Source organism: Trachurus trachurus (genome assembly GCF_905171665.1).
Source record: "Trachurus trachurus genome assembly, chromosome: 22".
Lineage (NCBI taxonomy): Eukaryota > Metazoa > Chordata > Actinopteri > Carangiformes > Carangidae > Trachurus > Trachurus trachurus.
The window spans coordinates 11,167,319-11,455,676 of record NC_139907.1 but is presented as its reverse complement, the minus strand read 5'-3'; the positions used below and the strand labels follow the sequence as shown (position 1 = coordinate 11,455,676).

General features: G+C 41.9%; 9 protein-coding genes across 16 annotated transcripts; 3 read left to right on the top strand and 6 right to left on the bottom strand.

The window, feature by feature from the left end:
• Nucleotides 1-87,020: 87,020 nt before the first annotated feature.
• Nucleotides 87,021-146,157, top strand: hs6st1a (heparan sulfate 6-O-sulfotransferase 1a). The gene is made up of 4 exons (XM_083998321.1): nt 87,021-88,028; nt 138,145-138,367; nt 139,968-140,216; nt 142,233-146,157. Exons 1-4 carry the CDS (start codon nt 87,529-87,531, stop codon nt 142,557-142,559), a joined length of 1,299 nt encoding a protein of 432 aa, XP_083854447.1. The 5' UTR covers nt 87,021-87,528; the 3' UTR covers nt 142,560-146,157.
• Nucleotides 146,158-155,219: 9,062 nt separating this feature from the next.
• On the top strand, nt 155,220-185,625 carry uggt1 (UDP-glucose glycoprotein glucosyltransferase 1). Of its 2 annotated transcripts, XM_083997802.1 has the most exons (41): nt 155,220-155,268; nt 157,383-157,521; nt 157,921-158,000; nt 158,352-158,482; nt 158,577-158,689; nt 158,776-158,953; nt 160,305-160,401; nt 160,519-160,597; nt 161,919-162,019; nt 165,438-165,537; nt 165,652-165,712; nt 167,835-167,926; nt 168,199-168,349; nt 168,883-169,002; nt 169,107-169,192; nt 169,542-169,677; nt 169,786-169,917; nt 170,525-170,689; nt 171,732-171,852; nt 172,426-172,524; nt 172,709-172,732; nt 173,337-173,431; nt 173,994-174,200; nt 174,377-174,508; nt 174,672-174,802; nt 174,925-175,020; nt 175,317-175,419; nt 175,509-175,588; nt 176,460-176,649; nt 176,814-176,972; nt 177,126-177,211; nt 177,359-177,443; nt 178,403-178,491; nt 179,048-179,152; nt 179,310-179,394; nt 181,355-181,537; nt 182,013-182,173; nt 182,322-182,436; nt 183,681-183,797; nt 184,071-184,215; nt 184,348-185,625. In XM_083997802.1, exons 1-41 carry the CDS (start codon nt 155,238-155,240, stop codon nt 184,365-184,367), a joined length of 4,620 nt encoding a protein of 1,539 aa, XP_083853928.1. In that variant the 5' UTR covers nt 155,220-155,237; the 3' UTR covers nt 184,368-185,625. The 2 variants fall into 2 exon arrangements, with proteins under 2 accessions (XP_083853928.1, XP_083853929.1); XM_083997803.1 differs by lacking the exon at nt 172,709-172,732.
• A 989-nt stretch (nt 185,626-186,614) lies between these two features.
• LOC311005699 (transcription factor Sp3-like) lies at nt 186,615-198,045 on the bottom strand. Of its 4 annotated transcripts, XM_083998222.1 has the most exons (10): nt 197,702-198,045; nt 197,314-197,411; nt 196,386-196,616; nt 195,696-196,280; nt 193,985-194,185; nt 192,394-192,598; nt 192,106-192,310; nt 191,544-191,740; nt 188,854-189,090; nt 186,615-187,672 (listed from the first exon to the last, which is right to left on the bottom strand). In XM_083998222.1, exons 2-10 carry the CDS (start codon nt 197,380-197,382, stop codon nt 187,542-187,544), a joined length of 2,061 nt encoding a protein of 686 aa, XP_083854348.1. In that variant the 5' UTR covers nt 197,383-197,411; nt 197,702-198,045; the 3' UTR covers nt 186,615-187,541. The 4 variants fall into 4 exon arrangements, with proteins under 4 accessions (XP_083854348.1, XP_083854349.1, XP_083854350.1 ...); XM_083998223.1 differs by having other exon boundaries at nt 192,106-192,295; nt 197,314-198,045; XM_083998224.1 differs by lacking the exon at nt 197,314-197,411 and having other exon boundaries at nt 197,702-198,044.
• Nucleotides 198,046-199,181: 1,136 nt separating this feature from the next.
• Nucleotides 199,182-204,632, bottom strand: LOC311005425 (obg-like ATPase 1). The gene is made up of 11 exons (XM_083997833.1): nt 204,536-204,632; nt 204,138-204,235; nt 203,856-203,999; nt 203,297-203,424; nt 202,921-203,096; nt 202,741-202,821; nt 202,419-202,516; nt 202,146-202,289; nt 201,513-201,609; nt 200,878-201,000; nt 199,182-200,763 (listed from the first exon to the last, which is right to left on the bottom strand). Exons 2-11 carry the CDS (start codon nt 204,233-204,235, stop codon nt 200,662-200,664), a joined length of 1,191 nt encoding a protein of 396 aa, XP_083853959.1. The 5' UTR covers nt 204,536-204,632; the 3' UTR covers nt 199,182-200,661.
• Nucleotides 204,633-205,288: 656 nt separating this feature from the next.
• On the bottom strand, nt 205,289-209,728 carry LOC311006192 (transformer-2 protein homolog beta-like). 2 transcript variants are annotated; one of them, XM_083998923.1, is made up of 9 exons: nt 209,584-209,728; nt 208,468-208,744; nt 207,936-208,069; nt 207,655-207,814; nt 207,336-207,524; nt 206,944-207,059; nt 206,677-206,832; nt 206,334-206,404; nt 205,289-206,156 (listed from the first exon to the last, which is right to left on the bottom strand). In XM_083998923.1, exons 4-9 carry the CDS (start codon nt 207,685-207,687, stop codon nt 206,146-206,148), a joined length of 576 nt encoding a protein of 191 aa, XP_083855049.1. In that variant the 5' UTR covers nt 207,688-207,814; nt 207,936-208,069; nt 208,468-208,744; nt 209,584-209,728; the 3' UTR covers nt 205,289-206,145. The 2 variants fall into 2 exon arrangements, with proteins under 2 accessions (XP_083855049.1, XP_083855048.1); XM_083998922.1 differs by lacking the exon at nt 208,468-208,744 and having other exon boundaries at nt 209,584-209,668.
• A 567-nt stretch (nt 209,729-210,295) lies between these two features.
• On the bottom strand, nt 210,296-216,076 carry senp2 (SUMO specific peptidase 2). Of its 2 annotated transcripts, none has more exons than XM_083998009.1 (17): nt 215,755-216,076; nt 215,031-215,092; nt 214,828-214,940; nt 214,298-214,364; nt 214,097-214,181; nt 213,811-213,976; nt 213,599-213,705; nt 213,390-213,472; nt 213,028-213,076; nt 212,864-212,936; nt 212,619-212,774; nt 212,383-212,514; nt 212,046-212,270; nt 211,766-211,845; nt 211,579-211,663; nt 211,394-211,489; nt 210,296-211,310 (listed from the first exon to the last, which is right to left on the bottom strand). In XM_083998009.1, exons 1-17 carry the CDS (start codon nt 215,931-215,933, stop codon nt 211,248-211,250), a joined length of 1,821 nt encoding a protein of 606 aa, XP_083854135.1. In that variant the 5' UTR covers nt 215,934-216,076; the 3' UTR covers nt 210,296-211,247. The 2 variants fall into 2 exon arrangements, with proteins under 2 accessions (XP_083854135.1, XP_083854136.1); XM_083998010.1 differs by having other exon boundaries at nt 212,619-212,771.
• Nucleotides 216,077-216,885: 809 nt separating this feature from the next.
• pcnt (pericentrin) lies at nt 216,886-250,087 on the bottom strand. Of its 2 annotated transcripts, XM_083997831.1 has the most exons (60): nt 249,941-250,087; nt 246,205-246,381; nt 245,550-245,693; nt 244,607-244,756; nt 243,601-244,478; nt 243,128-243,445; nt 242,439-242,847; nt 241,869-242,258; nt 241,542-241,760; nt 241,206-241,301; nt 240,899-241,042; nt 240,502-240,631; nt 240,243-240,313; nt 239,770-240,067; nt 239,422-239,522; nt 239,055-239,166; nt 238,707-238,833; nt 238,367-238,486; nt 238,220-238,274; nt 237,824-237,928; nt 237,599-237,710; nt 237,459-237,499; nt 237,242-237,376; nt 237,030-237,076; nt 236,199-236,652; nt 235,483-235,680; nt 235,310-235,381; nt 235,112-235,216; nt 234,633-234,785; nt 233,817-233,963; nt 231,956-232,116; nt 231,567-231,739; nt 231,256-231,437; nt 230,949-231,111; nt 230,489-230,731; nt 230,332-230,361; nt 229,772-230,004; nt 229,530-229,637; nt 228,970-228,990; nt 228,346-228,582; nt 228,070-228,243; nt 227,689-227,841; nt 227,185-227,364; nt 226,066-227,073; nt 224,971-225,141; nt 224,644-224,833; nt 224,177-224,532; nt 223,962-224,064; nt 223,345-223,517; nt 222,980-223,255; nt 222,671-222,828; nt 222,147-222,276; nt 221,226-222,017; nt 220,912-221,127; nt 220,235-220,462; nt 219,903-220,129; nt 219,737-219,816; nt 219,540-219,660; nt 219,295-219,422; nt 216,886-217,325 (listed from the first exon to the last, which is right to left on the bottom strand). In XM_083997831.1, the coding sequence occupies exons 1-60, from the start codon at nt 249,986-249,988 to the stop codon at nt 217,294-217,296; spliced, it is 12,003 nt and encodes a 4,000-aa protein (XP_083853957.1). In that variant the 5' UTR covers nt 249,989-250,087; the 3' UTR covers nt 216,886-217,293. The 2 variants fall into 2 exon arrangements, with proteins under 2 accessions (XP_083853957.1, XP_083853958.1); XM_083997832.1 differs by lacking the exon at nt 230,332-230,361.
• A 1,269-nt stretch (nt 250,088-251,356) lies between these two features.
• On the top strand, nt 251,357-255,022 carry cUnh21orf58 (chromosome Un C21orf58 homolog; the record flags this gene model as incomplete). Its single annotated transcript, XM_083998560.1, has 8 exons — nt 251,357-251,371; nt 252,522-252,578; nt 252,741-252,798; nt 253,104-253,177; nt 253,344-253,547; nt 254,449-254,566; nt 254,651-254,739; nt 254,822-255,022. 8 exons carry the CDS (start codon nt 251,357-251,359, stop codon nt 255,020-255,022), a joined length of 816 nt encoding a protein of 271 aa, XP_083854686.1.
• Nucleotides 255,023-258,758: 3,736 nt separating this feature from the next.
• LOC311005958 (T-cell receptor beta-1 chain C region) lies at nt 258,759-270,290 on the bottom strand (the record flags this gene model as incomplete). The annotated part of the gene is made up of 6 exons (XM_083998559.1): nt 258,759-259,046; nt 259,165-259,271; nt 259,445-259,468; nt 259,572-259,925; nt 260,805-260,848; nt 269,998-270,290. The coding sequence occupies 6 exons, from the start codon at nt 270,288-270,290 to the stop codon at nt 259,020-259,022; spliced, it is 849 nt and encodes a 282-aa protein (XP_083854685.1). The 3' UTR covers nt 258,759-259,019.
• Between the last annotated feature and the right edge of the window lie 18,068 nt (nt 270,291-288,358).

The window sequence follows — 288,358 nt, the reverse complement described above, 5'->3', positions numbered from 1 at the left end:
CAAGTCATTTTGGCATTAAAAATGAAGTTGTAGTAGTTGTAGTTTTTTATATCAAGGCTGGTGATCAAACATTGTCATGTGCTAAATTATTGTCTTTGGTTGGACATGCTTATTCTTTGGAGAGAAAACTGTACGTAACATATTTGCAACTAATGAACACCAGAAGGTGGCAGTAGTGACCCAAAAAGCTGTTTGATCATAGTAAAAAAAAACACCTGAAGAAGAAGAAAAACTCACCATCTAACATTTCTGTTACCTTAATTCAACCACGCTGGTTAGATTTCACCACTTTCTATTCTAGAGCCTCTGGTATTTGTTTCAACTACTGTTCACTTACATCTAAAGGTGACTGCCTTTTTTGCAAAGCTGTCAATAATAAAGTAGTTTTTTGGTGGAAAACGGCATCACTGTATCTGCTGTGGACCCACCGATGCCTTTTCCTGCCTCGTAAACAACTTGGAAGGATGAACAAGGCTGCGTTTCAAGAAGCCGACTTTGTAAACTTTTGCATCTCCTGTGTCTCTTCGACTCCTCGCGCCTACTGGAGGCTGCAAACAAAACTGACAGGGTCAGTAAAGCCTGTCTCACAAAAGAAACAGCATCATTTTCTCAGGGCACCTGTGATTGATATTTTATTAATCCTGCACTTTCCTCCTCTTCTTTTACTACCCAACACCACACAGCCCAAAGATTATTTTGCATCTCTGTTTTGGTTGTTTCCTGTTTGTGATGTGTATACGGTACAGTTGTGTGTTGCTGTCGGAGGCGTATCAGTCTTAAACTTTCCCATCTTTGTGTGTATCCCATTGTTAATTGATCTGAGATGAAACGGATACTCCCGTCAGCCAAAGCAGCCGCTCTGCTGTGTCAAATTCATGATTAAATACACTCCCCGCCTAAAAAGGCATCAGCCAGCGCCGGATAAAATGGAATACTGAAGCAACGACACTGTCACACGATGCAGACGGCCCCCGATGGAAAAAAAACAGCAATTACAGATGGCAACAAACACAGACTTCAACCCAGGGAGGGAAAGTCTTCTACACTTTGAGAGATGGCACAGAATTCAGCGCAGGACCTGAGAATGGTCCTTATTAAAATGCTCAAGACAGATTAGAACGAATAGAGAATGCTGGCCCTTTGAATGCTGATTAAAATGAATATGGAATCGCTCCTCGGAAACGGGGAGCGCTGCGCGGCGTACAGTGAAACTCCTCAGACTGTAGCTGTTAATATTTAAAGGCTGCCATGTGAAATTCAGAGGCGAGGGTGGCTGAGTAAAAAAAAAAAAAAGGGCGAGGGTGAGACAAAGGGGTGGAGGAGCAGAAGGAGGAGGAGGAGGGGAAGTGGAGGGGTTGAGAGGGAGAGACGGAAGCAAATGGTAGAAAATGCTTGATCATGACTGAAACAATAAAAGAACAAGAGGAAGAGCCAGAGAGAAGAGGAGCAATACGTCCAGCCTCTGTTATTCGTTTTCATTTGAACCCCTGAACCCTAAATGACTTCCCGTGGGTAGAAACAGCTTGTCAGCGCTGTGTGTGCGTTAGTGTGTGTGTGTGTGTGTGTGTGAGTGTGTGCATGTGTGAGTGTGAGAGAGAAAGAAAAAGAGAGTGTGTCCACGCTTACATCAGCAGTTCAAACACCTCATTTCACCGCCTCAGCACCCCTCAGTATTGCACCCTGTTCTCTTTACGCCCCATCTCTTTTCCCTCTATTTCGCCTCCACCCGGCCACCGCCCCAGTGTGTCACCGGGACAGCTATTTACTCTTCCCGGGTGATGCTCACAACACTCATTTCTCTCTGTCTGCCTGCAGCTCTTTCACTGGCCTTTAGTCAGTCAGTCAGCGAGTCAGTCAGTCAGCTTTGACTTATCTGACTGGTTTCTTGACTGGCTGTCAGTCAGTATGCTGGTCAGTCAGTCACTGGCCCTCCTGTCAGCCCCTTTTTTCATTAGTCTCCTCTCATCCTGCAAGTTTCTCTGCAGGTTTTCCAAATTATTATTTCCAATTCCCTAGGTTTTTTTTTATGAAACTGCAGATCATTATGAAACCATAAAAACATGCTCATTCAGACCTTTTGATCTTATTCTTTCATCTGCTTACTGTGATATGGATTAGTTCAGCAATTAAGTGCAGCTATAGCTTCATGTACCATTGTCTTCACCTCCATCACCCACATATTTATAATAGTTGTATCTCAGTTCATTAGATTCTGTGGTAATAGTCAATTCAAATTTAGAAAATTAAAATACAGTCATTTTAATCTAAGTGACGGTTACTGTTTTTGTGAAAGTCTGAGAGATTCATTTGATCTATTTTTTAGTGTCTCCTATGCCTTTTTTATGTGTCTGAATGGTGATAAATGAGCAAATAAATGTCTTTAAAGTGCATTTTTGTTTCACTGGTTTGCTCAGGGGTGTTTAGTCAAAACATTAGTCATTGCTCTACATGCTGAGTGCTGCTCTGTGCACTAAGACCTGGCCAAAGGTCCTGAAACCAACAATCCAACCATCCCTTAAGACAAATTGTCCAGATGTAATTTTTCCCTTTTTTTGACATTCTGATAAAATCGAGTTTGCTGCAAATCAAATTGCCCTTCAAGAGACATTCAATAAAGATGATGATGATGATAATGATGAGTTAAATTTTATCTTAAGTCTTTCACATGCAGATACCGTGACGTTCAATGACGCTTTCACTTGCACCAAACAGGACTATTTGCAGCATGGGCAGGTACATGAGGTGAGTCATTTGGTTCAAGGCCAATATTAAATACAAAAGGGAGGCAAGGGCAGCTGGACACAAGAGAATACTTTCAAAACATAACAGGAAATAATAAAGTCCACAGGCAGTCATTTTAGGAGCAAACCATGACAATTATAGGGTTGAATTATTAACTTCATACAATGATGATAAAAAAAAAGCAGCAAGATGGGAAATACCAGTAATGTAAAAAAAAAAAGATGGAATAGAAAAGTGGTTTTGAAAATAATGACCCTGCAAAATCCTGTCTACCTGCGAACATGGCGCAAACAAAGAGAGAGAGAGAGAGAGAGAGAGAGAAAGAAACTTTTCTGAGGCAAAGATCAAGCTTATTTTCTTTATAATACTTTTCTTTATGTGACAGGTAAGTCGAAAGACTGGAAGTAGGCAACAGTTGTCGTGGTGTGAATTTGTCCCCTGTCGAAAGAACCATTCAATAAGTAAAATGGAAATGGTTTTGACATGAAAGTATGATTTTTTTTGCTTTGTTGGTGGCTAAAAAAAAAGCTTGGAGCAACTAAAATATCATTGAATGCCAAAATCCACGTAACTTTCCTTCTATGCAAACAGTTTACACTAGGACTGCCAATCGATTAAAATAATTAACTATTAATCACAATTTTCTGGGGGCGGTGTTTAGCTCAGTTGGTAGGGCACCCGCCCCATGTGTTGAGGATATAGTCTTCACTGCAGGCGACCCCGGTTCTAATCCCGCGCGGAGCGGTCCTATCCTGCATGTCACCCCCCCCCCCCCCCCCTCTCTGTCTCCCTTCCTGTCTCTCTCTCGACTCTCGACTTACAGTTTTTCTTGATTGTTTACACACAATTTCTGGTTCTTGAGGCACAATGGCCTCAACATCTAACTCATGCACCAACCCCCTGAACCAAGTCTGCTAAACTACAAGCACAATTCCTGCTTTACACTCAATTTGCAGTTCTATAACACACTTTTTTCAAAACACTACACACAATTCTCTGCATTTGGCATCTTGTTTTCACGAGTACACACTGTTATTCAAAATTCTAAAGTTAGTTTCCCTACTATTCAGACTGACTCATCACATGGGTAAACACCTGTCACACAGTTTCACAATTAGCAATCAGAGCTTTAGCAAAAAAGGGCAACAGGCAGTGATGGACTGACACCAAAAAGAGAGAAACCAAACAGAGAGAGAGGCCACACAACACAAACACACACTGTATATAGCAGTGATCATAATGATGATGAGAAAAGAAAATGCATTGATCACCAAAATTGCATGTTGATGGAAGGATTCGAACCTAGACTAGAACAAAGTCTTTGACTACAAAGAGTGCTGCTCTACTAGGTGAGCCACATATTACATTAGTCTCATCTTGTCAAAATTATGTTCAATCTTTCAAAATTGTTCGGCCGTAAACCAGCTGACCCCGACCGACTCTCTTTTTTTTTCTTTTGTGGTCAGATCAGCACGGCTGCATCGCCACACGACCACTTCGGTCGTGTCTTCACGCATTTCATTTGTTACCGTGTATTTGAGTGTTCTGACTATCAAAATAATATTCTAAAATTTTACAACACATTTATACATGTACTGTCTGTAGTTACAGTAAAAAAAAAAAAAGCCTAAGTCATTATGATGAATGGAGTAGAAGTGTTTTCCATTCATAGTGTTTTACACTGAGCACATCAGTGTTCAACTGGTTCTTATAAATGTCTAGTCATATGATGGTTTGTGTGTGTCATTTGAGACTAAAATAGCATTTTGAGAATAAATAACATTGTTTTGAATGTAAAGTTTCATTTTGCAGGAGAAGTTAGGGGTTTTGCCCATTGTGTGTGTGTTTTTGGATTTGTGTGTAGAGTTCTGAGAGTATGAGGCATGCTTTCAGAAAGTACAATCGAGAAAAACTGTAATTAACTGACAAATAACAGCGCTACAGCTGGTACATCGGTTTGCCTGGTTTGCCTGCACACATCAAAGGTTATGGGTCAACCGCCACCGGAAGAAAACAAAATGACGTTAATTGCATTAATTTTTTTTACGCATTAAATGTTTAAAATGAATCGCCAAAATTAACACGTTAACTTTGACAGCACTAGTTTACACACGTTTGTTCAGCTCTCATTTGATGAATGAGACCCAGAGTCTTTAGAAGTAAGAGGGTATCAGACCTTTTAGTCTTTAAAGTAAAAGTTTTCTAGTGCATGATGGAGATTTCTTTCACACACCTCGGCTCTGACATGCCTCCATTTTCATTTACACGTTTTTTTGTCACTACTTATGCTCCGTACTGCTCCATATGATTGTAGGCTGCAGCTGAAGAGCTGCTCCATTTACATTACAGTAATAAAAGCATTTAGCATTCATGCGCAACAACACAAGAGACCACACAAGACTAATAGACAGAGATGCTAAACATCCAGCAATTCTTCCCACGAAAAAAGGGAGCTCATTTCGATGAGAATGTCGAGTATTCAACCCCAGACTGAACCACCGACCCCCTCCTCCAACCGCATAAAGTGCCCTTTGTGTTAATCAGTTAACTAATCCCACTTAAACTGCATAGTTCGAGTCCCATTAATTACGCAATAAGCATGAGTCATGGAACACACAGCTCCAATACATCTTTATCCAGCTCCTTAGTGGCACGCGGTGTGTTTGTGTGCGTCGGCAGCTGCTCAGTGATGTGCAACGAAGAGTGTGCGTGTTTGCATGCTTGCATAATTGAATTCAAGGTGTGAGTTTGTGCTCAAGATGTGTATGTGTGAGTTTGTGTGTGTGTGTGTGTGTGTGTGTGGGTCAGCCTACGTACCTCATATGTCTTTATTTTATTCTCATAATTAACAATCCAGCTTCATAGATGCTCATCCTCTGTGACAAATGAGGTCTGTGTTGGCCATGACCTAACCAAGGTCCGTTGTCTGTTTTAATGCTCCGGGGAGAGAGGCTGAGAAATGGGTCGGCAGTGAGAGAGCGCGAGAGAGAGGGATAGAGGAGTCTGTGCACTTGTGCTGACCTGTGCGGGTTATTAAGGCCAGGATTCATGTTATTGTAAACCCCACAGAGGAAAGACTTGGCTTTGATTCAGGGGACACTCAGTAGAAATAAGGAGGCTCAGATGTTGGTAGCGACACCGCCTCCATGTTTAATCTTTTCCCTGTGCACGCCATACAACACTCGAAACCCAGCTTTCTAAACAGGTGCTTTCAGCTGATGTAAGATTTCATTTAATCATGTTTTTCCTTGTCTCATCTTTCTAAAGTAAACATCAATTTAAACCAACTTTGTTTTTCCTTTCCTTTAGTTCTCCTTACAGCCTTTCACTAACTCCCACTCTTACCTAGTGATGTCAAATTCGGCTGCTTTTTCCTCCTTTAGATTGCTTCTTAATGCATCGCGGCGATAGCAAATAGATGAGTTTGCCTGTGTTTGAAGCCGCACTGCACCACCACCTCGCAACTCCAGACAGGTTTCAGCAGTTACACTTAGCGATGCTTGACTGAGCCCTGTGAGCCGCTGCCCTGGCACTAATGAAAATCAGAAGATGGAACTGATGATGAAAAGGAAATATAAGATTGACAACTGTTGAGACAAGGCGATGTGGAGATAGCAGGAAGCATTTCTCTCCCCTGTTGAGAAACATGTCGGGGCCTGTAATGAGTCTTCCTGTCTCATATGAAATGAAAGCATGCCATTATCACGACTCCATCATTCTCACATTACAAGGGAAATTACAGGGTGCACCAAAGGAGAGGGGGAGAGAGAGGTGCTAAGCGGAGGACATGAAATCATCATAAGAATACCTTGCAATTTCAGGAAATATTGTCTCCCTTTTTTCTACGTATATTCCATAGGATCTTCGAGCGGGAAAGGGATGTGATGAATTATATTTCCATTCATATTAAGCCAGAATCATTTTGAGACGAGGGTGTTCTGGTGTGCCAATGAAAAAATCCATTATTAGCAGCAAAACTTTTGTATTGGCTCCCGCGAGAAAGATCAAGAAAGAAGATGAAACACTGCCACAGGTAATTACCAGAAAATTCTAGCTTCACTAAAAATAGACGTGATAAAAGTAATGGATATGGATAATTGTTTTGACAGGACGAGCTATAAGTGGAGGAAATATGGAGAGCCATTTGTTGGGTTGGACATTGTTTAGCTCGTACCCCTTGCTCACTCTCCACGGTCCCTACATCACGGACGTCAGCATGAATTATATTAAAGTCGCGTCAGGCTTGCAGGCTTTGATCTCAACCCGCCTTTATTTAGCTTATGATGATGAACCTACAAGAAACTCATCAGCTCGACCAGAATGAGAAGCTATAATTGTCTTTACAAGGTCACAGAGTGATCCTTTTTTTTTATTTTTTTTTATTTGACGGCATTGTTCATTTCTTTCAGCTAATATCATTGGACAAACTAAAATCATTGGACAAAGGCAGATGATGGGTTTGCCCTCAGGGGGGCTCTGTTCCTTTCATGGTCTTAAGTCCAAAAAAAAAAAAAGAGAGAGAGACAAAAGGACAGTTTTTGGAAGAGTGAGGCTGGTGGCACATTCAATAAAAAAAAAAAACTTGTGAGAAGTGCACCATACATGTAAATGTTTTGCAAGAATAGAGACCTTAGAAAAATAGAAATGTGCGATTGTGCCTGGTCAGACAGCAAAGGTCAAGACCTCTTGCTTTCAGAAACCTGCTGACCTGAGGTGACATTCAACCCCGTGCCTTCCTCTCTTGTCTCCCTCTATGTATTTCTGCTGCCTCAGTGAAAACAACAAGAGATGTGGACCTCCCGGCTGACCCTAAAAAAAAATAGGAATAGGAAACGGATTAGCCCAGTGTGTTTTGGGACTTTGGGGACGGAGCCAGAAACCAGCTACTGAGTTCACACTCAAGCAATTAGCCCAACTACTGTGCAGCACATGGGAAGCTATCAATCACCGCACTTAGTCAAGAGTTCCTGTCTGTGTGTGTTGATGTGTGTGTGCGTAGGTCGACACTCCGCTGTATCGACCGGTTATGAATCAATCAAAGATTTCTGTGATGCAACCAGGAGACAAGTTTAAACTGTGAATCACTTATCAAGTTGACATGTACCTTGATACGCAGCAGCGCTCAGGGGTGGTGATGCATCACTTGTTTCAGGGCTTCAGCTGCTCCGTGTATACATAACTGTATTTTTGGCTCGCTGTTGCGTCTGTGTCTGTCTCGCTGAGCTCACAGGACTTCGCCGCATGAGCGTGCGAAAAATAAAAAATAAATCTGCATAAAGCGCATTCTCGCTCGTAAAGGGGGGTTTGTGCCAACATGAATCTGCAGGCGTCTGAGCTGGTTCCACTTTGTAGCATCTCACAGCAGACTGAAATGGAAGATGAAAAGAGGCCGGGGCTGAGGGCTCCAGGAGAAGAGATGGTAGTGTTTAATCAGGTCCTTCGTTCCTCTCCCCCTGCTGTGATGAGCGCCGGGCTTTAATTCTGCTGCTCCCGTCTGTTCTGGCATTTCTCTGTTGCCATGGCAAAGCCGCACTTATTCTCATTCCAGAGGCATTCTGCTGAGTCTGTGCCCGACTAACACCCAAAGACGTCCACACATGCAAAGGCCAAGGCACACAGATTTCATTAATGCATACGTATCAGGCCGCCGAGTTACTCATATTCGACACAACACACAGGTATGTACGTGATGCACATTACCACACACTGCCAGGACCTACACACAAATCTACTGTTTGTCATGTGCAAGCATGAGGAGGCTTAAGCTTCGAGCTTCCGCAGACTTGAATGCAGATTCATGCTTCAACCATCTGTCAGCTAACAGCCCTCCATGTTGGCTGCATGTGTAATTTGGATCCTCCCGGGCCAATATGGCATGACGTTGAATCATATATCTAACACTGAGGGTGCCAAACTGTATATCTCAGAGTAAGTAGTCCCATCCAGGGAGAGAGCCCCGGGCATCTGTCTTTGGCTCCTGGAGCCCTGTCTGACAACAGCAAGGATGGGAAGAGGTTAAGGAGGGATGGAAGGAGGGCAGGTCTGGCAGAAAAAGAGATAAAAAGGGTCGGGCGGAGGAATTGGGACTTCAGATGAAACAAGAAAAGAGGCAATGAGGGCATCTGTGTCAAATGTACGGCTTTGTGCTGTACTAACACCTGTATCAGATGAAGGGAAAGGTGAATAAGACGCAAAAAGGGTCACTTCTGTGGTATATTTCGATGTTGATGCTGATGAAATGATGACCACTCTGACACGTCTTCTTTGTAGATGGTAAAAATGGTTTATTACAAAAAAGATACAGTGTCAAAAAGCCAAATCTTCGAGAAGCCTCTATAGCCAATTACGAGACCTCTGGGTCTTGGCCAAAAGTCCAGACCTTATATACTCTAAAACTCCACCTTCTCTAAACAGAAGAATGTAGGTGACCAGGATGGTCATAGACTAAAACAATAACTAACCTGTCCAAATTACCCTCTGGTATTTGACATCCTTACCAAACAGTTAACCTTTAGGCTAACTTAAACATGGGCGAAGCAAACCAAATACCAATGTCCAGCAAAAGTGACCTAACGTAAACATCAGTGTTTAGTCTAAACAAAGCCTTGTTTCATATTATACCAGTCATTTACCTTCAGGCAGGTAAAGGACACACCTGGAGATGAAATACAATTCTAAAGATAAAAGTAAAGAATTTAAAGTGGATTATATACTAAACACAAAAGTAACTCTCAGGGTAAATTACTTACAAATTAGGAGGTAGAAAATACACTACACTTCACAACAGCAGCTTGAGACCAAGGAGAAGACGAAAGATGCTGACAACTGGATTGGAAAAAGAGTAATCAGATCTGCACACAAAACTTTAAAGGGATACTTCACCCAATATTGATAATTCACCAATGTTCTACTCACCATCATGCCAAGGAAGGGTTTGGAGAACTTTTGGAGTCATCAAAACGCTTTTGGAGTTCCAGGGGGGGTCCGGCTGGCAACAGATTTTCAAATAATGGCGGCGGATTGTGTTCACTTTTGATTCGTCCAAAACATACACTATAAAACATCCAAATACCTCAATACTGCTCGTCCGTACCGACCCAAATGTCCTGAAGCCGCAACATGAAAAAGTTGTTCGGAAAAAAATAATTTGATCTCTGTTTTTAGCCTTGTTGTAGTAGAAGCTCCCAGTGGCTCTGTTGAAGTTTGTGTGTATGCGATTTGCTGTGAGATTTTCATTCAACCATTGGATGTATGATGTAAACATGGAAAAAAAACTCTAGAAGTGTTTTAATAACTCCAAAAGTTCTCCAAACCCTTCCTTGGCATGACGATGAGTAGAAAATTGGTGAATTATTGATTTTGGGTGAAGTATCCCTTTAACAAAGCAACTCAGATGTACAACAGGTTACGCACATACAGTATAGCTGAAAGGTATCAACACCAATATGCTTGTTGGTAACTTGAACTTGAACTTAAAAACATAAGTTTGGGTGTCCTCAAAAGTGTTGTTTTTGGATGGGAGCAGGTGGTTGTGTGATTGTCACTTAAAGGGAGATGGTTGGGGTTGTCCTTGTCCTCCACCCTCTAAAGAGCGCTACCTATACAACACATGCAGGGGCTAGTAGGCGCTAACTTCAGTAGAAGAAAAGATAATAGTTAAACGTTGGTGTTGCTTTCCACCTCTGCAGACAACTCTTCAGTGAGTGAAGAATCAAAGTTTTATGCTGCACTTACAACGTTTCTTCTAGACTGGTAAGTAAAATGTTGTCAATGACAGCGCTCGCTATTTAGCAAAGGCTCTTTTAAATCACTCAACTTTTGAATCCCTCTGTAATTCATGAATTAACTAATTAAAAATTGAGTCTGTCTTAATACAATACCTGTATTCATTGCACTGTACTAGCCTTGAAGCGATGCTTTCACAGAAGACTATAAATTAGAGATGAAAAGTTTCAATTCGCAAGTGGGTAAAAACAATTCCTTTTAGTGGGACTTTTATATTCCCGTCTGTTTTGTTTTTTTCTTCTTCACAGACTGTGACTCTGACTGTGCTGGGCTTCCTTTCCTTCTCTGGCTGTCACATTTAGGATTGTTTGTCTGCATCTCCATAGAAAAAAGATTGTGTGTTTTGACAAGTAGTAATGTGAGTACTGTCACAGATTAATTTAAGTGTGTTGGCAATTTACGGAAATCATTGGGCATTTATTGTCCTAATCTAATCTCAGGAAAACACTTATCTTATCGATGCAGAAAAAAGACCTGTGAATTAGATAGATAGATAGATAGATAGATAGATAGATAGATAGATAGATAGATAGATAGATAGATAGATAGATAGATAGATAGATAGATAGATAGATAACCTTACCTTTATTGTTTACAGCGTAGTCATTCTATAAAGCGACTTAATAGCCCGATGGGGAGAAATGATTACAGCGGCTCTTACAGTGTACATGCAGTATGTCATGTCGTTTTAAGACAAATTTGAAAAAATACTAACTCATCCTTTAACTTTAAAATGATGGTTACAAACTCTGACTGTTTGTCAGGTCAACACAGCGACAAAAATGTGAGCACAACAAAGCATTTAAACTGAAAGATTCTTGCTTGTGTAGATATTTTTGCTGTCCTGATCATCCTGATGAGCAGACTGGAAAACCAACTGCCAGTGTTTGCATTGAAATCGTTTACCAGCCAGCCTTTAAAGCTAAAGCTTCTGTGGGTGGTATCCCAGTATGATGTTGTTTTTGGCCACTTCATTTTTATCCAAAATATTCTGTCAACAAACATGCACAGTTGGTCTTCAGAAATAAACAGTGATGTGTGATGTCCTGCTGCCTGAATGAACATAAAGAAAAAAAAATTCTGTGTTTACTGTGCATTGTATTTGAATTCTGATTTATTCTGCTGTATATGCTTTATGATTTTAGATTTATTTAAATAACTCTGATTCATATTCGCAAATATTAAATCAATCAAATGCAGTATACTTACTAGTATTTAAAACATATTGTGCTCAGTGACTGGAAAACTAATAACTTAATTAGTTTTTTTTATCTGCTGAGTTCACAGAGAAAAGTGGCCTGGCAAATCTGCACTGATAGATGACTTTCTATTGTTGACGAGCACTACAGTTGCAATCAAGTGATAATCATTTAGCTATTCTTTTAAAAACCTGGTAGACAATAGGAAAAAGAAAAAACAGAATGACACAGAAGCTCAAAATACACTCTCTGTACCTCTGAATGTGTAAGTGGGTGAGTGCGAAACAGAACAGAGGTGAAAGATGGAGTTGTTGAAACGATAAAGGAAACAAAAGGGAGAAGGCAAGATGATACAAGGCCACAGGAAGATGTACGAAGATGACTCACAGACATTTGATCAGAGACACAGGATGAGGAATGAAGATGAAGGTTAAGACAGAGAATAGAAGAGATAAAGAGGTGAAAAGGTCAAAGGTAACTGAGAACGGGCTTTGAAAACTTCAGATTAGAAAAAATCATCACCAGTTCTGCTCAGCTCAAGCATAACCACAAGTGTTTACGTTACGGTTGTTCTTTATTAGAGACTTAACCGAAAAATAACTCGGGGCAATAAGAAAAATACTCAGTGAAAACATGATGAACGTCTCCTGCAGCACTTACTAACACACACTCAATAGAAGCATATGTTTTGATTCTGTGTCTAATATAAATCCATAGCGTGATGTACAGCTTTCCATAAGCACGGGCCGTTTGTGACCAGCGGGCAGAGCCACGCTATGCTCATTGGGGTTATAAATAGCTAATGTACACACGCTCTGTTTGCCTGCTGAAATGGATATTCTTTAAACAAACAAATAGGCCTGACCCGCTCCGTTGATGGATAGATGTGAGCCAGCAGTGTAGGAATGGGGGGAATAGGCTGCTGGCCTGTAAATGACAGCTTCCACAGCGGCTTAACAAATATAATCTTACACAACAGCTACATTATAGAAATTATTCCCGTTGACCTCCGGACACTGACAGTTCCTGTGTGAATGAGTGCGTTTGAAGCAGATGCACGCATGCTTTCTCATTATAGAATGGTCAATACATTGATTAGCTGAGGAGAAAAAAAAAATGCACACACACAATTTGTACTTGTAACTGCCAGCAACACACCCGGTGAGCCGATATTTGGCTGTAACAGGTTCGCCAGCTCATGACTACAATGATAATTTTGTACCACAAGAGGCCGAGACTATTGAGCGGAGACTCATTTACTTCGCTGCGTTGACAGGGAGGGCGCTCGATGTGCTTATGCAGATGGTTGTGTGAGTTTGTGTGTGTGTGTGCGCTGCCGTGTTTGTGTGCGCGTGTGCAATCATGCATGTGTGGGCAATAGGGACTCACTCATCTCTGCCAAGGTCAGAGAAGGCAGCTGTATTCATTAGCCGGAGCCACTGATTGTGCATTCAGAGGGAATTTAGATTGTGTGACTACAATGAAGACATTACAATGGACAAAATGATGCAGATGTAACAATATTTCCCAAGCTCATCAGTGAAGACGCTGGAGGAAACCCAAAGGTGTGTTTTTATCGGATGGCATAATTGTCCGTGCTTTGGAGTGAGGCACAAAAGAAACCATGCGCTGATTGTCGAAGTTTTTTCTTTTTTCTCCCCTTCACATTTTCACAGGAAACCATGCCAAAGCTGCGACCTGGTATGGCATTTAGAGGCTCCGCAGGGCACATGTTCAGCTCACTCGTCACAGAGAAAATTGGGCAATCTAGAAAATAGTGATGTGAAAACTACTTTTGTAGAACAGACTGTGCCACATCGCCACAGAGAGCGATGGAAAAGAGAAAGAAAGCATTATTACAGTCTATGAGGCCCATTGTGGGCAGAAGAAGAGGATGAGGGAGAGATGCTATCGGTTTATCAAGCCGAAGCTTGGCACGCACACACACACACAGGGCATGCACACTTAGGGCAATGACACACACACGCACAGAAATACCACAAAGTTCAACTGCGCTGAATGGAGGGATTGCTGGGTCCAGTAGATTAGAGATGAGATGAGAATCAGGGCAAGGCGATAAAGAATGGGTTGTTCTTTTCATCAGTCTTGTTCGGCGCTGAGCGGGACAAGGATGGAGAGATGCAATGGAAGGGGAGAACGGTCGACAGAAAGGAGCTGGGGAGGTAACAAGAGACGTAGAGGAAGGGAGGTGGAGGTGGAGGGGAGGAGGAGGAGAGCAGAAGTAGACAGATGGAGAGGTGGACGGAAGGAGGGAGGTAGAGGAAAATGGATAGATGGAGAGAGGCAGAGGGATGGTGCTGACTGCTTGATCTCTACTATCAGATGAGGATGCAGTGAAGGCAACTCAAGGTCAGACCAAGAAAAGAAAAAAAAAAAACAGCCAGTGAATGAAACAAAAATCTTCAATTCAAAAATAATCCCATCAAGAGCGAGTTTTTAATTAAATCTCTTTTCATGCGCACCCTTCTTTCTTAGCACCGTAGACGGTTTTTCCCATCACATATCTTTTTCCCATGGCATAACTCTTTCCCACACTTATAGAGGAATGAAAAACTTCTCTTTTAACCAGACTCAATGGCTTGTTTCAGTCTTATCAGCCTCCTGCGTCTCTGTGGTTTCTCTGCTGTGAAATCTCGCCGCTGTCCTGCTCCGGCGAGAGTGCAGCAAGGAGCACGGGAGGGGCTGAGGGACGTGGTTCCCAAGTCCTGTGTGCCTGCTTCCCTCCACTGCCCTGGGGGTAAACACCAGCCACTCAAACAGCAGTGGACCTCTGAGCTTTTTACCACCCAGGCCTCCAAACAACACCCGCAAGCGTCTTAGCTGAGAACGAAGCCTTTCTCTTTTCTTTTCTTTTTTTTCTCCTTTCAAAGCTGCTTTGGCTTCCCATCAAACAAAAGCTGTATCAATAAATCTATTTTCGAGTGGAAGAATGAACAGTGTTTTTGTGTTTTTAATCTGTGTGATGGACTGATCTTGAGAGCTGAAATGAGCGTAGAATGCCCTCTAATGATAAGGGTGGGAGGAGTGTAAGTGTGTGTGTGTGTGTGTGTGTGTGTGTGTGTGTGTGTGTGTGTGTGTATGTGTGTGTGTGTGTGTGTGTGTGTGTGTGTGTGTGTGTGTGTGTGGTGGTGGGGATGTTGAAGCTGATTAGCTGATTACGTGATGAGGGCTTCTTCTGAGCTGTCTTTAATTTGCTCGACCGGAAAAGAAAAGTAATTAATCTCCAACTTCCAAGACCTCTTGGGGCCTTCAAAAGCACATCAAGAGTGGGGAACAACAAAAACGGCAAGCCACATTGTGAAATTCGTTTATTAGCTAAATTGGTTAATTGTCTGAGAGGCTTAAATCTGGGATTTTCTCGAGCAAAATAATCTTGAGGGTTTTTTTTTTGTGTGTGTCTGTGTGTGTGTTTTTGTGTCGTCTTCGTAAGCACATCTTCACTTTGGCTGCACAACAAAAGACAGAGCTGTGTAGTAATTTTACCAAAAAAAAATGTGTCTGACATTTCCACAAAAGTTGATAACGAAAATATGTCTTTTGAGTCGCTGAAAGGAGGAAAAAAGGCAGACGACAAATTGCACAAGATGAAGTCAAAGCGATACAAAAAAAAGTGGGGAAAAAAAAACATCTGCCTTTCACCCTGCGTGTCTCCCTGCTGCTACAAGACTATGTCCCTAACGAAAAAACCATGAAGGTTAAAGAGAAAAAAAGATGAAGAGAGAGGGACAGACAAGATGATGAAGGGTAAAACGCTGTGATGAATAGAAGGATAAGATGAAGAAAGAGGAAATGAAAAGACAGGAAGATGATGATGGGAGAAGGTTAGGACACCGAGGATGAGAGAGTCGGGATGCATGAGAGAGAGACAAAAAAAAAGGAGAGCAGGATCAAGAAAGGTTACAAGAGGAGAGGGATGCAGGGAGAGAACAAGATGAGGACGAAAAGGAGGAGAGGAAGGATGTCCCCCCGCTGTTTCTGACCACTAAAGGTTTCATTACACTCGCTGCGATAACAGCAGCTGGAGATCGTCTGTGAAATCTAGACCACTCCGTTATCCCTCCGCTTCCCGTATAACAATGCTGTTTACCGCTGTATCGCTTTACCCTAACAGTAACCCACCTCTTCAAATTACACCCAGAGTGCACAAGCACAACAGCAGAACAGCAGACACACAATGGAAATTACAACTGATAAGAGAACAGTACACACACCGGACACCCCCCTGAAACAGGCAAATGTAGAGTAACCGGTGTGTGGAGTGAAGCCAAGAAGACCTCTGGTCTACAGAGCAGCTCAAGTGAGACCAGACATGGTGCACTCCATTAAAACTCGGAAGTTGGATTCTCCGAGTTCCCAGTCACCTAGCCTATGTCATCAGAAATACCCTCTGAGGTCAGAAATCCCAAATTAGAATTATAGCTGCTGCGCAGCGATGGGTCGGGTCCGGGCTACTTTTGGGCAAATTTAGGCAATTCTGAGCAACAAACAGGAGAATAGGAAGACAAGACAGTTGTCCTTATAATGTCCAATTTGGACCAGTTGAGGATTGAACCCACAACCTCGGGAACCAAAGACCATTGTCTATCGCACTGAGCTAATTGACAAGTGGCAGTGCAACAGTGGCTTCACAAATTGAGTAAGCCATTCACTGTCGTGTAGGCAGATTTGAAACCACAGTAAAAAGAAAAATCAGTTTTTGAGGTAATGATATGTATTTGTCAAACATCTACTGTGACTCTGAGGCCTAGTCCACACGAGCCCGGGTATTTTTGAAACCGGAGTTTTGCTCCGCGTCCATACGAGTGGTGTAATAAAAACACTGCGTACACACGCAACCGTGGAATCCGCTACCAAGTGACGCAATGCACGTGTGGAAGGCTGTTTTAACCAATCAAAATACAGTGGAAACCGCTTATGGATCAAAAGGCTTGGGACGGAATCATTTCTATACAAATGCTGTTTAAATAATTCGTTATCAAGAAATCCGCTTATAGTGTTCATTTTTGGTCATTTTATGGATGAAAACATGCGCAAAAACAATTTAAAAACTACGTGTAGCCTATTTATTTTAATTTCGGCGGTGTCCCTTTGACGTGCACTGCTGCAGCAGCCTGCACATGTTGCTGCGCTGTGTCTTGACTCTTGTGCTGTGTGTTGTTGTGTGCTGTGTTGTTGTGCTGTGTGCATCACCTGGCTGCTGAACCACATGACTGTCGGTGCGGCTCAACTCATTATCACTGGCTGTTGTGTGTCAAAACATGGATGAATGAAACATATCCACTTTATATCGACCGCGGACGTCACGTATACATTTTCGGCTTTTGGCTCGTTCCGTTCATCTCCGCATGGCCCCCCCCCGCCGTCGTACCCGGTCTGACAGTGACATAGGCTATTGCCTGTTCATTCATGAAAATCATCCCGAAAAACTCTCAATCAAACAAGGTGGGGAATAAGAAACTGCGGCGCTACTGTAGTAGTTCTGTCATTTTTAAAACACACCGGCAGCGCCCCAGCTGATCTGTAGCGCCACTTGTTACTGTAAATGATGCTGTGTGGAAAACCAGCTGTGGTCTGTGATTGAGGGTGAGTTTGGAGCTGACAAGAGGATCGCCCTGACAACCGTTTCGTTATATTTTTCACATCGAAAAACTATACAAATAGCATTTAGATGATGAAAAAAAAAGAAAAAAAAGAAAAGTGAAATAATAAAAATCCACTTTGTCACCTCCATTTTTGCGAGCTCACGTCAACTTCTGCAAACCACCTCTGCAGCTGGCAGTGTTTACATCAGCACGTGTGCAGCTATGACGTAAACGAGAAAAACAATCACGGTTGCAGTGTCCACACGCACCCGGTGAAACCAACCCCGGCCGAAAACCCCACCCTGGACTCCGGTTTCAAAAAACCACGGTTTCAGGTTTCCAAAAGCACGGTTGCGTGTGGACAGGACATACAACCGGGAACATATGTTCACGGTTTCAAAAAACCCGGGCTCGTGTGGATAAGGCCTAAGATGTTAGGAGCCTTCGCACATGGTCCAGTCCAAGCTATTTGGATTTTTAAATTTAGAGGCTTGCTGTGATGCCACCATTAGGACAATTGTCTTGTGTTTCGTGTTGAGGACAACTGACATTTTGATCTGTCATCATCATCATCATCACCCTTGCTGGGACTCGAACCCACAACCTCTGACACCAAGAACCAGCTCCTAACTCGCTGAGCTAATTGGCTGGTAGTGAGACCTGCTGTGTAGCTTCATTTATCCACTCAGGTGAGCCAGTGCCCGGGCAGCTTTTGTGATGAAATGGTCAAAATTTCAGAAATTCAGTCATCTGAACAAAAATCTGATAATACATAAATTGCATCTTGACAGCATGGAAATGTTGGTGATTTGTTTTTAATGATAAGTGATTTGCTTCATATGAGAAAATATGATGTTTATAAATTCCACACTCACATTGACTGCAGTTGTTCCCATGAGAGCAGAATTCAAAATGTTCTCAAAAATTCAGTTTTTGAGATAAAATTCTGATATTTGCTAAACTTCATCAACCATGACTCCAGAATATTGTCATTTTTTTTCAGGAAGATTGAAAATGTATTTATCAAGAATTTGATGGTATATGTTTACAGTAGTGTTTACAGTCAAACGTTTTCATGCACTGTAGGCTCAATTTTTGCTTAATCAAAAATCCGAGAAACAAGTTTTGTGGAGGACGGTCTGGAGATGCTCTGTAGCAAGTTTGGTGTCAATTGAGCAAAAATTGTGGGAGGAGATACATTTTAAAAGTTTTACAGTTATTGAAAAAAACAGAGTGATGGACTTCATAATTTGTAATAAGTTTAAGTGGACAAAAGTTTCAGCAGTATTGAGGCTACATTGTGGTGAAGTTTCAACACTGTAGCATCTACCGTTGGTTTGGTAGGAATTTTTAAAGTTTTTAAATTTAAACGCTTATTGTGCCCCCCCCTAGGAGGGGGGGGCACAATAAAGTTTGGTGAAAGTTTGGTGAGTTTTCGCCCATGGGAAGTATGACTTCCTTGGAAGAAGAAGAAAGAAAGAAAGAAGAAGAAGAAGAAGAAGAATTCCTAGGAATACAATAGTGTCCCGGCAGCTTAGCTGCCCGGACCCTAATTAGAAACTCAGAGGAACTCCACTCCCCCAAATCCAAGATGGCTGCTCAACCAACAGTGAATAAGCCACTTGGTCTTGTTTTTTTAGTCATCAATATTGTTATGTTACATGCTGTCATCTTGCTTTCATGCACAAACTATCACTGCGTTGATATTGGCCGGTATTAGCAAGCAATTCCACCAACAACAAAGGGGTTGCTTTTCAACTTGAAACAGGAACATGGTGACTCAGCTATGAATAAAAACTGCCATTATTTCAGGCACACAGACTCTAGAAATTAAGTTTCTGCATGGTCATTAGCTGTGTTCACTCATTTCCCAATATTTAGTTGTGGCTTCACAGTCTGACAAAAGATAAGGAAAAATAGCAAAAGCCAACAGCAACTGATACGATGCCCTGCACCAACCCTCACTGCCTGTAAACACAGGCCAAACACAATGAATAATCAGCAAGCACAACTCAAGTCAAATCAAATCAACTCAGAGCCTAATCATACAGTGTGTTGAACAACAGCAGTATGTGAAATGCAAAAGTTCTCAAAGCCACCAACAGCAACAATAAACTTTTGAATAAAACTCTGTGTGTGTGAGATAGTCCAAGTTTGAGTCAGAGTGATACCTCTTGTGTGGAGAAACAGCTGTGTACGTCCTCTGCTCGGTGTAGCGAGGCTGCTAGCTCCCACCTGGCTCCCGCAAGCGACGGGCTGGGACGATGTCAGTGGCGATGAAAAGGTGAAGACTTGAAGGCTGGAAAAAAAAGACTTGAAGGCTGAGAAGACGAGTGGGACCCGAGTTGTGAGGATGGAGCGGCCTCGCAAAACAACGGAGCGCGCTGCCAGGTAAACTGCAGACTAGACGTCAATGCGTGCAGCGGACGGAGCTACTTCCGGAATAGCCTACGTCATGACCTTTTGAACTCTCCTCCATTTATTTATTTAATTTAAATTTAGATTATATTTATACTATTGCCATTTTCAAATAAAAAAATACATAAAAAAAAAAACTTTGATCCAACCAGGGAGTCCCACCCACTCATCAAAATGTGATATCAAGCACTTTTTTCTTTTTCTTTTTTGATAAATATAGGCTACAAAGATTTGGTTTTATGGTGAGATTTTATACAATATAGGAAGTTTTTTAATCTTATTTTTAGTTAGTTAGTTATTTTAACTATTAATGATTCAAAATCGCCCCGTTCATCCATGAAAAATTATCTTTGTCACAGCAGACATTGTGACATATATCAGCAATAAAATAAATAATAGCAGGAAAGGGGCACCTGTATTTTTCCTGCTATGTCAAATGACCTAAAGTTCCCTCATAGGTTACATTGGATTTTTTTCAGTGTCTGCTGTGGAAAAGGTCTGTTTATTTCAGTGGCTGAGGAGGGAAAAATCAGCTTAGGTGGTGTCACTGCTGGATGTGGGCTCCTTTGGCTTCTTATTCGTTTTCTCGACCCCAGACGGTGGCAAGTTGTCTTCCATGTTGATGTCCTGGGTGTGTTCACATGGAGGATCTCCTCAGGTACATCAACCTCCACTGGTGCAGGATTGGGGAGGGATGTATTAGTTGTTACAGTCTCATCTTCATCTGCAGGCTCCACCACAGGGTTCTCCTTGCCCTGTTGGTTCGGTGATAATTGCTTGGGGAGCCTGGTTGAGTTTCATGAAGAACTCTTGGTTGATTGCAAGCTGAGTGTGATACTGAGATCTCTCAGCTCCTCCACTTCTCTCTGCAGGAACATTTCCTTTTCAGTGGTGTTTTGTTGCAGAAGTCTGAACTCCTCTGCCATCTTTTGTCTTCAGCTTCATGCTTAGTCCTCATATTTTGCTCCAGAAGCACGTCTTTTGATGCACTATGATCTTTGATTTCCTTTTGTAGCTCATGCTCCAGGTTCTCAGTCTGCTGTCTGGCAGTGAGGGTTTCTGCATACCTTTTTGTGACTTCATGGTATGAATTCCTCAGTTGCTTCACTTCTTCTAGGACAGCCTTGTTTTTTTCTTTCTCCACCTGGAGCTCCACTGGGAACTTCTCTTGGCTGATTAAATGTGTCACTTGAAACTCCTTATAGTCTTCTTGGAGTAGCTTCTTCTTCTTCCTATTGATGGTGTTTCGCACCTGAGAAGCCATCTTTGTGGCCATCTTGTGTCTTTCTGACAGTTGATATACATCTCTTTCAGTCCTTTCTGCCTGGTCAACTGCTGTTTGGTGTTTTCCAACTCTTGGCAAAGTTGAATCCTCCAGGTTTGTTCTCGAAAGAAGTCTATGATCTAACTCTATTGAACAGATGCTATTACATTGACATTTTATTTTCTGTATGGGTCATTCAGTGTGTAGGGTGAACATTTTAGGCGTAGTAAGCCCACAAGGAGATGGCTCCATGTAATTTATTTGTGGTTGTTTCTTGACTGGGTCCCATTGGCCAGGGCCCGATCACCAGATTCCCATCAGCAGGCTCCAGGTCGGGCTCCTGGAGGATGCACCAGTAGTACTTCACCCTAATCCAGGCGAGTTGACACAGACTTGTAGATTTTCTTTCATTTTGTGGTGATTGAATGGCTCTAAGTCTGGCCTCTCTCCCCTCCCCTAACCCTAACCAATTTACCTTGGTAGACCACAGGGAGTGATACCTCAGATAACACATCTCTGTGGACCAGTGAGAAACACAAACTCCTCCAGCATGTTAAAGTGGCCATTCATGGAGCATCAGATCTTTATCATACTCATCAAACAATTCAGTGACTCTTGCTCTGTGGATGGGGGCATTATCATAGTGCTCTCTTTGACTTGACTCATCTTTTTGGGGGGAAGTATTATAATAAGTTGGACTTTTGTGATCCTTAAATAAAACTGAAGACATAATCAAAATAATTATTTTGAAATGGGAACATGCAGTTGTGTAAAAACACATTGAGACCCAGTAGCTTCCCCCACATTGCAGCTGTATTACTGCATGTTGGCTGTTCTTTTTCCAGTTGTGGTTGTGAGCTACAGATCCTCAGCTCAGGAGCTTTGGCTTTCACGCTCTAACCACCATCACCTCAGGGCCCATTCACAGCAATGATCATCTCTGCTTAAGACTTCAATAGACATTCATCTCCTCATTCACCACACACACTCACATATGCACACACACACACATGCGCACACCTGACGCCTGGAAGATTTGTTTTGTGTGGGTGAGAATATCTTCACGTACACCAGCTGAGAAGCATGTCTGTGAGTTCATACATACTCTATGTATTGTCTATGTGTGTTTGTATGTGTATGTGTGTGTGTGTTTGTATGTGTGTGCCAGGATGAAATGGCTTTGACTGCATTTTCCACACAGCAGATAAGGATCAGAGGCGCCCTGATAGTAGGAATTAGGAGCAGGGAACCCATTGATCTCTAATGGACCGCTACAAGCAGTCTGAGAGCCCATCAGTGTATCCAAGGAAACACGACCCCATGCACACATACACAGGCACGCACATATACACACACACTTGCACAAAGCAAATAAGACAGACACACTCACTTGTGTTATAAATGCAAGAAAAGCTACTGCTGGTGTTAGGTTACATGGCCAAAACGCCCCCAGAATCAATGATGAAGGCTTAATTACGGAGGGTGAGAGAGGAGACTATTTGTGTGTGTGTATGTGTGTGTGTTTGTGCGTGAGTGTGTAGATATGTGTTTTAGTGTATGTACTCATGCACCAATATTTTTTTGCAGCAGAAAAGAGACAGACAGAGAGAGCTAGTGTTTCAAGGCTGAAAGTTTAAGTGAAACTGGAAGGTCAGTGGACTAGATTGCCTGGTCGTCCCCATCCTTTGCTATAAGACCGGGTACAGAAAATCAAATTACCCTTTTCTCTCTCTCTCTCACACACACACACACACACACACACACACACACACACACATACACACAGTCATGCCCAAGCCCACAGTAAAGAGACGGTGAAAGATGGCCTCCCAAACGTCTTGATATTGTGTCTCTTGTCTTTCATTGCAGATGAAATGAATGTATCCCTCCTGCCTTTCTGCTCCTCGCCGCTCCTCGCTTCCTCTTGTTTTCTGGCCTACTGGGCACATCTATTACCTTCTGATGAATGACACTGAGAATCGTATCTGTGCTTACTACTCTCACTGTACATTGTCAGCAATTCATCCTGCATCTGAAGCCTCAGGGTCGTATGATCCGCTTCAATAGGACTCTGTTAATCTCTGCAGGACCAATTAAAAAAGCTTTATTGGCGAGTCTTTTCATGGGAACATTGCATTCAGTGTCGATGGGTTCTGGTTAGTCTAAATGGTCGGAGAAGAAACAAACTCAGACGGTCTTCGATTTTCCGTGAAGTTAATGTTATGAAATGTCTGGGAAGAGAACAGCTTTTTTTTAAGTGGACCTTCAGTTTTACATTTAATTTGATTTTCTGTTTTATCTCATTATCTATTAGAGATGGTTTTTATCTGTGAACAGAAACACTATTTAATTTGAAGGAATAATGTATTTTTGGGAAATAACCTTATTCTCTTTCTTGTCAAAAGCTGGATAAAAAGCTTGATACCACTCCAAAGTCTGTCTGGAGTATGTCGCCTCTGCCAGCAGGTGGTTAGCATAGCTTAGCATGAACACTGGAAATAGAGCACATCATGGAATAATTGTGATTTTTATGCTTTTCTACACCATTCAAACCAACAAACAAGTCATTATTACTATAATTAGTGAGCTTGAGGGATGCTGGCGGGTGGATTTTAGGCAGGATACTAGATATTAAAACAGCAGCAACCAACCATCAGACTGAACAATTAATCAACACCAAATCATTGCTATAATTAAATTAATGTAAAGTTGAAAATTCAACGCTTCTCATATATAACAATCTGATGCTTTTCTTAAATACAATATCACATTACAGAAGATCAGATCATGATTTTTACTTTCTTATATGATTTTACACCCGCTTTTGTCTCATTTTACCTAAGGGAACTGGCTGCTTTCTCTTTTGAAATGTTAACATCCATGTGTATTACGTCAGCGTGTTATAATAGCTGTTGAAACCCCTGGTAGGGGACTAAATGCTTGGATTCCCAGCTGAACCTCTAAGTGCTACTTTTTCAATTCGAACTCCACTTTCCACTTCTTCTTCACTTCTTTCTAAAATTACATTGACATGACATTGTGATAACCCAATACTACAAAAGAAAAGGCTAATTATGAGTGTTTAAGCTCCTTTTGTAATTAGCTAAGTTGGAGTTTCTTACATTTCATCCTCAGAAGTTTCTTTCTTACTCCCCTGACACAAGTGGAAGCAGCTGAACCAAGATGAACCCAAGATGATCTTCACAGGCTACTTTCAGCCTTGGATCTCACAGTCTCTCTTTTGCACCGAGGCTGAATTAACTGCAGAAATGAGTGTAGAAAATGGCTCTGATTCTGGAGGATAATTAAAGGATAATTACATTTTATTATAACCTGGATCGTATTTGTGCGGTAGTAAGACATCTGTACTCAACAACGCAGCAGCAATGTAAAAGGTTTCTCTACCGCTTGAATAATTTCTATTAATGCTGGACAATTTCACCACTGATTATTTTAGAAATGCAAACAAAATATTTCATTAAGTGTTGTAGACATCTCAGCCACAGATTGTTTTCCACTTCTCACAGCTACTATAATCAATACTTTTACATTAACAGTGGGTTGAAGGACTCCGAATAGTCCCTCTTAGTGTTGAATTGAAGACCTTGTTTTTTCCCTTTAACTCTGCAGAACATTTTTCATCTCATTGTTTGACTTTTCTCGCCCACATACTGTTTTTTTTTGTTTGTTTGTTTGTTTTTACTCTAACTGCACGTTGCCAAAGTTAACAACTATCTTGTGTGAGCATTTAGCAGCTACTGTATAGTGCCGGACACTTCCCTCAGGAGACGGTGGAGACCAAAAACAGAGTTAAAAAAAAAAAAAAGAGTGTTGGATTTGCATCCTTAAGTTGTTTAGGGGCATGGCTATAACTCAATGTCTTCTGGAAGTGTGATATAAGCAACTATTTAACGAAACCTCACAGTTTACTGTCACACAAACACAGCCTTTCCCTACCTAATCATTGCATTATTGTTAAGGTGAGATAATGAGGGAAGGACATTTTCAGAAGCGTTGATTGAACATAGGTCTGAGAGGTTACTTGTAATATAGTTTGTTGGATAATGTTGCAGGAGGTTTTGTATGCTTGCGCAACATAGGATTATTACTGATATCTCAGGTGCTTACTGGAAGTGGCTTAAATAATGTGGCACAACATTTGCTCTGCTTCTTGTCTGAGCTCATGACCTTTCGTGTTTTCTCTCCCCATCTATTTTCTCATCTCAGCAGTGACATAACTTTCAGAACGGCAGGCCAAAGGTAAGAAAATAATGGCACAAATTGCTGTAAATCATAATAATTCTTGTGGGTTTGCTTCTGGTGGCATGTTGTTGTTGTTATTATTATCATTATTATTATCATTATCATCAAAACACTCTGGGTAAGTCTTTAATGTTGAGGTATTTAGATGAATATTTTTAACTTCAGTAACCGTGTGCTCATATATATTCTCTCTCCACAAGCTTCATAGGTAACTCGGGTCATTGTCTGTACTTCTCTGTTCTTTATTACACTGGGATTCATGTAGCGAAGATATCCTAATTAATCTCAGTCATATCCTTAAGTTATTACATGTCACTCAACCTCAGGATGACTTACAGCCACCCTGAGCAACTCTCTTTGACTCTGCTGGGCTTTGATCATCATCACTTCCCATCCATCTGCTCCTTGATCTACACCTCTCTCACTCACCCACTCTCTTTCTTTCATTTTTCAGTCTTTTGCCACCACTTTTTTTTTTCCTCTGCGAGTGCCGGCTTAATTGAACGCGGCAGTTGTCTCCTTTTAATTTCAGAGCTTGCTAATGTCATTAATAATGTATGGATATTCTAATTAGAATCTGCCCCAGTCGCTTTACAGTGTAAACACTATTGATCATCTGTTAATTAAGTTTTAAATATAATTGACGGGACGTGGAATCTGAGGCAAATGTGAACATTCTCATCAAGCTTTTCCCATGCAAGCGTTCAATGCTCAAAATTTTACACTAATTTAAAACACTGCTGATCCATTCTTGTCGGTCCAAGCGCACACAACACCCTGCATTAATACAGAGAGCATGACAAAATAGTCCTGACCGTTTAATCAGCTGTACATGCATGCCACCATACATATAATTTCCTCAATAATGTAGATGCAGGCAAATTTACACGTTTATTCATGAGAGCTACGAAGCTTTTAAAACAAGCTCGCTGTCGTCCATAACAGCTGGTCTCCAAACACTGAAGGATTAGTCCCTGATGCTACAAGAAAATCAGATCCATCTTACAACACACATATACAGGGACACAAAATGCTGCAAAATGCACTCCCACACACAGATGCAAACATCAACAAACATGCAAACAAGTGAAAATGCATGGAATATGTAAAAATGTTCACACATGCAGTATGTGCAAAATGTACATTGATGCAAATGTGTCACATGCTAGAAGCTGAGGCAGTTAGAGGCACAAACAGCTGAGAGGGAATAGGCGTTGCCGGGATTTGGGGGCAGAGCCCGCTGCATACCAAACAGGCAGGTACAGATGGCAACCTCAGGGCTAAACACACCCCAAGGGCCTGTCTGTATGTGTGTGTATCTGTGTGTGTGTGTGCTGTAGGAGCAGCATGTGGTGGGAAAAAGAGGAAAAGGTCAAGGTCTTTTTTCAGCCGCTAACAGCCACTCCCTCTACCTTGTATCCCCCTCTGTCTTTATCTTCATTCTTGCTCGCAAACAAGTCACTTTCTCTCTCTTTGAAAGGAGTGCATGTGGAATTTCTGTTCTCAAGCAGACATAAATAGAGCCCTAATGTGGCTTTGCATCAGACTAACATATACAGTAGTGAACACACACCATCTCTGAGTGGATTTCTTTTTTGTTTTTTTGTTAGGATCCAACAATAAGCCGTTGATTTTTGCTCTGATGCTGTCTATCCAAAATAATCTATACAAACCAGCGGAAATTCTCATATTGCAGAAATACTGTAACTCTAAAAATGTTTACTTTTTTTTCATGGAAAACTGAGTTAAAACAGAATCAATTATCCAGATTTGCTCATTTATTGTCATGTAATCTGCTAATTCTATAAACACATGCTAATTACAGAGCTGTTAATAAGTACAACAAAAACCCAAATAGACCAGTGTTAGTGCTGAATTTTCTGAGAATCCACCTCGTGTCTCGGCTCAGGACTGGGGAGACTCAAATGTACGACTGAGAAATTCTTTCCAATGTTCAGAAGAGATCACCTTTATTCAGACTCAGCAGACAAAAGCAGGCAAGCACAAACAGGAGGTGAAGTCAGGGCGTGAGACACCGGTTCAGCAACAGGCCAACAAAAAAACAGGCCATCAAGGCTGGGGAGACACAGCAGGGAAAGCACAACAGACAGTCTGACAGAGAATAGGTGCAAATGGAAATATATAAACAGTACGTATATGCTGGGAAGTGATTGGGAGATGAGGAGCAGTGACTGGGGGTTTCTGCAGTGCAGCAGGAAGGGACAAACTAGTTTGAAAACAAAGGTTGACACAGTATGCCTTATTAACATCAATACAACAATTAATATTCAACCTGTATTTACCACATTAATTGAAGTTTTCTATCTGCTTAATACAACTCCCTTGGAAATGATTTGTCATGAGAAGTAGACTATAAGTGACAGTTTTGTTGTTGGGTTTTTATTGCATTGCAAGAGCAGAACTAAAGACAATGAGATTTAGCCTTGAGTGAAGTGCTTAAATGAAAAGATTAAAATCCCAGCACAGACAGAAAGGTGTTTTTTTTTTTAGTTGTAGCTGACTCCAATACCCCACTCCACACTAATGAGAATGATAAAAGCCAAGCTCATGCCATCCGAACAGGTGCAACAAGGCTAACAGGAGAGTCTAGGAGGTGTCAATTAAGTACAGTCTGAATACAAAGAATACTGAGAACTTTTATAATTAGCTAAACATAACTAAAGTTGCCTGTCTGGGTTTACTGATGTGAAAGACCTTTTAGCTACAGCAGAACACAGTAAGAATTGCAGTTTCAGCAAACCTCAAAACTCCAAGGTGTCACCAAGGTAAGAAAAAAAACATATTTTACTGTGGAACACACCGTGTGGAATTTAGTAACGTATTCAGGTCACACTTTCATCACAGGCTCTTGTCACAGTATTTTGTGCACATAAAAAACAGTTGCATTTTGGGAAACACACTGTCACTTTGTTGCTGCCAGTTAGCATCGCATGGAGACAGGCAACAACCAGCATGCCTCTCTCCAGCAGTAGGCCTACTGACTTTCTGGTCACCAGTCCAAATAACCATGTCTATTTGGACATTGTTTTTTTGTATGGCTTCCTTTGTTATTATTATTCCTCCTTCCTTTGGATGGAGTTGGGTTAGCTAGATTTACTTTTGTTTCCAATTTTTATAAGCTAAGCTCACCGGGCCCAGTTACGTAGCCTATTATAGTAGGAGACAGTTGCATCAGTTAGGTGTGGACAGAGAAGCCAATATCTTTGTGCTTTCCTTTTTTTAGGAAAGCACAAAGAGTAATTGTGAAAATACTCTGATATAGGATTTTTTTTTTATCTGTTTCATTATCTGTGCCTTATACATATTCAAATCCCCGTTATCAATCTTCTACCATAATAAAGTAAGTAAGTAAGTGAATATCCCAGCTGCTGTTTTGCTTATAGACTGCTGGATATGCAAATTCAGTCTGACTCTGGTCCCCATTGAAACACCTGCCCGGTATCTGTTGTTACAATGACCTTGCAGATGTGAAGCACGTCTCTAATGACCTGTTTCTGTGTTGCTCTGGAATCCATCACTTCCTGATACGTGCCACTTGTCTCTGTCTACACTCTCTCTTAACCTGAGATTCACTGCAGACATCCATAAATATAAGTCTAAACTATCCACGAGAGGCCATTTCCACAAAGCCATTCCCTAATATGTGTTTAATGAATGTATGTCTCCTCTAAAGGTTGAATCTGAGAGTTGTTGAGTTCAGAACCTGTTGTTAGTTGCACAAAGAGAGCGCACTGTACTGTATTACTGTCTGACGGTGAGTTCCTGCACTCACTGTGTTCTTCATGAGACCTGACTTCTTAAATCTTGTACTGTACCTCTCAAATTATCCCCTTCTTTTCTGCAGATGAGTTAAGACCACTGCAAGAGGACAAGGAGAACAGTTCTGATATGTCTCTTTCTTGAAAGATGTTGCAGCTACAGTGCAGTCTTCCTTTTTATTCTGAGGTTATAGGGTTCAAGTACTAAATAAGTGAACGGACCAGATGGTTTGTTTTGAAAGTAGGCTACTGATGCCACAGTTCAACAACAGGCATTGTTCGGCACTTGCGAACGCCCACTGATGTATTATGTTCATTTTGTACAACAAGGCAGTTAAATGTCACTGATTATTCCTTTAAGAGAGCTGCAGCCTTGGGCACTGGAGACATCAAAGCGCTCAGAACAAGCTAGTGATCTGTTGCATGCTTATTTGAGGACCACACAGACACTTCTGTCGTCTAGTTTGAATCTTTTCTTACCACAAAATTCTGCCAAAGGATGAAGTGAAAGTTGGCCTTGGTTGAATTAGTGACTTTACCAGTGCCTCTACTCTTATTTTATGTATGTAGCCATGTTATACAGTATATAGGTTTCAATGTTGCAAAGCTTTTAAATTGGTAATGGATCGCTCATCAATGGCTTATAGGGTAGCAACAGACCATTCTTAATTACAGGTGTTGAGTTGCCATTTTCCCCTGCTTAATGTATCAAATGTATCTATATGACGCTAGGGTGGCACATGATATTGATCTTCAGCTCCCCTGCTTACCTGCTTGGATGAAAAACAGCCAAGGGACACAGTTAGAAACTAGCTTAAGTACAAAATACAGAACAGAACTAGGTGGAGACCAAAAGCTGAGCTGCAAGAGAGTAGATTTTGATTTTAGACACGAGATGAGATGTGCTCTGATGTTGCTCTGTAACTACTAAATATAGGATAATAATATATGGGTTGCTAAGCAATAATACTAATCAAGGACTGCATCTCTCCAGGCACTGACTACAAACAAATGAAACTGCAGACTTGATAACATTTTCTTTATTTATTCATTTATCTTTCTGAGGAAAAACAGAGAAATACTGTGTTATTTATAAAAGGTTTGCTCACTTTCTAAGAAGCCACCAAGTTAGCATTCATAATAATCCATTGATTAAATATTGTTGAGGTTTCTCACATTGTAAGAAATAATTAAAGCAAATTAAAGTGTTTGAAAAAAGAGTTACATGAAGATTTATTTCACAACATGGCAAAATGAATATAATTTTAATGAATGGTTTTATCACCTTTTGACAAATGAATAAACAATCAGGATTAGTTTTCTCATAGAAGAGACTTTACACATGACAGTGAGAGAAGTACAGGTGAGAGACAATGACGTTAACAGACTGAATTGCTGATGTTGTTGTTCACGCTGACTCACTGTCTCGACTCAGAGCCATGGTTCATGTTATTGCAACACCTGTGCTTTTCCTACCATGGTAAAAATGTCTGCTATGAAAAACGTCATTTAGTTACAACTTACGAAGCCTTTACAGAGTATCATTAGTGCTTCTACATAGACATGTGACAATTAAAGCAAATTCCACTCTTGTATTTATGCTCAACAAGAAGATCAGAGGCATCATTCAACCTGTTGTTGTGTTTATTCTTCCTGTCCTTCTTGTTTTACCTCTGAAGGGCTTATTTAGTATAAACTGCAGAATGTGCAGACACAGACACTGTGCTCATTCATAAGTCTGGCTCGTTGGGTGACCAACTCATCATTGGTAAAGGCAGCTAAAAAAACCATTGTGATGCCAGTTGTGGTGCACAGATAACAACTTTCCACTTCTCACAGTTTTACATGATGGCTTGTTAGGCAAGGCAAGGCAATTTTATTTGTATAGCCCATTTTTGCAAACAGTTTGTCTCAATGGGCTTTACATGGCATCATAACAACATCCTCTGCCCTTAGACCCTCACATCGACTGAGGAAAAACTACCGGAAACCCTTTTAACAGTAGTTAGTTAGTAGTATGCAGTTTAACCGATGAGCATGTTTTATATGCTGAGCAGCATTCTAGTGTGTGTGTGTGTGTGTGTGTGTGTGTGTGTGTGTGTGTGTGTGTGATTTTAATTAGTGCAGTCATTTCAGCACTTCAGTTTTATTCAATGGATGTTTGTTTTTTGTTTTTTTCCGATTTTTCTTATTCAACCTTAAAGTGAACTCAGATGATGTTCGCTCAGATTTTGAATGTGTGTTTTTCATTTTGGATTTTGTTTTGATAAGTGAAGTGAAGATGTTGCTTATGTGTCTTTAAATGTGCATTGGAGGCACCTTTGGATTTAATGCATTGTAACTCAAGCTGCTTTTTGAGACGTGACTCACTCTAACATTGCCTCATTTATCTTCTTTATCATTATCATTGTTATTAATTATCATTACAATGTTTGTTTTATTCCCAATAAATAATCATATAAGGTAATGATGAAGTCTTTTCAAGTGGAGATTAGTATTTAAAGGGATATGTACACCTAACAGTTTGGTTGTTGGGCAATTAATTAATTTGTTAAATTCGCAGTTTATTAGGATCTTGGAGGTGAAAACCCATCAAAAAACACCACATAACCAATAATCCTTAATTAGAACCATTTGTACCATTAATTATTCAATTCATGTGCCAGTCATGAGATGATCTTCAAACGTTGCCATAACAAATAATTTTTTATTTTGATTTTAATGTTTAGTTGTTACTGTTTTCAATGGTAATGTATTTTGGTTTTTGTTTTATTAAAAATAAATCTTGCATATAATCAATTAGTGTAATAGTAATTACAGTCCATTTCTTTACAGTGTTAATTTATCGTCCCTTAAAATGTAATTAGACCATCTTAATTACACCATTATTGAAGGTTATTCAGTGATAAACAAGGAGAGTATTAAATCCAAATGAAAAACAGGATTTACTAGAACATGTTTCACTCAATCCATAAACACTCCTGTCTTTTTATAACCAGTTAGAAAGAGCTGGAGCTCACCTGCTGTTTTGTTGCCCACCAGTAGGAGGTGCTGGTGTTGTGGTAATAATAAAGTGCACCTGAGCTATTCCACTGCCCTCTCCCCTGACACATGTAATAGAGGGTAATGAATGCTGATAAGGCCTTTCTCAGAAATCCATAGACTCAAATTCGCCCACGTTATCTGGCCAGTAAATCTTAATTTCTTAGCTCTTCTCCCTCATTACTCCCACATCACAGACACCAGTAAGTCATCACAACGTCTGGGTCTGTCAGTTTGTGTTGATTCGGAAAAGTTGCTGGTGTTGCATGTGTGTCTTTTCAGCATGCATGTGTGTGTATGTGTATGTGTGTGTGTGTGTGTGTGTGTGTGTGTGTGTAGCCGCTCAGTGAGTGTTATCCTTTGTGCGAGGAGCAGGGCCGTTGGAGGGGCTGGGACCGTGCAAGTTGCTGAGTTGCATGGGAAAAAAGAGGGTGGCGTGCTGTGTTTGTGGACTCAGACAAGCGTGGGGCAAAGCAGGTTCGACAGGAGACATCATAGACAGAAAAACAACAAGATTAGGAATCGCCCCTCCTATTCTGTACCCGCTCCCCCTTTACCCTCCAGCAGCCAGCTGTCCATGAACCCATGTCTTTCCTTCACCCCGCTCTTTCTCTCCACCTCTATTCCCCTCTTTTTTCCCCCACTGCTCACTCTGTTTCTCTCTACCCCTCCACTTTTGTTCTCTTCCCTCCATTTCTATCTCACAGACCAATTACCCAGCAAATTCACTATCTACTCTGCTTTCACAGACCTTTCTTAATTCATTTTACGTCATCACAGCCCCACTTTACCTCGTATTTATTTGGCGTTTTCTCAAACAGATGGTTTACTGGTTATGCAACACATTTATCCATGTAAGCGTGAATATGTCAGAAGTGCTCTGCACATGTTGGGGCTGAATTCAACATTCTCCCTCTCAAAGGAATCACACTGATCCTCTTTGTAGAGAAGGCAATGTAAAATTTTTATCAGGTGCAAGCAGAATCTGCTGCTGTTGTCAGTCCAGCGAGCCATAGGCATTTCATTTCTTTTTGATGAGGATTTTTTTTATTTGAAGGATAATACAAAACAAATATGTGATATCACCCACACCAAACCTTCCATGAATACTGAGAAGAGGTCACAGGGTGAATACAAATTACCAAAAGAGTCGCTTGTAAGCTAATATTTTTCCCATTATATTTGGATTGAGACTGAGAGCATCCTAGGTTTCAGAGAAAGTGCTGGTGTGGAGAGAGTTCATTTAAAAAAAGCTCCTTCACCCTTTTATTAGTCTCCATTATGAGCTTGGTTTACAGGTTCCCCGGTAACCTCTGGTGACCTGTGAATATCTCAGAGTTTGTTTGTTGCAATATCCACAAGATTGTGAAGTGCAAAGAGCCAACTGTTCTGGGGCTTTCAATCACATCACGTGATCCGCAACAGCAGATGGAGTTTGTCCAGTTCTCAGTATTGATGTTCAAATTTCTTTTTGTTCTTTCCTGATCTCTTTGAAGACTTCCCGTCCATTTTGCTGTCCATAGTTTATACCTGAAACAGCAGCTGAAGGAGAAAATCTATACTTCCACGACAACTTGCCATAATGAAGTTAAATGATTTTCTCATCAGCAAAAAGTCAACACAAAAGTTTTTCATATTTGTCTGCAAGATAATAAGTTAGAGCCAGGAATGCATCAGAATCACATCAGTCTTTTTTCTTTTAGCAAAGAAAATATAGAGACAACAAATTGTGTGGAGATTGTCTCAGATCCCAGGAAGTAGAACCACTTAATTTAAAATCTGATAACTTTAATTAATTTGGTTCTCAGCCATAATTTAAAACTGTTTGTTTTGTTTTTTGTTTTTCCAGCCGAAATCCTCTGTGATGCCAAATAAATTAAACAATAATGAAATTATTCATGGGGGTTGTATTATGCTAATCAAGGAAATCTTTCTCTTTAAAGGATTTTTTTTTTTTTAAATGCTAAAATGTGTGGCCGTGTGTCACGTCTTAATTACCTTGAGGTGTCCTTCCTACATCCTGCCCTCTCCCCCTCACTGGCTAATGACCTTTCATTCTGACAGACAGACAGATGACTCCATTTTACCCCCTCCGTGCAGGTGTCAAAAGGATGATAAAAGAGACGAAAGAAAGATGCAATGAAGAGATGTGGAGCTTCGCAGGATTTGACAGAACACTGTTGGAGAAGAGCGGAGCCAAGAGGATGGATGGATAAGCGAAAAAGTAGACAGGAAGCATAGCAGTGTTTGTTTGTCAGCCTGGACTGGCCTCAATAGCCTCTTTCACACACAAGAAAAACAACCTATGCCAGATTAACTTGTCTCCTCTCACCACTGGGAGATGAGAGCAGACAACTGGACAGGTGTAACTGAAAATATCTCAAACTGTCATATAGACATGGGCTTTATTGTGAGAAATCAGTTTAATTCAAGGTTTGGTAATTAACTTGAAGCCTATTTCCTATTGATCACAACCTTTGCTATAAGTCTATGCAGTGTTTTTTTTTCCTTCTTAAATATGTCTTCACTTCCTCTGCATCAATTGCATACTATCTCTGCTTTTAAAAGAAGCGGCACCAGTCAATATGTTTATATCAACAATGTGTCATGTTAAGTTCCCACATAAATGTATCATCCAATTTGCAAATCCCCTCAGCATCACAGAGTATTGTAGCATCAATCAATTCATTGCCGTTGGTTTTATTACCCGCAAGCTTTAATGTTTTGATTTGTAGCAGTCTCATTATTCTCATCATCCTCAAATAAAAAATGAAACAAATAAACTCACTGTTTTTATGCATTTAGCTGCTAAAGAGCTATAGATATTTCCCTCGGGAATTGGTGGGGACCAAAACATAGCAAAAAGGAGACTAAAAATTGGACTTACATCCAAATGGCTGACAGGTAGCTGTTAATATATTCTATATTGAACTGTATAAGGGGATTATATGTCAGTATTTTGTTTTTAGCTTGTTCAACACTTTCCAAGCAGCCAAATTTAAATTAATTCTGTTTCAAGAACTGGTTCTCTTTGAATATCTCTGTGACAGGTAATAAGTTTTCCTAAAAACTCTTCAAAAGCAAAAAAAAAAAACCTGTTATATTCTTTTTTTTTCTCCCCAACATCAATAAAGGCAAACTCTCCCTGGGACCCATTTCAAACATTTCCACTGTTTCAGCTGTTTCAAATTCAGATGTGATACTTCTGTGGAATTTCCATATTAACAACAAAGGCTGCAGGTGTAAAAAGGGTTATTGTATGTCTGTCAGTTCATTTAATATAAACTGAAAGGTGCCCGCTGTTTTAGATTGTAGAATCAATATCAACCGCTCATTTTCTGTTTTTTCATTTCCCAAGATCCCCAGACCCTGATGGAGGTTGGAGCAACTTAATCAGCAGTTTAAGGAAAACACCTTTTTCTTCGTGGCTCCTCTGGCTGACAATGAAGGACAATGAAGACAGTGGCTGCACCTCGAGCTGTGTGACTAGAGCCCAGCGTGAGCCCGTATTTACATTTCAGTCAATAGAGTATTCACTCATCTGTTTGAATGACCTTGTAAAGTCAGTAATCCCTGCTTCACAATGAATAAATACATAAACAATGAAATTTCATCTGCTTGCAGTTGCTCATTTTGCGGGAAAGTGAGACAAGAAAGACGAGAAGGAAAAAGAGAGAGGGGTGTGCGACTCGGATTTCACAGTAATTCACTGACTGATAAGTAATTGCGCTCTCATATAGAGTGCAAAGACTGCTGTTTGTTACGACAGGCTAGTGACTGTGGTAATGGCCCAATCCATATTGTACTTGTGCAGCAAACAGCAAGGCAATCAATGTGTCTGACCAATTACTGTGTGGTCCCTTATTGCATGTAGTATACTGTATGTTACATGTTGTTGACATGGAGTTCACTGACAAGCTCGAGAGCGCAAGCTGTGAACGCAATCACCGCTTGTGTGTGTGTGTGTATTTTATTTCAGAGGCAAAGGGTGCAGCAAATTTTAAAGAGAGAGAAAAAAAATACACGAGATAAAACTGCTTCCAGTGTGCTCTGTCTGCCACCTGATGTTTTATTCAAAGATGAGTTCACTCCACTTCACTCTGCTATAGTGATTTATATAGGGACTGCTTGAACAAATGAGGGTTTTTTCTCCTCAACGCAAAGACAAAGACAGAAGGAGGAGAAAGCTATTTGCAATTTGGAGCATCAATAAAAATGCAAATAGTGGGAAACCATTTCTCAGCTGTGACAATGGAGGCGTTGTCATTGCAGAGCCCCAAAGACAGACGGATGGACCCACCCGAATCCTCAACCCCGAATTCTTTATCTTTGAAAGGAATTTAGGAGCTTGAGAGCGATTTTCTTTTTTTTCTTTCCCTGAAAATGTTTTTTTTTTTTCTGAAGATGATATTTCAGCACAGAAGCAGATGCTGAACTGACCTCATGGTGCAGATGTTGGTATCGCGGAGCAGGCCAAGGTTCGTCAATCACTCAGTATGTACAACATGTTCTCTTTGAAGAAAAAAATCATTAGGGACTGTGGGCCCTATTTTGCTGGCGCAACTCACGGGGGCGCAGCGAAGCGAGCCCTGACGCAGCTGGCGCAGTGGCATTTTCGTCCAGTGCAACAAGGTGCGCAGCGGATTCGGTAAATTGGCAGACTGCTGTGCGCTGAGATGGGAGTGGTCGCGCAGCAGGGGGAGGTGTCGACAGATTCACAGTGGCGCAGTGACAATTTGTTGCCGATAGACCGCGCGGAGAGTGCGCCGAAAGCTCGCCAGCTCCAACCTGGTCTAATGTCAGCGCAAGGCGAAGCGCAGCCAGCGCAGTGGCAATTTGACTGCCCAGCACGCAGTGCAGACACGTCACCAAGACCCCACAGGCAGATTTCCACACTTCCAGGCACATTTAAATGCAATTAATAATAATAATAATAATAATAATCATCACAATAACCCCTATTTATTGTATCTGAATCAGCACATACACCTATATCTATAGATTGTCCCGTCACACTGATGGCAGACCAAAGGCATGCGTAATGGAAACTCAGCCTGACTGAATTAACACAGATGAAACCAGGGAGGGACTGAGACAGCCGTGGATGTCCCAAGAGCAGGTGTTGACACTACACACTGTGCCGTTGCAGATTATCAGCTATTTATTTATTTACTTATTGATTTATTAGGGGCCAGCGCCGCATCGTCACGCGACCATAACAAATAAAACTGAAATGCCTCAGTTACGCACAGTTTGTTTATGCTGTGATCTGTGCACACGTGTTTAAATATAGGTTAGATAGATAGATAGACCTGCTCCCTCCTCCTCCCTCCTCCCTCCCAGACTACTTTTGCATCATCAGCCCGTGAGGTCTGTTCGCGCGACCGGACACTGCCAGCTTGGACCGGACCAGAACATCAGTTTCCTCCCGTCTCACTTGCTCTGACAGATTGAGAGCTGTTGCCCAGTAAAAACAAAACAAAAAACAAAACACACACACCCCTTTTCCATTAATAAAGACACTCATATTTAGTAACCTATATTTAAACACGTGTGCACAGATCACAATATAAACAAACAGCTGTGCGTAAAGGAGGCATCGCGGAGCATCTCTCTTTTTCTTTTTTCTTTAGAATTTACCTGAGAGGGGAGATGTTAATATCTGCTCACTATGATGCCAGGCTGATTGTGGTTTGCTGTGAGATATGATAGTTTATTTGTTTTCAGTTTTATTTGTTATGGTCGCGTGACGATGCGGCTCAATAAATCAATAAGTAAATACATAAATATAGCAGATAATCGTGTAGTGTCAACACAGCAGTAATCCATCCTCATCTTTCATCTGTGCAGCCTTTGATCTGTCATCAGTGTGACGGGACAATCGATATAGATGTGCTGAATGTCTATGCTGTAATCTGTAGGTGCTGATTCAAATCTTCTCTTCCACGGTGAAATCAAACGTCAGCCTTGCGCGCGCGGCGGATTTAAAGGCGAGGAGAGGAGCTCATTTGATTGGTGAAGATCTGACTCGGCTGTGTCAAACCCACTCCACGCCTTCTCTCCTCCCTCTATGCCATTTGCGCCGGTGGGAGGGAAGTAGGCGGGATGCGCCCCGCTGCGTCTCGAAGCAAAATTGCAAACTGCTCCTGGCCACTCCCCGTTGGCGAAGCGAACGCGGAGCGCAGGCCTGATCCACTGCACCTGCGCCAGTCTACCAAAGTAGAGCCCAGTGGCCCTGAGAGCTCAGCACACTGCAGCTTGAGAAAACACATGCAAATGCAGAAGCATGTGTCACGCGGACACACCAAAGACTGATGAACCTGGAGGTCAAAAGCATTAACCAGTTAACGCACGCCGTACCGCCCACGGTACGGCTCCAGAAGGTGGCGCTAGCATCAATTACTCCCGAACATTTTTAACAGCAGCCCTTAAGCATATATATTCATGTTATACATTGTTAGAAAGCTTAGATCGCCCCGATCAATTCAAGACCACCCATGATTTTTTTGGTTGCTCACAGCCCTAACAGGATTAGCAGTTAGGTCGGCTAGCCGCTAAGCTAACGTATGATGCGTACATACCTTTCAAGTCTTCCCTTTATCCACAGCTGATCTACAGCGACCATCTTATGACACAAGACCGTTTGTACAGCTTGCCAAGTACCCATGCTTGTGAAATATGAAATCCGTTTCCTTCTAACCGAAGTATTTTCCTCAATATGTCCATGTGTTTAGTCCAATGCGTAACGTAATACACGCGGATCAAAACAAAAACCGGCCCCGTTACCGCATTTTACGAGTTGCAAGGCGATCTGTGACTACATGTGACTGAATGTTTACATCTGTGAGGTCTTCCTGCTTCAAACGACACCACTCAGTAGCCAATCGGTGGCGAGGATGAGCCGGGACATGTCTCGAAAGCCAATGAGGACACGTGACGATGAGACTGACAACGTGACTTTGATTGACAGCTGCTTGAGCCAATAGAAATTGTCCGTGAAATGAAGCCGTTAACCTTTTAGCCAATAGTCTGAGGTTTTCAACAGTGTATGACACTACGCCATCACGTTTGGTTGCTGATAAACAAACCCCCGTGTATCCGACGTGCGCGCCACCCGCTCCGCCGCATAGAAATACACAATGCAGATAGGCGTATAGTTCTATAATCCACTGCTTTTAGGGGTGCGCCCTCTACTGCGCGCCAGGAGTTTAGCGGTTGTATTTTTTTTGTTTCTTTTGGTCTTTTGATTTGAAATTTGGACTGCAGGAAGCCAAGACCTGTGGCTGTGGCCTAATTGTGTCTATAGCCTGCTGAGAGGTCCCTGAATGTCTGTACCCATGTCATTCTATAGGCAAACCTATGGGCGGGGAAACAATTTAATCATTCTAACCTTTGCCATTTTTGTCAGTAAAGTCACAGAATCAAAAAAACACCTTAACAGTAATCCTGAGAGTGTTACCTTTACAATGATACCAGGCACATCTCTGAATCTTAATCTATGTGGGATCTGTGCTGCTCACAACTTGGGCATGGCGTTATGGCAAAAAACATGAAAAATAGGGGCGTGCATTAAGAGGTTAAATAACAACTGCGCCCTGACAGGTTCATCACTTTTTTCTTTTCATGTTTTTTTTTTTTTTAGCTTGAATTTCAACAGTGAGTCTAAAGTGAGAAAGACCGTGAGATGGAGTGCATACTGGGAAATAAACCAATAAACCAATGGATAAAAATTACTTTGTAATATGAAGTGGTTTGTTTGAGGAATTTTGTATTTTGCCAACAGCTTGGCAAACATCTTTCTCCAATTATTTGTTGCAATACGACTGAAAGTAGTATGCAGAGAGTTTGGGTAATGTCTTTTATCAAAGTAAAACACAACAACAGAAGTGTTAGGAATGTAACAGTGTGTTTTTCCACTCTATCATAAGTATGTAGGTCTACAGTTAAATAGCTACAGTACTTAATCCAGTGTATCTAAGTGAACATTATTTTTGATAGCCATTTGTGGGGTTACAGGTTGCATAACAAAACCCCATTCATACAATAAATACACTCACAATGTAGTAGTTCCCCACTGTGTTGAAGCCAGTCAGCAGAGTTTAGGCTAAAGATAGCAGCTGCTGCTCTTCGCTGGATTTGGGGGAATTTCCACTCCAGCAACCCCAGTCATACTAACTGAACCAACCTCTGTTGCTTGTATTATAAAGTTAGGTATATATTGTACTGGACTAGATATGCATTAACAAGGACAGATGGTGTTTCTTTATCTCTCCACGTCTGCTAGCTACATCACCTGGTGTGGATGCTCACTTCCTGTTTTTGACATGCAGCTTTGGTCGTCAATCTGCCACCTTCATCACTGCAAACTACACGTCCTCTGCCACAGTCCTTGAAACTGCGACTGGTCAGAGGAAAACAACCCATTCGTCAGTCTGTCAGCGAAGTCTTACAGGCGTCTCACTCGCTCCTTTCATGCCATTTTCCTGCAAGAACACAAGTCCAGAAACAAGCATTCACCTGAGCAGGTATACCTGTGGCACATGTGGAAAAAATAAACCCATTACTTCGCAATACAGTCGCTGTATCAGCTTCTGACAGTGGCCGGAGAAAGCGAGCAGCTGGTTGAGAACAGCAGGACCTTGAGGCAGACACATTACGAAGCACGTGAAGTCAATGAGAGTTTTTCTTTTCCCTGACTTGGTGTTTCCATGCTGGCTGATTCTCTCTCTGAGTGGAGTAAGTGCACAGGTAAGCTTCCAGTTTATTGGTCCAGACTAAGATGGAAGAAATTCTTGATCAGCTCTGACGTGCTGGCCAATGATTTTTTTTTTTGTGCAAACAGAGAAGTAAACATGATTGTTTCTGAGCGTGCACGCAGACACACGCTCAGGTGTTTGTCACCTCTTACTGAGATTAAAAGGTAAATAATGCCATCTTTGGGGTGCAAAAGTTCTCCACTTATCCGGTTACTCTAAAAACCACCTGCCTGAAAAGTTTTGGAATATTTCACTGAGTATCATATAGCACTAAGCAGCTTATCAGACATTAACAACAACTAAGTCACGACTGCTACATCATCTCTGAAATATCACGCTGTTCAATACAGTGAAACCATTGCAAAAGACAGACACACTTGACCCCCAAGGGAGTTCAGGGATTATAAATAATCTCTTTCATTTCCAACATCTTCCTGCCTTTTTCTTATATTTCTTGTAATCTCCTCCCTCCACTTGTCACTTTTCTACTCTCCCTGTGAGTGTGTTTGTTTATTTATGCATATACAGTGTGCGTGCAAAGATTTCTTATGCCCACAGACTGACCTTAAACTCTACCTCTCTGTTGTCACAACTGCATGCATCTGTGTGTGTGTGTGTGTGTGTGTGAGAAAGTCCCAGGGTGTGTCGTCACTGGTTGGCAGTAATGCAGTAGAGTTTAGGCAGAGTGAATGATCACTCTGTTTATATGGATGTGATTGCAACCCAGAAATCAGGCCACATTCTCCGTCTGTCAGCTGCCAGCGAACAGCCTGGCGTCGACTCCCTGAAACTCTGCCTCTCGCTCCTCTTTCCTAATTCTTTTTCCTGCTCCCCACCCTTTTTCTCAACAAATTTATTTATTTGTACCCCCCCCCCCACACACACACACACACACACACACACACACTCCCCCCTTCCCCACTCACACACACACCCTGCTTCTCCTCCCACCCCTACCCTCCATCTTTCTGAATGTGCTCTGATTTCCCTGGGAACTCGGCAGCAGTAGAAGCAGCAGCAGCAGCAGACGTCTTCCACCCCCCTTTGAAAAAACACAGACACACACAGTCACACTCACTTGAATACACATGAACACACACAGGTATATACACACACACACATACAGCCTCATGCAGTCATGTGCACATGATTATTCCATGAGGATTATCCGGGAATGACGACGCCTGGATGTAATAATCTAAATATTTGTTTACTCTGAGCTCCCAGTTCCCCCACTATGTGCTAACAGAAGTTTATGAAACCAAATTAATTATGTGTGCCAGTTCCCACAGGACCCACAAAACACACTGCTCATCACAAATTTGTACAGAAGATTGGAGTGTTTGTCCCCTCTGACCTGAAGCCGTGTTTTTCAGCATATGCCGGCAACTGTGTAAGTGTGTATGTGTTATTTCATGTGTCTGTGAGTGTGTCCTTTATTGACAGAAATGTATATTGCACGGAAGCATTTCTGGTGTGTGTGTGTGCGTGCGCGGGAGTATCTGCTTTTTAGTTTCCTCACATACATATTCACAAAGGGTTTTACCCAGCAGGCTTTGCGACTGTGTAACCTGACTGGCACCTGCGACCTATCAAATCTGGTCTATTTCCACTTCAGACATATTTTTTAAAGTGTGAAATACTCTGTTATTATTCATATTTTTTGCTTTAAGTGGTTTCACCCCAAAAAAGTAAAAGCATAAACTACTCACTTCCTCATTGAGAACTTCTTCCTGCCCTACCCACCACCACTGCTTGTGCTAGTTTGACGAGTGACGAGTCACAAGGGTTAGTGTTAGCAGGCTTATAACAGTTATAGTATATCTATATTAGTTTATATATCAATATTGGTTTAGTATAACGTTTATTAGGTCATCCTGCTCATTAGCCTTTAACTGGCAGTGGCTGACACAGTGTTAATGGGGATGCTGATGCAACATTTTCCTCTCTATAATGACAAGGTTTCAGGTTTCATTTGCTTTAACATACAGTATGAAGTCTACCAACATGTGCAAATCATCCTCACAGAAACGCAGTTAGTTTGTTAATGCTGTGATGCAATAGTATTTTACTTAGAGATATATAAGTTCCATACCCAGTCTCTGTCTCTCTCTCATCTCACCTCCTGTCATATCACTGCAGCTGACTCTCTAGGAAAACACAAAGTCCCCAGTGAAATACTCTCCTCGGTGTTGTGGAAAAGCTTCCGTCATGCACAGGGACCAGACAGCGAATTGTATGAATGGGGATGATGGCGCACACTTTTTTCCTCATACACTGTCTCTCCACGTAGGCGCTCATGGTGTTACGCTTGGCTCCTCTCACAGAAAGTGACAGAATATTTTGTGTGAAGAATAATAATAAAAATAAAAGAAAGATTCCTGTTTTCGTTCTCACTTTTTGCACATCTGGCTGATCACTGCGTAACGTGGGTGTTCTTGTTGTATTTTGGGGGGTTTAGAAAGAGACAAGAACTGTCACGCACACAACCGTCCCCTATATGGATACTGGAGAGTAGCAAGGAGGGAGTTTGAGATGCTGTTTTTATGATCTGACAAGCACTTTCACAGAGGCATACTGACAGGATCCTTTCTGTCCTCATTTCATACTCTAAAAGCAGATGTTAACATGTGCATGAGCAGACTCTCACCTCTCTTGGGGATAAAATGTGTACTCTAGAAAGGTCCAAACATGAAGCCAGAATCATAGGGAGACAGCTGCAGTCCAGCTGAGAATTCTTAGCTTTCATAATTGACCATTCAAAGACAAATCCCCCCCCAAAAAAACATTGTAAAAAGGCCAAGCTACACAGGAAGAAGTCTAGGAGATAGAATTGAAAAAGAACTGTTGTTGTTGTTGTTGTTGTTGTGTGTGATTTTTATGTGTTTGTCTGTGTCACGTGATTTTGTGTCAAGAGATTTGATACAGCACTCCATGATGCACAGACCACCATCACGTTGCAACACGCAAAAACACACACAAAAAAACAGCCATCATCCACTCCTACTGCGCCAGAAATAGGCATGCATCCCTTCCTCGCTGTCTCAACACAACATTGATATACGAGTTAGCTGTGATGTGTAAGGTTAAGTACAAAGACAGTTGATGCTGACGGCGGCTCATGGTGGGCGGAGGGAATGGAGGGGGGGGGTTGGGGGTGTTGCCAGGTGGGCAGGTAGGTAGAGAGGGAGAGGTTAGGAGAGTGGGTGTCCTGAATGATTCATACAAGCTACTCCCAGAACGGCTGCGGCTCCACTCAGCACCAGCAGTGGGATATGATAGCGCACGTCTATTGATTTAAAGAGTTTCTTTCTGTTCCCATGTTGCAAAGTTCAAAGTTATCGATTTGGCCAGAAAGCTCACTCAGAGTAGGTGTTCCAGATACCTGGCCCACCGGCCAATTTTTATTTTTACGCAGCAGAGCAGGACCATCAGTCTGCCCGCGCAGTGGGATATCACAAAAGAAAAGCCCAACTCTTCTCCCTTGGATCTCCTTCTGCATTTTTATTCATCTACATTGTTTCCCACCTCTGCTGGCCTTTCTTGCTCTTGCTCTCGCTCTCGCTCTCGCTTCGTTCTCTCCTTCCAAGGCCGCGTATAGAGTGGGATAAAGAATGGCAGAGTCGGGTACAGAGGGTTGGCTGGCAGGATCACTGTTTATGGACGTTTGAGCCTGGTCTGTGAGAAAGGTAATTTCACGCTTGGCGGAGCTGACTCCAGCCCCAACGTTGTTCCTGTGATTAATTAGGCTTTTTAAAACGAACAAACCGGGAGCCAGGTGAAGATGTTAATTATCCCACCGTTATGCAGATAGGATATAGTCACAGCTCTGCAGCACTGGTTAGCGCGTATATGTGCATGCAGATGCCACAAAGGTTGACATATCCCCATTTGCACATGAACAATCTCTCATATACAAATTTTTAAGTAGGACGTTGAGCTGAATACAGAGAAAATATCTGTAGCTTATTTTAGAACGGCTGTCTCATAAGAACTGGCTTCACCTTTCTGCTTAACACAAACAAGTCTCATGTCATTAGGCAAGAGAGGTAATGCTGCTCTGACTTAGCACATACACACACACACACACATAAAAGTGTAGTCATCCAAAAGAAAAAAAAAAATCAAAACACAAATACGCATCCTTTTAAACAGACTGGAGACTTGAATCATCCACTCACCATCCTCACCATTATATAACAACCACACCACTCTTTTGGGCTCTGTATAATATATGGATCCTGTAGGTTGCGTGGTAATCCACTCCAGGATAAATGGAACATCCGTTTTATTGTTTGAGTGTGTCATGTTCGGCTTTTTTTTCTTTCTTTTTTTTTGCTTGTACTTGATTTGTTTCTGTGGCTGTGCAGCTTGTTCCTGGCATCTTCTCAGCAGGTCTGAAATGATCAAGGTAATGACTATTCCCATTGTTAATTCATCTACCAATTATTCCCTCACTTAGTCAACTGCTTGACTACACAGATGTAAAAATTTGCATTGTGTGGGGTTCATTATGCTTTTCACTTTAGATGAAACTGCACCTATTGCTATAGCTCTTCATGGGGAGTTCTGTTCATTATCCCAGTCTTAATTTACTGTCCTCTATAGAGCCATTGAATACATAACAGGAATTACAGGAAGTAGTGAGTGGCTTAAGGAGTGAGTGGTTTCTAATTAGACAAAATTTCATCAACCCATAAACTCATAACTTGGAATAACTTTGAATAACTTTAAATATGGTGTCCCTTAAAAAAGAAAAGACTAAAGTCTCATTTTGAGATTATGCTGCTATAATGAAAGTACAATGTTTATAACTTTGTTTTCTAACTTTGTATTTCTACCTCATGGGCGCAAATGGGGGTAACATTGAAATCAATACAGCAATACTTATAAGTTGAACACAGCTCTAATGAGCAGCTCCTCTGATGTGCTCTCCATCAGTCCACTGTGCATCTGTAAGAAAAAAAGAATCTGCAAAGCAAAAAGTTTTCTACATCATTTTCTCCGCATGATTAAAGAAACAGAAACCTCTTTAGTGTGTATAATTAACAAACAACATGTAAATGCTGTTGATCCACCCATGTGGAGTGACCTTTGCAGACAAGTCCAGCTGGCGGTGGCGTGTCGTTTGAAGTGTGACTCTGTCTCTCTCAGTGTGAACCAGCAGCAAGCAGACATCAGACAACCTATTAAAGACTCAATTAGACGGTCTGCGGATTGGATTCCTGTGGCTATCTGTCCTATTGAAATACCATTACAGAGAGACGGAGAGAAGGAAAACGAGAGATAAAGAGCAGAAGATAGAGACAAACAGAGGGAGAGAGAGAGAGAGAGCGAGACAGATAGGGACACAGAGGGGAGGCTGAATGAAGGCCTCTGGCATCAAAGAATGATTAGAGCTCAGCCAACATAATGTGATCTCACACACATAAGTTATGGCCTTGGTTTTTTTTTTTCATGTTGCCATACAAATGCTGACATTACAGATAGCCAGCTGGTAATCCAATAATGCACCATAAGAATGATACATACTTTCAACTCAATAAAAGCCTCACTGATCTATTTTGTTGCCTTGTAACAAATGAGAATTATAAGGAAAAGTTTGTGCATGTGCAGCACGCCCTGTGGAAATGGAGAAAAAAGTGGATTTAAAATGAATAATAATAGAAAGATTTTTTTTTACAAAGCTGAGGTGTCTGACTAAGTCACTCTTTCTCGCTGCTTTTCTCCCACTCACATTGTTTCTATTTCTGCCCTCTAATTACCAGCTGCCTATCACTCTTTCCAAGCTCTCTTGTGGAACTGCAACTCATACCCCCCATGGACTTTTTCTGCCTTTACTGTTTTACATTGCGGTATGTAGATGCCAATCACCTTCATTTGAATGAAGTACAAACTCAAACAACAACCACAAAATCATACTGTAGTAGTTGCACGAGTCATCATATGAAGTGAGGAGAAACCTGACATTCTTGTTTACATATCATCTAATTGTGAAGCCTTCTCCTTGATGCACTAGGGCATGTTCCTCAGTTGAAAGTGTCCTTCAAAGTAAATAAATGTTTATGTTTGCAGTTATTATCTTGCTGGAAACCTTCTCCCTGGCTCACAGCAGGAGGTTTCCTACCAGGATTTCCCTTTATTTGCAGCTTCCTCTCTGTTTGCAGAGAAACATCCCCTCAGCAGGATGCTGCTGCTGCTGCCTCCACCAGGACGTCAGGATGGGTTCTTCAAATTAAACAACGTATTACATTGTTTGCCCATGTCCTCCAGAACAATGCTGTAGAAGTGTTTTCAGTTTGACATCCTTGTTGGCAGGACAGTATTGTTAGTCTGTTGTTTTTGAACCTGCTCCAAATCACAGCTGAAAAATACATCAGTTTTACGATGACGATGGTGTGGTTTAAGTTTGATTCCAGACATGGTTCAAACTCTATATAGAAATGCTCTGCTATGATATATATATATATTTTTAATATGGTTTTCCCTCAAGCTTACTCTCCTCCTCACTGAGAAACCTGTAGCAAGCCCACCACCACTGCTTGCACTGTACTGAAGGTTGACAGGTGAAAGAGCAGTGATCAATGAAGATGGCTAGCATTAGAGGAAACATAGTCAAACACAGACTCGGGAGTTTGTTGAGGAATGATGAGGCTTCGGATACGCCTGCAAACTCTTGTTCTCTGTGCTGACAAGGTTTCGGTTACTGAGAGAGTAGAGCAGCAGGGGCAGTTTCATGAGACTGTCATGAGTTCACTGTGGTTCAAGGTGGAACTACACAGTAATGGCTTATTTCACTTGTCTTATAAAACCCTTTCACCATCAGCTTGTATAACAAAAGAAAAAAATCCTTTCATGCTGTACTAGATAAAGCATAAACTTTTTTTTTTACTTTAATGAGAGACATTTCAGTGTAGCCTACTTGAATAACCATTGTGAGACTAACAGTATAATACACTTGGTTTTGCAAACCTTAATATAATGCTAAATTAAATAACTTATTGAAAGAAACACAATTCAATAACCAGATGCCTGCATTACCACAATAAATCAATTAGGACATGTGTATTAGGACATGTGTACCTCCGTGTGGGCAATGGAGACAGCTCTCACCCAGTAAAACATCCCTCCTATGTTTCTCTGTCGGATGCAGCACAGTAGCAATGAGCAGCAGTGAGCAGTATGTACAGCATGTATTTCTTCCTTCAGTAGATTTTATCATGTTGCGCCCTGAAACCATTTCTTTTCTGATGGAAATTCTTCTTCTGTATCTCTGTTTACAGTATCTCCCACCAAAAATGCACATGGCATCAGTCTAGCCAGAGCACTAAAGCCGTGTTTGCAATAACTTGTTGGCATCATGTGATCTTCATGCGCAGTCACTGAGCAGTATAGTGTTCAATCATATTCCTCAGGTGTTTAGAGTTTCAGTCTGCCTGGGGTGTAATACTATTACTATGTTGTCACAAGATAGCCACTGGGGAGGAAGAGGCATTGTTACATTTGATTTGGGAAAACATAAATACATTGCACAGGGCTGGTTAAACATAAAAAAAAAAACAATAGCAGCCCTTTCTGCCTGCAAGACAATTATACAATACCTGTCAGAGATTGAGTTACTTTTGGATGTGTTGGCCAGTCCTCCAGCTGACTGGGTGGGTGGGATGTTGGAACTTTAACTATATTATAATTTAAATTATATGTAAATTATTGAAAACCCACTAAGCATTTGAATATAATCATATTCATGCAGGTGTACAGCGTGGCCGTTACAAGCTGACACTTCTGACTAGTACCCTGCTGACACACTCAGCACAGTTCACTGAAATTATTTGTATTTCATGTTTATGTATGTGTTTTTAGGGAGGATTAGTGTTCACAGCAGAATCCTCATTGCTACTTCAGTTTTTTTTTTAAACACTCCTTCAAAGAGTAAAACCTTTTACACCAAATCTACCTCTAGACAATTTCGTATAAATGGTCAATTCTTTTACGTAAGTGTCTCTGACTGTAGTATCCCTCAGAGGGATGGCAGAGGCTCCGTTTTGTTCTGCGTGTCCGTTTCTGAGTCTGGCAGGATTTTCTGGCAAACACATAGGCCAAATTTCTACAGTTGACCATACAGCTCAGCACAGTCAAAGGCAGATTCACTGCCTTTGGGATCTCCCTCTTTTCCTCCCTCCTAAGGGTTCTTTTCACTTTGTGCTCAATCTTTCTGGGACGATTCCTTTGTCCCTGTGATCCTGTTTTTGGCAGGACATATATTTATCACCTGTTGGATCTTCTTCCTGGCACAAGTCTTCTTATAGCTTGTTAGATTGTTACGTAGGCCTATACGTTTTATTTCCATTTAGCTTATAATGCAGCCTCTGAAAACAACTGGCTGCTGCACTGGTAATGATTAAAGTTTGTCGCAGTGAATCCTTGTTCAGTCATTTATATCCCGTTGTTTGTTTGCTGCTTTGACATTAAATTATATCCTCTGCTCATCAGATACCAAAGAAGCCTAATTGCATCCGCAGTGACTCACTGAATAATAAAACTTTTAATAAAAGCAAGTTAAGGGGTTACACACATACAAGTGGTCAAGTTTCTACTTTTTCAGGTCTTTGAACCCTTTCACTCTCTCTCTCTCTCTCTCTCTCTCTCTCTCTCTTGTACCGGTCTCCTCTCCTCATGCCCCCTGCATTTCCACATTAAGGCTTTCTTGTTCCTATAGCAACCTGTCCTCGTCTCTCTATCAGGGTGTATATACATAGCCAGTCTCCAGGGTATTCGTTCTCCAGCTCAGCAAAGATATTAGCAATTATGTGCTTGTTAGGAGTCGGCCGGAGATAAGAAAGATGTGTCTTGCGTCTGATTACTTTTGCTCTGTGTTCCTGGGAGAAGCCGGGGAGTCCTCAGGGGGACAGTGCCAAACCCCCTCTGCTAATCTAGCAGGGGCCCTTGTGGAAATATTGCACTTTTGCTTGTATTGGATTATTCATGCATGAAAAATTGAGTAAATGGGAATGTGGGAGAGCTCTTATGTGAGGTAATAGTTGCGAACATTATGCACCCCAACTCCTCTTAATGTCTCTTTGGACTGTTTGAACAGGCATTCACAGGCACAGATACCACACACGCTCCATTGTGCGGTAAAAGCTTGACCAGATGTAGTTTTTGTGCAAATCAACGCCCAATATGGGGATCTGGTTTGGGTAAAAATTACAAGGGCAAAACCTCCTTTTGAGTGCTGCTCACACGCACACACACTCATGCAGACACTTTCACACACATGCACATAAACCATCTCAGCCTTGTGCTATGTGTTGATGAGACAGGAGCATGAGGGCTGTATGTGCATTGCTAATGTAATTCCATCTCACCAGATGGCCTGGGTTTTTCTTTTTTTTTTTTTTTGCAAAAACACTTTTTTAAACTCTTCCCCCATCTCCTCTCATCATCTCCCTCATCCCTCCTCCTCCTACTCTTTCCCTCTTGTTCTCTTTCTGTCTTCCACTCCATCCACTTTTCCTTTTTTTGCTCTGTTCAACCTCCGACTTGATTTTCCTCATTTATTACATCTGCGGCTTCACCTCTCCTTTTCATTCCTCTATGTCATTCTTCTTCTGTACCTATCCTCCAGCCCCTCCTCCTCCTACCCTCTTTAACTTCCCGTCTCTTTCCTCATCATGTGATCTTATGCAAGACTCATTATCATCAATCAATGGCTGAAGTTTTTACACAGCAACTCTTGATCCAGTCAAGTGCTCTGCAATGCTGATCTGTTCACTCACACACACACACACACACACACACACACACACACACACACACACACACACACACACACACACACACACACACACACACACACACACACACACAGAAACACATGCTGATGCCCCTCCACTCAGTCGTTATCTCTGTGGCTGTGTGATCAGTCAGATAGAGGGAGAGAGAAAGACACTGTGTGTGTGTATATTGCTCGTGTGTATGCGTATGTGTGTCAGATATTAGACTGACATGTTTCCTATGCTCAGGGCTTTCCTCTAGAGGCATGGCGATCAGAAAAGCTCGTTTGATTGAATTGATGCTGCGGGCTCAGAGCGCAGGGCCCGGCTGAGTGATGGCTGGGCTGATTATAATGCACTGCAGCATGTGTCAAACATGCCAGCGACACAGTGGGCTGCATTCCAAAACCAAGGATGCTGTGGGCACCCTTCGCGTGCACACACACACACACACACACACACAAACTATTACCCAACCTCATTCTTTTTACGTGCTGGCTCAAGCATCACCCACGTCAGAAGTCATCATCAGAGAGCCAGTCAGGAAAATTGACTGTTAAGGTGTTTTCTGCTCCTCGCCTCGTCATCGAAAAGGACCATTAAGGTTGTAGCGTCAAGGGTACAGTGAAGGAGGTTTTTGTTTTGGATCGCGGCCATGCAGCAGAGGGTTCGGGGGAGCTGGGGATTTGAATAGCATTCCATTACAGAGCACAGCAAGGCTGGTGATAAACCCAGGTCTGCCTCTGTCGTTGTTTCTCATTTTCTGTGCCAGAGCGTTATGACTTCAAAATGTGTTCTATTGGTGTTGTAAACTGTAAAAAGAAAAAAAAAGAAGAAAAAAAAGTCAGAAAAGGAGACTCGTGTGAGTTTTTCTTCTTTTGTTTCATATAGCTCAGGAGGTTTCCAAAATAAATGTGGTGCTGCCATGTTAAGTTTTGAATGTGAACTCCTTTCCTCCATAGCTGCATTACGTAAATGTATTCCTCCTGAGCCACCACCAAATGCAATGATTCATATGTGTTGATTTATTCTAATGTTTTTGGTTTCCATCTGCAATATATATATATAAAATATAAATATATATATTTATATATATAAAATATATATATGTGTATAAGCAAGAAATTAGTCGGCATATTTCACAAAATTTCACATTTCTAAAAGGCTTTCATCTTCAGACTGTCACTCAAAGCTAAATGTGTTTCCCCTGAACAACTAAATGTCATCCCTGGCTCCTGACTCACATTTCTTTTATTTTGTCATTTCCCCTCACTCTCCACTTTCATTAAAAACCCACAAACGCTCAACAAACAGGAGCAGCGGGGAAAATTTCAAAATATTTTAAGGTCAGCTGTCAAAGCTTGGCACGATACTCCCCCCATAAATCTGATTTATTGTCCAAAATGTAAAAACCTGCTTATCTGGACCTTCATCAGACCTCCCTCTCACCTCTTCTTGTTCTATTTTGTTGGCTTTATCCGCTGCCAATTGCTTCCTTGGAGGTTTGAACTCATTTCATACAACTGTGCACAACTGTTAGACACTTCTTACACATTATAGCTGGATTTTACACTCTGTGGAGCAAGCCAGTCTACTACAAAATATATTTATGTACAACTCATTTGCTCTGCCAAATACAACTGGGGGAGAACAGAAGTCCAGCATGGATTACAATCTGTAGTTTGACCTTCTAATACTTCACAGAAGTCACAGGATGGAGACTGGGGTGGATGGTTGGTTAAATGAGATTTTATTTCTTTCAACTAACCCATTTCCCCTTCAACTCTTAGGGAAAAAATCGTGCTTTGGTTAAATATGGAAAAGGCTGAAGCTGCACTAATAATTTTTTATATATATCATAGGAATAGTTGAACATTTGGAGTGAAAATAGATGAGAGGTTAATACCACACAGATGACCAGACGTTGAGGTTAAATATAAAGCTGGTTTAAGGTTGATACAATGAATAGACTCCTGGGGCCAGTTGCACAAAACAGTTTCTACTGTTTTCTCCTTAGTTGACGGTGTTGGAGAGAATCTCTTAAAAGGTTCATTTTCTCCAATTTATTTACCTTTAATTCACTTTTTCATTTAGGGTTTGGAAATGTCCCAGGATTTCAAAATAAAGTGCCAGTGGAAATGCACATGATTATAATTGCAGACAAGACTGAGATACATTGACCAATAATGTGCGATACGTCAACAGGACGATTAGACGTTACCCTCACCACGTCAAGTCGCTCATTGGTTAAACTAATAATAACTAATGTTTGATCACATTAGTCTCTTCAAAAAAAGCTAAATGGAAAATTGTTTCATGGATCTGTTTGGCTGTACTTTGGTTTGGCTGTATTTTGTTGTAGTTGATGAAAGTAAGGTTATATACATACATATATTGGCTCAGCGTACAAGGGTTCTGTATGTCCATCTGTCTGCAGCAGTGTGAAACCGGGACACGGATGTTAAACTTCTAATAGTGCTGCTGTTCGCCACAGTCATCCAACAAATAAGACTTTATTTCCTGCTTAATTCCTTAATTTCTTTAATCAGATTTTGCCCAATTTTCTCTGAGTGTTTTCTTATTATTAGATTAGTCAACTGGTCTGAATCTTATAATGATGACATAGTTTTCATTCAGCAGAAATATTCATCTCAACAGTCGACATTACAGAAACACATACAGATTTTTCCAGCATGAACATTTTTGCACTGTTAGTGAAATTATGTCAGATACAATTACCAAGAATGGTTCCTCATAATAAAAATAATCTGAGCAGGAATTCGATCCCACAGAGCGATGTTTGTTTATGCAAGTTATCTGCATGAACACACACAAGGGGCGCAGTCCCACAACAACAACAAGAGACAAAGATATACACCAACCAATGCCAGATTTTTACACACAAACATCAGCCTATACATCACATGTGCCAGTTTGTGCATGCAGACACACACAAACACACACGCTCCCTCTCAGACACACACACAGAACAGCGAATAAAGCCAATCAGTGGAGTCTGTCATGGCTGACAGTGAAGTAGAGAGCCAGTCACGGCTTTCCCTGAGGCCAGATGAAAATATATGAGATGTACACTCAAAGTTCACCCTGAAATCCCTCTCTCTCTCGCTGTCACTCCATATGACTCATCCCCCTCCCTCACCCTTTCTACCTTAGTTTCCCAGACACACCTTGATAATCAAAACACATGCACACACACATCCACACACACAGAGAGACACACGCACACACCTGTTCCTGAGGTGGAATCTCTGAGTAGCCACAGAGGAATCTATTGTATTTCCGGCACATCTTTCTTAGCATACCTGGAGACACTCCTGCATGCCTGAGCCCTTTTTAATATTCTCTTTCTCTTTCCCGCCTGTCTCTCCTCTCTCCATCTCCTTTATTTTATCTAATATAATAGGATAATCGTGTCAGTGACCCTGACTCTGTAAAGCCCTCTGGCGATTAGGAAGATGAAACGAAGTGGTTTACATAATTCTGTTGACCTGTCAACTTGTGTATGTGTGTGAACGTGCATGTTTGTGCATGCACTGCATATACCTGTATTTGCTTTTTAATGGTATATAATGTGTGACCTTGTGTCAAGGAGTTATCAGCGTTTTCCTGGTTAAGCCAACTTACCTGAATACAAAAGAGGTATTGGAACTGGGAATACAGGCACATGGATTCCTCCCCCCACCTCTTTCTCTCACTCTCTTTTTCTACCCTTGTCTCTCTCCATGGGTCTCTCCCTCATGGTGTGTGTGAGAATTAGCAAGGTTGTTTTTCAGTGCTGCATAGTTTCAGGCTATTATAGAAGCAATACCACCCAGGGGACGGAGGCATTATGAGTGTTGGAACAGCTAAGAGCCAAGAAACAGATGAGTTCTCCCCTGGCTGTGTCTCTATCCATGCCTCACGCTGGTCCTGGGGGCATTCAGCCTCCACAAACACACATACTGTAGAAGGCTATTCTAAGATTTGCCCTATTCCCCCACCCGGCACCTTCAAGACTAATGCTGTTTAAAAATTCCCTGGCTTGGTTCATACATGTGTGTTTTTATTTTTTTAAAACTAGAGAGTGGCCATTTGCCTGTTTCAGTGGAATTAATTGTCTAGTGGGCTCTCTGTGGGACTTCCAATAGTCCCATACAGGTTTGCTCATATGGTAGCCATGCACATACTTTTATATTTATTACCTCTGTCGAGGGGGTTGTGTTTTTACCAGCGTCTGCTTATTTGTGAGCAGGATTAAACAAAAAATACTCAGCTGAACATGAGCCACAGTGGAAACTCTTCCGTTTTGATCTTCTGGTTTGTTTATTGAGATTTCTGCCCTCACCCCTATATTACAGCAGCTGAGGGAGGTGAAATAAAACCAAAAACTGAGCTTTCAGTGGAGCCAGCAAAAACTAGTAAATAAATACAGGTATGTAGCCATCATTCTTGGCATTAATGGGTCATCTACCTGTCAATGTGATTGAATAAAGCACAAATCATGATGATAGTTGAAAATGTTGGAATTACTCCAACATTAGTATTGAATTTGATACATTAGGCTACATCAAGAGTTGGCTTTTAGTTACTAGCCTTCTATTTGAAATAAAATGACATAAAACAAAAACTGTAAAAATGACCGACTGTGAGACACTGGATAGAGCTATCCATCCAGACTCCGAGGCTGCCTTATCTGTTTCTGGAAGCATTTAAAGGATTGAAGCATTATGTCTATTCAAGAGTTGTTATTTTATAAAAACTCAGCCAAAAGAAACCAGTTTAGTTATGTGCAATTTTTTGTCTGTCGCCATTTTTCTGGCTCAGGCACAGGCCCAAAGACTTCTCCATTTTTGATCTCACCAACAAAACTGTCATTGGTGTCAAATGTGTCATTAGCTCAGTTGTTTTTCAAACTAATTCCACATTTGTGTCAAAGCAGATTTACTATTATTGCCAGTTTCCAATTAACCTTGCATCACGCAGACATTCAAATCTAAGTGTGTTTTTGCTACCACTTTGATGCAGGCTGAAATCAGTAACTAATTTCAGTAACTATATAAACTACAATGTAATATTGTGCAGAAAGTCATGGTGTCAACAGGATGAATGTCTTTGACTTAAATTGATATCACCTTAATTTTTCTCTAGTGCCACCGTCGGCTCAGAATTATTATCATTCAATAACTAGCAGATGTAATCACAAGTCTTTTGTCCTCAGCTGTGCTGTCCATTTAATACACAATAAATCTGTATTCAGTCCAGTCGGATGTAATAATGACTGAAAAACTCATATTTATCTAAAGGATCTGAGACAGTGAATAATGTCTAAAAATCAAAAAAGATATGTTATAATCTGAATTTCTAACCTCTATCATCCATCAGGAAACAGCCGTCGGTGAGCACAACACCAGGCTTCAAGACGTGGGCGGTGGTTTAAAGGTCAGGGCGCAGGGCAAGATTTTACTATTGTGTTTTTGAAAAATAAGCAAATAAAACTCTCAATATCTCAATACCACTGTAGCTAGGTAGGAGAGACGATGCATGTGTTATAATTCAGGTGAGCTGACCCTTCTAACTGGGCTGTGACTCTTTGCAATTTTTTATTCAAGGTTTGATTCACTTGAAAACCTGCAAGGAGAAATTCGATTGTCAAGTCTGCCCACCCCGCAAATGACCCACGGTTTACCTACCGCATGCAGCTTCAAATAACGGAGAAGTACCCACACGACGCACAAACGCCTCCTCATCTTACCATATTTTGTCATGTTTCATTTGTTTGCTCTCAGCACCAAGTACAAATGACAGCTGTGAACAACTGGCTCTCTCTCGCTCTCCCTCTCTCTCCCTCTCTCTCAAACTCTGTAGGCTATGAACTGGAGAGGGTATAATTTATCATGAACATGACAAATTACTTTTGGTGGTGTTGAGGACTGGATTGGTCGTGTGTGTGGTGTCTGTGTGTGTGTGTGTGTGCGTGAGAGAGAGACAGAGAGAGAGAGGGGGAGTGTGTGTGTGCGTGCGTGTGGTGGCACAGGTCCTATAAAATGATATGCAGCATCTTGGCTCTGCAAGGTGGGAAGGTGGGAGCAGATTTGAATTACTGTTTGTTCTTGATGTGCTGGTGTGTTAAGAACCACGTGCTGCAGCCACAGATCACAATCAGGCCTTATAGTTTGTACAAAAGTGTGTGTGTGTGTGTGTGTGTGTGTGTGTGTGTGTGTGTGTGTGTGTGTGTGTGTGTGTGTGTGTGTGTGTGTGTGTGTGTGTGTGTGTGTGTGTGTGTGTGTGTGTGTGTGTGTGTGTGTGTGTGTGTGTGTGTGAGCGCAGCTGTGCCTGTTTGTTTTGGATTTCACACAGATGCTTATCACCTCTCCTCACCTATCGTACATTGATCTTTTCCAAAACAGCCAAGTGTGGGTGTGTGCATGTGTGTGTGTTTTATTTTGCTGATGTCTCTTTCAATGCGGGTTGTGTTGAGCTACACAACAATCAGAAGTCACTTAGCACAAACTGGTTCTCTTCAGTGCCAACGTGAGCAGTGCTGACCAGACAGGACGACGGTGACAGAGGCCAGGCCAAAGACAGTAATAAGGGCTCTGAGACGATACGGATCTCAGCTGGCTAGTTTCACTTAGTCACTCCAGATCGTTTGTTACGGGAAGTCGGACAAGAAATTTTCCATTTAAGCCAATTTTCAAAAAATGATCTCATCATACAAAGAGGGACAATTCTTTATAGCAAAGGAACATATCTCTTGCAGTAATACTGACATTGACATAGAACAGTACAGTATAGCAAACAGTCAATTCACATTATTCATTGCTCTCGTAATATGACTTGAGCTGAAGGGCGTGTTTATTCTGCAAAGGCGAGTTTTAAACTTTTAAACTTATTCAGAGGCTGACAGCTCATGCTGGTTGTTCACTGGGTAATTTGTTTGTCCTTGATTTCGAGGATACATAAAGCCATACCGACCGACAAAAAACAAGGTTAACGTGATTTCAGTGAAGGTCATATCAAACTACTGCTGTATTCAGTGGTTTAAACCTTATTTACACAGTTTTTCTGGAGAAAGTCCTTTTTTGGTTCATTGCTTTAAATCTTGACTTAGTGCAATAATAATAATAATCTTTATTATGGTCCACTCTCATACACATAAACACTTAACATACAAGACAAAACAAGTCTTCCATCTCCAATTAGTGTTGGTGTTTTACCCCCTTACATTTCTACAATGCTTTAAGACTCTTTAAATATTTGATAATATCACACTTTCCTTCCAGGTGCTGATCTGTAAACTCTTCTTTGAATATTTAAATGATTGTTAAAGTTTTTATTTTTCTAAATGTTTTGCGGCTTTTATTGCTGTTCTGTTTTTATGTTAATGTGTTTTTGTTTACTGCCACTTTTATGTAAGCTCGACATTGCAGTTTCTTTTGTCTAGAAACTTTTTCATTTATCTTTTCTCTTGCCTACAATATAAATTAGGTCTCTACCCCAATATTTCCCAATTTAAAACAACGATTGAATTAATGAATTCCTATTCAAAATGGGCTGTTGCTGACAGGTGTTAGTTTTCTGCCCTGGCGGCTTGTTTAATATCATTAATATTTCATTGTGTGGTGTCTATTTATGTTATATTATCACAAATGAAGCCATGAAAACAACAAGAAGAAAGTCCACAGGCTCTGCCAAAGGATTCATAGGCACTGATACAATGTCAAAGATGTTTTTGTCTTTCAACTGCAGGTGTCACCACAGTAGATCATCAACTATATAAAGATATTTTAACCACCTTTTTTTTCTTTCTTTTTTTTTTTTTTTTTACATCAGATTCCTGTCCTGATGCAACATGAGTTCAGCGGAGCTACAGTATGGTTCGAACGCCAAATAAATCCACGGTTATGCAGAGAAATCCAGTAAACTGCAACTTCTGTCTTGTTTTTATAGTGTTGTTGTCTTATCAGTAATGATAGCACTGTAATCACCAAAGTAATTGCTGAGATGTGGCAACACAGTGACAAGTCCGACAGGGCAAAAAAACAAAAACATGAGTAGTCAATCAGACAGGTTGTAACAAGCAAACAGGAGGCTGAATATCTGTATTTACTGATGAAGTACAAAAGTTCAGGCTTCCTGAAACTATGATAATAATCCCTCATTAAAGTGAGCGCAAGCTAGACAAACTTTAACAACAAAGTCAGTCAGTAATGATTATACCATTATCCCTCTTCTCCTCTAAATATGTTTGGGTTATCTGAAGGTTTGTTTAAAACATGTGATTATTCAGCCACTTCACCAAGAGCTGTTATAAAATGGAACGATTTTTAGTGAGTCCTCTTCACTTGATTTTGTAGATGTGCAGATGTTCTACTGTTACAGGCATCTGAGTCTTTGTGCAGTGTAAACCGACACTGCAGAGAGGGACCTGGGTATGAATGGAGAGAGAGAGACGACATAACTGGAACATGAGCAGTCTTATACATCCACAAGCAAGTCCCACCACCAACAAATAAATTCTCTCTCTCACTCAAACACATTACGTGCACAAAAGGTATAAGAAACAATGTATGGAGCCAAACTCCATCAGCACCAGTCGCTTTATCACACAGGCAGGAAAAAAACCTCCAGCAGGAGGACAGGGAGAGCGGAGGAGGATCGATATTCCAATACTCCCTTGTCTGCTCCACTGGCCCCTGACGTTATCCCACATCATCGCAGCGGACACAGAGAAGACAAATGACTCCCATGTCGAGAACATGGGACTGGTGGAGGGGAGGGGGAGGGGGGGTGATGAAGGGTAGCTGTGGGCTGATGGGACACAAGATGTACAGTACGTCCCTAGCATCAGCACTGTCAGTAACAATGTCTTTCCAGACTTGACGACGCGAGTGTGCTGCAAAAATCAAAGTGACAGGAAAGAAACTGGGTGTGCTAAAATAATAGGCGAGAAGATTGGCTGCAAGACGCAGCTAAAAGCATACGACCCAGAAATGAGAAGGAAAAATAGACAAACAGAACACACTGCATGTCTTTATCAGCTGTGTACCAACGGAGACACTGCGCAAATTGCACACAAACCCTCGAGGGGGATGCACACGCGCACACATGCATCCACACACACACGGAGCGAGTCAGATCTCTTCCCTGCGGTAGGTAGATAGGTAGAAACTGCAGGTAGGTAAGTGAGGGAGGTTGGGGGCCTGCGTGTGATATGTGACAGTTCACAGAGTGACAGACTGGTTGCGAAGAAAAGGTGCAGGAAGGAGGGAAGATGGATGATGGAAAGAAACGCTCCCTTTGTACCACAAAGAGCCCTCTGTTGTTTTTGATCTGCTTTGACTTCAAAGTGCAAAAGTCTGTTTTTATTCCCGGCAGAACTCCCTCTGTTGCCTTATCACACATCTCATTTGTGGGGCTCCAGACAAACAGACAGCAGAGCGGGGTTGAGGGCCCTGCTAGATTGAGGTTTGACAAATTAGATTTTGCAATGATTGATGCTGAATCAACAGCTGAAACAAAGTCGAAACAGTGGGGGGGTGGGCTGGGAGAGAGGACGATGGGAGGATGTGGAGAAGCAGTAGGAAAAAGAGGGAAAGACAGAACTCAGACGTAACAGAAAGAAAACAGAAAAAAATGGGATCAAAGAAAAATGTCTCATGATATTTATTTGCATCTTTCATTTCACAAGAATTCAGGCAGGCAGAATGGCACCCATATTTATTAACAATGTCAGATTGCTGTTGTAATTTGTGGGCCGGGACTCAGGGGCGTTATGAGTAGAACTTGCAATTAGATTTATCGAAGCTTGTGTGCTTGTGTGAGTGTGTGTGCGTGTAATTAGAAGTTATTGAAATGTGGGGTCCCTGTAGCCCAACTATTACAGCTAAATCAATATTAATCAAAAACACAAGTGAAGGAGCGGCGCATAAAAAATGCAAAGAAATAGGCAGACAGAGAAAGAAAGACAAAGTTTGGAATGAAAGGGACACACAGAGAGAGAGAGATGTGAGACGGACAGATGAAAAAAGATGACAGAAGCAAAACAGTGACGAAAAATAGAAGAGAATCCAAAATGTCTGGATGCTCCCGAGATTTGTTTTGTCTCGTCACACCAGAGATAAAAAATGGTGAAATGTGTGGTTCATTCCAGTTAATTCACCATGATCAGCCGGGGCGAACACTGCTGTTGACCAGTGGGATGGAGACAGCTGACGTAGCCTATTAGCAGTGTTGCGCCATCCAGTTTTATCTAATCTGCTCTGAGAAATGGTTTGCAGACAACCATGGGATGAGACTTAATGTGTTTGTGTGTGTGTGTGTCTGTGTGTGTTTTAACAAACCCTTTTCAAAGTTGTCTTCCCATTAACTTGCTAATTGACAGTCAGTGATATTAATCAATAACTGAGTTCTTGCCAGCAGGTATGAGATCTTTTATCCAGTAACTCCTCTTTGAAATAATGCACAACAGATTTGTACTTCTGCTGCTGCAGTTGCTTTAGGCTACAAGCAGAAACTATATGCGTACATTGGCAGATATATCAAAAAATTATGATAATGAAGTGATTTAGACAAAAAAAGATGATTGATTGTTTTACAATGTGTTTTTTCTTGGTCCAATTTACCAATGGTGGTACACTAAACCTCAAACTTCTGTTCATGCACAATTTTTTTTAGGTTTTATAGCCTAGTAAGCCTAGAACTATTAGAACTATTATAAATTAAGGATTAGGATTAGGTGTAAGAGTTAGGGTTAGGGTTAAACCTTAAGGAATGGTCATTGTGATCCAAGTACTGTCAAGGTCCATTTAGCATGTTAGCCATCTTCACCTAGTACAGTGCTATTCATTCAAGTTTAACCATTAGGGTTAGGGTTACAGTAAAAGTTCAAGTTAGCTGCAACAATAAAGAAGTCATCTATGAACATATCAAATATTCATTGATAAATGTTGAATTTCTTGGGTAGGGTTAGGGTTAGATTGGAGTAAGCATTCGGGTTAACACTAGGAGTAATTCTATGTATATACTGTATGAACAGTATAGCCTTAGTGGCCCATAATGATGTCTTTTTTTTCTTTTACATAATAAGAATATGTATAATAAAATATTTTTAAAAAGCATGACAATTTGTGTCTCTCTATTTTGTTTTTGTCTGTGTTTACTGATACAGACAACTGGAATCCCCTGTGATGAGTGAGAAGCAGAATGGGACTCGAGGACTGACAGCTGCCATGTTAAGTTGTCCAATGATGTGCAGCACTCACCAGTCGTAAACACAGGAATCTCTCCCAACATTATTCCAACTCCCACACGTCAGCTTGTCCTACGTGTGGTCTCTACATCAGAGAACCTGCGCTACTTTGTGGCTTTTAGTTTTCAGACTCCTTCCTCCTACTTTACCTGCTCCTTGTTCATATTGTACTCCTATATCTTGTTTGTGTGTGTTGTGTTGTGTTGCTCTGCGTTGTGTTGTGTTGCATTTGTGACAGGGCCAGCATTACTGCCTGCTTTATAGGGCGGCGGACAGAGTCTCTTTGCCAAGGTCAGGCTGACAGAGTGCATTATGGGAAAGTAATTCACGAGTTTACAATAGAGTGCATTTACACACTCAGTGCGGTCTACAGGCTGAGAATGACTCATATTCAAAGGATGGTTTTCACATCAGAGCTATTGAGTTATTTCCACGAAGCACGAGAACACCTGCTCGATGGAAGTGCGTACGTGTGTACGAGTGTGCGCGCACATATGTAGATGACATTTGCTGCAACGTCTGATTAATTTTCTTATACAGCTTGGATGGGTTGTTAAAGGTGTTAGTCATTTCCTTGGGATTAAGAAGGTGGGAGTAAAACAGGAAGGGGGAGACAAGGGGAGGGCTGCAGAGGAGACAGGGATGCAGATGATCCTGACTGAGTCTCAATAGTATCATACGACACAAAGAGAGGGGGAAATGTGTGTGTGTTTGTGTGTGTGTGTGTGAACGACAGAGAGTGAGGGAGAGAGAAAGAGACTTCCCCCATCTTGTTTGGAGCAATTATCTCTCTATTCCAATCAGTGTTGATGTCTGAGTATAATCGTCTGTAAACACTAAGTGCGCCTAGACCTTGTTTAATGAGACTGCCACACACACACACACACACACACACACACATACACACACTCACGCACGCACATAAATACTCACACAAGCCATTCATATTGTCTGATGGCAGTTAACAATAACACCAGCCTCTCTTCCCCTCTGCCTCGCCACCTCACTGCAGAGGGAGGAGAGCTAAGGGGAAGTGAATGCAGCACAGAGTAGCTCTAATAAGCCCCGAAAGTGTGAGAGGTGTGATGTAAACACACCTGAGGCTTTGTTCAAATTAACCAGTTTTGTTTTTTTTTGCCAACAGGAAGTTTTGCATGATTCAAACGTTTCATATGTGCAGAGTTATAATGACATAAGTAAAGCGTTTGCTGCAGCTGTAGCTCAGTTGTGTGGATAAACAACACTGTTAATCTTTTGGTATAAGGAAAGGATTGTTTTTCATTATAAATTAATTATCCAAGTTTGAGCATATTTTTATGACACTTTTAACCACATTTCACAGCCTTCATCAGCAGATTGATTTTCCTCAGTGGTCATGACGAATATTTAGCTGTCATGTGACCTATATGTAATATTTTATATATTTTAATTTTGGTAATGTAGTTATTTCTGTTTTTGTAACCCATATGTTGTAAATTAAGTTTATAGGACCATGCAGGATGACAAATTCCTGTTGCTTGTTTTGATTGACCTCATCCTAAAAGATATTAAATCTTTACTATTTTTATTTTTGCCTAATAAATGAATACTCCATTCCTCCTTTCCCATATTGTAAATGGCACATGGTGTTTAAAGCTACACTGTGACGTTTTTGAACACAGGCCAAGTTAAATGAACAGGTTCCTGCGTTGTTTGTCTCTCATGTTCCACCCACACATGCCTGAAGATGCCCATGAATACCACAGACACACATCTGTGTCATTTCTGCGAAGCATTATCATCACTGGCGGTGGTAATATACCATAAAAGGCAGTAATGTGTCAGTAATAGAGGTGAAGAAGAAGGATGGTGTAAACAATGCAGGATCTGAAGAGAGGCTTTGGAAAGCGTTGTCATTTGCTACAGAATTAAGCCCGCTGCGTTCTGGTGAGAGATGTTATATGTAAACAAAGCCATGATTGTTTGCAACAAAGACTCCACAGGTACCTCAAAAAAAGACGTAATTTACCCTCGGTTCCTTCAGGGGAAGAAGATGCTCAGAAACACCGGCTCATCTGTGCAGCAATTGAAAAAGAAATGTTTTCTCCATCTGCATCAGTCGCCACAGTTTCCATTAAATGACAGGTCACTTGCCCTGCTGGAAACCTAAACACAGGCTTTACATTTTTGCAATGATAACATGGGCTGTAAAGGTCCAGCTGTGTTTGTGTTTTACAGTCAGTCAAGGCCCAACAACCCGATCCACTTGCCATGGTCTCAGTCTTCTCGGCTCATGAGCGAACCATGCATCCTTGTGACAGCCAAACCCATGGGCATACTGCCTCTGAGTAGGTAGGCTCAGAGACATGGAGAGCAGTCATGTGTTCATCCCCAACATATGGCAGCGGAGCGGAGCGGAGCGCCCAAGTGTTCCTCCCTTGTGTCTCTCAAACCCTCTCATCTGCTGTTCTAAAAACTCTGCAGCAGAACAATATATTTTGTATAAAACAGATGTCTTTCGTAAGATGATTACCTTAGTGCAGATCTGGGTTACTGATCCTGTGCTCCACACACGTACGTAGCCTATACTACAGTACCTCTGTGCTGGCAGTGCGTCACCAGTCAGTGACAGGTGAACAAGGTGTACAAAAGAGCTGTTATATGTGATGGTGTGGGCAGGTAAAACATGAGGGCAACCCCCCACCACACACACACACACACACACACAGACACATGCTTTCTTACACTCTCAAGTAGCATATGTAACACTGTGTCCCAGTTCAGCGGCTGCATCCTTCTGAGGCGGCATTTGAAGGCCGATTTCATCACAGCGTTGCAACAAAGCCTGTCCCAATTCGAAGGCTTCGACAAATGCAGCCGACAAATCCGACTTTCTTGTGCCTGTTCTGGGAGGACGCACCGCAGCTATCCTTCATGATCTCCTGTATCCCAATATTCTTTGTGCACCGTTATTATTAGCCACCTACCATGCTAGCTATCAGCACATTGAGGTAAAGTAGCCACGCCCTGCTCTGCCGCCGGCTTCGAGGTGTGGTCGACCGCTAGGTGGTCAAAGTGAGGAACTGAGTAGCCAGAAGTGTAAAAAAGACGCCACTTTCAAATATTTGATGTTTGGACGTTGATTGCATCCCGATGCCATCTGGAAATGTCCTGAAGAACGGACCGCCCCATTTACCTACGGTTGACGCGGCCGTCGGAGGGGCCTCTGAAGCTGGGATACAGCTACTGTCTGTACACCATCAAACTCTTGAATGGTTCCTCTTTGGTGCAAGAAAAGAAAACACATAATTTAGAAACCTTTTAACACTGTTGTCGGTTTGAACGGTGACACTTTCCTTCTTGCATTACCTCTATAATTAAGCACATTAACTCTGATGTGAAATGATATCTGTGGTGTTTAAGCACTGTCTTTCATCCTGATTTGAGTGTTTGCACATGAACACAACATTATATAGGCTACATATCACATACCGACTTTGCCAACTTTCAAGGACGGTCCACTGCTGCACCCCGTTGTCATAATCAAAGTCCCACAAAGTTCAAAGTCAGCACTTTCATCTCAGGCATTGTTTCATGTCGAATGTGCTGCGATAGTTACAGTATACTGTATGAGGCCTCTCCAACAGGCTGCTGCCAACTTATCCAGGTACAGCAACAGGCCGACAGTAGTCATCACCACATCACCACACACCTGAAACACAGCAGTAAAGGACATTTGTCACATGCTACTCTCCATTTACATAGACTGCTATAATGACACCTGGGATGATAGTTATGTCAATTTGTTCCTGCCTCTTATTCCCACACTGATCTCCCACAGACATAACATGTTACCACCACCACCTACTGCACACTGAGTGTAAGCTGCTCCCATCTGGTCGTAGATGCATTAGATACATCATGTCAAGATGTATGACTGTCTGATTCTTGGGTCAATAGTTGAGTGTGTGATTATAGTAGTATTAGATGCTTGCAGCAAAGTGCCCATCAGGGATAACAATGATTACTTTGACCTGAACGCTGACCATTTAATGTGCTTTTTCTTTTTTAGCATTAACTTGAAAAGAACTCTGTTGATGTTGTATCAATTATGGTAGTTGTAGAAGTAAATAAACAGAGGAAGGTGATAACAATTCTAGGGGCCCACAGCCCAATAGAGCCCTCAAAAAAACACACACAAACTCTATTAGCTAATGTAGCACAGACAGGTTACTAATGCTTGCTGAAAGAACAGACATAAATCTGGTTACCAGGAACAAGTGGAGAGAGAGGCTGGGAGCACAGCCAGCAGGCAAGGAGCGCAGAGTATAAGAGCTGAGAGCAACATTAAAGGAGAATTCCAGTCATTTTTGACCCCTAAATCGTTGTCCTGATGGTCACCCAGTGTTGGGGGGAGCAAAGAACGCAACTAAAATTGATGCAGGCAAACCGGAGTTACACCATGGCTAAACGGCACTAGGGATAGCGACATCGCTAACCTATGGGGGCAATTCTTTCAACCACAACAAACACTCAAAAAACAATCAAATATCTATGGTAGCTACATGACTCGAATCCTTACGACACTGAACTCATATAATGTACAGTATAAACAGTATAAACTTTGTGTTTTTGCATGTAATCACTCACCTCAGATAGCCGAACTCTGAAACATCCTGGAAAGACATTACTATCCGATCGCACTCGCAGAGCGTCTGCTCTCCCTGCCACAGAAACAAACACTTTTTCCTTGTTGTGATGATTTCTTTACAAAAAAAAAACGGTCCAGCAGTGCAGTGGTAATGTCCAAAATATCTCAGACCGTTTATTTAAGATAGCTAACTAGCTGTAAAGGCTGGGCTAGGCAGCTACTAACTTACATTAGCGTTGCCAGAAAAATAAAATGCACTGTACCTTACCCATTCAATACAGGATGCTCACCCTACTCTAATGCTACACTACATTTTCTGTGCCTGAAATGGCAGTAGAAACAAGAAAACCAAAACTTTCATGAGACATAGTTTAGATGTATTAAATCAAAATGACAGGTGAGGTGCTGTTACTGTCACTCACTGTCATCTTTGCCCTGGTTGAAATGAAGAAAAAATGATATATGTATTTATTAGGGTGCCCAGAATTATTAGAGATGGCCCTGCAGACTGGTAGCGAACAATTGTTGTATGTTTTACTGTGAAAGTTCTGGCAGTGCTTCCTTCCCCCGCCCTAGGTGTTTATAGAGTACATAATATAGTACTGTGCAAAGATCAAGTCGTGATTACATTTACTTTAAATGTCAATTTCAATTTGATGTCTGTACCAAACAATCTGTTTGTTAAATGCCCTATTTCAAAAGTTTATACAAGAACAAGATAAACTATTTGATTTGTGCACTATGTATACCATTCAATAAGTGTTTGATTTCTCTCTTATGTTTTCATTACATGTGTTTTTCTTGGATTATTGCTGCATTCTGACTCTGGTTTATACCAATTTGTGCATAGGCTGCGTGACACAAGAATAAAAATAACTTCAGCCCCACAGACATAACACCACAGTATTAAGTCATCATTATATCATTATGTATGATAGAAGAAGCCACCAGGTGAGGTATTGTGCCTTACAATGAATCTACATCAGCGAATGATGATGAGAAGTCATTATCAGCTTGGACATGGATCTGCTCCGTGACGCATTTTTCACCTGTTTAGAATTCAGTGTTATCGGCTGGTTAACCACCCACCACCAACCTTCTCCTCCCGTCCCTCTCAGCTCTTCTCTCTATCTTTAGACATGCCTAGCTGTTTCACGCTCTGTCTCTTCAACGACGCCTGAGAAACCCTCTCTCTCTCCGTCTCCTGTAGACAGATATGCCTGACTCTACCCATTACCTTTCCCTAATAGAAACCTGTTTTTCTACCGAACACAATCTCCAAAAATCTCCATTTCAGCAAATCTGTGTCTTCCTAACCATCATCTCTCGGCATCCGACACCTCTAAAAGCCTAACCACTTTATCTTTGTGTGTTCAGCACATTTGCAGGTCGAATTCAGGTGGAATTGTGTTTTGATGAAAACTAATTTAGTGCTGTTTGTGGCACCGCCGGCATGCATTTGGACCAATTAGATGGGAACGAAGGAGACGGATAGAGAGAGGGAAGTGATGTGAGGGGAGGCAAAAAGAAAAGGATAAGAATATTTTAAAGTCCAATGGAAGTCATTTCCTCATTTTGGAGTCATTGAAGCTGTGAGTGCGTGTGTGTGTGTCTGCGCGTGTGTGATTGGCTTTGCATTATGATGAGTGTACGGGGGTGGCGGAGTGTTGACATGCAGAGCACAATGCCTCCATAAGCAACAGGATAATGAATGCATTTGGGCTCCCACGTTCAAACACAACTAGCCGAGGCTGTTTACTCTTTTAACAGACAGCGTTCCTCTCTGATTTTCTAATTTCCCCGTGTAAGTGGCCGACCAGGTGAACACACTGGTAAAAACAAGTGCAGAGTGTGTGTTTGTTTGCGTGTCTGTTCATGCACAAGCGCATTTCTGTGTGTGTGTGTGTGTGTGCAGACCAACAGCGTGTAACAGTGTTGAGTTCTACTGAGCTGCCAGGCACAGAAACTCATTTAGGCTGCAGCTTCAGTTCAGAAGAGGCCCGAGGCAGCGGTTCCTCCAGGCTGACGCTGAAGATGGCTCACATTTTTACCCCGTTATCAGAGCTCCTCTTTGGGCTGAGCCTGGCGGGAGGCCTGGCTGCCTCGTTGTTCCTCCAGGCAAGACAGATAGCAACCAATCACTGGCACCAAAGAGACTACCCCATGGCTCTCACTGCAGACTCACATTAGCATATCCAGGTGTTTGCATGAAGTGTGTGTCTGTGTATTTGTGTTTGTGTGTGCCAATCAAAATGCAGTAGGGATGCTTAGTGTGCAATGTGTGTGGCCTTAGCCTGAGCTTAATTCCTGGTCAAACTGTTGTGTTTGATCATATTTTGTTTACTTTAGGCGGCCTTATCATCTGAAAGCTACACACACACACACACACATACACATACACATTCAAATAGACAAAGCTTAATCACAGCAGCCCATGTGTGCAGTGCATTCACTGGTCTTTCTCATCTATCTCATAGTACATGATTTATGTGAAAATTATTTGCCACTACAAACACACACACACACACATACCAGGATGCACACGTACTAACACATGCAGTTTGTCATCGTATTTATGACAGCAGGAGCGCTGTGCCAAGGGGATATTGGACTTTCTCTTCAGTTATCAATGTTTCGGTTTTGATTGATGGCCTTTATTGTAATTATTTATTGAAAGGCAGGAACAGGATAATTAGAAAAGGTCTGGAGGGGAGGAAAGTGCTGATCCAGTGGGAATTCTGAGGAGGAAACCGGAACGCTGAAGGTGATAAAGTTCACGGATCTCCTCAGAATTCCGTGTCAGCGAACGGGGGGGAGGAGGGGGGACGAGGAGGAGGGGTATCTGCAGGAGGAATCAATGATCACAGCTAATGGCATACTAATGCTGTACGCACTCATCCATACAGCTCAGACATGTGGAGGGAGAAAGAAAGAAAGAAAGAAAGAAAGAAAGAAAGAAAGAAAGAAAGAAAGAAAGAAAGAAAGAAAGAAAGAAAGAAAGAAAGAAAGAAAGAAAGAAAGAAAGAAAGAAAGAAAGAAAGAAAGAAAGAAAGACAGAAAGAAAGAAGATCAGGGGTCATAAATTGATCCCTAATCAAAACAAGTCACAGACACTGTTAACACTGGGAGAAAAGAAAAACACTTAGCAATTTAGGAATTTGCTTTTTCCACTTTGCCTCCACTTTTCAGGAGAAAACAGAGTCATCACCAAATAAACACGGTTATCAAAGTCAAATGTGAGTTATTTAGCTGCAGCTCTGATATTGAATCCCCCAGAGTTAAACAGTATTTTATCTTTCATGTTGCACATTCAGATGCTGTCATCATCCCACTGTAATCACAGGCCTGATGTATACATCACATTCAAGGGCAATGAAACCACAGCAAATAACGCACCATTACTGATTCATGATTATTAATAGTGGAAACATAAAAAATCCAAGTAATGCTGTTGTCACGGCCGCTCACTGAGCAATCGTTGATCGGGGTCATGACTCTCGTGCTTGTCATTTTTTCTCCATTCGCCATGCAACAGAGTGGCTGCACAGGAGACTTCAGCTCTGCCCCCAAAAAACTGGTGACTTCGTAACACTTTGTTAAACCGTCTTGTGGTGCATTGACCCCCTAAATACAGTAGCTAATAGGAAATAAGACAAAGAGTCTGAAGCCATGCTCGTGGCTCTGTGAAGCTTTACTATTGGCTCAGTGCTGTCACATTCAATTCAGAAACATCACAGTTAATGGCTACAATACTAGAGTTTAATGGAAGTGTGTGTATTACAGCGTGGAGTGACAGTTGTCTGATGCATCTGAATACTAATTTGCTGATACTGACTGTGTTTAGCAGATGTAAATATGCACACATGCTGTTGTACATGCATGTATACTAAAAAAGCTCTGAAGACAATGAGGCCACTGGGAATGTTTGCTATAGTGTTGCAGGTATTTGATCATAAACCACAGAACTGGATTTGTTTCAGTTGTTGAGATATTTCAGTCTGGACCCAAAGTGCCGGACTGCCATCCCCAGAGCTTTGCTGTTAGTGTGGCTAAAAAATAAACAAAAAAGACTTTTAACTCACTGTGAAAATCTGTTCATTATTTAGGCTACTGGCAAACATGTTACAGCTGTTGTCCCAGCAACACTCTGTATCATCATTACCTCAACATGGACCAACTGGCAATTAAGAAGCAATCATAATTCAACCTCATTAGATTGAAACCAAATTACATAGGTGACCTCCCAAAACTTATAAATCATTTTATATCCATTTCATTTTTTTAATTCATATTTATTCAGACAAAACCTATTAATTAGTGTCTGTGTAAAACCAGTTTTACTACAACACTGTAAATCGCTGAAAATAACAAAAACAACAAAATTTGTATCCACAAGATACAGTAGTGCACAACGGGGGGCCAGAAAAACACTGTAGCAATAACATAACGTAATAATCCACTATTCAGTCAGGGCAGGTGTATTCCAACAATTATCTTGTGGATCGTACAGTATATTGGATATAAAATATTAGGGGGTAAAACAAAAATGAGCTGCAGTGTAAGACCCGTGTTTACATGCAGCTGACCAGTAATCAGATTAGCCCTCTACTTCCTCACATGATCTAAGCATTTGCAGCATTTAGACTAAAGGCACAGTGAAAGGATATGTTTTATTTTTACTTATTCTGTCTCTCTTTTTGCAAGACTCTGGACTGTTTGACAAGTAATGATCCCCCTCATTCTTCTGCACCGCTGCCATAGTGGTATTTAATACTGTATGAAGTCTTTTTTTTCTCCACATGTGCACATGTGAAAAGCCTGTTAGAAACCTGGTCAAGAGTAAATATATAACCTATAAAAGAGCTGCTGAAACGTGGCTGTGACTCAGCCCATTAAAGAAACCAGATTACTCATTTTCTTGACGTTTAAAAAAGATCTGCTAATTACAGACCACTCACAATAGCCCACTTACATACTTAGTTTATTGACCTTTGATGTCCTAATGTTTTAGATGAAACATGGTTAAATTTCTCCAAGAAAAGCCTGATACTTCAATGCATGCATGCACTTGAATGCATCATTTTTAGAGGGTTTTTGAAGTGTGTGCCAGAGAAGCAACTTAGCGGGATGAAAGAGGAAATGCGTGCTTGTAGCTGTGCACTGTTGCATCCAAAGTAATTCAATCTAAATGCCAGCTGAGACCGAACAAAGCAGTGTTGAATTCACTGTACAGTTGAACCTCTAAATGAGTCAAATTCCACAGCTGAATAGTAGGCTTTATAAAACTCAAACACATGTGCACAGTAATGAAAAAGTCTCCCACTGCAGAGCCTGTCTTCTCATCCTCTCACTGCACCATCAGGTCGAATGCTCAGACAAAAAAAAAAAATCTCTTAAAGCAGCAGCCTCATAACACAGAGTAGAAATCCTTTAAAGACCTCAAATCTGCCAATACTGGTACAGAATAAAGAGTGTAATTTACATGTGGCTCAGTGACTGACCAGACCTGCTGCTTGTTGTCTGTCTGGTTAGTCGGTGTTTAAATGTCGTTTGATTGTTACCATGCTTCGTATTGACAAAGGAGCATCCATCAATGCTAATTAACTGGCTGACTGAACTTAATGGGTGGATGAACCTCAACATGAGAAAGGAAGAAGCGCCCCTTTGAAACACCGTAATGCTAAATGTCTCCCTGATTCCTTTCTTTAACAAAGAACTTCCTACCAGATTTATGAAATGTGAGGAGGATACTGTAATGTGTTTTTGTTTTTTGTGCAAGCAGCAGATCCACGGACGCCAGGATGGAACTGGTGCAGTTATTGCAACTGAAACTACACATGTGTGAAGAAGATAAAGGATGAGGCTTGATTTAAAACCAGCAACCAAAACACATCTGTCGGCTGCCAGGTGTAGCATTCTGTCCACGGTCAGGGGGACAGGCGGTTCCCAAACAACTGAAATGGATGAGTGGATCCGGTCTGGTGTGTTGCAGTGGTTTTAAAATCCTTTCTGTGGGTTTTGCTGTGGAGTATATAGTGTCAGAAAAGGGTGACTTGATTTACATTATGCGCCTTCAGATTACGAAGAGACCTACAGCACAGGCACAATTTGAACCATGGAAACATGAGCAAAAATTTTGAGATTAGCTACAGTAAAACATAAAGCAATGAATTTAGGAGAGGTGCCAAATACACAACGCTTTTGCTGTTACCAGTGAACATCTTAAATTTGAAAGAGAAAAAAAGAATGAATCCCACAAAAATATGTGAAAATCAAATGCTTATTACTTTAAAGAAGCCCCTGGACTTTGACCAAATCATGTATTCCGTCCTATACCAGAATAAACACGAGCCCAGTCTAGTCTAGATGAAGTTTACCCCATGGCAAAAAGAGGTTCATTTATTTTATCTACAGGGGAACAACAGTTCTGATGATTTCCTTATTGGTTTCATAATGGAAGAAGTGCAGCTACCTGCTGTTTTATGCACTAGAACACGTTTTTTAACAATATGATGACTGCATAGAGTTCAGGCACAAAACAGGTACAAAAATACTGAATTAAGTCACATTTCTGGCACCTTCCCTTGGTAAGAGATTCTAAATAGACTGGGCTGGCCACAGTAAAATCATGATTTTCTTCAGACACACACTTATCTCCTGTTGAGCTGGGAAGGAGATCAGGTGAAGGCTGCAGCAGAGGACGAGCACCGGTGACAGATACTGCAGAGACACAGACGCGTAAAACAATACGCCATAATTTCCTAAGATTTCTGAATACTTACCTCCTGAATCTACCCTCGCTCTCTCCAAAACTTTTTCCTCTTTTTTTTCCAGCTTTTATCTGACTGGGTGTTGAGGAAAGGCGCATGTGGCTGCCTCAGTCGTGTGACATTTAGACAAATTCACTAGGCATACCAGCAGGATGCTGTCTCCACTGTGCACGAGCGTATGTAAATGTCTCCAAATACGTCTTTTTTTCTCTCACATGCATATGTGTGTGCTTAAAGCTGGGTTGACGATCTGCATACAGTAACTGTGCATCTCACAGAGGTTCAGCCTCTGCTTTAGGTGCACACACAGATGCCGCATGGCGTTTGGCAGACGAGCTGCAGCCCTTTTGATGTTTGTGTTAGTGGTGATCTTCCATAGTCATAAGGCAGCACAGGAGGCCTCAGATGTTGTTGAAACAGAACATTTCTCTTTGAAAACCTTCAGGACCCAACTGTGTTACTGTACCAGCAGCCATTATCTCTTTGCAATAATATTGCTACTTTTTTTTTCAATGCATTTCCATTTCTCCTCCATCTTACTTCGACTTCCATGTGTCTGTCCCTCCATGTCTTTCCTATCACTTCTCTCTGTCACCACAAAACTCCATCATCAGATCTGTCTGGCTGTGAACATTGAGCAGCCAGAGACAGACGGTCATGGTGAATTGGTAATATGAGTCACAGCTGAGGACTGGAAACATGACAGTCTTCCGATTTTTTTTTCTCCTCTGAGACCTTTTCAAGAACTCCTGCACAGAGCTTCTTTATGGAAAATGTGCAAATTCACACGGCGACGTAGAGAAGAGACAAAGAAACCCACACGTAGATACACATGATAGGAATGCAACCACAATGCAGTTCAAGGCTGCAAGGATGTGAAGTGTGTGTAGACGCTGAGCAGATGGAAATGAATTCTAATAGAAGAAAGAAACGATGCAATGAAATTAGGATTGAGAGACAAACTAAAGAGGGCACCTTAACCCCAGCGAGGAGAGGGGGAGACTCAACATGGGAAAATTGAGAGGAAATGAGCACATGTGTGTGTATGTGTGTATGCCTGTGTGTGAGGGGCAAACAAGTGTGCAAAATCAAAGTGCTTGCACCTCCATCAGTGTGAGTTCAGATGAGGGGTGACAGAGAGTGCAGCAAAGGGAATGATGAAGAGAGCGGTTTTAGAAAGAGGAAGGAAATTAGACGAATTACTGGAGGCGGCTCTCAGGTTATTTTTCATTTCTTGGGGTCAATTCTATTTCATTACTGTTTGTCCTCAATTGCACACTTTTTACATCTCACCACAGCTGCGAAAAAGGAGGAAAAAAATGGGGGTGAATTAAATTTCTCAATCTCCCAAATTGATTTAGTGCAACCTACTGCAGGCTACAAGCCGACCTCTGAATTTAGCTTATTGTGCCTCTGCTGTGCGCTGTCAAACAGACGGGATTTCAGATCAGCACAGAGTTATGACCTGACTAGGCTAAGATGATAAGATGATTAAATATCTAATTCACTTTAGATCATTAACTTTAATCTGCTTATACTTAGGAGGCAGAAGAGGCGGCGGTGGAGGAGAGGGAGGAGGGAGCTCAGCGCTCTGGCTTCCATCTTTCAATATCCATCACGGGATCAGTTTTGTCTTCACTGTCCATCTGAAAAAAAAAGTCAGAAAAAGAAATAGAGGAAAAAACGGTCGTGAAGGATGTAGAGGAAACATAATGTACAGTATGTGCTCTAGTTTTTACCCCAAGATCCATCTGCTGCTGTATTTCCTGTGACTGAGGTGACGTCAGCCCACATCGTTTAGGCTGACTACAGCCTCCGTCATCGTGTTTGAGTCCATCATGTGCACTTTACACAACCACAAACCATGGGCTCAAGTATATCAAAGCTTTTTGCATTGATGGGGATGTGTGTGTGTCCTACTTCCTGAACTACATTTGTTTTCCTTAATTACATAAATCAACACACAGACAGACTTGAAACCCGTTCATAGGTGAAACGCTGCAGAGAGTGTTTAATTAGTACATTTACTAGGATAAAAATGACCTTGTGGTTGTGAAATAATTCAGTGAAAAAAGAAAAGCAGCTGTTGAAAAATCCTGCGGGACCTTAAAGTCAACTGCCGAACACCATGTGAGTGTGTATGCGTGTATGTGTGTGTGTTTTATTCCCCATCAAAGTAGCTCAAGAATCAAAAGTGGCTCTGAAGCCAGCTGTCTTCTGTCAGATGTCAGAGCTTCACTGCAGCCTCGGAAAACATCCTCAAAAGACTTAATAGAAAAAAAACAATCCATTTTCTCAACTGAACTGCAGGCAACAATAATGTAATAGTGAGGAAAGCTTAAAAAAAAAAAAAAAAAAAAAAAGTTCACTGCTATAAGTCAATCCTATGCAAGTTTCAAGGCTGTTGATCATATGTCTTTGCTGTCAGGGACTAAAAGGAAGTGGGTCCCTGTGGCAAAACAAATTCTTTAATCTAAAATTCTGTGTCATGTTCTGGGAAATGTTGTAAAAATGGGCTAAAACACTGACATAGTTGTTCAGTCTCTGTAGAGTTAAGTATAATTACTTTATATTTTATTCCTGTTTTTTTTTACATGTGGCATGTTCTGAGTTTGATATGTGCTTCAATCTGGTCTCTAATTAGAGATGGCTGGTGTTTTAACATCCACACTACGACATAAAATACAATGTTAAAGGGATATTTCAACAGTTTGACAAATTTGCCATAATCGCTATACTCTTATAGGGTAGGTTGAAGGTTCGTTACCTTTAATTGTCCGTGCAAGTTGTTTTGAGACCGGCCGGGCAGAGATGCAAGCTGCTCAGCTAACGCCACAGAGGCTAATGGTATTCCCAGGCTTTCCCTCAAAACTCATCAAATACACAATCCAACAACTCCAAAACGCTCTTGTGGACAAGTTGAGACCTGAACATTCACCACGCTATAAAATAATAATGGAAAGTTACGAGACGTAGTTGTTTTGGAGGTAAATGCAAAGCCAATGTTGTGCTAAAAAGAGACTCCTTGCCGAAAAACAACACGCATTTATCCATGCATTTGCCTCGAAAACAACTTTTATTTGCTAACCATGTCGTCACAACTAACAGCACGTGGATACTGAATTACAAGCATTTCTGAATTCCATAATATGCATTGAAATGTCTGGCTTTTTTTTTTTTTCTTATTGCTGTTTGCTACCAATGCAGAGTAGACAGCCAGCCTCCTCTTTACACCAGCACAGTGTATGTGACTGGTCATATGATGATATGCATTTCCCAGATGTTTGCTCTGAATATGTATATGTATTAGTGTATATGTAGCCAGTTTAGCTGTCAACCCTGAAGAGGTTGAATGTTCCTTAGCATACGGAAGCAGCTATAACTCGGCTACCATTTAAGTTTGGACATTTAAAGTGTGAAAATGGCCATATAAACATCTCTGAAGCTCATTATGTAGTAGCATATATCTCATTTGTTTCATTTGTACACAAACAGAAATCTGTGCCTCCATGCTCTGCTAAGCTAATCACCTCCCAGTTCCAGGCTCCATACTTAATGCACAGGCATGTGAGTGGTATTAGCAAGAAAGTGAATCATGATATTTCCCAAAACATTAGGCAGTTTTAATAAGTTCTGCATGCATGAACTAGGGAAATCTAGGGATGTTTCTCTACTTCCTCTGGATTTAACGTGATTTGGACACAAAACCCCAAATTAAGATTCAGCATCTTGGCAATTATCACAACCTAATCAGCTGTGTAAACCACACTGATATGGCAGAGAGGCAGACATTTGTTCTCCTGTCCTGAGAAGACACCTTGGCAGGTCCATTGTGCGACAGAAACAGAGCTTTGGTTACAATCTGTAATCTGCTCATGTCGCAGAGACAACACTGCAGCCAGACTCCGCTCCTGCTGCTGGTGCTGCTGCTGCTATTTTTGGAAAAAATATTGTATTTGCCAATGAGTCAGGCCAATAATGTGCAATTGACATGTGGCAGAAGTTAAGAGAGCGGGCAGAGGGGGTGACGGGTGTCAGATGAAACAGTGAAAACAGACGAGAGGAGGAGATGTGAGACTCTGAGGTGAAAACCACCAACAGCCTGGTAATTACTGTCCATTTATTTCAAAGGAGATAAGTGAGGATCGTGTGGATTTCTCTGCGTGAGAACCCGATGCCATGTGGCTTACAATGAAAGAAAGGAATGACACGGCACAGAGAGAGAGAGAAAGAGGGAGAAAGAGGGCAGAAAAGAAAGTGTTGGATGAGCGAAAAGAGAGGAATAAAGGGGTGAATAAGGAGGAAAGAGGGTGAGACAGTGTGAGGTTACGCAGCCTCCATTAGCTGTTCGTTGTGTTCCAAGAAGTAGAGCAGTGGCTAGATCAGATTGCACCCCACTCAAACAAAAAGCTTTGGTTATTTGAGTCCTCGGCCATTGTACCAGCTAAATTTCCCAAGGCAAATGTTGACAAAGAAAATTGATATTGAGTGCAATATTATTCTCCACCGATCACAAGGTATTTCCTTCACTAAAGCATCAACTCTATGATCTCTGTGCAGCCTTCATCGAAATTCACATGAGACCAAGTCTGGTGAAAAACACTATTAAAATGGACTTTATTTGAAAGATTTTGATGCTAATGTTTGACCTGATACTTTTTTTTTTTTTTTTTCGAACAGAAAATGTAAATTCACTCTTGCATCAGTTATTGAGCTGAAGTAATCTCCACAAATCAATGCATGCTCACTTACCAGTAAACAGCAGACAGTGGTTATGCACAGCATTTTAAATAAACCCATAATCATTAACAGCTGCCTTGAAACTTGAGATAATCCAATACTCTATAGCCGCATGCCTATGGACTTTAATCCCTCATGTCTGCTAGAGAGAATTAAGTGTTAAAGTCAACACATGCATAGAAAACACATGACCTCTGGTGAAAAGGGTCAGCTTGTCACAAGAAATTAACCCTGCTGGGAAAAGTACAGTACGGTACACATGGTACGGTACGCTGAAAAATGTAGACACTCAGGACAGCACAGAGGAATGTGTGTGTGCAGTGTTAGATGGGCGGCATGTGGAAGGTTACAGCTCGAGGACGCCTGTAGGGAACTAAAACGTCTTTCAACCACTTCTACAGTCAGACACAATGCGCTACTTTCTCTCCTCTGAGGCATTCACGGTGTGGCACTTGTTTGCAGCTACAAGTTGAAAAGTGGCTGATGAAGAGAGGAGTTTGAACTCTGCTACCTTTCTCAGCTCTGCACACCTGAGAAATTGTTGCAGGAGTTGGGCGGGGTCTGTCAGTTTTGACAAATCCGACGTCAGGAAGGTGTCGGCGGGGATGTGGCTTCAGATGCTGTTTGGCAACCTGACAAAAAATGTGTCTGAAGTGCTCTGACAACTTTAGTGAGGTGGGAGATGTCTCTGTCTGTAATAACCTTGTGAGCACTTGAAAGCATAACACTGCAACCAACAGCTCCTATAACTTTCAGTTAAATAGGACCAATATTCAACAGCAAATGCACTGTGAGGGAAATGCATTTCTGCCTGTTTTTTTGTTGTTGTTTTTAATCAATATAAGCACCAAACACACAGCAGTGTGGCTACATGAACGGCTATGTCAGTTTGCCAGTAGGCATGTGAACTTTGGTTGCACTGACAGATCTAACAGCTATTATGGACTTTGCACTTATTCATGGTTCCCAGAGGATGAATCCCTTAACTGTGGCACCCACAGCAGGACATTTTTATTTATCAATTTTAATTTATTCAAAATCGAGACGGAGTTGGGGATGGAGTTAGAACAGTAACAATCATTGTTCCCGGATGGATCCTGATGATTATAATTTGATCATCCCTTGACTCTTATTGTAGTGATGTCATGAGGTTGACATTCACATCAGTCTGTCCTGTTCATTGTTGAATGCTAGCTAGCGAATGTTAGCCCGCTGACATGCTAATATATAATAAGAATATAGTAGTAATAATATAATATACTAATAGAGAGCATTGCACTTGTTAAACATCAGCATGTTAGTATTGTTATTGTAAAGAAGCGACCAGTTTGCAACATCTGTTAAGAAGTGCATTCACAAAGCTGCAAAAAAGTTGACAAAGCACAGAAATGAACAATATCTGATACATTCTTTCAGGGCAAAATCCCCTCGTAGCAGCTGAAACATAATTTAATTTTCATTTCAATTCAATTTTATTTATACAGACTTTCGATAATAGCAGAAGTTATCTCAGGACACTTTTCAGAGAGAAGGGCAGACCTTCATTTATATTATTAACACAGAGACCCAACATCTCCCCATGACCAAGCACTTGGCAGCAGCCGCAAAGGAAAAACTCCCTTTCAACAGGTAGAGACCTTGAACAGAACCATAGCAGCTGTCAAAACGAGGGCAAGTTATAGCACCAAAGATAATATTAACCAGACTAAAAGTATGAATAAAGACACTTATAATGAGATGAACAATATAGTATATAATGGCAATAATGTCTCATATTCATGATTTATTTCATGTGCTGGGTTTAATAGTGAGAAAAGTCCAAAGTGACTTGAAACAAGAGAAATGACGTGTTTATTTTATAAGCACATAAAACAAAACCACAATGTTTTTCTAACTTTAACCAGAATCAGTTTGTTGCCTAAACCTACATGTAGGATTCTGGATGTGGAGCCTGGTCTCCAGTGTCAGTCTTACAATAACGTAGCGCTGCCTGTGTTGTGGAAACGTTGGCTGTGAATCTAATCCAGGCAGCAATTATGTTTCCATATGAACATAATAAACACAACGACTGTGTAATATGTGAACATAACTTCTAGCAGACGGGTGGAGCAGTAGAGTATGTTAACATCTCAACTGTACACATTTCATTTTCAATCTGACAAACACAAACTCGGCTTACACACAGACAACACGCGTGAACATCAATTTAAAGCTCACACACATGCAGATTTACACAAACTCAAACTCCAACCTAACATCGTATTTAGACCCACACACACATACTCAAGCCTTTTGCGACGCACTCGCTCTCTCAAACACACACACACACACACACACACACACACACACACACACACACACACACACACACACACACACACATTCATACAGACTCTGGAATGTAGAAAATACATGGCGCCCAGTTTTGTTTTCTTTCTACAGTGTGCACTTCCCCCGTAGGCACATCCAAAGAAAATATTTGTGTCTGAAACACTCTGAAGGTTCAGAGAATAATTCATTTCAGGGGCCCGTGATGAAAACAGATTGCTAATTCTTTTGACTCTTAATTTTTTGCCTGTTTATTTTTAAAGAGCAAACAAACGCGCTGCAGCATTCATAAAATATCTAAGTTGAGAGAAATTGGTTTTGTGTAGTGTGTGTGCATATACATGTGTGTGTGTGTGTGTGTGTGTGTGTGTGCGTTTGTGTGTGTGTGTGCATAAGTGTGTGTGCATGTGTTTTAATACCCTATTGCCTTTGTTTTGTGTTTTTCCCTCAGTGGTATTCAGTCCTGGCCGCTGGCTGAATGAAAAACAAAGCACAAACAGATAGAGCATGTCTGAGCATGATATGTGTGCAAGTGTGTGCGTGTGTGGGTGTGTTTATGTGTGTGTGTATGCAAGGCGGACATTAGGGACTGAGAGATTGCTTTAAAAAAATTAAGACAAAGATGTAAACATTGTGAAAGAACCCTGCTGAGTTTGTATCAACATGACCTCTAATCCATGAACCACCTGTTTATTTATTAATACACTGGATCATTTTTAATTGGGGGCATTTCGTGGGTCTTATACATTTGTAAATATTTGTACTTGATGTACTGTATGTGTCCATGGACTCCTTGCTCCTTGTAAACATATGTGCCTGCCAATTCTTTATCACAAGACAAACCTCATTAACAAAATGGCCCTGAAACACATTAAGGAAACAGAGAGACACAACATGTGGATGCGATACTGAGGCATGGGAGACAATACGCAGCTCAGAGCTTCTGGAAACAGTTTGAAAATATCCATCTAAATAGGATCATTATGCAAAGGCAACGATAAACTGGTTCTGATGATAAACAGACTGTCATATCTCTATACCCGAGCCAGAGGGCAACACACTCTGTGACATCCATCTTCTTTAAGTAACGCTGCTCATAATGACACTGCACATGGTGGGAGCAAAACACACACGCCAACGTACCGCCATAAACATATACGAGTGAACACTCACAAATACACAGTATTAATATTCTCAGTTTTCCTCTGTCTTGCAAACACAGCAAGACACACGCACACACGCACGCACACGCACACAGACACACACACATATGCATTCTCACAAAAATCTCCCAGTATTTAATACAACTGGGTGATGCCAGGGGCAAGGCAGAAGTCATAATCATGAGTGTGTTTAACAGCAGTGTGACAGGCGGATGCTGCTTCAGTGTAAGTAAAGAACATGTAAATAAGCAGGCTGAATTATTCAAGACTGAGACCGGCTCACAGATGCTTACCCTCACCAGCTCAGCTCCAGCCATGCTGGGATAATCTCAGGAAGGGAAGGAGCAGGAGGAGGAAAAAATGTTTTTTCCATCAAGGTGCAAACAGTCCACACCCAGACTGAGCCAAGCTGGAGTTTTGTTATTCGACCAATGTGGTTATTTCACGTGACGTGATTGTAAATTGGGGATTTGGTGATGTCCCGGAGATGCACATGTGGTGTCCATCAGGCTGTGGCAAGCTCAGTTTGTATTTTATATTGTCTTATTTTCTGCTTTATGTTGTATAAGCATCTGTCCTGTCGTTCTCAGCGTGTCTCCTCGACCTTTGACCCTCCACACCTGATTCTGATACACTTACCTGGCGGCTGGTGTTTCCTGTCAGTGAGCCTTCACCTTTAAGAAGCTGGGACGGACGGAGCACAAGAAGCGTGTACACATCACAAGTAGGTGAAAGGCTAGTGGAAAACACCATCAGTGAAAAGAGGAATGCCGACATACACCGACTGCAAACAACACATTTATTAAAACAGACAACTTCCCCCGTCTGATCTTCTTTCGAGCAGGACACAAAGAGGATCTGACTGAGACTGAAACAAGAAGTGAGTTGTCTGGAGTCGATGTGCAGTAAAGTGGCACCAGCAAATGTTGGCTGTTGTACAACTTCCTTAAATTACTTCCAGGGTTGTAACTACATACTTTAAGTTGTAACAAATAGCTTTAATAGTCATTAATAATTAACTTTCTAATGATTTCGTTTCACTGTATGACATTAATGGGAGCAATTTGGTTGCCAGGTTAAGAAAATATCCTTTTAGAGTCTTCTGGACAATGATAATCTAATAACAATAAAAGTTTAATAATAAACTATTACCATGTATAACTACAGATGTGATGTTTTATTAGAAAGTGTAAAACCCATAAGCATCAGCTTCACTGATTTTGATAATTACTGCACTACACTTAATACAAGATATAGATGGAATAAATTCCAGTAAATTATTTTTCTGCAAATCACAATTAAACAACGTTTAGTTTTACAGCAGGAAAGTTGAGCAGTTTGCACCCTCACGTTATTATAGAAAGCTGAACACCTGGACCAACTGATGTCTGTCTGACATAAATTATAAGTTATGGCTGCTTTCAGGAAGAGGATGAGCACAGGGGTCTTCAGAGAGCCACATCCATCTGGGAAATCACACACAGGCTGAAAAGTGTGGACATGCACACAGGCAATTCCAGCCTGACTAAACAAACATCACATCATCAACCCCAAACCACTCAAAGTGAAAATACACCCTCATCCCTTAGCACCCTCATTTGCCATCAGCCGCAACTGACTGCTGTTTTCACACCCCCTCGGTCCCGCTGATTGGGCTGATCTTACTGATTGGGCTTCATTTTAGAAACATGTGGGAATCAAGCCTGGATGCTCAAAGATTACACGGCAGCCAGTCACTTGGCTTTTCCCTATTACCACCACAATAAACATCTGCAATAAGAAATGTCTAAGAAATTGCAGTAGGATTGGAAGAAGAAGGAGGGGGGGAAAGCAGACTGTCAGGTGGAGACTTATCAGAACAACATCCAGTTTTTGAAACATGACTTTCTTCCACTCTTGGCTGTGATTACTTCAAACATGTTGTACAGTAATCGCCCCTGGGAATCACATAAATATGCCTGACAAGTTGTTTGGGCTGCATTAAGAGAAGAAGAGGAGCAGGGCTCAGTGCTGACCACCAGCGGTAGTAACGCGAGAAGCAGCGTGAACCACCAGCACACACTGGTTGATCTCATGGTTGTCGGGCATTTGGGTGGGCCTGTGCACACGGCTCAGTTTGGCGCTTTTCACATTTGAAACAGCGATAGGAGCAATTAAATTGTGCTCATAACATAAACAAAAGTGTGGGAATAGTTCGTGTCGAGCAACATTGTTCATCATTAACTAATTAAACATTTCTGCATGCATCCTTTATCTCTGTTTCTGAACTATGAGCAGTTTCTGAACTTGTTCTTTGTTGATTCATCTTTTTTTTTTAATATAAATAAAAGTTCAGTAGGCTTTTTGTATGGAGAGGAATTAGTAGTTCAGAATATACACAGATAAATCTGCAGAAAAAATGTATATAAAGCTTGCACTTACAGTATACTCCCATTCATCCAAAAGTCAATATTTTGCCTTTAAAGATGAGCTTTTAAATGGTAATGATCCACTTAGGTTGCATGTTTTGAGGGTGACACATTGAATAATAAGGAGCCAGTACTTTTGACCTGAACATTATTTAAAAGATGTAAGGGGCTGTTTGAGTTAACCCAAAATCGTTGGATTTGATTAAAGTAAGCCCCCATGGGAATCAGCCAATGAATTTTAAAATTTTAAACAGGAAGATAAAAGCATGTGATCTGACGATGGTGATGCGTTTTTATAGCCCAAATATGAACTTTAAATTGATTTTTCATTTCCTGTGACTTAGGAGCGGTCGTGCAGAGGCACGCTCAGAAAGAGAAACGGCGGGCCAAAAACTGTCCTGCAGTTCGTCATTAATACCACAAACCGAAACAAAGCCAGATCTCTTCTGACACATGGTCCTTCTGCAATATAAGGCTTAGATATGGGTATAAAAAGAATGCAGAAGCCACTTTAAAGCCCACCTCAGTTTTTTGTTGTGCTTTAGTGGTGGATATGAGCAAACACATTCATAAATAATCAAATTACCACAAAGTAAATGCCACACAGACAACCTGGAGCCTTCTGGGCCACAGATGGTCTGGGACCGGGCCGTTGCTACTGTAGTAATTCTGGGGCCCCTGAAAAAAAAACTGTGAGTGACAGTAACAGATAACTTGCATGTTATTCTGATTTAATACTTCTCCACTATGAAACTTTTGTTGCGGTGTAGCTTTAGAGTTGGGTGAACATCCGGCCTCTCTCTTCACTTGTTCCTGGTAAACAGATTTATGTCTGTTCTGCAGGCACTGGAAACCAATCTGTGCTACATTAGCTAATATGAGTGGGCGTTACTGTTGCTCCAGCATGGACAAAAACATTTTTTCAAGAGAAGGCAGGGGGTTCTTGCTTGGAAAATAAAACATATTTCATAAATATTGCATGTTTTGTGGCTTTGTTTTGATTCTGATGCAGCATTAGGATGAGTATTAGTCATGGATATATGGAGAATAATTTAGTCATATCAAGGCAGTTGAATCAGGTCAATTTAGTCATAAAAAGATTAGGCTATACTGGGGTTTTGGGCTATGGGCCCCTAGAGTTGTCATCACCTTTCTCCCCGACTCTATGCAACGAACCTGTCTGGGACCACAGGGTAATCCAGCAATGCATTGTATTTTAGAAGCTTTTCAATAGTTTTGTCTTAAACTTCATCTGCAAGTTAAATTAATGTTGTGCAGTTAAAAAACACCATTTCTACCTGAGATACAGTGGAATTTAAATATAAATGCACCTCAACACTGCACCTAAACACCAAGTTGAAAAACTGTGGCTACAAATTGAAATAGCAGAATAGCTTCAACTGTTTCATGAAAGTAATTTGCGACATTTGTGACAAACTTTGACTCTTAATTAATAAGCAAGCAGGAGCGCAGACAAGGACAAATTGGACTCTTTCAAAAACCCAAACTAAATGTTGGACAGCTCCTGAAATTCAAAGACAAACTAATGGGGATCCAAACAAATAAACAAAGATTAGTCACCACAAACTGCCCGTCACACACCAAGGCTCTGAGGATAATGAACTTTGCGAGAGAGTGTTCATCTCAGGAATTGATCGGTTAATTTGTAAAAGAAAAAACATGTAATTTCTCCTTTCTAATAGTTACTTCAGTTTTGTTTATTAGCCTACATTTATCTGCACAAACAAGTTCAAACACCATAAATATTTGAATCAGGTAGCCTAAATATGACCAACCCTACTCGTAAAAACAAACAGCACTGAAAGTTTTGTGAGACTTGTTTGTTTAAATGTGTCTATATATCTATATGTGATTTGTTTACACAGGAAAAACACCTCAGGATGATTTACACTACAGGACGACTGCTGTGAGGCTGCAACCAACAATTATCTATATGGGTCTCTGTTGGTCTGACTCATTGCTTGGCAGGGGCGCTGCGATACATTGGTGTTAATGACATTTTTAAAATGATATCGATATTGTCTTCAAACATAATCATAATGTGATTGTCAAAAGGACAAAAACTTGTAAAAACACACAAAACTCACAACACTTGCAAATACACTAACGTGCTTCACAAACTCAACACAACTGAAGTGTTTCCAGTGGATAGGCCTACAAAAAAAGTGACACACCCCGCTAAAGCCTAAGGCTAGGCTACATACAATCTGAATAATATCTGAATCATTGTAATTAATTAATACACCAAATAAACTCAGTCTATTTTGAAACAGCACCAGCAGGTAGGCTTTTAGTGGTTTTTATAATAGGCTACTGTATGTTACAAAGGTGCTGTTAGCTTAGCCTTAGCATTTAGCTGGGTGCATCACTTTTTTTGTGTTCCCACTTTTTTGTGTGTTGTGTGTCTCCTGATATCCTATCCCTGGGATTATTTTTCGATATTGAAAAATAATAATTATGAAAAAGTTGCACACCTGCACTTTGTAGGCTACATTAGGCTATATTGCACAACTGTCCATCCTGCAATGTCTCCTTATAACTTTATAGCCTAGAATTTTTTTCCCCCTAGATATTATTGCTAGCATACCGGTAAGTTATTTTATTCTTCTAAGTTATCTTATCTTTATTTTCTTTCTTATCTTTATTCTATTCAATTGGAGCTGCTGTTACACAATAATTTCCTCCAAAGGATTAATGAATTTCTGTCTTCTATTACTTTCGTGTGTTTTTATATATGGACCCGGAGTCTGGAATAAAGTCTATCTATCTATCTATCTATCTATCTATCTATCTATCTATCTATCTATCTATCTATCTATCTATCTATCTATCTATCTATCTATCTATCTATCTATCTATCTATCTATCTATCTATTCTATAGGCTACTTGCTATTGGCTGCTGGCGGATGACGCGGTCGTTACGTGTGAACCAATAAATTAAACGCGACTCTCCCTTTCACCGTGTTTTTAAGAGAGAGAGAGGGAGAGAGAGAGAGGTTGAAAAGGTATAGTAGTCCTCGTCGGGCTGCATCCGGGGAACACAGCTCCATGGAGATGCAGCAGTGAGTCCGTGCGGCGGTGGTAGTGGTGAAGCCCAGAAACCAAAGTAAAGTAAACGGGGGAGGGTCGACGACGACGACGACAGCGGGAGGGGGGGTCTACTCTGCTTCTTCGTCTTCAACAACCGAGTTTACAATGCGTCTTTCACGCCGCTGAACGGGGGTCTTGCGTGAAACGATGAGCCAACTTCGCCGGTCGTCTCGTATAAGCGGAATGAGCCACTACTACTCTTCTTGAATTGAATTGAATTGAATTGAAGCCCCCCGAAAACGAAGAAGTGTGTTGTGTCTGTGTGCGTTGTGTTGCGTTGTGTTGTGTTGTGAGCGTGTGTTTCTTTTGCTTTGCTTTTGGCTGGCAGAAGGAAAGAGAGAGAGCAAGCAACAGAGAGAGAGAGAGGGAGAAATAGAGGAGAAGGAGGAGGAAGGAAGGAGCGAGCATGAAGAAGCCGAGCGCCCTGCTGCAGCTCCCTGTTGTCGGCTTGACTGGGAAATGGTAGCGTGCTGCAGGAACCGCACTGGGAAGAGGGAACATGGTCGAGAGGAGCAGCAAATTCTTGTTGATCGTCGTCGGATCCGTGTGTTTCATGCTGATTCTCTATCAGTACGTGGCCCCCGGGGTGATCAATTTCGGCTCCCCGCACGGTTATTTCACGGAGGAGGACGAGGGGGACATCTTCCCGACTCCGGACCCCCACTACGTTAAGAAATACTACTTCCCCGTCAGGGACCTGGAGCGGACGATTGATTTCCAAATCAAGGGGGAGGACGTGATTGTGTTTTTGCACATCCAGAAGACCGGCGGGACTACCTTCGGCAGACACCTGGTGCAAAATGTGCGCCTGGAGGTCCCGTGCGACTGCAGACCGGGCCAGAAGAAGTGTACCTGCTACCGGCCGAACCGCAAGGAGACCTGGCTCTTCTCCCGGTTCTCCACGGGCTGGAGCTGCGGCTTGCACGCCGACTGGACCGAGCTCACCAACTGCGTGCCGGGGGTCCTCAACAAGAAGGAGAACAAGCAGAAAAATCAAAGGTAAGTTAAGAGGTTAACTTTACAACTGGGGGGAAATGTAAATTGCATTATTATTGACTATAGATTATGAGCGAGGCGAGCACATGCAGAGGAGAGGAGAGGAGAGGAGGGGAGTTGGGGTTGTAAACCTGTAGTGCAGAGCCTGGAAAACCTTCAGCAACTCTTTTTGATTTAATTTTTGATTATTAGCCTAGATCATTGCAACTTTTAAACTTAATTATTGTTATAATATCTAACCTTTAGAAGAGTATTGCAGTGATGTCAAAGTGAGCTTTACATAAGGTCACTGTGAACTCACATAAGATTTAAACTTAATCCAATCACTCTAAATCAAAACTTAAAATTCAAACTAATTTAAAAAAATGACTTAATTACCCACGCTCCCATATCTACTTTGATAATCCTGCTCGGTACATATCTGTGGCTGGTCTACAAAACAGCCTTTTAATGCGGTCTTATTCCTCTGGAGGGGCAATTATAATAGGCCTAATCTGATGGTAAATTTTTAAAAGCATTTCTTCACACAAAATATCAAAAGTTTTACAAGAGTATGCAGCTATTTTTAGTCCCAATTTATGACACCAGAGACAACACAGTACAACATAACAGAAGGTAATACAATTTTTGCTGTAATCCCCATAACTGAATTACAAACACACAACACAAGTCCCTCCAGTCTTTATAATGAGTAATGCCACATTGGTCGCTTTGTTATCCTTAATCAAAAGGGGGTTTTCTTTCTCTCCTCGCTGGGTGGGACGTTGTTGTTAATGTTGTGGCGTGGAATCGGAAAGGAGAGCATCCTCCTGAAATAGTGGCTTGATAATAGGCTGCACATTGAAAAGACAAAAAACAAAACGTTGATTGACATTTCAACACCGCCCTGTCACAAATGCACACGAGGAAAGCTCAACAGTGCCTCTTGACAATTGTTGATAGGTGCCACCACAGTATCAGGATGGGTGTCCTCCTCCCACTGAATCCTCTCTGTGTCTGCGTGCATGTGTGTGTGTGTAACACATCCAGGCAACATTTCTATTCAGTAATAATCCCTCACATTGACTGCAAGGTATCCAGACACGACGCGCATTCTTATTAAGTTATAACCCATTTCTCCTCCTCGCCTAGCCCATTGTTGTTGCCAGCCAGCGTATTGCATCCCTCATCCCAGACATATTGACGGCTGTATCAACTTCCATTTCACTGCACCCTTGTGGTTAAAGGGGAATGCTTGTTGAATGGGTTATGTGTCTTTGTATTGTCTAAGCTTGTGCAGGATTTTTTTTCCTTCCTTCTTTTTTTTGGAATGATCAATAGGACAAAGGGGCCGTTAGAGAGATGTGGGAATTTTAAAGAAGAGACAGGAGTGACTATCTATGTATCTATCTACTATCTATCTATCTATCTGACTGTCTGGCAGCCAGACGCGGAGCTGGAGATGTCACAGGCCGGCTGCTCTGCTTCCCACCGGGGGCTGCTGCTCCAACTGGGGGGGGCTCAGCGCTGCAAGGCAGGGCAGGGCAGGGATGGGCTGGGTCGGTAAGGGGGAGGTAGAGACCGGGGGAGGAGGAGGAGGAGGAGGAGGAAGAGGGGAGGGGGTGCCCTGCGGGGGTTTGGCTCCACTCTAATCCGGGTGATTATTACCGCTGGGACACACACACATACACACACACTAGCAGTGGTATTTGCTGTTGGCGTCGGTCCTGACTCCCGTGGTTTTCCCCGGTCAGAGGTGATAACGCGTCCGGCCATTCTGCATGGCGCGCTGAGATATCACAGTGGATGCAGGATAAACGGCCTTTCATCACTTTGTGAGCACTTTTTCAAAGCCAGAATGTGTGTGTGTGTGTGTGTGTGTAACTGTGTATATACATATCTGTGTGTGTGCACCTGCAGAAGCCACGGGAACAGAAAGCGACAGGGAGACGGAGTAGATGGGGAAAGGTCTACTGTAGCAGAGAGAGAGAGAGAGAGAGAGCATCTTGCCTCTGGTATAATAGACTATCCTATCACTGCTGACAGAAGAAACAAGGGACTATAGGCTTAATGGCACCCTGAAGAAAGTCAGCACTGCTCCATATTACACGCTACTTCTACTTTCCTCCGAAGAGAAACTGAAAACACTCTCTTTGTTTTCTCTTCCTATTCTTGCGTCTTGTTCCGTCTCATTGCCCCCTCCTCCTCCTCCTCCTCCTTCTTCTTCTTCGTCTCTACACGACCTTCTCCCCGAGTTTGCTCAAGTCCTCGCGTTCCCTGGTATCAATGTGGCAGTGCTTGTTCAGGGACATTTGTCTTGGGGCGGGGGGGGGCAGTAGCAGTGTGGCGAGGAGGAGGCCGGAGGAAGTGTGAAAAAGATCATCTGTGTTTACAGAGCGGCGGCGAGGGGGATTTTCTTGGCGCAGTGTTGTACGCATAGCTTTCAAGTCTGTGCTGTGCTGTGCTGTATTGTCAGTGTGGCGGAGAGATAAACAGTCTTGTCACCCCCAGTCAGCGTTTAGCGGCTGACACTCCACATACCTGCCCGCGTGGTGGATGGAGATAGAAGGGGCTGTGTCTTTTTTAACTTTCACGAAAAGAGAGAGAGAGAGGAAACGGCCTATCTAGACATCTCTGACCACGCAGCAGCTGCAGCAGCAGTTTTACTGTCGAGCTCCAGCTCTCTTTCTGTCTCTCTCCTTCTCTGCAGCTGTGTTCTCTTCCAGCTGTCAAGTGCATTTTACACAAACGTCTCAGACGCTGCAAAAAATATAAACTTGAATTAGGACCATTTCTATCAGCTGCATTCAAGTGCATAATCTCCTGAATGACAGAAAAAATCACACAATGGACAAGTTGTAGTCGACATTGACTGTATTTGTTGGAAAGAAGGACATGTGCTTTTGTTTTAACTGTTGCAGGATGTAAAAGTCACGAGAGGAAGCAGGAGGATCAAAACTCAGGCTTATTCAGTTTACTAACACGTAACATCAAGGAATCAGCACATGTAGCTATACACGCGTGAGAACCTAAAACTTATAAAACACAATATATATCAACAGTTGCCCCTTTAGAAACAGTTGTTCAGATATCTCTGAATGCCTCAAGCTGGTGTGTAACATTACTGGGCCTCTTGCCATGGCTGTATGGGTCTGTGGAGACATTGAGGAAATTGGATCGAATATGGTGATTTTTTTTTCATATACTCTGTATCATAAACTGTGGGGGAGAGGGAGGGAGGGAAAAAAACGTTATGATGGATTAAGCTCAGTTTTGGTCCAGTGACAAATGTGTCAGCTTTAGTGGAAGGCGCGTTGAGCAGGAGCGAGCGTCTGCGAGGTGAACGGTTGGTAATAGGAGAGACAGGTCTGTCTTTGATCGGTGATGAGATGAGATCGAGACGAACAGTGGCATTGTGGGAGAAAAAGAGCTCGCATATAGCTACTCAGCAGAGCGCCACTCAGAGTGGATTTGTCATTTCCCACCTCTCGTATCAGTTTTGATGTCCTTCACTGATCCCATGGGAAATACTAATACACACACACACACACACACACACACACACACACACACACACACACACACACACACACACACACACACACACACACATACAAGCACATGCGCGTACACACACTAATGAGCGAGTAAGACAAACACACAGACTTTAATGCACGGCCTTAGAAATGGGGTTCCTAATTGGTTAAGGAGGTTCCTATTACTTTACTAAATTAGAGCTACATTTTCACATGGGGGATACCATCTGTCCTGTGTGTGAGTGTGTGTGTGTGTGCATCTCAAGTGTTTGTGTGTCTGTTTTTAATCCTAGTGTGTCATCGAGCGTCTTGGTAAGCAAAGTGATGGGGCTAATTTTACTGCCTCCATCTCGGTCCTCTCTCAAATCACTGCCTGTTTCTCTCTCTCTCTCTCTTTTTCTCTCCTCTGCCTCCTCTTCATCCTCTCTAAAACACCCCCCCCCTCCCTCCCTCTCCTCCCGTCCTTTCCTCCCTCTCCTCTCCTCCCTCCTTCCTTCCTTCCCTCCGTGATGGTGTCACTCTCTAATCAAACAGCAGGCTTGCTTTCCGCTTGGTGGCTTTATGGCCGGGGGGCTTTCTCTCTATCTCACTCCTTCACTTTCCCCACTCTCTCACCCCTTTTCTCCCTCCCCCCTCCTCTTCCTCCATCCATCTCGGCCCCCTCGTCTTTCTCTCTCTCTCCTTTGCCATCTCTCTCTCTCTCCCTTTCTCCCTCTCTCCCTCTGAGCGTGACTACTGCATTAGAGGAAATGTCTTTTCATGGAAGATTTGCTGCAATTTCCAAAATGGCCGCTTTGCCTAATGGACAACTGCCTTGGTTCTAATGAATGATTACATGTATGAGTATGAGGGAGAGGGAGAAGGGGGGGGCGTGAGGAGGGGCTGCAGGGGCCGAGGCGTATAGAGGGAGGCGATGATGAAGAGCAATATGAGGAAGATGATGCGGGACGGGGATGAGTGTGGGACAAGAGGCGAGAGCTGTCAGGGAATGATTGAAAAGATAAAAGATGGAGGGGTGAAAACGTTTAGTTTCATTGCTGGGGAGGGGGCTAGTCAATTAGCACGGTTGTCAGGCACTGGGCATTACTCTTCTTTCAATAGGTCTGTTTCAGATTCACAGCACAAATCACTGCACTCTAAGATGGCTCTGTGTGTGTGTGTGTGTGTGTGTCGTGAGAGCGGATGCGTGTGCATGTGGCGGCCCCAGCATGGTGCCATCAGCCAGCCAGCCAGCCGGCACAACCCAGAATCCAGATGAACTCCAGGAAGCTGCAGAGGCGGGCGGCCCTGGCTGATTGGCATATAGTTGTACAAATGTGTGTGTGTGCGTGCGTGTGTTTGAATGTGTGTATGTGTGTGTGTGTGTGTGTGCGTGCATGCGCTCATGTGTAGCCAGGCAGGTCGGTGTTAATCCAATCAGATTAGCCGGGTTTAAGCGCTGGCGGCCGGGCGCTCCAAAGCTGGTTACGTCCACTCATCCTCCAATGCGGCCGCAGCATTCCCAACAAACATTCCCATATCCCTCCAGCCAGTTATTCCCCGCCTGTTTTACCAGGCTTAGATGGATTTTACTTATGGGATGAGCCCATTTCTCTTATACTAGAAACCAGCTGGTGATTTAACACCTGGACCGGCCCGACGTCCACACACAGAGAGGAATAAAAGTACATTTAGTGAAACACTTTTCTTCTTTTGATACTGGAGCCATGAAAAGATTAAGGAGTCGTCCGCACAAATACAGGTTTAGGAGTATCCACAAAAGTTTTTTTTTATTGTTTTGGTCACTTGGAAACGGATACCAAAACAGATCTTTTGTTAAACGATGATGTCATAGCCCACCTCTGTCACCAGTAACCTGATCCACACTGTTGGACGTCGCATAACAACAACAACAATGGCGGACTACTGCCGGGCCCCTCTGTCAACTTGTAACCTTTGGAGTTTGTATACAGCGTGGAAGTGTTAGAGCGCCACATACAGGCCTGGCATATGCATGCACTACCAGCGTTTTGGGTCATGTGTACGCAGATATTTCTTGAAACAAAGTTATGTTAACGGAAAACTTTTTGAGAACGAAGAAAGTAAAGGTAGTTTTTTGGAAAGCTCTGTTTCCATGTGGACGAGGCCTAATGAACTTATCGTGGTAAATGTCTGAAATGACAAACAAAATGCTGCTTACAGACTCTTAGCCATCATTAGAACTTGAATTATTTTTGTCATAGTGAGTCATTTAAAGACAGCATTTGGTTTTTAGTAGCTCTTTATTTGGCATTTAAACCACTAAACCACTTATTTTCCAATCTCTTTTGACCTCTCACTTCCTCAAAACAGAGCTTCATTTACCTACATTCAACCTGGGACATGAAGTCATGAAGAGTTTCAGTTCTTCCGTCTCGTGCTGTTTTATTTGCATTGGCTAGAATTGTTAAAAAATCATGCTGCAGGTCTTCCACACTTGTTAATCAACCTGCAATCCTTTTTTAAATTTAACCCACAGGTTAGAAACCAGAGCACTGAACCATCAAGTCATTCACAAGAAGAATAACAAAAGCTGATTATCATGACGCTCACCTCGTCTGCAACACCAGTAATTTGATCCTCCGTTGCACTTGATCACTTGCTCGTTGTACATTTAGATGTTTTTACTTCTGTTTTCAAAAGCAGCTCTGAATAAAATGATTAGATTACTCACTCAAATGATATCCTACCTTTTTAATTACAGGCTTAATTCAGCACCAGATCAGCCCATGCACCAAGAAGAGCACATAAAGCCGCTGCGTGAGTGGCTCTCTGTGTTTTTAATGCACCGCTTCTCGCAACATACTAGTGAAAGGGCGGTCGACTCATGCAATCACGCTCACAATAGGTTGAGATACAGCCCCTATGTGTGTTTTTTTTCTCTTCTTCAGTGGCTTTAGGCGAGTGTTGACAGGCCTCCCAGCTACACGGCTGCTTCCTCTCCACTACAGGAGTTCAGCTCAGGTTCAGCCTCGGGTCAGCGTCACGTATAAACTCGACCTCGCCTTGCAATTCAAAGTTGGAGAGATAGTTTAGCTCTGGAGGTGCTGGAGGTGGATGTGGATACCTTTACCCGGGCCCCTTGTGTTACACAAACAGTGGAGGTTTTTTTAGTTTGATGCCCTGTTGTTCAGCCATTTTTTTTTTTTGCTACAGTAGGCCAGGGGTGCAAATGGCCTCATTAAAAACCAAACTGTTGAAAAATGTGAAGGTAAAAAAAAAAGAAAAAGTGTGGTCATGTATCTACTTTAACTGAAGCTGTCCAGAATACAAAACCAGTACGGTCAAGTTGAGTTAAGACTGATGTGGCCATTGATTCTGTTTCACCTCGGTGCTTCTTAAAGACAGAACACGCAGAGGGATCCGCTTGACCGCCGACAATGCGACGACGACGGTCTCTATTGGTGGTCTACGAGGGGGTTATCATCATTGCTCTGCCTGCTGCGAGCCTACATCATTGATTAGCTGTTATGGATCTGTGAGGGTTTTTTTTTTTTTTTTTTCCTTCATTGATTGATCCAAAGTGAATGATGCTGACACAGAGCAGAGCCTTTCCAGACCCATCCGGCCTGTACCCGCGACAAAGACGGCAGAGAGGGAGAGAGAGTAGTAAAGAAAAGCTAGAGTGATGTGTTTCTTAATCATTACACAGCCTCTGTGGCTCTGTGTGTCACTCTGTCTCTTCCACCCTCTGCCGCTGACTGTCAAATGTCACCCCCCCCCTCCACCACCACAACCACCACCACTGCTGCTCCCCCCACCGCCACCACCACCAAAGTGATTCCTCGGCCCTGTGGACAAATAACCGTGCGGTGAATGATTAGCAGACATTTCCATGGGTCTGGTAATGAGGGGCGCTACGCTGCTGCAGCTCCGCCAACAGGATTACTGCCTATTGATTAGCCTAGCCTAGCATTAGCCGTGCTATAGCAAAGCTACGAGCGGGGTTGAGTGATTAGTGGGCATTTCTATAGTGGTTAATGAGTTGGTGCTGCCGCAGAATGCTATGGTATGCTCTCTCCATGAGAATGGGATTACAGGCTATTAATCAGACAAGAGGCGAGCTGAAGTCATTAGCCGCTCTCCCACGGCAATGTCAGCGCGTCTGTGGCTGATCCTAGATCCTGGTTTCTAAATCGGGTTTGGCCTTGTCTCCGACGTCTGGTCTCCTGCCACATATCGACCCCCCCCCCCCCCACCCCCACCATCCCAGAGTGTCTCTCTGTCTCTCTTTTTAACACCCACAGTCGCCTATTCTTTGATGACACTTCTCATCTTTTTCCCCCTCTCCTCCTTCACTTCTCCTGGAGATGGAGAGAGGCCGAAGAGAGAGAGAGAGAGAGGCATGCCCAGGCACTGCTCTCTCTGCATCCTCTCACAGCGCTGTCTTTTTCATGTGACAAGTCCAGACAGGATGTGACCCGGGAGCTTCTCCTCATCCATCACCCCCCCCCAGCGCCTCCTCATTTATTTGTAAACAAACAAATAAATGCATCCATTTTGCTGCATGTGTGCGTTTATGAATAAATGCATCTATTCATGATGCTAATGTGTGTTTGTGTGTGTGCGTGTCTGTGGGAGAGTGTTTGTATGTGTGTGCGAGCGGGAGATGGCCAAAGGACGGAACGAAGAACGAGTAGAGGAGAGGCTGACAAGCGTGTTAATTGAATTGTGGGAAAAATGCAAATCCCATACTGCCTCTTTGAATTAGGGGGAGGAGTTTTAACTGATTGGGACTGTCTCCTCTTTAGACGCACATACACACACACACACAGTGAGCTAACTTTTACCAAATCCCCAAAAGAAGAGAATGAATGATAGCGTTTGTGTGTCTGCATCCTTCCCTTCACCTCACCCTGTCTCTTTCCCATCAGGCCCCTCTCCATTTTTCTGACCATCATGGCATCCCAGGATGCCAGCGGCTTTTGTCTGTGTGCATGCGTGTGTGTGTGTGTGTTTGTGTGTGCATGTTAGAGCCCCACCAGAACAGCTAAAGTGCTGATGCCATTCATGGAAAGACAGAAGCGAAAAAAAACACAGAGATTCCTCGTTCTGCTACACTTGGTTTGTCTGCTTCACTCCAGGGCAGAGCCGTACATCTCCACAGTTGCTCCTTTTTGAAGCTGTACATGTTTTTTTTTCTGTGTGTGTGTGTGTGTGTCTGTGTGTGCGTGTCTGTGACTGTGTGTATGTGCCTTCATTTGTGCATTCAAGCTGCGGTTGCATGTCTGTGGGTCCATGCTGTGTGAATGTGCAGCCCGTGCAATCTGTGTTCTCAAGTGTGTACGGTGATTTGATGTGTGTGACTGTGCGCAAACTAAAAGTCTCTGTTGCTGGCATGAGCTGTCTTTTTCATACTTAAAGCTAAATTATTAAAAAAAAGCTCTGAATTAACCAATACCCTCCTTTTTATATTTTTCTAATAAATGCCCAGGCCTTGTATGGTAATCTATGACAGTGGTTTTCATTGTTGGGGTGGGGGGCCCAACATTGCTAGGGAGTCCTCAGCAAATGAGAGGGAAGATAAGAAAAAATGTGAATAACAAAATAAAATCGAATTATTATATTCTGAGAATTATTAAGAAATACAATTCATAATAATATAACATATTAAAAACCTTATTTTGCTTGACAGTCAAAATATAATTCATGATGTCATAAACCTTTAGTGTTGACCTGGCGGTTTGCGCCTGACATCACGCCTCAAACTCGGTAATGCCGTTTGGGGGCCTTTGCATGGAAAAGGAGAGTTTGTACCAAGCATAAAAAACAGAGGGATGAGGTCAACTAAAAGCAGTGTCTTGATCACTTTAGTTGATTTTTTGACTTTTTCTTTGACAAAAAAATATTTTTACTCGAGGTCCGTTTATCAGCTTGAAGCTACGTGTAACTGACTTCTGAAGCCCGTCAGCTTTAATTGAGGTTGAAAGTTGCAGAAAATGTCAGTAACCGCACCTTCAGTTAATTATTATAGGTCAAATGCAGTTGCTTGTTTTTTGAGGTCTCTTTATTATAAAAAAACGGTCAGTTGGAGAAAGAGTCAACTTACAAGTGAAGCTTGGTGAGATTTATAAGTTTGATAATAAATAATATGTGAAAGGTGTCTGAACTAGTGTTTCTGTTCTCGTTTGTGGAAAAAGAAGCACGTTCCTGAGGTTTACCTTCTAAGTTTCATGTGAATTATCACGGCCATTATGAGTTATTTATTTACTTATTTTAGGAAGTTGAATGTTTATACCTTCGCTATTATTATAACTTGAGTTCTAGAGTTGGTTTTGTTTACCAGCGCACTCTTCCTCCTATCGTTTTCTGATCCTGTTATATTACAGAAGTGAACTACAAAAAACTGAAACACTATAGTGAAACTAACACACAAACCAAGTCACATGATTGTTGAGAAAGACGCCAATGGTAGCATGAAATGAGGTTTTTGTGTTTTGTTCTGGGGAATTGTACTCACTCACTTTTTCCTACTTTCAGTTTGCTGTGTCAGGTTTTTTTTTGTTGTTGTTGAGTGGGGCATCTCTTTATCAGAGCACATACACCACAGACACTCGAGTTGTCGAGACGCTGTCAGTAACGTAATCAAAATGCCAGCTGCCGTCCTGTGAAAATTACATTTACAAAAAGTGATTTTGATGAGAACAGTAAATTATATTGTAGCCGCTCTCATGACACAAACACCCACACACCACCACCACCACCACCACCACCACCACCCCCCTTCCACATATTAAACACAGGCAGGCTCTTTCATAAAACTGACACCATCTGGTCTAACAAGGGTTAAATAAATAAGTCGCCTCATCTGGAAATCTCAGCGCGGCCCGTTGTGGAGCTAAACAGTGCAAAAGTAGGACAAGCCTCTTCTGTAACTGCTGTAAAGAGCAATTGAGAGAGCGGGAGAGTGTCACCCTGCTGAATAAAGGTCAGTGTTAAAGCTAATCCAGTTATACTATTCTTAGTGTCTCTTCACCTCTTTGTCTCTCACTGCTCTGCCTCCTCCTCCTCCTCCTCCTCCGTCTTCCTCTTCACCCTACACGGCACCGTGGATCTGGGCCACGAGTATGTAGGTTTCACCTTTTTTCTCTCTCGCTATGCACTTTCATCCCCCGACACCCCCCTAACCCTCCCTTCTGCTGTTCTCTCCCCCCCTTTTCTCCCCTCCCCTGGTTTCTCTCTCTCACTCTCTCTCGCTATCTGTCAGAAAAACTTTCACTTCTTCATCCTCCGCCACCACCACACTGTCGTTTTGGGTTCCCAGCACGTGTCGGCTTCCTCCAGAGAGAGGAAGTGATGTGTCAGGAAGGGCTTTTATCCGCCAGTGATCTGATCTGATGTGAGATTGAGATAAACACGGGAGGGGTGTAGTGTTCTCTCTCACTCACCCTGGGGAGCTGCACTTTCTTTTTTCATTTCTATTTCCTTTGCGTGCACAGATATAATTTTTTTTTTTTTTAAATAGAAAAATGCATTGGTCTTGAGGGTGATTGCCAAAATTATGAAGGTAATATTAGATCTCAACTCAACTCATTTTTTAAAAATCTGCTGTGAAACTTAACAAGATAAGTTTGGGAAGTCGTCTTGTAAAAGTGAAATCTCCGGTTTGATCCCTTACGGCATGTAATAAACCTGCTGACAGCCTTGAGTTGTCTGTCAAAGTGTCTTTTGAGAAGGAGACTAAACCTCCACCTGCTCCCATTTCTTATTACTTTATATTAGACTCCACTCACTTAAAACCCTATTGAATCTCTCTCGCTAGCTGCCACGCATGCAATGTATACTGCTGTGGCATTTAGAAGATTAGTACAGGAGGAAAAAAAAACACAAAATGTATCAATATTTCAGATCTTGCCTTGGGTTGTCCTAACAAGCACATAGACGAGCTGTTAAGAGTTTAATAGGAAGGGAAAACCCGGTCCCGCTGAGGGGAAGACTATTTTCAGGAGTCAGTGTGCGGGTGTCTTACATTTAAAAGGCTCATGTGTGCGTTTTATAGTCGATACCGGACGAGACTAATAGATTCATCAGCTGCTCATAAAGATTCCGATCAAGGCAAATACTTTTAGATAATCTGCGAACGAGCTTCCTCTTCCTCGCTCAGGCTTCAGCGTTGGCCGCCGCCTTCACTCTGGACTCTGTCTGCGGCTGGAGACTCGGTTTAATACAAATGATGTGATGCTGCAATGAAAACCAAGCTGAAGCTGCACAGTAACTCACTGGCAGCCTTGATCACTTTCTTACCCGCGCATTTCTCACGTTGTTGTTTTTCATACCGTACAGAATGCAGCTATTGCACATTCCCTCGTCGTTATTGCACATTGCACATATTTGTGTATTTTTAATGATTTTCTTTTCTTTTTTTTGACTATGCTGTAGATCATTTATTGTATTTCAGCACAGTTGTGCAGTGGTCAGTGCTGTTGCCTCACAACAACAGGCCTGGAGCCTCTGTACCTGTGTGGGTTGTCTGGCTTTTCTCTGGCTTTCACAGTACAAAGACCTACACATGAGGTTTATATGTAACTCTAAATTGGCACAAGTGCGCGTTATTTGTCTCGATATGGTGTATCATATCCTTGCCCTCTGTTAACTGGGATTGGCCCCCTGTGACGCTGCACAGATCAGCAGTATAGCCGGTGGATGGATGTTTATTTTATTGAGAAAAAAATTCTGTTTAGGGCTCGTACTGTGTTTATTTTTCTGTGGCCAAACCATAGCAAGTTGCTCGTATGTGAAAACCTACTCTGCAATAAACCTAATTCTGATTCAGATCACAAGTGTTCATGAGGGAAAAAAGCATTGTATTCCACCCAACAGTCCTAAAGGCATATCTCTCTGAATCACAAATATGAACCTGCTCGTGCTGCCGGAGGATCATAATGAGTCAGTAGGATTCATCCTCTGGGGACCGTAAATGTCTGTGCAAAATTTCACAGCAATCTGTTCCACAGTTGTTAAGATATTGGAGTCCGGACCAAAAGTGGTGCAAAATTGCTCCCAAGTGCTGATATAAATTATCTTTGGAGGATAAATCAGTCGACTGCGACTCCCACCGGCTACCAGTCTGAGGCGTATGAATCATTTACTATTTGGTTCTTGCGTGTTGTTAAAATTTGACCTCTTGACCTCAAGCGCTGGGCAAATCAAACCGAAAGAATGACTGTGAGACAGTCTTCCCATCGACCACCTGTCACATCGCTGCCATTGACACAACAGCAAACAGTCGTAGACACTGGCGTCATTCATAATAGGCCAACAAACTGTTGGTGGCAGCTCAGACATTTCCTACAAATGTTGCCCCCACTGTCAAGGAGCTTTCAGAAATGAATGTATCATTGTGCCCCGGGTAAATTAAAAGATCTCTCTGTTTAATTTAAGCTTTCTTTAATCAAGGAACTGGGTTCAAAACAAATCCCTGTGTACACTGACGTCCTATTGAAGGCAAAATCCTTTTTCCTCACTAAAGGGCAGCAGGGGGAGTGGGATCGAACGGAAGAAATAAGTAGTTAACACGACTAAACAAAAGAAAAATGCCAAGAACATAAGACAAAAGAGGCTTAATCATTTGCAGAAGGCAATAGTAAAACCAAAACAATGACTGCAATGCTCGAAGAACAAGAGGAAAACCACTGAAAGTAATTAAAGTGAAGTAGCACAGTTAGCGCGCCGTTTAAGAAAATCTACGTCTTGTTTTTTGCTTCCGAGCGTTCGCAGCAAATAAAAGACGAAGGCAGCGCTGAGGCGTTCGAGGACCGTGAGAAAACCAAAGACCCCCAGGTGGGCCAGTGTACTGCTGCAGAGAAGATGACTCCTCATCAGGTCTTGGGTTGCGTGAGGCCGGTCCTTTTTGCATGTCGGGCGCCACAATGCAAATACTTGGAGGCACTCATGCAAAAATGCAGACCACGCTCTCTCTCTCTCTCTCTCTTTTCCCCGCTGCCACACACATTCTGCCCCCGTCCCTCAACTGACTTTATGGATGTTCACTGTTTGACGTTTTCCCTTGTTGAATATACCCTCCCCCCTCCCCTTCCTCCTACACAGCCTTTTCTTTTCCACCTCTTCCTCCCTTCCTTCCTTTCTCCCTTCTCCCTCCGCCGGTTTTTGTCCAGCATCTCTTCACGCTTGACCAGCCTTGCTGTGACTCTTGACTTCAAAGAGCTACTTCATTCATCAGTCACTCATCAAGAGAGAGAGGGCCATTCAGCGCCGCGCTAAAAGAGAGGGAGGGAACGAGGAGTGAGTGTATAAAAAAAAAAAAAAAAGAGAGAGAGAGGGGGGAAAAAGAGGGGGAATGAGTGCATGAAAGGAGGGCACGAGAGAGAAAGAGGATCCGCTCTTGACCGCGGGGAACCTCGGGAGTCACAAAAGCAAAAAAGGGACACACTCCCACACATCTACACACACCCATACAGAGTCACTCTCAACACTTACACACACTCACACTTTTTGTTTTCCTCGCTGGGTGTGTACAGATGCAGCACACATGATCCCTTCGTCCTTTTTCTGTCCGCCCGTCTTCTTTCTTTCTTTCTTTCTTTCTGTCTATCTCGTCTTTCTCCCCCTCTCATTCTTTTCCCATGAGCCGGCAGTACAAAGGGGTGTCGGGGCCTGTTCCTTCCCGTAATCCCTCGCTGCACCTGGGCGTGTGTTTTCCTTGAAATCTTCTCTTCGCGGCCGCGGCCACTCTCTCTCTCTGTGTTTCTAAATCTCGCCTTCTGTATTTTCATCGCCTTTCGTGCTCACTGACATTCTCCTTCTTTTTTTCTCCCCCCCATTCCTCTATATTTTGAGGTGGCTGGCAAGCTAGTTTTCAGGTCAGTGGGAATTGCTATTGCTTCCCCTCTCAGCTGGAGTCTGGCTCACACTCAACTGCACACACAAACGCACTCTCTCTCTCACACACACACAGACACACACACACACACACAGATATGCATGCTTTTCTTTTTGTTGATTGCTCCGTCTTTGTCTACACAGGCATGTGGCTGTGTGGTCTTGTATGCACGGTTGCCCGACTTGTAAAGATGCGTTTGCTCGTAGGTGTGCCAGGTTTCTTTTCATCCGTCTTTTTGTCTCTTCATTATTCCATCGCTTATTTGTTTTTCTCCCCCAAGTAATAAGTCATAACTGAAAGTCTGTCACGCTCTGTGTGCCGCTCGCCTCAGTCTGTTTTTTTTTTTGTGTATGTGTGTTGTTGTTCACTTTTCTGTGTGAAGGAGGATTCTTTTGTGATTCGCCTCGTCTGTGTGCGTGTGTGAGCTTTTACCCAGATTAGACTTTCCTAATCAACAAGCAGGGGTTTGTTTATGTTCGACTGCTCGTCTGCAGCTCGATGTCAGATTTATCAGATCATTTTTGCTCCTACGAAGCTTTCACATGGACCCAAAGACATTAAGGAGTTTGAAAATGTCCTTTAATCTCAGCAACTAAGGTCTTCACTCAACCTTTTCTTTATGTTTTAGAAAACAAACATTCTCCCTTATGGTTTTCCTTTATGAAATATCAGTTGGTGATAAGTTTATAATCAAATCGTCACAGCTGAAAGGCTGTAAATGGATAATAATGTTGGTTGTGTAATGCTTTTGATGGAAAAGATGATTTATGGATGATCAAAATAGCTGTCGATAAATATCCAGCTGATGTGTTAGAGGCGCTGGTGGAGTTTCTTGTAAATGAAGTTTCTGTTTACATTCGCCTCGTCTCACCAAATGTGTTTCCTGTAGATCAGTTCAATGATGTGAAACCATTGACACGAAGGAACAAACATAAAAGGACTCACATCGCCTCATATTGCTGCCAGTGGTGGTTGGTGGGGAAAAAAACCCACTCCACCGGGTACCTTTAATCAGCTTCGCTGTTTGAGCTCAACTCTCAATCAGCTTGTAATAGGACGAGTAGATATAATTTAAGGTGAAATGGCAGATAATATAGTTGGGAATGGATTTGACCTGAAAGTTACCTTTCTATACGGCTGGAGGGACGACATGGAGTCAGGAGCTAACAGCGATGCTGCGTTACAGTTAGAAGTTCATTATGGAGACGATGAAATCCATTACAGACGCTGTTTGATAACTTTTACCTTTGTTGAGCTTATGATGTTCACTTTGTCCCGTCACCGTGGCTGACAAGTGTTAATTAAGCTCTGGTTTACGTGGGAGCTGTATTTAATCGTGGTGTTGCATAAAGCTGTTTCCTATGATTGTCTCACCTGTCTGTATGTACGTGGCAAAGCAAAGGAAACGCACATGTGTAGCATTAACAGAATCTCACTCAGCTAATTAAACACCTGAGCTCTTCTCTTGTCATCGGTGTGTTTTTATAAAAGAGCAGAGGAATCAAAGTGAAGAAGAGAAATTGCACCAACAGGGAATCCATCAAGGATCTGGCACGAGCTCTGGCGTGTCGGCAAACCGCAGTGTTTGGATTTCAAGAGTCAAATACCATGTCCACACTCTCACACAGTCTTTATTGGGCAAAGCTTCACCATAGCAGACACACACACACACACACACACACACACACAAGCTGCCACGTGCCAGCGCACACCAACGGACACCGAAAGCTCTAAGAGCAGGTGTGCCGTCGTACATGAGTAATAAACTTAATAAAGCAGGGGAAGTGTGGAATAGTTAATGAAACAGCTATTGCTTTGTTTTTTTGTTATTCCTATATGCCAGAATGAAAATGATAGATAGATAGATAGATAGATAGATAGATAGTGATTCTGTGTATGCAGCTTCTTACACACATACACACGTGTATAAGAAACTGCATACACAGAAATTTGTCAAGTCAACTGGCTCACTTGAATCTATCTATCTATCTATCTATCTATCTATCTATCTATCTATCTATCTATCTATCTATCTATCTATCTATCTATCTATCTATCTATCTATCTATCTATCTATCTATCTATCTATCTATCTATCTATCTATCTATCTATCTATCTATCTATCTATCTATCTATCTATCTATCTATCTATCTATCTGTCCAATGTGGTGAGTCATTCAAGTTCTTGTAGGCTTAGTAACATGCCTGCCCTGACATGCCTGCACAACACACACTCATACACACACGTACATGTACAGACACATTAACCTTAAAAATGGAGAAAGTGGAGATGGCGGTAGAAAGACGTACAAAGAGCTTAATAAAAGCGCCACCACCGAGGAGGAGGAGGAGGAGGAGGAAGAGGACACTGGAATGGAGGGATAATTGCGTTCAAGTAGGCAAACAGAAAGAAAGACGGCATTGAAAGGGGAGATGGAGCGAGCAGTTGGAGGTAGAGAGAGCAAAAAGAAAGCAGGGATGGAGTTTTTTAAAAGGGGGGGTTGGGGGGGAGGAGGGCAAGAAGGTGAGGAAAAGTATCTCTTCGTCTCCCCCTCCTCCCCCTATGGAATGTTAATCAGCGTAAAGAGGTCAGCCCTTTTGGCGTTTCAGAGAGTGTGTATTGTGTGTGTGACTGTGTGTGTGTGTGTGTGTGTGTGTGTGTGTGTGTGTGTGTGTGTGTGTGTGTGTGTGTGTGTGAGGAGGGGTGAAAAGGTCGGACATGGTGTTCTGGCCTTTTGGAGCCTTGTCTGAAGTGGTTGAGATGAACAACTGCACACAGGGGTCCATTACAATGCCCTTTACAACTTTCTTTACAACACACTCACTCACACACACACACACACACTCACTCACACACACACACACCCTAGCCGCAAAACTCAGATAAACAGTTCTTTGATAAATCAGTTCTGACAACATTGTCATGATAATGAAGCACAATATCCAGTTTGAAGAGGAAGAATTACGCGTCTGTTCATGTATAAAATACCGATAAAGTTAGAGCATTTTGTTTCCGAGGTGTCTCCTCTGTCTGTCAGGGTTGTTGTTTTGTTTTTTTTGTGTGTTTTTTTTTTTTATAAGAGCAGCTGTCACCTGTTTCAAAGCACAGATTTCTAATGTTTAACATAAACTCCCAGCATCCATACCTGTCGTCTCCTTCACACGGCTCAGAGAGGGGAACTCTGTTACCGGCAGGGTTAGAGCTGACACACAAACTCACACACAGAGTTGTCGGTCACAAAACAGCCTAAAGGATCAAAATGTTTCATGTGTGGCAGCGATTTTTTAAAATGTGTTGTGCGTTTTTTTTTTTTACAAATATTTTTATTAGAGGTCTGTGAGGTTATTTCAAGACGGCATTAGCTGGAGGGTGAGAGAAAGGCTTGTGCAGTATTGACAAAAACATGAGAGCCTTTTTTTTCTTTTGTGAATTGTGCACTTTGGCATGAGTTGCACTGCATTTCGACTCTGTTATTTATTTATTTTCTCTCTCCCCATATCTGAATTCAAATTTGGCTGCTTAAGAATAATACATAATGCATAAATGAAAGTGCAGGTGCTTCAGGATTGAACTTTTTTAAAGGGTTTTATTCACTTTGTATCTTTGTTTACTGGCTATAATATCCTTCACAGCACCAAAATAAGTTTCCTAGGAAGCTGTGAAGCTCTCTCTTTTTTTTTTTTGCATTCAATAATAATAATAATACTAATAAAAAAGAAAAAGACAGCCTCTGGCGATTTGGAAAAAGCAGCAGTCAGTATTGAGTTGCCCTTTCTTTATATGAATCATCCTGCAGTCCCAATACAGAGGCAGGTAATACAGAGGCCCAATACAGAGACGTGAAGGTTGCAGTTATAAGAAATCATCAAATAAAGCTGTCTATCTATAGGTCTGTATTAAACACGGAGGTGACCTGCTGCAGGAAGGCGTCCACACTCAAAAAAACCCTCACACAAATCATTTATAAAAGCTGCAGTGATCAGTATTTTTAGGGTAACTGTGTAATTGTGTGTGGAAGAGGTTCCCTTTTTTTAGTAGAAGAGCCACAGATATCGACAGTTCCTTAGTGAGAATTTAAGCACTTTGCAGCTCATTGTTTTGGTTCATCCTCACGGCTCTTGACAGTGTTTTTTTTTTTTTTTTTTCCCCACTGCTTTTCAGCAGAAAACCTCTTCGAAACCCACACTTCACTTCCTGCTCAGCATCAAACACCAGGCCGACAGAGTTAGCGATGAGCTAGTGAGACATTTAGCAGCTAAAGAGCCTGACATTTTCCATAGGAACTGCCGGGTCCAAAGGTAAAACTGGCAAGAGTCAATGTTGGACTTTGATTTGCTCTGCGGTCAGAGACGTAACTCTAGATAAACAGCAATGATATGTTAGTTTTCAGACTGAACAGCCTGTTTCCAGCTTGTTACATAAAGTTATTTGAGGTTTGAAAGGATTGTTAACATCTTCACATTTTCTTTAACACGTTTTTTTTCTGCTCGTGTCATTGAAAGCACCGATCGGTATGACTGCTATGACATGAAGCAGCACTGAGCTGTAATTGTGCCATGTAGTCTAAGTGTTAGTCCCAACGCTACACTACAGGTGTCTCCAAGAGAATATAGCCTGCTCTGTGAATGCACTGCCTGCCAATGCTTAAAAATGTGGTCTTTGCTTTGTTTACCTACACAAAGCAATTGCATTTAACACTGACATTCCTACTGTGATGAAAAGCAGGCATCAGCAGGGGCAAAGTGAAGCGTTGGGAAATTGTTTTACCATGTGAAAAAGGAGCTACTTTGTCCTGCATTTTATTTTGAAGGCCTGGATTTCCTTTGTCAGCCCTCTCTCTCTCTCTCTCATCAACTGATTTATACACATTTCACACCCATTGCTGCATTTCTTTGGGTCACTAGTCCAACGTGAAGAGTGCCGCTCGGTGTCTGTGTCTCCTTAGCCGGGGTCGTTTCTACAGCTAAATCAGTTGGGAGCAGCTTTTTTCAAACTAGAAGTGCTTTCTCCTTATTTCAGTTTATTGGGCCGTATAAGAAACTGGGCCGTGTAATTTCACTTGGGACCAAAAGCAATCGGACCGGGGGACCTTGTTGAGAGGGGGGCTGTGTGTGCTCAGTACAATCTCGTTGCACCTCTGGAGCGAAAACTGTTTTGGGAGCGAGGATGAGATCTGACCACCATCCATCTCCACCGCGCTGAACAGGGGCGGACGATGCAGAACAGTCCCAGCGGTTTAATTTCCGTTTCAATTAAATCGTATTGCAAAACCGAGAAATTGACTTAAAAAAAAAAAAAAAAGGGCTGAGTTAATTATTCAGAATCTCATTTTATAAATAGTGGGATAATCCTTTGTTGTACATTAGGATGACAACAGGCACAATTTCTAAGGGGAGAGCGGTAATCAGTGCAATGATCCACATCCGCAGCAGATGCTGATGCGTCATGTTTGTTTAGCTGTTAAGGAAGCGCTCCCTCCAGATACAAACATCTGACTAATAAAGCAACAAGGATCACAGGGTCAGATCTGTTCCTTTTAGTCTTCAAAGAAAGTAAAGAATCAGACAACAAGTATCCTCATCTATTTATAATTCAACTAAATAAATAAGACAGAAAAAGCCTGTTTTGATCTGACTGGTGCATTGTGCGCTTTCTATGCCTGTGTTTTGTCACCGCACTTTAGCTTTTATTGACATTCATGCACACAGTGCAAAAAAAATAAAAATACCAACACTATATTAAGTGGCACAGTGGTGAAAAATGACAGGAGGCTATAAAACATCACTTCAGTACAGAGAGTGTAGGATTTACAGGTCAGGATGTATTCAAGATCACATTTTCAAAGTGTTGGCCATTATATCTAAAGTAAAAAAAAAAGGTCATGTTCTTTTAAAGGGGTAAAAGTCACTTGATCTTCAGGTTTTAAACATACAGTTAGACGACTAGATCCCTCATAGTGGTGTTTTCACAGAAGTCTCAACCACTTTGTAAAAATAATCCAAATTTTCCGATGTTTCAGAAGCAGAATTTATTGAGAAAACGAGTCTTGTAACTTCATTCTTCTCCATCGCTGATGCCCAAACCATTCATCACCGTTTTTTATAGACCGGCCTCCAAAATTATGATCAAAGCATCAAAAAACGAGACAAATGTTGTAATAAAGCAGAATCAGTGTGAAGGAGGAAGCAGCTTCAGACTCTGACTGTTTTCTCTCACTGTCACTGAATCGAGGTTAGAACATGTTGTCCATTCACCACTCTTTTATCTCTGTGGTTGAGATTGTGTGTGTGTGTGTTGGGTTGATGGTAACGTTGCATTTTAATGCGTTAATACATATGTATGACCATACACACGTTAGCTGTCATCTCTACCACATCTCCTTCTGATTAATTTAACTTTGAGGTGAAAGTGAAGTGACTTCGATGCATGATCACCTACCACACACACACACAGACACACACACACACACACACACACGGATCCTCTCTTTCTGGCATATGGTTTCTGACAGTGTTGTTGACTGCTGTGGATATCTGGAATGGGATGTTGGTCCCTGTGGAATAAGAGATGCTATCTCTGCCTCCTCCTCTCCTATCTTCCAGTCCGTCCCTCCCTCAGTGTTTCCTTGTGTCTCTCTCCCTTCGTCTCTCATTTCTTACCTGTGCTCTCACTCTGTCATCTCTTCATCTCTCTCTCCGTCCCTCTCCCTCTCTCTCTCTCTCTCTCCCTCCGACTCTTCTTCTCCCCTCCATCAGATAGAAGCCGACAGCTGCCATCAGGCTTATTTCAGGCACTGACACGCACCCGCTCTCCCTCCCTTCTTCGCTTTTCACACTTTTTTTTTGCAGTGTTTGTCACTTCGTCTTATAATTTCTCCATCTTTCTATCTACCTGCTTGCGAGAGAGCAAGTGTGTGTGTGTGTGTGTATCTTTCTGTGTGTATGTGCAACTTGAGTGGCTTCTGATGCTTTTTGGCCCCGACGATCTGGAGGAAGACAAAAGCAAAAAAAAAAAAATCTGGGATTCACTCCTCGGCACGGCGACTTCTTCCTTCTCCACCTGTCCATCTGGTTGCTTATGCTCCAGGGACGGCATCTCTCCGCGAGGGGTTTGTGTCTGCTTGTCCCCTGAGTGTCAGCCTCTTTTAGCACACATCCCTCATTCATTTATAATCAGGTGTCAAGCCTCGCCGTCCCCCCGGCTGCACGGATTCCCAGCATCTCTGTCAGTACCAACATGTCCATATGTCTACCGGTCCATCTCTCTCTCTCTGTCTCTCTCTTCCTCAGGTTTATACATCTGTCCACCTGTCTGTTTTCCGGCCTCCCTGTCGTCCTTTTTTATCCGATAAATAGGTCGTCCACCTCTCAGTTTGTCCTCCTGACTGGCCGTCCTTCCCGTCCCCGCTTTGTTTGTGCCACTCGGCTCCTTTTCTTTCTCTTCATTTTTTCCCCACTCGTCATCTGTCAAATTAATTCTTCTGCATCCCCGTAAATGAGCCAAGGAGTTGGCATTTTGAGCTATTGATCCCGGGCGCGGTGATTGTTTTGGGATTTTATGTGGTCGTCCGATGTTTACACAGTGTCACTCAGTTGTTAGGACACGCCGCTGTAACCCCCGTGTCACCGCGACTCATTATTTACCTTCGCTGTCTTCATCCCATCATCCTCCTCCTCCTCCCCTGCCCGGCCTGCCTGGCCTCTTCACACAAGCCGGATCGAGAGAGTTACACACACACACACACACACACACACACAAACACGCACACACACAATTACAATGTCAGGTCACACACACAAACTCCATGTGCTGATTTACTAAACTAGTTAATTGTTAACTTGACTTTGAAGGTCTGAAGGTCTTTTTGTCTGTGTTTGTTCTTTTTCACTGCGTGTGTGTGTGTGTGTGTGTGTGTCTACGTGTGTGTGACATCCCTCTGCTGGGACATTTCGGCTCTCCCAGAAGGGATTGGCCTCTTCCTTCTATTCAGGCGGCCGGTGGGACTAGTTTGTGTTCGTGTGATTTCTTTATAAGTGTGAAAAGTGAATCTGTGTGTGTACATGTGTGTATACGTGTGTGTGTGTGTCATCACCTGCAGGATGTTGTTTTCCCTGAGCTGTCTCTTGTGATCTCTCTCGCCTCTGGAGCGCCTCTTCTCTAATTTCCCATCATTCTGTATTCTCTCCATCCCTCCTTCTCCTCCTCCTCCTCCTCCCTCTCCCTCCACTTCCTTATCTCTCGTTTGCAGCGGAACCAAACCCAGAAATGGCACCTGTGTGGACCTGCTCACGCGTGTGTGTATGTGTGTGTGTGTGTGAGAGAGAGAGAGAGACACTCTGGTGTAGTAGAGAGAGAGAGAGAGGTGTTTCTCCACATTCCACCACCCACCCGTCTGTTTCCTCCGATTCATTTTTCTATCCTCCATTTACTTTCTTCTTGTCCTACCTTCTCTCTCTCCTCCTCCTCCTCCTGCCTTTCTCCCCTGAGTGGTCTTCAGTTTTACAATCTGTTGAAAATCTGTGTTTCCAGCCCAGCGCCCTGCTTCCTGCTGCACATCTAAGTGTGTGTGTGTGTGTGTGTGTGTGTGTGTGTGTGTGTGTGTAGTCATCTGCATGAATACAGTGTGTGTGAGTCTCTGGTGCATCGGCCCCCGTCAGGCTGTGGAGGAGCGCTCCTGTTCAGCCCACTGATGTTGACATGAAAGCGTGGAGGAGCTCTCTTCCTCTTCCTCCTCCTCTTCTTCTTCTTTTATATCCTCCTTTTCTATTTCTTCAGTTCTTTTTCTTTAACTAACCAGAGGGCCAAAGCTACAACAACAACAACAACAATAACAAGAGCCAAAACAATCTCTCTGTCTTCCTCCACCACCACCACTACTTCAGCAGCCAGACTCTGCTGCTCCGCTCCCCAGGCTGGCAGCCACAACACACACTCTCGGATATCTAATTGTCTCGGCACGTGGAGTTGGTAAAGCAACTGTCGGTGACGGGAGCCGGGGAGAGTTAGCGGTGCTGGACACTCTTCTATTGGATATTTTGTCAGAAGCTATACCTTAGTTTTTTCTCTCTCTCTCCTCTTCTTCCTTAATTTCTTTTTCTCTTTTCCTCTCCTTGTTCTGTACCTACTGTACGCCCGCTGGGAAGCAGAAGAAAGGATGACCCAGATAGGGTGGAGAACGAATGAGGAGGAACGGAGGGGGCGCAAGAGGTAGAAAGTGCCAAAAAAAAGTGGGATTGAGAGGAAAAGGGGGGGAGGAGAGGGAGGAGGAGAGATGGCAGTGGAGAAATTTACTGGCGACACCTGCTTCACGTCAGCGCTCCGTCAGAAACACACACTCTTCTTCCTCGTCTCTCTCCTCAATCTGTCTTTTCTTCTTCGCCTCTTTTTTTCCTTTTCTCTCTCTCCCTCTCTCTCCCAGCGCTCGTGAAATGAGAGGACGAGGGAATAGGAGGGGACAGACGAGAACATGTCATGCAGGGAGGAGGGAGGAGGGGGGGGGGGAGTCAGGCCGTGTGTGTGTGTGTTAGCATGCACTTGTCTCTCTGAGAATGTGTGTGTGTTTGAAGAGGGGGATTCTCAAACAGCATTATTAACTCATCTGGGTTTTGCATGAGTCGCCTCCCCATTCTCAGACAATGCGCTCACAAACACACACTTTTAACCCCCCACCCCTCCCTCTCCCTCTCACACACACACACACACACACACACACACACACACACACACAGAGAGAAAGCGGTGCAGTGCGTCTTGACAGCTCCCCAGGCTCCTATCCTGGAAAGGCGAGACAGGAGAGAGCAGCGGAGCATGCTGGGATAGTAGAGGACCCGGACGTTCATCTCTGAGCCCCCCAGCTCAGTTAATACTTAATGTCCCAGCGTACACACACACACACACACACACACACAGTCAGAGAATGAAGACTTATACGCACTTATAAACACACACTTGCACGCCCGTACACAAAGCCAGGAAGACATGCCTACACACACACACACAGTATAGATAAAATATTCAGGAGTCCATGAAATAATGATGAACATTGATGGAATGAAACTTGCTAATTTAACTGGGACCCTCTCTTTCTTTTGTTAGACGACAGACAATGACTGGAGACTTGGATCAGCACACACACACGCACACATACACACACACACACACACAAATACATGCAGACACACACCTTCACAGAAGTAATGGCAGCAGGAGAGCAGAAGTGACAGCTTATGGGCACCACAGAGACACCAAAGAGTTTTTGTTTTTTTCATATATATTCCTTCACAGCCTCCGTCCCCTCAGAATTAAACACTGACAAACACGGATGTACCTTGCATATGTGTGGGCGTGCACGTGTTCACTCGGCACATATCATAGTAGGTGCATTTGAATATTACAGTGGTTTGATTGTAAGTATGTATACATGCTGTGTGTGTGTGTTTGTGTGTAAGTAGGGCAGCTGTCCTGTTTCCTTCAGCGCAACAGCTTCAGCAGTGAGTGGGAAGTGCAGCGTTATTGCCATAAAGATTAATAATGCCGGCTGCCATTTGTAGCATTGAGATAGAAGTTTTGTAATCAGTTAATTAAATCAGCTAATTAAATCAGTGTTTGGAGGCGAGCGTGTTTTTCACATTTTGCTTTTCTGAATGGTGGCAAACAGTGAGACGGAGACGAGGGAGAGGAGAATATACAGAACGAGGGGCCTGTTGAAAGCTGCGCGTCTTTAAACGACGATAAGGGGGCGCAGGGACGTAACGGCGACACCAGGGGTGTGCACGTGTCCCCCCCCTCGCACGTGTGTGTTGTTATGTCGAGCAGGAGGTCATGTTTGGTCGTCGAAGTGTGTATTTTTCACAGAGAGCGTTATTAACTCATCTGGATTGCGTTTTCCGCTCCCGTGTGTTTAACTTAAACAGCCTCCAACACCAACAACCTCACCAACAACCCCAAGTGGCAAATAGTTAAGTGTGTGTATTGCACATTTTTCCACTGATGTCAGCACTTGGACGCGGAATCACCTTATAGTGAACATTGTTGCAATAAAACGCCCCCACAACCCCTCCACCCCCCTTTTTCTATAACAACCGGCATTAATGCAACGCTATCCAGCAACTGATTGTGCTTTTTTTGCTGCTCTGAGCTGTCACATAGCAGCGGAGGCACAATAAAAATGTTTCCTCTTGTATTCATGAATTCCAATTTAGACAATTACTTGAGCAGCAAGAGTTGAATTACAGTAAACTTCGCATTTGTAGCAGTTTTCAAAACACAGTTAAACACAGTTAAAGGCTTTAGCAAAAACATTGAGGAAGGGAAAAGCCATTAAAATTAATAGTATAATGAGATGAAACTGCTAGACATGAATTAAAAGCATGACTGCAGGAGAATAATATGCGAGAGCACAGCCGGAATCAAACCAAAACTAAATAATGTGAAGAGCTCGCCTGTGAAAGTACAGTTTTTTAACAAGTAAGTCCAAAGGAAGAACACATTTCTTTTTTTTTTGCTGGCCTAAGCTCCTCAGGCTGCGTGTTTAAAAAGCCTTGGAGCCCAGGCAGACACCACATCCAGGCTCCAAGGCTTATTACTTCGCTGCAGCGCCTTCAAACTACACTACAGTGCATTAAAAAGCAAGATAGCAGGAGTTTGTATCAGCATTCTGCTCGTCATGACTCAGGGCTGTTTGGAGACGAAAGGGGCTCGGACGTCCACCGAAGGGAAGAGTTCAAATTAGATTACACATCTAACATGCAGCAGCAGCACTCAGGCGTTTGGTGGAGCATGCGCAACAGTGTGTTTGTGTGTGATGTGACATCGATCACTTCTCATCCACCGGTGCTTTATAAAAGTGGGGGTGGGTGTGTGTGTGTGTGTGTGTGGGGGGGGGGGGGGTCTCCTGCTGCTCGGCAGATTGGCACTCCAGATCTCTGTTGTGTCGTCCTTTTTAATCTGTTCCCCCCCACGTCGCGCCATAATCCCCTCCCCCGTCGACCTGCGCCGACAGGTGGACGCTGCACCCGGGCATCCTTGACCTCTGCTGCACGGTGGGACTGGATCAAACCGGATCAAACCCGACTCACTCTGTGCTCGCGTGTGTCTGGAAAGCCGGAAAGAACCGCAGGTATCGGAGGGAGGCTTTTTGATTTTTAGATTTTTCCAACAACAACAAGTGCAATAAATCTGACCACACTTGGAGTAATTCAGGTAAACTGAACTGTTGGAGACAAAAAAAAAACCTAAGCTGAGTTTTATCCGTTTTTATTTAAGGAGCAAATGCACAAATTCAAGTACAAATTCATATCAAAGTGACAGTCTGCAGTGCACTTTATATTTTGCCTAAAGTCTTAACATTGCCTCTTTGTGCAAAATATAGACTTCATGGTGTCAAATCCATTTTTAAATCCGCCGCTGTCGTCGCTAACCTACAACCCGAATCACAACACAGGGATTTGATGGTCTGTGAGGTGCTGTCGTGTTTTTTTCTTTCTCTCTCTCTCGCAGGACTCTTTTCCTGGCAGAGACTCGTGTCTTCCTGCGAGTGTCAGCTGATTGACAGCAGGCAGAGTAACACAATGCAGCAGTTGTCTGAAAACACTCGAACCAGGCGCTGCGAAAATAACAATAACATGAGAACACTGGGCAAAAATCAAATTACGACTTGTGTGTTTACACTCAGAGACCATCTCGCTCGGCATAGAAGCAGTTTTTTTTCTGCAGTATCGGAAAGTGAATGGCAGCTACTGGTTTCCCCTAAAGGTAGGGAAATGAGCCCAGATATTTTCATTTATGCTGACTGTGTTCAGATACCAGCCGGGAGAATAAAAAAGGAGTGGGGAGCTTAAATAATTGGCTCCAACTTAAAATCACTGGCATTATCCTTCAACTGAATGCCCTGCAGGTCAGAACAGATAAATCCACTTTTCTAAGGTCGTCTGCATGTAGCCATAAGATATAATCATATTATGTGCTTCCTAATGATGCTTAAGAGCAGAAAGAGAAAAAAGGATAGCGAGAATAGAGTCATATTCTCCAAAGGAGTCGTGTAAGATATTCTCAAAATGCTCAGCGATCTCCTCCCTTTTTCTGCAGAAATGGTCGGAGAAAGGAAGCTCTGCAGACGAGAGAGCGTGGCTTCAGGGTGGGACGCGGCCAAAATAATAAACAACGCAGAATTACTATCATGCACTTATCTGTCAACTAAATCAAAGCCAAAACACCCACCCCTTCATCTCCTCTGTCTGCAGAGTCCGACAAACTGTTTACCCAGAGTTACAAGTTGAGTGTCAGAGAGACAGAGGGAGTTGGGCACAAAATAAATTGTATTTTACATGGTGTAAATAATTCTCCTTCAACCTTTGTTTTTGTGCGATGTGTTATTTTGCTCCTGTTATCCAGCAATAATGATACAGAGAGTAATTGTTGCATCTCTGCTACTTCTAATAAACTTTCCTCAAGGGCAGAGCGATGCTGTACACTGCAGGTCAGAAGAGATAATAATTGTTTATTTTCTCTGGAGAAAGAAAGAAAGAAAAACAAATTGTTTGGCCTATAAATGTAAAAAAAAATTGGAAAAAATGTCCACCCACATGAGTCCTTAAGCAAACATTTGCAGCCCTACAGTTTCAGCTCTAACCAGAAACACAGAATGACCCTTATTTGTTAGTCTGTGCGTACACTAAATTTAAATTATGATGTATAAAGATGGTTAATAAATCCAGGCCTGTCCTACACAGAAGCCTCCTAATAACGCATAAATGCCCAGAGTTTTTGATAAAGAGGGAGCGTGTCCTTCAGCTTTGGCGGTCTGAGCCAATTCCCCCAGAGGGGAGGGAGGCAGGGGCTGGAGTGGCCTTGTGCAATGCAACATCCCGCCCCTCAGATAACTATCAAACAACACAAATTCTTACCTCAAGGCCTCGGGCCATACCTGGCAGCCTCGGAGACAGGCCCAACGCTGCCCCCGGAGGACTGTGAATACCCTCATAATCACATAATGGAAGCCAGCGGCTCAAAAGCTTCAGGCTGCATGATAGGTTAGAGCTTTTTAAATGTGTCCTGCAGGGGTGATTAGGAACACGTTTCGTCCGGTGCAGACGAGCGAGCCTGAACTCTCAGATTAAATGTCTGCGGCCCGAGCCGAGGCTGAGGTGTCCTTGTAGCACAGTGGTGGATTTAAAATGAATCATGTTGCTTTTCCTTTCTCTCTCTCTCTCTCTCTCTGCTGAATCTCTCCTCGCTGACCCTCTCTGCCGTACTCTAAAAAAAGCAAAAAATATCTTGGCGCAAAATTAATCTTCGGAAGGCTATTACTTAATTTCCCCTCGCCACACTGTTTCTACTTGAATGGTGTTCATTAAGTTTTTCTGAGACAAGATAAGGATTCAATTTATTTTGTTTCATTTAATTTAAGGATATATATATATATATTTTTTTTTCTTTTTTCTTTTTCCGGCTTACTATATCGTGAAGTGTAGGAGTATATGAGTTAAAGTGAGGTCTGTTCGGACTTCAGTGACTCCAACAAAACCCAGGACAGTCTTGTCTGTAATGCCCTCTGTTTGCCAGCCGTGTGTATTATATAACTTCTTTGATGGACGCACTGATTGGTCGTCATCAGCTGATTTTCATTTGATTAAAAATATGAGATCGGCAGGAATTAAAGGGGACCTATGCTACGCGCTGTTTTTCTCCGATCTTGCATGGTTGGTTTTCAGCCAAGAGACGCTGGGCAGAAGAAGGCAGAGAGCCTCCATTCTCCTCGTAACAAGTCATCTAACCATCACAGTGACTCCAAAGCTGTTTAATACATTTGTAATTTAAATGAATTAAAGGTAAAAATCTTGCATAGTTCCTCTTTAATAATTCTAGTCACTGTTTACCTTAAAACCAATCGTCGTTAATACACTAATGTCTGTGTAGTGTATTGTAGTCCCGCTTCTTCACCCATGTCAGCCGTGTGTAACTCTTTACAGTCAAGTGTGTGTGTGTGTGTGTATGTGTGAGACAGATTTAACAGAGGACCATCTGCAAAGCAAACAGGGAATCTGTAATTTCTTTGAATATCATTGTTTGGTTTCTCAATGGTCCTCTTTGTACACACACACACACTCTTTGGCCTCTTTACCCGCACACTGTGCAAACGACGAGCCCAAGAACCCTGCCTTAAAGCTGAATGTGGGACTCCTGCTCTGTGTCACCGCAGTCGATGCAGGAAACCCTGTGAAATCCATTATGATCATCATCATCACCGAAGCCCCCCTGGCGCCTAGAAGATGCTGTACATCACAGTCCCCCTCCACCCCACCATCTATTTTTCCAGCTGGCCCTTTTTTTTCCCCCTTTCCCCCTACAGGCCAGTTCCAGTCTGGTGGTTATGGATCTGTGGAGCTGTAGTCAATAGCATCCTGTAGTTTTGTATCTGTGGTCACTTCTTTTCTGTTTTTTTTCTCCACCCTGCGGTCAGAGCGTCCACCAGATAGACCTCCAGCCATCACATATGAGGGCTAGTAGAAATTGAATCAATCTCATCATTGTTTGATTTCTCTGTGTGAACGCGTGGAAAGGGGGAAAAAGTCCCAGACTGTACATCATCAGAAACACGTGTATATTCTGTAAGAGTAATAATTTGCGATGGATTTCAAAGCCTGCGGCACAGTTTGTTTTGCATTTGATGCGAAATCCATGAGTTTGTTTTTGAAGCCTGGGAAGGAAACACATAGCATCTCTTATGTGTGTGACTCATTGTGCCGCAGGGAATAGCTACCGCCACCACTGAACCTTACATTCAATAAAGCACATTAATTAAACACTATTTTACTAATACATTATATAAAGAGCTGTAATTTAAGATATCAATCTAACCTTTCAATTTTTGCTCATTACATATTTCTCTTATTACCAAGTATACCGTTGGTAATTACTGTGTTAGCCATTAGCATTGGATGAATAATATTAAACCATTACAGCATCAGATTCAGACAGTTTTATTGCTCTCCCTTCTGTTTTCACACTGAGTCCCTGTGTTATTTGCACCTCTGTCTGACTTGATCTTCCTCTATTGGATAATAAAATAAAAAGATTTCATTTGATTTTGATTTGAACCACATCACATGATCCTTTCACCAGCAGGCGTTTGCCAAGTTCTCATGGAAATCTCGCTCTTTCTCCAATATCCATGTCTTCACTCCTCATCTGTGTTGAGTTAGAGGTTCGGTCTTGACCTTGTAAACAACAAACCCTGGGAATAAAAAACAAAAAACATGCGATGTACTTGAAAGCAGCTTGAGGTGACGTTGTTTTGTCGACCGTATCAACTTTGATCTTTAACCTCTAAGCGTCTTATTCTTGCAGATGGCGCTGGGTCAGGCTTTAGAGTGATGCAGCGCACCACTAGCGATGTGTGGTCTGACATTCAATACGACTGTAAAGAGTTTGTTTTTCAGTCAACATTCGTCTCATTGCGCGACTCTATAACGTGTCTGTCCAACTTCTTTTATAGATTCCTTGTATTTTCTTTACTCCGCTGCCAAGAGGCGCCGATTGAACGTCGGAGCTCGAATGGCACGGAACAGATTAGAAATCTACAGTAGAATTCTAATTCTTCTCTTCTAATGGCCTACAGTAGAGTCGGAGTAATGTGAAAAGGATTAACGCTGGGATGAATGCACGAGAGGAGGGAGAGAGCCTGAGATTACAATGAGAGCTTTGTTTCTCCAACTATTGAGCTGAGGTTTCTGCAAGGATCCATTATTCTTGCTTTGATGCTGCTGTCTCAGTGAAAAGTGGTTGGCGGCGATGCATTGTTTCAACAGCAAAGAGGGGATATCACTGCAGTGCTATTCAGCATAATTTAGCCTACCACCACTCCCCTCCCTCCCTCCCCTTCGTTCTCATCCCATCCCACAGCCCTAGCCTCGCTCCCCGCCTGTTCGTTGTGACTCTGTGCAATTACCTGCGGTGCTAAATCAGAGTCTGACAGCAGCGGCTAAATATGGAGCTTCATGCCCACCCTCACCTTATCAAACTTTCAGGGCTTTGCCAAGCAGAAACCACTCCAAAAAAAAAAAAGGAAAGAAAAAGAAAGGGGATGGAGGTCCCTGATAAACGCCCTGGTAACCCGGGACGACGGTTGTCGAGGGCACCGTTTGTCAGTTATATGGGCTGGTTGTCAAGGAGCAGATTGTCAGAGACCAGGGAAGTCGGGGACAATTAGAACACGGGTGATTTATCGCGCGTGATATAAAACAGCCATTCCTGTGTTCTGTGGGCGTCGGCGTGTCTGAGCGCCGCCGTCCTCGGCCGCTACGTGTGCGCGTGCGTGACGCTGCGTTGCGTGCAGTTGAGGACGCGTTGATATGTCAGACTGTGACAGATATTCCTGGCTTGGCACTTGCAACATCATTTCCCATTGCTCCCCTCTGCACAGATGTTCGCTCGCGCACGCCTGAGCTCACACACACACACACACACACATACTCACTCACACACACACACACACACACACACACACACACACACACACACACACACACACACACACACACACGTAATGAGCAGCACTCTGCATGCATCCCAGCTCCAGCTGTTCCAGCAGTTAGTGGGACATGGTAGATGCCTCTATTAGAGAGCCGCAAATCCCCGCAGAGGTGGAGAGAAAGAGAAAAGAGATGGAGTTAGCGATGGATGAGGAATGAAGAGAGAGGGATGAACAATGACCCCGGTGCTGCAGGGAGGGAGGGAGGGGAGGGAGGGGACGGGAGGGGAGGGATCGCGCTCCGGCTCTGGCAAGTCTCACGGCAGACATTCTGGACATTTCTGGACCCAGCTTCAGAGATTTTCTAGTGGAAGTGGAGGAGGGAGGGAGGGAGAGGTGCACGCAGCAGCAGGGGCGTGCAAGTGTGTGTGTGTGTGTGTGTGTGTGTGTGTGTGTGTGTGTAGGGGGGGGGGGGGCGTTGAGGAGGGAATCTTGGAGCGGGTGATGAATGCTGGCGGAATGCTCCAGGAATGTCGGACGGCCGGGGCTTTTTAGGGGCGGCCTGCTCGACGAGAGCAGATGTAGCCTCGGGGGAAATCACAGGATCATCATTCCACCACTGCTTACCTTTTTTTTTTTTTTTTTCCCCTGCAGCGCACACACACACACACACAGATCCTTACACACTTTCCACTGGAACAGTCTGCACTGTACGACCATCAAGGGAGGAGGGAAAGGGAGGAGGAGGGGGGCTGAGTTTAACCCCCAGCTGGGAAGCAGTGGTTACCTCCAACCTTTACAGATGGTTTTATTTACTTTTTGCGAGGATTGATGTTTGCCAGTTTGAAGCCCCTGCCAGCTGCTGCCGGTACCCCCGAGGTTAAACACTACAAAATAAAATACAGGATTGGTAAAATCCCTCTGTTACAACTAACAGCATCCCTTTGGTACGTGTTCTTCTCGGCATCGAACCGTGTCTGACCTCTACAGAAGTCTATATCTCACACCGCCGATCCCTCCCATTTCTTGCTTATCCCTCTGTCTCCCAGGGGAGGAGGGAGGAGGAGGAGGGGGGCAACTCTCGGGGTCACCGTCCAAAGCTTTTGTGTAGGTAGACTTGGAGGCCTCACCTTCAGACGAGGCAGCGCGGCCGGCGGTGGTGCATACTATAGGCTCGATGAACAGACTTTGTCCTGCAGCGATTAGCTTTCCCTACGTGTCTGGAGGTCGATCTTCTTCTTTTTTTTTCAGCAGCAGCTAATAATGCTTCCTGTTACACTGGGATGAACCAGTGTGGGTGGATTAACAGATAATAGGCAGTTGGAAGACACGGGGGGGAAAAAAAGACACAGTGAGCTTTCAGCGTGGTGGTGACCCACTGTGGGAGGTTTGCGGGCCGGCTCTGATAAGGACCGGACTGCTAACTTGTTTCCTCCACTTCCTACTGAATGTTAATCAGGATGAGCAGAAGTATTATTGGCGGGTTTCTCTTATTTCCTCTATTGAGCTTGTCTGCCTCTTCGCTCCCTATCCATCTCTTGTCCTCATCCTTTCATCCTGTTTTCCTCTCGTCTCTGTCCCTTCTTTTTTTTTCTTTTTTTTTTTTCTTCCTTCCACTGCAGACTGCGCAGAGATAGCTGTTACAAGGCTTTGCAAATTTAGCATAAAGATGAGCGAGAGCACTTGGCTCTTCAGTGTAGATTTGTTTCCCTGTGTGTGTGTGTGTGTTGTGCGCTCAGTTGACTCCGACCATATGGAGGAACTTAATTTGCATAGTGTATTGTTCCCCTGGCACATGGTCTCTTGTGAGTTTTAGCCATAATATACTCAGCCTCTCTTGTGACCAGCAACACACACTCTGACTCTGACCCTTACACACACACACAATCAACCATCCCTGCACCCCTGTCTGCCCTCTTTTGTTTTTTTCCCTTCCTTTCTCCTCCTGAACCCCCCCCCCCCCCCCCCCCCCCTCTCCCATCACCCCCAACCCACCACCACCACGGCATCTGATCCAAGGATTTGTTTGGGATTCTCTGGGATTCACCCTGATTCCCCCTTTTTTTTTTTTTTATCAGTGCATTTCCAAAGTTCCTGCAGGCGCACACATGTGCTCGTCTGTACGTGTTTCTTCTGGCTGGGCACATGAATTTAATTACATATCAGCCTCCACCCACACAGCCTTTGATATCTTCCAAAGAGACAAAATCTTGTATTGTTAGCCTTGTTAAGAGTGGGATATGCTGCAACACATTTCTCACACACTCACACACACTGATACTATTACTGTTAACGCAGAAAGGCTCCATTGACTAACATCCGCTCCAAAGCCCGATGCTTAGCTGTTATGACTTAACGGCCCAACCCAGTGTACAATGTGCGATTGTTAACTCTTACAGACCCCTCGTTTTGTTTTTGTTATGGTTAACCACCGTCGCTGTTAGTCATGACGATCACTTTCTGTGGTAACTGTTGACATCTGGAGACGGGGTAACCTTGCGGTAAAAAGTCCAACAGGGTATAAAATCACAAGGCCAGTCAGGTTGTAAACAGGCGTTGGCAAGTCTGAGCCAAAATCTCTTTTATCGAAAATAAAACCAATGTTCAAAATGTTCAGGGAGACTTCATGTGAGCAGAAATCGAACCAGCTGAACCAGTATTTTAGTACTGAGATTACATTTTCTCACGCTGCTTTTCCTGGGAAAATGTGTGTGTGGCGGATGTGTTCTCCTTAATGTCATCTCATTATCAGCAAAGTTACAACATGACGCCATAAACAGGTCCTTGACTCGGTTAAACATGATGCATTTACTATGTGATGTTGCAACATTGCTCCTTTTTCCTTGAGGCCTAATAAGCCCAATATTAGAAGTTAATACGCCTAATATTACAAGTCATAAAAGGCTGTGATGTCACTCACTATTCCAGACAAGGCAAGGCTGTAAAACGCTGCAGGATGTGTTTAAAACTTTTTTTTTTGCTTTTTTTCTCTGTTGACTCCTGTTGCAGAATCGTTGCCACATCATCATCATCATCATCATCATCATTATCATCATTATCATCATGTACAGGAACAATTTCCTCACTCATTGTTCTAACGAAGCACAACTCATGCTCCTTTTTATTCCCAAGAACTGATTCACCTGATCTTGTTTCCGTTCTCAAAAACAAACTCACCGAAGCCAAGTCTATTTCAGTCAATGACCATTAAAGGGATTATTTATTTATTTATTTATTGACTTTTATTTTGATATTTCTTGCCTCTCTTTTTAAGGAGTACTCGGGGCGTTGACCCTTGGCCTCTGTTTACTTTCGTTTTAAGCGGACGGGATAAACATGTCAGCTGTGATGTATATTTATTTTCCACCCAGGCCCTTTTAACTTGGTATTTTTCCATTTCATTCGTCTTCCATTGTGAGAAAAATCCCCGAGCTTGGGCTCTGTTTTCTGCTGGAAGAACAACAGCTTTATGCCAGTTTAGTTCTATAAGGCAAACAAGCAGATTTCCTGCCAAATCCAACCAGGTGGCATAAATTGTGAAAGGCACTGTAGATGTCGATATAAGCTGCCAGGCTCAGAATGACTCCAGCTCTGATTTATTGGTGTTAAATGTTCTGAAATACCAACATTTACATTAATTTTGTGTTTAAAGTCTGACTAAATCGTTCTGGGTTGGGTCTTCAGCTGTTTGCCTCATAGTTACTGACAACATGGATGGTTATTGAAGCCGACACACACTCACACGCGCACGGCATGCACACATACATACATACACAGCAGCAGCACGCATCCTGTCCTCTGCTGTGTTAAATGTTTGGGTGTTGATGCTTGGTAAGTTCCTATCCCGCTTGGTTGGCGAGGAGCGTTGCCAGGCCGACAGCTGCTCCAACTCCACATTCCCCCGCATGTGATCCGGGATTGGAAACTCAGGGGAGAGTCTGTCTGGGATGGACACACACATATTACACACACACATGCACGCACACACAGGGAGTGAAAAACACATGTATTTAGACACACACATGCACCAGCTTACAATCACACACATATAGAGGAGTGGGGTGTAGAGGAGTGGATGGGTGGGGGGGATGAAGAGCTGGAGAGGCTAGATGTCACAGGCCTTATAATAGAAGGATGCCCTCTTAAGCTGCTTCACACCATAGCCCAGAAAATCAAACTGTCATATCAATGAGCAGCTCACCCCCTCAGAAAAAGAAAGAAGAAGAAGAAATCTCCTCTCTCTCTTCCTCACTTTCTTTCCCAGCCTCTCCTCTGTCTCCGTGTCTCTCGTCTCTCTCCCCCCCCCTTTTCCCATGCCTTTTCTTGAAAAGCAAGTTTGAATTTTTGTGACGGACTGAGCAGGCTTTTCAATTATTTTCGGTGTCATTCGTAATGGTTTAAGAAGGAGAGCAGAAGAGAGAGATGAGAGGAAGTGGCAGCGAGAGCAGGGGAGAACATGGGCGCTGGCGGAGCAGAGCTGTTTGTGGCGGGCTAAATGGAGTCCTAATTCAATTTTAGCTATGACCAAAGGCCAGGTTCCCTTTGCTAAAAGCCTGCTTGCATCAAATGCAAAACACAACATCTGTTTTTTTTGTTGGTTTTTTTTAAAATCCCTTTCTTCTTTTCAACCAAAGAGAGGTGCATCAAAAACAGGAAGGGTCTTTGCTTTTATTCCTTCTTTTTTCCCTGCTTTTATTAAAAGGTTGTTTGATAAAAAGCATCTCCAGGTTGTTTCCGCCGCCCTCTACGTCGGATCCTGTGCAGAATTAACGGCCTTTTCATTTTCTGAATGCACAGTCAATATGCGCCCAACAGATGGTGCGTGGCTTTACCGCTTTTCTTCTTCCTCTTTTTTTTTCTCCCACCATTTGTTTTTTGTTTTTTTCTTCCTCCTCTACTACCACTAGCTAGTAACAATTTGCTGCTGAGTGTATGTTGCTGCGTGTTACTCCGCGTTTGTTCGTTCTGCTCCCTTTCTTTCTCTGTCACAGATGTAGCCTGAAATCACGTCTGTCACACTGGCCTTAATCTCGGGGTTAGCAGCTGCCAGTTGATTGTCTCTGTGTGTGTATATGTGTTAGAGTGTGTGTCTCTCTGTGTGTGTGTGTATGTGGAGGGAATGGTGTATATGTGTTTGTGTGATCTTGTGTGAAACATCATATATGAGCGATTCAGTTCACCTCACTGCTCTGGTCATCTGAATGTGCGAATGTTAGTTTGCTCAAAGTCGTTGGTCAGTTGGGAGCTTTGCTTTATTTTTTGTAGAGTTATATAACAATGTGCAAAGGCCAAGGCTACATCTGCTAATTAGCTTTGCGTGAAAAAATGGAAATAAGGTGAATCAAAATCCACCTTTCAACATCAATAAAGCTCACATGCTCTTTTTTTCATTTAACCTGCTCAAAAGCCAAAAGCAACAAGTTGTGTTTTTACAGTGCATTGATATCCTGAAGTAACCTACGTCTGCTAGTTTTTGCTAAGGTGGTTCCGGTGAAGGAGCTTCCCCTGCGGTGATGTATGCGGCGTTGCGAGATATCACTCAGGACAGCGCGTCCTGGCTTCGGCACCTCATCTAATCGTTGTTTTCATGTATATGCATTGCACACACTCTGTTTGTGTGGTGTGTGTACATGTGTGCTGGATGCCGTGTCCTGAAAATGAAATGCGCTTTCATGTGTGAGTATCAAGAGAAGGGTTGTTTCGGTTCATTACGTGAACAGAGCTCGGTGGTGGCAGCTCCTCCATACTCACCGTGGTTGGTTTTTCTCTAATGGGATATTACGATTTTACATTTACATATATTCATTTGGCAGATGCTTCTCATCCAAAGCTACTTACAAGTGCAGAACATTTACAATTTTACAGCTAGTTTTTGTTTGGATTAAACTTCAACTCTTCGCTGTAAAAAGTCCGATTTGGCGTTCATAAGGTATTTATTAACTAAGGCTGCCGAGATATTCAATCACGATTAATCACATGTGCATCCATAGCCCATAGTGCAGTGATATTATCAGTTATAAAAGATGGCAGGACTTTGTACCTGAACTTCTCATTCAGTTCAGTCTTCACACTCTCTTCTTCTAGCTCACTGTCGAGGAAACGAAAACAGAAAACGGAAACAGCACCTCTGAAAGATTTCTGTCAACACATAGAAACAAACAACAAAGTGACACGTTCATGAGCTTTAGAGAAGCATCGTTGGGTGTTTATCCCCGTTTCCAGTCTTTATGCCAAGATAACTGAGCTAAGCTAAGACATCAGGGTGGTATCACCATCTCATCCAGTGAATTTCCACACAATGTGGAACTATTCCTTTAAGACGATGTTATTAGAAGGAGTGAACGAGGCAGAAGTCGTGGAGGAAGTATGGAGGGAAGGATGCCACAGCCTCACAGCTCGTTCAAGGCAAAGCCGGCGCTGTGAGCTTGAGTTACACAGCCAGACAATGGGCTTCTTTCACCCAAACTCACCCACACTCGCACAGACACACACACACAAACACACACACAACACAACAGAGTCGTTCTGTCTCAAACTGTTGTTGCTCTTGTTGCACAATATTTGGCTCCTATTATTACATTATGCCCCCTTAACTTTCCGCTCTCCTGCCTCTCCACCCTGTTTTTTTTTTCTTTTCTTTTTGGTTTTTAATTTTCTTGGCTGCATGTTTTTTTGTCGTCTGACTGATTTGATTGTGGAGCCTCTCATGTGCATGTGTGTCACATGTAGCTATAGCCTCGTATACCGTTGTGATTGCATACGTACGATAACAAAGGCTAATTTTAGCTGTGAAATCCCGCCTGACATTGCGTCGCCGTCGCTGAGTTGCAGCTGCATAATGAGAGAAGGAGGGGGACAAAAAAGTGGAGAATGTCGTCCTTATTCTGGAAATCCGTGGAATTTTTCTTTCCCATTTTCCGCTCTCTGTCTTCCTCATGCTGTTCCCTCCCTTCAGGCAGAGCTCATTAGCCCCTTGGCCCTCTCTAAACAGGTGGGGCATGTTTGGCACAGCCCTCCGACATGCAGTCAGGCTTAATTGGGCTTGGAGGACCCCTTAACCCCCCCTCCCCCTCCCCACCAACCCAAACACACACACACACACACACACACACACACACACATACATACATACATCACTCATATACACCCCTCCCTCCTTTCACACTTTTCCCTCCATTCTTAAAGAGCCAATTGTCCCCTTATATTCCCCAGGGTCAGGTTGTGGTTCCTGGGCGTAGAGTGTAAATCCAGCCTCGGGCCTGACTCCGGGCCTGACGGACGGACTGACTGACTGGCTGACTGGCTGACTGGCTGCCCCCCCCCCAACCCCCCCAATCCAATCCCCTCCCTTCTTCCCTTCACCATCATCTCCCTTCTCCCTTCTTCCCCGTCTCTGTCAAAAGATAATAACAACCACTATCCATACAAGCTCCATTGATATGCAGACATATCCCCCAAATGTCACCGGGCTGCTCTCGCTGCCGGCTCCTCGCTCCTCGCTTGCTCTCCTCCTCCTCGCCTTTACCTCTCCACCTCCACTTTATCATTCCGTCTTTTTTTTTTTTGCCTCTCTGGCTCTTTCCCAACTAGACTTTTTGTGCTTCTTTGTGTCTTGGTTTGCTCGAGAATTTTTTAGCCTACAGAGAAGATTTTTTTTTTTTTTTTGCTTTCATACCTTCATCCCAGCGCCCCCTTCCTCTTCCTCCTCCTCCCTCTTCCTTCTCCTCCTCCTCCTCCTCCTCCCTCCTCCCCATCTCTTGCTTTTACTTCTCAAGGATACCCAGAGACCGAGAGTTATCCTCATGTGACTCTGCTTTTCCGTGTTTGTTTGTTTGTGCAGCGTACGTGCATCTGCTGAGCTCTCTGGGTAAACGTGAGGCAACGCCATATACCTGTCTCTGGCTGTGTAATTACAGCCACATCAGCCCGCACCTCCTTTTTTTTTCTTTTTCTTTTCCGGGGCAAATACTTGACACTACCTTGAAAGAGTGTTTCTTGAATAAAAAGAAATCTCGCTCCTGCCTGCATGCCGTCTCTTTCCCCCCCTCCTCTCTTTCACTCACACACACACACGTACATGTGTACACTATCCACCACCGCTACAGGCTTAGCGATATCTCATTATCCTGTTTATTCATACAAACAAATGCCTACTTTTCACGCACACACACACACAGACACACACAAATACAGATGTAGTGCTGGAGTGGAGAGGGAAAGGAGCGAGCACTGCAGTGTGTTTATATATATATATATATATATGTGTGTGTGTGTGTGTGTGTGTGTTGGTGTGGGGTTGCACGGGGCAGGTGGGGAGGTTTGAATGTTAACTGCCTTATCACTCCGATTTCACACTCTCGCCTCCGGTCACACACACACACACACAAACACACAATGCACACGCACAGAAAACACCCTGTTGCCTCCGGTCTCATATGTGACGACTGATTAACGGGGAAACGGGGGGCTCACACACACACACACGTACACAGTTGCACACACACACTAATCCTAGCCAGAGGGGAGGTTTTGTGTGTGTGTGTGTGTGTGTGTGTTAATGAGTGTGTGAGCCTGCTTCTGTAATGGGGCCACCTGTCTACTCATTAGCCTCGTTACCCAGCCTTTTAATTGCCCCCAAACTCGGCATCATGCCTCCTCCTCCTCCTCCTCCTCCTCCTCCTTCTCCTCCTCTTGTTCCTCCTCATCCTCCTCCTCCTCCTTCTTCTCCTCCTCTTGTTCCTCCTCCTCCTCCCTCGCTCCTTCTCCTGTTGATTTTCCTTTTTCCCGTTAAGTGAACTATTGGGACATATCAATAATGTGACATCACCGCATACAGAAAGGACTAAGTCATAACATGCAGGTGCCTGTGTGTGTGTGTGTGTGTGTGTGTGTGTGTGTGTGTGTGTGGTGGGATTGGGTGTGGTTGTGTGAGTGCTACTTACTCATATGTCATCATCATATTAACAAAGTGATTGCTTTGACCCCGGTATCAGGAGGCATATGAACATGACGCCACTCCGAGGGGAATTTACACACACACGCACATGCATGCACGCACGCACGCACGCGGTTCCATATACAGGGTTATTGGGTTGGTTGGATTTACCTTAAGCAGCCCAGAGCTCTGCCTCCATCCCTCTCCCCTCTGTGTTTCTGGCTCACTGTGTTTTTTCTCACTACACTTACAGTATTAACACACTTATTTGTCACAGCTACAACAGATTGTTTTATCGAATGTTTTTGCAGCTTAGCATACATTTTCTCTTTTATTAGGTTCGGTGCAGTTTTTCTTAAAAGTTGCTGAGAGCTCCATTTTTTTTTTAACACACACGCAGTCTTTTATGCTCTCATTCTGGCCTCTTTGTACAAAATTCAGCCGATAATCACTTTTTTTTAATTCCATTGGGATGCAGCTACAACCCGGAGGCAAAACTTGGCAGAGAATCTGTAATAATATTGTTGTTTGTCCTGATCTGTCGTAAAACCAAAGATAAGCTTTGAGATTTCCAAAACTTTGACCGCTGCTTTTTAAATCAGTGAAAGGGGGGTTTTATTATTCAGAGGGTAGATAATATAAACTTGTAAATGCATCTGTCAGTGGTTATATCAGGTTTCCTTCCAATCCAGTGAGCGATATAGCTGTCAAATTACGTTTTTGTTAATCATTCCTATCAGAATTACATATGTGATATAGCAACAGAGCAGCCCTGTTGTTTGACCTGCAGCTTTTCCAACAGTGGGACTTTCAGAAACAGTAATGAAATAGGATTAAACTGAAATGATTAGTCAATTATTCAAGCGACAGAACAATGCATGGCAATTGTTTAGATTGTGGTTGAATAGTTTCAGTCATTTCTTCAAGCAAAAAATCGACTCTCAGATCGGAGGATTTCCTGCTTTTCTTGGCTGTCCGACTCCAACATCGCAAAGAAAATATTTGCGGTTATCTTGACATGTGAGGGCGTCGCAATGTGGGATTTATTCAGCGTGTTGAACATTTTTTCCCTGGTTTCGTAGACAAAACAGTTAATCCATTCATTGAAAGAATAATCGGCAGATAAATCGATTATGGGAATAACTATTTAGTCACACATGATGGGATATCTCGGTGTGGGTGTATCCGGCGTCGTCATCGTCAAACCCTTTCAGAGACGCATTACATTTAATTGTGAAACATGGAAAAGTGAAAAAAACAACAATCTGTGATTAGTTGTGCAACTCTTCTTGTCCTCCGCCCATCTCTCTCCCACCAAATCCATCTTCTCTTCCCCTCTCTCTCCCTCCCTCCCTCGGTTCCTCCTTGTGTCTCTGTCAGACAGCTCTCTGGGCTGTTGCCAGTCAAGTTACATGAGAGAACAGGCGGCAGAACATTCCTGCTGAACATAGCTTTGCACTCAGGGGATTCCCTCCCCTTTCTCCCTTTCTCTCCCTCTCTCCGTCTGCCCTCTCTCTTTTGTTTTTGTCCATTCCCGTACTGTAAGGTCCAGCTCCAGCCGGCGGCTACTCTTCCATCAGATGCATTCTTCTCCCTCTTCATCCGCTGCTCTCTCTTTGTCTCATAATCACGGAGAGGATGCTTCTGTTTTGTCTTGTTTTTTGTGCTGAAACGCAGCGACTCGTGCTTTTTAATGTTGGAGCCACGGTGCATACATACCATACGCAACGTTTTCACTTGCTCCTTTTAGTTTTGGTCGCACAGCAACTGTCGCTTGTGTTGCCAACCTGCGTTTTTTGTGTGAAGAACACCTTGTGTGCAGAGAAAAGCTCATCTGAACACTGTGTTAGTCGCTGCAGACGACCTGAAACAGTCTCAGTACAATGTCTGACTGTGACGGGGGCAGGAGGAAGTGTACTGTACACGAAAACCCCCTTTTTTTAGGTCTTAACCATGTTGAATAAACACTTGACCGGATGCAGTTTTAATCTAGACGTGAAACAGTTCATTTCATTCTCTTCTAAAAAGTCAGGAATCAATGTGGTTGCATGTCAAACACAGCAAGACATTTAGCTGCAGCCTTATTGAAATAATTGTCCCACCATGATGCCATATGAGTCCCACAAAAGGCTTTTTATTATATTTTTCACAATTTTCGGACCATTCATGAATTACATGATTAATTTATTAATTCAGCCGCTGGCAGCTTGATTGATCACGGAAATAATCGTTGGTTGCAGCTCTACACCAGCGCATTCATAATTCATAGACGTGAAATGTTACATCTTGTATGTTGCTTTTTGTGATGGCTGCACTTGTAGAGCAGCAGCTAACGATTATGTGCATCATTGATTGACTGTTTGTCCTGATAATCAATAAATCATATCATCTAGCAACATAAGCCCATAATGATTTGACAGAACCCAAACCAAACAAACAGAAAGCGATTGATTAGTCAAAAAGCATTGATCAGCACCACCAATGGTGAACACTATTACTTGTAACTGTTGTTGTGATCACTGCAGACTAGACTTGACCTACTTGTCCCATGCAGTCACATTGGGCGACCACATCAGCAGCACACAGCGAGCAGATCAAATTTCCGCCAAAAGCCTGTAGCTCTCAGTCGGGACGTTATAATATATAGAAAAACGTGGAGAGTTTCGATGGAAAGTATTGAAAAACCAGAACTTCTTGGCTCCTATTTGAAATCTCTTTGCTGAGGGAGAACAAAGAATTTCCACAAGTGTCCTCACATTTAACCACAATTTCCTGATGTCTGCTCGGCTCCAGCGCGGCCCCCCCTGTGTCCCCTCTTCTGTGGCCACTGTCTCCTCTCATTCTCCTCTTCTTCCCCTTTCACTCTCTGTTTTTTCACTCTGTCTCCCGTACGTCTTCTGTGTTTAAAGTCCAAACTAGCAAGCCAGGCTGTCTGAGTCCCCGGGCTGTTATTGATCGACTCACTGAGAGAGAGAGAGGAGAAAGAAAGAGACAATAAGTGGTACCAGGCGCGAGCGCGAGCCAGAAAAGGGAGGCCTCGAGAGCTTGTCTGAACCAGAGGGTCTATTTCTGTCCGTCTCGGTGCGTCATTATTGGCCGGGAGACATCCTGGACGCGGGGGGATGAGATGACGGATGGTGAGCGGGGTGAAGGGGAACAGAGGTATAGGAGGGACGGCGAGGGGTGAAATGAGGTGCCGCGAGGTTGGAAGTCGGTTGCAGATGGAGGAGATTGACATGAAGACAAGAAGGTTGTCTATAGCCGCAGCCAAACAGTCCGATTGTTTATTGTCAGATGGGATGAGACTGATAATCTGCGACCTGACAGCCGGTTGTTTAAGGGGCTGAGTGTGCCTGTGTATGCACAGTCAAGTGTCCAAACACTGACATGTACCGCAGCAAGAAGGGAACAGGAAGGACTCAGTGGAAGTCTGTGGAGATTCAAGTCCTGACATGTTGTTCCTCACTCCCCCTCCTGTAAACACACACACACACACACACACACACTCTCACATGGCTGATATCATCTTCATTTACACATTCCTTGGGACCAGTCCACTAAAAGCAAAGGGCTGTGGAGCCACACACACAGGCCGCAGCTTCGAGGGGTTTCCCAGCAAGAAACCACACACACAGAAATACACACACAGAAACACACACACACACACATGCTGTGTCGACTCCTTCCAGTCCGTGGTTCATGTCAAATCTCGATTTGAAGAAAAGAAAACTCAGCGTGAAGAGAAAACAAACATTTTTTAGCAGAAGCTCTGATCCATGTACCTGTTGTTGTTGTTGTTGTTGTTGTTACGCTGCCGTCACACAGACGCTGTCGGTTCTTCCTGTAGTAACTTTATGAACTGGACACTGATCTGATATCTGGCTCATGACTGAGTTATTTTTTAATCAAGCAAGTCCTTTTTTCGCTGTTTTGGTCACTTTTTTTCTCTACGGAGCTCCCCCTACAGTTTCACATTGCATATTTCCACAGTTGTAAAAACTCACCACTAACCCTCCTCTCTGCCATGTGCATCTGTTTTCACTGAAGCCAGCAGGAAGGTCATCCATGGAGCGATGTCGACCGAGGTGGTTAACGTTAACAAGAGGTTACCAGGCATGCGTCATAGTGCATATTTCACAGTCCATGTTTCTCGCGAGATGAGATCTGGGACAGCGGGTCGTAGGCGCTGACCTTCCAAGGTTGGTTTTTGGCCAAGAGACGCTCGGTGGAAGGCAGAGAGCCTCCGTTCTCCCAGTAACAAGTCATGTAACCATCACAATTACTGAGAAGCTGTTTAATTAAAGTAACAATCTTGCATAGTTCCCCTTTAAGCACTGACTGAAATCACATGTTTTTAAGGCATGTAATGACCCAATAAATAGCAAATTGTGGAAACAAATAAAAAACACACAGGTGATGGATTGTTGGCGGATCACAGTGTCCAGCAGAGCTTTTTATTTTTCAAACCAAGCCAAGAAACACACAGACTGTCTGCGACTAACCTTAAATCTTCTCTCATTGTTTGAATGCGATTCAGTTATTTTATTCATTTTTGCCAAAAGCCGTTTCGCTCCAGCGCACTGTCGACCTTTCAGTGCGTTAAAATTCAGATCAGCATCCACACAAACGCTTTTTTCAGGTGAAAAACGCATCTCTTCACTTCTCCTCCTATGTCGTGATGTATATTTTTTGAACTTTTACTCTTAAGTGGTTTGAGTTCAGGTCCATTTTTAGAGGTGGGAAAAGAGCCGTATTGTTGATGAGTGGATCTGGTTTCAACAAACATCCGTGGACTATTAATAAATCATGGCTGCTCCGCGCAGTGGGATGCTGTTGGCGTCACCGTGTTTTGTGTGTCTGGGCGCACACGTGTGTGTGCGTGCATGCGTAAATCATTGCTATAACCTTATATTTAAACAAGGCTTCTAAACTTTTTCACACTCTCTCTTGAGAGAAATAAAAAAAGACTTTGTATCTCCTGAGTGTTGCAGTCAAACCACCTCCAGCGTTTTTTCTGCGACTTTTGTTGCTTCCTGTAAAGAAACCCTACAAAAACACACACACACACACACACTTAATTGGCATGAAACCTCGACTAAAAATGGAAAACCAGCACATGCCAAATGCAAACCTAACTCTAATTATTGACTCTCTTCTTCTCTAACCTTTTACAAACTAAAACCCAACCGTTCCCCATCCGCTGTGCATCTTCAGGACAATTACCCAGGAGTCCTGGGAGGAGATTTTTTTAACAAAACCAACAGCTGGAAGGGGAAAACACAATGATGGGCTGTGAGGAGACGGGCGAGAGCAAAGATTTAAACAGCAACAGGGGAAAAGAGGTTAAGCGCGGAAGGTGGAGGTTATAGAAGTGGTGATTTGTGACCCACAGGAAACAGGCAAAGGGCTCATTTTCCCCGAGCTCTCGGAGACCATAACAAGCCCAGTGCCTGTGTGTTTCCTCTTGATAACGCACTGCAAGCTCACATGAACTCTCAATGACTCACTCGACACTTGACAGAAAGATCTTTTTTTTTTTTTTGCGTGGAAGCTGCTCTTTTGGTTCTTCTGTGTCTGTTGAGTTTGACCGTGGTCGTGTCCAAAAACGGTGAGGAATTCCTAGTTGTACCCTTGGCAAGGTGGGGAAAGGCGTGCGAACGTCTCGTCCTCGCTTATTTACGGCACGTGTAAACACAGCTGTGGACAGGAGATGGTGAAAAGAGGACAGTAAAAAAAAAATCTGAAGCTTCCTAGAAATGTGAAGGGAAAGTGTTTGTACTTTTTCCTGCTGGCTGTTTGCCTCCAGTCAGACGCTTCGTCCTGCAGCGACAGACAATTTGTATTCAGTTACAGTGATCAGGACAAAAGAAAAAAAAAGAAAAGATAGATAGATAAAAGACAAAACTGTCCTTGTTGTTCAAGTCCAGATCCCGCAGTGATCTCGACAATAACTTCATCACACCTCTCTCTGCCAAACACTCAATTTGCTATCAGCCGACTCTACACTCCACCAGTGTGATAGAGGAACTATCAATGAGACCATGGAGCGCCCGCCGATTAGTCGGCACGGTTGATACCAGATGAGTGTTTTTTTTTTCTTTTTCAGAGGGTGTTGAGTTTTTTTTTTTGTCACAGATAGCAAAAAAGAAAGTCATTCTGGAGAAATTTAGTGAAAAAATGTAACACACGTACACTGGGTCTGCTGCTAGAAGGCCCCTCAAGCTGCTGTTCCCAGACTGCAGACTCCTGCTCTGAGCCGCAGGATGATGTGTTGAAATCTTGGCGGCAAAGAGATTGAACGCTGGCGTATGAGCTTTGAAGTTAATTTGACAAGTGCTTGAATGGTTCAACTATAAGCAATATTACCTGTGGGGTGGGTGGACGAGAGAGGAGGAGGAGGAGGGGGTGTAGGGGGGTGTAGCCTATCTAATAATATGCTGTCGCTTCGGAGGCAGGCACATGTGCATCAGAAGGAGTGGACCGAGCAAGTAAATGTGCATGAGTGTGAGTGTGTGTCTCTCTGTGTGTGTGTGTGGGTGGGTGGGTTGAAACACACTTACCTATAGGGATGTGAGTGTACCAGCCAGACATCATTAGGCTTTAAGGCGAGAAACTCTCCACAGTCTGCCTGACCCAGCAGACACGACAGGCAGGCAGTGGCACGCCGTTTAAGATCATTTATTTGGGTTTGCATGTACGCCCAGTGTGTGGACTTCTCTGTGTGAGTGTGTGTGTGTGTGTGTGTTGCATTCTGTGTGTGTTTGTGTGCATGTTATTTATTTATTTTGCCTGGTAATATGCCTGAGCCTTCATTATAGCGGGAGCCATAACTTTGATAAATCACTTGGGCTCGGGGCCCTCACTGCTTTCACAGTATTAGAAAACTAATTGAAATTCTCTTCCACCCCCTCCTCTCTCTCTCTCTCTTTCTCTCACTCTCTCTCCTTCTTTCTTTTCCACTCTCTCTGTTTTTCACCCTCTCCCTCCCTCCCTCTCTCTCTCTCTCTCTCTCCATCGTCTCTGTAGCGAGGGCCAAACAGTACCGTGGTTTTTCGGTGGAATAGAAGCCAAGAGGGGGAAAATGTCATCACTGATTTAATAGGCGTAGTCTTACTCAGAAACACACACACACACACACACACACACACACACACACTCAGACACAGACAAACACACACTGCACTCTGGGGAGTGTTAGGAATCCTGATAATGTCATCATAGGAATCTCCATAATGTACCCCGCTCTCCTGCAGGCTCCAGTTTGACTGCGCTTCTCCCCTCTTCTGCTTTTGATTAGATCCGGCCAGTGGGAGTGGGGGCATGGGGGTGGAGGGGGGGATTTTTAGGTTTAGGTTGATGGGATTTAGAGTTTAGATGTATGTTTCTATGGCCATGATCCCCCCGCTGTCCTCGGATTGCGGGGTCTGTTTGGTTCGTTGCCTGGGATCTCCCAGCTGCCACTGGATTTGGGGTTTAGTCGCAGCATTGTCCGTGATCCCCCGCGCTGCAACCAGATTTGTTGCATTTGTCGGGATCTCTCCGTGTCGCAGATCAAAATTCAGGGTGTGGTTGTTATGTTGTTGTGTTGTTTTGTTGTGTAGTTGCGCAGGATCTCCCCAGATGAAATGTTGTTTTTATGAGTTGTTTTATTGTGCAGGATCTCCTCGCCGCTGCTGGATTTTTGGTTGTTTCATTATGCACCATCATCACTCAGCTTGCTGCTATAGATTTGGGGTTTAGTTTAGTTGTGTGTGTGTGTTTTTTTTTTTTGTTTTTTTTGTCCAGGATCTCCCCGCTGCCACTGGATTTCGCCGAGCTTAGCCACTTCTTTTTAATATCTAGACACTGCTACTGTTTGTGCGACACTTGGGGCTTTGTGTGTCCACCCAGCAGCCCCTCCTCTCTCTCCCCCCCGGGTGAGCTTTGTAGTGTGAAGCCAAAGATTTAGCGATGGAAGCCGACTCGTTTGTGTGTGTGTGTGTGTGTGTGTGTGTGTGTGTGTGTAGGCTATATGTTACCCAACTTGTGTGGATTTCGAGGAGTCCTGTCAGCACACAAAATTTCTCTCTGCAAACATTCCTCCAGCCCAGGAGAGGAGGACAACTTACGGCGTGTGTATCTTGACTAGACAAATCCATACCATCATTCCCAGACGCACACACACACACTGCAGGCCCATAGCTACAGTACACAGGTTGCATATTAGTGTGCGCGTGCGTGTGTATGTGTGTGTGCTTAATGAGGATGTGTTGATTGATTAGACTGCAGTAATTAGCTGGAGTGTGAAGGCCTGGAAAGGTCTCTGCTCTGGTGTGTGTGTGTGTGTGTGTGTGTGTGTGTGTGTGTGTGTGTGTGTGTGTGTGTGTGTGTGTGTGTGTGTGTGTGTGTGTGTGTGTGTGTGTGTGTGTGTGTGTGTGTGTGTGTGTGTGTGTGTGTGTGTGTGTGTGTGTGTCCCCTCTGGAGAGACATTGAACTGTGCTATGCACCATTACATTGTACACACACACACATACACACTCTGTACAAAATCGGTCCCATCCAAATCTCAGATGTGGGATGAGTCATCTCTCGGAGGCAGACCTAATACTCTGTGCAAGTGTGAGGCGAGAGGAAGGATGTTTGCAGTGTGTGTGCGTGTGTGTATCAGAGTCTGAGACCTAAGGATATTTGCTGTGTGGTGATGTGGATGTGAGTGTGTGTGTGTGTGTGTGTTGCAGAATGAGATGTGCTTGTGCCAGCAGTTTCTTTTCCTGCACAGTGTGGCCTGAACACTGACCTGATCCTCTGCCTGACAAATCAACTCTCTGCCTCCCCTCCTCACCCCCTCCTCCTCCTCCTCCTCCGTCCTTCTTCTTCTCCTCCTCCTGCTCATTTGTAGTTTCACTTCTCATCCGCTGCCCAGTTTTTCCTTGCGCATCACACGACCGCCTCTAGTAAATGCAAATAATGTGGTATTAGGTGTGACAGCCTCAGTCTGTATAGCCTTCCTCCTACTGAGTCGAGAGGAGGGAGAATGAGCTGCTGCAGTGAAGCGTTGTGAACACTGCCACCACATGGACGAGCAGGGAATGACATGTGATGCAGTGTTGAGTTTTTATCTCCTCTTCCTTTTGCTCATCTAGCTATGTTCCTTTTTTTTCCCACTTTATCTGAATAATCAAGAAATTACTCCCAAAAGAAAACAAAAAGTCAAAAGTCAATAAAGTCAGTTGCAAGTGAAACGCATGAAAATTCATGAGCTTGTTCTATTTGTGTCTGGGTTTATTTCTGTCTCCTTAATGCAGGGTTTTTTTTTTGCCATATTGATTGACTGAGCTTTTTCCTTTTCTCCCCGAACAGGAAGTTCTACTACATCACTCTGCTGAGGGACCCCGTGTCTCGATACCTCAGCGAGTGGAGACACGTGCAGCGAGGGGCCACGTGGAAAACCTCCCTGCACATGTGCGATGGACGGACCCCGACGCCCGAGGAGCTGCCCTCCTGCTACGAGGGCTCGGACTGGTCGGGGTGCACCCTGCAGCAGTTCATGGACTGTCCCTACAACCTGGCCAACAACAGACAGGTAGGGAGAGCAAAAAAAAAGAAAGAAAAAAAGAGCTTTTAACGTGAATCAATAGCACAACAGAAACTGTACACTACAGGGGTAAAAGAGAGTCGGGATGAGATGCTGCAGCGTTGTCACATTGACTGTTGCGGTTACAGTCTCCTGAACTGAAGCCAGTGCAGTCGTTCAAACTGATTCTGAGGAGGGGGGAGAAAAAAAATGCCAGCGAATCCTCAGCTGCTCTTCTTTTTGTTGCAAACATCCTCCGAAAAAGATCAGCTGATTCCAGCCTCGGTCTGCGCTGCCATTTATCACTGCTGCTCAGGCTAACCTGCATCTCTGCACCTGACCTGAACTCTCTGCTGCCCGCTGGACCACTTTGTTTTCTTCCTCAGTAAGATTATAGCCCCGATATTGTCAGCTAGCGCCATTAATCCAAGTCTGTGGGAAAAATACCAATAATAGAGGGAATTTATCTCTGCAGGAAAATAGATCAGATTGTTTTGGTAAATGTTCACATGAGAAACCAAACACACAGTAGGTGGATATGGATTTGGAAGCCACACATTCATGAGTTTTTAACAGCGTATTTATTCTTTCAACTTATAAAGATCGGGCTGAAAATATGAAGATAAAGTTAAGGGAGAAATTTTGAATTCTTTTTTTGCGTTTGTTTTTTGATTTCTTGAATTCAGATTCATTGCAAATCTAAAAGATGTGGAAAATGTAAGATGAGTTTCACACATGTGAACGTACCCTCTCCCTCACACACACACACACACACACACACACACACACGTACGTATAACCATACAGTGTGAGTTTGCCTGCTGGTCATAAACACCTCGAATTCACACCTTCTTTTCTCATGCTATCTCAGTCTCCCACCTAAACGTGTTGGCCAGCTTATCTCATCAGAGCCTGAGGGTTGTTATTATCCAGGGTCCCATGACTTATAAATGTGGCACACGCACTCACACACACACACACACACTTGAAGCATCCTGATGGACCAGCAGCAGGCTGAGGTGCACACAGTGTACTCTTCTAAAGTCAGTAGGATTCACTCTCTGTCCCTGTAACGCCACAGCTCCACTGTGCACTCGGCTGTACTGTGATCTCTCATTTTCACAACCAGATCCAACCGAACACCGACTCCTTCAGTTTACAAAGTGCAACAGGTGACCAAGGAAGTTGACTGATACTGACATTTTAAATGGAAGCACATGATACACACAATGCTTATTTTTCATAATCAATTTAACTGTTTTCATTTGTACTTTTCCTGTTTTTTTTTTTTAAGATGTGACTAAACATTAATCTATAAGATAAGGAAAACCAAAGTGTTGTCATACGAAGTCTTGAAAATGTGTCCTTTTTCTTTTCATGTTTGGTCGCTCCTGTTGAATCAAATCAAATTGAATCAAATTTTATTTACACAACACAAACTGCCTCACAGGGGCTAAAAAACAACAAAAAAAAGGCCAAACCAGTGTTTTCCTACAACATTTTTTACTCTGTGTTTCTGCCGCTCACTTCTGAAACACATGTAAACACACGTCACAAACATCCCCAGGTTTCTCCAGCCTCCTCACCCTCCTGCTCCTCTGGTCTCTAGGTTCGTATGCTGGCAGACCTGAGCCTCGTCGGCTGCTACAACATGTCCACGGTCCCAGAGAAGAAGAGGGCCCAGCTTCTCCTGGAGTCGGCCAAGAAGAACCTGCGAGACATGGCCTTCTTTGGGCTGACGGAGTACCAGAGGAAAACCCAGTTCCTGTTTGAGCGAACCTTCAGGCTGCGCTTCATCAGGCCCTTCATGCAGTACAACAGCACCCGGGCCGCGGGGGTGGACCTGGACAATACTACGGTTGGTAGTCAGTTGTGTAGAGAGAGAGTAAATGAATGCACTTTAAACAGTGGTCACTCTAAATAATAATACAAATAAGTATTTATTTATATGATTAATACGCTATGTTGTGTGTTATTCTTGTATAAATCTGTTTCTTAACATGTCCCATTGAAGAAGGACGATGAAAGAAAATAAATCAAACAAATATTTCAAAAAGAAATGAGAGGAAAGGAGACGTGGAAACACAAGCAAATGAGAGAAAGAGACTACAGAAGAGTAAACACAGTGGTTTTCTATTGCTGTGAAATGAGTTGGGATGACTGTCGCTGTTGAAAAAAACAGCAGCTTCAAAGATGTTCTTCACACTTTGGTCCAATTGGTCCAGTGTGGGAGTTCTTAGGCTCAATTCCCAACGAAAAAAAAAAAAAAAAAAAATCCTGCAGCACACAGCAGACTGGTGACTTATACATCAAAACCAAAAAGGAAGGAGAGAAAATAAAGTGCGCCCAGCTGACGGAGGCTGTGGGAAAGTAGACCAAGAGAGATGTGATGTGATATGTCGTCTGACAGGTCGGTCTGTATGTGGCAATCTTGACTAAAAGAAATGAGTTTCTGAAATTAGCTTTCACATTTAGTGCCTCTTAAGGAAGTGTGTGAAATTGTCACATTATTTCATTTATTTATTTTTAAAGTCAAATAATTACATCAGCAGGTGATGAGAGGGATATTTACTTTTTGAATGTGGCAGCTCGGCTCGGCGCAGTCGTCTTGGCTTTGTGCCGCCGTCCCCCGTGCCGCCGATCAAACATCTCCAATTTTCTAACATCAGCGCGGCGCTTCACTTCCCTCTGTGGTGGCACGCATCGCTCACGAATGATATTCGGCGCTACATCGCTGATTTCAAAGGCATTCTCTTAATTAAACACATTTTCCCCCCACCATGTTGTATTCCCTCACAGCTGAAGATCAGCGCCAATAAAGCCAGCCGCGACGCCCGAGCCCACATCAGACACGTTTCCTGTTGTCTTAATATTGCCACCATCTCTCTTTCTCTCCGTTGTGTCGTGGGGTGTTTTTTTTATCACAAGAACTTTTCTTGGAATTGGGAACCAATAATAATGTTCTCAGGAACTTCAGCACCACTACAATGGTTCCCGCACTGGGGGATTAGATTACTTTTCTAATGTATCAGAAGCCACTGGGGTGGATTTTACAGTGCTGAATGTCACTTAATGATCAAACATATTCCTTGGCAACTTCAATTTATTCAAGAAATAATGAAGCTGTAGTGCACTAGTCAGTATTATTGATGCATCGTGGTTATGTATTAAAGCAGAAATGAATCAACCACAGAGGATGACTCTGTGTTTGTTCTTTTTATCTTCACGCTTCCTCAGATGTGATGGAAATACAAACAGGAATGTAAATTAGGGGTTTTTTTGTGTGTTTTTTTTTACTTCTTAGCTGTGTTTCTTGAATTTCGTTCCTTTTGGTTCTATAGATCGTGGAGCTTTTCGGTCTTAGTAGCTGCTCTGGGGTCAGTACTTGTAGTGCTTTATGAACCGTCTGGGTTGGATTTGCAGTGTCGAGCATCGGTGATTAGTCGCTATTAACCAAAACCTCTGGACACCGCTAGTAGCCTGTCAGTGCTGAGACAAGGAGATGATGCTCCAACAGTTGGCCTTTGTTGTCGATGTCCCAATTACTATCAGCAAGATGAAATAGCAGAGAGAGAGAGAGGGAGGGAGCAGTGTTCGCACAACAAAGCAGGTGAGTCATCGTCAGGTTAACTAACTAATTCTTCAGGCTTATTAAGATGCTGTAGAAACACAAACAGGACATAAAGTCTCTTTGGTCTCATAGATCCGGTAATTATTTGGTTGAAAAGGACAATACCATCACTTTAACCTTCTCACCTTTTCTTTCTGTTCATTTTTTATTCTCTTCCTGTCTGCAGCATCCTCCTCTCCATCCATCCTCCATCTTCATCTTATTATGTTAACTTAAATATTTCATCTGCTCCCTCCCGCTCAGGTCCAGCGCATAGAGGAGTTGAACGAGCTCGACATGGAGCTGTACGACTACGCCAAGGACCTGTTCCAGCAGCGCTACCAGTACACCAGGCAGCAGGAGAGGCGGCAGCAGCGCATCAAGAACCACATGCAGCAGAGCCACCAGGGCCTGGGTCTGGGCGTCAGCCTGTGGCCCTCCCGCAACCGGCAGAGCTCGGTGTCGACACTGGAGGAGGGCGAAGTGGAGAGGGAGGAGCGGGAGGAGGGCGAGGAGGGAGGCAGAACAGAGGAGGCGGGCAGCCGGCTCCCCACCGAGGACTACATGAACCAGATCATCAACCGCTGGTAGCAGCAGAATGAGAACAAACATACAGACATGCATATGTAATGTGAAAACCCATATACACACACACATATACACACAACACATATACACATATACACACACACTCTTACTTACAAGTGGCGCCTGCATCAAAGACCCAAATGACTGACAAACAGACTTTACTGCAGAGTTGGGCTGCGGGGATGAGAGTCCAAGTGGTTGCTATGGAGACCGGGGCTTGGTCGATTGCATCAGCTCACGTTATTGAGGTTTGCCCAGTTGTTATTAGCACCCGCTTGCCCTTTCCCCCCCTCTGAGTTACTCTGTCTCTCTCATCATCATTACAGACTGAGCAGAGGAGAGATATTTTTAAGAGTTGCTGACAACTGAGTATCTCATCCATCTCTCCTGCCTCCACCTCCCCCTCCTCCTCCTCCCCCCTCCTCCTCCCTGCTCCCCGCTCCCGTATCCCTCTCGTTCTCTGTGGCCTGATATGGAGCATGAGAAAATAAAATTAAGTCTGTGAATTCCCGCTAATCCTTGCTAAGGACCAGTCTACTTCCTGGATGCTCCACTTTCAGAGGGAACTGGGAAGGCATTCAAAGTATGCGAATGGCTGAGCTGAACAAAGAAAATGGTGGGAATACATGAGAGAGACTCTACCGGAAGGAAGGAAAGAAAGAAAAAAGATGGACTGAGTTGTGTAATAAAGCTTTCTGCTTCAAAAAAAAAGAAAAAAAGAATCTGCCATTTCACCCATGAACACGCTTTGGTCATGAAATAGTGACAGTCTCATTCTCATTTTAGGATGAATTCATTTGTATTTCCTTTTGTGTTTTATGCTTTTTTAAAAGCAGAATTGTAATAACACTGAGACCAATATTGCTGCCTAAAGAAAAGTGATTCCTTTATTTGTTTTTTTTTTGTTTTTTTGTTTTTGTTTTATAAGTCAAAGCTAATGGATCGGATTGACGTACAATGGACCATAGCCATTACTGAAGCCTTGCATCTTGGGGGCAAAAAGTGGCCTGTTTCTCTGTTAAAGGTTCCCAAAGCTCCTGTCGCTTAATGAGTTCATTATTTCTCCTTTTCTCTCCTTTTTTTTTGTGTGTGTGTGTCTGTGTGTGTGTCTCAGTCCTGGAGAGAATGACAGCCAATTACAGACCCCAGTCTCACATAGGTGTGAAGAAATCAAAGGCAGGGAGAGGAGAAAGAGAGTCCGCTGCAGGTTGTTGCCAGGAACCGTGCTGTGTGAGCGGCAAGCGCTTTGGAAGCCTTAACTCAGACGAATGCTCGAGATGGGAGTTGTGGAACTACTGGTCACCATGGCAATGTGAGCCCTTAATGTAGTGGGTGGCATTTTCAGTTTCTCTCTCTCTTTTTTTTTTTTTTTTTTTTGTCTTGTCTTTTTTTCTTTTGGTTGACCAAGAGCTGCGTTTTTTTTTTTTTTTTGTAAAAAGGCGGCAGTCTCCAAACAAGCCTCCGTCCCACCTGCTGAAAGGGCGCACGCAGCTCCGGGCGACCAGTAGTTCATTAACGTTAGAGATATTTTTTTTGTTGGTTTTTACCCCCACGATGATGAATGGACGAAGACGAGGTAGCAGTGCCTCTTAAGTACTGGGATCATAGTCAACATAATTATTGCCAGATATTATTATGTCTGCATTATAATACAGTAATTTCTCTGACTACTTGTGTGTCCGTGTGGATGAGTGTGTTTCCGCGTGTGTGTGTATGTAAATAGTATGTAAAGTATGCCTTTGATTGGCGTATGTGTCTGCCTTTGTAAATAGTGTGCCTGATTGAGAGAGAGTCTAATGAGTTTTGTGAATGACTGGTTTCATGACCAATTATCTTGCCATTTTTTTAATTATTTTTTTTAATTTGGTGGTGGAGGGCGGGGCAGCAAAGTCCCTCCAATAGCATGTCACAGGAGTGTGACCATCGCAGCGATGCAAGCCAATAATACCCCACTCCGCCCCCTTTCCTTAACATTTTTTTCCTCCCTATGTTTTTGTCTCCTCCTCATGACTTGGTTACATATGAAGATATTTTTTTTACTATATAAACCTAAAATGTAAATGGATATTTAAAAAAAAAAAAAAAAATCAAGTCTGCCTTTGGGACATGTCTTTACTCTTTGCAAGAAAAATCTATTAGCAGAGTTGGGTTGAGATAGCCAGCTTCAGTTTGAATCATGATTTTGCACCTAATTGTTTGACTCAATCAGGATTTTTAATTTGTCATGACAGAATTTGGTGAAACAGCACTTCACACCTGGCAGGATATCCACATTTATTCAGCTTGTTGCTAATGAATCTCTTCAAGCACCAGCGTAATAGAGACCTGGTGTAAAGCTAAGTAAGCTACACCTGTTATTTCAATGGTCAGATACATCTTAGTTGATTTCATTTCAAGTCTCGAGTTTCGGTTGGCTACAATTTAAGATGTTTCCAAATGTTAATCATCTTAATCCACTTAGAATTGAATCTATCTCAGACCCCAACCCTGTCTACAGGCAAAGAATCCGAGCAATAAGAGGAGAAAAACCAATGACAAGGTGGAGAGAAGTGTTCGTAGAAGTGAGAAGGGGAAAAGACGTGTCACAGAGTAAGGAGATCAAGCTGAATGTAGTCCAGATTCAGTCTCATCCACAGGGCAAATTGGAGGATGTATCCAGGCAAACTGCTTTCTTGGCATTACCATAAATAATATGTTGCATCCTGTTGTTAACAATACTTTTTGTGCGCGTGTGTGTGTGAGTGTGTTTTTTTTAAGTAAAAAAGGGAGGAGAAACTAACAGTTAAACCACCCACCATTGCCCTTTGTTCATTTTTAGATTATCACCCCAGATCCTCCTTCCTGTGTCTCTCGTTTTGATCAACTCCTTTTTAAATCAGGGATGATTCATGAAGGAGAGAAGAACGAAGGGAGGAGGGGTGATGAAAGGTTTTGGGATACATCCAGAGTCAATATGCTGCTTTTTGTGTAGCCTTCAAAGTAACGCAATAGGGACTGGGGGGGAAAAAAAGGATATGGAAAGGAAGATGTCCCTTTTTTTTTTGGTTTCTTATTAACTTCCCCTTCATTGTATTCTTGAAACTGGAGACCTGAAGACGCTGCAGCTCCAGGCATTTTGCCCATGAGACCTCTTTTATTTAGAGTCAGACTTATATTAGACCATATTTGGGCTCCAAACCAATATTTGGTGTGGCATTTGTGGCTAAACACAGAAAACAAAATGGATTCTTTATTTTAAGAGTGTTTTATTTTGCAGCGTATTTGAAGCAAACCTCAAAAATGCCTGAACAGTGTGAAAGAGAAAACTCCTTTCCCTGAGTAATTCCAGAGATTGAAGCTGTAAAGCTATACTCAAATATTTTATGTCTCATCACTATGTATATCTGATGTCTTAACAGCATTTATTTTGTGACAATGAAGCAACCCAGGTGTCACTAGCATCTTTTTTTTTCTTTTTTTATGTGTTAAAGAGAGTGTGATAGAGACTTTCTTTTTGTTTTGTTTTTTTGGATTGGTGTGCAGTCTGTCTCTGGCTCTTTCTGTATGCATAATTCTGGGTTTGTTTCTTATGATTGCAAAAATGAATCATCAAGCCACCAATTAAAATATTTCATTTTTACAGACCCGACCGTGTTGTGGTTGTCATTGCACATCATTTATGATGTTTCCCACTCTGTCGCTCTTTTATCAAGCGCAAACACTCATGAAAAACATTGCCCATCGACTTGGAAATCACATCTGAGGTACCGCACTTGAACTGCAGCCACATATTCATTTAAGACTCTTATTTAGTGAATTTTTTGACAACTTGTGTGGGAGCCTTGCCCCTCAGGTTCTTACACCTCCATCCACAGGCCAATCCATAACCAGAGAACATATTCTACCACTCGCCTACACTAACCACAGGACCGTGACCCCATAAAGCAGCCTGTCCCTGCTCCTAATGACAGCCTCAGCCCTGTCAGCTGTGATCTACAGCCTAATTCAATCTGCAAACACTCTGGGCCTAACCTAACGCACGTATATGCACAAAAATATGCGTCTTTCTCTGCTGTGGCAGGTAGGTGTTTGGCGAAGGAGGTGCAAAGGGAGGGGCAGGGTATAAATATTCCCTGTCCTTGGCTGAGCATGCAAAGAGATGGAGCAGAGCGGGGGCCTTCACCCCCATCTCATCTACAAGTCCGGTGAGTTTCAACTTTGACCCCCCTCCACCTCTGAGGCGGAGCAGAGAAGTAATTTGCCTGGACAGAAACAAGCAGAGGGATTTGTCTGGAGGGAGATCAGAGCTCAGTGACAGCACCAACAAGAGTGAGAGTGTAAAGGAGATTAGGAATCAGAGCGGGCCTTTAAGGAAGACAGGAGGGAAAAGTGAGGATGTTTTTGTGCCTGACATATGAACAGAGAGCGGGAGGGAAATGAGGGGTGGCAAGAGAGAAAGGGAAGGCTGTGCAGCCTCTCTGGCAGCTGGTACATGGTGCATTGGACTGAACGCAGTCTTTAATCCTGCCCATAGTTCTGGGTCGCTGTCATTTCAAGTGCAGCTGGACTTAAACAAACAATAATGGCTGAGCTACTGCAGAGGGCTGAGCAGCTTTTGTTTGGCTGAACATGTGCATGTGAGTGTTTGAGAGAAAGTGCCCGCTCGCTCCTGCAGTGGGAATCCGGCTCTGAGTGATTGTATGGGCTCTGGCTGCAGTCCATTATTAGGAGGTCAAACTGGCTGCAGCTCCTCATTGCCGGTCCCATGCTTCTTTCATGCAAACAAAGAAGCTCTGGCATTATTATCGCTTATTTTCAGCGTGGAATTCTGCAGATAAGTTCATATTGAGTGCCTCCCTTACACGCATCAGAGCCAGGCTATTGTAGTTCTGGAGGATTGCCCCGTTGGCACTGGCACCGGTCACGATGGAGTTTCGTCTTTTGTCTCCGGCTGAGTCATTTCCAGCAGTGGCATAGCTTAGACCTTCATCGTCAAATATACAATGTGGATAAATCTCTATACACAAACAATTTGCAGTGTTTCAATACCCTGTTTTGTCAAAAAAAAATTCAAAGGGCAACAAGAGAGTGCAGTCCAGTGTGGGAGTGCACTTTTCTTTTTCAGCAATAAAATAAATTATGATTAGATTGGACATCTGTGGCTGTTATCTGACCTTCCACTCCGGGTTTGGCTAATCTCCCAGGTCAACACCAAATCATCCCTCATGATATTAAAGGATTGAAAAGAAGAATCCAACCTCCCAGGCAGGCGGACAGGACAGTGTGGAGCTCTTACAGGCTGAGACCACTGGGAATCCAGTGTGAGGAATCCCACAACAATCCCATTATGATCTAAAATGTGCGTTGATTGTGCTCGTGTGGGCGTGTGGAGCTGTGGCCCAGGAGCTCACAAAGAGCTGATCCGCAGTAAACTTATTAACCTCTACATAAAAGTCTCATAAAGGTTGATGTGGGAGAAATGGAGCAGGATACAAAACCTGGGTAAGGGCCAAATGTGAAATCTAAGGCTTTTAAAGGGGTGCATATTTTCCCATTATACACAAGAGTGACACATGCAAACACGACAGGACATTAAAATGAAGATTGTTGCAATGCAATGCATAAAAAAATTAATTAAAAAGTTCTCATTTTGCTGAATATGTATGTGTGTAACTTTGACAAACACCAAGGTAGCCAAGTCTGCCTTCTTGTCCATCTGTATTTAAGATTTGAGTTCAGACCGGCCCCGGTGTTTGGTGGCTGTAATGTGGTGAATTAGCTTCATGTAGGAGACCCCGGCTGACCCCCATTATACAGTCAGGGACACATTTAATTAGCGGCAACTCACGTGAAACGACAAAATGTATTAATATTAATGGAGGTTTAATTGAGGTCGTTTTGGTCCCCCGTCGAGGCTTTCAACCTCTAAAACGGCTGACGTGTGATAGTGTGAGGAGAGGGAGCCCACAGCCAGGGTTCACCGTTTCTTATGTGACCCCAGAGAAGATGACAACCATCTCCCATAATTCATCTGAAGATGTCACCTCCTTGACAGATGAACAGGCCCTGTGGGCAGTGTGTGTCAGGACTATGTTTAGCCATACTTGTGGGGACTCTCCACTGAGGACGCTTTGGCCTTCCCGCATAAGGATGCAACAGATTTTTGTGTTACAGTGCGTGTGTGCGTGTGTGCGTGCGTGCGTCTGTGTGTGTGTGTCTACATGAGAGAGGTGTCCACGCATGCACATCAAAGTGAAGGTCAAATCCAACAGGATAATTAATGTCTCTGCTTTTTATACAATGTTAAATCAAATCCTGGAACTGCTCCCTCTGGAGGATCAGCTGTCCAATTTAATTTAAGCTGCAGAGCGAGTAAATGAAAACGCAAGACCCATGCCTCTGCACCCTGGGACTGAGTCTCCGTACCTTTCATCTTCTTTTTGTCAAGACCACACAACAGGTAGAAAGGGAGCCTGGCACATTTTTAGCAATCTCCCCCAGAGGGACAGTCTGTCCAAAAGATAGAGACTATAACCCAAACTCAAGGTAAAATTGTACAAAATGGACTCAAGTAGTCTCAGGTGACTCTTACATAATGAGAGGGATTTAAGTGTCTCTACTTTTTCATTACCACATAACAAATACTGTTAACCAAGGGGACAGTTTTGGCTTATTCTAAATACAGGATTTATTTCCCTTGGCTATCACGGCATGCATGCAGCAAACCTCATTTCCATGAGCTGCTTTTCGAATTAATATGTGCAATTTTTTCACACCAAGTCCCCAACGTACAGCAGGGTCCAAAAGTCGGCTTTTCCATTTTATCCTCTTTTATATGGCAAATCTATACCATCTATAATATAATGATCACCTTTAGTTTTATGATTTGTAGGCTACTTTGATTGAACATTGATTTTCCTTGTTGGATCATACAAACTCACTTATAGCTACTGTTTATGCACATATAGGCTACATGGCACAGTATTTAACAGTAAGTAAACGTATTTTACATTTTCTTACATTTCCTGCTTTCCTCAACTCATCTTGTTATTTATGTGATGTAGGCCTATTGATAATATAAAATATAAATTTCAACAAATTTAGACCAGTGTCAGATGCATGACATCGTCTATGGTAGCTACAACAACCCTTTTCACATCTTAACTGATACCACTAGCCTGCTGAATATAAATGTTATATAGCTGATAGATTTAGTACTTCAAGGTCACCTAGGCTACTTCTACCACTTGAAAAGGCTGAGTAAATTCAAAATATCTGTGGTCTACCACCTGAGTGAGAAATGATATGGATGGCCTATTCCTGTCTACTATTTAGGCTACACACCAATAAATCTTATTATTATTAGGCTATTATTTACTGCTTATAAACATTTTAAACCTCCTTATTTTTTAGAACAGCAAAATATAAGCTAAACAAGCCTGTTTCTTTGCTCTTTGATATTATGTGCCAATTGATCAGCTATCTATAAATAACTGAATTCAGTGAATAGTGAAACTTTTCTAATTGAATGAGAATAATGAAATGACATTTTGATACATTTTGGCAGGCAGGGGTGAGGCCGTGAAGTTAATAGCTTACATTAGGCTCACTTTCCCTTCTCTTTGGGGTATTTTTTCTTTTTTAATTACTTCTCTCTGTGAAATGTGCTGTTTTCTGTTCAAGTCACGTTTCAGTGTTGTTGAATAGTTTTCCAGTGCTCTGGGCAACACAGTCTCACCCCTTTGCGTCAAACGGTTGACGCTTGGTCAAGGCCCCTTACGTCAATATACTGACGTGGAGGGGGTACCCTCGAGGTCGTTTCTCGACGAATAGGGCCACTCATAGACTTGAATGCAAATCCCTCATCCTCGGATTTTGACGCAGGGGGGCGGGACCGTTTCTCCCTCGACGTTGCTCCAGAACGCAAAGGGCCACTCATAGACTTGAATGCGAATCCCTCATCCTCGGATTTTGACGAAGGGGGGCGGGACCGTTCGCGTTGTTTCCAGACACTCAAGGTACCCCTCAGCGTGGGACCTGAACGCACAGGGATTTCAATTGATTTTAATTCAATCCCCTCCGCGGCGATATGTGACGCTCAGAGCAAGTGCTCCAGCCATCCATTCACTCCTATTCCGATCCGGCCGCGGTGCTGAAAGACGCCGTGAGCTCCCCTCCCATTGGATAACTGATCCTCGTACCATTTGCAGCTGAATTCGTATATTTATACAGCAATTTGGCCGCAAAAATAACATTTCAACATATTTTTATGACATTTCTAACGAGAAATGTGTGTTTTACTTTCAAAATCTATGTTGAACGAATTCAAATTATATTTTGTTTGGCAAATTGAATCTGTTAAAATGTGTACAATATGTTCATTCAGCTTTCTGGCCATAAAAACAACATTTCGGGATATATCTGGCATTGTTTGAGGACATTTCTAGCGAGAAATGTATGTTTTACTCTCTAAATATATGTTGAATGAAAGCAGATTGTGTTTTATTTGTCCTGTAACGATATCACAGCTTGTGCTTGTGACTGTCGAGCCGCTTTGGGCGTCATGTTGCCATAACAACGGCCCGCAGACCTATTTCTCCAGCCGACAGGCGGACATGCAGCTTCCGCGTTGTTGCCGAGGATGTGACGTCATTGCAACGGCGCCACCGGTCGCGACCATAGCCTGCGACACTGCCATCTACGGCGTCTGGACGGAACTACAACACCTTAACAGTGTGGAAATTAAGCCATGTTGATTTAATTCAACAACATGTGAATAAACAGTGAGGAATCAGAACAGTTAGACAGCTCTTTTTCAACAAAGTCCAAATAATTCAAGTAACTCAAGTCATATAGGCCTTTTTTTTTTTTAATTCCAGAAAACAACATTTCTCCCCCCTTCTCCCTCCTCCCGCCCAGGAACCTTAGTTTATAATATAGTGTAGAATGAACCCGTCCACTGTAGTAATGTTTATGCACAACTGCACCACTTTAGCCAGCTCCTTTATTTCTGGTTTTACATTGGACAAACTGATTAAGGCTCCATTTTCAGGAGACACAGCTATTCTTTAATAACTTCCACATTCGTTGGGTTACGTTCAGAGGTTTATCAGGGCAGGGCCTAGGGTCATCCAGTGTTAGCAATTACAGACCCATCTGACCTTCACAGGGGTCACAGGTCAACTTTTCATGTGAAATTTGACGATTTTTGCTATCAATTCAGGCATAAAACACCAATCCTTTGAGCCGAGAAGCTGAAATGTTAGCTTCTAGTCCAGACCTTTGAGCAGATTGAGCGTGCCAAATATCAGGGCTGTGTTCCACTCAGAAGTGTCCAAAATGGCCAAAAAGCAGTGTTCATTTCTAATCCTTCATTGTGTACAAGACTAAATTCAACAGATATTCTTTAATAACTTCCACATGCTTTGAGCTGGAAGCCTGAAAGTTTCGGGGTTTTATCAGGGGCCTAGGGCCATTCATCATCTGCAATTTCAGACCAATCCCACATTCAGAAGGGGTCAAAGGTCAAGGTTTAATGTGAAATTTGACGATTTTTGCTATTATTTCAGGCATTACTTTGAGCTGGGAAGCTGAAATCTTTAGATTCTAGTCCAGACCTTGGAGCAGATTGATGGTGCCAAATATCAGAGCTGTGCTCCACTCAGAAGTGTCCAAAATGGCCATGGTAAGTGTCAAAGGTCGCAGGGGTCAAACATCAAAGTGAGTCCTAACAAAACACACACACTTTAAGTAATCATCATGAAATTTAGATGAGTTGTATATCAGAGAGTCCTCTATCAAAATATTGCGTTCCCGCTGCGCTGGGGGCCCCTGGAGGCCCCTGGGGGCCACTTGGCTTTCCCATGCTCCCATAGAGTTGGGTGTCGGGGTGATGAATAAAGGGCCTCACAATGAGTCCACAAGCCAAGTTTCAAGTGATTCGGTTGGTTTCTATGGAAACAGCGGCCTCCTGGAGACAGAGGAATGCGGCTGTTTGAAGCCCCGCCTCTCGAAAAGTAATGGCTCAATCAGGACCGAACGCACATCAACGCGTTCGTCTTGGGCCCCCGGAACCACTGATATCAAATTCAGAACTGTACGACTTTTAGAAATATATTTCATCCATTTCAGCTTTTCAGATTCAGAGCCTCTCAGACTTAATGCCTGAGAGACCTTCTGAATCTGAAAAGCTGAAATGGATGAAATATATTTCTAAAAGTCGTACAGTTCTGAATTTGATATCAGTGGTTCCGGGGGCCCAAGACGAACGCGTTGATGTGCGTTCGGTCCTGATTGAGCCATTACTTTTCGAGAGGCGGGGCTTCAAACAGCCGCATTCCTCTGTCTCCAGGAGGCCGCTGTTTCCATAGAAACCAACCGAATCACTTGAAACTTGGCTTGTGGACTCATTGTGAGGCCCTTTATTCATCACCCCGACACCCAACTCTATGGGAGCATGGGAAAGCCAAGTGGCCCCCAGGGGCCTCCAGGGGCCCCCAGCGCAGCGGGAACGCAATATTTTGATAGAGGACTCTCTGATATACAACTCATCTAAATTTCATGATGATTACTTAAAGTGTGTGTGTTTTGTTAGGACTCACTTTGATGTTTGACCCCTGCGACCTTTGACACTTACCATGGCCATTTTGGACACTTCTGAGTGGAGCACAGCTCTGATATTTGGCACCATCAATCTGCTCCAAGGTCTGGACTAGAATCTAAAGATTTCAGCTTCCCAGCTCAAAGTAATGCCTGAAATAATAGCAAAAATCGTCAAATTTCACATTAAACCTTGACCTTTGACCCCTTCTGAATGTGGGATTGGTCTGAAATTGCAGATGATGAATGGCCCTAGGCCCCTGATAAAACCCCGAAACTTTCAGGCTTCCAGCTCAAAGCATGTGGAAGTTATTAAAGAATATCTGTTGAATTTAGTCTTGTACACAATGAAGGATTAGAAATGAACACTGCTTTTTGGCCATTTTGGACACTTCTGAGTGGAACACAGCCCTGATATTTGGCACGCTCAATCTGCTCAAAGGTCTGGACTAGAAGCTAACATTTCAGCTTCTCGGCTCAAAGGATTGGTGTTTTATGCCTGAATTGATAGCAAAAATCGTCAAATTTCACATGAAAAGTTGACCTGTGACCCCTGTGAAGGTCAGATGGGTCTGTAATTGCTAACACTGGATGACCCTAGGCCCTGCCCTGATAAACCTCTGAACGTAACCCAACGAATGTGGAAGTTATTAAAGAATAGCTGTGTCTCCTGAAAATGGAGCCTTAATCAGTTTGTCCAATGTAAAACCAGAAATAAAGGAGCTGGCTAAAGTGGTGCAGTTGTGCATAAACATTACTACAGTGGACGGGTTCATTCTACACTATATTATAAACTAAGGTTCCTGGGCGGGAGGAGGGAGAAGGGGGGAGAAATGTTGTTTTCTGGAATTAAAAAAAAAAAAGGCCTATATGACTTGAGTTACTTGAATTATTTGGACTTTGTTGAAAAAGAGCTGTCTAACTGTTCTGATTCCTCACTGTTTATTCACATGTTGTTGAATTAAATCAACATGGCTTAATTTCCACACTGTTAAGGTGTTGTAGTTCCGTCCAGACGCCGTAGATGGCAGTGTCGCAGGCTATGGTCGCGACCGGTGGCGCCGTTGCAATGACGTCACATCCTCGGCAACAACGCGGAAGCTGCATGTCCGCCTGTCGGCTGGAGAAATAGGTCTGCGGGCCGTTGTTATGGCAACATGACGCCCAAAGCGGCTCGACAGTCACAAGCACAAGCTGTGATATCGTTACAGGACAAATAAAACACAATCTGCTTTCATTCAACATATATTTAGAGAGTAAAACATACATTTCTCGCTAGAAATGTCCTCAAACAATGCCAGATATATCCCGAAATGTTGTTTTTATGGCCAGAAAGCTGAATGAACATATTGTACACATTTTAACAGATTCAATTTGCCAAACAAAATATAATTTGAATTCGTTCAACATAGATTTTGAAAGTAAAACACACATTTCTCGTTAGAAATGTCATAAAAATATGTTGAAATGTTATTTTTGCGGCCAAATTGCTGTATAAATATACGAATTCAGCTGCAAATGGTACGAGGATCAGTTATCCAATGGGAGGGGAGCTCACGGCGTCTTTCAGCACCGCGGCCGGATCGGAATAGGAGTGAATGGATGGCTGGAGCACTTGCTCTGAGCGTCACATATCGCCGCGGAGGGGATTGAATTAAAATCAATTGAAATCCCTGTGCGTTCAGGTCCCACGCTGAGGGGTACCTTGAGTGTCTGGAAACAACGCGAACGGTCCCGCCCCCCTTCGTCAAAATCCGAGGATGAGGGATTCGCATTCAAGTCTATGAGTGGCCCTTTGCGTTCTGGAGCAACGTCGAGGGAGAAACGGTCCCGCCCCCCTGCGTCAAAATCCGAGGATGAGGGATTTGCATTCAAGTCTATGAGTGGCCCTATTCGTCGAGAAACGACCTCGAGGGTACCCCCTCCACGTCAGTATATTGACGTAAGGGGCCTTGACCAAGCGTCAACCGTTTGACGCAAAGGGGTGAGACTGTGTTGCTCTGGGAGTCTGTCTGTCTGAGACGTTTCGATATTTGAACAGGCGGCATCCTTGGTCCCCTCAGCCGGCTGCTGCTGTCAGGCCCCACCCACTCCCAGCGGAACATGGATGCAGGAAGCAACGGAGCCGGCTCCGGTAAGAATAAATCATTTATATTCTCTGATATAAAGCTACGAACAACTGTATTTAGTATACGTTATGGAGCATTTTCTTTCAGAGGTTTCTACGTTGTATCGCTGTGATTAAAGCGAAGCTAATGACGCCAGGTAGCTTCACTGTTCACTGTGAGTTAGCTAGCTCGTTAGTTAGCTGCGGCTTTTTTACATTCTGTTTTTTTTAAACTAACGTCTGTTTTTTAAATGTGAACGGCCGTGAGTTCGCAAACTGTTCACGAGCTCTTTGTGCGAATGTGATGGACATTAAAAACCGTGGTGCGTGATAAAGTCGGCTGTTAGCTCATGGTTGTAGCGCTGCTGTCAGTCAGTCAGATAAATCCGGATGTCCACACTGAGGAGACACGCTGAGGCTTCCTATTGGCCAAACACTGTCCGGCCTGTTTGTTTATGTTATTCTGTCATAAAATACACGTAGCTGTTACCAAGTCCTTGATGTCGTGATTGGGACTGCATCCTCTTCATCCTCTTCATCAACCTCTCTGCATTGTCTGGTGCTTTACTGCTATAACACGATATAGACGTATGGGCTTGTCCTAAATGACTCTTTGAGTATCTCCACACACTGTTTAAATCATTCACACAGTCCTACAATAAATCCTTCACTCATTAAAAAAAGGGATGGTTCAACATTTAGGGATTATGGCCTCTTGCCATAATCCCTATTGTCATAGGAGTAGGTTCATTTCCTTTAATTATCGGTGCATGTTGTTTTGAGATCGGTGGGTCAGAGATGCCAGCTGCTCAGCTACTGTAACACAATCCCCTGTCCCTCATCAAACTCATCAAATACACAATCCAACAACTCCAAAACACTCTTGTGGACAAGTTGTGACCTGCACATTCCCATAGGGATTATGGCAATAGGGGAATTTGCCAAAATCTTGAACTATCCCTTCTACAGTCCTACAATAAATCATTCTGTCATTGAAGTTGTAATGCACAGTTTGTTTGTGTGTTTCCTCTTGTTTACAGTTTATTTTGGAGGATGCAGTCTGTGTGTTGCTGTTGAACTGCATTGTGTCTTATTCTTTTGCCCACTCATTCGCTCCAGGCATAACTTCAAATAGATATGCACACCATATGATTGTAGTATAAACTTAGAAATGATTGTCTGAACAAAAACAACTGATTAGTCTTTTTGATCAGTTTGTCGAAATCATGGGTTCCATCTTCTCTGTGTGTTTATGTTATTGTAAAATCAGTAACTTGTTCGGTTTTGGAGTGCTGTTGGTTGAAATGTAGGTTCAATGGAGGATAGGCCTAATACTTTTACCTACAGGAAATTGGATTTTACACAAAGCACAAAGCAGCAGAGACTCAACATAGAATTAAAAAGGACCCACTTTCACTTTCACTTAAATGTTGTAAATTTGCAGTTTGTTTCAGTCGTCCCATACTTTCTTCAATTTGGCAAATATAAATACACTTATACGCCTGTCACTTTTACAGACATGTTCCTGGAGAGCACTGCATAATTTTGTACCAACTGTTGGGGAATTTTGATTAATTTGACAAATTTTGATTAATTAGGCACTGCACAACAGGACAGGTGCAGAAATGTAAAAAAAAAAAAGTGTCTTCAGTGTCTCACATCAGCATAATGCACTGTGCAAAGTTTTGGGCCCTTTGAATATTTAACTACTTATACGATGCCATCAAGGAAGTGTCTGATTGGATGTAAGCAAGATTATGCAGAAAATAATCGTAGCTATTAAATTTGTCTATGGTGTTTTTATATGACTTACACTTTTTGGAGTCATAATCAATTCATTTTTTATCAGCTTGTCTAAAATCATTTATTTTCACAGTAGAGATGTGTAGAATGATTACATAGTTGATCCTTCTGTCCTTCTGTAGTCTGGGATCTTAGCTCATATAACACTGTGTGATAACTGTCAGATGTGACCTGATTTAGTTCCTGCAATGTGCTTTGGTTAGAATCACACCTGTATTTTTGATATCTATGTGTCGGCCAAGAGACTTTTCATGCCATTTATAACCAGACGCTGAGCAGATTCATCACCTCCTTTGCCTCCTTCTGCCACCTAATGTCTCTCAACACTGTGTCCCCAGGCCTGGGCTTGAGGACATGGCTTCTGTCAGCTCTGCTGCTGTCGCTGCTCTCTGCAGTGTCAGGGGCTGCAGACTCGAAAGCTGTCACCACCACCCTCACAACCAAATGGGCTGATACTCCTCTGCTGCTGGAGGCCAGGTACAACATTGCACTGCACAACAGAACAGTAGCAGTCGTTTAGCAGTATTACGGCTGACATTAAATTTCGGAAAGCAGAAAATAGATAAATCAGTGTCCCGAAGGCAGGAAGGGTCATTACTGGGACTGTCTTCTAAATCTTCTTAATGAGTTTAAGCTTCTGTCTTACTGATGTGTCCTTGAGGAAGATGCTGAATATTTACAGGCTACAGAGGCCATCCTGTTGACTGTAACTGACCCTGTGTTCCCACTTGGCGAGCTAATGAAAAATTATCTGCAGCAGATACTCTTATATCGTATTATTATTAACTGAAATGAAGCTTTTAACACTATGTGTTCTGTTTACATGCACGTCTTACCAAACTGCCACCTCATCTTCTTAATCTTCTTCTTCCTCAGTGAGTTCCTGGCAGAGGAAAGCCAGGAGAAATTCTGGGACTTTGTTGAGGGCAATCAAAACATAGAAGGAGAGCATGATGGTAAAGTAAATCCGCTTTAGCCTCTCTAGACCAGTTTTCACTTCTAGCCTCTGTGCTGTGAGCAGCTGAATTTATGATGTGTATGCAAGCTTCTTGGCAGCAGTTGCAGTGTCAGTGTTTTGGCCAAACACTTAGGCAAGCAGTAGCACGATAGAACAGAGCTGCAAACTATATTTTTTGTTCTTTTCATTTGTGTCTCTGCCTGTGTTAAAAAGGGATGAACCATAAAAGCTCTGACAGATTTGCAGACATAGTGTTGATACAATCAAAACAGAACTAGGGAAATCTTGTGAAATAACATAGTATCGAGTCGACACGTGACTTCTCCGTGTGCCTGTTGTCCTCATGCAGATACAGATCAGGCCTACTATGACCTGATAGTGAAGAAAGCCAGTGCTGTGCTTAGCTCCGTCCAGGTGAACATGCTGAAGTTCGCCCTCTCCCTGAGAGCCTACTCTGCAACAGTACACTCCTTCCAACAGGTACCAGCACGATGACTTCAATTTGTTTTGTAAGAAAGAGAAACGTATTCCTGCATGTATCTCTGAGTGATCCCACTGTTATTCATACTTTTAGATAGCGTCCAATGAGCCTCCTCCGTCTGGCTGCTCAGCCTTTATCAGCGTCCAAGGACAGAAGTCTTGTGATGCTGAAAGCCTGGACGCAATGCTCGAAACTGCAGTTGAGAGGTAAATAAAGTCAAACCCAAGTGTCATACTGTAAATCAGTAAAATAATACCTGATCTGATGATTGACCTATCTCTCTCTCATTCAGACCAAAGCCATACCTGTTTAAAGGAGATCACAAATACCCAGGAGGACCAAACCCAGATGCTCCGGTTGTCATCCTCTATGCGCAGATTGGAAAACCAGAGTTCCAGACGCTTCACCAAATCTTGTCAAACAAAGTCAGAGAAGGGCTGGTGACCTACGTCCTCCGCCATTACGTTGCAGTAGGTGTTACACACTCTCTGAAGAACAAGATGAACTTGATAATTGAAAATTTATAATAGACAACAGCATTGATGATTAATTATTAATTTTAAAAAAAACTTCACGACAGCAAACTCAATATTTGGACGTTTTGGACATCTGGTCGAATAAACAAAAGTAATTTACATAAATCAGGGAGTCAAGTTGTGACAGACATTATTCATTATTGTCTGACATTTCACAGCCCACTCATATAAATGCTCAATCAACAAAGAAATCAACACTTAAATCAATAGTGAGAATCTTTTGTTTCAGTCCTAATGGAGTATAATAAGCCAGTGAAAATACCATATGTTGCCATTTAACCACATATACATAAATGCATTACATTAGCATAATATTGCACATTTTATGTGCATATGATTTATTTGCTTATTTATTATTTCAACTGAATGTTGCATTTAAATTGCTAAAGCAAGTAAAATATACATGACAGGTACTGGTACTCTTAATAAGGGCTGTAAATCACATACAGTATAAAGGTGGCTGTAAGAAATGCATTCCAATTTTTGTGGATTATCATCTTTAGGTTCAATAAATCAAATGTAGCGGGTTGTTATTTGGTTTCCCATAGTTGTTTTCTTTTTTTTAACGGACACTCATGAAAAATTAATGGATACCATTCTCCCTCTTAAACTGTTTTCTTAATAGCCCTGAGTAAAGCACTTAACTCTTCATCTCTATTAGAGATACGGTGTTGTCCTCAATAGATGGATGTAGTTATACTGAGTAGCCCCCAGATGTGAGTATACTGTATTTACCTCTGTGTGAACATGAGGCGAGATGATGATTTAAAAGCACTTGTGTTTTCACTTATCCTTATCTTAAAAACTCTACAGTTTAATTGGGCTCCCCGTTTACACCTGGGATGAAAAGTGCTTCTCCAATTTATCATTTTTTCCCTGCAATTATGCTAAATTATTCCCACCATCTGTCCGTTAAGCATGAAATCCTGGGCACTGAAGTGGCTGTAACATTTAACGATTTTTTGTTTTACTTCAAAGCTCAGGGGCCAATCAGGGGACAGTTAGTGTCTTCAGCACGCAGCTAGCAGCAGCTGGTTGTCTGCACTTTAAAGCTGTCGGTGTAGTCGGCATGTACTCATGTTTGTAGATTTGTTTTATTTTAACAGAGACGAATATGAATACAAAAAAAGCTAACAACAATTAAAGCTACTCGGACAATCATTTCTGCTGCTTACTTAGTCTCTTTCCTCAAGTGCTGTGTCAAGGCACATCCAAGGATACAGCACCATCATAACAGGGATGAGGGTGACTTCCTTCAATCTTTTTATGTTTGCTTTGCCTCCAGAAACCAAGTGGGAAGAAAGTCTATCTGTCTGGGTACGGAGTGGAGCTGGCCATCAAAAGCCAGGAGTACAAGGCAAAGGACGACACACAAGTCCAAGGTATGCACACACACACACACACACGAGAGCACACACTGTCGATACACACAAGCCCACGTTTGTGTAACCCCAGAGGAGTCCTGATGTGAATAACGAGTTAATTGATTGTGGTTTCAGGGGCGGAGGTGAACGCTACAGTGATCGGAGAGAATGATCCCATGGACGAGGTCCAGGGATTCCTTTTTGGCAAACTCAAGTGAGTGGCTCCGTGTCAGGCCATGATAAAAATTCAAAGCTTGGATCAGCTCCAGGAACTGCGCCATGCTCACACTAGCCAGGATTTTTGTTTCTGTTTTTTCTAGGGCCCGACCGATATGGATTTTTTGGGGCCGATGCCGATTACGATTATTAGGGGGGAAAAAACCCGATAACCGATCAATCGGCCGATTATTATTTTTTTTATTAAGTTTTAAAATTGTATTACTATAATAATATATCTATATATATTATATAATATATAAATTAGGGCTGCCTGGTCGACCAAAAAATCATTAGCCGACTAAAATTTCATTGGTCGATTGGTTGCATGAAAAAAAAAAAACATTTGAAGCCATGTCTTGTCAAGTCAAAATCAATATGGGCTTTTATTTTGAAGGGCCAAATACAGGAAGTCATGACACGTGATACTTTTTTGTTGTTGTTTTTTTTACACGGCACGGCGTCTCTCTCTCTCTCTCTCTCTCTCTCTCTCCCTCTCTCTCTCTCTTTTCAATTAAAAGCGATCAGCGGTTGCTGCCGTGCCCGGCACCGTGTCAAAGCGCTCACCGGCGGTCAGTCACAGCAGTGTCACGGAGCAGAAACATGATAGTCCCCGCTGCAGTCAGAGTCCCACACCGCTCCACGCCGCGGACCCCCGCCCCACCCGTCACACAGCCTCAGCTCAGTCACTCCCTCCCTCATCTAATGTGTTTATTGGTGATAAATGCGCATACTGCCGTGCCGGTATATAACGGTAAAACCCGACCCCGACCGGCTTGTTGAATCTCGGACCCAACGCGGCCGGAGACGAGCATTAATTAATTAATTCACAACCCGACCGCGGTAAAAAAAAAAAAAAAAAAAAGGGAAACAGAAAGCCAGTGGCAACACTGGTTTTGAGACAGATCAGTCACTCTGCTGTGTGCTGTGACTGAGGTGGTAGTGGATGGAGTTTGTCATGAGGTCGGCGCCGGTGCGGGGGAATCTTTTCAAAGTAAAACCAAGTTTTATTCCCTGCATTTTATTCCTGAAAATATCGGCGACAATCGGCGAGTTTTGGCCGATTACCGATTAGTTTCAAACGGGCTATAATCGGCCAATTTAATCGGCTCGCCGATAAATCGGTCGGGCCCTAGTTTTTTCTCCTCTCCAGTTTCTTCTCAAAGCCCAGACTATATCACTTTTATCGCTGATAAAACCTAACCTGAAAATAAACAAATCTGTCTTTGAATCTATCTTCTCTCTCTTAATGAGCGATTTGCCATTTACGTGTTTAGTAGAAGCACAAAAACTCACTCTTTCTGTCCTTTTCTTGACAGGACGCTCTACCCGGAGTTAAAGGAACAGCTCAAAGAGTTGAGGAAACATTTAGTTGAAAGCACCAATGAAATGGCTCCGCTGAAAGTCTGGCAAATGCAAGGTGGGTCTCCTTCCAGATTTCATTCTCGTCTTTCCACCATTTGTTTCTGATCTCCTGTTTCCTACCGTAACATGGTTGGAACTGTTGATAAAAACGCTCCATACAGGAAGTATCTGTTTATGCATGCTCCTATTATATCAATTAGAAGTTACTACAGACTGTTGACAGCATAGTAAAGCAAATATGTTAAACTTATGCAGCCAAGGTAATGGCAAGCTAACAAAAATAAACTGTGAGGCCCTCAGAGCATGCGCCAAAGCTAAACACTCGCTCTGCTTACAGTTAACACCTGCAGGCATTTTTTCCATCACTTAAATTTTAAGGGGATCGATTTTATGATCCTGTAAATATTCCCTCGGGACTCAGACTGAGCTCTCTGCCCGTTCGTTTCGTAGCAACAGCTAGCAAAAGATAATTATCCAGTGGCAAAATTCCCAGTTTCTCATCCTCATCAAAATGTAATCAATTGTCTCTTGACCCTAAGACCTTTCTGTCCTTACAATTTCATAGACATGTGGTTTCACAAGCAGCATGACCTAAAGATAATAAGTAATGATTTAGAGCAAATACATTATCTCGTCAGGCAAAATCTGCTTTAAATACTTTAAATGTAACCACATGCTTTCACTGCTTACCGGTTTGATTCTGTTCAAATGATGGTTAGTCCACTGAGATCCTTTATGAAGGTGTCAATCAAACCAAAAACCATTTGAAAAGACACGTCGTGGTCCAGATAATCAGTATGCAATGTGGGTCTTCGCGTTACTTTTAATCCATCTGGTGATTAACAGTTTCAAAAGCAATCTCTATGAACATAATTCACATTTATTTAAGAGCGAAAAACAGAAGTGTATGGAGATTCTGTCCTACTTTGTTTATTTATGCAGTCCCACTGTTAGAAGGAGTGAAACATGACCGCACATTAACTATCCCTGTGGTAATATTTTACAGTACACAGTGACTGTTTTTGTTCCAGATGCAGTTTCAAGTATTAATTTCCTTAATGATTTATTTCTCTTTGAGAACTTTGTAACCATCGCCGGAAATAAACAAACTGCAGTAAAATGCTGCAGATATTCTGCCAGTCAGCACTTCCTTTTTACCTCATGGGTCCATTACTGTCCACTTACGATGACTGATGGTGACGTCATCCAAACTGTGAAATTAGTGATTCTCAATCAATATATAATGTCATATTTACAGTTATTGGTTTGTTTATTAGAATAATTTTCTCCTTGATCCCGACCAAATAAACCAAACTTTGTGAATGAGAGTATTGTTTGTGAACTGGGATTAAAACATTTTCTTTTAATGACCCTCCGAGTCAAGGCTTGATGCACTGAATACTTTCAAAATTAACTAATTCCAGTGAGAGACTTTGCATTCTTTGCTTGATTTATTTTTACCTTTCATTGATCATGAATAAATAAGAAGAAATTAATATTGGCTTCTTATTCCGTTAACAGCGAGATCATTCCATCGGTTAATCAAACTTGCCATGGAAAATGTATATGTCTGGTTCTGTAATCAATGGCTGTGATCGATCAGTGTCCTCTTGATCCATCTGAGTAATAATATCTTCAAGATATGAGAGCACTCTCTCCTGTAACATAAAGAATTATTGATTAGGGTTACATCATTTGATGAGTCACAGACTTAATTGTATGTGATTTAATTCATTTTTCTTACCTCACACACACATATCTCAAGCTGGTTGTTTCCATTCCTGATGTATATGTGTTTTGTCAGATATTCATAAAGAGCCTCATTTCTGTCACTGGATGCGGTCAGGATGCAAGCGTGAGGCTGCTTTGATTGTGCTGAATAAAGGATGTGAGGGGATGAGAGATTCGGCTGAGCTCGACTGTCAGACTGTCATGTGGGCGTCTGTCTTTATCTTCTGCCCCACCGGGGCTCATTAGCTCAGCCTGTTTATAAAGAGAGGGGGACCTCCAGGGGCTAATAATCACACAGGCTACAACACCATTACAGAGATGCTCACTGCATTGAAATAATCCTCAGAATACTTTTCCCGTCTTCGCACAAAAAAGCCCTGTGTGCTCTTATACAGTGTTGTTATACACTCTTGTATGTAAAGCTTTTCTTGACTATATTCTTAATCCTGCCTTGAATGCTTTAAGATAGTTTTAATTAATGCCTCAGATGTGAAGACAAGCATGTTAACATGAAATTACTTTCTAATTAATTCGTTAATTAGCTTTACAGATGACCGTTTTTCAGCCATGCTAGCAACACGGCTCGAGGGATGGCACCGTCTATCTGTTGATCTGTAGATGCAGCGCCATGGACAGTCACATGGATTGCCATGAAATTCTGTTCAGATATCCACTGTGCCCCGAGGCCAAATCCTAATGACTTTAGTGATCTTCAGACCTTTCCTCTATTGCTGCCAGCAGGTTCACATTTTGTGGTTTTTCTCAACAACGTTTGGATGGTTTTAAATAATTTTTTGATACAGACATTCATATCTCCCACAAGATGAATTACGTATAATCACTTTGGTAATATCCGCTGATGCTAAAAGCTGTTTCTAAAAGTTGAAAAGAAACATGTAGAGTTTGGCATCAAACATCCTTCCTTTACTCACCAAGAGCTGGCTACAATGGTGGAAAGCAATTTCCATTCCCATCACCCCTGTTCTTCTTCTCAAGTTAGTGTGCTAGCTTGTGTAGTAATACCACTATGTGATTATAGAAAGTCACTGTTCAGTTTAGCGTGAAAGCATGAAGAAGTACTGCTCATTGGATGACATATATTCTATCATGTCTTGTTAACACATTCATTGTTTGAGCATTCGTTGTCATCATCACCATCCAGTCGTGTCAAGAAAACTACCTATTACCTCTGAAGAGACGCATTTATAGCCCCTTTAAGTTCATAGCCAAAAATGAATGTACTTTGGAAAATATTTTAGAAAATGTTAGCATGTCGACACATTAAACTAAGATGGTGAAGGTGTCAGACATATGTGCATAACAGCAAGATGTTAATAATGGTCCCTGTGTAAAAATGCTGATGCGTTTAGCACCAACCTACAGCCTCATAGAGCTGGTAGCTGTGGACTCGGTTCTGCTGAATGAAAGTTGTTGAGTTCACGGTAATGATTTACAGTAACATTTGGCTGTTTAAGAACCTGATGTTCCTTATTCCTTGTAAACTTCATGCTTCAGAAACATGAGCCTCTCAACATGTATTCACTGAGTTTATTCACAGTACAGGCTGAGAAATGCTCACACTGCTTCTTGTTTTGTTGAAACTTTCTCTCTTCATGCTCTCTGTCTCTGTACCCTCTTGTGTGTTTCCTCTCCTCCTCCTTGCTTTTGTGCACTGCACTCATCTCTTTCCCTTTTTTGCCCTCTTTACCTACCTCCCCGTCTTCCCACGATTTCTTTTATAGATCTGAGTTTCCAGACAGCAGCTCGCATTCTTGCCGCTCCCGCTGTTGATGCCCTCAATGTTATGAAAGACCTCAGTCAGAACTTCCCTACCAAAGCCAGGTAAAGAATAAACACACAAGCAAAAAAAAGTAGCTACTGTAACAAGTTTGGGGTTTACACAGATATTGACGAGTGTGCAGTTTTACAGTTGAGTCTGCCTTTCTCCCCTCACAGGTCCATCACTAAAACTGTGGTCAACTCTGAGATCCGTAGAGAGATCGGAGAGAATCAGAAGGTACATGTTTGTTCATTCATCATTTTAGTCGTCCTATTTATCTATCCCCTTTATCTTCTTTCACTCTTCTTTCCCTAACACAAGACCTTATGCTGTGGTTTTCTTGTCAATGAAAAGATAATGAAAATTATTTTGTGAAGTAATTGGACTTTGTTCTTAGAAAGCATTGCTTATACTGGGAAAAGAGTGTATTTGTAGGGGAATTAATAGACATTAGATGTTCTCGTAAGCATTTGCAGCACAGTGACATTGTAAATGTGATTCCAAATACACAACAGTGCTCATGTTCATGATGAAATGATATGTCACCAGTACAACGGTGTGGCTTATTTGTCTTTGTTTTATTAAACATAAGTATTTATTATTTATGTGGCACAGTGAAAATTCTGTGAGCTACGTTTGACTGTGGCTACACGGACAATACTTATTAGCAGGATCAATACGTGATTGGTTTTATCCTTTTTAATGGGATTTGCCAGGCTTATCCTGTAAGATCTAATCAGTGATCACCATGTTGTTGTATGACATGATGGAAGGTAGGAAATTGGAGTACTCTATTTGTCTGTGATTAACGATCAATGCACAATTGTTTTTATGCTCTTATTAGATAATGATATTGGAGAGCTGAGTGAAAAAGAGGAGAGAGAAAGAGAAGGGATGAGATGCAGTAAAGGTCGCCAGCTGGACTCAGGCGGGGGGTGTTGGCATCCTAAATACCTAAAATTACCAGTACCCTCTGTTTCTGTCTTTTGTTTTTGTTCTTGTTTTTGAGTTGGTCAATGCAAATGTTAGGGATCATTCAGTTTTGTGTGTACAAGGAAGCTTTTTTTTAACCTTATGTTTAAGAAACTTACACACTGCTATGAGTAAACTAAATATCCATAATTTGGTCTCAAAATAGCACAAATCTCCCCCTCATCACAGCTGCTTGACCTCCTCATCCTGTGTAATTCCCCCGTTTTGCCTTCCTGCTGACTGTGTTGTTGAGTGGTGCGGGGTAATTTAGTTTAGCTGTTTACCAATCTAATCCAATAAGGGCGAGAAAATAAAGAAAAACAGATAGCATTATTGCATACAGCCACAGCCACAGCCCCTCAGCCTGTTAGCCTTTGTCTTTTGGGAAATATCTCAAAATGAGGACTGCCCTTCCTGTTTTTATTTCGTTTCCTCTCACCTTTTATTATGTGATAAATTGTAAACAACATCTGACTTGAAAAGCATTCAGTTCCTGACAATGTGTTTGGCTTTGCCCCGCTAATGGAATAGGTAATCACCCCTTTTTCTTGTCAAATGTTTTTCACTCCCCCTCCCTCCCTGCCTCCCTCCTGTCGCTCTCCCTCTCCCTTCCTCCTCAAGCTGTGCTCACATTATCTTGGTGTGCAGACAGGAGTTTTTGGTGGGTGGTGGGGGTGAGCAGCAAACGTCCTAATTACTGAATCGGTGATTCATTCGGCAGGCGCACTGAATCCTGCAGCGAGAAAGGATTATTGATTGAAGTAGTTTGGACACATGCACTTGCTCTCTCTCTCTCTCTCTCTCTCTCTCTCTCTCTCTCTCTCTCTCTCTCTCTCTCTCCCTCTCTCTCTCTGTTTCTCTCTTTCTCTCACACACACACAGACACAGTTTAAGTGGGATGAACAATATTTGTGTTAATCATGTCTCGTTGTAATTGCAGTGTCTGGAGTATGATTAATCTGATGTCTTTGTCTTTCTGTAATGAGATTTGACTGCGCCAGAACGACTTTGAGCTTTCCTTTTGCCTGTGTAGACACACAAACACGCACAGCTTCTCACAGCCATACACACACAGACACACAGACACACATTCACACACCCTTTCTCTAATAATTAGATTTGTTTAGTGTGGGGTTTGATTGCTCTAAACAGACTGACTTTAAACAGAGCTGTCAGTGCTTGTTTGGAGCTGTCGACGTGCCTCGTTATGGCTTTTTGCTGACTGTTGCCTCTAGTTTTACAATTTAATTGACTATGCAATGGCCGCCTTTGACGTTTCATGCAGCACAGTGCGGTGATCTGCTTGAAACAAGGAGTTACAGGGTTTGATTTGAACAGGACAGTTAGTCATGTCGATGTTTCTCTTTCTCTCTCTCTCTCTCTGTAGTTTTTCAAAGGGACTCTGGGCCTGCAGCCTGGGGACTCGGCCCTGTTCCTTAATGGGCTTCACATAGATCTGGACACACAAGACATCTTCAGGTACACACATGCAGTCACAGTCCTACATTATTATATCATTCTGGTCCAAAGCGGAGCAGAGATTTTTCTTCTATTTCCACTTTCCAGTACAGAAATAATGCATTTCCATTGCATCAGTCAGTGTCAACCTATGTAATTAAACTTTTATAATCAGCCTGTAGCTGTCATGATAAGTTAATTGACATGAAATCTATCAGCAACTATTTTGATAATTGATTAAATGTTATATCTGTTTCTCACTAAACCTAACCTCTGTTACTTCGTACTTGCAGTGTTTTTGAGGTGCTGCGCAGCGAGGCCAGGGTGATGGAGGGGCTGCGCTCCCTCCACATCGAGACGCCCTACATCCATGACATCCTGAAGCTCAACGTCCAGCCGTCCGACTCTGACTACGCCGTCGACATCCGCAATCCTGCCATCAGTGTAAGAAATTGCCCACAGCTAAATCTTCTCCCAAGAGATAAGACACTTTGATAGGAAATGAGAAATTTTTCAATTTGTATTTTAAAACTTTAGCTGACAAGTTGTTTTAAAAACAGTGAGGTTGTTAAGTGAACAAATTTGATCAGGGATGAGGTCGTAGGAGACTGTGTTTGCAAACTTGAAAAACATATTTTGTAGTGTTTTTCTGTTATGTGTGATTTATTGATTTGTCAGTCAACAAAAAAACGAGACTTAACTATTTTCATGAAAGAAATATGACAATAACTCCCTGGACGGTAATTGACTGTCAGCTGGACAAAGCCAACATTTTTTGAAGATGTGAATTTGAGGCCTTGAAACGATACGAAAAGAAGCACAACAATGGAAACATAACTGAAAGTAATTGTAAGCTGCGGCCTTAGTTTGCAAGCTGCGGCAGTCAAATGTAGTTTCTTGTTGTCACTAATCTGTTCTTGGGCTGAGGATGCCATTTCATTTGAACTCCCTTTTGTGTGTGTGTGTTTCTTTTTTAGTGGATCAATAACTTGGAGACAGACCACAGGTACAGCTCATGGCCCTACAACGTGCAGGAGCTGCTCAGACCAACCTTCCCCGGAGTCATCAGACAGATCCGCAAGAACTTTCACAATCTGGTACATCTTTGCCTGAGCAATCAACACCTGCTGATTCAAAATGGGTCTTAATTTTTTGTGTGAAAATACCAGCGGATGTGTTTTTGTGTTTGTGTGCATTGCAGGTGATCATTCTGGACCCAACTCAGGAGAGCGCTGCTGAGCTGCTGAGCGTTGCAGAGATGTTTTATGCTAACAACATCCCACTCAGGTCGGTGTTTGTGTCATCAGGGAGGTGGTGAACTGTAAACTTGTTTTATATTCTTATATCCCATTAAAAGCAACGTAACACTTTTTATTGCTTCACAGTTAAAGCAAAACCGAAAAGAGAAAATCTGGAGTTGTACTCTGTAGGGATGTGTAGTTAAAATGTATTTTGATTTAGTAGTTTTGTCAGGCAGCTTTAGTAGACCTTTGATACCTCTCTGCATGTGGTATCTTGGGATGGTCAGTTTGTTAGAATACCGATGAAGCAGACACCACACACTCTGCATTTTAGCACCCAAATATACATATCAGAGGTTGGATTGGAATGCATTTGCTTTCTGCTGGGGTTTCAGGATCGGGTTGGTGTTTGTGGTGTCAGAGGAAGATGACGTAGATGGCATGCAGGACGCAGGTGTGGCCCTAGTCCGTGCCTACAACTACATCAGTGATGAAGTGAACAGTCAGAACGCTTTTGAAGCTGTCATCTCGGTGAGTTAACCTTTGACAAGCACAGATTGCCTTTGATTGCCGTCCAATGAAATACCTGTGAAGACCGGTCGTGCTTCTTTTAAAACATTTTTGTACACCTCTTTTCAGATGTTCAACCTAGTGCCCGCTGGTGGAAAGCTCAGTGTTGGGAATGTGGTTAAGGTGCTGGAGAAGAGATTCCACAACGTGGAGATCAGCAGCATCCTGGGAGCCGACTCCAGCTACGACAGCAACAGGAAGGTGAGCAGGGCTGAATGTGGTGTCACTGTTCTGGATGCTGACATTACTTATTTGGACATTTGTCAATTTTTATGCTGTGGTAAACAAAGGAAATGTCACACAGATGCAGATTACTCAAGAAAAGGAATACACAAATATAATTATAGGCAAGGCGGGTGACCAAGTATGCAAGTATGTTTTGGATTGAAACAAGATGTAGTTTAATAGAAAAACAAAGGTTTCTTTTTATTTATACGATCCCATAAACTCAGGAGACACAATTCAGTTGAACCCAGTGTGTTTAAAGATTCACACTGTGAAAATATATCAGACGTGAGTGATTTGTAGACACGAAATAGGATTTTAAAATCAATTCTTTGGGCCAAAGCAGAAACCTGAGAGCAGGTATTATGTGCTCATTTTATGATTTTGTTTGAACTCTTGGCAGATGTGTTTTAGACAAGATGCAGTCTGAGTCTTTTGGGGGGTTTACCTGACACTGTTAGGAATGTCTAACCTCCATAAGCCTGGATTAGCTTCTCTAGGTCCCGCTTAGACACAGGTGCTCAGCTCTATATTTGAGACTCATGCAAAGTGAAATAATACCTCTTTATGTCTCATCTACCAGGACGGCCGAGCGTACTACGAGCAGACGGGGGTTGGCCCGTTGCCTGTGGTCCTGTACAACGGCATACCTTACCAGAGGGAGCAGCTGGATCCGGATGAAATGGAGACGGTCACCATGCAAAAGATCCTGGAGACCACCTCCTTCTACCAGAGAGCTGTCTACCTGGTCAGTCGGCACACACACACACACACACACACACACACACACACACACACACACACTCAGACACGCTTTGATAAGCAGTCACTGTGAGCTTAAGTGAGATTTTGTTTTCAGTGAGGCTTGTATTTGATGGCTCTGGCTTTTTTTTTTTTTTTGCATTCATCCTCAAAGCAAAATCAATTTTCACTGCAGATGAGTGAAAAAAAACATCACTGTGCAGACAGAAATGCACATTTGAAGAGAATTTAATTTACTATGCATAAATGCTGCGATGGATTTAGTTCTTCCTTGCTAGTCTTGATGTGCTTATAAGTACATAGATTCTGATTGTGCCCATTTTAACAATAGAAATCGGTTTAATCTCATCAAGAGTACAACAGGTCATGTTTTCTCTGATTTGTGACTTTGAAGATACTGATGATAACAGTCGGGGTATTCGTTTGTGCTGGTTTGTTTTGTAATTTGCTCAGTGTACAACAAAATGAAGTTCAATTTAAAGAAAACTCAAAATTTGAAAGGAAACGAGCAGAAGAGCTCTAGGGTTGTCAAGGACTGTTGTGATAAATAAAATAAATTGTCTTTTAGGCAGGATCTTTGTGAGCGTGCCATCTGTCATTCTCCACTGTTTTAATGTCGTTCCAGCTCTCAGACAAGCCAGCGCTTTGAATTGGTTCTTTCAAAGGTTTTTGAAAGCGTTAAAGCGCAGTGGGCAGTATTTAATTTGGTTGCTATACGAGTGTTAGTGCTGAACAGGGTGTTAGTCATCACTCTTGTTTTATCCTTTTTAATGTTTAATCCAAACTTGTCGGAGGAAAACTTTTCAATCGATACACAAGCATTAGTAGCTGCAGCAGAAGAGCGATTAAACCTGGAGAGGGCTTTGCTTTTCTTTTTTTTTTCTTTTTTTTTAACTATGGGGATGAAAGGAAAGCAGACAAGGACCTGATGCATCACTGTCGGGTCTGCAGTAACGGTGAAGAAGAATGTCCTCTGTTCATTATTTGTTCTTTAACATCCTGAGTCTCTGTGTCCACGCTGCTCGCAGGGCGAACTGGCCACGGATCACGACGTGGTGGACTTCATCATGAACCAGGCCAACGTTGTTCCCCGCATCAACCCCAGAGTTCTGTCCACCAGCAGGACGTACCTGGACCTGTCTGATACCAGTGAGTGCATAGTGGGGATTTAGAGGAATCTGAAAGCACACTAACAATCCATAATCTCTAAAATGGGTATCCCAAATTTTGCTGCAGTATTATGTTTTTTTGGTGCTGAGCAAAAGAGCTCAAAAATTGTATTTATTTATTTATTTATTCATGGGGTGTAATATAAAACCTGACTGATGTTGTGCAAGAGTTATTTTTACCTAATGATCCGAGATTGAAGCCTGGCACCTTGAAGACTTGACAGCAGACTAGAAACTGACAAGATGAACGTAGGGACTGTCTCCGAAATGAGGGGGAAAAATGGCCAGAGAGATTTCAGATTTCTGTTATTAACTCCTGTTTTTATTCACAAACTCTCCAGACCAACATTATTTTCACCGTAACCTCCTTCTGCAGTGTGTAAGCCTTCCTGATGTACCCTATCAATCCCAATTGAAAGGCATTTTTGTGCCATAAACCGAGACAGATGATAGATTTACTTTGCCTGTTAAACCTAGTAAACATCTGCAGTATAAAAATGTATTATCTTGATTCATGATTTCTACTTCATTCCTCTGTTTACACTCTGTACAGATAACTACTTTGTGGATGATTATGCTCGCTTCTCAACTCTGGACACCAAAGAGAAGAGCACGGCTGTGGCCAACAGCATCAACTACATGACTAAGAAAGGTAAGAGAGAAGAAGCTCATCAAGGAAATCTGAACGCTGAATGGAAGAGGATTTTGTTATTTCCCGTGAAGATGATTTAATCTTCAAGCTCTTCTAAACTCTCTTCATTTATCCTTCTGTCCTCTCCTCCTCCTCTTCCTCTTCCTCCTCTTATTTATGTGTGTTAAAAATGTCCCTGCATCAGGGATGACCACCACCAACAGGCATGGTAATCACCCTTTTCCTCCACGTTATTCCCTCTCCCCAGCACTTGCTCTTTTTTTTCTGTTTTCTGTGAACAACATTGCTGGCAGTGCTCAGATGTGTTTGCGAATCCACCACCACCACTCCATCTGTGTTGCATTTCTCAGAGGACATAAATCACTAATTTATGCATGTGATAATTGTGTATTAGGGTCTGGAGTATAAGTACTAAAAACGTGTTTTCATAACTGCTAAGTTAAGTTCTGACATAACATTTTTTCCATCTTTCTGAAGGAGAGCATGACGGGTCATTATGCGTCACTTGTAGCTGCATGGAGAATGAGAAGCTGAAAGTTTGATTTGATGCTCGGAAATTACAAAAGTTCGGAAGTTTTTATTATGAGGCAAACGTTGGATTCGAAAAGAACAAGAATACACATCTCTTTTTTTTAAATAGTATTTTTGTATCTTACAGCCCAGTTCACTTCCCGTTGAGATTTGTGTCTGATTTACCAAACTCTTTTTTCAAATGTGGCTCTCTCATCTCCTTTGCCTCATAAGTTCACCTGTGTGGCATCGCCTCAGTAACATGTCATGACCACCTGCCTTTCTTCCTCTGTGGTTGTCAGATGATGGCTACATCCGACCTGTGACCTTCTGGGTGGTCGGAGACTTTGACAAACCCTCAGGACGAAACCTTCTTTATGATGCCATCAGACACATGGTACAAACCTTTTTTTTTTCTTTTTTACAAAACTAAAACATCACTTAAAGTAATAGTTTGACATTGTGTGAAATGTTTGTCTTGCCAAGAGACGAGACAATCTCTTGTGCTCTCAAACCTGGTCTGTCCTACAGCCCGCTAGATTAGCTTAAATATATATTTTTAAAAGGCAACAGATTCTTCTTACCAACTATTATCAAATAAATAAATGGTCCGTCCCATAACCCACTGTAAAACCTACAACTTGTTGTTTTTACACTTCATTTATTATTCATTTGGATTAGCCAACGAAAACATGTGATACATGACTTTGCCTTGTAATTGCCTTAATGTGGTGTAAATTGATATTGAATGAATTGAAATATTCTCATTAACATTGTGTTATTGATTACAACCATATATCCTCGACCATCTCTTCAAGACTTAGATGAACAGTAGTCATCGTGGCCATATTGCATCTAAAAGTAAAAGGCAACACATCATCAGGTGCTTTCCAGATAAAAGCACATGTTATTTTGCTAAAGCTGTTGTGCTGTGTTTCCTCTCACCTGCTACACAACAGAAAACCAGCAACAATGTCCGACTGGGGATGATCAACAACCCATCGGCTGCTCCGTCTGCCGGGACGAGCTCTGTCGCCCGAGCGATCTGGGCCGCCATGCAGACGCAATCTGCCAACAACGCCAAGAACTTCATCACTAAAATGGCTAAAGAAGAGACGGCCACGGCCCTGCAGAAGGGCGTCGACATCGCAGAGTTCGCTGTGGGGGTGAGGGGAGATGGACAACTTCACTTCTCTGTACAGCATCATGATTCAAAATGATCGTGCTTCCTTATATTCTCATTGTTCAAACTCTCTGCCCATGTTGAGCCTCGTGACTCTTTATTTTTACTCTTAATCTTCCCTTTTATCGACTGCCTACAAGTTATCTATTTTCCCTTCAGGGTATGGATGTGTCATTGTTCAAGGAAGCATATGATGGTCCCAAATTTGATTTCCTGCTCTCCCACGCTGCCTACTGCCGAGACGTGCTCAAACTGAAGAAAGGACAGAGAGCAGTTATCAGCAACGGAAGAGTGAGTCACATCCTTGTTTCTTATTGTTGACAGAACTTTAAACCTGCACCACAATATACAAGGACATCATGAACAAATATGTATTTATGTATATATTTATGGATGAATATGTACCTACAATTACTATCGCTTTTTAATCAATACTTTCATCTCTTATTCCCAGATCATAGGTCCACTGGAGGAGGACGAGGTGTTTAACCAGGATGACTTCCTGCTTTTGGAGAGCATCATCCTCAAGACATCTGGAGAGCGAATCAAAAGCAAAGTCCAGCAGTTTGGAATCGAAGAGGACAGGTATTTTATTTCACAATCTTCGCAATCTGAAATCCTTCTTCTGCCCCTGTGGGAACCTGCCAAAGTAATATTTTCAGTTGGTGTTGAGTTTTGTGAGTTAATGCAGACTTTCTTTCTCTCAGGGCCAGCGACCTTGTGATGAAGGTGGATGCATTGCTCTCCTCTCAGCCCAAAGGAGAAGCCCGGGTAGAATATGACTTCGCTGACGACCGCTACAGGTGAAGTTATTTGCACACAGTTCAGACGTGCAGGTCACTTTTATTTCCCAGGAGAGGCTGAGCAGTGAATGTTTAGAAGTCAGACTCCCCTCTGGGTGATTCTTTAAAAAAATGTTAATCCATTACTTTGAATAAAACTATCTTTGAGAAATATAAAGGGCTAGTGTGCCATTTTTACCATTAAAATGAATTGGAAATATAACATGAATTGTTATAGTATGCATGCATTATTATATAGGAAACCTTAAACACACTGCCTTTACTAAACTTGGACCTTGATTTGCTGACTTTTGCAGTGCTGTGAAGATTCGTCCTAAGGAGGGAGACGTATACTTTGATGTTATTGCCGTCGTGGATCCAGTAACCAGGGATGCACAGAAACTGGCTCCTCTGTTGCTGGTACGGTGACTTGTGGTCTGGATTCGCCATTTCTTTCTGTCTCTTAGTCCAGTTGATTTGTTCAACATCTTATTTCTTATTCCTGACAGGTTTTGAAGCAGCTGGTTAACGTCAACTTGCGTGTTTTCATGAACTGCCAGTCCAAGCTGTCAGAATTGCCTCTCAAGAGGTGAGGACACAAACGGTTTCTGTGCAGCACCTGCATTCACACCATACATCTTAATTGCACCAGTGTGCTTACCCACCATTACACCCTCTCACCTAGGTTTCTCTGCTTATTTGAAGTTGGTCATTAAGCCAGGGCGCTTCCTTTTTTTTATTTTAAATGAGGCACCGAATCCTTAAAATATCATAACTCAGTGTAATTGTTGTCACTGTGCTTTGATCCTTGTCAGTGTCAGAGCTTCAATTAATGTTCAGTCCAAATGCTTTTTGAGCATCATTGAAAGCTTAGGGCTCATTAGTTTAGGTAATTTTTTGGAAAATCCAGAATTCAATTTGTGTTTATTTATTTATTTTTAAAAATAGCTAAATTATAGATGTTGTTGCATAATCACTGGTGATTAGTGTCCTCTTGCAGCAGGAGACACATCATGTGGATATAGTTTTGAAATCCTTTTGAAAATTGTTTTACATTGTTCTCTCATCTTTCAAGCAAATCATGTTATCTTCTTGGAGTTGAGTGGAATTTGCGCAGTGGTCACTTAGATGGATTTGTAGGATCTAACATGTGAACTCAGCAGCTGTAAAAAGAGAATTTCTTTCTTTCTATTCTTTTCTTCAGAGCCTTCACCTTTAACACACATGTGATGTGGTGAAAGCTCTGAGGCTTGAGTTGGGATTGGGAAAAGTGTTATTTTCATGGTCAGTTATTGATGGTGGTGCTTAACATTTTAAAGCAGTCTGGGTTTTTGCCAGTAATCAATAAATACTAACAATGACAATCAACCCCTTAAATGGTGGTAAAAATGCTTGAAGACTCCTCCTGCACCTGAAAGTGTAAAACGAGTAACAAGTGGTTCCCCTGTGTTTTCTTCCAGTATCTACCGTTACGTGTTGGAGCCAGAGGTGTTGTTTCAGTCTGACAGTAGTTTCTCTCCCGGCCCCTTGGCCAAGTTTCTGGACATGCCTCAGTCTCCGCTCTTCACCTTGAACCTCAACACTCCCGAGAGCTGGATGGTGGAGTCCGTGCACACCCGATACGACCTGGACAACATCTACCTCGAGGAGGTACAGAAACTGCGTGTGTCTGGGTTCAGTCAGGATCTGCAGTAGTGAAATGGTCGACTCTGTTTGACCCTGAGTTTCTCTCTTATATTGGGTTTGCCCGGGAACTTCTGTTAACGGTGAGGTAAACTTGACTTACTGTATCTTAACATCTGTGGTGTTTGCAGGTGGAGAATATTGTGGCAGCAGAGTACGAACTGGAGCATCTCTTGCTGGAAGGCCATTGTTTTGACGTCAGCTCAGGCCAGCCTCCGCGTGGGCTCCAGTTCACCTTGGGAACCGCCTCCGAGCCGGTCATCGTAGACACCATCGTCATGGCAAACCTGGTACGTATATGTAGATTCAAAGCGTTTTCATCTGTTAAAAGTTTCTTAATGCTTTCTTGGATAGTAAATGGTGTGTTATTGACCATTTGTTTGGTTTTAGCCTTTATTTGTTTGGTCACAAACACAGTACATGTCGTGTGTTCTGCTCTGTAGGGTTACTTCCAGCTCAAGGCCAACCCAGGTGCCTACATCCTGAAGCTGAGGAAAGGACGCTCTGATGAAATCTACAAGATTTACAGGTGAGAACTGGTTTCGCTGTCTCACAGTCTTAAAAATATCTTATTAGTTTATAAATTGGGCCGGTGCTCCTTCGCTCGGATATAAACTTAAGTTGTAAACACTCAGCTCTAATACTTTTCTTATCCCTTCGATCTCTTCTGTTGCAGCCACGACGGCACAGACTCTCCAGCGGACTCAGACGACGTCATAGTGGTGCTGAACAACTTCAAGAGCAGGATCATTAAAGTCAAGGTCAGTCCACCTCTGATGGAGTGATGACTGTCTGGCACAGCAGCCTGGAGACAGTGATAGGAATATGTCCTTCAACATACTTAGGTGATTTATTTTTTGTCCCCAACTAAATAAAAGCAAATCCAGGATGGGGAGCGAGTGGCAACATTTCTGCTTCTCAATTTCTCAGCTCATAAATTTTAAGGAGAGTCCAGTCTGTGCTGAGCCTTTTTACATAATGCAGAATATACACACAGCAGGTGCTTAAATTACCTTGGTAAATTTACACATGTTAATGGGAATTTTATATTTATAACGGGACAAATAAATGGAAAATGGAAAAAGTTTTTTATGCAGAATATTTCTCCAATGGTGTCACAATATTATAGAATATTTTATGTGGTCATCTTATCTAACAGTGCTCTCTACCACATTCTTGGTTTGATGGCGCCTATGCGTATCTCTTGTCAGCTATTACAGATAAAATATTGACATATCTATGTTGTAACGTGTCATACGAGTTGTCAGCGTTGTGTGGTGTAATCACAGCTGACGTCTTTGTTTAGTGTATTCATGACATTTTACAGCCTGTAGTTCTCTGATATCTAAGATGGTTTCCAGGCAGAACCAGTCAGACTAGTTTCTGTGCCACATATCAGACACTCACTCACAGTTTCTGTGCTTCTGTGTAATTGTGCAGATAATTTCTATGAATTGGATTTGTATCATATTTCGAGAAGGGCTATATGACTTTGTTTCATGATACCCATTACCCACACAACATATACACATATGTACAAGCAACATTCAACTAAAAAACGAAGCATTGATTAACACATAAGGAAAGACAAACACAATCATATCACATCAGGACAGAAAAATGTTCTTAGTTTATAGATTAACTAGATGACTAGCATTCCCTCAACCTTTCCTATTATTGGTTGTTTCACTGACTGATTTTTAAATTGCGTGTTGATCAGGTCCAGAAGAAACCAGACAAGTTCAACGAGGAGCTGCTGAGTGATGGGACGGAGGAAAATGACACCGGCTTCTGGAACTCTCTGACCAGGTACAACGTTGGTTCAAACCAAACGGCAGCTTTTCCTTTGATTTGTGGGTTAAGACCGTTGTCGGAAATGTGATCTTCAATCATTTTGGTCAGTTTTTGATTAAATGTCCAAGTCTCAAAAGTCAAATTTTCTCTGGTTTGGCCTTGTCAAATGTGAGAATTTACAGAGTTTCTACATTAATAACATTGTAAATTGAATGTCTTTGGTTTTGAGTTGTTGGTTTATAAATTATTATATTATATTAATATATTTTAGTATTAACCATTAACCAAAATAATAATGTCAGTTGTCAGGTAAATGTCCACTTGGATTCAAGGACAAACTGAATGCAAAAGGTCAAATTCACAGTGACTTCACAAAAAAGTTTTAGCCATAACTCAAAGTTATAACAGTATTTCACATAAACTGAATTTGCTGAAACTAGAGGCCGGGAAGAACACCGCAAGCTTATAACTCTAGTATGATTTATGCGAAGAATATGTTTTTGTATTTGTTTTGTTGGAAATGTATTCAACATCTAATAATGTGTTTCATTTTTTTCTTTTGCCCTTTCAGGGGGTTCACGGGAGGAGGAAAGATGGAGGAGACAAAGCAGGAGAAGGACGATGTGATCAACATCTTCTCTGTGGCCTCGGGGCATCTGTACGAGCGCTTCCTCAGGTTGGTGGAGAAAATAAAATTGTCATATCAACCAGAATCCTCAAAAACTAGCATCCTCACTTCTTATATGTCCCTAAAACTTTATTGATTTTTTTAAAGCCCTTTTGCTCTCCCAACTCTGTTGTCACCAGTCGTTTTATCCCTCTTCCCTCCTCAGGATTATGATGCTGTCAGTTCTGAAGAACACCAAAACTCCCGTCAAGTTCTGGTTCCTCAAGAACTACCTGTCCCCGACTTTCAAGGTAGGATTTTTCTTTCTTTCTTGCTATTTGTCTCCACAGGTGATACTGGATAAATCAGCTGGCGTCTCTTCATTTTCTCTGACAGCTCTAGCTTTCGTTCTTCACACAGTAGTTGTGAAAATAAAGGTGAAAGATGCAACACGAATGTTCTCTTTTTTTTCCTTTTTTTTCTGTAATGCTGTGCTTGAAGAAAATCTCCTGATGATAAATGAGTAGACTTCAGTGCTTTTCCTGCCTCATGGTTCCATTCCTGGTTATCTTTGATGTTTTCTTTTTACTGTTTTCTCTCTGGTTTTAGTTGTAAAACCTCATTATTCTTCAGATACTCACACAACAGTGTATTAGTGTTTTAGGAATTGCACACATTGATATCAGAAGACACTGATGAGTGATTTGGTTTCATACCCAGATTCCCACTCAGCCCATCAGCTAGAGGCTCCTTTTTAATATTAACATAACGATGTAGTCTGCAGAGAGTTGTGCCTTCTGTTAGCTGGTAAAAAAAACATTTCAGTTCATTTCTCTGTCTTTAAAAGAAGAACAGGCATTAATCAACATCTCTGTGAATATGCCGGTGGTAGCCAGCCTGTTCAGTTTCAGCTGCAGCCCTTTGAGTGGATGTGACAGGCTCAGAAACACAAACGCAGGGACAGCAAGACAATGACGACAGCGGCAACAGAATTAGCATCGTCCAGGCCGATACATAAATCGTGTGGCAACAGGAAGCGGTGGAGCAGTAATACAATGATAACATCCACTATTCATCACATGAAGTCAGCCAAAGAAAAAAACTACATTCTGTGCACGTTCGCCATCCAGAGCAGCATTCAGCATTAAGACAGAGATAAAGTATTGTGAAGTGTCAACAAACAATGCTAACCTTAATAAAATGTCATTAGAAGTTTAGATAAATGTGAAACCTGTTGTGATAAAACCCCAGAAAATAACCAATACACAGTTTAATGTCACACAAAGCATCAATATCCAATAAATACATTTAGTAATAAATAAAGTAACATGAGGAGGGTTTAATTACTTTTCATACTTTGTATATTTCCAAACTTTTTGTATGACAGACTTGTTACATTGTTACACATTTTTAAAAGGCAGTGTTCATATGCCATATATACAGCGAGGAAAATAAGTATTGAATACGTCAATAGACTTGCATGGTGAGCATGCACAGAGGCCATGGCGGTTAAATGCATTACTCATTGGGTTTTTTTATAACTGTAACTGCTAATTGCAGGTATGTCTAAAGCTCTCTGTCAGGGCTCCTCAGCTCTTGGACAACTCTTCTTCGTTTTCTTTTGAATCTGTCAGAAATCTTGTGAGCACCTGGTCGTGGCCAGTTTATGGTAAAATGTTGTTCTTTTTATTTCCGGATAATGGCACTAACGGATAAAACGGTGCATTCAGACACGTCTGTAACCGATGCCATCAGGATGTTCTGCCACATAATTTTCCGAAGGTCTTGAGAAAGCTCTTTGCTTTTATCCATACGCCTCTTGTGTGACACCTTGGTGACGAGAAACCTTTTTATAGGCGTCAATTTGGACTAAACCAGCCGATATTATTTTGCACTGATAGGGGACAGGATTACTTTCTCAATACTGCCAGACTCCAGCTGCTTTCTTGGCTTTCCAAACCTTTTTTCACCTCCTTTGCTTCATGTGTTCAATACTTATTCCCTGTGTCATTTCACTTTATTACACATAACTTAATTTATGGACATCAATGTTTGGATTTCTTTGTATGTGTGCATTACTTGGGTTGTTGCCAACATCTGGTGAAAATTTCATGTCAATAGCTCTATTAGGAATAGATTTTCTGAGAAAAATGTTGACGCGTTCAATACTTATTTTCCCCGCTGTGTACTGCTTTACAGCTGCTCCCATTTAATGTAGCGTGAATAGTACACATATCAGACCAGTGTGTTTCTGTGTGTGGCCTCATGCAGGAGTTCATCCCCCACATGGCTCAGAAATATGGTTTCCAGTACGAGCTGGTCCAGTACAAGTGGCCCCGCTGGTTACACCAGCAGACGGAGAAGCAGAGGATCATCTGGGGCTACAAGATCCTGTTCCTGGACGTCCTGTTCCCTCTCGCTGTCGACAAGATCCTGTTTGTGGACGCCGACCAGGTTAGCTCGTCAAACACCGGCATCCAAACGTTCAAATATTTGCTCCTTTTACTCCTCGTATCATAAACTGAAGCGCAGTGGTGCTGAGTCTGATATCTCCAAAGAAGTTGGTTTCAGTGCAGTAATAATTCAGGACTTTGTGCACATCTTATGGAAATTCAGATCTTTGAGCTTTTTCAATAATCTAATCCTAAAAGAGACTTTCAGACAGTCAGAATTGATCTAGTTTAAATGATTAATCAACAGAAAAGAAATTGTCAGGTTCTTCGATAATCTAAAACTTCTTTTATTTTATTTTTTCAGCACAAGTGAAAATATTCAGTCTGAAATCTGATTTCTTCATGAACTCTGATTGTAGATGTAATAGTTGGATGAAACATCTTCAGCTTTAGAAAAGTGGGATCATTTTTCATTAGTTTCTCTGAGGAACGTCTAGTCGCTGCCCTGAAGTGATCCTCGTCCTCCTCTCCTGCAGATTGTGCGAACTGACCTGAAGGAGCTGCGTGACTTCGACCTGGAGGGAGCGCCGTACGGTTACACCCCGTTCTGCGAGAGCCGGAGGGAGATGGACGGTTATCGCTTCTGGAAGTCTGGCTACTGGGCGAGTCACCTCGCTGGACGCAAATACCACATCAGGTACGCACACTGTGGAAGCTCGGCTGAAATGTAGCAGTCGACTGTGTCGACAAGTCTTTAAAAGTCTATCGCCCTCAAACAGACACACACCCCTTGACTCTCTCTTTTCCTGCATATTTAATGCTTCACCATCTCTTCTCCTGTGCAGCGCCCTGTATGTGGTCGACCTGAAGAAATTCAGGAAAATAGCAGCAGGAGATCGGCTCAGAGGGCAGTACCAGGGGCTCAGCCAGGACCCAAACAGCCTCTCCAACCTGGACCAGGTCTGTGCAGAGCTCCAGACTGCCCCTAAATGTTTGCTTTATGCCCCTAAAATTTGAGTCAATTTTTCACTGAAAACAACTCCATCTCATAACGTTCTGTTATCTCGCTATTATCTCATAGCGTGGTGAATGTGCAGGTCACAACTTGTCCACCAGAGCGTTTTGGAGTTGTTGGATTGTGTATTTGATGAGTTTGATGAGGGAAACCAAGAAATCCCATGAGCCTCCGTAGCGTAGCTCTGAGCAGCTCGCGGCTCTGCTCCGCTGTTCTAAAAATAGCTTGCACCGACAATTAAAGGTAACGAACCTACTGCTATGACTATAGGGATTGTGGCAATGGGCCAATTTGCCAAAATGTTGAACTATCCCTTTAAATTTAAAGTCAGGGTGCTCTGGAGATCTGACTCTAAATAAGACGACAGGTTTTTCAGCTTGTTCTAGTTCATATTGTATGTGACACAGCTGTTTTTTTCTAAAGCATGACATTATTAGACTAATAATTATTAGTCTTATTCATTATTATAGTAATTTAACACCAGGCATTCATTTCAGTTTATATAAAACTCTTTAAGCCGTCACAGAGAACTTAATTTCTTTGTCAAAGTTGTGGTGACTTTGTGTGGTTGCTAGGGGGAACTGCAGTGAAAACTCTCCCCTGTTGTGTTCAAAGACGCTCTGTAATTAGAGATGTGAGAGATGGTTGTTGAACAGCAGCCTCAGAGAAACATCTACATTTATCTAACGTTTCACAACAAACACTGCTGAGTTATTGTTTTCTCTCTCTAGTTATGATTTTTTTTATAACAACAATGTGATTTCAACATCTGGGACTTTCTAATGTCCTTGTACACAAACCCTTATTGTTGCCGTGTTACCACACGACTGACGACAAACATAAAGGCAGCAGATTGTGATGCTGCAGAGAAGAGAGTGTCTGTTGAACAGATGCTCCTTCCCATCCATACATGTGCATTATCGCTGAACCTTTATATCATCATTTTAAATGTTGGAAAAGGCAAAAGGTTCAAGTTTCAAATTAACTTTTTTGTCTTTTTGTTGAGATGAATCTGAAAACTAGACACAGAAATGGTGCAAACGACATTAAAAACTAAATCTTGTTGATGTGTTACATAAAAATCTGTCACCAACAAATCTACAGTTTCCTGATGTTGTTAAAAAACTGTCCTGTTTGTATCATATTAGTCTCTGTCACCGCCTCACTCTCACTCTTATTGTTTTCTCAGGATCTGCCCAACAACATGATCCACCAGGTGCCCATCAAGTCTCTGCCTCAGGAGTGGCTGTGGTGTGAGACCTGGTGTGACGACAGCACCAAGAGGAGCGCCAAGACAATAGACCTGGTAACAACAACACAAGTTTATACGTGTATGTGTGTGTGTATATGTCAGGGACAGTATCGGGATAAAATGCCAAAGAAAAACAACAGGAGACTTTCAGGTGCAGTGCCTCTTAACGGCCACTAGAGGGCAGACAGACCAATTGTGAGGAAATGATTGACTCACTATTATAGAGGAGTGTTTGATACTAAAGAAACATTTGCAAGAATAGAGTAACAGTGAGTACAGGAACCGCACAGTTGATTATTTCCTTTGTTTCTTCCCATGTTTCCTCAGTGTAACAACCCTATGACCAAGGAGCCCAAGCTGCAGGCCGCCGTGAGGATCGTGGCCGAGTGGACCGACTACGACCAAGAGATCAAACGTTTGCAGACGAGGGTCCAGGCCGGAGCAAACCACAGCACAAAGAAGCAGAGCACAGGTAATCCACACTGACCGACACACATGCAGGTCGATTACACGCAGAAATAAGGATCTATCAACTTGATCTACATGCACTTTGCACACAGACTCTGTTCTCATAGTTTTTTATCTTGTTTCATCTCTGTGACAGATGCTCACATAGAGTTGTGAGGACGCTGCGGCGGCTGTGATGAGGCAGTAAAGTGGACTCTGTTTAAAGAGTCTGTCCTGAAGAGAAGCTCCTCCAGCGCCTCGGGGACTGCTGACTGAAACCGACTGACCACAAACAGCTCGACAGTTGAAATAATGTTGTTTCGTTCTTTTTATAATGTGTACGAAGGGGAATCGTAGCGGTCAGGTGTAGGAGGCTTTTCTATGTGCGTGCGTGTGTGTGTGCAAAGCAGTGACTGTGAGACTGTATTTTGTGAAGCGAATCATAAATATGAATTCTATTTTTTTTTTTTTTTCTCCGTATAGTTTTTCTGTCCCCTGTCATAGATGTCAGTCTGTGAGTTTGCACTGATTGAGATTCTGGTTCTGGCTGTGGTCGAAGCACAAAGGGAGGTGAAGAGAAAAATCCCACCGCTGGTTTAACTTTGGTTTCTGGTGGGAAGAATTTCTGCTCCCGCACTGGGATTAAACATTCATTTTTAAAAGTTGTCTTTCCTCTGGGTTGGTCAACAGGTTTCATACTCCACGACTTTACAGAGCTCATATGAACGTCTGGAAAATCATGGGACAATTAGTCAATATGACATTAATACATTTTAATTTTAAGGCAAATTAATGCAAAATGAAAGGTAAACTAAAATCTCATCATTCATTATGTTTAAAATAAAAACCTTTTTAGTACAGTTCAGTTTGAAATTTGAGTCTGACTGACATTTCTGTCTAAACTCACTTGAGACACGTAGAAAAAGCCAAGTAAGTCAGGAAAATTAATGTTAAAGCTGTAAACATATAAATTACACATGATTCTGACAGTGTTGGGATCCAGGAGTCATATTTCTTTTAAGAATCGCCTCAAGCTATATAGACGATGTCCAAATTAAACTTAACAACACGTGGGAGAAGTGATTTTAATTCAGAAATGAGCGGTAATGACGTTTTTCGCTTGTGGTTAAACAGGTGTTTGGTGTGAAAATTAAGAAGAGAATCAGCAGGTTTGATTGAATCTCCAGCTTCTCGTGGAATATTAACGTCACTGTGACTCTCAGGGAAGGAAGATTGAAGCTTGTGCAGGTTGCAGCATCAAGTATGAATCAGAAGAGAAGGGAGACGCATTCTGCTTGTTATCTGTCTGGGTTTTGGTACTGTAAGGGAAGAGAAGAGCAGCCCTGACATTAAGGTTCGGCTCAAAAACATTTGGTTTTCTAGCTCTTGGTAACGTCCATGGATTTATCAACATCATCCTGTTTTGGCTGTCATATTTTTGTTAAATAAAAAAATCCCCCAATAAAGAAGTGATCAGTGTGTTTCCTCTGTTTCTTGTACATTTTCCAATATTCACGTAGATAGTATTTGGTTAAGATATTTAATTAATGTCTACATTAACTAGGGCTGTCAAAGTTAACTTGATAATTCAAAATGCTATTTTTTTAATTTAGTTTTAATTGCATGTTCTGTTATCTTGACCTTTGACACAACCTGTAGTCTGGACCACATCTTTATGGACTGCTTTTGTGAAATATGAAGTTACTTTTGCCTAAAGCAGCGTTTTTATTTTTAAATTTCATATTTAACATTGGAAAATTAGCCTTTAAGGTACGTTTTGAACAACTAAAAAATGTGCAATTAATCAATCAAGTATGGACACTCATGCAATTACTTTTGAGTTAATATGTAAATTGATAGACAGCCCTAATATTAGGTACATTTGCTCTTCCAATTACACACCAAGGGTAGAGTCACTCCAAGGTGTCAAGTCATATTAAAGTTGATAAGATTCAACATTAGTCTGCATATTAACCTGAACAAATGAAAATGAAAAAATAATTAACAGAGAAGTTGAAAATGGGTAAAAACGAAAGATAAAAATTAGAAATAGGTAAATGTAATTAAGTCGAAATACAGTAACTAACGTGATAACAGTAATTATGGTAAACACTTGAGAAGTTGAGATTATCAGCTAATAATTATGGAAAATTGAAGTTGAAAATGGATGCAATGAAGATTTAAGTAACAAACTGAGTTGAATACATATTATCCTCTCACCTAATTTACGGTAATAGAAAATGTAAAAGGTAGAAAAATAGAGATGTAGAAATGTCTGGATATGTGGTTGATCATGTACTTACAGACTGTGTTTAGTCGGTGGAGGTCATTTGAGTTGATCTGGTCTGAACAGAAACACAATTCGTCTGTCGTTCAGCCTCGACACACAAAAACCTGTCACTGGAAGGTTTCAGACTTTTATTGTGATCCATTTGAAAAAATGTTTTACAAAAGGTAACATTCAGTTTTTACACCAATTCTTTAAAAAAATCACTTAAAATAAGGTTTTGATACAACAAATTCAGTTAACTAAGTAATGGCTTCTATAAACAATGTGAAAATAAGATAATATACATGTAAATGAATGCTACAAACATAACAGACAAACAGAGGAAGGGATTACATTAATTAAAATAAAAAAAATAAAATAAAAAAAAAGGAAAATTAAACGAACAATGGCATGACTGTTTTCCTTTTGACTTGAGTGACATCTGGCCAGAATTACCAACAGAGCAGTTATTGCAAAACGAATCCCACATCATCTGGTGTCCAACTGGAATGTTCGATGACAGAAATGCCCTCGGGGGCTTCGCTGATTTGTTGCATCCGTGTCTCAAGTTTTCTACACATGGCAACACCGGTCTCTCGCTCTCTTCCTCCTGTCGCCATGTGCAGCTTTTTACATCGACAACGGGAAGCCCTGCAGGAATTCAGAGGTAACCCCCACCCTCCCCCTTTCCCCCCTCCCTCCCCACACACACACACACACACACACACTCACTCTACTTTAAAAAAAAAAAAAAATCCATGATCACCATCGTGCGACTTTCATTTCATTAGGACACCCAGATCGACGAAGAAGAAACAGAAACACAGGAAAACAGAAATACAATGCAAATTTACAACAATAACAAAAAAAATTATAATAATTATGCAAAAAGTAAAGTAAAAGACGTGTTTTGATGTGGACGAGCACAGCGGACGGTGCGCTCGTGAGGACAGATGAGACATTCTGTTCAGACTGACCGGATGCTGGAAGAAGTTGCCCCCCCCCCCTCGTTTCTTTTTTTCTCTCTCAGGGCGGCTTTGCATCTTTTCCCTCCTCTGTCAAGGTGAGGAAACAACTTGGGATCAGTAAACAGTGGCACTGACGTCCTTCTCTACACTGCTGCCAGCTGAACCCAGCGCTCTGTGCTCTGCAACAGCATGGCACGACATCAGCGTCGCCGTCCTGTTGCCTGTCAGTGATTGGGCGACAGCCGCTGCGGAGGAAAAGTTGGGACATTTCAGGGAGAGAGAGAGAAAGAAAAAAAAAAAGAAAAACGCTCCATCTCTTTGTTTCCAAGAGTTAAGATGAGAACAAACCCATCGATCAACACCTCTGAAGCTCTTGAATCAACACTTATTTTGTTTGAGATGTATAAAAACAAAGAGGTATCACTCTGCCGTTTTTCCAGGAAGGTTATGTACCGGATTATTTCTTAGCTGGAAGCATTAGCAAAAATAACCCTCCATTAAACTAATCGCTGTTTTTACACCTCAGTTTTTCTACAGATTAAAAAACAAGATAGCTGTTAACTACTCACAGAGCTTTAGAGGTAATGAGCCTGGCTGGCTGTGTCCCCATCTCCAGTCCTTATACTAAGCTACTCTACTGGTGGTAGCTTCAGGTCTACTGTACAAACATGATTGTGAGAAAACTAATGAGCGTTTTTTTTTTTTTTTTTTTTGCCCCCCATTAAAAAAAAAAAAAAAAAAAAGTCAAAGAAAACCATTTGTTCCTGGCAGCAGCGGTGCAACAGTTGGGCGTAGATGCTGCGCTGCTTCAAACACAGAGCTCATCTGAATCTCCAGAGACTAAAACTCAATAATCCCAGAGAGGTTCATCATCACCACCACTACTTCGTTTTCTCTCCTCAAGAAAAAAAAAGAAAAAAAACGGCTCCTCGTCGTTATCTCCCCCCCCTCATTTTACAAACATTTGTTACAGTTAACATCATTTGCAAAGCTTAAAAAACACATGCACCTCCAGCATTTTATACAAGAGTATGATACAAAATAAGGCATTTCATTGTGTTGAGTATTCATGTTGTGTTTTTTTTTTGTCTTTTTCATTCTGAGTGTTAATGCAAGTACTCTTGTGTGTGTGGTGTGTGTGTGTGTGTGTGTGTTTATGCGTGTACATAGCAACCACATTTTAATGTTTTTTTTTGCCCGCCTATAAAAAGACTGCAAAAAACAAACATAAAGTTATGATAACTCTTACTTAAAATATATATATTTGTCATATATATTTACGTATATATTCATATGTAAAAAAAACAACAAAAAAAAACAAAAAAAAAGGTCGGAGGCGAGGAGGAGAGCCTAAGAGGTCCCTTGTGGTCGGCCAGTTCTCAAAAAGCCACCTCCCTCCATCCACCCCCTCATTCCATGACCTCACCGGGCGCCACGGTGACCAGCTGCAAAGGGATCTCCTGGTTGCCTACGAGGTCGTGGGTAGTGGCGGTCTGGAGGATGAGCGTGGTTCCGTCCGTAGTGATGACGGTGTCGGTGGTGGGCGGAGACGTGGACGAGGGGACCCCGCCTTTTTTATTCGTGTGAGTCTTTATGTGCTTGGCCAGGTGGTCGCTTCGCATGAACCTCTTGGAGCACTCTGTGCACACGAACTTCTTCTCTCCTGAGACCAAGACACAACGACATGAACCGTCAGAGACATGAAAACCAGCAGTTTAACCAGTGGAGATGTAAACAGAAATACATGAAACTTAAAGGCCCCATGCTGTGCACTTTTCTCTGGGTTTATTTACCTGCTGATATCCCTAACAAGATGTATCATTGGTTTTGAGTACCTGTGATCTGCTTAATATCGTTAATACTGCCCCTTTCTGTTGCCTCTTTCTGGAGCTCTAGCAGGCACAGGTCATTTGGCCAATCAGAAGAGAGAATGAGAACCTCTCCTCTGATTGGCTCACTGTTTTTGAGTGGTGTGTGGTCGGGCCAATCACAGGCAAGTAACTGAAACCTAAGCTGCATTCATAAAAATTGAAAAATAACAACTGGTCACGGTGGGCGGAGTTACCTTGTGTGTGACATCACAGAAAGGAGGAAGTGCTATCTGCTCGTCTTAAATAGAATGTTCCTACAAATGGGCGGTGTGTGTTTCTCCATTTATGACCAGTTTGATGCATGGGACAGTATATACGAGGCCCAGAGACCTCCCCATGCACGAAAAAATAACCAAAATCACATTTTTCATGCCATGGGGCCTTTAATATTAAGTTAAAGGGATAGTTCAACATTTTGGCAAATCAGTCCATTGCCATAATCGCTTTAGTCATAGCAGTAGGTTCGTTACTTTAATTGTCGGAGCAAGCTATTTTTTGAACAGCGGAGCAGAGCCGCGAGCTGCTCAGAGCTACGCTATGGAGGCTAATGGGATTTCTTGGTTTCCCTCAGCAAACTCATCAAATACACAATCCAACAACTCCAAAACGCTCTGGTGGTCAAGTTGTGACCTGCACATTCACCACGGTATGAGATAACAGAACGTTACAAGACGGAGTTGTTTTAGAGGTAAATTCATGCAAAACAGCTGATGCACGTTCCCGTCGGGGCAGTTTTTCAGCAAGCAGTCTCTGCATTTGCCTTGAAAACATTGTAACGTTCCATTATTATCTCATAGCGTGGTGAATGTGCAGGTCACAACGTGTCCACGAGAGCGTTTTGGAGTTGTCCTTGGACTCCAATGGGATTTCTTGGACTCCAATGGGAGTCCAAGAAATCCCATGAGCCTCCGTAGCGTAGCTCTGAGCAGCTGGCTCGGCTCGGCCGTTATATAGTTTACACCGACAATTAAAGGTAACGAACCTACTCCTAAAACTATAGGGATTATGGCAACGGGCCAATTTGCCAAAATGTTAAACTATCCCTTTAATATTTCACATCAAATCAAACTGACTCAAACTCAATCTTAGTGCCAAATGTGTTAAGTCTCAAAAACCTCAACAATGACATTAATAATGTCACCACTTGTCCTTTTTGTGTTGACTTAAAATATTTATGGAGGAAACTGAATTCAATGTTTTTAACCTGCAATAAAATGATTTTAGTCTTACAGAAATAACAAAATACAATTCAGATTTACATTTAAAAAGTGAAAATATTTGGTTGTTTGATGGTTTTGGCTGAATATGCCCAAATCAAACAATTTCACTCTGTGTCCAGTCCAGTACCTCTGATATATACTATACATCTGATACTTCCAATACTAACCAACTAACTACTATCTGGTAGATATTATATATATCAGAGCCAGAGGTGGGTGAGATTTCACCTAAAATATTTTACAGTGTCTCTGTTTATCCGAAAGGAACCAGTGAAGTGTTTCTACACATCATGGACAGTTTTTTCAGAACAGAATCTGTTTTTTTGAACTGTGGGTCAGCGAACGTATGTTCAACACAAATAAAGTTCAGACATAAAAACAAAACAAAACAAAACAATCAAACATTCAACAACTGTGAGTTGACAAAGCAATCACACCGTCACCCTCTCGCTTCTTGAAGAGAATCACCAACATCTGGAGACAGTGAGTGGTGTGAATGTTAATTTGATGTTTAAAAAGGACACGTTAATACAACAGTGATTCACAACAGTAGATTTTAGTGACTGTTAGTGTTTCTATGTGTGGACCTTGATTTCACTACAACAAACAGAGGTTAACTGAGCCAAAACCAATCTCTTAGAAGTGCTGATTTAATTAAGTATAAACTTGTTTTTATTGTTTCCTGTTACTTTCTTTATAAAACTGTCAGGTTTGGCTGTTGTTTTTTAATGTCTCTGTTTAAAGCTTTGGAGCAGCTGCTACTTTTCTTTTTTTTTTCCTTTTTCAAGATCCCTCTCAACATCAAAAACCACAACATGGACAGCTGCAGACAAACATCCACCAAGGAACATGAAAATATTTCAGCATCAATAACACGTCTACTATTCCTTCAGAGTTAGTTTCACTGGAAAGAAGCAGTGATTCAACATTTACAAACTTGTTGTCAGCTTGTTCCTAGTTTGCCACTGAAAACTAGTCCCAAACTTTAAATAAATTAATAAAAATTAAACTGCAAAAGCTCTCACCTGTGTGTGTCCTCCTGTGTCTCTGTAGCTCGTCGCTCCTGGTGAATCTCTTCCCACAGAACATCCAGTTGCAGACGAAGGGTCTCTCCCCGCTGTGCCAGCGCAGGTGAGCTCGGAGGTGGGACGTCTTCCCGTAAACCTTCCCGCAGCCGGCGATGTGGCAGATGTGCTGCTTCTTCTTCCCCATGCCTGAACCTCTGTGATGCGAAAAGGAGGAAAAAAATGTAATGAGTAGAAGAAACAAACAGAGTGAATGATCCGCTGACAACATCCAAATGTAAGAAGAAATAATAACCCTGTATCGCTTCACTAATAAAGCATTACAATAAATATTTGCATGCCTAATTTGCTTAATTTCCTTCTTTATTTGCAAACATAAATTTGCATGGAAATTTGGGTTTTTATAGCACGGTGAAACAACCAGTTTAACAACAATTAATAACTGTGCCATTTAAACTGCTGTCAAACAATTATGCAAATGATATTGTGTCCCCTATTATCTGGGCTATTACAGGTAGAGCCAATGTTGAAGCAAACTCATTCTTCTTCCTGGTTTTCCCACCTTCCTCCAGACTCTTTGCAGTTGGGGCAGGTGCAGGCGACTCTGCGCAGCCTCTTGCCCTCCCCGCTCGGCGTGTCCATGTCCTCGTCTCCCATCTGAACGCGCAGGTTGCTCAGGTCGCTGGTGTTCAGCGTGGAGTCTCCGCTCAGCTGCCACTCCTCAGAGTCCGGTTCCTCTTTTATTTGTATACCTGGGACAGCGTAGACTGATGATGAGTAATGACATGCGCTTTTAAGATTCGCAAATGATGAATTAGTACATGTGTGCTAGCATGTTGAGTGCCCGTACCAGCTGGACTGTTTGCATCGTCTCCGTGCGTGTACTGAACTCCGGTTTGTGTTACAGAGTTGACTGTGACCGTCTGGAGGTTGGGCAGGCTGACCTGTCCTGCCTGGCCCAGAGGGAGCGTCTGGACCGGGGCTAAGGTCAACTGCTGCGCCTGACCCTGGCCCTGGGGCAGCTGCAGGCCCTGGAGCGACTGGACACCCTGAACCTGGGGACAGATCGGACACCACGACATTTAGCACAACAAAAACATGGCATAATACATCACTGATGCCCGTGGGGGTTTACTTACTATAGGGCCCTATGATTTCCGCGATCACACACGGCCAATTAAAATTAAAAGATCTATTTTTAACGTGGAATTTGACATAATTTGACTGAAATGCTGTTTTTGTGTGGAAGAGGAACGTATGTCTGTGAGGGAAGCAAATCTGGGTGGCACAACTGAAGTACTTGCAGTGCAGTGTTTTGTCGCATCATGCAGTATTTGGTTCTTTAAAGCAGAAGTGAGTGATCCGGTCGTTTTCGCTAATGCTGCGTTCCAGGCAGGCTTTTGAAATCATAAATTACAGCTTCAAGTCACAACTTACGACTTTGTAGCGTTCCAGGCAACCCACTCGTGTTTTTCCGACCTGTTTTACCGGTGAAAGTCACTATAACGGCCACTCGTAACTTCCGACCCGTGAAATCGTACCAGTACGTCTTTTTGTACAGTCTATGTACCAGATCGAACTGGTACGACTTCACAGGTCGGAAAAAAACGAGTTTCCTTGAACGCACCATAACAGTCCTCGTCCCTACGTCGCCACATTCACGGCGTCCCTTGGCTGCACACACAGCCCTGCATGCCGTTCTCTCTCCTCATTGGATAAAAACTGTAGGATACGATAAATGTTTTCTCCTCGACTCAGAGCAGAGCAGAGTGACTGACAGACCCGTGTTTCAGTCCAAACACTCTATGTAAGTGATTGCTGTCGGAAGATATAACTATTTAAGACTTATATTAACACAAATATATCACTTACTTCTGCTTTAAGTATGGAGGAAAAATGTTGTTTGTGTGTTACCTCAATAGATTTTAAGTAATATCTATTTAATTTGTTTAGATTTTAGTCATTAAAGCAGAAGTAAGCAGAATGGTTGTGTTAATATAAGTCTTAAATAGTTATATCTTCCGACAGCAATCACTTATATAGAGTGTTTGGTCTGAAACACGGGTCTGTCAGTCACTCTGCTGTAAGCCGAGGAGAAAACTTTCCTTGTATCCTACAACCTTTATCCAATGAGGAGAGAGAACGGCATAAAGGGGTGGTCCTCTCTGTGTGTGCGACCAAGGAATGCGCGTGAATGTGGTGATGTAGGGACGAGGGCGGGGACTGCTAACTCCATCGGCTGACAGGAAGTTAGCCAAAACGACCAGATCGCTTACTTCTGCTTTAACATTTATGAACACTGACTTTTTGGTAGTAAAATAAGAGTAAAAAGGTAAAAAACTGAATTCCCAAAAATTAAAAAGGAAAAAAACTGAATTTAGGAAAAAAATAAAACAGATTTTATAGGGCCCTGGTATTACTACAGACTTCTTCTAGCTCACCTGGAAGGTCTGCCACTGGATCTGTCCTGTAGCGGTGACGGTCTGGGCCTGGATGAGGAAGGTCCCCGGGTTGACCAGCTGTACGCTCTGTAGAGTCTGACCGGCGCCGCTCAGGTCCTGACCCTGGGCTACCTGGGCCTGACTGTCCCCAGACAGCTGCAGGATTGGCTGTGAGATCGTAGTGGCGTTAGAGGATGACACCTACAGGATGAAAGGGAACGGCAAAAAAAATTGTAAAAAAAACATGACACACAAAGACTGAAAGAGCTGCTTTCACATCACATTTATCTGTAAGAGCTCCTTGATGCACAGCAGAGTGGAGACGGTTTTAATCACAGAAATTAACTCTAACTCACTTCAAGCACTTCCCACGGACTGAAAATGTGTAAGTGGTTAAAATTGTGAAAATCCACAAGCTTGAGAACCGGCTGCACTTATACCGCTGCTTTCACAAGCCAAAACATGATCACAGAAGTTTGACGACACATGAACACAACATTGCAGAAGTCAGCGCTTCCATTAGTTATAAAGTATATTAACATTTCCAAGAAAAAGAAACAAATCATCCCTTATTGGAGGAAAATGAACCCGAGGCGTTCGTGAAATAAGCACTAGGAAATTAGGGATGCATCTGAGACACAGTGAAGGTTTCAACAAGGCACAAGTTTAGTACCCAAAGAGCCAATACACAATAACATGAAATAAAGAAACATTACATCTACTGTGGCCTCAAAGCGATGATTCTCATCCCATAGTAGAAATCTTTCAACAACACCAAGGCCGAGTATGATATGATATTGATACCAGAGTTTTAACACCAACCAAAACTACATTTAAGGGGTGTTAACATGGATTTTAATATCATACCTTGGTAACACTTTATTTTAAGGGGTCCTTGTTCCTGTGTATCTACCTAATTAATTACAGTGTAATTACCTATGTAACCGTATGTAATAACATGTACTTACATTGTAAATACATAGTGTATTTTGGTGTACTTACAGGTCCTTGTTACACTTGTAATAAGAAATGCTTGTGCAAAGAGAGAGGCCACTTTGGCATTTCTTATTACAAGTGTAACAAGGACCTGTAAGTACACCAAAATACACTATGTATTTACAATGTAAGTACATGTTATTACACACGGTTACATAGGTAATTACACTGTAATTAATTAGGTAGATACACAGGAACAAGGACCCCTTAAAATAAAGTGTTACCCATACCTTTTTTTTAATTATTATTATCTAACTACAAAAAGCACAGGTAGTAGCAGTACAAGAACTTTTGCAAACTAAAACCTCCTACAACTTTAACAAAAATAATGTTGTTTCAATGTAGAAAACAGGACTCGCAATCTGACCAAACATTCAACATCCATTTTCAGTGCCAATACTATTTGCTATCAACACATTTCTGACAGCAACAACAAGTAATAAGGTCAAATATTCAACACTAATTAGAGCTGTAGTGTGAGAAAGGGGATTTTTCCTGCTAATTGCTTAGTTTGAAGGTCTGGTGTGGTGAAAGTATTAACCCTAACCCTATGTTATCAATAATATGGCAAGCAAATATTGGAAAAAGTGTGAAAAAGAAAGAAAGAACAGAATAAATGTGTAACATATGAACACATAGACACCTATACGGGATCCAGTCTGGGAGCAGCTGCCTTTGATATGTTTATAACTGGTGTTAAAGGCGAAGCACTCACTTGGATTTGCTGTAGGTGATTGTGGGAGTTGTAGTTTTCCGAGGAGGGGTCGGACACGCCTGCGGACACGGCGGTCGCTTGGGTCAGGACTCCGGTGCCGTCGATGGTTTCGGGGAGGTGGGAGGGGTTGGAGGAGGAAGCGGTGGTGGTTGGCACGTAGAGCTCTTGATTGGCGTTGCTCACCGTCACCAGCGACTGTTTGCCGCCGCCGGCGTCCTGACCCTGACTCTCTAGCGTCTGGCCGCTCATGATCAGCTGGCCTTCGGGCGTCACCCCGGTCGCTATGGGCACCGTCTGTGCCCCGGTGAGCCCTAGCGACTCCAGATCCACACTGTTTATTGGGACGAACGTGATGTTGCCGGGGAGCCCTACGGGTACCGTGCTGGTGTACGTGGGGACGCCTTGGATCGACTGTACGTGCCCCGCCTGCGTCAGGAGGTCCGTGGTCGTCGTCGTGGCGCAACTGATCCCGATGCTGCCGTGGCTGCCATCTTGGAGAAGCTGGATCTGCCCCGTGCCGTCATCCAGTCCCTGCGTTGAGAATCCTGTGAGCGTCCCGTCTGCGTTTTGGATTTGAGGGATGACCTGGATGATGTAATGATACATTTTTTTAGAGCAAGTTCAACACCTGAGCATCTTTCTTCAAACACAACTCCTCCTCCTCCTCCTCCTCCTCCTCCTCCTTCTTACCTGATACTGGATGCCCGACACACCATTGGCTGTAGCCTCATTCCCAGATGCAGTAACATAGATGGGCTGGTTGGGAAGACTCCCAATTGGAAGCACGTATTGCCCATTGGACGTGACGATCCCCGAGTTTGGAATGTGAACAACTCCCTGGTCTTCCTTCCCAGCTGAGACTGGAGTCAACACCTCCCATCGGTCCGAACCAGTCAGCTGTATGGCCGACATATCTGTCGTCTGGGAGTAAAATTAAACACTGATTAGCAAAGGGACAGATTACACTTCTGCATGAAGACAATGATTCATCTCAGCTTCAGATTAGATCACAGGAAAAGGGAGGCAGGCCTGCTGCTACTGCTGCTGCTGCTGCTGCTGCTGTTGTTGTCTGACAATCTGGCACGGTTGCACTGACTACACTGTACTATACTATGACACATAATAAGGGAGTAAATCAACCAAAGGCAGTGGTGGGAGATCAGATCAGATCACGCAGCATGGACGGTGAGGTAAAATAGGCACAGGCTGGATGCAACCACCAAACACGCAGAGAGAAGAGAAGATAACAGGCTCAGAAATGGTCGAGAGAGCTAGGTGTGGGGGATGGGTGGCTATTACAACACAATTGCACAGTACTGTTTTGATTATGGACGCTATCCCTTGCCACATTAGCACAACCCCTCTGCATCCTCCAAGCCCAAGGTACACCGGCTATCTTCCAGCGAGCCGACCCAAGTGACTGACTTCAGTGTCCTACCCACTATGGGCGGGTTTTACAGGGGTAAAGTGGGTGGCCGTTATTGAGGGGAACACAGGAAGTGTACGGCTTTCACCCCATGCCATCAAAATTTTCAAAACGTGTGAACTTCATGCTCTCAAAAACACAACCAGCAATCGAAAGCAAGCGACAAAAGACGAGCTAGAAAATGTCGGATACCTGTGTTTCCGCTGCGCCGCCGGCTTGCAGAAACTCGCTTTGACTGCTGTCCACGTCCGCGGACGCCATTTCTCCTTGTTTCAGAGGCTGCTCTGGCGCTAGCAGGGAGAGAGGGGGAAACTCAGCAAAACTATGTAATCTTCAACTCCTGCCTGCCAGAAAAGCCCGCAAAGCATCCCCACTCTCCCGTCCAAAAGGAGCCGACTGCGAAATTCAACTTTGCAGCGGAGAAACCGGGGCAATTTCGGCCCAGATTGACTGTTTACTTTGTCAACTCCGCGGCTAGCCTGCTAGCTCGGGTTAGCTAACCATATCTTAGCCAGTTAGCAGCAGAGCAAAAGATAAAAAAAGACGCAGCTTTGTTTCGCTGTTTTCTGCACAAACTCACCGATTAGTTGCACGCTTCGATGCGCTAAATGTTTACGTACCAGTCATAGCGTGAATGGTAGTAAGCGGGAGGATTATCTGATCAACTAAACTCCGAACATGATTGTTTTATCAAAGGCGGGCTAGTGTTGATCGGTGAATTCGGGTCGATTTTTTTTCTATTTTGATTGACGGTGCGGGAAACACAAAAAGGTGGGACCAACGCGCTTGACGGTCCAATTTGCATCGCATTACAGGACATCCCGCCCTTCTTCTCTGTGCTGATTGGCTGAGCGTGAGGCACGGCGGCAGCTGATTGGCCGAGCGGCCTGCCAATCATTCTTTTTATGGGACGTGTGTTTCCTGTTTGTTGTTGAGAGAGACGAGAGAGGAGGAATGCAGTTGTTGGGAATCTGAGCAGAAGTAGTTGGAAAAACGGCGGAGTTGGTGTCGAAAGTACAAACTTTATTTTATAATTTAAAGACAAATAAAGTGTTTTCTCCCCGTGCTCTGTCTTTATTTGTGTACAGCGTTTCTTTGAGGCCACAACACTTAAGAGTTTGCAAAGTTTTAGTCATCTAATGTTCGGCAGCTGGCCTCCATTAAACTACAATCGTGGATTACTACAGCCATGTACTAAGTTACAGCTCGTTGCAACAGTTAATTTCCTGTCCAAATTGGCACATCATCCAAAGATTTCTCCCAAGTCTCTCCAAGAGTTACTTCACAGCACTGATTTGGTCCAAAATAATGTTTACAAGCAAGATATTAGAGTTTCAACGACCTGTGAACCATGATTTTAAATGTAATTTATTTTAAATAAACTACTAAACTAAATCAACTAACAACAATGTCTCACGTTCCTGTTATTTTGACCATTATCTTTCTATCAACAGTTGCATCAACAGCTACAGTCCTATAAACAGTTTAAGTTCATGATGGAGACAGTGTAAAAGCTGAGAGCAATCCAGTAATTGAGAGAGTATCTAAGGCTGAGCAGGTTTGTTTGTCAAATGTTGGTGTTAAGTTACTATTTTAAATATTACTTTTACTAAAAACAATCTCAACAAGGAGACAGTCAAGGTTTGATCCTCAATAAAAGCTGTATAACAACCGAAAAGTGATTATGAGTTTCAAAAAGTGAATCATTTCATATTCTTGCATTCATTTCCGCATAAGTCTCTTGAGTATTGCACTGATGAAATGTAATTTTAATATTGACCCTGGAAACTGCAGATAATGAGAAAAAAAAGTGTTTCAAATCAGAAACACAGTTGAATCCAAATTTCTAAGCCTATTGATGTCTTTAAAGTGCTCAGAATTGTTTTTCTAATTAAGAATGAAGAAACTCTGAGGCAATGAAAACCAGGCATCGAACAACTTGTGATCGCTGTGGACACTTAGAAAAGCCTATGATTACACTTCAGGGTACAGTATATCTGATTTGTTAATGTGACTTGAGCCTTTCACAGGAGAGAAAAAAAGGGAAATAGACAAAACAATGACAGGTTTCCCTCATTTTATTGACACATGCAGATCGGTGAAGATGAAATTTATTAGACATTTGCTCCCTTTTTAATTTTATACTTGTACCTTTATTCAGTCCTACTACGTCCACACTTTGGCAAGATGTTTGCCAAAATAAAGTTTGGCCACAGACTCATGCAGCTGCTGCTGAGTCTTGATTCTCTGGAACAATCCTCCATCAGCTCCAACACGATGTAGTAGCTATCCTCTGTCTGCTAGAAGTCGTCAGTTCTGATCAGACGGGGATGATCCACTATCTGGGGTCTGTTGTCTCAGATATAAAGACACTCACACTGGAGGGCAGCAGTGAGGAGGTGAAATCAGATACGTATTTGGAGCTGTACAGTCCAGATGATGCACAGAGCACTGCTTTGGCTGTCCTGATCCACAATGAAGCATCGTCTCTAATGATGTGAGGAGTCTGTTTTTTTTTCTATTTTTCTTGTTTTGTATTTTTTGTTGTTTCTTTTATTTATTTACTTATTTATTTTTTAGCCCAAACTGAAGTCAATAAAAGCATTGTGTACAACAACATTCTGTGTTCAGGCGTCTGATCAGGCTCCTTCAGAGAGGCCTGCTTTGCTTTTTCTAAAATAACAACATCCCCACTGCTCAGAATACAGCACAGCACTGGGCTGGAGTTGAACACCGTGGTGGATTTCACTGTCTCTTATAAGTAAACACACTGCCAGTCAAATGATGATGATGATATAGTATATTTTAGCATTAAGAAAGCGTAAAATTAAGAAAGTCTGACCGAGGAAAACGCATGGAGGATCTGACAAAAGTTCATGTCTTTGTGAGAGATTTGATGAAAAAATAATGAGTCACCTGTAGCAGATCGCCGTGTCCTCCAGTTCACACCGCGACCGTTCACTTGTTTCAAAGACAAAGAGGCCGGTTAATGATCCAGCACACCTGCCTTTAATAAAACACTTATTAACAGACTCGTTAGGTTTCTGAGAGTTTGTCAATTAATCAGCAGTCATCATGGAAGAGAAGGTGTCAATTAATGACTGCAAAGATAAGCTCTTATGGCTCGGGGGGAATTGAACTTTTGTCTAAAAGATAAATTGGAGGGAGGGTGAAACTGGCATAAATTAAACATTTTAAGTATCTTTGAGCAGCTGGAAAACAGGACACGCTCTGCTGCGTGCGCTGCTTTCATCAATTACACTTTGATTTCTGCCACAGGCTCCTCATTAGACAATTTCCACTGAATTGATCTAAAAGTATTTTATGTTTGACTGGTAGTGCAGTTGGTCTGTATTTTTCCGCAAAGGAATGTACGGTGTATTTGTATAGAACATGTATTACATGGTGATATGATGTGCGGCCAAGCAGGCTGCATGTTGATCCAGTGAAATCAAGAGACGAGTGTGAAAACCAGTGTAGCTCTCAGGGGCCAGACTGAGCAGTATTCTGAGTTCTCCCTCTGGTGACTGCGCGGTCTCATTATTTCTTTTTGGGGGCATTGGGTGTGTTGAATTTGAAAAAGATAATGTCCCCGTCTTCCACGATGTAGTTCCTGCCCAGTTGCCTGTATTTCCCAGCAGACTGAAAAAAAAAAGAGGAGGTGAAGATCAGAGGGGACCAAACTTATTCAAAACGACTTCAATGAATGTTCAACATCAGTATCAGCTTTTAATGAGGCTCTACACAAATACACACCTTGGCTGCATTTTCACTGCCCTCCTCTTTGAAGTCAGTGAACTTCATCACCTCGGCCATGATGAAGCCCTTCTCAAAGTCAGTGTGGATCTTTCCTGCAGCTTGAGGAGCCCTGGACCCTTTCTGTTGAAGCAAGAGAACAGAAAATCAGAAACACATTTGCAAACATATCAACACACTACCACCTTGAAGAATTGTATTCATAGATAGGATCAGGATTTAGAGCTTAATTAATAATTTTTTTTTTAAAGGCAAGTCAAGTGAAAAACATGCTGTTAAAATAAGCAGCGACTATTTCATTCTATATTTAAAATCTGTTTCAGAGCCTTTAGGAAGCAACTACAATGAATGGAGCTTTGTACAGTGAACCCCTAAGGCAAATAAGAGTGAAAGTCATACAGTTTGCAAACATCCAAACATTGTGTTGAAAGTAGTCAACAAATAACAAGACTAATACCAACCTCCATAAACATGAGGAACAATGAGTTTCTAATCCAAAAAAATAAACCAAACTGGCACATCTTTAAATAACAATATTGTTGGATTTTGAATTAAAGCTGTTAGTCTATTAATTAACCCATGATCAAAGGTGATAATGAACTGCGAGGAGGAGTTGTTCACATCACAACACTCACCCTGATGGTCCACGCTCGCACCTCATCTGGCCCCGCTGTGAAGAAGTATTCCAGCTGCAGTGCTGCGTAGCCGGTCTTTATTATTTTGGTCAGAACACTTAAAAAAAAAGACACAAACACACATCAGAGCCAAAGATAATCAACAAAAATGTATATTTGCAAGGGTCTTTCAGTGATTTAAACACTCTGTGTCTATTTTCAGTACAGTTCAGTTATTTTAACAATAACATGAGTATATAATAACGCCTTATCGTGCTTAACAGATTTACATTAATGAAGATTTCTTCAGTCACTCCAGTGTTTTCTTTTGACTCAAAGGCCCTGCCTTTTTTTAATGGCATGTGGAGTTGGCAGGCACCTGGTGTTGTGTATACCCTGCTGTGACTTGTCAAAATCTTTGCAGTGAATAAAAAGCCTCTGATGCATAAAGCCGTAAATAATATTTTCCTGTCAGCTGTATCAATCCTGTTACAATGACTGTGAGGCACTGGCAGATAGTTACAAATCGCTCTACTTCATTTTAACTTTAATTTAATATATGAAATGTGGCCAAGTTTATTAATAAATGAAATGATTTCGGAGACTTGTTCAAATAGATTCTTTCCACATTACCCGTGTGTATGTCAGTCTCACCTCTGCGTCTTCACCTCCTCACAGTACTTGTTCCTCTCTTCGTCGTCCGCCATGTCCAGCAGCTTGGACTCCAGAGCTCCACTCAGGGGAATGACCAGAGAACCTGGGTCATTAGCGTCTATCCACTCCTTGATTTTTACCAACCTTTTTTTTGTAAAAAAAAAAATAAGGCAAAACACACAGCAAGTCTACTTCTCTGAATACTCAACTACACCTAAATACATGAACAGATAATGTATGTGAAAGGATAATAACAAGTGAAAGTAAACCTACCACTTGTTCTTCTTTCTGATGTAATCTTTCTCTGAGAGATTCACCAGGTAGATCATGGGCTTTGATGTCAGAAACAGGTATTTGTTCAACACCTCAATCTGTGGACAGACATTTTAAACCAATCATGAGTTTTAAATCGGTTTAGTTCACAGAAAGCATTTTCAGATAGTTTTCTCAGGAAATTCTACTTGTCAGGTAATGTGCATCTTTACCCCAGAGGTCCAGTAATAGCACGCATTTCTGCAAGCTATTAGTCACAAAAGGATTTTTCGGAAATACTGTATACTTAAGCATCCACACACACAGCAAACACAAACTGTACCTCTTTGTCGTTCCAGTCGTTGTAAAATCTCACGTGTTTCTTCTCATCCACCACCCAGTTCTTTACCTTCAAGATGATATCCTGAAGAAGCAGCAGAGAAGGATCATGATGGATTGCGATTTCCCATTACCTCCCAAATTCTGACTTAAATAAAAACGCACAACGGATGCACAGACTCACATATTCAGGTTTGAGCTTTTTGTCGCCTCCTCTCACTGCGGTTTTCTCCAGTTTGTCAATAATTGGACCCATCATTTCCTCATCTTTTAGTCGCAGCTCCTCGTGGATGATCTCGATGTCCCTAACCGGGTCAACGTTACCCTCCACGTGGATGATATCCTCGTCGTCAAATGCACCTAAGACACACAGCAAAATAACAAATCACACACCCCTTTCCAAGTGATGCATATTCACTGGGCCACAGTCATCTCAATATGGGCCTTGTTCCCTTTTACGGGGCATAGCAATGGCTCTAACTTGACCTTTTAACACCTGTCCACTCAACTCAGTTGTTGCTACACAGCAGCTGCAGCAGGCAACAGTAACGTCAACTCACGGGTCATGTGGAAGATGCCGTCACAGGCGCTGATGTGGGAGAGGAAGGCATTTCCAAGTCCCTGTCCTGCGTGAGCTCCCTTCACCAGACCAGCAATGTCCACAACGTTGAGGAAGGCAGGAACCTTACTACAGAGACAGAGGAGAAGAGACTGTCAGTGCTATAGCATAATAAGACACAGACACAACATACTCTCTGTAGCTTTATCCCACCATGCTTCTACTCTTCTGAGATTATTAGGAAGCTTAAAACAAATGCAAACCTATTAGTCTTTTTTCTTTTTTGCCCAACATGATCAGCTTGTTGTGTTTAGTTCAAACCTCCATTAGTCTGTGCTGTCTCTAGTTACACTGTGCAACTTCATAATGGTTATGATGTATGATGACAATGCTCATAATAATAATCACATTGATAAAAGCAATGCCATTAGTGTTATCTTTCCTCCTTTTATGTTTTGTTCCATTTCTTTATTGTTTTCCCTGTGTACGTGTGTTTAAGTGACTCGTTGCTGTGTGTTCAGTCTAAAAGTATTTAAGCTGAGTTGAACAATGACACACACCTGGCTGGTTTGTGGTACTGGCAAAGGAAATCATAGCGCTCATCAGGAACAGGTACCCTGCTCTCATTTGGGTCGATTGTGCAGAATGGGAAGTTCTCTGCAGCAGCTTGGCTTTTGGTCAGCACGTTGAAAAATGTGGATTTCCTGCAGAAGAGAGACAGAGAAAGATAGTGAGTGAATAGATTTGTGACTACAGTGCAATAATCAGCCCAGAATGATGGGCCAAAATGTGTTTACTTTTTTTTTTTTTTACAACATCTACATATGTGATGTGATACATACCCAACATTAGGTAATCCCACGATACCAATTTTCAAGGATGTACCAAACCGTCCAATTATAGGAGGCTGTTTTGGTGCTTCTCCCTTCTTGGGGGGCATCTGAAAAGAGTTGCAACAAGTCCATTGAGACCATTTTTTCAACGTAACCTACCCAAGCCAGGTATATCTGTATCAAACGCCAGCTTGGGTGTTATTTTTTGGTCCGTAAGTAGCTCCTCTGAAAACGTGTAGTCATATGCTCATTCAAACACAGCATGCTAACGTAAGCTAGAAGCTAACAAGTACCACTCCCAGCTGTTTAGTCCTTATATTTCACTGAGCGTAGAGAGCTGTCCTCCTCTCTCACTCATTACAAACACACCAAAGGGTAATTAGCTAAGGGGCATCATCGTTTAATACCTTTATCTCTGTCCTTTCGCCTGTTGGGCTACGTGGTGTTCACGGTTCAGACTTGTGCTCACACCGGCCACTCCACTGGAAAGACAAGCTGGAGAGCAGAGCGGAAGTGTTTTGACGTGCTCGGTCTCTGATTGGTCAGAGAAAGGACCGGAGCGCTGCGTCAAAGGTGCGTTCAGTCCGTCAGATTGATTTGTATGAACTTTCTCTTATCTTTTTACATAAACGTTAAGTGTTTCAAGCGAATTTAGGTGTTAAGTGACTTGTTTAGATGAACGTTTTTTGTTTTTAGTTTTGGTACAGTTTATGTTGCAGTGTTTTTCCGTGGTAAGTCGCTAGGTGGCGACATTTTACAGGATGTGTTCAAGAACAGGTTTTTGACATTTGGCACAATGATTTTTTTAAGTCAGTGAAAATACAATTTAAAAAAGGTAAGTTTCCTCAAATGTTAATGCACTGTTACTTTATTTCTTTAAGGTAAAACACCTTTCAAAAGAAAGAAATCACAGTTTTTGTCTTGTGTGATGCTTATAGATATGGACACATGTATTTTGAACTTCCAGTAAAATAAAACAAGGAATTGGAGGACATCAGACTAGGGTTATAGCAAAAAAGGAAACTGTGACATTTAATAGACAGAACAATTTGTCCCGAAAATAATCAAGAGTTATCAATACAGAGGTAGGATTTGCTTACTAAAAGACAAGTTTATCCTGACAGTAAAAAGTTTAATTGCCAGCCAAGCAACACTTGTACTGTTGCAGCAATTTGTCCCATGGCACATACATTCAGCATGAGACAGTGCACAGGTCATAATAATCTGACCATCATTTATGTGATTAATACACAAAATATTTCAAAACACAATGACATGCATGCAGGAAATCCAAGCAGTAATATTTTTTTTATTTCTGTCAAGAAAAACAAAAAAACAAGTGTTTGATGGAAATAAATGGTCCAACACTTGCAGCATTATTGTCGTCACTAAAACCATGGGATAGTGCGACCTTTACATTTTACTTGAGCGTTGAAAACCAGAGCGCGTGTCCCAAGTAATTTTTTATTGCTTTATACAACCCCCCAACCCCCCAAAAAGTACTTTGCACCAAAAGAGACAAAATTAAAAAGAAATATATTTAAAATACATCCTGGAGCAAACTAGGATCTCAACAGTTTAACCAGCCACATAAACAGCAAAATGGGAAACTGTAATATAACATCCACAGAAAATACTTCTGATGTAAAAACAAGTCTGTCTGCCAATCACAAACAAACTTTTAATTACCACCACTAAAAACATATCTGCTTCAGGTTTCTGTTAGGTATTATGATTTCCAAAAATTCCTTCATATATTTCAATTTAAGTTAAAAGTGATTTGCAAAATGTATAATTTCACCTGAACCTTAGTTAGTTTTGTCACTCAATGAACTTTCATGACTCTTCTGACAGATTTGGTGAAGATTAAATAACCACAGATCTTGTGGTGCTCAGACAGACTGCGTTTTTGGAAAAACTTGGTTTTTCACATACATAATAATTATGTTCAAAAAAATATAAGAAACAAGCATTGAAACAATAACACCAAATCTGTTGTTGACTCTCCTCACACTGCTCAGTAGTGACCTGTGAACAAAGAAATGACAAAACATAAACATGAATCAAATAAATGTAAAACTTCTCTGTATGTGTGGGGGTTGAATGAATATCTGAATTTCATATTCACTGTAAATCAATCAATATATCCAAATTCCAAATAGATAGATTCTGAAGCCAAATTATAGAATGATGGCGTCAACATACGTGGCGAGTACGACCGGGATCGGGATCGTGAGCGGTATCCTCTGCTGTAGTATGGAGATGGAGATCTGCGTCTACAGAGGGGAAAAACATAACCACAACATTTCACTTGATGTCTCGAACATTACACATGATTAGAATCATTAAATTAACTTTCACAATCTCTTTTCACAACATCTGGCCAACTTAATATCAGACATATTAATTTGATGTCTTTGAAAGCACTTACACGTACAATCTTAAAGCTTATCAGGAGATTAATCCATTCTGACAATCGATTAATTTAATAGTTGCAGTCCTATTACTCATCAAAGTCAAGTGAAATACTGGACCAGAAAGAACCCACCTGTACGACCTGTACTCTCTGTCGTCATAACGGTCATAATCACGATCATAACCTCTGTCGTAGCCTCTGTCGTAGCCCCTGTCATAATCCCTTGAGACGCGCCGCGACGACCCGCTGCTGCTGCCGCTGCCTCCTCCTCCACCGCCTCCACCGCCGCTAAAAAGAAAACACAGTGTTAAGTTTGGCAACACCTTAGAAGACACCACACACAGAAGCTTCCAGAAAATACCCTGAAGCTAAAAACCTGTGTGGTTAAGAAACGCTCACTATGTGGGACGTCCCATGTAGATTCCTGGAGTGGGAGTATGGGCTCGTTTAGTGATGGAGTAATCCACTCGGATCCTGCGGCCATCAAGCTCCATCCCATTAGCACGCTCCTTGGCCTAAAACAGCCACAGGTAGGCTTATTTTATCTAGTTAACTAATTAAATACTTTGCCTGTTAAACATTTCATCTTGATGTTTTACAGAGAATCTAGGTCTAGGTCTACTCAATGCACAAACACACATCCAACCCCAACAGAAGCCATTTATATGATGAATATCACTAATAGCGGAGACTCTAGATGAGGTTCACCAATAAACCTTATCATTATACCTTTACAAAAAAAAATCTGGTTATTTTTAAAACTGAAAAACACATTTCCATCATCTACCTACCTCTTTGGAGTCCTCGCAGTTTTCGAAGTAGACAAAAGCAAAGCCTCTTGAGCGACGGGACTGCTGGTCATACACAATGTTGACATCTGCCAAAGGGCCATACTTAGAGAAAACTTCCCTCAGATCCCTCTCAGTTGTGTACAGACTCAGCCCAAACACACCCAGACAGTTGTTGGGGTCTGGATTGGCCTGTGAAAGTGAAAGAAAAAAATATTGAAAACAAATCATGTCACTGCTGGAAAAAGTGATTATTGTGAAAACATAAGGACTTTGTAGCCAGAAGCTTATGAAGTAAATGACTTGCATTTTCACGTCTTACCCTGTTGCCAATGTGTCTGCGTCTGTTTGACATCGGGGAACGGCTATGGCTCCTACGGCGACGGTACTCCCAGCTACGAGATCGGCTCCTGGAACGGCGCCGGTGGGAGCGAGAACGAGAGCGGGAGTAGTGCCTACGTGAACTTCTGTGGGACCGGGACCTAGTGGGGATAGACATAAACTTAACCCTACAAAGTCTTACACAAATGCATAACAGTTTGTGAAATGTAATTGTTGTGTAAAAATGAACTACACCCCACACACACACACACTTCATATTACCTGGATTTGGATCTAGATCGAGAACGAGATCTGGACCTGGAACGACGGGAGCCATCTTTGGAGCGTGCTGGAGAGCGGCTGGTGGATTTCACCGAGCCCCGAGGGGAGGCACTCCTCGAGCCAGGCCGAGAGTCCTGGACAGACCACACACCGTGGTCAGAAACACTCTACAGTCAAATTTTTGCCAAAAAACAAAACAAAACAAGAATAAAAAAGGGGACAGGAAGTGACTGCGCTCGCCCACTACATACCCCTTCAGAGGGAATTAACCGCATTTTGGCATTTAACAGACTTGACACTAAACATTTAAGGAATTTGATCATATAAAGGTGATACATTGCAACAGATATTTAAAAAACAGAAATTAAATAATTTAGCTGAGATTTAGATTGCACAAAAACAAAACCTAAATGGTATGGAGGGATTGACCAGTGATGTTTCAGATACAGAGAGGAAATAAACAGTGCATGCTTAAGAGAAAGAAACAGAATGAAAGAGTAATAACAGCAGGCTGTGAGGAAATTACTCATACCCTGGTAAACTTCTGATCTTAACTTCATAACTTCTTTAACTTCATTACTTCAAAACAACCCCTTCATTTCTTCTTTCTTCTGTTTGACATTATGACTTCTTTTTTCCTCCTCTTCCCCCATTTACCATCTGCCATTACAACACTAGTAGTGGGGACAGATCTTGATCGCTTCTTTTCAGCATCCAATACATTAGCATGCATCAACACCATCAGCTTCAAACATTAACAACTTCACATCTGAACCGTCTTCCGCCTTTTTCTTTCTTCCAACCTCAACCTTAACAAAGAACAAACAAGGGTGATAAGGCATGTTGGTTTCTGTTAAAAACCAAAAAAGTACAAAGAAAAACAACAGCAAAACCAGAAAACAACATATATTAGATGAATACAGGTTTGTATGTTAGCTTGCTATTGTCTTAAGAGCTGCAACAATAAGTCGATTAATCGATTCCTCAATTGGCACAAAAACAATCAGCGGCTTTTATTTTATTTTATTCTTTATATGCCAAATTACTGTAGAATCAGCCACTCTCTTGTGATTATTATCTTGAGCCCTTGAGCTTTTGTTTTTAACTTTTGGACAATGCCAGTTGTACTTGTTTTAAGCTATGAAAATGTAATAAAAATTGGCAGATTGTGTTAACCAATAGAGTAATCGATTAATCGAAAAATAATAACTGACAGTTGATGAAAATACTCATTAGGTGCAGCCATGATGATTTCCTGTGGCCCTAATCTACCATTTCCTAATAGATAACTACTTAATCATTTTAAATAGACTGGAGGGTATTCTGATAAGTAAACCTATACAACAATTGATCAACAAACAAGTGGTAAAATTAAACTAATGGTCGGGCAGCGGTGACATCTCCGCCGTGTTATTATTGTGAAGGCCTAATGTTTTAGCTTTGGTAACGTTACATTTAACCACACCGCTTTGAGTGTTTCACTTACTCACAGAAAACGGCCAGTCTTTACACAGAACAGACTTCCCTCACTGTCAGAGGACAGTTTCCCTACGTTTGTTTTCATTAGCAGACCTGCAAACGTAGCTGACGGCTAAAATAGCTAGCTTAAAATCTATTTTTGAACTATTTGGACGTAATTACAACTCACCTGCTCCCTGAACTCTTTCTCGTTGTCGCTCATATATACGTAACTAGGTACCAAATATGTAAAATAATACGCCGTTAATGACTTTAAAGACTGAATTGAGACGATGCCACCAGGTTTGCTGCAAAGCAAACCGGTTTGATCTGACCGGGCTACTGAGTGTGTAACTACAGGAAGCAGTTACCCTCTTCCGGTTTGACCTTCAGAATAAGAGCGTCGGCTCTACAAAACGTTACTTGGCATCAAAGTAAAATCTTAAAGGGCAAATAAATGATATATAATATGATCAAGTGAAAAAATAATACTAATAACATTGTTAAAGGGATAGTTCAACATTTTGGCAAAAATCCACCTATTGCCATAATCTCTGTTCTTCATAATAGTAGGTTCAGTACCAGTACCTTTAATTATCGGTGCATGCCGTTTTGAGATCTGCAGAGACGCAAGCTGCTCTGCAAACACATTGGAGGTGAAGTACCAGAGACATTTTTAATCTATATTGACGGTACTGGTCCCCTGTCCCTCATCAAACCCATTAAATACACAATCCAACAACGCCAAAACACTCTCTTGGAGAAGTTGTGACCTGCACATTTACCACACTATGAAATATTCATGTATAATTATGTAACATCACAACACATGAAGCAAATACTCAGAACAACTTGCTCTTTTGAAATCACTCAATGCTCAGGAGTCATTAAAATACCAAACACCAGTGAAAAAGAAATACTTTATTACAGGAGGGAAAATATCACATTATCAAAGCATGAACTCAAACATGCATGTCTGTACAGTAGTTTGCTATGCAGTATGCACTACACTGTAAGTCAATGTAACAGCCCTAAGTAGCCTCTTGCATTATGCTCATGGAAAGAATTCACAGACCTAACATTGCTTAATGATGTATGGGCAAACAACTATTAACACTCCACTCATGGAGGAAGAACAAACCATACACACTCCAAAAGTACTTTCTCATTCAATCACATCATAAATAATAGCAAAATTTATATTACAAGCACTCAACCATGCATCTTTTGTATGAAAGGGAGGAGGTATTTTAATGTTCATAGTCTTCATGTCAGACGGACTAAATGTAGTTGGCATCCACTTTGTTAAACATAATTGGAAGAACAGCCAAATTACACCTAAATGTCACTGACTAGACTTTTTAAATAATGAATTTTGATTCCAGCTTCCATGAACCAACTTGGGAGTTGGAAAAAAAAAAGGAAACCAGAAAAACAAAAGCAAGCTCTGTGTTGAGCTCAGTGTAAGGGGGCTGAAGGCACTTCAGGCAATACTTCAAAACAGTAAAACAGAACAATCTAAGGTCAATAAAAAAGCCATTCAGTCAGTAGTGCCAAAGCTCGTAGAAGAGATACACTTTTTACACCCTAATAATGTCTCCAATTACAACTCAGAGAATACAAAACATCAATATGTCCCTGATAAGAAAAGGAACATAATTAATTCTTAAGACTAGTGTTTTTTTTCTCCAGACCTGAACAGTTAGACTGGGTTAGATCTGAGTCCAATCCTTTGGCCCATTTCTTTCTCCCATTTTTTTCTTCTTCATCATGTAGTTACTGTGCACAGATGTTGCAACCACTGAGAAAGTCTCTGTTGTTAGGCGGTTAATGGACAGGAGATTGTTGCAACCTTTATAGCAGCTTCTGATTGAGGATTTCCCAAATCATTAGTTTTCTGAAGATGGGCATGTGGCACTGTAGAGAAAGAGACATGAAATGTAAATGTAAAAAACAAAAACAAAAAATGTCACTACATCATATAAATATACAGTATGTACCTGTTTGAATGTGAGAGGCATTCCTTTTGCGATATAGTCAGCGTATTTACAGGCAAAAACACCACAGTCACTGCCATTCTTTTGCTGGGGAATCTCCTACAAGCACAATAAAAAATGTCTTAGTCTTATAGTGAATGACAAAATGTTTCACAAAGTGTCACATCTTTCATCCCAGTTTCACTTACAGTTGCCCTCAAGCTTCCAATAGTCCATTTGGTACTGTCGAACTCTCTGCCTTTCTTCGCTTTGTGTTCCTCTTTCAGGTAGAGGCTGGAAAATGAGCACGATAAGGCCATCAATTATTAAATAATAAAAAAAAAGTGGGATATATGGACAAAGTGTTTAAGATTGCCAGGTTACAAAATTACTCACAGTAATTGAGTACAGATGTCATCATGCCTCTGGCCCATTGAGTCATATGACTTCACTGTCCTCGATTTAAAATCAATCACCTGGAAGGAGACAGGAGACACTTGTAAACGCTGATAAATTGAACAGCTATATAAATGCTTAGAATATTTAAGTGACCAATTCATATTTTCCCCATTCTTGACAAATGCTCTCTAAAATCTTAATAAGTACTCTTTCTCAAGATTTAGCAGTTTAAGTGAATACATTTTTTTTTTTTTTAAAGATGATGATCCTGACTCACAGCCATCGCCCAGTGAACACCCAGATGCAGAGGGACGAGAATAAGGTCATAGAGGAAGAGATCGACGGCCTTGGTCCAGCGCTTCACGGCAGCGTGTCCTCCAGCCTGCCCGCTGCTTCCACCCCGCAGCTTGGGATAGAAGAAGGTGCTGAACGAGTAGACCTTCAACGCTGTCGCTTTGTCAGAACACCGCTCCATGAGAAGGGACAGGTAGAAGTTTATCACCTTCACAGGGGAAACGGAAAAGGCACAAAGTTTTACAACAGACATTAGTGAGTTCAAGCTATTTGTAATATGGACTAATTCAAATTAATTTAAGACTCATACTAGACCTTACCTCATCGTTGAGCCATCCTCCTTCCTGCAGCGTGGCCAGGTCTCTCTGTGTGATGCGGAGTTTGAAAGCTGCACTTAGAACGAGGTTGGGATCACTCTGAGCCAGAGCACCACTCACCTCTGCTGACATTTCCTACACAGACAGACAGTAGACACAGTGCTGTAAACAACCTGTACCCATGCTGTCTTCGACGCAGTGAGACCACACACACCAAACTCTGGAACATTTCATCTCACCTTGGTCAGCCTGGGTATGTCCTCATCGCTGTGCCTTGTATGTGCTGTGTGGGCAGAGTGTGTGTCAGGCAGGCTGGCAGCAGGAGTCTCTCTGTCCACTAGATTGAGGCGCGTCGCTACTTCTGTCGAGAGGTCCAACTCTGCCGCCTGTTTCTGCTGACAAACACACACAGACACACAGAAACTTATATGTGTGTTCCCACAAAAAATTATTAACACTAAATGAATGCAAGAGAAATGGCTACCTTTGCATCTCTAACAGGCTGAGAGTCCTCAAAGCTGCCATTGACTGACTTGCCGAAAGATAAGCTACCCCACCTGGAAATGAATCAGACAGGGGTTAGAGGCATAAAATTCATCAAAACACACAACACATAACACACAACACACACACTTCCACAACACTTACCTGTCCTTGGTTGCAGATGCATTTCTCCATGTAAACATGCTTGGGGCAGCTGTGCAACAGACACAAATGTCAGATCAACAGGACAGATTTCACTGCATTTCACAACATGTTTACTAATAGGTACATATGGTACTCTGAATGCAGAGCGGGATTTTTATATTCAAGGAACGATTCACATCTATTTAAAATAATGCTCTTAACAAGTCTAACAACTAGCTGACCAACAGGAAATTAAATGCCAGTTATCAATTGATTTTTAGAAATTAAAAGTAAATAAATCATCTCAGGATTTTTGGACTAAATCACATGGGCAGGATAATGTGACAATAATTGAAAATCATCGGTTCATAACCGTGTCTTACCTGTGTATGTGGTCTTCCTGGGGATTGGTTCAAAGGTTTTCCCTGAAGCAGTAGGTTTGTAATCAACCTTCGACAGTGACTCACTAGGAGCAAAAGGAGAAAAGGGTCAGCAAGGATGAATCAGCTTGTTTACTGTCGAGTGGATCTTGGTGTAAAGTTAAAAAAAAAAAAAAACACTCCACGTGAAAATCACTTCTTGTTATACTCACTCTTGTGGTTTTGTTTGGTTGAAAGGTAGTGGTTGACTTTTGTTGTATTTTTCTGTCACCATCTCCAGCAAGCGCCTGTAGTGCTCCTTATTATTCTGCTTTATGGCCTAGAGGCACGACAACAAACATATTGCTCACAAGGACAAATGGCTCAGTCTAGAAGTTTTATTATTGTGGCAATTCTCTTGGTGTAATTCAAAATAGTATTGTACCTCTTCCACAGTGAGACTGGGCTTGTAGCAGCGGCTGTGTCCAAAGCCATTGCAGGCTGCTGGGTCAGGGTTTGCCGCTCCTATCCTCAGATTGGATCTGGAGGGCAGCAGCTGAAGGGAGCCTCTTCTCTCCCTGTCTGGGAGACCTGCAGAGAGCGCTGTCCCACTGGATTTAAAAAGATTATGTATATTAGCGAGGGAGCATCCACAAACAGTGACACTTTTTCGAAAAATCTGTGAAAAAGTAGTGTAGAGTGCGACTTAAGACGGTCTCTGGATCGACTACCTGTATTTCCTCATTAAAGGAGGCGAGGAGGAGCCTTGAAAGGGATTCTTGCCACTCCTCTCGTTTACTCCACTCACTGGTTTATCTGTGGAATAAAGACAAGTTCAGTCAAATGTCGATAGGGATTATGAGGAGAACACAGGAAAGGATGTGGATGAGACAAATTTAGTATTTTCCTGCAGTAATAGCTGCCCCACTTACCCATTCTCCTCTCAGTACTGTTCAACCATGAGGTGTGGAGCTCATCTATCCCCATCAGAGTGACAGGCTGAATCAGAGAGAATATACAAGGACATTACTCCACTAGCATCTTAAAGTCCCGCCATCAAAACTTGGTTGGTTGCTGAAAACAAATGAGCTACAGTGTATCCATGTGTTTTTGTAGGTTTGCTTTTGTATAAGCAAATTACTAAGGTGAATCGGTGGATGTTTGTCTGTGTTTGCATGTAATGTTCCTCTATTCAGTACAGTTTATACAAAGGAGGGAGAAACAAATCTGACCTGAACCCTAGATATCTATAAAATCTATAAAGCTAGAAGTCTAGATCTGGATTTAACCTCTTCTAGGGAGCTATAACCTGGAAGACTGACAACTTGTGCATCTGTTTGGATTGAATGTCTGGCAGTGTGAATAACAGTTAAAGGATCTGAATAATTCCTCCAACAATGATAGTTTCCCCATTATTAAATCTCACATCTCGAGTCGTAGTAGTAGTAGTTTGAGCACAAACCTGTGTCTCTTGATACTGTCTTGGCTTCTCGTGCCTGGTTGTCAGTGGGTTACGCAGCCGGAGCAGATCTGCTACCCCAGCCACAGTCTTCTTCACAAAGCTGATGACTACATCTAAAATACAGGACACAACAAATCAACAACCATATTCATTCATTTGATTATACTTATAAATATCAAAACATATCATCTTTATTAACAAACCTCGTCTGCGTCTCTTCACCTCTACTGGATCACTCTGGTGAACACCGTCCGCAACATCAACACTGCAACAGAAAAAACACTTGGGATGGGTGACACTGTCTATACGGTATCTCAATATTATTATGTAACAGTTATTGTGCTCAGTCTTCATTGAAGTGTTCATTCAATTGTAGGGTCATACTGGATGATGTAACTACTGCATTATAGTATATATATCAGTAAGTCAGCTTTTGGTATACATTGATTGATGTATACCAAAAGCTAACTTATGTATAGATGGACGTATCATTATTGTTGTGACAACGACTTTTCTAATAGACAAGGAAATTATAAATGGGGTTATTGTAACATAAATTTAATGTTTGATTTTTCAAATAGTCAATTAGCCTATTTAATATATATATTTCTTATTAAGGTCAAATATGCCAATTACAACAACAGTTTTGTTGCCCATCACAACAAAACTGCAAGCCATATATCACAGGAAATAATATCACAGGAAATGAACGACAGACAGCAATTACCAAATACAATAGAATAACTTTGTATGTTGCTAGTTGCTGCTTTGCTAGTTAGTTCATCAGTTTGTTATGATAATTAGGCTACAGATAACGTTACAATAACCGTTGACTCAGAAGTAGCCAAACCAGGTGATAAATAGGACGCACAACACCACTGATAATACACGGAGGTCTAATAATAGCCTTTAAGCTGAACAACCGACCTCTGGTAGTTCCGTTTAGCCGGTCTGCCGTGACTCTCCTGCCGCTGTGCTCCCGCTTCAACGCCAGGTCGCGTGGGTCCCTCCTGGCTAACGTTACCTTTCCCGGGCCACTCTGTGGGATTTTGCCCCGTAATGGGCTCAAACAGCGACGAGATTCCGTCAACTATCCATCCATACATCCCAGACAAATACAAGAGAATTGTAGCGATGTCTTCTACGCGGGCCAGGACTGTTTTACCGCCGGTAAGAAGTCAAACAACGATCTACGACATAGACCACCCGCCGCCACGTTAGCTTAGCGTTAGCATCACCGTGCTGTCTGTCTGTGCTGAAATGACAAACGCGAAGGATGTGCGTCACTCCGTGTTGTTGTTTCACGCAGGGCGAACGTTTTGTACGTCGTCAGAGAACGCCGCGCGGGGCGGAGTTCTATGGTCCATGTGACTGGAAACGAGACGTTAAACACCGCTCACTGGCGGGTTTTTGCGGGGTTATCGAACGAACGAACCCCTGACGGAGAAGGCGTAGAGAGCATCAGTAGCAGGTCAGAGAGGCTGGCTGCTGCCGAGCTGCTCAGATATATCAGTGCGTGTTACGTAACAAATGATAAACACCACTGGAACTCAAACACGGAAATACTGAGGCAGTGTTGAAGGAGTTAATAAAACTTCAAATTAAATCAGTATTTGTTTTCACAGTTTACACATGCCTTAACATGATTATTATTGCTTAAAATCAGAGCTACAAGAAACCTGATTCAAATCATTCTGCAAAATTTCTCAGTATAGATCAAAAGTTAGCATAATTGGGATGATCAGTATTTTAACAATACAATGAGCTATCATCTGATTTATCTTCCTCTCATGATCTGTAAATCATGTCATTGATAGTAATCTCTACCTGGTTTATTGTTAGTTTGCTGTGTTCCTGTCATTTCAATTAACGTTTAAATCATTCATCATCCACCGGTTATTAATTAATAAAAAGGCACATTGCAATGAAACATCAAATAGAGATTATTTCTTTAGAAACTTTGTGTGCAAAAAACATCAGTCCAGAGCCTGTTTGGTTTGTTATCACACATTTAAAATATTTATTAACTTTGTGGTAGAAACATAGATAATACAAAAACATATGGTTCACCTTTATGCAATATTATATTCATAAGCTATGTTGATCATGGATTTGCTGTATAAAACCAGTGCAGATTTTGACACATGAACATGAGACATATTTACATAGCAACAAAATGGTATAAAATATTAGAAAAAGGACGAAGACTACTTAAAATAATCAAAAACATTTGTTCTTGCAACTGTTCAATAGTGACCTTCAAAATACAGAGGTACACAGAATAGAAAAATTACATTAGAAAATCTTAAAAAATAATTTAGGTACTCGTAAAAAAAAAAAATGTAATGTCATCAAAAAATTCAACACATCTGATATCCCTTTCTACACATTTCTACATCATCGTAAGGCATGAGCAGATTTGCAATGATATGCAGACAGGAGACATTCATTCTTCTAGTGGACGGACTACTTTGGGTCGGGCTGGAGAGCAGAAGAGCCTGAGAAGACACACAAAGAAAAATAATAACCTTTATCTCAAGATTTTAGTAACTTACAAGGTATTGTACAGTTAAACACAAAGTACTATGGATGGTTTGACTTATAATCCAACGATGTTTACTAAGAACTGTACACATGCTGACATTTTTTTTTAGGAAATAAATATGCTGTGAAATAAAAAAAAACACTCATTTAAGTACAAGCAAAGTTGTGTAATCACATTTTTTACCAGTGCAAAAACACCTCAACCACACTCATGAAGAAAACATGAATATTTATATCATGTTTATGTAATCTATCCCTACGGATCTGCTGCCAAAATCCTGAACACTCCAAGTATTTTAACACATCAGTGACTAGTGCAAAGGCATCTAAGTGAAAGCTCCTGTATTATCTTTAGATGAAACACTCAGTCCTGTCAAACAGCATGCAAAAACGCAGTTGCAATGAAAACAGATGAGAACAATCCACCGTCAGCATGGCTGTCACACTCCAGCCTTTGAGGATAAATGTCCTGCAGGTTTTTCTTACTGCCTGATGCTTAAACAAGCCACACCAGGCACAGCTCATTATATACAACACTGGTGTTTCTGTTTCAGACCATTTATTATGAATTATGCATAATCATGCATTATCTACTTCACAGTGGTGCCAACCATTTTATGAGGATAAACAGTTGGCGTGATAGTAATTACATTCAAGAAAACCACTGGTTTCAAGTTCATGTCAGTGTAGTGAAACAAACTTGAAATACGTAGGGAGATGAGTAAAAACTGGTTTCTTATGCTTACAGGTTTCCCATTTAACATATTTCTACATCACATAAGTGGATCAGCCTTCACATAAAAAAGTCACACATACAGCTGGTTTAGTTTTTAGAGATAAACAGTCATTAGTTGTATAGTGGAGCCTACATGCTATTTTTATGTTGTTGAACATTTTGAGGACACTGTAATAAAAAAGCCAGACTTTCATAAATGGACACTAAATTACAATGGTTTAGGCTTTAGGGTAAATAAAGTGCACAAAAACTATACAATATAATAAACTAAGTGATTTTTGACACAGTGGGACTTTGTGTTTGGCAGGTTCATGTGCAAACAGAAAACTCTGACATTTGATCACCCACCAAACAGCTAGCATGAAACCTAAAAGTTATCATTATCCTTTGTGCATTGTTCATTTCGTTTGTCTAAGGCTCAAATTTCAAACCGCACAGCTTCTGAATACAATGTTGCTCGACAGCTTACTCAAATCACAGTTGTCCAAACCACAATGTAAAAATACCACAGAAATGGATTTCTAGGTAAGACTTCCCTATCAAGGAAACAAACAAACAAAAAAAAACACCAGTGTAAAGTCTAGTGCACTGCTGACAAGTCAGTATCCATTTGGAAAAGGAGCATTGTGCTGCTTTATCATTTGGTGGAGTGAGCATGTTACACTCACACTCACCTGGACCATACAGGTAAAGTGGCGACAAGCAGCTCAGGTACAGCCACGTCCCGTTGTCCTGCAGCCAGCGCTGCCGGTAACCAATCATACCAGGGGAACAGGCTGACTGTATCCTCCTTTCCTCTTTAGGGGGCACGGCTAAATGAGTCTCGCTTACTAGGTTGGGAGATGATAGAGCACAGAGGTTTCGTGGGATTTGATAACATGTTCCCAGGAAATGTTAGGCTGCCCCAAAACAACAACATAACTTTTCTTAGAGATTCTTGAACTGGCTTGTACTGAACTTCTAGGAATTTGAGTGACCAGGAAAAGACCATGTGTCCAAAAGAGAAAAATATACACCCAGTTCCCTGTGACTACAAATAACACTTTAATTATCTAGGTGCTCAAACCCGAAGTAGTTGTGTGAGGATACCTTGAAATGTCTGAGTGACCATCACCAGAGTGATTTTGTTTCTTCCACCTTGGTGCATTCAACTCAAAAATCACCCCACTTAAAAACCTGCTTCTCACCTTGCCTGGCGCCCACCAGCCGCTGCTGGACTTTCTCCAGATGATGGATATATTCTGTCAGCGATCGCTCGGGGTCCTGAGACGTTCCCCCCGAATGCCCAGAGGCCAGAGTGGTGCTGGAGTACGACCTGAAGGAAAGACGAGATCTCATTAGGAAGAAATATTACTTCATTTCAACCGACATATCTCAATTAAGCCTTAAATTTGAATATTTCAATTCAAGTCTGCTGAAGAGGCGACCAAACCTGTTGTGTAACCTGAAGGGGGATTTGCTGGGTGGTACAAGAGCCGACACCGTGTCTCTGTTTGGGGGCGAGTCGGAGTTTGATCTTGGTTGTTGCTGCCTTAAAACTTCACCTTTAGGTGCTGTAGGAGACATTTAGGTTAAAAAACAGTCCACGCTCTCATACAAACTCATTTAAATGGTGCTCACTGAACTGACCTGGAGCATGCCCATTAACAGTCCCAGATAAAGATAATCTTCTAATTGCTCGCTGCCACTTTTTGGTGAGGAACCTCATTCTGTAAGAAAAAAACAATACAATATATAAAAATATATCCATATACAAAGTTAATGTACAAGTTGTACGTTCTGGTCCGGTCTCTACCTTGAGACGGCGATGACGACTCGTACAGCAGCCCTGAATCGTCTGATCGGTCTGTGCTGGGCGGAGAGAGGGGGTGAGGGCCGTGCCCCCATGTGAGCGATCAGACACAACGTGGCCTGCTCACACTCCTGGAAACCTCCTAACAACAGGATCAGGTAACGCTTCTGGTACACCAGGGCCTTCCTGAAGCTCTCAGCGCGCAGGTAACGCTCATACAAACGCTGCATCTGTAAACCAGCGAACAGAGGTTTGAACTGTTTTAGTACAAGGGTCCAATCTAAAATCATATCAGTCATAACAAATGAGTTTGTGTGCGTGCATTTCCTACTGACTTTGCTGTTGCTGATCACATCATTGATGGGTCTGTTTTCAGTTTCCGTGGTGATCTTGGCGAGCTCGTTCTCCGTGCGGCGCAGCTGCCGCTCCAGGAGGGTGAGTCTGTGTTTGAGAGTGGCTCTCTCTTGACTCAGCGATGTCACTCGCTCTGTCAGCTCCGAGTTCTCCTTCAGCAACGTCTCCAGCAGACTGGATGACGACGGCTGTGACGACATGGACGGCATCTACGGTTATAAAAATAGATTGAGTGCGGTAATTGTGTGGCAAAGATCAGAAAGGGACGCTCTCCAAAAGTGTACAATCACAATCACATGTAATTAAAGAGGAACTATGCAGGATTTGTAACCTACTCTCTGCCTTCCACATGCGTGTCACTTATTGTGTATCTTGGCTGAAAAACAACTTCGCAAGATTAGTGACATCGTCCCCGCTCTCGTCTCTGCGACACAAACGCAATCTCTTGTTTATGACGGATTAAACTACAAAAATATACACGTCGTAACATCGTATATGATATGATGTTTTCTACGCTCTATCGATTGATTTCTCGCCGGCTTAGTTGTAAACAAATGCACATGGCCAGGAGGAGGGTTAGCAAAACAGTGGAAAAGCGACCGGACTTGTATAGTTCCTCTTTAAGTCATCACGTTATTAATAACAACCACTTGTGTACCTGCTGGTTTTGTTGTGAGCTGCCCGCCTGAGCGCCATCAGGCTGGAAGTTGCTTTGGAGATGCTGTGAAGACGGAGCCTTGTGCTGCTGCCCCGTGGTTCGTCCCGACAGCCTGTGAGCTGCCATCGCTCTCTCCTCTCTCTCCAGCTCTGCCAGTGTGTGCTGGAGCTCCTGCATGCGCTGCTGGTCTTGTTGCCGCAACAACTCCAACTCACACTAAATGTCAGAAATGGTCATCAGGAGGTGTGCTTCTATGTATCCAAACTTATCTTTAATAAAGAAGTGTAAGAAGTAAACTGGTGATGATATCTTACCAGTTTGTTATTGGTCCTCTCCTGTCGTCTCTCCCTCTCCATCTGCTCCTGCCTCCCCTTTCTCCTCTCTTTCTCCCATTGCTCCTCCCTCTCCCTCTCTTTGTCCTTCAGCAGTCGGAGTCTCTCCTTCAGCTCGGTGAGTTCGGCCCCTTGGCGTTTGGACTGCTCTCGCTCCGCCTCAAACGCACGGCTGGCTTCCAGTTTCTGCTGCGTCAAAGTCTCGGTAGCTATACGATGACGAGCGGCGGCCTCCTGCTGCCTCTGCAGCTCCTCCCTCCTCGTTCGGTCCTCCTCTTCCCACTTCCTTCTGTTCTGCAGCAGCTCGGCCCTCAGTTTGTCCGTCACAGCCGCCAGCTCCTCTCCCTGCCTTCGCTCCTGTTCCAGCTGGGCGCGCATGTCGGAGATAAACTTCCTGTCTCTGGCTGCGTCTGCCTCACATCTGCGGCTGAGCTCGTCCACCTGTCTGGAGCATCTTTCTCTCTCCTCGTCCAGCTTCCTGTGAGCATCTGCAAGTTTAGAGTGAATCTCACCGACGCGAGATTCTGCCTCGGTCAGGAGACGCTCGAGACGAGTCTTTTCCTTCAGGTTGAGATCTTGCTGATGGGCGGATTGTTGACGTTCGTTTTCTAGCTCCTTCTGAGTGTCGTCCACTCGCTTCTCCAGCAGCACGCTGCGAGACTGTTCGATCTGAAGCTCACGTCTGAGGTTACTGCAGGACACCTTCTCCTGCTCAACCTGACCCCTCAGAGCCGTGAACTCTGACCTCTGCTGCTCAGAGGATACTTGTATAGCCTGGGGAAAGAGGGGGAGGGTCATTTAAAAAGGAGAGCTGAGGTGCATTTTGGATTCCTCACATAGCTTCATATTTAAAAACATAGTTTGGACATGACTCATTCATCTAGTTGACTGGTTTTATCTTACCTCTCTCCTTTCCTCCTCCTCTCTTTCTTTACGGACACCGAGAGCTCTCTCTTGCTCCAGTTGTTGTTGAAGCTCTTGGACTCTAGTTTGCTCCCTCCTCAAAACCTCCTCACCTTCTTCTACAACGAGCCTAGAGAAGCAAATTTACATTTCACCACCATTGGCTGTATTACATGAAATCATGTTCATGTAACTGTGACAGAAACCAGTTTATATTCAGTCCACTGATACCTAAAACTACACATAAAAAAACTGTGGTACCAGGCTTCCCTAAACAGTGTTATTAAAAAAAAGGTTATTTTGTATTTTAAAGCAAATTAATAAAATAATATACAAACATTTTCAAAATACAGAGAAACCAATCAAAAAACACTTTGTTTGTAGCATCTTGCTTAACTGTGAAAATTATGAGAACAAACATGCCGATGCTGAGATCAACCTGACTGTGCACAGTTTGCCCATTTTGTATTTCATTTTTTCACGTGTCTAACATAACGTTGCTGTTATTCAGTACATAAGTATACCTGAGAGATTGTATTTTGTTATTTTGGTCTTGATGAGTGTCATGGGCACATTTCAGTTGTTTCTGGCTCTCCTCCAGCTCTGCTCTTAGTTGAGATTCAAACTGTCCGTCAGTCTGTAGTTGAGCTCTGTGCCAGTCAGTTTCACCTCTGTAGTCAGGCTAAGGAAGAAAGATAGAAGATCAGCGATGAGGCCATTCGATAGGAAATCAATTAAATGTCAAAATTTCAATTAAAAACAGATGAACACCACAATATGATGTACATTTACCACAAAATTCCCCCTCTTCATTCAAAACTACTGACACTCACTTGTGTATGTCTCTCAGCCATTCGACAGAGCAACTCTCTGAGAGCAATCACAGTCTCCTGCAGTGCCCTCTTCTCCTGCTGCCAGCTCATGGGGGGGTCGGAGGGTGATATGTCCCGGTGGTCCAGTAGGGTGGACCCATCTTCAAAATGCTGCTGTGTGTGGCTCAATGAGAAGGCTTTAAACTCTGAGACATGAGCCTGGGAGGACGAAGTGGTCCGTCGTTGGGACAAGGTGAGAATTCTGCAGCTTTCTTGATAGACCTTTTTCAACAGACCCTGCAGAAAGATGGGAAACGAAGCTTCAGTATAGTTTAGGGCATACAGTCACATAAAGAGAATCATTGCTATATGTAGAGGAAGCCTACCTGAAGCTCAGGTGATAACAGATCATCACTGTAGCTCATACTGCCTGCAGCACTGTCTGTGTTCGCCGTCGGGTTCATTCCTCTGCAGCGGAGGTACTCAATAAACTGAGCATCCAGCCTTTCAGTCTGTTCCAGCTCCACTCTGAGCCTCGCACCCAACTCTGAGCTCACATCTGAACCACAAGAGAAGAAAAGAAGGGTTGAATAGATGAGTCTGGTGATTTATCAACAATAAATTAACTGAATTAAGAAAAGTTAATCATCATAACCATATATTCCTAACCAGCTTTAAGGATTGTCTTGAGGTATAACTGGTCTCAGGCTGTGTGCCATGAACACGTTAATAGAGTTGGAAAAAACAGAGTTAAATTTATCCTTTGGATACTTTTGCTAAATTTGGTATGAGGAAGCATTAGTGCTTGTATCCAGAAGTAAAGGCAGCTAGACTTTATTTCTATTCTTTGGAACATTTCATATCTTAGTAGGTTTAGTTTTAAACAAATTTAGTTGCCTTCATGTAACCTGTCCAGATAAACTATGATTAGGATGAATGAAAATCTTCACAGATGACAGTCATCAGTGAAGTCTGGTATCAGGCTTGTTGTTGAAATACTCACTGCTTCCATATCCATCACTGGCCCATTCTGGTGCGGATAAGGAGGAGGTTGAGCCAAGGCGAGATGGAGGGGCTGTTAGGTCGAGTTCGTCCAACTCGTGCACCTAAGAGCAGAGGAATTTCAAATATTCAACCACATGTGAACCAAGATAAAACCCAAGAGTTTCTTACAGAACACACAGAAATCATCATACATAAAACTGTGTGACCACATACTTTGTCAGCATCCAGTGAGTCGAGCACAGAGAAGTTGTCGGAGATGGACACTGAGCCTGGGGAGTGGGTACTCTGTGTGGCTGGATCTGGTGTGATGGTCCTGGAGTGGGGAGGCTCCATCACAACCCTGGGAGATGCCCTGACCTGGAGCAGATCCAGGCCCGTGCTGTTCAGAGCGCTGAGCTCAGACAGGCGAGAGCCGAGACCAGACAGGCGAGAGGCGAGACCAGAGGCGTGGAACCGTTCTGGGATTCCCTCCTCGGAGCATTCGAGTCTCCTTAAAACCTCCGGAGAGCTCAGAGAGGCTTCGTTCCGAGAGGCACCGACTATGTCCTCAAAGGCTCTGTGAGAAATATCTGATGGAGAAAGAGGTGACAATTGATGGGTGAGAGTCACTATTAAGTGTCTTTCATATGATGACAAAGCAAAATGAGTACATAACCTGACAATTTAAACAGCATCCTCACCTCTCTGTGTGTATGTTAGTAGATGAAGAAGTGGGTCCTGTTGTTGGCAGTGCTGTCGGAGTTGTTGTAGTTCTTTCTGTCGATAAGCCAGTTCCTCTTCCTGTAGAGCCAGGTCCTCCTGTAAACCTTGAAGCTCTGCCTTCAGCCGCTGGTTATCAGTCTCCAGGTCGACAAGGGCACGGTCTTTGGTCTGATAGACAGAAGACGATACTTAAATTTAGTTATTATCGTGTTTCTAATATGCAGGTCTAGTTTAATTAATTCTAACTAACTCCCAGAGGTAGAGGAACTGCATCTGATATCCTGTGCTCAGTTTTATAATCTCACCTGTCCTTCCTCATGTAGCTTCTCTGCCCTCTCTGTGCTGGTACTCAGACCCCGTTTCACTGCATTCAGCTCCACCCACAGAGCCTGATGATCTGCTCTCAGTCTGATGAGCTCTGTCTCCTTCTGTCTCAAGGCAGCGTCTGCTTTTGCCAGGGTCACCTCAGCATGAGTCTGATAAAAAGGGAAAAGCATCCATATTAGCAGAATATAAGCATCACAGTGGTCTCTCTCTTGGATTGATACATGCATTCACACACCGTAACCTTCACATTCAGTTTTACTCTAAAGAAGTTTTGAGCTTACGACGAGCAGAGTTTAGTTCTTACTGCTTTGCAATGTAACAGCGTTTTAATGAGCACCATATGTGGTAGACGCAGTGTTTCCACTTTATAAAACTCATCCAGTCTTTCACATCTACTAATACAAACAAGTTTAGCATGCCGTGACCATTACACACTGCACGTCAAAAGAAGCGGTGCAGCAATACACACAATGTTCGACATGCAGCAGCACAACCAATGCATTTCAGCCAACCTAGTTTTTTTTTAAAGAAAACAAGCTCTCCTCACCACATCCTGCCAAGATGGAGCATAAAGATTAAATAAAATATAACGTGCAGTCGTGCACCGGCTCTGAAAACAAGAGCTAGCAAAGATTTTCCTCCTTCTTCCTCATTTTAAAAGGCACTTCCTCTGTGCAAGACTCTGCTATCTCAGCGCCGTAACACGTCATTACGCCTCTAACTATAAACAGATGTGGTTTTGCCCACAGTCACTAGCACAGCTGTATGCTAAGTAACATAGCTGCAGTGCACGCTAGCAAAAACAAAGAGTCAGCAGGATTTTTTCTGTCTGAACCAGGGGCCTGTTGAAGCAGGTTCTGAGTTATTTGGGAGACTTTAAGAAGAAAAACCCAGAGACTGAAGATACAGTCAGTATTTTTTTTTTGTTTTACTATATATATATACACATTTAATATATGCAATTAATTTACTAGATATTTAAGTCAAATCTGAGCTTTGATTTACTTATTTTCTATCATCAATTTGGAAGTAACATGATCCTGTGTTTGGAGTTTGGGCATGTTAACACTCACCAGCACCTCCTTTTGAGCCTCTTCGTGGTTGGTTTCCTTTTCATTGAGTTGAGCCGTCAGGTCCTGGATGAGGCCTCTCATTGAAGCTGCTTCCTGCCTGAGCCTTTCGATTTCATCCTGGAGTTGTCCCTCTCTCCTCCTCAGCCCCTCACTTTCAGCAGAAAGCTCTTCCTTCGCCGTCTCAAGCGTTTTAATCTTTGCCCTTTCCGCAGCAACCACTTCCTCCATGTCTACCACCTCGGCTCTCGTCTCCTGGACTTGTCTCTCAAGGGTGAGGCTGGTTTGTCTGAGAGCCCCCAGTTCTGTTTTCATCTCCCGCTCTTTTGTTTTTAGAGTCTCAAGCTCCCTCACCCTCTCCTGTTCCTTGTCTTGGAGGTCAGTCACAAGGCTGCTAAGGTGGGCTTTCGCGCCTTCAGCTTCAAGTCTCCGGCAGTCTCTCTCCTCCTCAGATGGTTTCCTCTGGTGCTTCTCCTGTTCTGCCTGTTCCTTCATCTCCATCAGCTCAGTTTCCTTCAGGATGAGAAGACCTTGGAGCTCATCTGCCTTTTCCCTCTCAGCTTTCAGCCTCTTCCCAAACTCCTCCCCATGTCCCCTGTACTCTTCCTCCTGGGTGAGCAGCAGTCGCTCCAGTCCCTCCTTCTCTGCCACTGCTGTCTCAAGCTGACTCTGGAGGGCCTTGAGACGCGAGCGAAGGGAACGAGAGGATGCAGAATGAGTCAGACTGAGCTCTTGCTTCAGGCTGCTCGGCCCTCCCCTCCTCTCCTGCTCTTGCACCGTGTAGTGATGAGGTTCGGGGCTGGGGGCGGGCGAGGGATTGATGCTGTCGCCGTCCTGGGAGTCGCTGACTTCGTGTAGGTTGGGGCCCAGTGTGGCGAGCTCTGCCTGCAGCGTGCTGATGACCTCATGAAGACGCTCCTCCTCTTCCTCCTTGTCCTGACGCACTCTTGTAATTTCAGACTGAAGATGCTCCACTTGTGATCGCAGATCCTCCAGCTCAACCTCCAAAGCCTTTTTTTCCCAGAAAGATCAGAAACGGAGAAAATCGTTTTTCATCACTGCCTCATTACTTATTTGTATTCCCACACTGTCTCCATGTATTCTGCGTGTTTTCATACTAACCTTGTTTTCCCTGGCGTTCTCCAGTTCCTGTTCAAGCCTTTGGACTTCATTGTTGAGGTGATCAATCTCCTGATTTTTCTCCTGGAGTAGTGCTGAAGGAAGTGTCTCTTCCTCTGCTTCCTCAGCCTCGCTTTGTTCTTCTTTCTCCTCCCTCACTATAGCGAGCGCTGATACAGTCTCCTGCAAGCACAGTTGTACATGCCAGTTTCAATCATCACCACGCTATGAGATAATAACGGAACGTTACGAGACAGAGTTGTTTTCGAGGCAAATGCAGAGACTGCTTGCCGAAAAACTGCCCCCGACGGGTACACGCATCAGCGGTTTTGCATGAATTTACCTCGAAAACAACTCTGTCTCGTAACGTTCCAATTTGCCAAAAATGTTGAACTATCTTTTTAAATTGATATTTTATGTTCATTATCAAAACGTACAAACATCAAAAATGAATTAGCTTTGAAGCACAGTGTTACAAATCTTTGCTACAAAAACAGTAGCTCTTACCTTCAGTGCAGCAATCTCCTCTTGGAGCTTGTCCACATGAGCTGCATTCTGATTGGTCAGTAGCTCCAGCTGTAGTGTGAGGTGTTTCAGTTCAACTTCTTTGATGCTCAAGTCTCTCTGCACATTCTCCAGCTGACCCAGCAGGACCTCAGCCTGTGAGACATTATTTATTGAAACTTTTTTACAAAATTTTACGAATGCAACACAGTTTTCTGTAGAAGCTTAAAAATATTGAGCTTTCAGAGATCTCTCATGCAAGTGGTGGTTTTACAAAATGAATCTAGATACTCATCTGCAAACAAATGCAGGTCAAAAACCACCACTCATCAGCCATAATCATCTTGGCTACATTACATCAGCTTTGCATAATATCTTACAAACCTCTTGCTCTTTGCTCAGTAGGCTCTGCTGAGCAGTGTCCAGGGCATCCCTAAGCTCCTGAGTGGGGTCACGCGCGTTGTCTTGGTAACAGTGTCTCGTCTCATCCAGTTTGGACTGCAGAGCGGAGATCTGAAGCCTGTTGGACAGTTGCTGCTGCTCCAGAGCCTGCTTATCCTGACAGATGGAAAATGATATGAGTAAAAGGCTTGTGAAAAAATTCAAGCTGCACATCTACATCGACACCATCTCAACTGAAAGTGTTTAATTTGTTCTTACTTGTGTGAGCTCCTGTTCTCTCAACTTCATTCTCTGAAGCTCCTGTTCAAGTTGACCGACGGACCTATTGCGCTCGGCGCTGTTGAGCAGCGCTTGCTCCAGCTCCCTGATTCTCCCGGCTAGCTTGTCTATCTCCTCGTTGCGTTCTGCAAGATCGCGTTGCGCCTGCTGATTGGCAGTGAGCAAGGAGGAATGGTCCTCTGACTTGTCTTTGATAATAGATTGTAGACTTTCCACCTGCAGAGAAATCAAAAAAGGGACAAGGTTTTGTATAACAAGTCCAGATTTGAAGTTGGGGGAGAAAAAGAGCATTTTTGAAAGATGGAAAACAGTATGATTTGTAGCTAAATGAGCCATTCCAGATCAGCAGCCAGTACCAAACACTGAAATCAAGCCATTCCAGAGAGAAGCGAGATGGAGATGACAGGCGAATGAAGAACAAAACCGAAGCAAATTAATATTAGAAAATGGACGATGGAAGTAGGAACGAATGAAACACGTATGGCAAAGTAGTAGAATGCATCTATGGATGATGATGATTGCAATAATGTTATGTTATACGATCAACACCATGCACAGGAATAAGAGGAGCTAAGAGAAGAAGGCTACAGTTAGATTTCATACCTGCAGAACCAAGTCCTCAAACTACAGCAATCCGTTCAGCACAGGGATAAACACACAGTAAGAGTCAGGCTCATTTACAAAAACAAACCAAAACAACACAGTCATCACATCAACCTCTGTAAGTACTACACTTATGTATAACTCAGGAAATCGGCAAAACATGAAGGTACTCATCACACCAACCATGCCAACAATCAGACTCACTGCAAACACTACACACTTTTAGTATCTTTCAACATCTAGAAATAGAAATAAATATTTTTGCAGTGCTGTTCTGTTGAAGATTTTATTATCATGCTTTATGATTTCTGTGTTAAAATAAAAACCTCATCTCAATCTCAAAATGAGACTAGGTCCCATTTGTGACTTTTGTAGACCCCATGCATTACTTCATGTAGATCTGTTGGATTACTAGCTTTGACTGGACTTAATGCATGCAGTAATGCGGTCACAAAAAAAATGGAGCTCAGTAAAGGTAAAAAATTTATAATAATGTGGCTGCTAAACTAAGACCACTTAAGCTGTCTGTGTTCACTTCCTGTCAAGTTAATGGGCCTCACCCTGTGTCCTTTGTTATCCACACTGGCTGTCTGTTTGAGCTGCACCTCCAACCTCCGGATCTCTTGTTGGAATTCATCTCTCTCATGTTCACGCTCCACAGCTTGCTCCTGTTATGTATGAGGAGGAATTATGTTTAAGATGGTTAAGGATTAAGGAGACAACCACAAGGGGAATTGGATTTAAAAAAAAGACAAAATTAGAAACTGTTGTTAAAACAATCCTTTTCAATGTAAAACATCACCTCTATGAACTGGCGGTCGTGTTTCAGCTGATACTCAAGTGCTTGGACACGCTGGTTGAGGTCTTCAGTGTGAGTCTTGTGATGCAGCTCTGTCTCCAGGCCTTTTGTCTCCTGCTCTTCCAGTTCTCTCTCCAGGGCTCTGAGGCGCTGAGACAGAGAGTTGTGGTCCTTCTCCGCCTGCCGCTGTACGTCCAGCCTATCCTGGGTCAAACGCTCCGTCTCTCCGAGCAGAGCTTAAAACAAAAAGGGAAAAAAGGTTAATGCTATATTTTATGTAAAAAATGTGTATGCAGAAGAAACAGGAAAAAGATTAAAAGATATTAAGTAAATAAAAAATACAACCATTAAACATACTTAAGCCTTCAAAAACAGTCAGTGCATTCTCAGCTCTCATCTAAAATATAACAAATGCCACAGCACTCCAAGAGCCTTTGCTAAAAGCTACTGGCGATGACAGTGTTACAAACCGCAACCTCACACAGCACTGCAATATACTGCATATTCATCTCCCACGCCTCTTATCACTCACACACACACACACTCCACTCTGACCCACAAACCTGTGTCAGGATCTAAATTGAGCCAATGGCCTATGGAGAGAAGACACATCTGAGCACAGACATTACATAAGTGTATGGTCAACTTCACTAAAGAGGTCGCGTAACACTTTATACAGACACACTAGCTTTTTCAAGAGTTTGCGCCTCCTCCACTCACCTTTCTCCCTCTCCCCCAGACCAGCGGAGAGATGCTCCTTCTGGCGCAGGAGAATTGCGTGCTCCTCGCTAAGCTCCTGATGTTTCAGTCGGAGGCCGTCCAGCTCTCCGCTGAGGCTCTGCATCTGGTGCAGCTTCACCTTCAGGTCCTCCAGCTCCTCCACTAGTCTCTCTTCTTGCGTCTCCTTCTGCTGCAGAGACTCCTCTAGCACCACTTTTTCAGCTATGTAGCCCTCGAGAAGCCCTAAATACATGAAGCAAACACAAAAAGGAGATGTGAGAAGAGAAATTGTGACATAATGGGCCTTAGATTCTTGTGCTTAGCGTAACCAATGGCTGATTTGTGTGTTGAACTACAGTGTTAAGTGGTAGAGAAAGCCGTTGCCAGTGGATTAACTACTGCAGCTTGGCAGCATAAGACAAGTCAAGTGAATCAAAGCCAATGAGGATACAGAGCTCACCCTCTGCCTTGTGGAGCTCCAGCTGGAGTTGACTCTTCTGCTTCGCCTCTTGATCGAGCTGTTCCAATAAGAGCTTGTGCTGCTCAAGGAGCTGGGCGGAGTCTTCTCTGCCCTGAGTAAACCTTTCCTCCAGAGAAAGGTGGACATCATGAGTCTGCTCCAGCTGGAAGAAAAATAAGAGCAGAAACCCACAGTCACCAGACAGATGAAATCTCTATAATACAGAATAAAATACATTTGAAAGGAGGCTTTTGTGTGCATTGTTGAAAAACATTTGGAGGCATCAGTGGGTCAGAACACCCTTTACCTGTGTGTTGGCCTGGTTGAGCAGCTCCAGTAGTGTGTTTACAGTGTGTCGCAGTCTGCTGCAGGCATTCAGAGCCGCTTCTTCTCCTTCAGGGTTGATCTGAGCATCTGAAACCAGCAAGCTCTCACAGAGCCGCTGGGTCAGCTCCAGGTCCTCTGATGATAAGTCTGCAACGGAAATACCTAGGAAAAAGAAAAAGTTGTTGCATTTACATAAATAAGCCATAACTCTACCACTGATAACAAAAACACCCCCAGTGAGATCAAAGTAGCATGAATTGTAACCTCGTAGTGAATCAGATGTGAACAGACCTGACTCTTGTGCGTCTTTCATCCCTGCTGAGCTTCTCTGATGAGTCGCCTGCTGAGATGTTTTGATTCTGGCACTGATCTTTTGTCCAATAAGCTCCTCTGTTGCAACAGTGCTGCGAAGCATCTCAATCAGCACCTTACCCAGCTTTTCATTGGCCTTGTGCAGTTTATGTCTAGAACAGAAGTAACAAATCAGACTCACATACACATAAGTCATCTGTTGGTCCATTATCCAAACAAGTAAAGGAAAAGACACAGTGACAAACAATAAAACACTCTAACACCTTTTTGTTTTTCAGGAAGTTTAACTTAGCTTATCTGCAGTAAAATGCATTAGAAGTGAGACTAAAATAAACTACAGGTTAATAGGTTAAAAGAACACCATGTACCTTTCCTCTTTGGCAATCTGCAAGTCCTCAGTGAGCATCTTGAGGAGGTTGCCTCCCTCTTGACTTTCTCGTTCCCTTCGTTGGAGGAGCGTGTCCAGGGTCTCCATCTCTGCATGCTTTCCTTCCAACTCTCCCTGCAGGCAACCGACCTCTGCTCGTAGCTGGGAAAAAATGGACACAAAGCTCGTCAACAATAAGCCCCGAACTGCCCCTCTCCCACCTGTGCTATGACTTGTCCAAAACCATACCCATGAGTGTAAGGACAGAAAATTCACAAGCTGAAGTCAACACATAGCAAGAGGTTTAAACCCAAATGAATCAAATGAAAACCTCAAGAGTCTTAGTAACAACAGAAATAACAAGACCACCTGGTCAGCAGCTTCCCAGCAGAGCCAACATGACAAATGCAGACGGTATGATTGCACACAATAGCAACTCAAAACCAGATGTTAGTAATCAGAGATGAATCTGAAGTAATAACAGCTACAGTGAGACAAAGCACTCGGCCTAACCCACACACACACACACACTCTACCTACTGTATAACCAGCAGGTAACCGTGGCACGTCACTATGCCTACGCTCCAAGGTGGTAGAGAAGTGAGGAAAAGTCAACTTCCAGACGCACTGCTGCACTTTCTCTTTGTAGACATTTCTTCCATATGAATGCTGATGTCTCTTACCTTTCCTTCCTCAGGCGGTCCAGTCTCTCCCTTCCCCATATCTTCCCTCCCTTTTTCCCTCCCATCACAAACGTCTCACGCAGCCACCTGCCTCAACAAAACATTGCTGTTGCCCTGACAACAGTACCCTCCCCAACCCTCCCTCCAAGCTTCTCTTTGCTAACCTCATGGGGTGCGTGTGTTAATATCTCACTATGAAAAGCCAAGCCAAGCAGGTGCCATGGAAACAATTGTTTACATACATCACATTAATGCAGATTGTTAAAAATTAATATTCAATAATTTTAAAGAACTGGTAAAAGCAAGAAAAGGGCATGAGAGGAATTTCTCATTTATTTGTGCCAACTACACTGATCCAAGTAAATGGATGACTAGAATCAAGTCCCAGCATGCTCCAAATCTCCACAACAACAAATGAAATGCAAATTTGTTAAAAAAGCTTGACATCTCCACAACAAAACAACCCAGTGGGGCTTTGCTCCAAAGACTTCCATCAAGTCAGAGATACAGAAGCAGAAAAATGTGCATAACTAAAAAGGTGATTTTACAGATTAGTCTGTATTTCACCGCATTGCCTCAAATGCAACAAACAATTTCTTATATCATCTTTTATTGGACCGTCTCCAGTCTATGAGATAACAGAGAAAAAAAAGCTGAAAATCCCTAACAAGTCTTCATATGTTTTGTTTGAATATCTTTGGATTTTCAACTGTTGGTCAGTCAACTATCAAACTGTATGAGATGAAGAAGTGCAACAAATCTACATCAAGATGCTAGAATTGGGAATTGTTTGGCAGTTTTACAAGAAAATGAAATATTCTCCCATTGGTTTATTAATCAACTAATTGTTTCTCAGCTCTGCCTGATTCAACCACAAGAGCATGAACACACATCACATTAACACATGCACACACCAGATTAGTAGATTAATTGATATGATCCCTTCAGCCAAATGTAATCTGATGAAGTGGAAAGACCCTACGGAGGTCTCATCTCCCATTGTCTACCAATATTCATTTTCCATTTTGTTGTATTCTCATTCACCTCCTTAAGACTCTCTCCTTTGAACCTCTAACATTTCAATTCCTGGGCCTGTCTAGTCTTGCCCCAATAAAAATTTAAAAAATGATTGGGCAGTGAATCTGCCGGTATGTATGTATGTGAGTGTGTATCCAGTACCTGGGCCACCACAGCATCAAGCTGCTGGAGCTGGGCAGTGAGTTGGCTCATTTTGCATGTGTAGCTCTTCTCCTTCTTCTCTTGTTCAGACGTGAAGCTCCGCCTCAGGTTCTCGAGCTCCGCCTCCTTCTGGTCTTCAAACTCCGTCTTTAAAAAAAAAAAAGCAGTTGTGGGTTCATAAATTAAAAGATGCAGTATACAGTAGGTTGATTTGTTTTCCAGCTGTAAAAATCACTGGCCGTGTCACGCTGGCTTATAACAGACAACTGGCTTCACATTTCAGATGGTCAAATACTAAATATCTGGGGGGGAAAAAAGTACCTTCTGCCTTAAAACCTTCTGCATCAGAGGATAAAAAGCTTAGATCCATCCCATTTAGCCACTGTTCAGATGGCAGCAACACAAACACATACAACAACCAGCAGCACAGAGATTCAGAGAGCAGAGAAACAGACTGACAAGAACACTTGTACATATATGATGGGGGGATTATGTGGAAACTGGGTTTAAATAAAGCTCCAGTGGGACAGCGTCCAAGAGAGAGACCTATCCCTCGGAGTGAACTGGTGCAGTAGGGGCTTAGAGGGGGCAGTGCCACAACACACTTCACTTCTCAATAATCCAGAGATATTACATAATGATAATTTCAAACAAGCACTCAGTTGAATAATTACACAACCCCCCCGAAAAATAAATTAGAAAGACCTTCATAAAATTTCCCAACATATAATAACTTATGTGCAAAAATGTGAATTTTAAAAAACTAAATGAAAACGAACACTGTCATCTTCTCCTCCCAAGCATCTCCTTCTTCACCTTCAGTTGATGAATCCTATCCTGCAGTTTCTCCTCTGATTGGACTTTGAGGAGCTCCACCTCCTCTAGGAAGTGCTGACGTTGCCTTGACGACTCCTCTTCCAGCTCCCTGCGACATGCCTCCAATTCCCGTGCAGAGATTCCCCTCAGTTCCTACGGTGGGACACGTCACGAGTTTAATACCAGGCTACGCGGGCAGTTGGGTCAAATCAAATGCTTACATTCAAAGCTTCTCAGAAAAAATCCAAATAAATAAATAAATACTAGTGCCTCCACAGACAAATACACCATTATAAAGGATGAACAATGACTCTGTGTAATCCCTCCTCTAATGGGTTGTGAGAGCAACGGAGTCAAGAACAACCACTTAAAGCAACTAGCGAGGCCGAGCATGGGGTCTTCATTTACCCTAGAGAAACCATAGATTCACTCTCTCTCACTCAGACACACAATGTGATGCTCCATCATGCATTGCACACCTGTAGCTGGAGTTGGTGTTGTCCGATGAGCTGCTCTTTCTCAGCACAGTAAGTAGAAGAGACCTCCTGCAGTGATGTGCCATGTTGTTGTTCAAGCTCCAAAACCTGAGATGGAGCAGGAAAGAGTACACTCCCTTTTTTACTCTGCAATTAAGAGATTAGGAAACCAAAATTATCTAGGGATGAGTGAGTAAGTACCTGTTTCTTAAGAGTCTCCAGGGCCTTGCAGTGTTCAGTATCTAAGGCCTCCTTTTGAGCAGCCAGCTCCATCTGTAAGAGAAAAATAATCATGAAAAAAGGCTGTCAATTACTTGAATTTCTTTTACTGAATGAAATTGGCAAGAGGTCTACCGCCTATTTTTATTTCCCACCTTGTGAACATGGCTGAGCTCTGCTGCCATGGCACTGAACTTCTCCACGTGAACCTGAGCCAGTTCTTTCCTCAGGTCCTCTCTGATGGACAGCTGTTCTGCAGCATGGCGCTCCATTAGCTGCTTACGTTCCGACTTCTGCCGAGTCACATCTTGAAGGTACCTCTCTTCGAGCTGCACCATTTCATCCCGCAGTGTCTGAGATGGAGAAGACAGAAGCCTTGTATGCACTGTAACACTTTTCAAAATGTGAAAATTTCATACCATAAAAATGACAATCACACAATTATTAAAGAATGATGTAACCCCATTAGGGACTATACTATTATTCATCAGAGTAATCAAATTTTCTGCATAATTTCCCAGAGCACAATAATAACTCCTAATGATACAATTAATTAAATCAGCAAAGCACAACCCATGAGCCTCCTTGCTACTGTAGCGAGCAGTGTTTGATGTGCTGAGTCTCCTACAGCACAAACCACTGTTCTGATGATCTCGCTTTAGTTTGACAACCACAACTGCCCACAGCTGATGGGAGGAAGTATTTTTAAAAATTTGCCAATTACTGATCATTTTTTTCTTTTAATCTTTAAGGTAATTTACTTGAGACACTTAACTCTAAACACTAAACACTTGAATATAACATGTGTAAGGCTTTTAAAACATTGCCCAGGTAAGCCGTGACATTTTATTTCACTTTTCTGTCTTCTTACTTGCACTTCCTTCAGGTATGTGGTCTCCAAAGTGTCCATATTACCCAGCATCCTCTTCTCCAATTCATCCCTCTCTTCCTGGTGTTTGCGAGTCAACTCAGCTTCAAGAGCCTCCAGCTGAGCCTGGTTGGTCTCCTGAAACACGGACTCCAGACTTTCGAGGTCTGCCTTTTGTTTGGCGTTAAGGGCTGCCTCCAAGGCAACAATCTCGGCGCTGTGTTTGGATTTGAGATCAGCGGCGGTGGCTGCAAGCTGATCTCTGTGACTGGCACTGAGTGACTCTAGCTGTGCTTTGTATTTGGCATTGAGTGTGTCCATTTCCTGGGTGTGTTTGTCAAGTAGCGTTGCTCTCTCACGATCCAACACAGTTTGATGTTTTGTCTTTAGTTCTGCCAGAGAGATTTCACATTTCTGGACCAAATGCTGCTCCAACTGTGCTTTTTCCTCTTGGAACCTGGACACAGATAAAACAGAATCCAAGATTATTGATAGCAGCACTAAAGCCTAATTTATTTTTTCCCCTCTTCAGGAATAGCATATCATTATTTATCGTTAAGTCCATAATACGTTTCTTTAATCTATAAAAACTTTGATCAGTTACTTTGGTTTAGCTAAACCATTGTTTGCATTAAATGAATAAAACAAATATTCAGTAACTATTTTCAATTCCTTAGGATTTTTTGAGGATAAAATCCACTCATGCTATACGACAACCGTCTACAAACCCCAAAGAAACTTTCTTGATATAGAATTAGAGACATGACTCAGGGGTGTACGATCTAAACTGATAAACCCCTCCAGCTTAAGGTTTTAACCTCAGACACATCTCACCTCTGTTGAGCTTCATGTAGCTGCTCTTCACTCTCCCCAGCAAATTCCTGTTTGTGTTTGGAGAGAACACAATAAGCAGCATGGTTTGAGATTTGCATTTAGTCTGAACTAAATCTGTGTTTTTAATACAACTGTATATTCCAATTCTCTCACTCTTTTTTTTTTTTTTTTTTAACAGTGTGATATATCGTTCTAGTAAGCAGTTAAGGTACCTTCTGTGTCATCCTCTTCATTTCTTCACCATGCTGTTCCCTCATGGCAGCCAGTCTGTTCTCCAGGGTGTGGATGATGGTCATCCTTGTCTGCAGCTCCTCGGCGTGACACCACAGCCTCTGTTCGACCTCCACCTAATTAAAATCTCCATTATCATGTCATCCATAAACTCAGTGTGTAGTTTGTCGTTTCAATTGTCTGATTATCTTTTCTTACCTCGACCTGCCTCGCGGCCTCCAAATGGACTCGGTTAAGATCTATGACAAAGAAAAAAAAAAAAGAGAAAGAAAAAAGCTTTAGCATAATTTCACAACAAGTGTTTTGAGCTCATATAAGTATGTGTAAGTGTAATGTACCTTGTAAATGGCTTTCAGAAAGTTTGGCTTTAAGTTGCTCTAGTTCCAAGGCATGACGTGTCTTCATTTCCTGCAGCTCTTCATAGTAATGGTCGGTGAGGTCTGAGCGCACCTAACAAACGATGTCATAAAAACTAGTAAATCAGAGAGTCCAACAATCTCCCACAGTATCATTTTCACTGAAACTGAGACATTAAAGGCTGAATGACTGAGTCTGTGTCTGACCTGCCGCACTTCCTCCTTAAACGAAAGACTTAAGGAGGATCGGAGGTTGGCAAGTTCTTCCGAGTGTTCATCCTCCAGCTGAAGGCGGAAACTGTCAAGCAACTCCTGGAGGAGACATAAAACAATACCTTTGATACAAAAGAATACCGATCACAAAAGCAATGTGGCTGAAAAGTGTAGAGCTTTTCTCAGCTCTTTTGTGAAACATAAATTAGAGAATAAGTTGCTTTTTTTTTTTTAAAAAGAAGAAAAAAGCAACTCATCTATTCCATACGGACATAATGAACTTTCATAGTATAAGTTAGAGAAGCTGAATGTTATAAAGCATCTTTCTTAATGTAGCTAAAAAAAAAAAACCATACTATTTAATCTGTTCATGTATATGTGCATCTTTACCTTGTGTTCAAATTTGAAGCTGGCATTTTCTTCAGCTTCATCTTGAAAAATGGAACTGATAGAGAAACCAGAGGCCCTGTTGTTATTCACAGAACTTAATATAAGATTTCAGTAATATTATTTAGACTTGGAGACTTCCTTGCATACCTGTCATTTGTGGTTTTAAGCACAGATTCCTCTAAAGCACCTTCTACCAGTCTTAGCTGGAGCAGAGCTATTTCCTCTCTGTGGCTCTCCTCTGTCACCCGCAACCGCTGCTCAAAGTACCTGAAGGACAATCAAATCAAGGTAAAGCATAAGTAATCTTGACTGGGTTCAGTAAAAGGAAAATGAATGGACTGTCAATCCTATAAACGTATACACGACATGCTGAGCAAAACACATCTGTGATGAAGAGTTTCAATCTGTTTCTATTGCAACCATTTGACATTGTAGGCAAAAGACTTCAGTCAGAATAAATGCACAAAGACGGCATGTGTTCACATACCTCCTCAGGCTTTCCAGCTCAGCCTCATTCTGCTCTTTGATTCCTCGTTTTTGTTCATTAAACTCTGTCTTAAGGCGTTCGATGTCGTCAACACGAGATGAGCGAGCAAGCAGCTGCTCCTTTAGCTCTGTGTGACAGAACAAAAGGAATAAAGGAGATGGCCATACACAAATGCAACTAATGTTTGGGAAGATGTTGTCAAACTTTCTTCTACACATCAAAGATAACAGCCTTTTTCTACACCTTGTACTTGTGAAGTGTTGAATATCTTTACTGTGTAATGGAGAAGCTACAGCAGCGGGAAAATAAAGTAATGTTAAGTAGATTTCAGGTTTTTGTCAATCTCACCTCCCAACTCTTGGCGACTAGCCCTCATGCTCTCCAGTTGGGCCCATAGCTGACCTACTTCCTGCTTAGAGCTCTCTTTCAGCGAAGTCTTCTCCTCTTGTAGACGCAAAACCTATGTGACAGAAGAAACTGCATTTTAAACATTATGAAAAAAACATATTGTATTAGGTTAAGATTTGAAGACGTGTGTTTTCCATTGTTTTCCCATACTGGCTAAAATAATTCAACATCTATAAATATATAGACAGAATTTTTTTTTTTTTTTTTTAAATGATGACAACTTTTGAAAATCCTTTAACACAATGATTTGTAAACTGAAATGAAAAATAAAAAAGACATCTTGACTAAATGTTTCCAGTGAATTCACCTCTTGCTGCAGTTGCTGCTCCTTCTCCTCTAGGTGTAGTACTCGCTGCTCTTTCTCCTGCAGCACTGCCTTATGACTAGACACCAACTCCTCCAGGGAACCTAATCAGCATTCACAACATCAGGAGCACATGATGACAACTTCTATAAATAAGAGCATTAATTAAATACAATGCAAAAGTTAAATGACTATAACCATGCAAATTCTTTAATGACAGAAATTGGGGAATCTGAAAAAATTAGCCATGCCCATCAGCATCAAATAAATGCCAGTATAAAATTTGATGCATAATATAAAATTGAAATAAAACAAACAGCATTTTTCATTTTAAGTAACATTGCAACTCACAAGCAGCAGCATCTCTGTCAGCCCAGGCTTGTTTCAGCTCCGCCTCAAGGTTTTGGTTGTCGTCCTTACCGGAGGTCTGGACTTTCTCCAGCCTCGCCTGTGACTCCCGCAGCTCTGACCGGGTCTGTGACAGAGCTACCTGGGCTTCAGATAGAGCCGTGTTGATCTGGGAGAGGGAGGCCTGTGTGCTGGCAAGCTCTGCCTGGGTGGCAGCGAGGCTGTTCTGGGTCTCCGAGAGAGATGTGCGGAGATTTGACTGGGCGCTCTCAGCCTCTTTCTCCCACTGTGACCTTAAAGCCTGGAAAAAACAGGGGCAAAAGAGAGCATGATCATCTCAGACTTCTAGTACAATAGAACTAAAATATGAAATATCAATTATAACATTGTTCTTAAAATTAGTCAATTAAAAATACAGAACTAAAGTTATTAAATGTTATATACAGTATGTATGACAATTTTCCACAAAGATGTACCTGTATCTCTCTGGCGTGTTTCTCCTGCATGGCGGCTCTCTCCTGAGTCTCCCACTGCTGCTTCAACTCATCTGAACACACACACAAACAGAGTTCACTTGTGTCAAAGAATTTGAAGGTTGCATCTGTTAATGTGCTCTCCTTTTCACAGAGCTAACTTCTAAAGAATAAGGGTGACTCATCCACGTCCATAATGGTGCACACGTTGAGTGCACCCAAGGCAAACATGAACAAGAAAAGCACTCTGGTCTGGACTCACCCATGTCTCGTTGGTGCAGTTCATGCAGTCTCTCCAGCTGCTCTTGGTTCACCTGGGAGCTCTCCGGCTGGGACATGTGGATGTTGGTCAGGCTCAGACGTAAGGCTTTGAGCTCGAGGGTCTTCTGGGCCTTAAGGAAATCAAAGCACAAGGTATGGTTTGTGTTAGTGAGTCTAAAAGTGGCTGCATGCTGGTGGGAAACAAGGGTTGCTATTATTTTTTAAAAATTAAGTTTTTATAACCGGAGCAAACTAGAATAAGATTAAAATTCAAAATCCAGCCCAAATACCAGAAAATATCAGACTATGAAATGGGACAGCTAGAAGTATTATAGCACTGCATGCTGTGGTTTAAAATGCTACACTTTGCTAGTGTGTGCTGTTTATATATAGTATACCTGTGACTGCTGCAGTTCAGCCTGGTGGGCAGCCTCCATGCTCTCTCTCAGCTCTAGAGACAGCTCTGTCTTCAGTCGGCTAAGCTCCTCACTGTGTTTGACAGTCAGCTCCGACACCACACGCTGGTGCTCGCGTTCAGTCACCTGGCAGGTAAAGGAAAAGAATGAGATTTATGAAGCTGAAAAATATCTAAAAATGGCACACGCATGCAAAAAGATAACTCAAAATTAAGTCTATATACTCCTAGCATAGCACTTCACACTCTTTGTGAAGACAGACGACAGTAAAGTCTCCCATTTCTGATACCTGTTTGATCAAGCTGATCTGCTTCTTTTGTGCCTCCTCCACAGTAGCATGCTGGTTCAGCAGCTCTGTCTCCAGATGGGTTTTCAAGTCTGAAATCTACGTAGAGAAACAGATCGATTAAATGAGGAAACTTTATTTCAATGACAGATGTTGAAAAACACAGTATATATGCAATGGGATATGTATAATATATATAGTTCATATAATAAATGTGAGGCAATCTGTGGACTCCTTAGAGTTTTAAATAATACAAATATTTATATTTAACTTCTTAGAGATTAACCACATCTCTGTAAAACTGAGGGTGTAAAGCTCCTGTATTTTGTAAAATCCCACCTCTTTTTGATATTTTGCCATCAGGTCTTTCAGCTCCTTCTGGTGAGATGTCTTCAGCCTCTCTCCAACCTCTTCCACAGCCAGGGCCTGCTTCTCCAGGAGAGCCTTAACCTCCTCCTCCGCCTCCCTCCGCTGCTCCTCCATGAGATGTCGCACATGGAGGAGCTCCTTATCCTTCTCCTGGCTCTCCTCCTCCCATTTCTCCTTCACTTCAGTCAACTGCAACAACACATTTGTACATCATGTTAATCTTTGGGCAATAGTAGGTCAAACTGATTTGCTTGTGTGGATCTGAGCAACAGTAAATCAGCTGCACATCGTCCTGACCTCAACGTCCTTGGCTTTAAGCAGGTTCTCAAACTGTTCAAGTTCCTCCTCCAAGACCTGTTCCATTTTTTTAATCCGCTCATCCATCTCTTCCTCTTTCCTCCTGTGCTCCTCCCTCTCACGTGCTGCCTGGACCTGGGCCTCCTCCAGGTTTGTCAGGTTTTGCCTCAGACAGGACATCTGAGATCCCAGTTCAGTCTTTTCTTTCTCAGCACTGTCCAGCTCTCTCTGCAGCCTCTCCATCTCTGTCTGGACATTGAGAACCTGTGTACATGCTGCTTCAAGCTCCTTCAATGTTTCATCCAGCTCCGTATTACTTTGACTTAATAAGGCAGCCTTAAGCTTCGTTTTTGTCTCCTCCAGCTCTGACATGAGATGGTCACAACGGGCCTGTGAAAGAGAGGGGAAATTTTTGTACAATGCATTTTTTTTTTGAATACTACATCTGCTGTATAATACTATTTCTATCCATCCAAATCAAGCCGGGTTAAAAAAAAAAAATGCACGCTGTGACGCACATGTTTACATTCTTCTTTAACCATTAGCAAAAGCACACTTATGTTGGTATACCTGAAGTGTTTGCATCTGGTTGTCATCGCTGAGCTCTGGGCTCCGTCTCACAGAGTCTGCACTCTGCTTCATCTCCTGCAGAGACGATACGAGCGGCTCCTGCTGTTTTTGATGAGACGGGAGTGCAGCCTCCTTCTCCTGCTCATTCTCAAGCTCCCCTGCCAGTTTATCTTCTTCCTCTGATGGAAAGTTATCAGCGGCGAGCAGGAGAGTTTCAGCAGCGTCCTCTCCCATCCCCGTTACTACATTTTCTTCCCCTATTTCTTCCATTAAGGCACTGTGCTTGTTCTTCAGGTCATCTGGGTCAAAGGCTTTTAGGTTCAACTCGTCCTCAAGATATCTCCTCTTCTCTTTTTCCTCTTCAAGTTCCCAGAGAGCTTGTCTGAGTTCCTCTGTTACCTGAGCCCACCTGAGTACACAAACATATAAGATATTGCATTTAACTAAATATGTATTGGGACATGTGTATTTAATGTATTACAATTTGTAGGTTATAAGTGACTGAAGAGCATAAGCAGCAGTTAAGATTTAAACATGTGCACTGTGCTTTTATTAAAAAACTCACATTGTTTGAGAGGAAAAATATTATGATGAAAAATTGGAGTTGCCACAGGCATAAGAAAGCAAAGCAGAGACATGTGTAACAGAATAATACAAACACTGATCCGGACACACAATCAATTCCTTACCTGCTCCTGGCCTCCTCTACCTCTTCTGCACTCCTAATGACTTCCTCCTTCAATACATTCAGGTCTCTGTCCTTGAGAGCCAGTTCCTCACGGAGCTCCCCACACTGCTGGTTCAGCAGCTCCTTCTCTAGGTCCGTCTCCTCAAACTGCTGCTCGGACAGTTTACTCATCTCCAGGTCTCCAGAGGCGGAGTTCTGAAGCCACTGGGACGGAGACTGAGGGTTGGAGACATCGTGGAGGTTGTCGTATTCGTCGAGGTGGCGGTGTGAAATCGACAGCAGAGGTTCATCTCCCAGCACTTCGCTGTTCAGCTCGAAACTATGAAGAGAGACACAGATAAATTGGAGGGGATTTAACGAGGTGAGAAAACACTCACAAGTGATGAAACCTGCTGTAATAGAAGAAAATACCCAAGATGGAAATAGATTCTGCAACACACATATAGACCCAATTACAATGTGAAGTAGTCTAACCTGTGGTCGGCAGAGATGTCCAGCTGACCGCAGTGTTCAAAGCTTTCATTGACTAATGAAGACTGGGAGTGTGCACGTGGAGCCGAGGACAAGTATCTCTCCATCATAATGTCCCCAGGTATTGATACATTCATACTGTCCTGATCGGGTCCACTCTCCAGGTTGGCTTCATCTATGCAAAAACTGTCATCGTAACTTAAACCAGCTTTTGCCATATTCTGCCAATTCTTAGATGCTTTGAGTCCCATAACTTCTTCCTCTCTTTCTTCCAACACCCGCCGGACTCTCTCCACCTCCTCCTTATGCTCCTCTCTGAGCCTCTGCATCTCCTCCTCCTGTGTCCGTCTTTCCTCCTCCAGGCTCTGGAGACGGAGGGCTGAGGTAGCCACCTCCTCACTAACTCTCCTCCCGGCATCTTCTTCCTCTTGAACCCTTTTCCGCAGCTCGAGCACTTCTCTGTTAAGTTTTTCCTTCTCCTCTTTGTACTGCTGCATCTCAAGGCACTGGATCTGGAGGTCTTGCAGTTGTGCCTGCCTTTCTTTCCGTTCCTCCTCATTGCTTTTCTTCTCCTTCTCCAGTATAGAAAGCACATGTTGGTGTTTCTCCATCTCCTCCGCTAGTTCTGCACATATTCGTTGGTTTTTCTCCCTTTCCTCTTCCAGCTCGGCCTTCAGTTTGTGCAGAAGACCGTCCATCTCAGTGTCGCTGTCGGTGCCGAAGACTTCAACATGTTCTCCAGTACCCGACCCCTCTGATGGTGCCTCTTTATGATTGAGGTCTGCATCTTGGGAGCAGTGGTCAGGCTGAGGTTGCTGCTGATGAGTGTTAAGGACTTCAGCCCTTGAGTGACTTTTGATGCGCAGAAACTCTACACTGGTCTGTGTGAAAGACAGTTTGAAGAATACCCAGTTTCAGTTATTGTGCATGTGAATTGTGAAATGCGTATTTTTAGGGCACAAATAATGCTGATACTCCTCTACGGATTAGGCTTTTGAGTGGCACCGACCTGCTGGAGCTGTCTCTGCAGTGCCTGAATCTGTCCAGTTAGTGACTGTGCCTCCAGCTGTACCTGGTCTCTGCTCGCCAGGGCCTCCTGCAGGCTGGAGCTGAGCTTGGCGATTATCTCATTTCGCTTCTCCACAGCCTGTTGTAACTGCTGTAAATACAAAGTATGAGTCAATTTTATAGTCATGCACACAATATAACATACATAACTGCAGCATACTTTGAGTATGCAATGCATTTCAAACAGTTCTACAATTAAAAACGAATTATTTCCTGTGTTGCCCCACTGACCCAGAAGATACAAATGCTATAAGACCGACTTCCTCATTGATATAAAAATATTTTGCCATGTGAAATACTGTTAGACTGTGTGGGTTAAACAGGGTATCCTCAGGTCATGAAATAGCCTTAAATAGGTTTGACAACCGACACATTCATGTTACAGATGAACTACGCTGCATTTTCTGATAAGTGCAGCCATGCAGAAGAGGAGACGGTTACATTCCCCACGGCCTGAAGATAACGGAAACAGAAATTTACAAACCATTGTACCTGAGGCTATACAAGACTTCCATTGTCTTGGCGGGTAAACAAAGCATTAAGATAAATCAACCCGTGTGACCAAGCATATCCAAATACACTACAACATGGTATGTAAACAGAAGCACTGATTTACAAGATCAGTGTGAGGGACCAGTCTCCACTGTGTGTTTTTACGTTTCTGTGGATCTAAATGCTGCATATGCTTCATTACATCAAACCCACCTTCCCTTTGCTAGTCCTATTTAGTCAAACATCCGCTCACTTAAGATGATAACAGCAACTAAACTGTGTGTGTGTGATTTAGTCGGATGCTTTAACATGCTCCATAAAAAACGACATATCCTAAAAATGCGAGAAATCCTTTTTTCAGTGTCATGTTAAATAACTGATTATATATATACCTTGAGCTGCTCTTTGCCAGTTAGCGCAAGTAGCTCCTCATCCCTCAACTCTTCAACAGCGGACGGGCTTCGCTCCAGGATGGTGGGCTGATCCTTCTGTCGCTGGTTCTGCTGAACCTCTGATTTCTCTGGCTTTTGGGATTCCTAAACAATTAAACAGGTAACTATGTTAAACAAGTATTATTTCAACTATTGTAGCTGACACTAATGCAAAAAGAAAAAAGAAAAAAACTCAGTGTAGTCAGTGCCACAGATATGATCATACATCTGATATGGTGGGTGAACTTTCCCTTTAAAAAGGCAGTAAACAGTGCCACAGTTAATCCTGGCCAGGTTGCTATGACAACATGCCCTCCAGGCAATGAGATGGTTAGTGACCCATTTCTCTAATGTATGTTTACCGAACAGGGGGCACGGACCACTTGTTAACGCATAGAGTGAGCAAACAAAATTAGACAAACTGTGGAGGTCAGGCGGCGTGAATGCTTGAATAAAGTCCTGTAGTTAAGCAAATGTGAGCTGCATGACCCATCTGGGCCCTTTAAATTAAACCTACAGTCTTATGAGTCCACACATGAATCAGATCTCTTCAGTTTCCTCCACAAACACCATTACTGATGTATGGCCGACGCCGTCTAAGCAGTGAGTGACGTACCTCATGGTTGTTCTTGCTGTTCAGCTCTGTGTCGCCGGCCGATGGAGGTGTTGGTTCTACGGGACGGCCTTGCGTCGCGCCGTCATTCTGCGCGTCAGTCTGGCCCTTCCTCTTCGCCGTCTTTTTCGGCGCCCCCGCACCGATGCTTTTCGCCCGTTTCTGTCTGAAGCTAGCAAGCTGCGCAGGAAGGACAGCGAGAGGTAGATGGATACATAGGTCAGGACCGCTGAGCACCACCACACTATGAGCATGGTGAAGCTCAGGGGTCAAAGGTGAGAGAGAATCACAGTCCAGACGTGTGTCCTCATTTGAAGAAAATAAGGGTAATTAAAAACATCACTGGGCAAAATATGAATATGCAAACAAGTTGCTGACAGTTCCCACTTTAGAAATAAATTTTAAAAAAAATCACAGGCCTTTATTTTGATGAGTCAGAGTTGTGCAGTAAAAAAAAAAGACAGTGTCCAATGAAGCAAGAAGAAATCCCAAACTCACACCCAAAATAGAGTACACCATAACCTGACAAGTTCAAAATGAGGTGATGAGACCAAATATGCTCAAATCTCCAGATAGCAGCTCCAAGCCCGTGAGAAATGCAGATTTTAGAGACACGTATTAGACAGCCTCTCAGCAGACCAGAAACAGAGCAAGGTTAAAGATTTAAAAAGAAAAAAAATCCAGCTCAGTCACTTCGCAGTTTCTGCTTGTAGAAAAATCTAAATCAAAAGCCAAGAAGACAGGTAGATGGGAGCATTTTGTAGCAACACAGAGTCTTCTCTGAAGTCATGACAAAGGGCAAACATATCAAGAGTGTAAGACTGAAAAGTTCATTCTCAGAGAAAAACATCATCCTCAATCAAGCCAGGATATTGAGCTTGAAATCCAGAGAGACCGATTTGGTACAAATCCACCTCAGGCCGTTTCTCTCTGCAACACACTCCTCCTCTTTTCAACGCTCTCTCTCTCTCTCTCTCTGTGTCTGTCTGCCTCTTCTTTAAGCAGCTTAAATCAGATTACAGCGGTTCACATTGTGACAGAGACCCTCATCAAGCCCTCCATCAATAACTGACAGTCAGTCACCGACTCGCTTTCTCTTGCTGGTGCTCAGACCTGTCAGTTCTCCCTCATCGGGTCCAGCTGCTGCTCTACTGTCCAGTTGTAGATCCTACTGTCTGTGGGGGAGCAGCACATCGGGGCCGAGCCTCTCATCCTAAAACCCACTGCCACGGCCAACGCACGGAGCAGAGGGCTCCACAAACTCTGGAGAGTGGATAGCATGTGTCTAGGCTATGGAAAGAGGGTGGAGACTGGAAGATGCACTCACATAGAGAGGAGGAGACAGAGCTCTGTGTGTGGCGAGCAGCATCAGAGTGTGCATGCTCAATTCAATTTGAGATTACATGTCCTCGGGAGAGCTACTTGTTGCTGAGTGTGATGAGTCACATACATGTGCATGGACATATTGTGAGTCCATGTGCACCAGTATTTGTTCTGATGTTACATGCCTGGTCATAAAACCACATTGAAGGTTTTTATTTCCAATTTGCACTGTGCCATCAATGTATCCAACCATTATATCATCTTTCTTATTGGACTCCTTTTCTTTTTAAAACACTCATTCCCTCAACTCCACCACAATTAAATCTTTCACGTTATTCATCTGCTTTCTTATTTACCAAAAACCCCACCCTTTGTGTTCTTCCATCACCCTATTCACCACCTCCGCCTGCCACTACACACACACACAACACATCACATCTTCAAAAGACACATCAGCCAGATGAACTGTGTTTAGCCCAAGGCTGCTTCCGCACCACTGAAAGCCTGACTAACCAACAAGCTGGATCTCACTGTGGCCACATCAGATGTCACTAGACTGAATACTGCTATTGTTTTCCAAACAATGTCAATATAAGACAGGGTGAGGCCGTGTTGGGAGATCATTTGTGCCGGTCTCTGTATAACAAGTTTCATACATATGCGTTATGCTTCCATTGAGGCAGAGAAATCAGAGCTTCTTGATGTACCGAATACAGTAAAGGCAAGTGACAGCACTGCATTACCATGGCAACACCATTCATGCAAGATGCAAGTGCAACATATCTAACCTTACCAAAACTCATGGGCTCACTGCACCACCTGATGGACGTAAACCAGCATGACAGTGCAAGGTGCGTAGCTCTTTATATTAAGACATTCAAATTATGAACATAATGCAGATTTGATTTTGAGCTGTGCATCATTCATTAAAGAACAGAGAGTGGCTCATGTCAAAAAAGTGACAGCAATCATATCATAGTGCAGAAAAGCAGAGGAAAGAGCTGATTTCCCACTTAAGAGAAAAAAAAACAAGAAGGGTGAAATCCCTCATTTCCACAAACCAATAATCCCATGACAAAGTCAAATATCTCAGCCTGTCACCAATTCCATTACTTACCGACTGGTTTCGTGGCATGTTGGAAGATTTCTGTCGTAAGGAATATCAGTGGTTCAGTTTGGGTTGTTCTTTTAATAACGTGCACTTAAGTTTAACCTTTAACAACCAGCCATTACAGCAGGGTTGGTACGGTTTTCAAAAAAGTGTTTGCGTGTCATCTTGACAAACTGTGATCCTGAAGTCATCTACAGAAGCAGGAATAATTACAGAGGCGATTTGGAGTGATAAGGTCACAACTGTAAAAGCTGTTGTCAAAAAACTATAAAGCTGTGTAGTTGTGGTCAAAAGGTGGGTGTGGTCCAACAAATGAGTCCCAAGTATTCATCTCAACAATGTATCATGGTCTATTCAGTACTCATCGTCTAGATCAGATTGTAAACATGTTCAAAGCTGAGTGGTCTCCAGTCATTTGAGGGTGACCTAGTTTTGAACCTTGCTTTCAGACAACATGTCCTGGTTACCCATATGGGGCAACAATGCTTGATTATTGACCCATTACTAATATAGCCTCTCACTGAGGTAAAATAGCAGTTTGCTTTCCCCACTTTGGCAGCGGCACACTGATACATCTCAAGTATCGATTTGGGATACTTTATTATATTATGTCCTGGCCTCAGATAGCTAAATCAGTTATAATTACAATTGCCAACATCCAACTATTAACTTAGGAATCTGAATAAGAAATGTTAACATTTTCACATCTGTAAGACAGAGACACAGTAGCACATTTTATAACTATAAAATGTGACTGGGTGTTGGCGAAAGTTACAATGGCTGCTCAAAATCAGAGTGTGTTGCGCACAGCCAGAGGGTCTTGTGCATATCCATATGTAAAAGAGTTGTTTTCCAACAAACAAAAAAATCACTGCGACGAAAACATTGGCTGCACCTGCACTGTGCACTACACTATTTCAAATGTGTTTATTTTACAGATAAGATATGATCTCCCTCTACTCTGCAAAAGTGCATCGCTCTATCCCTGCTGGACTATTGTGTGTTTGCGAAGTGCTTCAGTTCATTAGCCGATTATCCAACTCCATATATATGTTATTGTTATCGTTAGCTCAATGCAACCGCTGCTAATGTCCAAACCGCCACATGTGCGCGGCAAACGTGTAAAGTTGCAGGTAATCAAAATTTAACGGGTAGTTCGAATCCATGGCAACGAGTAAAACAAAACAAACGTTAAGAAAATGTGGAGGTTGGAGTAGTTAGCTGTGGACATTCACAAAGCTATGACAAAAGAGTTAGCTAACTGCTAGCACTAGTATTAGCGTGCGTTAAATATTAGCAACAAACCTTGGCTCTGCCTGCTTCTACTTTCCTCTGACGTTCATCTTCATCCATGTCTTGGTTTGAGTAAAAGCATCAAATGTTTAGGACAGGAGTCCTACTTCATTTTCAAAAAGCGCAACTTCCAGCATAAGTTCGCTAAATCTAAAAATCTTTGCGCTATTCTTGAGACAACTGTCAACAGATAATATTCAATATGGCCGCCAAGACATTTCGACTCCGCCCTTATCGAGTTTCCTAGAATGAACGGACGAATCAAATCATCACAGTCAACGTCTTCAGCCAATGGCGGTTGCCTCCGTTTAACGTATCCCCGCGTCACCGCCAATCAAACATGTTGGATTGACGGGTGTTGTAGCCAATCAGCGAAGACCAATACAACACAAGTTTCCATTCACTTCTGCTGTGAAAGTTACCGTAATAGCCTACTTCACTTGCTGTGGAGGTTTTATGACATATAGGCTAATAATAGACCAAGGACATTACAAAAGTGAGGATGATTTCAAATAATAATGCCGTGAATCTCCCACTTTACTTGATAGCCTACAAGTGCAGTTGCTAAGTAAAAGAAACACACAAACAAAAACAGTTCAAATGGGTAGGCTATTTGGTTATCCCATTCTACATGGGCAAGTTGGTGTTCCAGATATCTTGGAGAACCAATGAATGCTGTCTCCTTTATGATCCCAGAATGTCTCTGTGATGTTGAGATGTCTCTTGGGACTATGCCATCTGTTGTAGGCCTGGGACTCGTTCCAAAGGGTGTAGCAGATATCTGGGGTCAGTGTCATGAACAATGCATTTTGGGGCTTGGTTGTAGGCCCTGGCCTATTGGATAAAACTGAGTAAGAATCTAATCTAAAATGCCCAAAACAAATTTTGTATAGGATAATTTACACAATTTAGTAAATTCAACGCTACATTTATGGGTCATTCCAGAATTGGAGGACATTTCATGTCCCACCCATTCATTTTCAATAAATCATGCATGAAATTCCAAAACTTGCATTTGTGGTGAAAATTATAATTACTCTGAGACAAAATATAAATATAGTTATACAAAAACTGGTTCCAAAATATTATTTAAAATACAAAATAACTCTTAAGCACCCCCTAAAATGGCCTTTTTCTCTTGTCCCACCCTCTTAATGGCCAACATGCATGTCAAATAAAGCGGTTAAAATAAGTTTAAAATTTTAATTTTTTTGTATGATTTTGTTGATTTATGTCTTTTGTAAGTGTAAAAACACTTAGTTTAATCATAAACATATTTTAAATAAAAGTAATTTTGCACTATAGTTGTGTCCCACAACATCCACGCAACCCTGTTACCAAAACCTTTTTAGCAGAGAAGAAGAAGAAAAAGAAGTGTGAGACACATGACACAAAATAATTTGTATTATCAAACTGTTAGATAATAACATGGGTAGACACAAGGTAAGTCCTCTCTTCTATTTTTCATATTTTTCATATTTCGTCTGCCCTGATTGAGTGCGTCACTCTAACCAATGCAACCCTGTTACTCATATTACCAGAATAAGGCAAAAATATTTTCAAAGTTTTCTTTGTTCCTTTAAATAACTAAGTTTGTTCTCAACCTTACAGTAACATTACATTCCATAGCTAGCATCTTTCTTCTGCTAAACAGCTAACATAAGCATTGATTTGCAACCCTGTTACTTGCAACCCTGTTACTCCAGAGTAACAGGGTTGCGATTTATGTCATAATCTACAATCAAAAGCAATTAATCTATTCAACCCTGTTACTTTGTTCAACCCTGTTACTCTAATTTCAACCCTGTTACTGTGTAATTTATCTTAAAATTATCTTAAATGACTGTATCAGCTCATGAGGGTTTATCCTATTGTCATTTTGGTAGTGTGTATGATTATATTCATTATGTATTTTGGCAAATATTTATAGATAAATACTTATATAATACCTTTACAGGTTCCTGAGTATTGGTAACAGGGTTGCACCAAGCAGCACACACAATATATAAAATATCTAATAAAAAGTGTCACTTTGAGTCCTGAGCTGGCCAAACATAATTATTTGATGATTAATTACCTGTATTTCTTAAATATATAGCAGAAAATGATCAAATAAATAGTAAAATTTTGAGGTGTTTCAGTCCTTAAATGTCCTCCAATTCTGGAATGACCCTTATATAATCCCTAACCACAGTAGCTAATTCTTTGTTAGTTGTAGGTTACTTGTAATAGATAGGCTAGGCTATGCATTGGCTATATCTAGGCCTACATATTTATATATATTGCAGTATGAAATTATAGAATATATCCAAGCAGGGTACTTGTGTCCAGTATGTAATGGCGATTTGAATTTGAAAGAGTCCCTGCCTCTTCTCTCTCAGAAACCATCCAGGCATACCAGTCATGGTTAAGTGGTAAACAGGTGTGTCCCCTGGCAACCACTGTGCAACTTTGGTCTTGACTCAAACACACAGCTGAACAGCACAGTTTGTGTGACTCCAAATGCCAAGATTTCAGGTAAATTGGATATTATACGCATATACACATGTAAGTCTGTGTCTAATATTTCAACTGATTATTGTCATTTTCTTAGGATGGCAGCTCTGTGGTTGATCAGATGACAAGACTCCAACTGAAAATACTGGAGAAAGTGGGTGAAACATTTAGTCTACAATTTATTGCTCATTGACTTTGACTTTTTCAATTAGAATTTTCAAATACAATAGTTAATCTGCTCCTCATTTGTCTGCTTAAAATCATAGAAAATAACTCATCATAATCTTCAAGGATCATTCTTTTCTTATATCATTAGAGACTGGAAAACCAAAGGCACAACATGGATGACAGAGCAGAGTCTGCCCAGTCTGCAAGTAAGACATCAAATAATTCTTTGTGATAATAAAGCATTTTGAGTGTTTATCTCCAGTGTAAAACGAATAACTTCCAAATATGTCATTTAATCATAAATTTAATCTGCAGTAAATGGATATGATGTTGAGCAGCAAGAGGGAAGGAGTGTTGGGAGCTGATGAGAAAGGCAAAAAATAATTTTATGTACTCAAAAAGTAGAAACAGTTAGAGCAATTTAAAAGTTATAAACGGGTGACTGTAAAAAAAATAAAAATAAAAAAAAATCCAAGGTTTAGTTTGTGAGAAGATGAATTTCCTTGCCCAGGAAGCTACAACGGTGAGATGGATGCACTGCACCGTGCACTGAGGAGAAAGCAGGACCTGCTGCAAAGACTGAGGGTCAGTACAATTGGTGTTCTTATTCACATACTGTTTATCTACATTCAGAGAAATTAACAAAATAAATAATTAGAGAAATACGGATGAAATTTCCAAGAACAGAGAGCATTGAAACAAGTGTCTTCAATTTTTGTCTTTTCACTTGTCACTGTGTCAATCCCTGTAGGAGCAGCATATGTTAGAAGATCTCAACAGACCTCACACCTGGGGAGGGTCACAGAGACGGCACCAGTCACATTTTGTTGCTGCCCCTCCACCACCGCTCCCACCCATGGTGCCCACCCACGTCCACCACCCAGAGCCTGTTCTGCCCATCCTGCCGCCTCCACCCCCTGCTGGGCCTCAGCCTCCGCGCATCATTCAGCAGACTGTGAGACAATCAACTTTGTATCCACATGGATGGTTAAAATAATTATTTTCCTCTTTCTCCCTCCTTTTTATCCTCTATTTTTGTTCATCAATTTATTTGTATTTGCTATTTGCTATTTGCTTTGCTCTTTTCGTTGTGTATTTTGGCTGTGAAGTGCATTGAGTTGCCTCCGACAGGAAATGTGCTACATAAATAAAATGCCTTCTTCATGTGTAAGCCATTTGTTGCTGATACCATTACAGAATCACAATGAGACCAAGAATAATTAAAGGTTGAATATGGAGAATGCTTAAATTTTTTCAAAATAATACATTCACAGGGTGTTCAGAGGGGAGCAGAATAGTAGTATTTATTTTCCATAAAATGTTATATTTAGTCTGAATTTACTAATTTAAGAAATTTTGACGGGTTCAACAATGACTTCCTGTTTACATTGTACCAAAAGTAGCCAGTTTGCTAAGACTCCTTCCGGTTGTGTGCATTGGTTTTCAACAAAGTCTTTTATAGTCAAACGGTGGATCAATGGACGTGTGTATTTGTGTAGTCAGGTCTGTCATAAACAAGAGATTATGGTTTACGGGGCTCGTTTGTGTAGTAATTTATCTATCACAATTAGTCCGAAGCTGTTTAATGAAGACAAAAACGAAACATAAGGTAAATATCCCGCATAGTTCTCCTCTGTGCTGCCATGGATGTATTATAATAGACCCATGTGTGCTCCTCTGATCAGAGTGGCGTCCCTAGCAATGGTGTGTCATACTTAGCAACGGTCTGGCAACCGACTGATGGAATTACTTTTCTGTTGTTGCAATTCTTATCTTGATCAATAGATGGTGGTATTCGGCTCATTCTCCACTGACTTAACATCAACCTTCCTCTCTCTGTCTCTCTCTCTCTCCAGCTACCCCAACAACCTGCAACCATCATACAGCAGCTGCCACAACAGCAGCCACTGATTGCTCAGATTCCCCCACCTCACCCATACGCTGCTGCACCACGTTCAGGCAGCATCAAGGAGGGTGTGTTAATGCAAACAGGCCTAGATATATCCTATTTAAGTCTCTCTATATAAATACTTGTATGTATGTCTTTTTGTATGTTAGACATGGTGGAGCTGATGCTGATGCAAAATGCCCAGATGCACCAGATTATAATGCACAATATGATGCTGAAAGCCATGCCCTTCTCACAGGTATACAAACAGACACTCTCCGACACAATATAGAGTAGGCTACAGGCATTATGTTTTGACCCTTCTCTGCCTTGCAACAAAGTCCCAAATCTGTATTTCCAGGAAGGCTACCAGGGAAACCCTATTTTTGGACGACAAGATGTCAATCCACGGGGAAGTGCTGTCCATCATCATCATCACTACGGTCCTAACCATGCAGCACCATTTCTGCCCCCCATCAGCTACCCCACATGGATATCAGGCGTGTCGTCTGTCCCAGCAGGACCAGCTGGGCAACACCTAACCTCCTTACACCATGCATCAGCACCTATTACACTCCCACCACTCAATACGTAAGCATCTGTAACGGCACACAATATTCTTCAAGTATATGTGGAGTATACAGTAGGTTATACTAACAAAACATTTGTCTGTTCATATGTCTTTACAGGACTCAAGTTTCTCTCTGAAGGCCTCTGCTGTTTCTTAATTTAAATGGATAAGAGTTTTTTGTTTTTGTTTTAGTTTTTTTGGAAAATGGTGTAGATAATTCCAACCTGAAGTGGCCCACAAAAAACCTAAGAGGGACACATGGCACATGCACCAACAGAGTGCATTTCATGTAAACATTACTATTATCCTTTACGGTTTTCAAAATGTGTCATTTGAATAAATCCAGTGTAAATATACACTACTGCATCAAACCTTACTTATGTCAATTCTTGTATTGTATTGTATTTTATTAGCACATGAAATGTGGAACAACATACAAAGTATACAGTAGATAAAGCAAATGTGCAGGAGAAACCAAAAGAAAACCCTAAGGGCTTGTCCTAAAGATAAACATTCAACATAAATTTAATTTACAAGAAATTCTCTTGTTGAACACTTCACTGTGAGCTATCCCCACTGACAAATGGCGTTTTTTGGTATGTGAATAGATACCATTATATTTTTACATTTTCCCAGTATATAGGAGGATTATATTTATATATCATATATCATATTTTTATAGATAACCCAATACCCTATTGCAATTTTTCATGAAATATTAAGTCAGTACAGAGCTTAGTGTGATGCTGATCCTGAGAGAAGGGATGCATATTTGCAGAAAAACAGAGAGAAGTAACATGTGTTGCCAGGAAAAGTGAATAAAGTGAGAGGATTATGTGAAAAGGGGAAGAGAAGGAGACAGGTATATTTGAGAATATGCCATTGCCTATGCCAGAACAGAGGGCAAAAGAAAGGAGACAGTGTTGCCTTTCCAAAAACAGCCACAAGATGTCCCGCTAGTCCACCGCCACCTCGATCAAAAATGGATGCACTTCTGGTCTTGATTGGTGTCACCAGTCCCCCTCTCTCCTCCCTTTACTCTCAGACAGCAATGTATAAAAGCAACCAGCCCTGACTGGCCCAATTTAGCATAGCTCTTGGCACTATTTAAGAGGTGCCTCATTCAGATGGGGAGGATTGAGGGTAGGAGCTGACTTGCTATAAGAGGCCCAGTTGTGTGCTGTTCTGCATCATGCTAAAACAAGCTTTTTGCTCTTCCCTTCTCAAAGTTTTTTGATTGAGTTGAGTTTTTGAAGTTCTTTTTTTTTTTTGATTAATAAAATAAAATTCTCATCCATTTTTCTTGATACTCCTGATGCTCGTGTTTTTAAGAATTTGAAGTGCAGCTAGTAGCTACAATTTGGTAAGGCTAAACCAATATTAGATCAGAAGCTGCAATTTAAAATTCAGGTTTGAACTTGATAAATAAATTATATTAACGGAGCTGGTATAAAAAGAACGACAGCAAAACAGGGGAGAGAGAGATGGGGATGTAGCAAAAGGCTGTATGTCAGACTCAAATCTGAGCCGCCACTGCGGTGAGGGCTATACTGTATGTCTACACAGGATGTGCTCTGCACCTAAGTGCCCTATATTGAAGAATAACGTTTGAAAGACACTGGTTCTGTTTCCCCACATGCACTGACATCCATGTTGTGCTTACATAAGAGGGAATTAAAATGCACAGAACAAAGAACACATTTTTTTATCTACAGTCTTGTATTGTGTGGCCTCAACCTCACTGTTACAATGGTAAGAGGCCCCCTAGACTTTGTAGGATGCCCACCTTAGATGTTGCACATGCTGTTTCCCCCATATCAATGATGAAATGTCACTGTAGATGATCATCTATCCAAAGATGATCAGACCCAGATCATACACCCATGAACTCTGCCCGCTCAGGGATAGCAGAAGAACACAATGCATGAGGTGAGGAGCTTCATGGCTCCAGCTCCAGGACCTCCTTGTGACAACTCTCCTCCCACTTTAACAGTTTACACAGTTAAACTCATTATCAATATCATTCATTCTTAAAATTACCCAGTAATAAAACACTATATAGAAGGAAAGAGACCAGTCCCACCCTCCTTCAGGTAGTGGTTGGTGCATATGATGGAGCAGCAGGAGGAGCACATCCGTGTGAGAAATAAGTGAAAGATAAGATAAAATAAAATAAGAAATACTTTATTAATTCCCAAGGGGAAATTCAATATTATAAAATTCAATACCTAAATGTAAACAAACTGTATCTCTGTTGTGTGTTGTACAATGTTGTATTATGTTATAATAATCTTGATCTTCCATAACCATTTGAAGTTTCACCCTTTTCTGAAAGTTTTAATAACCACACAATCCTAATTTACAAAACTGAAACACTGACACTTTGTTTTATTCTGGAGATAAAAATAAAAGATCAGCTTATTAATTCTTCCAGGTGTTACAGGGGGAGATATAATTAACGCAAGACACCATCTTTGATTTCCTGTTTCACACTCTGTTTCCTGTTTATGTGGCCTTAGCGAGTACAAACATGTTTTTCAAGGAAACAAATGAAAAAAGGAGAAGTCCCACTGGAGGATCTTTCAGGTGCAAAATAAACACACAGTTTGATGCGAGACCGTTGGACAGAAGGATTTTATATATGACCCAGCTGTGCTTCAGATTCATACCTTTACTAATATGGTTGTACTCTAGTGTCTTTACCTAATGAAGTTTTAATTGTAGCAAATTGCATTCTCCATGTGTCTTATTTATGCAACAAAAGCTTCAGATGCAACTTTGTGCACCAGATAAACAACTGCTGTATGTAGCACAATCGAAGTTGTTGTGTAGCTTCAGTTGACACTGAGGTGCAGGTTTTCCTCAGCTGTTTGCTCAGAGCTGTGCACCGTGGGCGTGAGCTGGTGCACAGACGCAGGTGCGACCTCTGAGCCGGAGGTTGCGGTCGAGGTGGAAGTTTGCACCTCTGTCATTTCTCAGCACAGGGCGCAATCTGCAGGCTGCTGTGTGACCACATCCTCCCCTCTGCTGTCGCTCTCTGCTCCCCTGCACAGTTTCAAACCCCCGTCTCTCCTCACCAACACCAGCTTTGACCTTCTTTTGTTCACAGAGGAGAACGTTAATTTCCTGTCGTTGTGTGAGAAACTTGTTCTCTCAACATTTACTTTGCCTGTGACAGCGTTTGAGCTAAAGACATATTTCTTTATTCATGAAGAAACTGTTCTGTGAAAGTGGAAAACTAGATGACTCAAATAAACCCACATTAATACATTCAAACAACTTATCAATAAGAATGAAAATCTGATTAGTTGATAGAATGTAACTTATGAGTTTCAAAACATGAGTCACTTTTCAGTTTGTTCATAGGAAAACTTGTTTTGAACCAAATGAGCCTGTTTGAGACATTTCCTTCTGAGCAGAGATGTTTCAACATGTGTCAGTGGAAATAAGTGCATTCATTTCTCAGAAAACAAGCAGGTTGGTGACCTGCTAAAAATAACCCTGACTATCAGCTCAGTGAGGAGATGTGGGAACAATGAGGGCGGATGGTAACATCTGCACATCTGCAACAATTTGGAGCAACCGACAGCAACAGGGTGAAGTCTGATCTGTTTTCTGTGTCAGACATCTCATACTGTATGAAAATAAAGTTGTACTGCTCAAGTCACTCTGCATGAATCTTTATAGAAAAGAAATGACAAAACATATTTATCCAGATTTTCTGAAATAATTTTATTGAGGAAAAAAAACAGCACTGAAGCATCTGAAGCAGAATGTCGTTGTCTTAAGGATCTACATAAACTTGATTATAACTTTAACCTCTAAAAGAAAAGAAGTTGTTAATCTACTGTGAGCAGAATTGAAGCGGCTCATTGATTATACATATTCACTTTTGCAGAAATATATTTTCAGTTTTATTTACAGAAATATGATCCATCTCACTCCGTCTGTTCCTCTCCACTCAGCTCTCAGTAGCGCAGCTTTCTAGTTTTTTCCTGAAACAGAGAAAAAAATATATATATATCAGGAGCTGCTTTTGTTAGCGGCTCATACACATACTAAATAATATACAGAGTTTATATACAGTTTCAAAATGAGAAATGTTCAACAAACCTTAAGTTTCCACATCACAAACGTCACAAAGGCTCCGTAGATGCAGCTCTTGACGATAAAAACAATGTAGGAGAGTTTGACGCGCTGGACGGCCTTCAGATAACCCTCTGCACAAAGGTCAAACATCCAGATGAGTGACATGGTTTAATGCACTACATACTCATATGTGCTCATGAATTCTACCACTGGTGTATTTCTTTTCAGTTAAATAAACAATAGATACTGTATGTCTAGCTTGTGATGCAAGGATATTGTGCAGAACAACAGATAGTATATTTACCTCTTGTTTCAGCATCACTAACTCCTGATAGAAAAACAAGACATTGATGAGACAAGAAGAAATTATTGTTAATGTGCATATAGATTCAGGGTTACTACTCATGTTGAAGAGTTTTACATGAACGTACCTTCAGAAGAACCATCAATTGACCCGTCATAATCTTTGGGCATGGTGTCATTGTAGAATTTGAGACGGCAGGTAAACTTGTTGGTGGAGTTGTTCCAGGTATCAGCAGGGACCGTCAGCCGGCTGGTGATGGTGTAGGTTTTATTTTGTTCATTCTGGACCGGGTCGTTCGTTGCCACACCTTCAACGACATCTTCCCCGTTGACTTTCCAGAACACAGTGACATGGTCGGGGTAAAATCCACTGCCCACACAGAGGATGGTCTTCTTCCTCAGATTACTGTCCGGGTTGTTACACTCATGAGACGAAGGTGGAAACAAAGACACAGTTGGTGCTGTGATGGGAATTTCTGGATCTACGAGAACAAAAGGAATAAATCAGTAAATTAAAGCTGCCAGGAGATCAACAACAGTGCATGTGGCATCTTAACACCAGAATATGCAAAACAACAACAAATTACAGTAAACATTAACATCACATACAACATGATGATTACACACTCACACCCAAAGTCATATAGATTTAATTTTTTCCAAATGTTTGTATTTATTTATTTTTTATTTACCAAGAACGGTTAGTCTAGTTCCTTCTCCAAAGTCAGCAGGATAGTTGGAGCTGACTGTTTTACGGTACAGCAGCTGAACGAACCCTGAACATCTCTAACTCTTTTTACTACACTTTTTCTCCTAAGCCAGTCCAGAAATAGCACTTCATCACTATGTCATATATGAACTTTTTCTTTCCTCTACATTTTCTGAAGTGATACACTGGACGTTATATTGTCAAATACAACATGATGATTATTACAGTTTACATTGCTCACGTTCTCTCACAGAGTCATTAAGATTTAATTCCTCCAGATAAATGTTGGTGTTTTTCAAGTCTTACCAAGAACGGTTAGTTTAGTTCCTTCTCCAAAGTAAGCAGGGTAGTTGTTGGAGCACGCAGCTGACTTGTATGTAAAAAACTGACTGCTTTCTTTTACAGTACAGCAGCTGAACGACCCTGAACACCTCTAACTCTTTTTACTACATTTACTACTGTTTCTCTTATACCAGTCCATACACAGCACAATCACTATTTCAACTCATTGTAATTTTTCTTTCCTATACGTATTCTGAAGTAAAACACTGAGCGTTAACGTCAAATACAACATGATAATTACAGTTCACTTTGCTTAAACTCTCACAGAGTAATTTTCTTCATATAGATGTTGGTGTTTTTCAAGTCTTACCCAGAACGGCTAGTTTAGTTCCTTCTCCAAAGTAAGCAGGGAAGCTGCCAGAGCACGGCACTGACTCACATGTAAAAAACTGAATGTTTTCTTTTACAATAGAGCAGCTGAACGACCCTAACCACCTCTAACTCTTTTCTCTACATTAATTATGTTTCTCAGATACCAGTCCATAAACAACACTATCACTATGTCATATATGAACTCACAATTTTTCTTTCCTTTACGTATTCTCAAGTGATACACTGAGCGTTAACGTCAAAAACAAAATGATAATTACAGTTTACATTGCTCACACATTTATTTGCTTCATATAAATATTAGCATTTTTTTTTTAATTCTTACCAAGAACAGTTAGTTTAGTTCCTTCTCCAAAGTGAGCAGGGTAAGTACTCGAGCACACCACTGACTCACATGTAAAAAACTGACAGTTTTTTACAACACACTTCTACTGCATTTACCACTGTTTCTCATACACCAGTCCATACACAGCATTAATACTGTGTCATATATGAACTCCCTGTAATCTATTCATTCCTTTCTCTACTGTTCCAACACAACTGGAGAATTAATACCAACTTTTTAATATATTAACTATAACAGCAAGTATTTTCTGAAGCTGTAGTCTTTCAGGCCTTAGATTTAGTTTACAGATTTTCTTTTGCAGTTTTCAGTTCTTGACAATCTAACACTTAACTCAACAATATTTTTGCACATTTATGGGAAGTGAAGCTGTGGAAAAACACATTTATCAATATAATTTGTAGCATTTTCTTACCCAACACTGTCAGTTTGGTGCCTTTGCCAAAGTAAGCTGGCTCGTAGTTGTTCACACTGATACAAGGCTGCAGAAAAATCTGCTCTACATCCAGCACTTGTTTCTGCTCTGTCTACAACTAATCAACTTAGAAACTTTTTTTTTTTTGCTCACAAACTTGTAGTAATAAGATATTATTGTACTGAATCAGATCAGAGCAGATGCTAACAGCATTCATTTTTAGTCAGTCAATAACAAAACCCTCAGCTCTGACCTGGAAAACCAAACTAGTTATTAGTGCATATTTAGATGCACGATCAAATGTTACATTAACATGTATGTTAGTTACTTTTTAATGATTTTCATTGCCTTACCTAAGACGGTGAGTTTAGTTCCAGCTCCAAAGTAAGCCTCCGACTGGAAGTTCACAGTGTTTAAGAGTTGATAAGAACTCGCTGTCAGAGTCAAACTCTGGGCAGAGAGCCAGATTTTTTATTACCACACTACTTTCACTTGTTTTTGTTGACTTATTGTAACTCTCTTTTCCATTTTCTTAGAAATAGAAAATATCTATTCCAATTCCATATAATTGAATTAAACAGAATAGAATAATTAGAATATTTTAATACTGGCTATTGATTTAATTCTCACCTACAATAAACCAGATGTGGATGGTTCAGAGGTTATTCATTTTGCAATATTTCTTACCTAAAACAGTGAGTTTGGTTCCAGCTCCAAAGTAAGGCTGTGTGTACGAGCACAGAGACTTTGAACTGTAACAAAAACTCTTCCTACTGCCTCTTTATCTGAGCCACTTATCTGAAATTATACCAACTCTGACACATACTACACCTGTGCACTTCAGTGTCTGGAGACAAACCATCCTCGACTTATTTAAACATCTAGTCATGAGTTTTTTGGTTATTTCATGATGATTTATTCTAGTTATGGATTAAAACAACAGTAATGAGGAGCTGCCTGAACCCTTAAACTATCTTTACACTATCAAAAGCATCTTCATGAAACTGGACTTTGACTACATTTAATGAACTTTAAAAGTTTTCTTACCTAAAACAGTTAATTTTGTTCCTCCACCAAAGTAAGCCTCCGTACCACCAGTGTCACAGTGAACATGAACAGTGCTCAAAACAGCTCAGGACACTGCTCGTTACTTTTTTAGATTTCTAATCAGGGTAACTGACTTATTTTGTTTGTTTTTATAACTTAATCTGAAGGTTTGGCATAATAATAACATTGTTCAGTATCTTATTTAACTTAATTTAACCCAATTAAGGACAAAGTTAACACGATTTAAACTCTGTACTACACAATATACTATCAAACATTACAATTACAATACTATTTTGTCGTTGTTATGATTTCTTACCTAGAACAGTTAATTTTGTTCCTCCACCGAAGTAAGCTTCACCATAACCAGAGCACAGTGTATTTGATCAGTGCTCAAAACAGCCTGAGCTCCTGTTTTTACTTTCTAGTTTTTTTTAGAGTTTCTTTAACAACTCCATACTGCTGTTGCTGTGTACGATACAAACCTCATTATATTTTAATTTAGGTCACATAGAGCAGTCAGGTTTGTGCTTTGGCTCAAATTAAACTAATGAAAGAGAAACTTTGAACTCTATACTCTATATATGTTACATACAAACATTACAGTCACAGTGCTGTTCTGTCATCATGCCGATTTCTTACCTAAAACTGTTAATTTTGTTCCTCCACCGAAGTGAGCTTCAGCAGCACCACCAGAGTCACAGTGCATCTTAACAGTGCTCAAAACAACCAAAGATGCTGCTTTTACTTCAGCTCTTTACATTTTAGTGTATTTCTTTGAGTTACTGTTGTTTTAAACCAACTAATGACGTTTTACTGTTACTGTTACTGTTACTGTTACATACCTCGTTATAAACTCATCTTTGTGCTTTGGCTAAAATAATAACAGGTTTTAAGCTCAAGGACAAAACAATCAGAGCTAAGCTTTAACAACACTTAAGCTCTGTACAATACTATTAAAACCAAACATTACAATTACAATACTGTTCGGACATTGATCTCATTTCTTACCTAAAACTGTTAATTTAGTTCCTCCACCGAAGAAAGCCTCAGAACCAGTAGAGTCACAGTGAACATGAACAGTGCTCAAAACAACCCAGGATGCTGCTTTTACTTCAGCTCGTTACTTTTTTTAAACTCACAACTTCATCCAGTTTTTTACAAGTTGTGCATAACACAAACAAGCATCAGCTTTGTATCTTGGCTGGATTTAGCTTGATAACAACAGGGTTTAAGCTTAGGGACAAAACATTATGAGGCAAACTTCAACAAGACTAATGAGACTACTATTATAAGCACACATTGCAGTTACAAGACTGTTTTCTCATTATCCACATTTCTTACCTAAAACCGTTAATTTTGTTCCTCCACCGAAGTAGGCTTCATTTAAACCACCAGTCACAGTGAATGTGGTCTGTGCTCAAAACACCATGATGCTGCTTTTACTTAAGCTCTTTAGTTTTAAGATCTTATCAACAGTGTTACTCTTTTTAAAACTAACAATACAGTTCTTTTTTTTAGCAAATTGCATACAATACAAATCAGATTATAATCTAATTTAACTCAGCATGTAGTCAGGTCTGTGCTTTGGTTAGAATACATGTATCAGAGTTTAAATTTAAAGACAAAACACTTTAACGAGACTTAAGCTCATTCAGAACCACTGAGATTTCTTACCTAACACAGTCAACTTTGTTCACATTGAATGTGTGCTCAAAACAACAAAGATCCTGCTTTTACTTCAGCTCGAGTTGCCCTCAAATTAAAATCGTTATTATTAGAATTTAAATAGTCTTGCATCAAATTTTTCTTTCAATCCCACAGCCATCATTACAGTTTGACTTTTAAGCTTGGTTTTAAAGTTTAACTGAAAACCTTCCTCTCAGACAATAGATCCTGCTTTAGTTTGTTTTTGCTTCAGATTCATAAGATCACATTTTGACGTCTTACCCACCGAGAACAGTCAGTTTTGTTCCTTGGCCGAAATGAGCTTCGTACTGACACAGTGTTTAGGCTTAAGATCAAAAAGCTCAGAGCTTAACTTAAACCATACGCAGCTTTGCTCCTTTTTAAATACACTTTTTCTCTCTTTGTTTACATTTACTCTGATTGTTTTCCCCAAAAACCAGACTATAGACTGTTTGAATGATATCTGTTTCTTACCTAATACAGTTAATTTTGTTCCTCCACCGAAGTGAGCTTCATAACCACCAGAGCACAGTGCATTTGACCAGTGCTCAAAACAGCCTCAGATGCTGCTTTTACTATGTTTCTTTCCTTTTCTATTGCTGTTAAATTTAGTTTGATGTCTTTAATGTCTCTTGTCTCAATCTCCACAACAGCGCTGGTTGAGCTGCAGGCTGGTTTCTTTAGGTTTAATGCATCCAAAACGTATTTTCTCTCAAACAACCGACCTGCTTTAACTCAAGTTACAAGTTTTAAAGCTGTATTAATGAGAACAAAGTCTGAGGAAAGTTTTACTCACCAAGAACAGTCAGTTTTGTTCCCTGGCCGAAATAAGCTTCGTTATTGGCACAGTGTTTAGGCTTAACATCAAAAAGCACTGCACAGAACTTAAACTATAAAGACCTACAGTATATTATATAGTTTAGGATTCTTAATGCACCTTTTTAATTACAAACTTTACTGCATGTGTTTGACTTAAATAACTCCTGACTTACCCAAAACTGTCAATTTTGTTCCTTTTCCAAAGTACGCTGGGTTGAGATTGTCACAGTGCAAAATTACTGAGCATGAAACTCCTGTGTCTTTTTCTACTACAAATATCTTTATAGACTTTTCCCCAACACTTAAAGACTCTATATGGGTACACGTTTATGAGGAATTTACTAAAAGACATTAATAAATAGACATATTTACCTAAAACTGTCAGTTTGGTTCCTTTTCCAAAGTACGCTTCGTTTGCATTGTCACAGTGTAAAAATACTGAGCATGAAACTCCTCTATTTTTTCCACTATATTTATCTTTATGATATTTTTTATCAATACTTCAGTTTACACTGAGACTCTAGAGCTGTGTGAACTTCACAATAATACAATAATAAACAGACATATTTACCTAAAACTGTCAGTTTGGTTCCTTGTCCGAAGTAAGCAGGCTCATTGTAGGTCACAGTGTTAAAATACTGAGCATGAAACTCCTCTGTTTTACTTTGCCAGCTTTATCTTTGTGAAGTTTTTACCAATACATCAATTTACTAAGACTTTAAAGCTGTGTGAGCTTCACAAAAATACAATAATAAACAGACATATTTACCTAAAACTGTCAGTTTTGTTCCTTGTCCGAAGTAAGCAGGCTGATTGTAGTTCACAGTGTTAAAATACTGAGCATGAAACTCCTCTGTTTTATTTCGCCAGCTTTATCTTTGAGAAGTTTTTACCAATACTTCAGTTTACACCGAGACTCAAGGGCTGTGTGAACTTCACAAAAATACAATAATAAACAGACATATTTACCTAAAACTGTGAGTTTGGTTCCTTGTCCGAAGTAAGCAGGCTGAGTGTTGGTCACAGTGTAAAAATACTAAGCATGAAACTCCTCTAGTTTTTCCTCACCAGATTTATCTCTGGGATGTTTTTACGATTATCTCAGTTCATACTGAGACTCTAGAGCTTTGTGAGTTTCACAAAAATACAATTATAAGCAGACATATTTACCTAAAACAGTGAGTTTGGTTCCTTGTCCAAAGTATGCTTCTCTGTTATTGTCACAGTGTAAAAATACTGAGCATGAAACTCCTGCGTTTTTTTTCCACCAGAATGATCTTTGTTAAGTTTTTACTAACTCTTCGGTTTATACTGAGACTCGAGAGCTTTGTGAACTTTATAAAAAGACAATAATAAACAAACATATTTACCTAAAACAGTGAGTTTGGTTCCTTGGCCAAAGTAAGCAGGATCAGTTTGGTCACAGTGATCTCTGTTCAGCTCAATATTTCAGCTTTTTTCACAACAACAGTTTTATCTTCACATTCACACCAACATCTTTTGTCTTATTAAGTTGTTTGCAGTGAATTGAAGCTGTGAGAGCTGCCACTTACCTAAAACTGTGAGTTTAGTTCCTTTTCCAAAGTAAGCCTCAGTTCCAGAGTCACATTGAGTGTGTCTTTGACCAAAATGTCCCAAAACTCTCCATTAACAACACATTGACACACAGTCTAATAATCCAGAGGATGACGAGGGGTTTGAGTGTGTCAGATGAGCTTTGTAACGTCCAGATGTTTCTGTTGTTGCCAAGAAGAGTAAAAGAAGAATCCAGACTCTCTGAATATATATTTTTAAAACTTTTTTTCTTCATATTTCTGTGTATAAACCGATGTCTCAGTGTCAGAGTGACCTGCCGTCCTCACACATCCTCAGAATATCAACGTTTTCTGCTCTAACATGCGTTTTAAGCCGCATGTAGCCGTCTACACAATGAGAGTGAATGGGAGGAGGTTTTTGTACGACGGCTCTATAGGAATGTATCACCGTGGCCCCCTGTCCCCACGGTGAAAAAGCATCATACAAAAACCTAAAGTCTTCCCCGCTCTCTCCTCTCTCCCCCCTCCCCCACCCCGCTTCTCTTTATCTCGGTCTCCATCTCTTCTCGCTGTGTGAGAGCAGCTGCACAGGTCGGGGGCTGACTGGCTGACAGCTCCACTGTTGCTATTTCAGTGTCGACTAAGAAAAGAAGCAACAACAGAGGGGAAGGAAAAGAGGAGCATCCTTTTTGTATTTGTTTGTTTGTAGGACAGGAAGTGACATCTTCACATGGTCACACCTCTTTATCCACCCCGAAGAATGAGACTCATGCTTAAATTGTTCATTTAATCTTGAGTTTTCAGTGGGAAGTCTCCATTTAATCATGGCAAAAAGCGATTCAAGCTGAAAACTGCACTCATTAGAAATATCATTTTAACAACGCTTCATAGAAATATGTGTTATGTGAAAGTTTTCAGTCATTTTGATAGATATTATCCCTCTCTGCTGCCCCCCCTCTGCTCTGTTAAGCATTTTAGTGTCAGTGTTTTCACTTTAACGTCTTTAACTTATTTTTCTTCAAATCTCTTCTTAATCCATTTTCTTTAATATTGTGATTTGTGTGCTGTCATGAACACCTATTTTGGACAAGATCAACCCAGAAAAACACACATCAACATCAATTTTTGTCAAGTCACAGTATAGTATTACATATTTTTCTCAGAAATTGGTATAGAGACTGAATATAGACTGAATACTGGACTCTGATGCTCCAGCTTGTCAGAGGAACAGTTCTACATGAACACTGTTTCTCTGTGTGGTTCATAGATAGTTAAAACAACAAAATAAGGTGAACAGTCATCTGTGTTGTGTTCACATCTTGTTCTGTTGCCCCCAGGTGGCCATAAAACTCTGTCTTGTGTTTATAAGTAATATGCAGTTAAAAAAAATGATACAGTAATGATGAGGAGAAAAGGTTATAACCAGTCTTCACTACTGTATATAATCTTTTACTGATGGCATTGACCAGACTTTGATACCTATATTTTTTTCCATTAGCATATTATCAGAAGATATGCACAGTCTGGTCATGACGTTTTTGAATGAGAGTCAGTTCTTCTTCAAACTCTGATATTATCTTTGTCATAGCCTATATGTCAGGAATGGTAATAATAGTTATGATAGAAATAACAATAGCAATAGTAGTTTATGTTCCTTTTTCAACTTTCAACTGCAGTATAATCTATTTACTGTACATTAGGCCTATGTTGCATGTAACCATATATTCAAATTTTCATAACTATGTAGCTAAATGACTTAACCAGGCTCCCCTTTTACAGTGTTGAACCTAACCACCACATCTGTGTGTAATCTCATATGAACCCTGTAGAGGTCAGTGTGCACTATCCTCTCACACTTTATGAACTTGTCAGGCTGCACACAACTAAAATAGGTTCATATGAGAAACTTCAGGGACAATGATGTCGTTCAGAAAAGTATTAAACTCACCACGTCACCACCTGCACACTTATCTGAACTGATCAGTTCTGTGGTGATGAGGAAACGTCACTGAACTGGGGAGTCGGGACCTTTCTGTTTCTTGTTCTCACTTGAGTTGGGTGATATGTTGTATTATTTCTGAACTAGTTTGATAGTTGTTTGCTCTATAAACCGTCAGAATAATGAAACATTTTACAAGGGCACAAAAGCAGCATCAAGTTTTATCACAATGCTCAAATAGAACTGTTAATTATTTTTGTCAGTTTGACTTGGAAAAGTTCTTACAAGTTTTTAATTATAAAAGTATTCAACATCAGTTTCTCCATACAGAATATCAGACAGTCTGATGCTCCTGTTACATAACAGCATGGGTCAAGAGGTCAGAGTGAGAGGTATCTGTCCTGTGGTGAGCTGAGGTAAGGCTGCAGTAGTCGCTTTTTGTTATCACCACTATGGGTTGGTGCCTCCAGTTTTTTTTGTTTGTTTTGTTTAGAGGAAAATAGTCAAGCCTTTTTTGTTTTACTAGAGTTAAGTCGGGCCCTGTTTTGTTATAAATTTCTTTTAGTTGGCACAATCCCCACAGTCTTAATCCCTCCACATAAAAAAATCTGATTTGAATACAGTAAGTCCACTTTTGGTTCCCTGCATTAACTTTGTCTTTATTGATTGTCATGCTACCGTTTCCCGTAAAGGTAAACAAAAGCTTTTCCATGTTTCCCACATTCTCTGTTATGAACTGTTTTCTTGTCTGTAACAACATCTATTGCACGTCTGTCCGTCCTGGGTGAGGGATCCCTCCTCTGTTGCTCACCCTGAAGTTTCTCCAAATGTTTCCCTGTTAAAAGGGTTTTCCATGGAGTTTTTCCTCAGTGGATGTGAGGGTCTAAGGGCAGAGGATGTTGTTATGATGCCATGTAAAGCCCTTTGAGACAAACTGTTTGTAAAAACGGGCTATACAAATAAAATTACTTTGCCTTGCCTTCCCTTGCCTTGCCTTCACAGATTTGATTGTATTTATCATATTATTTAGCAATTTAATTATTTCGTAATTAACTTACTAAGATTTATTTTATTTATTAACAACATTTCTCTGCTCAAAGGACAAAGGCTGAAGTTGTCCAAACTCCCCTCAATCTTGTAACTCTTTCTTTCTTGGTGAGTCCGACATTAGTCACACATCAAACATATAATCTGTACAAAACATAATCTGACATAAGGGTCTGAAGTATTCAGATCATGTTCACATCAAAGTGCAGCAGGAGGAAAAATCAGATGTCAGTATCTTGTTTGGTCTGTGGACTGTGGCACAATGTGTAGTGAAGTGTATTTTGTATTTGCACTAAATGGCCATTTAATTACACCTGTACAATCTCTAATAATCCACACCAGACAAGCCACAGCTCCTTCCTGTTTGCTTCATCATGTGTGATGCTGGTATTTGTATGACTGTCTGCTGTGTGTGCATCACTGTGACTGGCAGCGCAGTAGTAGGTGCTGCTGTCGTTCAGCTGCAGATCAGTGATTTGAAGGGTGAAGTTGTTTTTGGACGCATCGATGGACGTCTGGAAGTGTCCCGCAGTGGTGTCGTGCTCTTTGCGGAGGAACTCTATTGGAGCTCCGTGGTGTTTCTGTCGGTACCAGAACATGGTCTGGCTGGTCATGCTGAGCCCTCCACCCATGCTACATGTCAGTGTCACTGTGACTCCTCTGCTCAACACCTGACCTCCCGACTGAAGAACAACAACAGTGAGACCTGCAGCACATGAAGAGGAAGAAGAATATTTCCAGTTGTCCGTCTACAGTAACTGTAGAGTCACACAAAGACATGAAGAGTCGATATGATGAAAACCTGACAACCTAAAACCCACCTGAGTGTAAAAGAAGCGACACATAAAGAGCTGTGAGGAGCATGTTAGTGATGATCCCTCCTCCAGGGCAATGATGCAGATTCACATCACTCTGCTGTATAAGGAAAATATGAGGTCACATGATCAGATAACTGTACTGTCATTCTCATTTCTGAAACTTTAAATGACATGAAATGTGAGTTTTTCCCAGACAGATAAGGATGTTTTTGAAATTTACTTACATGAGTCGTTAAATTATTATTTCATTTCAGGTTATATGATAATGTCATTTTTGATGTACAATTTAATCATTTTGAAATCTAAAATATATTCAATTTTGTGACATTACTAACATATTCATCTACATGTTGATCAGCAATAAGGGAATCAACAACTTCAACAACCAAATTTCAGTAAGTAAGGTGTGAATATTTTCTACTTGTTCTCTGTATTTTCTGTTCTTGTAACTTTCAGACCTTTGGATTCTGTGCTGGGTTTGGGAAACTCAACATTCTTCATCTCCACATTTTCAGGCATTTTTTAGATTAGATAATTAACTACCTAATCAAAGTATCAATATTATTCAGAGATTGAAACTAGTTATTTTTTCCATTAAATGTATGCTGTAAAAAATGTTGGTGAAGCTGATTAATGTTGAATTAAAGTAATTTCACAAACAATAATGAATACATTTTAATGAAAGTATTTCTTTAGAAACTTTATTATTATTATGCCTACAGCACATGCTTCCTCTGTCTATGTATGTCATTTATTTATTTATGCATTTATGTGTGTGTGTGTGTGCCGCTTGAATAACAACAATACTTTATTTATATAGCACCTTAACATAGTTCCAAGGCGCTTGTACAGATAAAAATAATTTAAGAGATGCATTAAAACAAAAGAGAAATCAGTGACAAACAACAACACAACCAAGTAAAATAAGTGTGTAAAATCCTGCGGCCCATGGTCTTTACAACCAAAAGAATTTCAGTATAAAAGACCAAGAAAATGAAATACAGTAGCCTATAAAGAAGGTGCACGATTGTCTTTTTTAAAAATTCTCCTTCTTCTACTTTTTGAGAAAAAAAACACCTTTTTTTTTATTATAAAAGTGAGTTTTTAAAAGAGAGAGAAACTTGTTAATGAGCTATTCAGTAGCAGACCTGAATGTGATATGTAGGCCTACTATATGTATGAACATCACATTAACAACCATTTACAAACACATGCAGCCTGCTTGACAGCAACACAGAGCAGGTTTTTGATGATGGGTGACACTGAACCACATCACTGTGTACTGCCGGCACAGAAATACACAGCTGAGTCTGATCGACTGACACTGAGAACGATCAGAGCTCCTGTCTGAGCATCTTGTCTTGTGATCTCAAACTGTTGTCCCAGCTTGTCCTCGTAGTTGGACGGACTGCCGACATAGTTGTACCCAATCAACTTCATCAGGCCGTTGTCTGTCTGCTGGTACCACAGCATCACATTAAGTCCATTATTATCATGCCTGCATTGGATCTTCACACGGGCTGATTCGTTCACTATTCTTGGTTGAGATGGCTCGAAGGTGGTGCTCTTGGTTTGATCTGCGGGTGAAAAAGACTTCAATAAAGCAGCTGATACAGAAGCTACAGTACAAAAACAATTCAAAAGCACCAATTAGATTAACTTTTTGTGAGGAATTTCATTACATGGAAGCAGGAGGAGAAGAAATCCGACCACAGCTGGAGTCATCCTGCAAGAGTGTGAGTGTAAAGTGATGAGCCGCCTCTTCTGCTGCAGGAAGAAGAGCTGGGGTTTTTTGAGAGGGAGTGGCATTGAACCACATCACTGTGCACTAGCAGCGCAGAAATAAACAGCCGACTGGTTTGCTCTCTGTATAGTCAGGGATCCGTTCATTGTGCCCTGTCTCTTCAGAGTGAATTGTTCTTTAAACTGTCCTTCATAGTTCTGGGAGCTTTCATATCCGTATCCAATGAGGGTCATAGACGAACTGTCCTGTTTTTGTTGGTACCAGAGCATCACTACAAGACTACTGTCGTCATGGCTGCAGCTTATCTCGACCTCGATGCCCTCCATCACCATCTGAGGAGGAGACTGGTGAAATGTGACAGCGTGGACTTGACCTGTGGAGAAAAGCAGAAGCAGACACAGAGTCAGTGCATTGTAGTTAACAGAAAAAAAAACATGGTGAATGGTGAGTTTTGTGTTTGTCAGGATGAAATGTGAGATCTCACATGAAAACCAGATGAAGAGAAAACCAAACGTTTGCACGACGAGTGAAGACATTGTCAAGTGCTGAGGTGAGGAAATAAGAGTTGACTTTAGAAATAATATCAGACGGAGGGTGAAGAGGGAGGGTGTGGATCACCACCTTCTGATGACGGGAGCTTCATGTTATGTGCTGTGCCTCCACCTGTTGGCTGAATCGATTCAGGACAATCATTTGCACAACTGCTTATTCAGGGTCACCGGGGGGCGAGGTACAGCATGGGCAGGTTGACATGTAGAGACAAACAACCTCACACACTCACATTCACACTTATGGACACTTTAGATGTTCATGTCTCTGGACAGTTGGAGGACGAAGAAAAGCATCAGGCCCAGGGATCACACCCAGAACCCAGAACCAGTACTGAAACAAATTCTCAACTTTATTTTTTATTTTTATTCATTTTATTTCTTCCATTCAGATCCAATGAGGACATACCAAACATTAAAAAAAAAAAAACATAACCTCATGTCACTATTTTTCAGTAGACACCAATTTCAGATTTTAAACAAGTTTTGGTTGAGAAATGTTGTGATCAACAACATTGCATCCAACTGCTCAGCAGCAGCCTCCTGTAAAATAATTTTAAAAAAGTATGAAAATGTAAAAAACAAGAGGTGTATCTCATGCAGCTAGTGGAGTAGGCTATATGATCCCAAACTGATTTTGAGTCAATTGATCATATGACCTGGAAGGGTTTTTTTTGTGTAATTTATTTACTCAGTTGCAATCGGGGTGTGAAGAGGATTTATAGTAATTAATTAGTAGAAAATGCTCCAGAATAAGATCTCCAATCCTACCTTTAATATAAACGAAATGACGTGTGCATTATAGGTTATTATAGGTCACTGATAGCATCTTCTCCACACTGTGGTTGTATTTCCTCCTTTATTTGATAATTGTGAGTGTGAGCAGGTGTCAGAACAGTAAAGTAAGTTTTTGTCACAGACCTGTGATCTGCTGCAGCACTGTGTTGACTGGCAGCGCACAGATAAACAGCCTCATCTTTCTGCTGAACGCTGGATATATTCAGAGACCAGTGTTTCTTTGTCACTATCGGCACCTCAAAACCAGATTTGAATTCTTCTTCAAAGGTCAGAGTGTCCACTACAACATAAACTATTAACTGAATGTCTCTTCCTCTAAGCTGTTTGAACCAGTACAAATACTGGTAGTCAGTGTCGTTCTGGTAACAGTGAATTTCTGCAGAGCCACCAGGACGTCTGGAGATGACGCGGGGCCACTGAGTGATCAACACAGACTGAGAAACAGCTGAAAGACAGAAAATAGAAGAGCTATGAACAGCTTTTAGATTTGTTTTTAAACACAAATGAAATCACAGTTGTTTAAAACGTAAAAGAAGCTATTGTAATGTTTGTAATAATGTGTATTAACTTTACCTGCAGCCCAGAGTATGAAGAAAGTCAAGGTGGTGAAATCTTGGGTCATTTTCACTCAGGTGGAGGAAATAAAATGACATGAAAAGAGGACGAGCCAACACTTCAGATGTGAAGTGTCGAAATGACGCCAGAGTCTCTGCAGAGTTAAACAGACTAAAGAGAAGGAAGAGCTACAGAGAGGGAGTTGACAAAGCATCATGGGAGCAGATGTGACAGATGGCAACTTGTATGTCGCTCTGATAAAACACATGTAACATTAGATTTAAAAAAAAGAGGCTGCCACAACCCTTTACTAAATAAGTAACACAATAGAGGAATAAATAGGTTGTAAAAGAGAATTATTAAATTTCATATATTTCATTGTGATATTGTAATGAAATGTCAATGTAAACGCCAAATATAAGATGCAGACACAGGCTACAACTAATATGTAGGCCCACATCTACCCATCTAATTATTTCAAAAATATATGGGACATGCATAGCCTATATGGTTTAATGTAATTTTAATTGTATTACTTTTATTCTGTTTAGATTTTTGAAGACACGCTGCCTATTTCACAGTGTTTCACAGTCTGTTTCTGTAATGGTGAATCTGCACACCTGTGTTTTCGTTGGTAAATTGAGTGACGTACGTGCACATGCGTGATTGACAGGGAGGAAGACGAGGAGGAGGAAGTGAAGGAGAAGAACCAGCGGGCTGCAGCAGGTTGGGAGGTTTGGGACGAACTTCCGAAGTTGTGGAGAAAATATTGTTTATCAGGTCGTCGTCTTGAGTTAGCTACAGAAAAGTTTGCTGAGCTGACAGTAAATTTTATTTCTCGTTAATGAAGTGCGAGGTTAATTAGCAGCGGTGACGGACTGTGGCTTCACCTGAGGCCTCTGGCCGTCTGGACGGTTTCCAGATGAATCCAGGCCCGGAGAACTGTGAGCACCCTCGGCCTCGGGTGCTGTTCTCCTGCTCATGGACCAGTGAACACACCACTGAAGAAAAGGTAAATACTTTATTTATTTTATTTATTTATTTTTATCGGTGTTGAATCGTGTTTTTACTAATTTGTGCACACGGAGAATCTTTTTATGGAGCTGGTTTAAATTAGAACATCTGTGAAACTGAGGTCGTAGCCTATCTGTTAGGTTAAAATTGTTGTTATTTTTGCCTCATAATTAAAGTAAGAAATTACTTATCTTAATTTTAAAACAGTGGGTAGTTTACTTTTGGAGGTTAAAGGACAAATGTGATATTTTTGTGATGTGCTATAATCCAATTACTGTTTTTATGATTATTATTATTATTATGAGTGGTCTAGCCATAACACAAGTTTTTATAGCACATACAAGATAAACAACATTAAGAGACACTAGACAGACAACGTGTTATTATATTTCCTTGTTATGTTTTTTTGGAGGAACCTCCAGCAGCTGAACTGTTGAACTGTGTGAAAACAGATGCATCAGTACAAAGATTTTCTCCATGAGGCCGTTGTCAGGTTGTTGATGCAGGTGCACGTTTGAACCTATACAGGCCTCCAGCTTTTTGTAAAGGAGCCAGGGGGAGTTGAAACACTGTGCTGCCTCGCTGCACAGAAATACTCAGCAGAGTCGTCTGGGTTTATGTTGGAGATGATGAGCTGGACTCGGCTCGTTGCATGACCTGTGATGTTGAAATGTCCTTCGAAGCTCTTCTCATACACAGCCTTATCATACTGAAGCAACCCGATGAGATCCATGGTCCTTTGGCCTCCGGCTGGGGACTTGTGCTGGTACCAAAGCATGAAGGGATAGTTGCTGTCACCGTGGGAACACTCAAGACGGGTCTCAGCTTGTCCAGAGTTTACTAGGTGATATTCTGGTGATTGTTTGATCACAAGTGATGACAACACAATATCTAAAGAAGACATCAAGGAAATCTTAAGGTTAATAGAAATAGAAGTCCTGTTGGTGTCAAAAGAAACTGGGCAATCTTATGACTCTTACCTGTGAAGAAAAACGAAATGACTAAGATTTTTCTCATTTTTAGTTGTTCAGCTCTGGACTGTGACTAGTGAGAGGAGAAAAGCAAAGGACTGACAACGTGTTTCTGTGAATTCAGCCTTGAAGGTGAATGTGTCATGAGGAAGGAGGAGCTCAAAGCATCATGTGACTGTCTGTGTGTTTTGTTACTGATCTGCTGTTCAGGACTTGTTGTGTGTCCCTTTTGTCAAACTATTCATTATGAACACATGAACACCTACATTCACATATTGTCAGTATCTAATAGTCAACGTAAGTATTGTCTTCACGGTATCATTTCTTTTTTAAAGATCTCTTTATTGAATTTTCATTTTAAATAGTCATTGATGTGTAACTGTTAGACTGAAGTCTGTGTCTCGTGGTTTCGGTGGTTTTCCTGTCGGTGTGTTGTCATCTGCTGCATCATCCTGGAGGTTTTTGTGCGAGAGAGTCGCCGTCTTTATTACTGTGCATACTTGCTGCTCCAAAATATTCTCCGCTGTCTTCTGGGTGTCTCGGCTTCAGGATGTGGAGAAAAGCTGTGTTCTGTCCGTCTCCGCTCACATTGAAGTGTCCGTCAAAGTCTGCCTCTATCTTTGGAGTTGTATAACTCATGTAGCCGATCAGCTTCAGTGACATGTCTCCTCTTGAGCGTTTATACCACAGTATCGTGTCATAGCTGGAGATCTCATGTGTTAACTTCAGCTTGACTTCAGTGTTCGAACTCCCAAACACATGAGCTGGACTCTGAAACACTTGTTTCTCTTTACTTAGATAAACACCTGTAAAGAAAGTATAAAATATAACGTTAGGTAGTGTACTGTATAGCATCTCACTTATTCAGTGTGCACAAAAAAAAAACAGTTCATTTGGAATAAAACAGTAAAGTATTGAAGTAGGAGGATGTAAATATTCTACACTTTCTCTATGTGAAAATATTTTTTAGGTTAAAAGTGGCTTCGTGAATGTTGATACCTTTAATCCAGATGGCAGCAATGATGGATATGATGAGCTGAGACGGTGACATGTTGAATGTGAGGAACCAACTCGAGTCTCTGCTGCTGTTTTATGTTTCAGGAGGAAGTGATGCAGAGGTTGACTTGACATATTGTTGTAGTGCAGCGTCAGGGGGGGGATTTAAGTTGATCTTGACTGACAGTGTCTGTTATGGAGAAACTTGAACTGTGATTCATCGCAATTTAATCACACTTTTTTTGTTTTTTTACTTATTCAAAATTAGAATCAGGATCAAAATAATTTATTGATTCCCAGTGAGTTATGTTATTGTATGAGTAGATAATATGGTCACACAGAGGAATCACTTCCTGTATTGCATCATGGCTGGAAGTGCACTGTGGAGTGAGTGGGAGCTGTTCTTTTGCATTTTAGATAGTGCATGTACCTTTAAGTGATTAAATAATACACAAATATTCAAATGCAAATTTAACTTTATTATACATAAAATGATGACAAATATTTGTCTGGAAACTCTCAAAAGTGTCACTGCATTCATCTGAATGGGAGCTGTTGGCAGAGAGCTGATTTATATCCAGCAACTGATAAAAACTACGAGTTGGGCCAAAATTACAGATGGTTAATAAAAAACAATAAAAAGTGGCGTTAATTGGAGTTAGCATGTTATTATCGCATTAACTCTGATAGCCCTGGTAGAAATACTTTCTGTTGACATCAGTGTATTTCATTCAAGAATTAGACGGGTGGCGCTACTCTAACATCATCACTACATCTTCACTCAGTGAATCATAGACGTTTTATCTGCATTTAAGAAGTTGGATTAAGAAGAATGTAACTTGTGTGACTGTGAAGGTGAAGGTTGAGTTGAAATAGAGTGAATGACAAACAGTGGTGAGTAAGTGGTGATTGGTGACTGATGATTTAAACCACAGGAGAGAGAAGGGGGAAGAGGTTTTTGTGCAGAGCAGATGGAGGCTTGGTGCACTGTGCGACCGAGCTGCACAGAAATACGTTGCGGTGTGTTCAGGGGCTTTTAGTTTGACTATGGAAAGCGAACCATTTTTAACTTTGTCTCCTTTCAGATCTCCGGCTAATTTGAAATGTTGCCTGAACTCTGGCTCCACACTGTCGTTCCTGAACTCTGAGTATCCGTATCCGAGAAGTTTGAGAGCTTTGTCCCCCGGCGACTGCTGGTACCACAGCATCACTCTGTAGTCACTTTGTCCATGTGTGCAGAAAAGTTGGACGTCGCCATCTGCATTTTTGATGAGGTCAGAGGGAAACTGATGGATCTTAATCGCCAGAGACAAACCTGTTGGGACAGATTATTGCGTGAGGATGTAAATGTAAATACAAAAGTTCTTCAACTTCACTGTGAAACAGTTGTTACCTGTGAGGAAACAGCACGAGAGGAGTCTAAAAATCATCATGCAGAACTGGCTGAAGGTGTTGAATGTAATGATGCAACGGTTCGTTGTTGTTAATGGTTTCTCACATCTAAGGAGGGACAAACGATGGTGCAAGTCGGAGGCGTGGCTTAATTCACTTGATTCCCTCTCACAGTGACACATGCCTCTATATTTTAAAGAGCAGAAATAGAAACCTGATTGCACAAAACTAAAATGCAGCAACACCAGCAGGTGTCTGGGAGCAGTTTATTCCCTGTCTTATCTAAAACCACAGATGATAAAAGGTTGTGCAGGGTTTTTGTCAAGTTGAGAGGGGATTTTTGTCAACGTGCTTCACTGGCTGCACAGTAGTAAACCGCACTGAGCTCTCGTTCTGCAGCTTTGAATGAAAGGGAGCCATTCTTTTTTTTATCTCCACTCAAATCCCCAGAGATGTTAAATTCGTTCTCGTATGGCTTCTCCATTTTGACCACTTTGAAGTACAGATTCCCCATGAGTTTCATTGCAGTGTCTCCAGGTGAGCGCTGGTACCAGAGCATCAGCCTGTAGTCTGTTTTACTGTGGCTGCAGAAGATCTCCACTTTGGCACCAGGTTGTACGATGAGATCGGAGGCAGACTGATGAACCTCCAGTCCCAGACAAAGACCTGGGAGGAGAGAAGAGGAATGAATGGTGTAGGAAATAGAGCTGAAGTGATATCCCTGAATAATAAAAGTGATTACCAATGAGTGAGGATAAAAACATCAATGTGGGCATGTTGTCCTCCTGCCTGAACGACCACAGAACACCAAGTGCCTCAAAGTGCTTGACTGAATCCTTTTTCATCAACACTCTCCGCTCTGAACTGAATACACCGCACGTCATTGTTGATATTTCTGGAGCTTCAGCACCACCTGCTGGGAAGATACAGAACTCCCCATCTGGCATTGAATGCACCAAATTTATTGTGGAGCAGTTTTTGTTCAGCTGCTGATACTTCTCACATCACTGTGTACTGACGGCACAGAAATACACCCCGCTGTCCTTCGAATCCAGGTTTTTCACAGTAAGAGCCCCGGTCAGTATGTCTTTTTTTACAGCTGAAAATTTGGTTTGAGACTCTCCGTAGTCCGGGGCTCCTCCATAGACAGTGTAGACGATGAACGTCATGGTCTCTCCTGGATGCTGCCTGTACCAGTACATCTGGTTGTGACTGATATCTTTGGTGTGGCTGCAGTTGATCACTGCAGATTTGGACTCGTAGCTCCAGCTGACAGCAGGGTGCTGGGTCACATCCTGGCAGAGGACTGTGTGGAGAATATCCAAACATTTTTTTGTTAATTGTGATTCATGTTGTCCTAGTGTATGATTTAGTTTTGATTATAACAGTTATCTGCAGATATGACATGCACATCAGTGTTTCCTTTTTTAAAATTAATGCACTTTAATCCACTTTTTTAAAGTAAACCATTTCTCTTCTAACTTCCCTCAGGATCAAATTCACTGTCTGAATGATTTTCAGTCCAGTTTTCTTATCAGAACTTAGACTGAATCAGCCTGTTTTCATGTTAGTAAATACACGTATAACAGTTAATCATCACCACACAATAATAAAGACTACATGATTAATTCAATGAAATTGAAACTGCCTTATGGCGGAGATGCCCTGGCCAACAAATCAAAATTCATCAAATCCTCATGACATATGACTCATTTGTCTGGTATACTGTAAGACCCAACAAAAATCACATAGTTTTATATATTTTTTAAAATAGGAATGAAAAGCACAAATTACTATTAACACTGAAATAGCAGTTGTAATATCTGCCCATATAATTGTAGTATATATACTTTTTTTTTTGCAAATTATACAGTCCAACAAAAATGTTTTTTTGTACCTTGAAGCCACAGAGACGAGACTGCAAATGTGATGATGAGTATTGTTGGAGGCATCGTATTGATTCTGATATGAGGTGCAGCCACAGCAGATGGATGATTCTGTTTTTTTATAACAGGTGGTGTGACGTCAACAACATTGGACCTCCCATAATAATCTCTGATCTTAATCAGAAGAGAGAGCGACATTGGTTAGAATGGTTTTTTCCAGGTGCATGTGATATATGAGCTGTAAGTTTTTGTACAGAGGAGCAGGGATGTGTAGCACTGTGGTAGCGAGCAGCACAGAAGTAAACTGCACTGCTATTCACCCTGAGTTCTTCAGTTGTTAATGTGCAGGTCTCTCCTTGTTTTGAACCTCCTTCTATCTTCACATCCACTCCTTTCTCTGGATATAGATTTCCTACGTTCATGTATCCCAGGAGCTGTAGTTTCCCATTGTTTAACTGTTTATACCAGAGGATTACATCATAAGTTGGAATAGTGTGTGAACAGTTGATTTTGGCTTTTTCTCCTTCATTGATGTAAATTTCCACCGGACTCTGGTTGACTTTGTCACTGAGAGAGGAACCTGTTAAACATGAATAGAAAAACATGTAAAAATCAGAGAATTAAAAACATGCACATGTGAAATATTTGCATAAAACATAACTGGCTAAAAAATTTGATTTAAAATAAATCCATTCTCTGATTTACCTGCAACCAGAACAGAGTTGAGAGTGATGCAGATGAACAGGATTATCATTTTTAATTTTTTTGAACTAAACTGAAGAAAATAAGTTGATTATTCAGTTCATGTGATGAGCGAATCAGTTCTCTCTGCTTTTACCTTTCTGAGTAAACCCTCCCCTCTCATTATGTGGGTGGTGTCATTGTGCATCTTCCTCTTCTACACAGAGGTGGGAGGTTTTTGTACAGAGGAGCAGGGATGTGTAGCACTGTGGAAACTAGCAGCACAGAAGTAAACTGCACTGCTGTTCACACTGAGTTCTTCAGTTGTTAATGTGCAGTTCTTTCCTTTATCTGCACCCCCCTCTATCTTCACTTTCACTCCAGGCTCAGTTTTTGGAGTTGTTGTGCTCATGTATCCCAGGAGCTGTAGTTTTCCATCTTTTAATTGTTTGTACCAGAGGATTACATAATAGTTGTCAATACTGTGTGAACAGTTTATTTTAGCTTCTCCTCCTGGTTTCTCGTACATGACAGCTGGAGTCTGCTTGACTTTGTCAGAGGAACCTGTGGAAAAAACATCAGACAAAATACAACATGAGCTGAAAAACTGAGAGACACAAAACTTTAAAAATCTCATAACAGCAGCAGATCGGGAGACTGGCTGCACACATGCAAATCTACAGTGTTTTAAACCTTAAAATTATGGTATTACCTGAAACCAGAATCATGTTGCTGAGGAAAAAGCAAAGTAGAAGAATCATGTTTTTTTTCTTGACAGCATCAGCAGATCAGATTGTTCCTCAACCTCCTTCAACTCATATTAGTCAAATAAAGTTGAGCTGTGTAGGTGGTGGGTGGTGTCACAGTGCTCTCTCCTCCTCTGAACGTTGTCATCTTCATGTCATCTGCCACTAACTGAATATAGATATACTGCCCCCTAATGAGAGGAAGGAACACAGGAGCTGATGATAAAGATGTGATGTGCAGGTTTTTGTACAGAGGAGCAGGGATGTGTAGCACTGTGGAAACTAGCAGCACAGAAGTAAACTGCACTGCTGTTCACACTGAGCTCTTCAGTTGTTAATGTGCAGGTCTCTCCTTGTTTTGCTCCCCCCTCTATCTTTACACTTAGTCCAGGTTCAACGTTTGCAGTTCCTGCGTACATGTAACCTAGGAGCTGTAGTTCTCCATCTTTCAACTGTTTGTACCAGAGGATTCGAGTAAAGCTGTTGTCACTGTGTGAACAGTTGATTTTTGTTTGACCTTCATTGCTGTAAATATCGGCCGGACTCTGGTGAACTTTGTCACTGAGAGAGGAACCTGTTGGAGAAGAATCACAGAGGATTTAAATTACAACACAGGCATAAACACAGATAGCTCTCAAATTTGATGTAAAAAAAAAAAAAAATTAAACTGTTACCTGAAACCAGAACGATGTTGATCAGCAATAAATAAAACAGCACAGTCATTTTGTGTTATTTAGTTTTTAGTTACATTGAAGAAAATCAGATCATGTTGTTGCTGCAGTGAGTGAAGTAGTTTCTCTGAGAGTTTCTGATCATCTACTGGTTTTAATCTTCTGATGTCAGAGAGTGGGTGGAGTCATTCTCCTCTTATAACAAAGTCTAACTTTCAACAGATATGAAGTTCTATGAGGTGCAGACAAGACACACTGAATGTTTGATTTTGCTTTTTATAACAGATGGGTTGACACAACATTGCACCTCCCATTATAATCTCTGATCTTAATCAGAGGAGAGAGCGACATTGGTTAGATGGTTTATTCCAGGTGCATGTGGCTGTATGAGCTGTAACACAGGTTTTTGTACAGAGGAGCAGGGATGTGTAGCACTGTGGAAACTAGCAGCACAGAAGTAAACTGCACTGCTGTTCACACTGAGCTCTTCAGTTGTTAATGTGCAGGTCTGTCCTTTATTTGAACCCCCCTCTATCTTCACTTTCATTCCAGGGTCAAGGTTTGGACTTCCTCCGCTCATGTATCCCAGGAGCTGTAGTTTTCCATCTTTTAATTGTTTGTACCAGAGGATAACATAATAGCTGTCAATACTGTGTGAACAATTTATTTTGGCTTCTCCTCCTGGTTTCTCGTACATGACAGCTGGAGTCTGCTCGACTTTTTCACTGAGATCACCTGTGGAACAAGCATCACACAAAATACAACATGAGCTGAAAAACTGAGAAATACAAAACCTTAAACATCTCATAACAGCAGCAGTATGGGAGACTGGCTGCACACATGCAAATCTGTGTTTGTTTCAAACTTTAAAATAATCTTGATGTTACCTGAAACCAGAATCATGTTGCTGAGGAAAAACCAAAGTAGAAGAATCATGTTTGTTTTCTTGACAGCATCAGTAGATCAGATTGTTCCTCAACCTCCTACAACTCATATTAGTCAAATAAAGTTGAGCTGTGTAGGTGGTGGGTGGTGTCACAGTGCTCTCTCCTCCTCTGAACGTCGTCATCTGCCACTAACTGAATATAGATATACTGCCACCTAATGAGAGGAAGGAACACAGGAGCTGATGATAAAGATGTGATGTGCAGGTTTTTGTACAGAGGAGCAGGGATGTGTAGCACTGTGGAAACTAGCAGCACAGAAGTAAACTGCACTGCTGTTCACTCTGAGTTCTTCAGTTGTTAATGTGCAGGTCTCTCCTGTATTTGCACCCCCATCTATTGTCACATCCACTCCTTTCTCTGGATTTGGACTTCCGATATTCATGAATCCCAGGAGCTGTAGTTTTCCATTTTTCAACTGTTTGTACCAGAAGATTCGATTATAGGTGTCAATACTGTGTGAACACTTGATTGTTCCTCTCCCTCCTTCTTTGCTGTAAATATCGGCCGGACTCTGCTGGACTTTGTCACTGAGAGAGGAACCTGTTGGAAAAAGCATCAAACAAAATTTAACATGAGCTGGAAAAAAGATTTTAAAACATGGACATCTAAAATTTTTGAACCCCCCCCCCCCCCCCCCCCACCCCACAATTGGCTGAAAACCTGATTTAAATGTCTTCTTTCTGCATTACCTGCAACCAGTACAGAGGTAAGAGGGATGCAAATTAACAGGATTCTCATTTTGTGTTTTCTAATTATGTTGAATGAATCAAGACGATTCTTTAGTTCCTGTGACGAGTGAATCAGTTCTCTCTGCTTTTACCTTTCTGAGTAAACCCTCCCCTCTCATTATGTGGGTGGTGTCATTGTGCATCTTCCTCTTCTACACCGATTTGGGAGGTTTTTGTACAGAGGAGCAGGTATGTGTAGCACTGTGGAAACTAGCAGCACAGAAGTAAATTGCACTGCTGTTCACACTGAGTTCTTCAATTGTTAATGTGCAGGTTTCTCCTTTATTTGCACCCCCCTCTATCTTCACTTTCACTCCAGGCTCTAGAGTTGGCTGTTCTCCGTTCATGTATCCCAGGAGCTGTAGTTTTCCATCTTCTAACTGTTTGTACCAGAGGATTACATAACAATATGGAATATTATGTGAACAGTTTATTTTAGCTTCTCCTCCTGGTTTCTCGTACATGTAAGATGGAGTCTGCTTGACTTTTTCCCTGAGTGAGGAACCTGTGGAAAAAGCGTCAGACAAATACAACATGAGCTGACAAACCGGGAAACATGAAACCTTAAAAATCTCATAACAGCAGCATTATGGGAGACTGGCTGCACACATGCAAATCTATAGTGTTTTAGACCTTAAAATAATCTTTATTACCTGAAACCAGAATCATGTTGCTGAGGAAAAACCAAAGTAGAAGAATCATGTTTGTTTTCTTGACAGTATCAGCAGATCAGATTGTTCCTCAACCTCCTTCAACTCATATTAGTCAAATAAAGTTGAGCTGTGTAGGTGGTGGGTGGTGTCACAGTGCTCTCTCCTCCTCTGAACGTCGTCATCTTCATGTCATCTGCCACTAACTGAATATAGATATACTGCCACCTAATGAGAGGAAGGAACACAGGAGCTGATGATAAAGATGTGATGTGCAGGTTTTTGTACAGAGGAGCAGGGATGTGTAGCACTGTGGAAACTAGCAGCACAGAAGTAAACTGCACTGCTGTTCACACTGAGCTCTTCAGTTGTTAATGTGCAGGTCTCTCCTTTATTTGAACCTCCATTTATTGTCACGTTCACTCCTTTCTCTGCAATTCCAGTTCCTGCATACATGTATCCCAGGAACTGTAGTTTTCCATCTTTAAACTGTTTGTACCAGAAGATTCGATTATAGGTGTCAATACTGTGTGAACACTTGATTGTTCCTCTCCCTCCTTCTTTGCTGTAAATATCGGCCGGACTCTGGTGGACTTTGTCACTGAGAGAGGAACCTGTTGGAAAAGGAATCAGACAAAACACAACATGAGCTGGAAAAAAGATTTGAAATCAGAAGATCAAAAACTTGCACATCTGAAATGGTTGGAGAAACAAAACAGCAACAGAATCGGCTGAAAATCTGGTTTAAATTTCTTCTTCCAGATTTACCTGCAACCAGAAAATAGTTAACAGTGATGCAGATGAGCAGGACTTTCATTATTTTGAATGAATCAAGATGATTCTTTAGTTCCTATGATGAGTGAATCAGTTCTCTCTGCTTTTACCTTTCTGAGTAAACCCTCCCCTCTCATTATGTGGGTGGTGTCATTGTGCATCTTCTACTTCTACACAGAGGTGGGAGGTTTTTGTACAGAGGAGCAGGGATGTGTAGCACTGTGGAAACTAGCAGCACAGAAGTAAACTGCACTGCTGTTCATACTGAGTTCTTCAGTTGTTAATGTGCAGGTCTCTCTTTGTTTTGCTCCCCCGTCTATCTTCACATTTAGTCCAGGTTCAAGCTTTGCAGTTCCTGCGTACATGTACCCTAGGAGTTGTAGTTCTCCATTGTGTAACTGTTTGTACCAGAGGATTTGATCAAAGCTGTTATCACTGTGTGAACAGTTGATTTTTGTTTTTCCTTCATTGCTGTAAATATCGTCCGGACTCTGGTGAACTTTGTCACTGAGAGAGGAACCTGTTGGAGAAGGATCACAGAGGATTTAAATTACAATACGGGCATAAACACAGATAGCTCTCAAATGTCATGTGTATATATATATATATATATATAAAATAAAACAATAAAAAAGAACAAATTAAAATAACAGCAGTATAAGAAACTGTTACCTGAAAACAGAACAATGTTGATCAGCAATAAATAAAACACGACAACAGTCATTTTGTGTTATTGCGTTTTTGGTTGCATTGAAGAAAATCAGATCATGTTGTTGCTGCAGTGAGTGAAGTAATTTCTCTGAGAGTTTCTGATCTTCTACTGGTTTAAACCCTCTGATGTCAGAGAGTGGGTGGAGTCATGGTCTGTCCTCCTCTTATAACAAGGTCAAACTATCAAAAGGCATCAATATGAAGAGATATGAGGCGCAGCCACAGCAGACACACCTGAATATTGGATTCTGTTTTTTATAACAGGTGGTGTGACGTCAACAACATTGGACCTCCCATTATAATCTCTGATCTTAATCAGAGGAGAGAGCGACATTGGTTAGATGGTTTATTCCAGGTGCATGTGGCTGTATGAGCTGTAACACAGGGATCACAACAGGTTTTTGTACAGAGGAGCAGGGATGTGTAGCACTGTGGAAACTAGCAGCACAGAAGTAAACTGCACTGCTGTTCACACTGAGTTCTTCAGTTGTTAATGTGCAGGTCTCTCCTTTATTTGCATTCCCCTCTATCTTCACTTTCACTCCTTTCTCTGAAAATCCAGTTCCTACATTCATATATCCCAGGAGCTGTAGTTTTCCATCGTTTAATTGTTTGTACCAGAAGATTCAATCATAGCCGTCAATATTGTGTGAACACTTGATTGTTCCTCTCCCTCCTTCTTTGCTGTAAATATCGGCCGGACTCTGCTGGACTCTGTCATTGAGAGAGGTACCTGTTGGAAAAAGAATCAGACAAAATACAACATGAGCTGGAAAAAAGATTTGAAATCAGAAGATCAAAAACCTGCACATCTGAAATGGTTGGAGAAACAAAACAAAAAACAACAACAGAATCGGCTGAAAATCTGGTTTAAATTTCTTCTTCCATATTTACCTGCAATCAGAAAAGAGTTAACAGTGATGCAGATGAGCAGGACTTTCATTATGTTGAATGAATCAAGATGATTCTTTAGTTCCTGTGATGAGTGAATCAGTTCTCTCTGCTTTTACCTTTCTGAGTAAACCCTCCCCTCTCATTATGTGGGTGGTGTCATTGTGCATCTTCCTCTTCTACACAGAGGTGGGAGGTTTTTGTACAGAGGAGCAGGGATGTGTAGCACTGTGGAAACTAGCAGCACAGAAGTAAACTGCACTGCTGTTCACACTGAGTTCTTCAGTTGTTAATGTGCAGTTCTGTCCTTTATCTGCACTCCCCTCTATCTTCACTTTCTGTCCAGGCTCAAGTGTTTCAAGAGTTTTAAACATGTATCCCAGGGGCTGTAGTTTTCCATCTTTTAACTGTTTGTACCAGAGGATTACATCATAGCTTTGTATGTTGTGTGAACAATTGATTGTTGTTCTTCCTCCTTCTTTGCTGTGAATATCAGCTGGAGTCTGCTCGACTTTGTCACTGGAACCTGTGGAAAAAGCATCAGACAAAATACAACATGAGTTGAAAAACCGAGAAGCACAAAACCTTAAAAATCCAGTAACAGCAGCAGTATGGGAGACTGCTCAAATAGAAATCTCTAGTGCTCTCAAATTTTAAATAATCTTATTACCTGAAACCAGAATCATGTTGCTGAGGAAAAACCAAAGTAGAAGAATCATGTTTGTTTTCTTGACAGCATCAGCAGATCAGATTGTTCCTCAACCTCCTTCAACTCATATTAGTCAAATAAAGTTGAGCTGTGTAGGTGGTGGGTGGTGTCACAGTGCTCTCTCCTCCTCTGAACGTCGTCATCTTCATGTCATCTGCCACTAACTGAATATAGATATACTGCCACCTAATGAGAGGAAGGAACACAGGAGCTGCTGATAAGGATGTGATGTGCAGGTTTTTGTACAGAGGAGCAGGGATGTGTAGCACTGTGGAAACTAGCAGCACAGAAGTAAACTGCACTGCTGTTCACACTGAGTTCTTCAATTGTTAATGTGCAGATCTCTCCTTTATTTGCACCCCCCTCTATTTTCACATCCACTCCTTTCTCTGGATTGCCTTTTCCAAGCATATATCCTAGAAACTGCAGTTTTTTGTCCTTTGTTTGCTTGTACCAGAAGATTCGATCAT

What these genes read in the sequence shown, in the direction of transcription:
- hs6st1a (XM_083998321.1), top strand. Translation starts at nt 87,529, where the DNA reads ATGGTCGAGAGGAGCAGCAAATTCTTGTTGATCGTCGTCGGATCCGTG. An exon ending in AACAAGCAGAAAAATCAAAG is followed by an intron (nt 88,029 to 138,144) that starts GTAAGTTAAGAG and finishes CTCCCCGAACAG; the next exon opens with GAAGTTCTACTACATCACTC. An exon ending in TGGACCTGGACAATACTACG is followed by an intron (nt 140,217 to 142,232) that starts GTTGGTAGTCAG and finishes CCTCCCGCTCAG; the next exon opens with GTCCAGCGCATAGAGGAGTT.
- pcnt (XM_083997831.1), bottom strand. Translation starts at nt 249,988, where the DNA reads ATGGATGAAGATGAACGTCAGAGGAAAGTAGAAGCAGGCAGAGCCAAG. An exon ending in AGGCCGCGAGGCAGGTCGAG is followed by an intron (nt 237,377 to 237,458) that starts GTAAGAAAAGAT and finishes GATTTTAATTAG; the next exon opens with GTGGAGGTCGAACAGAGGCT. An exon ending in TGGCTGAGAGACATACACAA is followed by an intron (nt 222,829 to 222,979) that starts GTGAGTGTCAGT and finishes TTTCTTCCTTAG; the next exon opens with CCTGACTACAGAGGTGAAAC.
- uggt1 (XM_083997802.1), top strand. Translation starts at nt 155,238, where the DNA reads ATGGATGCAGGAAGCAACGGAGCCGGCTCCG. An exon ending in AACTTCCCTACCAAAGCCAG is followed by an intron (nt 165,538 to 165,651) that starts GTAAAGAATAAA and finishes CTCCCCTCACAG; the next exon opens with GTCCATCACTAAAACTGTGG. An exon ending in CCATCGTCATGGCAAACCTG is followed by an intron (nt 176,973 to 177,125) that starts GTACGTATATGT and finishes TCTGCTCTGTAG; the next exon opens with GGTTACTTCCAGCTCAAGGC.
- LOC311006192 (XM_083998922.1), bottom strand. Translation starts at nt 209,616, where the DNA reads ATGAGCGACAACGAGAAAGAGTTCAGGGAGCAG. An exon ending in AGAAAGAGTTCAGGGAGCAG is followed by an intron (nt 208,070 to 209,583) that starts GTGAGTTGTAAT and finishes TGGTCTGTCCAG; the next exon opens with GACTCTCGGCCTGGCTCGAG. An exon ending in CGATCTAGATCCAAATCCAG is followed by an intron (nt 207,815 to 207,935) that starts GTAATATGAAGT and finishes TATCCCCACTAG; the next exon opens with GTCCCGGTCCCACAGAAGTT.
- LOC311005699 (XM_083998222.1), bottom strand. Translation starts at nt 197,382, where the DNA reads ATGGCGTCCGCGGACGTGGACAGCAGTCAAAGCGAGTTTCTGCAAGCC. An exon ending in TGTCGGGCATCCAGTATCAG is followed by an intron (nt 196,281 to 196,385) that starts GTAAGAAGGAGG and finishes TACATCATCCAG; the next exon opens with GTCATCCCTCAAATCCAAAA. An exon ending in CGATGCAAACAGTCCAGCTG is followed by an intron (nt 192,311 to 192,393) that starts GTACGGGCACTC and finishes ACTCATCATCAG; the next exon opens with TCTACGCTGTCCCAGGTATA.
- senp2 (XM_083998009.1), bottom strand. Translation starts at nt 215,933, where the DNA reads ATGTATGGATGGATAGTTGACGGAATCTCGTCGCTGTTTGAGCCCATT. An exon ending in GCTAAACGGAACTACCAGAG is followed by an intron (nt 215,093 to 215,754) that starts GTCGGTTGTTCA and finishes TTTCTGTTGCAG; the next exon opens with TGTTGATGTTGCGGACGGTG. An exon ending in ACATACCCAGGCTGACCAAG is followed by an intron (nt 212,515 to 212,618) that starts GTGAGATGAAAT and finishes CTGTCTGTGTAG; the next exon opens with GAAATGTCAGCAGAGGTGAG.
- LOC311005425 (XM_083997833.1), bottom strand. Translation starts at nt 204,235, where the DNA reads ATGCCCCCCAAGAAGGGAGAAGCACCAAAACAGCCTCCTATAATTGGA. An exon ending in CAGTACCACAAACCAGCCAG is followed by an intron (nt 203,425 to 203,855) that starts GTGTGTGTCATT and finishes CTGTCTCTGTAG; the next exon opens with TAAGGTTCCTGCCTTCCTCA. An exon ending in CGGCATCTTCCACATGACCC is followed by an intron (nt 203,097 to 203,296) that starts GTGAGTTGACGT and finishes TGTGTGTCTTAG; the next exon opens with GTGCATTTGACGACGAGGAT.